Source organism: Schistocerca cancellata, chromosome 1, assembly GCF_023864275.1.
Source record: "Schistocerca cancellata isolate TAMUIC-IGC-003103 chromosome 1, iqSchCanc2.1, whole genome shotgun sequence".
NCBI lineage: Eukaryota > Metazoa > Arthropoda > Insecta > Orthoptera > Acrididae > Schistocerca > Schistocerca cancellata.
The window spans coordinates 801,890,623-802,178,980 of NC_064626.1; the positions used below are offsets into that span (position 1 = coordinate 801,890,623).

The window sequence follows — 288,358 nt, forward strand, 5'->3', positions numbered from 1 at the left end:
TTGATCTGGTGTCAAGAGTTGTGGCACACATCTTGCAGATAATTGTTTTATCTCTAATTCTTCAAACAAAATAATATATTTTGTTGGTGCCAAAACTGAATAATGTAGGTTACTGATTACCATGCCTTAAATCAGAAGATTTGTTAAAATCTGTTCTGTTTCCTGACCTATACAATTGCTTCATGTGGCTTGAAGGGGTGCACGTTTTTACAGTGCTGGGTCTGAACCAAGTTTATTACCAGATTCCCCTCACTGAGGATTCCAAACCTTTAACAGCGTTTTGCACTGACTGCAACACTTTTTTGTTTATTTTAACATAGCTCCTTTTTGCTTTTCCACAGGTGCAGGAGTTTTGTCTCACCTTTTAGATTCCGTGTTGGGGCACCAAAAGTTTAAGCATGGTGTCAGTAGCACTAAATTATTTGGGGAGGAGGGGGGGACTCAATAGAAAGGGTATAGATAACCATGACGTCTAAACAGGAAATCCCCTTTAAAAAAAGTTGAAAGAATTAGAGCATATAATCAGTTTTCAGGGGTTTCTGGATGCCGCAGACAAGTTTTTCAACAGCACTTAAATTATCAAAAGCACACCAATCTAAGTCTGGATTAAAACAATTTTTGCAATTACCAAATATAAAAAAGTTATATAATATTACCACTTAAATTTGTCAACTGTGTGTATAATAATAATGTATTGGGTGGGATACCAAGCTTTGCTAAGGGAGTTGATAAGAGACAGTGTCGTACTTATTTATTTTTATTTACATGTCAAGTTCCGTAGGACCAAATTGAGGAGCAAATCGCGAAGGTCATGGAATGTATCAGTACATGAAATTACACCATAAAAGTAATAACAGATAAAAATAAATGGTCATCGACCCAAAAAAGTCAGTCCATAAGTTTAAATAAATGCAGTCAATAATACAATAAGAATCAGCTTAATTTTTCAGGGAACTCCTCAACAGAATAGAAGGAGTGTCCCATGAGGAAACTCTTCAGTATTGATATGAAAGCATGTAGATTACTGCTAAGATTTTTGAATTCGAGTGGTAGCTTATTGAAAATGGATGCAGCAGTATACTGCACACCTTTTTGCACAAGAGTTAAGGAAGTACAATCCAAATGCAGGTTTGATTTCTACCAAATATTAACCAGGTGAAAGCTGCTTATTCTTGGGAATAAGCTGATATTGTTAACAAGAAATGACAGTAAGGAATATATATATTGAGAGGCCAATGTCAAAATACTCAGACTCATGAACAGGGGTGACAAGAGGTTTGTGAACTCACACCACTTTTGGCCCGAACTGCCCATTCCTGAGCCAAAAATATCCTCTTAGAATGGGAAGAGTTACCCCAAAATATAATACCATATGACATAAGCAAATGAAAATAAGCAAAGTAGACTAATTTTTGTGTCGAACAATCAATCACTTCTGATACCGTTCGAATCATAAAAATGGCAGTATTAAGTCTTTGAACAGGATCCTGAAACTGGGCTTTCCAGAACAACTTACCATCTATCTGAACAGCTAGAAAAATAAACTGTTCAGTTTCACTAATGAAATGCCCATTCTGTGAAATTAAATCGCCAGGTTTTGTTGAATTGTGTGTTAGAAACTGTAAAAACTGAGTCTTACTGTGATTTAGCGTTAGTTCATTTTCTACAAGCCATGAACTTAGGTCATGTACTGTACTATTTCAGACCGAGCCAATGTTGCATGCAACATCCTTTACTGCCAAGCTAGTGTCAAGAGCAAACAGAAATATTTTAGTGTTACCCGTAATACGAGAAGGCATATCATTTAAATAAATAAGGAACAGCAGTGGCCCAACACTGATCCCTGGGACACCCCCCATTTGCCAGTACCCGGCTCAGACCCAACATCACAGTCATTATCAACATTGTGAAAAATGACCTTTTGCTGTCTGTTGCTAGAGTAAGGGGTGAACCAATTGTGAGCTGCAACTTCCTGGCAGATTAAAACTGTATGCTGGACTGAGACTCGAACTTGGGACCATTGATGTTTGCGGGCAAGTGCTCCACCAATATCCTTTCTTTCAGGAGTGCTAGTCCTGCAAGGTTTGCAGGAGAGCTTCTGTACAGTTTCGAAGGTAGGAGATGAGGTACTGGCAGAAGTAAAGCTATGAGGACGGTGCATGTGTCGTGCTTGGGTAGCCCAATTGGTAGAGCACTTGCCCGTGAGAAGCAAAGGTCCCGAGTGTGAGTCTCGGTCTGGCACAAAGTTTTAATCTGCCAGGAAGTTTCATATCAGCACACACTCCGCCGCATTGTGAAAATCTCATTCTGGAAACATCCCTCAGGCTGTGGCCCAGCCATGTCTCCGCAATATACTTTTTTTTTTTTCAGGAGTGCAAGTTCTGCACGGTTTGCAGGAGAGCTTCCGTAAATTTTGGAAAGTAGGATATGAGGTACAGGCAGAAGTAAAGCTGTGAGGTTGGTGTGTGAGCCGTGTTTGGATAGCTCATTTGGTAGAGCAGCTGCCCGAGAGAGGCAAAGGTCTCGAGTTTGAGTCTCGGTCCAACACACAGTTTTAATCTGTCACGAAGTTATATATCAGTGCACACTCTGCTGCAGAGTGCAAATCTCATTCTGGAAACATCCCCCAGACTCTGGCTAAGCCATGTCTCCGCAATATCGTTTCTTTCAGGAGTGCTCGTTCTGCAAATTTTGCAGAGATGCTTCTGTAAAGTTTGGAAGGTAGGATACGAGGTACTGGCAGAAGTAGAGCTGTGAGGACAATGGATGAGTAATGCTTGGGTATCTCAGTTGGTAGAGCACTTGAATGCCAAAGGCAAAGGCCCCGAGTTCGAGTCTCAGGCTGGCAAGAATTTTAATCTGTCAGGAATTTTCATATCAGCGCACTCTCTGCTGCAGAGTGAAAATCTCATTTTGGAAACATCCCCCAGGCTGTGGCAAAGATATGTCTCCGCAATATCATTTCTTTCAAAAGTGCTAGTTCCACAAGGCTCACAGGTGAGCTTCTGTAAAGTTTGGAAGGTAGGAGACAAGGTACTCGCAGAAGTAAAGCTGTGAGGATGGTGCGTGACTCGTGCTTGGGTAGCTCAATTGGTAGAAGACTTGCCCGCGAAAGGCAAAGGTCCCAAGTTCGAGTTTTGGTCCAACACACAGTTTTAATCTGTCAGGAAGTTTCATATCAGCACACACTCTGCTGCAGAGTGAAAATCTCTTTCTGGAATTGTGAGCTACTCCCCGAATTCCGTAATGGAGTAACTTCTGGACCATTATTTTGTGATGAACACAATCAAATGCCTTAGTTAAATCAAAAAATATGCCAAATGTCTGAAAGCTTTTTTTTGAAATGTACATTTGACAGCAAATTGTGTGATATAAAATGATCAATTTTCCTTACATAAACAGCCTTTTCAATAACTTTTGGAAACTCTGATGGCATAGAAGTAGGTCTAAAATTGTCTACATTATCCCTTTTTCCCTTTTTATAAAGCATTTTACTACTGAGTACTTTAATCCCTCAGGAAAGTGATCATTCCTAAAGAAAAATTATAAATATGGTTAAAACAAGGCTAACATGTGCAGCACAGTACTTTAATATTCTGCTACACACTCCATCAAAACCACGACAGTCCTTAGTCTTCAGTGATTTAATTATTGACTTAATCTCCCTCTTGTCTATGTCACAGTGGAGTATTTCAGGCATAAATCTCAGAAAGGCATTTACCAACAAAGTTATATGATTTCCCTTAGAAACTAATTTTTTTAAATTCTCCAGCAATGCTCAGAAAATGATTGTTAAATACTGTACATATACCTGATTTATCAGTAACAGAAATATTTTACTGCAATAGACACTTCCTTCACAACTGACCATATGGTTTTAATTTTATCCTGTGAATTAGCTACTCTATTTGCATACCACATACTCTTTGCCTAACTAATAACATTTTTAAGCACCTTACAATACAGTTTGTAATGGGCTACTGTAGCTTGATTGTGACTACTTCTAACATTTTGATATAATTCCCGCTTTGTTCTACATGAAGTCCTTATCCCACTAGTCAGCCACCTGGGCTGCCTATTACTGCTAGTACCCTGTTTAAAATGTTGTAATGGAAAGCAACTCTCAAAGAGCATGAGAAATCTATCATCCATGTTATCGGCACTATAAACATCCTGACACTCTTGTTCCTTGGCAAGGTTTAAAAAACTCTCTATCACTTTTGGATTAACTTTCCTACATGGTTTGTAATTAAATATGACATTGGTTTGAGTAAAAAAGCCTTTTAGTGTTAAAATTTGCAGCCAATGACGTCATTATGTGTTCATATTAACTTATAAAAATTATAGGAAGCGAAAAACTCGCCCGCTATTAACATAACATATATTTTTCTCCACAGCCGCACGTTGCAGAAAGTATGTAGCTTTAAGATTCTTATTTTCAGTACAACAGCCAAGAGCCAGAGCCAGGACTCCAACTACAATGCAATGGTTAATGGAGATAAGAAAAAATATTCTTGCGCGTGTGTGGGCCGCAATTGTAATTAATAACTAAAGATTTTTTGCTTTAAAGTGAACTGACTAGCCGAGGAAATTAATATGAAAAGTTTATTCCATTGTTCAACTCATATGCTTATGTTTTAAGATGCAGTGAGTCTTACGTCATTAACATAACAAATAATTTCCACTGAAGATTAATATTGTAAAAAAGAAAAGAACTGCACAAAAGCATTTAATTGCAAATCAAAATTGAATGAAATATCATTTTGATTAAGGCCCACCGAGTAAGTCGGCAACAATCACCATTACCAATCAATTTCTGTAGTAAATATTAAATTAAATTACAATGGCCGACGGACACGAGACCGTCTAGTAATTAAGAATGAATAAAAATATTGTCTATGCTGTGCTATTGTTCTCCTGCACCCTAGTTGGAAAAAACACAATCTGCATCATATCATATGAATTTAGGAGATCTACCAACATCCTTTTTCTTGCACCATCATACACAAAATTTATATTGAAATAACCACATATAACTAGTTTCTGGTACTTCCTACAAAGTGAATAAAGAACCCTCTCCAGCTTGCGCAGAAATGCTCTGAAGTCAGAGTTAGGGGACCTATAAATAACAACAATTAGAAGTTTAGTTTTGCTAAATTCAACTGCCCCTGCACAACATTCAAATATCTGTTCAGTACAGTGTCATGATATGCCTATGGACTCAAATGGAATACTGTTTTTTATGTACATAGCCACTCCCCCACCCTGCAAGGAACTCCTTGAGATACAGCCAGCTAATCTGTATCCTGGTAAAGGAAGCCTCTGAATTGTCAAGTTATTTAAGTGGTGCTCTGATATACCAATAATTTCAGAGTAAACATCTACAAGCAGTTCACTAACTTTATCTCTAATACCTCTTATGTTTTGATGAAATATGCTAACACCTTCCCTACTTGGAAACATCACATCCTCGGAAGGTGAGCCCTAAGTTAGAGGGACTTCCTTTAAGCAGGTATACCTATCAGCCGACTTCAATCTAAAAAAGGTGCAGCTCTAACACCAACTACTTCAGGAATTTTTCCATGAGTGACCCCATGAGTGGAATAAAGGGATAAACTTTTAAAGTATAAGAAATAAAAAAAAAAATTATCGAAAAAATGTTAGAACAAATGGTGAGTGTTGAGAATGTGATTGTATGTTTCATTGTCTCTGATCATTAAACGGTAAGCATAGTACTCTTTGGAAGTGACTTTTTTGTTTATTTCTCTGTATCATATGAATGGTGTGTCTCTGCAATGCAGGGTAGCCCTTCTCTTCTTCATTCTACCATTATGTCACGACTTGTGTTTTCATTATCCATAATTACGATGGCAACTTTGTCTATCTGAGGTGCATTAAATCAATGTTCGTGTTCTCCAGGTAGTCTTTTGTTGGCTCAAATTATAACTTTATAGTCAGAAATCATTCAGTCTAGTGCTGTTTTGAATATGCAGATTAGTTGATTGTATTTGTGTAAGATCCTCTGTAGATATTGGACTACTTCTCATCTGATATTTGAGCATTTTTAATCAATTTCTGTATCTTCACTTCTGATGAAATATACTTGCAGAAAATTATGGTCTTCATTGGGTAATGGTAGTAATGACCCCACGTTGTGATAGATTTGTTGTTGATGGAAAAAAAAATCAATTTCACCTCTGTTACTGTTGATCAAAGTGACACCACAAGAAGTCATTTGGAAGCAGACATTGTACACTTTTATATTTTGAAGAAATTGTTTTGTTTCTGGAATTTCGTCAGTCATGTAATGTAAAAATTTCTGTTGAGATGCTTCAAGTGATGGTAACTGAATTTTTCCATTCATTCAACAGAATCCTGGTGTTTCTCTATTGAATTTTTTTACGTTGCAATGTTATACATTTTTCTGATTATGACTTGTTTGTATTTGTTAATTCTTTTGTCAGGTCATAGGGGAATGCTTCATTTGTTAGGCTGTGCAGTTTACTTGTCCTTGTCTGCTCTTCTCATAGGGTGATAGTTTCGTGGTTGGCTTGACTTCACCGTCGTTTATTATAAGACTGTGTTGCAATTTTTGATTCTTTAATCAATTCATTTTATTGTTCTTTGGTTTCTCTGCTTCTTGTGGTGCTCATTGCCATTTGTTGGGAACTTAAACGAGCTTCTGTTTCATTTTTTTGCTATTGCTTTTGTTCTCACCATTTTGCTTCAGAACTGGCAAGATCTCCTCCTCTTTACATTTGGGCATTGTCTAAAATATAAATCAAATGAACTTTTTACTAACAAATACACTAAGTACATTTCACAAACTTTATTTTTGATTTATGTTCAGTCATTGAGTCACTTTGGCTACTCACACTTCATTGGCTTTTCTTTCCAATCTCTGCACTACTTTTTTAGTTCCTCCCTTCGTCACTGATCGTCATCTGACATTCGAACCCATGACAGGACGTGTTTTATATACCCTGACCAATGGGTAGCCCCATCAGTGGCAAATTTCAGAGCAGACCAAGAAGGCTTTGAATGGTCCACAATGTTCCAGAAGATTCCACAACATTCATGGGTGTTCTGAAATGGTCCACAATGATCTGGGATGTTCCTGAACATTCTGGAATCTTCTGACATTCCAGAACATCCTGGATCATTGTGGAACATTCTGGAGTGCTCTCAGATATTCTGGAATGTTCTTGAATGCTCCCAAATGATCTGGAATGTTCTAGAAGGTGTAACTTCCCAACCATTATATCTTCAAAAGCATGTCCTTCAGGTAAAAACAGGAACCTTCTTCATGCATGAGGGATAGGGTGCTACCACACCATATAACTCCCTTGATTGTCTCAGGACTCATTTCTGAGTTTTAGTGGCACACCCATTGCACACTTACTTTTATAATATACCTATTGATTATGTCTTAAATGAAATGGTAGTAGTCATGAGATCTTTCCATATATTATAACAGCAGGGTTCCAAGCAACATTTTCACTCCCTTGATTGAGTGAAACAGTAACAGACAAGACCTTTACATTTTTAAATACTGTATCAGTTTGATTATTAAAACCAGTTTAAGAAAGTGAAAATAATCTGCCAGTAAAAACAATGTATTTTGAAGTTTAAAATATAGACATATGATTCTAAAATATGGAGAACCCTGTAAACCTATTACTTTACAAGAATACCCTCCAAAATTCACAATGTGAATTTTTGTTTCATATAGTAACATGAGTGAAGGAAAGAATCAAGAAAAAATAGTATGTATAGAACATAACAGACTATGTGCTAATTTAGATCAGTTTAAAAAACAGTTGATAAATTCCTATAAACTAGAAGTTTTACTACATCATAGGAATAAAACTGAATAAATTGTAATACATTTTATAAAAAATATTTATGAGGGCTGTTCAAAAAGTAAGGGACTTTTCAAACTGCATGGGCAACGTACATTCAATTATTGATCTTGTTTTTGTTATGATGGTACACATGTCCTTGACATATGTTCACAGTTTCAAGTGTACAGCATACTTTGTTTGATTTTGACAGGAAGAAGGGTTAGACGTGTTTTAGTGTGCTTGGCGAGTTTCGATTATTATAAAAATGGAGCAAAGGATTTGCATCAAATGTTGTGTGAAAAATGGAATCAAGTGCTCTAAACCAACACTTGAAATGTTGAAAATGGCATACAGTGAGTCTGCTCTAAGTAAAAAAAAATGTTTATAAGTGGTACAAGCTCTTCCAATACCGATAAAAGCATGCCAAGTTTGATCAAATGTCAAAGTTTTACTCATTGTTTATCTCAATTACTGTACCATAGTGCATCATGAATTTTTCCCTCAAGGTCAAATGGTCAGTAAAGAGTATTACCTTGATGTTATGTGCCATGTGCGAGAAGCAATATGCAAAAAAAAATCCAGAATTGTGGAAAAACAATTCTTGGCTTTTGCATCATGACAATACACCTGTTCATTCATCATTGCCTGTGAGAGATCTTTTGGCAAAAACCAACATGACAATCATGCCTCAGCCACCATATTCACTGGATTTGGCCCATGTGATTTCTTCCTGTTCCCAAAACTGAAGAAACTTATTAAAGGATGAAGATTTTCAACAACTGAGGAAATAATAACTGCATCGCTGGAAGTACTCAAGGCTGTACCAAAAAATGCTTATGATATATGCTTCAAGGATTGGAAGATGTGCTATATCTGAGGGGGATTACTTTGAAGGGGACAGCATGAATATTTATGAATAAATAAATATTTTTCATAAAAATATAGTCATCTTACTTTTTGATCACACCTCGCACTTTCCATCATTCTTTCACCTTTCAAAAAAAAGACAATATTGATGAATTGCCTTGAACACTGTTCATAGCAGTTCCTCTTGACGCCTGGACTGACTGTAACTTTATTGCTATAATGACACTAGTAGTCTGCCCCCTGGCTATCCCTCCTATAAACTTACAGCAAAACCAAGCAAATTCTTGCTTATCTACCCACGCCTTCCTCACTAATAGTTGTACCAACACAATTAATTACAACTTGGAACATTCATCCTTTTAGTGAATAATACACTCCTGGAAATGGAAAAAAGAACACATTGACACCGGTGTGTCAGACCCACCATACTTGCTCCGGACACTGCGAGAGGGCTGTACAAGCAATGATCACACGCACGGCACAGCGGACACACCAGGAACCGCGGTGTTGGCCGTCGAATGGCGCTAGCTGCGCAGCATTTGTGCACCGCCGCCGTCAGTGTCAGCCAGTTTGCCGTGGCATACGGAGCTCCATCGCAGTCTTTAACACTGGTAGCATGTCGCGACAGCGTGGACGTGAACAGTATGTGCAGTTGACGGACTTTGAGCGAGGGCGTATAGTGGGCATGCGAGAGACCGGGTGGACGTATCGCCGAATTGCTCAACACGTGGGGCGTGAGGTCTCCACAGTACATCGATGTTGTCGCCAGTGGTCGGCGGAAGGTGCACGTGCCCGTCGACCTGGGACCGGACCGCAGCGACGCACGGATGCACGCCAAGACCGTAGGATCCTACGAAGTGCCGTAGGGGACCGCACCGCCACTTCCCAGCAAATTAGGGACACTGTTGCTCCTGGGGTACCGGCGAGGACCATTCGCAACCGTCTCCATGAAGCTGGGCTACGGTCCCGCACACCGTTAGGCTGTCTTCCGCTCACGCCCCAACATCGTGCAGCCCGCCTCCAGTGGTGTCGCGACAGGCGTGAATGGAGGGACGAATGGAGACGTGTCGTCTTCAGCGATGAGAGTCGCTTCTGCCTTGGCACCAATGATGGTCGTATGCGTGTTTGGCGCCGTGCAGGTGAGTGCCACAATCAGGACTGCATACGACCGAGGCACACAGGGCCAACACCCGGCATCATGGTGTGGGGAGCGATCTCCTACACTGGCCGTACACCACTGGTGATCGTCGAGGGGACACTGAATAGTGCACGGTACATCCAAACTGTCATCGAACCCATCGTTCTACCATTCCTAGACCGGCAAGGGAACTTGCTGTTCCAACAGGACAATGCACGTCCGCATGTATCCCGTGCCACCCAACGTGCTCTAGAAGGTGTAAGTCAACTACCCTGGCCAGCAAGATCTCCGGATCTGTCCCCCATTGAGTATGTTTGGGACTGGATGAAGCGTCGTCTCACGCGGTCTGCACATCCAGCACGAACGCTGGTCCAACTGAGGCGCCAGGTGGAAATGGCATGGCAAGCCGTTCCACAGGACTACATCCAGCATCTCTACGATCGTCTCCATGGGAGAATAGCAGCCTGCATTGCTGCGAAAGGTGGATATACACTGTACTAGTGCCGACATTGTGCATGCTCTTTTGCCTGTGTCTATGTGCCTGTGGTTCTGTCAGTGTGATCATGTGATGTATCTGACCCCAGGAATGTGTCAATAAAGTTTCCCCTTCCTGGGACAATGAATTCACGGTGTTCTTATTTCAATTTCCAGGAGTGTATAAGTGGGTTTGATTTCCTGACACTTTAGTAAATACTGCAAATCATTAATTCTTACCAAACAAGAGCTTTTGGTATTTGTAAACCGTAATATATTCATTCAACAGTGTCATTTGCTGTCGACTAAGACTCAAAAAATTGATACTGCTTTTAAAAAAAATATTCAGGGTCACCTTCCCCCCTCCCCACCTTGGCAGTTACTTCCGTGAGTTGAAGTATGTCTGTAATTACTTAGATGATGTGGTCATTTATAAGGCAATGTTTGCTGATCGTATAGAGCAACTTAGGTAAGTGTTGGGACATCTGAGAGAGCGGTCTTGACTGTTAATCCGTCTAAATTGAATTTGGCCTGTAATGAAATCTTGTTTTGGGGCATATTGTATCAGCCCAGCAGATTAGTATAGATTAGGCACATACACAAGGTATTTACAAGTCCACATTGCCCAGAGACAAGAAGGGTTTTACCTGATTCATCGGCAGGGTGAATTATTTTCGAAAATGTATCCCCAATGTCACACAACTTGCAGCCCAATTAATCAGCTGTGTCAGTAAAGTGAGAAATTCCAATGGAGAGATTCTTGACAGGTAGCCTTTGATCCCTGAAAACATGCACCATACAATCCTCCAGTAATGGATATTACAGATTTCAATTTGATGTTTGCTGTGCAGACAATTCTGACGTAGCTACCATTTTATTGCAAGAACATGATGGAGAGAAGAGACCTTTGGTTTATGCTTCAAGAGCCTTCCCAGCTGCTGAAATAAATTATTCTGGTTACAAGCTGGAAGATTTGGTTATCCTCTTTGTGTCATAAAATTTTATCTGGAGCATAATAAATTCAGACTAGAAACTGATAATCAGGCACTTAGTTCGGTTCTAGCTAGGCCCCATAATTCTGGAAGAATTTTACAATGGGCAGTCCAAATATTAGTCTTCCAGTTTAAAGTAGTAAATCTTTCTTAAATCTTTTTGTTCAGTTGGTAGTCAATGCAGAAATTCTATGTGCCCACCTTCTTCTTCACAAGTACCACTGGAGAGGAACAAGGACTCTCTGGAGCTTCAATGATGTCATCGTGCAGCATTTTCTCCAGTTCATTCTGGATTATGTCATTGAGTAGGCAACACTCTATATGAGCCCTGGCTAATTGCTGGATGATACCAAAATGGATACGATGTTCCGTCATGGGCTGATTTGTCTGTCTTTTCTCTGCTCCAGATTTGAAAGCATCAAAAAATTGATTCAGGATGACTGTTAATCACTGACATTATTCCCTTATTTAGATCAGATCCTATTGATAGTTCAATACAAGCTTCCTCCCCTCCATTGTCTTAATTGAGGGGGGGGGAGGTGGGGCGGGGGGAAGAGGACTGATATGTTCATACTTATATTTTGGTAAGCTAGCAGCGGTGCCTCGAGTTCGGGAGTCTGGAGCTTCCTTGGCACATGATGAGACAATGCCAAGTTCCACATACAGCGATGTTAAGATGATGCATAAGTGTGGACCAGAAATGAGGGGCTTGAGCAGTCTGCTGGCAGTGGCAAGCACTTCAAGTTTCCCCAGGACAGTGACGAGTGCCAACTTGTAAATGCAGGGGGTTTTTCTGTTTGGAGGTGGCAATGTGATGGGGAGTCACATATAAAGTTGGCTGTCTCTTTGTGGCATTTTCACTGCTGGCTTGCAGCATTTCCATGCAGTGAATTCAGGTTTTATTTATGCCATGGAGGTACTTCACTGAGGTGTGCCTGCTGTGAGACCATTGTGGCAGTCATTATTATCATCCAACAGAATTTCATGGTGGGCTGCCATATGCTATACTGCATCTTAACAGGGCTTACCTGTGTCAAAAGTGAGTGAACATACTACTTGTGTGAGCCAGTCTTGATAGTACTTGTAGGAGCTTAGCTGCCCTACTGTTTATGTTTCTGTTCCTATATTGGTTGTTGAGAAATTAGGTACCAACCACCATGCTACAAGGTGTCAAAACTGTGTGTTCCTTTTATTTAAAATTTCAAATGGAGTGCTGGCAGTAACTTGTGATATAAACTTATCTTTGAATATTGTCCTTACATGGTGGAATCTTGCCCTAAACTGCCTTTGCATTGAGCCACCTGAGATGACATTCAGTTTCAATGAGTACAACTCAGCCAACGGGGCTGCATAGTTGACTGAGTACTGGAACATAGATTTGGGAAATTAATTTATGCTATCAAATTGTGTGAAAGTTGCAAAACTGGCACTCCCATTTAATATACGGTAATTGTTTTAAGATGTTATTGTATGTGTGGTAATATGGTAGTGCTTTTTGCTTTAGAGCTCTAAAACCTAATTGTATAAGTGTCCTGTTTAAATCTAGTGGTACAGCTTGTTGGGACCTACGCCACACATCAATACATTCATATCAGCTTCTTTACAAAGTTTTTCAGAGTTAGGCCTTCATATTCTTCGTGCGTTAATGGCCTTCTGTAAATTGTGATTTGTATTGTAAGTCTTAGTACTCGAATTATATCACTTATGAGTTTAAATCCAGGGAATGCTTTACTATGTGATTTGATTCGCCCATTAGCTCCCTTAAAGTATTTTGTTGTGAATTCATTGGCACTTTTAAATATTTTTTTGATGTTATCTTATTGGCAACATTAAAGTGCATTGATGTCCGATTTACTTTTTAGCACTTTCAGACAATTTAATAATTACCTTACAACCACTTAACTTGGTAATTAAATGTGCTCAGGCTACTCACATATGCCTTATTCAAGCTGTATGTGTGAAATAAATTTGTGAAATTTTTCTGCTGAGTGTGAGCCGAGTCATTTACCACTACCACGTCCTCACATCCTTACCATTTCAGGATCATCATGGGCATACTTCAGGACTGCTGGCCACAGATGAGTTGCGATGGCATACAAACATATCCACCTCATTGGATCGTAGTTCCTCCTATAGAATGTTCCATTTATTAATTTGAATCTCCTTTTATTTGAGTCCTCATTTTTCAATGCTTCTGAGGTTTTCAGCAGTGCTGGATCTTCCCTCGGTTCAGCACCAATGTCATTTAATGCAGCTATGACTGACATTTCATCCATACTGCTGTGTTGTGCCACATGATTCCTTGAAAGCCGTCACCATCCTTGTGCTTTAGTCTATTTCTGTATATCATTGTGACAAACCCCTGAAGCCTCAGAGCTCACCCTACCAGTTGACTGACAGATCAATAAGGTTTGTCAGCCAGCATAAACAATGGTGATATGTCACAATGGTGAATGGTTTGCCAAATAGATATAATAGCCAAAACAACTGCAACACACTGTTTCTCAGTTGTAAAGTTGTAGTTCTGTAATTCAGAACCCTACTCAGGATGGAAATATTTTGTATCTAATGCAGCAAATACACCTCACCTTTCTAAAGATGTCCACATTGACATTGGTATTAGTGACCGTGACGCAATTGTGGCAACAATTACTTATAAAGTACAAAGAACAACTAAAACACCAAGAAACACAGTATATGTTCAGTAAACTAGATAAAAGCTCAGTAGTGTCATGTCTAAACAAGGAACCTAAAACTTTCAGCACAGGGCAGGAGCATGTAGAGGAACTATGGCTCAAGTTTAAAAGAATAGTTGACCAAGCACTAGATCGATATGTACCCAGTAGAACAGTTCATAATGGGAGGAATCCTCCATGATATACACTCACTGTAAAGAAACTTCTAAAGTAATGGATGCAAAACAAAGTATACGACTATAGACAAAGAACTGCTGACTGAAATGTGTTCGGCTGTCAGGAGAGTATCACATGAAGTCTTCACTGACTACCATAGCTTAATACCAAATGATCTTTCACAAAACCCAAAGCAATTCTGGTCTTACATAAAGGCTGTCAGTGGCATCAAAGTTAGGGTCCAGTCCCTAGTGAATAAGACAGAATATGAAATTGAGGGTAGAAAGCAAAAGTTGAAATGCTTAACTCTGTTTTCAGATGTTTCTTTAAAGGAAGAATCCAGCAGAATTGCCCCAGTTTAATTCTTGTACGTACCACTGAAATGATGAGTGAAATAAGTATTAGTGTCAGGGGTGTTGAGAAATAGCTGAAATTGTTAAAATTGAACAGATCTCCAGGACCCAATGGCGTCCCTATCAGATTCTATATGGAATTTTCTGCTGAGTTATCTTCTCTTCTAACTATAATCTGTTGCAGACCTCTGAACAAAAAACCTCTTAGTAGTTGGAACAAAGCACAGGTCATGTCTATAAGAAGTGATGCGCAAAACTACTGTCTATTATCCTTGACAATGATTTTTTTATAGAAGCTTATAACATATTCTGACATCAGATCTACATCTACATTTATACTCTGGAAGCCATCCAACAGTGTGTGGCAGAGGGCACTTTACATGCCACTGTCATTACCTCCCTTTTCTGTTCCAGTCGCGTATGGTTCGCAGGAAGAACGACTACCGGAAAGCCTCCGTGGAAGCTCGAATCTCTCTAATTTTACATTCATGATCTCTTCAGGAGGTATAAGTAGGCAGAAGCAATATATTCAACACATCATCCAGAATTGCACCCTCTCGAAACCTGGACAGCAAGCTACACGGCGATGCAGAGCGTGTCTTGCAGAGTCTGCCACTTGGGTTTGCTAAACATCTTCATAACGCCATCACGCTTACCAAATAACCCTGTGATCAAACACTCCGCTCTTCTTTGGATCTTCTCTATCTCCTCTGTTAACCCGATCTGGTACGGATCCCACATTGATGAGCAATACTCAAGTATAGGTCGAACGAGTGTTTTGTAAGCCACCTCCTTTGTTGATGGACTACATTTTCTAAGGACTCTTCCAATGAATCTCAACCTGACACCCGCCTTACCAACAAGTAATTTTATATGATCATTCCCTTCAAATTGTTCCGTATGCGTACTCCCAGATATTTTACAGAATGTTAAGGGTCAGTTGCCACTCCCTGTACCAAGTGCCTATCCGCTGCAGATCTTCCTGCATTTTGCTGCAATTTTCTAATGTTGCAACTTCTCTGTATACTACAGCATTATCCGTGAAAAGCTACATGGAAATTCTGACACTATCTACTAGGTCATTTATATATATTGTGAAAAGCAATGGTCCCATAACACTCCCCTGTGGCATGCCAGAGGTTACTTCAACGTCTGTAGACGTCTCTCCATTGAGAACAACATGCTGTGTTCTGTTTGATAAAAACTCTACAATCCAGCCACACAGCTGGTCTGATATTCCGTAGGCTCTTACTTTTTTTATCAGGCGACAGTGCAGAACTGTATCGAACGCCTTCCAGAAGTCAAGGAAAATGGCATCTACCTGGGAGCCTGTATCTAATATTTTCTGGGTCTCATGAACAAATAAAGCGAGTTGGGTCTCACACGATCGATGTCAGAGACATAGGCTTACAGTTTTGCGCATCTGCTCGACGACCCTTCTTGAAAACTGAAAGTACCTGTGCTCTTTTCCAATCATTTGGAACCTTCTGTTCCTCTAGAGACTTGTGGTACACAGCTGTTAGAAGGGGGGCAAGTTCTTTCACGTACTCTGTGTAGAATCGAATTGGTATCCCGTCACGTCCAGTGGACTTTCCTCTGTTGAGTGATTTCAGTTGCTTTTCCATTCCTTGGACTCTTATTTTGATGTCAGCCATTTTTTCATTCATGCGAGGATTTAGAGAAGGAACTGCAGTGCAGTCTTCCTCTGTGAAACAGCTTAGGAAAAAGGTGTGTAGTATTTCAGCTTGACATGTGTCATCCACTGTTTCAATGCCGTTATCATCCCAGAGTGTCTGGATATGCTGTTTCGACCCACTTACTGATTTAACATAAGACCAGAACTTCCTAGGATTTTCTGTCAAGTCGGTACATAGAATTTTACTTTTGAATTAACTGAACACTTCACGCATAGCCCTCCTTACGCTAACTAGCCCTCCTTACGCTAAATTTGACATAATTTAGCTTCTGATTGTCTGAGAGGTTTTGGCTGCATTTAAATTTGCAGTGAAGCTTTCTTTGCTTTCGCAGTAGTTTCCTAACTTTGCTCTTGAACCACGGTGAGTTTTTCCCATCCCTCGCAGTTTTACTTGCCACGTACCTGTCTAAAACGCTTTTTACGATTGCTTGAGAACATGAATGAGGTATCTCAAAGAGTGTGATTCTTCTATGCCAACCAGCATGGATTGTAAAAACATCGATTATGTGAAACTCAACTCACATTTTTCTCACAAGACATACTGAAAGCTTTGGATCAAGGAAGTCTGGTAGATGAAATATTACTCGATTTCCAAAAAGCATTTGACTCGCAATTATGCTTATTGTCAAAAGCACGGTCATATGGCTTATCAAATGAAATTTGTGGCTGAATTCAGGACGTAAATGTTGGATGGAGAGTCATTGTCAGAGGAGTAATATTCGGTGTGACCCAGTGAAGTGTGTTCAGGGTGTATACGTGGACAAGAAAAAAAAATTCCAGGATTTCCCAGTTGAAAACATACTTTTTCCCTGTTAACTGACAGTGTATTTTCTCTCCGAACAGTATAACTTATAAGTCCTTTGAATGATTATGGTTTTATACACAGGAGTAGAATGTCCCGGCGCTTTCGAAAACTAAACACCGGGGAAAAAAACGTGTTTTGGAAACAGCAACATGTACGCTACACCGCATGTTACTTTCCGAAGCATTGAAATCGAGACTGTGATGCGCTTTTGTAAGCCAGTCATAGCTCATGTCACGTGATCTCGTCAGCCGATGACAGTGGGTATCCAGAGCTTAGGACACGTGATGTAGACAGCCAATACCAACATCACTGTTAAGTAGCGCGAACGCACAAACAGAAAAAGTTGATCGTTTAAATTAATATACATAGTGTTGCTACACAAAACGCAAAGCTTTCACATATAATATCGGTCTGTAAGATTAATACGCTGCAAGAGAAGCTAAGATTTCACATACAATGTTGGTCTTTTATGCGCTTGTTACAATTTAAGATATATCACACTAATGTGCCCGTAAAATTTTTAATAGCGACATAAATGTGTGATCTTCTGGGTTCGAAATTCATCTAAATGGCTAGTCATTAAAGACTTGATTTTTAAGTGAGAGTCAAACGCTCTGTGATTTAAGAAATTCGTCGTACATTATCGCACATAGCTCCGTTGTAACTGCCAGAATGGTACTTTGATGGTAACCCTTTTCAAACCACCATTCGGAATATTTTCCTGTGACCTGTTAGTAATAGGTTCGTTTCTGCAGTTGCCAGAGAGCGCCAGATGAAAGGCATCACTAAGCTTGCGCAGCTACGATGTCGTAGGGAGCCCGTATGTTCATACGTGTAAACATTAAAAGATTGTACATTATGTCATAAAAGAAACAAGACATCAGATGATACTCCAAGAGCATCGGAATTTTGTGACTCATATTAAAATGTGCAAATTTAAAGCGCACATTTGTATGTCCATATTCCCAGTTAAGTAGGCCACGACCAGATATTAAGCTTTTCAATGTGGTTTTCGGGGTGTAAATTTTCTTGGAGTACCAGTACTGTGTTATCTCATGCTTGGTTCTTTATTATGGCATAATGCCATACGTTCTAGAAGTTGAAAACGTGCAATTGAAATGCAGTGAACAGTGTGCGGAGTTAAACACTTCGTTTCAAATATATTGTTGCCTCAGCGGAAAAGATTAATAAAAGAAAATTTATTTAGCAAACCGACAAAAATAACTTCATTGTGCTGCAAGGCAATTAATGCTTGACTGTCAGAAAGGTGGAACTCAGAAATCTGTTTTGTTTTCATTTGGGATGAGAGCAGTAAACGAAGAGGAAACAGCAAAATTACTAAATGTAAACACGGGTCGCGTGGAGACTACCCACTTCCCCACTGTAACTCAGACTGCTCTGCCCATCAGCCCCGTATCTACGATATTTCTGAACCGGTCCAATACCCTGCCACTCCCTCGAGCATTTGAGATAGGACGTCAAAAATTTAAAAAATGGAATTTTCAAAAATATGTCATTTTGTAGAGCACATCTTTCTGAAGAGTCTGATGCATAAAACATGTGTGTTCGAGGAAATGTAAGACACACTATTTGGTCGTAAGTGTGCCAAAGTGCAGTGCCTCGCCTCCTCACACAGCACTCTTCTATCGCGCGTCACTGTACTTCGCTCTGTGGAATTGAAACGTGTATATTTTGTAATGGATGCCATCAAACCATATTCGGGACAGTGGAAATTAAAATGCCCTGTGGTGCCTCTCCTGCTTACAATTGGCCGTTTTGACATCCTGTCCCTCCTTTTTTTTTTTTTTCTTTTTTTTAAAAACAACTCTTCAGAAAATTTGCACTCTTTATTCCATATCAGCTAACAACTTGCTGTTTTGTGTGACATAAAATTAAATATAGGATACATAAACCCAGTAAAGAGAAGAGACAAGCAAGACAATACACACTTCTTCAATCCTTAGCTCCTAGAATTCTTTTCTCTCTAATCTTGCTACAACTTTACTTGGCGTGCTTTCCTTTCTGTGAAAGAATCTATTACCTCATTACGTCTATTTTGTCACTGTTTGCTAGATAAGACAAAATAGGCCTTTCTAATACTGCAACAATTGGAATACACACCAAATAAACGAGACTGTTTTGCACAAATGGTCTTTTTTGTAACGACAATATAATTTACAATGTGTTGTTGTGGTCTTCAGTCCTGAGACTGGTTTGATGCAGCTCTCCATGCTACTCTATCCTGTGCAAGCTTCTTCATCTCCCAGTATCTACTGCAACCTACATCCTTCTGAATCTGCTTAGTGTATTCACCTCTTGGTCTCCCTCTACGATTTTTACCCTCCACACTGCCCTCCAATGCTACATTTGTGATCCCTTGATGCCTCAAAACATGTCCTACCAACCGATCCCTTCTTCTAGTTAAGTTGTGCCACAAACTTCTCTTCTCCCCAATCCTATTCAATACCTCCTCATTAGTTACGTGATCTACCCACCTTATCTTCAGCATTCTTCTGTAGCACCACATTTCGAAAGCTTCTATTCTCTTCTTGTCCAAACTAGTTATCGTCCATGTTTCACTTCCATACATGGCTACACTCCATACAAATACTTTCAGAAACGACTTCCTGACACTTAAATCTATACTCGATGTTAACAAATTCCTCTTCTTGAGAAACGCTTTCCTTGCCATTGCCAGTCTACATTTTATATCCTCTCTACTTCGACCATCATCGGTTATTTTACTCCCTAAATAGCAAAACTCCTTTACTACTTTAAGTGTCTCATTTCCTAATCTAATTCCCTCAGCATCACCCGACTTAATTTGACTACATTCCATTATCCTCGTTTTGCTTTTGTTGACGTTCATCTTATATCCTCCTTTCAAGACACTGTCCATTCCGTTAAACTGCTCTTCCAAGTCCTTTGCTGTCTCTGACAGAATTACAATGTCATCGGCGAACCTCAAAGTTTTTACTTCTTCTCCATGAATTTTAATACCTACTCCGAATTTTTCTTTTGTTTCCTTTACTGCTTGCTCAATATACAGATTGAATAACATCGGGGAGAGGCTACAACCCTGTCTTACTCCTTTCCCAACCACTGCTTCCCTTTCATGCCCCTCGACTCTTATAACTGCCATCTGGTTTCTGTACAAACTGTAAATAGCCTTTCGCTCCCTGTAGTTTACCCCTGCCACCTTCAGAATTTGAAAGAGAGTATTCCAGTTAACTAAGTCTACAAATGCTAGAAACGTAGGTTTGCCTTTTCTTAATCTTTCTTCTAAGATAAGTCGTAAGGTCAGTATTGCCTCACGTGTTCCAACATTTCTACGGAATCCAAACTGATCTTCCCCGACGTCGGCTTCTACCAGTTTTTCCATTCGTCTGTAAAGAATTCGCGTTAGTATTTTGCAGCTGTGACTTATTAAACAGTACGGTAATTTTCACATCTGTCAACACCTGCTTTCTTTGGGATTGGAATTATTATATTCTTCTTGAAGTCTGAGGGTATTTCGCCTGTCTCATACATCGTGCTCATCAGATGGTAGAGTTTTGTCATGACTGGCTCTCCCGAGGCCATCAGTAGTTCAAATGGAATGTTGTCTACTCCCGGGGCCTTGTTTCGACTCAGGTCTTTCAGTGCTCTGTCAAACTCTTCACGCAGTATCTTATCTCCCATTTCGTCTTCATCTACATCCTCTTCCATTTCCATAATATTGTCCTCAAGTACATCGCCCTTGTATAAACCCTCTATATACTCCTTCCACCTTTCTGCCTTCCCTTCTTTGCTTAGAACTGGGTTGCCATCTGAGCTCTTGATATTCATACAAGTGGTTCTCTTCTCTCCAAAGGTCTCTTTAATTTTCCTGTAGGCAGTATCTATCTTACCCCTAGTGAGACAAGCCTCTACATCCTTACATTTGTCCTCTAGCCATCCCTGCTTAGCCATTTTGCACTTCCTGTCGATATCATTTTTGAGACGTTTGTATTTCTTTTTGCCTGCTTCATTTACTGCATTTTTATATTTTCTCCTTTCATCAATTAATTCAATATTTCTTCTGTTACCCAAGGATTTCTATTAGCCCTTGTCTTTTTACCTACTTGATCCTCTGCTGCCTTCACTACTTCATCCCTCAGAGCTACCCATTCTTCTTCTACTGTATTTCTTTCCCCCATTCCTGTCAATTGTACCCTTATGCTCTCCCTGAAACTCTCTACAACCTCTGGTTCTTTCAGTTTATCCAGGTCCCATCTCCTTAAATTCCCACCTTTTTGCAGTTTCTTCAGTTTCAATCTGCAGTTCATAACCAATAGATTGTGGTCAGAATCCACATCTGCCCCAGGAAATGTCTTACAATTTAAAACCTGGTTCCTAAATCTCTGTCTTACCATTATATAATCTATCTGATACCTTTTAGTATCTCCAGGATTCTTCCAGGTATACAACCTTCTTTTATGATTCTTGAACCAAGTGTTGGCTATGATTAAGTTATGCTCTGTGCAAAATTCTACAAGGCGGCTTCCTCTTTCATTCCTTCCTTCCAATCCATATTCACCTACTATGTTTCCTTCTCTCCCTTTTCCTACTGACGAATTCCAGTCACCCATGACTATCAAATTTTCGTCTCCCTTCACTACCTGAATAATTTCTTTTATCTCGTCATACATTTCATCTATTTCTTCATCATCTGCAGAGGTAGTTGGCATATAAACTTGTACTACTGTAGTAGGCATGGGCTTTGAGTCTATCTTGGCCACAATAATGCGTTCACTATGCTGTTTGTAGTAGCTAACCCGCACTCCTATTTTTTTATTCATTATTAAACCTACTCCTGCATTACCCCTATTTGATTTTGTATTTATAAACCTGTAATCACCTGACCAAAAGTCTTGTTCCTCCTGCCACCGAACTTCACTAATTCCCACTATATCTAACTTTAACCTATCCATTTCCCTTTTTAAATTTTCTAACCTACCTGCCCGTTTAAGGGATCTGACATTCCACGCTCCGATCCGTAGAACGCCAGTTTTCTTTCTCCTGATAACGACGTCCTCCTGAGTAGTCCCCGCCCGGAGATCAGAATGTACAAATATCAAATGCACCAGTTACTCAAGTATGAGATTGAAAAGTAGTAGTACGAAATTTGTATACAAACTTGGAATCGTCATATTGTTCCATAATTTGTGTGATGTCCCCGTTTCGTCTCCTTCCTCGTTCTAACAGTCTTGGTATCTCTAATTATGTAACTATTCATGCCAATGGCAAAGCTTACTCACAGGTTAACTCCACTAACTCTGCCAGGATCACCGATTTAGTTATCCCGCGATTATTCTCCGGTTAGGCGTTGCTACACGTTCATACAACGCGTTTTCCATGCTTCTTCCAGAATAGAATTTAAAGCGGCTGCTAGCCGGGGACTGTACAACTGGCCCTTACTAGTATAGCAATCTGGCCAAAAATTTTGTAAAAATTTCATTTTCTTGATTACACCGAGAAGGTGTAAGGTGTTCTTACCTGTTATTCCTTAATTTCCACTCTTGTAGTCGGAATCTATGGATTTAGCTAGTAATTATAACAACGCTCATCATTCGCAAACCCAATCAACCACACAATCAGACAGCGGTTGGTATGCATCCGTTTAGCCTTACTCCGCTAACCTCGTATAGCCCCTTTTGTCTGTAGGAAAGTTTGTTTTACATGCGACGAGGATTCCCCTGACAGACACATCATGTACACTATGCGCGCATTCACAAATCAACTTACGATTCATTCAGAAATCAACTTAGAATGTGGTCAAAAATGTTCAAAAACCGACAGGGGTGCGTTTCAAAGTCATATGAATAATCGATAGACTAATGTGCGCTGGATGCTAGTCGCTTTGTGAAACAAGGTTTTTTCCCTCAAGAGTATGAATTTGCCCCCCACCCCCCCTCCTAGATCTGGGCCTGCTGCGCATGCAAAAATCTGGCAGCTTGGGCGCTCCAGTAAAATTTTTCCCGGTAGCATTCAGCTGCTTGCTGCGACTGCTTACACAGCCAATAGCCCCATTTCTGTAGCCAGAAACAGGAGAAGGTACTACTCAACTGCGCATGCGCATGATCCCGCTCGCACCTGCTAAAACGAATCTAATGTAAACGATTATGACGTCACGCTCTTCGGAGGCAATTTGTTGTTACGGAACATTGCATAGTCTTCCTAAAGCCTTTGACACATTTTGCTGTTGGCAGATGCTTGTATGTGAACTGTGTACTGTTGCTGTATATGGCGCATCTCCTTTGCAATTTAAGTTTTATTTTCGTTTTTTCTCTCGTTCATGTTTTATTGCTGTAGCATTATTCTGCAGTAGCGGGATACGGTAATATCCTTTGTTAGAGTATCGCTTCTTACCAGTCAAAATTACAGAAATTTAAGTGAAAACAAAAACAATGAAAAATTCCCAGGTTTTGCCTGGTTTTCTCCCGGATGAAAAAATTCCTGGGTTTTTCCCGGATCTCCCGGTTGTCCCGGGTCGTATACACTCTGGTGTTGGGACCTCTGCTGTTCATGTTGTATATTAATGAATTTCTGGACAATATTAATAGTAACTCCAGAGTGTTTGCAGATGGTGTAGTACTGTCAGAAAGAAGCTGTGCATATGTTCAGTCCGATCTTAATAAGATTTCAAAGTGGTGCAAAGATTGGCAACTTTAAATATTCCGAAATGTACAACTGTGCACTTCACAAAATGAAATGTCTATAATATCAGTGAGTCAGTTTGGAATCAGCCAACTCATACAAATAACTGGTGTAACACCTTATAAGGACATGGAATGATCATATAGTCTCAGTCTTGGGTAAAGCATGTGGTAGTGTTCAGTTTATTGGTAGAATACCGAGAAGTGCAATCAGTTTACAAAGGAGATTGGTTACAAATAACTCTGTTTAGTTTCTTTAAATGACCTACACATATAAATAAATCTTCAAGTGATCCCCTTGCAGCAAAGATTTCATATTTCATATTTCATCATTGTCTGGGTAAGCTAAAAGAAAATTGAAGGTTAAACTATCAATTATTTTATGTACGTCATTTGTTTTTTCACTGGTCTCAGTGTCTGTTGGTCTTTCGAGCTGATGTGATAAAGACGTATATGATTGTCCTCTCCCAGTATTGTTTTAATAAAAAGTTATAATATGCGGAAGTCACAATTTTTCATTCTCCTACCAAGCTAAGTCGTAATATCCACCTCCTAATACAATGAGGACTTGCATTTTTAAATGGGCCTTTCAGAGAAGAAGACAAAATGAAGAGAGAATAGCTGCTGCAGCCAAGCTGACATTGTTTGATATCATAGGGGAGACAAGGTAAATATTAAGCCATACAACAAAACTCAAAGGAATTAACACTGAATAAATGTCCCAGAACTGCCACAATGTTCTTAACATGCACACATCCTTACCTGCACTTACTTCTGGGCATATAGTTTCTGGTGTGACTTAAGCTCTGAACAATTCACATATTCTCTCTCCCCAACCCTATAACTTGTATGACCCATTCTAGATTTTTGCTCAAGTGTGTGGGACCCATACCCCTAGGACTAACAGGGGGTATTGAATGTATACAGAGGAGGACAGCACAAATTGTCACAAGTTGTTTTGACCCATGGGAGAGTGTCACAGAGATGTTGAAGAAACTGAACTGGCATACTTTTGAAGATAGATGTAAACCATCCCAAGAAAGTCTACTAACAAAGTTTCAAGAACCAGCTTTAGTGATGACTTTAGTAATATACTGCAATACCCTATGTATCACTCAGATAGGAATGGTGAGGACATGATTAGAATTATTACAGCATGTACAGAAGCATTCAAACAATCACTCTTCCTGTTCTCCATATGTGAATGAGCAGAAAGACTCTCTAATAAGTGGTACAATGGGACGTACTCTCTGCCATTCACTTCATGTTGGTTTGCAGAGTGCAGGTGTAGATGTAGATTTGGAGAGTACTATGAAAGCATAAGCTATCACCTTTTCATCATATTCCTGAATTTATTCTAGAACTGCCCCTAGCCCTAAACCTCAAATGTCAGTGTGGAGTTTGTCTTGGCATTCTCATTGTACAGTCCTGGAACTGAAGAAGATGCTACCACCTCCTTAAGGGTGAGGAAGGATCTTTCTTGTGTCATGGTCCAGGAAAATTTGGTGTCTTCCTGCAGTAGTTCTTATGAGAGATGTGCCATGGTACAGAAGTACCCAGGTTCTCCACCAAACAATGTCACACCGAAGCCACAATCAAGTTCAAATCCGAAGGCAGCACCACCAATCAAGTTCAATACTTAGAATTGAGAGCATGTTTAATACTGAAACCGACTTACAGCCAGAACTTACTTCCTGGACAGAGAGTGCAGCTGTTTATACAATCTCCAAACATTCCAGGGAACTGAATATTCCACATTATACAAACATTACAAATACTGGATATTTCAAGAACCTTTCAGAAATGATGTATACTTAATAACAAACAACAACTGTTGTTTGTGTTTGAACTGGTGACTCACAGCACACCAGACAGCAACAACCCATCTCTGTGGTAGAGGTCACTAATGAGTGATTGTGCAGTGGGGCTCAATCAGGGGGTCAGCTGGTTCAAATACTGGTGGCGGAAAAAATATTCGCTGCCAGAATTTGGCTGGCAAGGGGAGAGGAGGTGGTGATGTAAGGTTCCTGATCATCAGACTGCATCAACATTCTGGTTTAAATACTAAAACTCTCTACAGTGTCTCATGAAGTGAGGCCATGTGACAATTTGTCTGTTGGATGGGGACATTAAGCTAGGTGGGCCCCTTGGTACTATTTACGAGGAGTAGGCTATGTGCCAGCACCGGGTTTCATCCTCTATTTTCTTCTCTCATCATTGTTGTCATTTTACTACACTACACTACACACTACATAAATTCTTACATGTAGTATTACAAATAGTGTGTAATGGAGCATGTTGTAAATAATCAATAAACCAGACAGCAACAGTACCCACTAAATTACACTGCGCGTGAGAGTTTCATGATAGTATTACAGGAGAAAATTCGCCTATTTGTATAAACACTTATTTCATAAATGCAACAGCTTAAGCTTGAAATTCAAAAATCAAGAAAAATCTGTATGTTCAAAACTGCTTAAAGCATAAGGATAAATTCAACAAATTAACATTGTAGCTGCCCCCTTATTTATTAAAAAAGTTTCTAGGTTACTGGACAAACAGGGTTGACAATTATACCCAGATTTGTAGGTGGTTATTGAATTAGACCATGTGCCATAAACAACTTACACATTGCTTCCTAAGATTATATGGATCTGTACTTAATGATTTTCTTGAAATAATAATAGTTCTCTATGGAAACAAAGTTTATTAACTCTCAATACAGGTAAATGTTCCTTAAGCAGTCTCATGTGCAATTTCACAACTTTCCCCCCATCATTCCACGATGTAAACGTTAACATGAAAATTACTTCCTGGGAGATTAACTGACTGACTGATTCATTATACACAATTTTCCCAGATCTGATAATATCAATGGTCATTTCATTAATGTTGAAACACCCATGTGGCATTAATGATGGAAACACATGTAGTATCCAACATTTCACTTCTGTAGATAACTTCCAATTCCTTGCAAATAATTTGAAGAAGCTTCTTCCACATTTATATAATTGCTTCCTCCACTCACTGAACTACTAAAATCTTAATCACATGGAATTTTCTTCACATTAGCATAAGCTGCCTGACATTGGGACCACAACCCATCCGTCATCACTGGCCGCTCATCCCAGACTGCTTTGGTTCTCACACATCTGCTAACTGTGCCTGATCAAAAAGTGGGACTTTGTATTTAATAAAGGCATTAACAATGGTACTCTTACAACATGAAGTGTTAATAGTGATAAAAAGCTTGAAATTACAGTGTTGGCAGGAGTAGATAACATGCCACTACCTGTTATAATCAAGACTGCTCTGCAAATCACTAGGTCCTTGACATACATAGCCAACTTATCAAATAGTGAAGAAGAGTTTCTCACAAGGTTGAAAGTCTCAAAAGTTAAACCATTATTTAAAAATAATGACAAGTACAAGGTAGAAAATTATTGACCACATCATTCTTTCTTCTCCAAAATATTGGAAAAATCGATGAAGCACTTAATCAACAAATATCTCGGTAATCTCAAGTTAGTATACCACAAGCAACATGTATTTCAGGCATGTAAAAACACAGAACACTGAAGCAATAATTAGAAATATAGAACAAACCAACAGCATAGTAGGTGTTAATTAAGGTCTCTCCAAAGCATTTTATACTATTAATTATGGCATTGTTATAGAAAAATTGGAGCACTTAGTAGTCAAGGTACAGGCAAAATATGGTTTGAACCACACCTATGAAAATGAAAACAGATTGTAGGACTGATGTCAGCTTACTTAATCGCAAAATCAAAACTGTATCAGATGCAAAAGAAGTGGGTGTAGTACTTATTACAAATCAGTATTCTAGGTTACATACTATTTATTTACATAAATGACATGCATACCTTAGATAGTGCAGCCAAATGTCATACTATTCACAGATGATACTAGTGTAATATGAGTGGCAATGCAATTGCTGCTTACAACTGCTCATCAAGTCCTCAGGTATGTCCACTTTTGGTTCAGGCACACGTACTGACATTAAATTTAAATAAAACAAATTACATGCCATATCAGAAAATAAGTCAAAATGTCAGTATACATTTGGTGTTGGGTGACAAAGCCACAGACAAAGTAACATTTGCAAAACTTCCGGGATTCACATAGATGAAAACTTAAATTTAAATGACCGTGCAGTAAAACTTCTACACCGTGTTTTTACTCGATAAGTGACTATGTGGGCCAGTAACATTTCTTCCGATATATTTATATTAAGCCAAAACTGAAAAAAACTATCTGTTCCCTCTCAATAGTTTCATCATGTTTATGTATCTAATGGGCAGCTGATGTCCTATGTAAAACTTTTACTGAATCACTATTGTGTATAAATGGATTTGCTGGCTGGAGGGAGTGAGGGAGGGGGGGGGGGGGGAGGGGTGGAAAGAGACGAAAGTCTGATGCAGAGCAGACTATGGATTTTAATGATCATTCCGTGCAGATGCTCTCTTTGTCCAACCTCTTGTGGGAATCAGAGTGAGGCGGCAAGCAATAAGGGTAATGAATGGTCGGAGGACACTACATATATACTGTGCGACAAGTTGGGAATTTGGGTTGGTTGGGAAATGTGCTCAGATAGCTGAGGTGGTTAAGGCAACCACTCATGTAAAGCTGTCAAGCACAAATTTTCGCTTGTCACCATTGAATTTATTTTGATGCTCAGTTGCGGCTAATGTCAGAGTTTAAATTTCATCAGACTATGAATTCATAAAAACAGAAGCATTATGTATATAAATATTTATTGCTATGCATGGACCACTTTAGGTTATCTTGATGTTTTCTTTTATGTACATATTTTTATGTTCCATTTTACTTGTAATAATTTCAAATAAAATCTGTATACACCATTGGACAATATCTATACAATATTTGTCTTCAAATGGATAATGAAATAAAAAAAAGGCTTAAGCTGTTTGCTATGAATCTCTTGTAGGCCTGTTCAGCTGTCACCTAATCTGTGTCTGCTGAGGTTGAGCTGTGTTGTTTCATCAGAAAATATTAGTTTTTGAACTGGTCTTTAAAATCATTGGAAGATCATTTATGAAGATTAAGAAGAAGAGTACTGACCTTTGTAACATGCCACATTATAATCTCTCATTCTGAAGTTAGGTTCATGCCTGCGATGCAGTCTGTTAATGAGATCCTCTGCTTTCTGTTATGAAAGTAAGGCTCCACCCATGCAAGAAATATGTCTTAACACTTTAGTTTGCAAGTAGTATTTTGTATTCCACACAATTAAAGCATTTGGAAATGACACAGAATATACTATATGGTACTTTTTCTTGTTTAGCTGTGCTAGCACTTCATTTGAGAAATCTTATATCACTTTCTCTGTGAAGAACCCTTTATGAAAGCCAGGCTGGGAGGCAGTACAAAATTCAGCTCAGTTAAATGTGTCAGTAGATGACTTTCTCAAAAAGATTTGAAAGGATTGAAAGAGATGCTGGTAACTAATTACAGGTGGCATACTTATCTCCAGTTTTATGGATTGATGTTACTACAGTATATTTAAGTTTCACTAATATGAGTGCAAAAACCCTAACCTTACATCCTTGAAGCACAATGTCTCATGGACCATTTGAAGCTCTCCATACAATTCTTCTTGTAGGCTATACTGTTGTCTTTGATGAATGTTTCTGCATGAGGAAAACTAATGCCAGCCTGCTAAAAGCACTGCCCCAAGGGGTGCAGAGTACCCCAAGTACCTGTCAACTTGCTCGTATTTGGGTACAGCTAGTATAGTCTGCCCATCACATTTTAATACTGCACAGTGTTTATGCATTGTTCTGTCATGTACATAAGCCATTTACCAACCCTGCCTGTGGGCACTCAGCTGAGATAGACAGTTACATGGGCTATGGCCTGGATGCCTGTGCATGGGTGGTTTGCTCACTCCAGCTCTCAGATGTCCAGAAGACTGTGCACGAGCACTCGAGCTGGAACAGCCTGATTTATGTAAAATACATGACAAATTGGTGGGAAGTAGCACAGTATGTTAATGTTTAGTATTTCACGTGCTTCAGCTTCAGTGAAAGTGGCTTCCACATAGTTGCTTTAGAAACTCTCCAAAATCCAGCATTATATTCATTGATTGCTTGTAAAGCAGTTTTATTGGTTCCTCCTTCTTGAAAAGCATCCTATGTTTGCTATGAATACCTTTCATTTACTTTGTTTCAAGGGTTCAACTGTTTTGAACTCTGCTTTTTCCATCCTTTCCACAGCAAATTTCTAGTTAGCTACTATCCATTGCGAGAGTTTTGGGACAAATTTCTCACTAACAACATTTAGTTTCTCAGTAACATTAGAATATTCATCACGCTCATTAAAAGAAATCTCCCTAGGTGATCTTCACACCAGGTTGTAATGCCTACAGGAACATCAATAAAGAAGAAATTATTTCTTGGCAGTCCCAGTAAAGGTCATTCTCATTTTTTTAATTTTTCTTATCTGATCCAGTTTGTTTACGACTATCCTGACAAGATTTTAAACTTCTGAGGCTACATCAGAAGCCATATTTATCACTTCTAAATCACTACAAATTGTGGTAAAAAATGCAGTTGCCTACATTGGCATCCAAGAAATACAACTGAAATGAGACCTATTACTTATTTCTGTCAATACATCTCAGCACCGGCTGGACTCTCATCTTACCGTCACTAGTCTTGGAGGGGACGGGGGGAGGGGGGGGGGGGGGGCGGAAGGAAAGTGGGGGACACTCACAAACATTCCAGCGTTTTGATCAACTCTGTGCACTCAGAAACCATACTTACCTCTAATGGCTTCTGGGCACCTTAAAGAATCCACAGCTGACAAATAGCATTGTGCAGGAATTGATAAGCTAAACCTACAACTGGTAAAAATGCTCATACCTGTACTGTAGCTGCCAGTTGGAGTAGGAAAACATAGAGCCTTTGAAATAGAATGATATCTTGCGTATTTTGCTCCTCTCGTGAGGTACAAACATGTATCATCAACATCAAGGAAAGGAAAATTCTGAGCAGTTGAGACATTTTGAGGAGTGGCTTTTGTTATCCTGTAATTGTGGACTCTGCTGAATCTCACAAGTCTTGGTGAAAATTAGGAGCTAACCACTTTTTGTATCTGCACGGCACTGCTTTTGCGCACAAACGAAGGGTAATTGTTTCCAAAAAATCAGATGGATTTGCTGTACTTGGTCTGTCAAGCTCAAAGTACTGCCTTATACCTTTGATATTTGGACTGAACTGTATTTCTTAATAACTATGTGATTGGTATATTATTGAATTGTGTGGTACGAGCCTGCTGCCAGCCAATTGCAGATCTTATTCAATTATCACATGCTCACTATTTTGTAAGTAAATGCAAGCCCTTGAGTAGGACAGGCTGTACAAGGCACAAATTTCTATGTTGACGGATGTGTGTGGTCTGTTGTCTCTCTAAAACATTTTTATGTAAATAAGGTGAAAGCTACATGAATTTCTAAAGGTGGTTTTCATGAAAATGATTTCCAGTCCATATATATATTTTCTTTTTCCTTTGTTAATTTTCATCAGTTTCCTAACTGGTTTGATGCAGTCCACCATACCTACTACTTCTCTTATGCTAACCTTCTCTATGTAGTCTTTATCAAGCAGTTTTAAATAAATAATTCAGTTCAAAAATTAATTATTTCACACCTAACAGTCTTACATCACAGTTTAATAATAAACTGGCTGTTTTCTTTTCATTGGTCATAACACAATGTGTCAAAATTAAGTAATCTATCACGCCAAAAGAAGGGGACATTCCACCAATATGTGGGATACCATCAGTCTGGCTCCACAACTACATTGTGGGGGTGGGTCATTACATAGGAGGAATCAATGGGCGATCCTGGTATGTCCAATGCGTAGATGGCATAAAATGGTGGACTCCTTCCAACAGGAGCAGAAGTAAGGGCACCAAACTGCTGTAGACTCCTAGATTGTACAGAGGTTATTACTGTGAGGAGTAGCACTCCAGATGTCATTCCATTTTTGGGCAAAGAGAGATTTGATGTAGAGCTGCATATCCACAGCAGGAATCATGATAGGAAATGGGCAGTATGTATCTGATTCTCTAGCCAAACAGGCAGCCAGTTCATTCCCTTGGATGCCAACATGACTTGGGACCCAGAGAAAAACAACGGAACAGGCAACACGGCCAAGGGCAGAGAGAAGGTCATGGATAGCAGAGACCAAAGGGTAATGAAAGTAGCATCGGTTGATAGGCTGCAGGCTGCTCATCGAGTCTGTACAAAGTAAAAAACTGTGGAGGGAGGCCTGAGAAACAAAAAGGAGGCTCTGTGAATGGCTAGAAGCTCCGCTGTGAACACACTATATGATACCAGCAATAAATACTGTACGAAGCCAGTAGGAAACGTAAAAGCGTATCCTGTCTTATCGATTGTCTTAGAACCATCAGTGTAAAAGATGGTGGCACCTTGGAACTCTGCATGGATGCCACATACAAGACACAGGAAAACCATAAGAATGACAGAGATCGTAGGTCCCTGGAATATATCGGTCCTAACCCATGGTCTAGGCACCATCAATTCCAGCTGTGGGCGGGTATCAGGAGGAAGAGATCCCTCATTGGCAAAGAGCACAGGGTACATGGGATGGTCAGGGAATTGGCAAATGGTGATTGCATTAGAAACCAGGAGTTGGCTCCGTAGTATGTGTGAAGGGGAATCCCTGCTTCTGTGGGGAGACTATAAACAGGACTAGTGCAAAAGGCACCAATAGCCAGACGCACCCCACGATGGTGAACAGGGTCAAGCAGTTTCAAAGTGGAAGGAGCTGCTGAGCCATACCCTGACTACCACAATCTAGTATGGACAAGACCATAGCATGGTAAAGATGGAGAAGAGTGGAATGGTCTGTACCCCAAGATGTATGGGCCAGGAAGCGGAGAGCATTAAGCTTCTGCATACATGTAGTCTTTAGGTGGCAAAACTGGGGGCAGCCATGTTAGTGTTATCAAAAATAAGGCCCAAGAAACAGGACTGTGCCACAACGTCAAGAAGCTGTTTGCCTAAATACAGTTCTGGATCGTGGTGTACTATGGATAGATGACAAAAATGCATAACCCGCATTTTGGAGGGACAAAACGAAGCCATGGCAGGTGGCCCAAGCAGAGGCCTGTCAGATGGTACCTTGGAGCGGGTGCTTAGCAAATGCTACCGAGTGGGAGCTGCACCAGATGCAAAAATCGATGTACAACGCCAGGGTAACCAGAGGCTCAACAGAGGTCACAAGCCCATTGATGGCAATGAGGAAGAGTGTGACACTTAGCACAGAACCCTGTGGGATACTTCTCCTGAATCTGACAGATGCTGAGTGGAGTGCCAACTCAAACCCAGAAGAACTGGTGAGATAAAAAGATGGGAAAAAATCGGAAAGGGGACCACGGAAGCCCCAGTCACGGAGGATAAGTAAAATATGATGGCGCCAAGCCATGTCGTATGCCTTATGTGGGTCAAAGAAGACAGCAACAAGGTGACAGGGGTGAGTAAAACCTGTCGGATGGCTGATTCCAATCGAAGTAGATGGTCAGTTAGAGATCGTCCTGCCTGGAAGTCACACTGATACAGCGACGAAACGCCCCGAGATTCGAGTGCCCAACATAATCTGAAGCTGACCATCCTTTCAAGCAGTTTACATTTCTAGAATGAGATTTTCACTCTACAGCGGAGTGTGCGCTGATATGAAACTTTCTGGCAGATTAAAACTGTGGGCCGGACCGGAAGGTAGGAGACGAGGTACTGGTGGAATTAAAGCTGTGAGGACAGGGCGTGAGTCATGCTTGGGTAGCTCAGTCGGTAGAGCACTTGCCCGCGAAAGGCAAAGGTCCCGAGTTCGAGTCTCGGTCCGGCCCACAGTTTTAATCTGCCAGAAAGTTTCAGTTTACATTTGTCGGGCTAATTGGGCGGTAGCTGTCTAGAGATATTGGGTTCTTCCTGGGCTTAAGGATGCAGATAACTATACTGTCTCACCATTGCAATGAAAAAACATACACATATTATAATAATTTATCATTTTAACATATCCTTTTGCTTTTTTCACATATACTTAACAAAACTCTGATTTTCTTGCCACAGATCAAGGAAGTTAAATAACACAGAATACACACTTCATAACTGCAGATACACAGTTACGAAATATAAACCTACTTCTAATCGATATAAGTGTTACTAGTGGAGATGCTGTCGCAGATGGGTACATCAAAAAGAGTCTCACAATTACAGCTTTCGGCCGTTAAGGCCTCCACCGACAATAAAAACACACACACACACACACACACACACACACACACACACACACACACACACACACACACACACACACACACACGTGTGCGCGCGACTGCAGTCACAAGCAACTCAAACCGTCCTTACATTTTGAAGTAAAATGTTGAAGAACTTTTTGAGATTTGTGCTAACAACATTTCCCCTTCATACGAGGGTAAGTCAATTGTTATCTGCAAAGAAGTTATAAAACTTTATTGTAATCAAATAGGAAACTTACAAGAACATCATTTTTTGACATACGTCTCCTTGCATTTCAGTGCACTTGGTCCATCATAGTACAAGCATCCTGATGCCCTCATAAAAGAAGGTTCTTGGTTGAGCTACAAGCCAGGATTGCACTGCTTCTTTCACTGCTTCATCCGAGGCAAATTGACGGCTCCTTAATGCCTGTTTGAGTGGACCAAACAAGCGATAGTCAGAAGAGGCAAGATCGGGACAATATGGAGGACGATCCAGTACTTCAAATTTGAGTTTCTGGAGCGTTTCAGCTGTGTGGGTTGCAGTATGCAGACGGGCATTGTTGTGCAACAACACAACACCTTTTCACAGCAATCCTGGGTGTTTGCTTCGGATTTTGCATTTCAATGCACTTGGTCCATCACTGTACAAGCTTCCTGATGCCCTCATAAAAGAAGGTTCTTGGTTGAGCTACAAGCCAGGAATGCACTGCTTCATCCGAGGCAAATCGATGGCTCCTTAATGCCTGTTTGAGTGGACCAAACAAGTGATAGTCAGAAGAGGCATATCGGGACTATATGGAGGCCGATACAGTATTTCAAATTTGAGTTTCTGGAGCGTTTCAGCTGTGTGGGTTGCAGTATGCAGACGGGCATTGTTGTGCAACAACACAACACCTTTTCACAGCAATCCTGGGCATTTGCTTCGAATTGCAGGCTTTAGCCCGGCAGTAAGCATCTCACTGTAACATACACTGTTTATTGTGTGCCCCTTTCCCCATAATGTTCAAGTACTGGACCTTGTGCGTCCCAAAAATCTGTAAGCATCAGCTTTCCTGCAGACGGTTGGGTCTTTAACTTTTTCTTGCACGGCAAAATTGGATGTTTCCATTCCATACTCTGCCGTTTACTCTCCGGCTCATAATGACGGATCCAGTAGTGATCCTATCTAAGAAGTTGTCCCCTTCATTACCATAGCGATCCAAATGTTTTTGCAGATGTCCAAGCACATTTGTTCATGCAACTGTGCGAGTTATTTTGGGACCCATCTTGCACAAACTTTATGAAACCCAAGTCTGTTGTGGATGATTTCGTAGGGAGAACCATGACTAATTTGCAGATGTGCCACTTTGTCAATAGTTAATCATCTGTCCAAGAGAATCATTTCAAGTGAATGCTCAATGGTTTCTTCATTTGTGGCAGTAAATGGTTGTCCGGCTCCTTCATCATGTGTAACACTTGTGTGACCATTTCGGAATTTTTCAATCCATTTGTAGACACTCCGTTATGGCAAAAACACTGTTTCCGTACTGTACCGAAAGTCTTCGATGAATTTCGTCCCCTAATACGTCTTCCAACCACTAAAAATGGATCAGTAAACATTGCTCTTGTCTGGTGCAAATAGACAGCGGAGCAGCGATACCGAAACTAATCTAATACCTTGAAAACTGCGAAGATATAACAACAAATAAACAAAGCATGCGTCATCAACGTAAAATGACAGTACTATCAAAATAAACAAAAATATAACTAAACTGCAGATAATAATAGACTTACCCTCACATATTAAATATGTATTTACATATTAGACTACATATATTTAAAAAAATATGCAGCCAATGCCTGTCATAACGTTTATTAGAGCATCAAGTAAAAATCTGAAATAAATTGCTGACAAACGTTTAGAGATTTCTGTGAACATTTCTCCTTCATTCATATTAGATGTATATTTATTTACCACATATATTTAAAAAACATGTTGCCTAGGGCCACCTGCAACTTTATACGAGTATCATGTAAAAACAGAAACTTTATTGCCCAAGAACTTAGAAATATGTAACATATGTCCATGCAAAAGTGTATAAAAGTATCATGTATAATTTTGAACTAAATTGGTTAAGAACTTTTCGACATATTTTCTAACAACATTTTCTCCTTAAGTATTATATATACAGGGTGAAGCAAAAGTCGCGCACTTTGGCTTCGCAGCGCGACTCCTCACATGCCAGCAATAAAAAAACAGCAAGTACATCCGGCAGAAAAAGGACATTAAAGATTGGCAATCTGGCAACACTGTAATCACATGTATGGTAAGTACCTCGGTCAGCACATATTAGTCGTGCCGTACAGTTGGTGCAGTGGATAGTTTTAGGTTAGTGTTCAGGAGGTCGATGGTTCGATCCGGGGTTGAGGCACATGTTTTTTATTTGGTAAATGTAGCCCAGGAGGTGCAGCATCTGACATCTTAATAGTCAACAGAGATTGCAGCAGCCCTCTAGAAAACATTTGTATTTACATACTACAATCGTAGAAATGGAAGATTGGTTAGCTTTCAAAGAAGCTTTTTCCACATCATGGGCATGAATTTATTGACACCACTTCATCTACTAGGTGTGAAACCTGTTTTCTTTGTACCCTCCTCCAATGGTCCCACAAATTAGTACCAACTGTTATTGTTGTCTCATTCGAGTCCATTACATTTTGTTAGGGCCGTACGTTACCAGTAGGACTAGCAACATGCTTTGCAAATAATGTCCAAACTTAGGTTACTATTTGTGTGTGTTATCACCATGGTCGCACTAATTATGCCTTTCAACACTAAGTCTGGTAACCGCATGCTGTTTAGCATGTATCTCAATGCATTACTACTACTACTACTACTACTACTACTACTACTACTACTACTACCATTATTCTATCGATGGGACTGTGGAAACATGATGTCTAATAGCGAACATTTCACAATTAGCAGTGTCGGGACAAATCATGAAGAACAATATCTGTCAGAGGGGTAATGCGTGTTAGGTGTAACAGTGCACAGGACTGACGGCGTGTTTATACTGTATGCGCTGTCCACCAGACAGGGACTAGTTGCGAGTGGAGTAACGCGCCCGTGACAGGCTCCAATGTACATGCGTACACATATCGAATTTTCTCATTGTAAACATTTAAACCAGTGTGGCAGACGTATGGCATGCACAAACGATGAATTTGTGGATATGCTTCTAGTTCTTGTTGCATTTGAAAACTGGGTTGGTGTTGCTGTTCATGAATATGCTGTTAGATATCCTTGGTGACGCCCTTCAGGTAAAAATGTGTTTCCTCATCTGGACCTGCACCTTCAGGAGTCAGGTTATCTCCTTCCACCATCGCGTGACAGAGGTCATCCACGGACTCGCCATACTCCAGCTACTGAGGAAGCTATTTTGGAGGTCATACACCAAGAACCTCAGTGAAGTACGCGTAGCTTACCAAGGCAGCTGCGTGTCTTGCAACAAACAGTCGATAACGTGCTGCACGAGCGTGGGCTACACTTCTATCATCATGCTTTCATGCAACACCTGCATCATACAGATTGCCATTGGTGGATGCAATTCTGTGAATGGTTCCAACAACAACAGGAAGCCTATGATGACTTCGTGAACACTGTAATATGGCCGGATGAAGCAGCATTCACTTGTAAGGGTGTCTTCAATATGCAAAATGCCCACCATTGGTGTGAGGATAACCTGCACGTCACCTGCAATCGTGGATATCAAGTTCGCTCTGGTATCAATGTTTGGGCCGGAATATTGGGTGACAGATGTTTGGGCCCTAGAGGTTGCCTGCATGAAGGTATCATGCATTCCTCTCAAACTATATGCCTGATGTGCTGTAAGATGTTCTATTACATGTTCGGCAGAGGATATGGTTCCAACATGATGGTGCACCTCCACACTCTGGAATTAATGTGCGACAATATTTGGAGAGAACATTTCAAGGGAAACGGCTCAGACGTGGAGGTCCAGTTGTATGACCACATGTTTACCTGACCTAGATCCCCTGGATATCCACCTGTGGGGACACCTGAAGAAGCAAGTGTACTTTAGTCCGCTGATGAATGTGCAAGAAGTGGTGGTGCGTGTTATGCTGCTTTTGTTACTGTGGACACAGCTTTGCTGCGAAGGGTCCAGAGCTGTATGATCCAGCAGGTTGCGCAATGTTTGGATCTGCAGGGAGGGCACTTTGAGCATCTGTTGTTCTGAGGACAACAGAATATGTTGTGAAGGTCATGTGGTCATTAATATGGACATTATTATTGTCACTGTTTGCTAATGTGCAACATCTGAGCGCTCATATTAAATGTATATAAATGAAAAGTAGATGTTGTGTTATTGCATTGTGCTCTCAGCTTTAGTATTTCGAAATTGATATTGTTTTTGTAGTTATTCTGTCCTATGACAGGTCATTTGTTTCAATTGTCTATTTCTTATTTGTCTAACCATGTATTTGTTATGTTCAGTGTTACAAAATGTTGTAAATCTAGGATACATGTGACCTCTAAGAAATGGTGCATATTACAGTATAAAATGTCAGAATAAAATTAGAAATTAAAAAAAAAAAAAAATGCGCCCCAACCCAGGAACGAACCCTTGACCTCCTACATGCTAACCAAAAACTGTATCCACTGCACCAACTGTACAGCACAACTAATATGTGCTGACAGAGGTACTTACCATACATGTGGTTAAAGTGGGTTACAGTGTTGCCAGATTGCCACTCTTTAATGTCCTTTTTCTACCGGATGTACTTGCCAGACAAAATTCTGTGACAGACATTTTTTTATCGCTGACATGTGAGGAGTAGCGCTGCGAAGCCCAAATGCATGAATTTCGCTTCATCCTGTATATTTATACACCTTATATACCAAAAAATATCTAGCCAATGTGTCGGAATGTTTACTAGAGCACTGTAAAAAATTTGAAGTAAATACTCCACGTAGGTTTCAAGATTTTTGGTAACAATGTTAATTAATGACTTGTCTTTGTGCAGTAAGCGCGCGCGCGTGCACGTGTGTGTGTGTGTGTGTGTGTGTGTGTGTGTGTGTGTGTGTGTTTAATATTTATTAGAGCACCCTGTAAAAATTTGTAGTAAATCGATCAAGATAGGGAATTTTGATAACTTTAACAATGAGTTGTCTTTATATAGAATAAAATACAGTATTTATTTAAAAAAATATTTATCAGACTATCATGTCAACATTTACTAGAGAACCTTCTAAAAATTTCAAGCAAATCGGTCACAGACTTTTAGAGATTTTTGTTAACAATGTTATAAGTATGACTTGTCTTCATACAAAAGTGTGTGTGTGTGTGTGTGTGTGTGTGTGTGTGTGTGTGTGTGTGTGTGTGTGTGTGTGTGAGTGAGTGAGTGAGTGAGTGAAGCCAATGTCTATCCTAATGTTTATTAACCTATCGTGTAAAAATCTGAAGTAAATCCGTCAAGAACTTTCCAAAATTTTTGCTTAAAACTTTTTCCTTTTTATATATATAAATTGAGATGACAACAGTCATGGGATAACTCCTAATATTGTGTTAGACCACCTTTTGTCCGGCATAGAGCAGCAACTCGACATAGCATAGACTCAACAAGTCGTTGGAAGTCCCCTGCAGAAATATTGAGCTATGCTGCCTGTATAGCCATCCATAATTGCAAAAGTGTTGTTCCTCCAAATGTTTGTAATTAGTACACAATTACTGATTTTATCCTATAACAAAAGATACTAACTAGTCATAATGGAAATAAATTAGAAAATCAATTACATACATAAAACTAAGCACGAAAATAGATCTGGTGTTATATTCTTTAAAACTGAGGGCCAACCTTTCTCTCTTATGGAAATGCAGATTATACTCACGTATGTTAATGGTAATTAGTTAAAAGAGAACAAATTTAAGGAGGCAGATGGCAAAACAAGAGGAGAAGTAAAAATACCCCAGTTTGCTTTGTCACAGGCTACGTGGAGTCTGCACCACACTCAAACCCTACCAACAGCCTTACTAACTGAAATCAGGATTCATCTGACCAGGCCATGGTTTTCCAATTCTCTAGGGTCCAACTGATATGATCACGAGCCCGAGAGGTGCTGCAAGTGATGTCATGCTGTTAGCAAAGGCACTCACCTAGGTCACCTGTTGCTATAGCCCACTAACATCAGATTTCACCACACTGTCTTGATGGATACATTCGTTACATGTCCCACACTGCTTTCTGCAGTTATTTCATGCAGTGTTGCTTGTCTGTTAGGACACACCTCTACGCAAATGTCACTGCTCTCAGTCATTAAGTGAATACCTTTGGCCACTGCGTCTTCCATGGAGAAAGGTAATGCCTGAAATTTGGTTTTCTCGCCACATTCTTTACATTTTGGATCTCGGAGTATCGAATTCCCTACTGATTTTCATAATGGAATGTCCTATGTATCTAACACCAACTATCCGACTACCATTTCGCATTCAGAGTTTGTTAATTCCTGTTGTGCGGTCATAATCACATTGGACACCTTTTGACAGAAGCTACTACTTAAGAAAAAAGTTGCTGCTTCCCCAGTTATAGTAAGTTACTCCTGTTTATCAGAAGTAATTGCAAGAAATATCAGTCATTTGTGCCATTACCTTCATTGACTTTATGTCTTTTTTGGTGTCTTCTCTCAGTTACAGTGTATACCAACAAATTAACATGAGCGGAAATTCACATTGAAGAAATTCTTGATTTCATTACCATAACAAAAGAACAATTGTCAGTGAATAATTCTCAAGCATACATGAAACTAACATACTAGATTACAAAAATTACTGCAAAAAAATAGCAATTAATTGCAAAACTTGCTCTTTGATAATTTTACTTGCCTAGATGTTCTTTTTATCGTGTAGTCACAGCTACATACACTTAACAATCATATCCCATTTAAGCTAAACTTTTTAATAATTTTTAGAGACTATATATTTCTTACAGCAGTTTCACACTTTATTACACAAATATGATACAAATATCAGTTGATCAAACAACCATCACAGTTATATTTATTACAACAAATGTGCTAAATGTTTAATTACAAACATTTAAATTACACATCTGAAACATAAATAAGTCACCTGACTTAGTTTTCTCCTAATAAGGAAACACAGAGATGCACAGAACGCCCAACACACATGTAAATATTATAGACACAACATATCAAGTTTCCTCAAGAACAGCCATGTCATCAAAGAGACTGTCATATTCAGCGACAATTTGAATATCATCATCACTATCCACTTTTTGATCATTTTGTTTTTCTTGTTCTTCTTCTTTAATGTCTGGGAGTATCATCTGAGACCTCACCAGGACACAATTAAGTTTCATTTTTTGGTACCCCTGCAATGAAAGTAATGTAAGTATTATGCCAGATTCATTTAAAATACTAAACATGTCTCATCATATGTTTCATTCACTGCAACTGTACTTCAATCACATGAAGAATCTTACGGTTTAATGGTTAATTTACTGTCCATATAAAAGGGAGCTAGAATGGAAAAAATTTTTTTTTCACATTTTTGGATTTTTACCTCATTATAAAATTTGCAATTTGTCTGCTTGTGTCTTGTACGTGTGGATGGATATGTGTGTGTGTGCGAGTGTATACCTGTCCTTTTTTCCCCCTAAGGTAAGTCTTTCCGCTCCCGGGATTGGAATGACTCCTTACCCTCTCCCTTAAAACCCATATCCTTTTGTCTTTCCTTCTCCTTCCCTCTTTCCTGATGAGGCAACCGTTGGTTGCGAAAGCTAGATTTTGTGTGTATGTTTGTGTGTCTATCGACCTGCCAGCGCTTTTGTTTGGTAAGTCTCATCATCTTTCTTTTTAAATATATTTTTCCCACGTGGAATGTTTCCCTCTGGATACTTCCCACTAACACCAACCTGTCTGAACTCCGGAGATGGGAACTTGCCCTTCAGCATATCCTCTCTTCTCGCTATCCGCCAGGCCTCAGTCTCCGCTAATTTCTAATTTCAATCTGCCGCCGCTCATACCTCACCTGTCTTTCAACATCATCTTTGCCTCTGTACTTCCGTCCCGACTGACATCTCTGCCCAAACTCTTTGCCTTTACAAATGTCTGCTTGTGTCTGTGTATATGCGGATGGATATGTGTGTGTGTGCGAGTGTATACCTGTCCTTTTTTCCCCCTAAGGTAAGTCTTTCCGCTCCCGGGATTGGAATGACTCCTTACCCTCTCCCTTAAAACCCATATCCTTTTGTCTTTCCTTCTCCTTCCCTCTTTCCTGACGAGGCAACCGTTGGTTGCGAAAGCTAGATTTTTGTGTGTATGTTTGTGTTTGTTTGTGTGTCTATCGACCTGCCAGCGCTTTTGTTTGGTAAGTCTCATCATCTTTCTTTTTAAATATATTTTTCCCACGTGGAATGTTTCCCTCTCTCTCTCTCTCTATATATATATATATATATATATATATATATATATATATATTTAAAAAGAAAGATGATGAGACTTACCAAACAAAAGCGCTGGCAGGTCGATAGACACACAAACAAACACAAACATACACACAAAATCTAGCTTTCGCAACCAACGGTTGCCTCGTCAGGAAAGAGGGAAGGAGAAGGAAAGACAAAAGGATATGGGTTTTAAGGGAGAGGGTAAGGAGTCATTCCAATCCCGGGAGTGGAAAGACTTACCTTACGGGGAAAAAGGACAGGTATACACTCGCACACACACACATATCCATCCATACATACAAGACACAGGCAGACATTTGTAAAGGCAAATATATATATATATATATATATATATATATATATATATATATATATATAAACTCACATGGGAAGTAGTCTTTTTTTTTTTTTTAATATAATCTACACCATCTGAAAATAGTAAATTTTTACGCACATTGCTTCAAGATCAAATAAAATTGATAATTTTCTATATAGAAGGCTGTGGACTACTGTGTTATAAAGGTTAAATACTGTGTTTGTATTGGTAGCACTGTCAAAAACAGTATCATATCATTTCGTAGTATAAACATGCATTGTATGTCAAAGTGCTAATGTTTTGCCAAGGAAAAGTGACAAAAAGATTGGTAAATCTCTCAAAAAGTAAAGTATGATGCCAATACGAAGTGTTTTTAAGAAACATGGGTTTCATGGTAATAGATTTTCGAATAAACGGAAACACTGTGTTCAACATGTGGCATGTGAAGTTACAGGCAATGAAATACAGGTAAACTTGTCAGTATCTAGAGAAACATCCATTAGTGCTTCAAAGATTAAAATAAAACATTCTGATACACAGTTTTCTCAAAATGAAAGTGATGTAAATGTTAGGTTAGGTTACGTTCTGATAGATTTACACATCCTAACAAGAGTGTTACACAGATGTGTGTGTTGTATCAAATGGACTAGCCAGGAAACTTATCATTAATTGTGCCAGTTGTAAATATACTTATTCATTTTGGAATTCTGTTAAGTGTAAAGATAATTATTCTGAAGCAAATGTTAGGTGGTTTTATGGATTGAGAGCTATCGGTAAAGGACACACTGCAGCAGAAACAATGTTTGCTGTGATGAATATGCCACGCCCACCTTGCAGGATTTATTGGAGGTGCTGTGGAATCTGTTGCGTGTGAGTCAATGAAGGGTGCTGCAAACCAAGCTGTTGAAATAAATAATGATGTGACTGACATACCAGTAGCTTTTGATGGCAATGGCAGAAGTGCAGCTACAGTTCTAAGAATTCTGTTGCTACGGTGACCAGTGTGGATACTGGCAAGGTAATAGATTTCCAGATTTTAACCAAACATTGCTATAATTGTAAATCAGGGAATGAAGAAGGGCATATCTGTGACCGAAATTATGAAGGAACAAGTGGTGGTATGGAGGCCTCTGCAGCTACTGAAATTTTTAGTTGATCTGTGAAGGAAGGGGGAGTGTGTTACACTAAGTTCTTACATGATGGAGACTCAAAAGCATATAACAGTGTAGTAGTTGCTCAGCCTTATTGTGAGAAGATTATCACAAAATTGGAATGTGTTGGTCATGTCCAGAACAAGATGGGCACCAGGTTGAGGAAGTTGAAACAAAGTTTGAGAGACAAGAAACTTTCTGATGGTAAACCCATAAGAGGCAGGCTGACAGACAAAATGATTGATGAACTACAGCAGTATTATGGGATGGCCATTAGAAATAATACTGAAGATTTGTTGAAAATAAAGCAGGCAGTATGGGCTACCTTCTTCCACACACTGTCACCTGATGAAAAACCAGTAACCACCCTTGCCCTCGAGGACCTGATTAATGGTGCAATTACCGCAATAACAAGCACTCAAACAGTTCATACAGCCATAAACATTCCATCCCAGCAGCAGTCATGGATATCATAAAACCTATTTACAGAGACCTGACCAATCCTGAATTAATGAAGAAGTGTCTGCATGGTCAGACTCAAAATCCCAATGAGTTGTTCAATAATCTTATATAGTCTTCCTTATCCAAAATTTTTGTTGTTGGAATGAAGACACTAAAGTGGAGGGTCAGTGATGCTGTTATTGCTTTTAATGACGGCAACACTGGTAGGGTGAAAGTGCTACAGCATATGGGAATTAATCCTGGAGCAAACTGCATCAGAGAACTTGAACGAATGGACAAAGTTCGCATTGATAAAGCAGACAATGCAGCACAGTTGGCCACTAAGGAGTCCAGAAAGAAGAAAAGAATAAAAAACTTGGAAAAAGATCAAGAGGATGACATAGAATATGGTGCAGGGTGCTTCTGAGTGACTAAAAATAAAAAATTAAGCATATACTGAGTTACAGTCTTTTGAAACTTTAGAAGTCATTCCTGAAAATTTACATTTTCTGTTGCATTTTTCCCTAACTCTCAGAAACCACTTTGAGTAAAGTATTCAAATTTTCTGGGAGTAATAACATACATATCCTGAGTCTACTGAACTAAAAGAAGAACATAATGTTACGTATAATTAAAATTATTTAGGATAACGTACTGTAATACTGTGCCCTGCCTGTGACGTAATAACATACTGTTTTCCTTTCCTACTGAAATATCAAGAGTTAAAGATGTAATTTAACTACTGAGTCAATGAACTGCGCTGCAAGTCAGCGAATATGTACGCCTAGGATAATGAGAGTGGCATAGCATTACCATTTGTATTTTGTTCTATATAAGTATGTGTGCTTGTCTTTTCTTTCTCTTCTTTAGTCGTGCACCTTTCCGACAGCATCTTACTCTATCAGACTCTTATTTTATTCAAATGAATTGAAATTGTATTCCTGTTAGGAATTTGTTTAATTGTGCCATTATTACCGCCAATTGCGATTACTGATATGACTTTACTATGAATACTTTTTTCTTTCGCTACAGAGTCAGGCTAAGATTATTGTTATTTCAACGTATTTGGCCGGAGTACGACAAAAATTCTTTGTTATGTTCAAAACTGTGAGATGTCAGATGTCAGTATAAAAAACTTCTTTTATTAAATAATAATTATTTAATTTGGCATTTCTGCTTTCATTTCATAGTAACGATCATCAATCCACAATTTATAAATGTTACAGATTTTGCTTTACTACATTTTTTATTACGTTGCCAACACAATACCCATGAAATTAAATTAAACTATTCTAAATTTTCTCGCGCGGTGAGAAGACAGTTAGTAATTTCCCTGAAATTATAGAAACCCAAATTAAACGTTTTTCAGTATGCCACGAGTCTACCGACCTTCACTTCAGACAATAAAAAAGGTAAAAAAGAGTAGAATTAACTATGGAGTGAAGTGATTTTTTTATGTAGTTCTAATATCATGTGCATTTTCTGCCAAAAAAATAATTTTCATTATGGAGACTAAGAAACTGGCGTGTGTGTGCGTGTGAAATATTTAGGTTCATTTTACTTTTCATTTTGTAGATTTCCTTTTAATTAATTATTTATTTAATTATTATCAATTGTTATTATTATAGAACAAAACAAATAACACAATTTTAAATGTGTAATTAAAAGATTGTATTTCCAAAATCAGAGGCTGAAATGCAATTATTGTGGTTGGGTAGACTCAGAACATCTAGATTAATGTCCTGTAAAAGTTTCATGTCAATGGCTACAGTGGTTCCTGAAATACAGGGAAGCCAAGTCACTAAATTTAACACTGTTGGGATAGGTCGTTCCAACTCTCCTTAATAATTTATTTTTGAAAAGAGGGGCACATGGGCATGGTCAGATAAACGTAATTGTTCTAATATTTGTTTTCTGCTGTTGAGAAAGAGCTCCTGATTTCAAACACTAGACTGACACAGAGTATTCAAGATATTTCATACTCATTTACAAATTCTTGTATACAATCACAGGCAACATAATTTCATGATAGCAATAATTACAAAGACTTGAATTTTCCACTTAATTTATAGTTACAAAGTTATACTACACAATCAGTTATCAAGTATGCTATAATAATCTATAATTAGAGCTTGAGGCCAATTGGCATCACAGTGGGGAAGTGGGGCCTTGGGCACGGGACATGGGGATCCAAGTAATCCAAGCATTCTATGGTCTAATGTTAAATTCACAAAAATTATTACCTGAAAAGAAAGTATATATACCTGAAAACACAGTATAGAATTTCTTTTTCATGAAACCTGATCAGAGGTGGTGAACATGGCCCAAAAAAATCCTCAAATCACAAAAAATAGTTTTTCTTAAATAAGTGAAAACTATGACTTTGAGTGAAAAAAATGTTAAACAAGAAAGTTATAGGCTTTAAAAAAATCTATCGATTGCTTTTTTGTAACTAACAGTTGCTTTCTTGTGTTTCAATATACATAAAAAGAAGTTAAAAATCTGGCTCACTATAACTTGTTAATATCCATGTTCTCATACTCCCTATTTGCTGTTAAGTAGCACGCGCGTGAGTCAGTGAGTGAGAGAGAGAGATGCATGTGCTCCTGATGATTGGCTAGATCTGCTCAGGGGATGGCCATACAATAACAGTTTCGGCTTATTTTCTTTGCAAAGAGTTGTGCTTTATCAATTGCAATTATTAAAAAATAACTTTGAAAACCTTGCACATTTGTTGGGAATGTTATTATTAACTATACAAAATAACTTAAAAAAAAAGAAATTGCTAACAACTAGATATAAAAAAAGTCTAGTGAATGGCATTAACATTTTACAGCAATGCCCTTGATGGAGGTTAATGTTGAATACCTACATTTTCAAGAAAAAATACTAGGATATGTTTCACTGATTTTTAGCATTAATTGAGTAATAAAGTGAAGCATGTAAGTGTGGAATGTGTCAGCTGCAGCAGGCAGTGGTGTGGGGGCAACTAGCACATGCTTACTTAATCTTTCATATTTTGGCTTCTGGACAATTTAGAAAAATCCTTTAGTACTTACTCTTTGGTAGCTTGAACAAGATAAACATGAATGTTACAGAAGCAAAATAGCCCAAGAAATATTTAATTTTTATTTAATTTACATTTTGTCTATTTTTATCACCATTTTAACAATTTTGTATCTATATTTTTCATGTAATAAATTAAATGTTTTGCTTAATTATTGATTCTTATGATATACTTGTTGCTGGTTTCTTTAGCACTTACTTCATTACTTCAGTATTTAATTACTTTTAGTAAAAAAATTAAATAAATGCAACATATCAGGATTAGTTTAAAATATTTTATTTATTTACACATATATTGCTTGTTACGTCTCCATATTGCTTGGACTAAAGTTTCTGAGGGGCCAATTAGAGGCCTCTCAGTTTCATCTCATGAGCAGGTTTCAGGCACTGCCTGTGTTTGATAAAGATCACAAGCCTAATGCAATTTCTTACCCTATTTCAGTGGAAGCCTCTCAGCCTACATGATCTAGGTAGTCCCAGAAGGTGAGATTAGGGAGTTCTAACATTAGGTGCTTAATAGGGCCTCTTAGGGATAGGCTGTCAAGGAGGAAAACATCCAGAGTGCACTCTGAGTGCATACAGGGAGGAGACATCCCAGATGTAGAATAGGTGCTTCTGGATGCCTTGAAGCACACAGACTGCAGCCAGCTGCAGGTGGTGGCTCTACATCTACATGATTACTCCACAATTCACACTTAAGTGCCTGGCAGAGGGTTCATCGAACCATTTTCATACTACTTCTCTACCATTCCACTCCTGAATGGCGTGTGGGGAAAAAGGAACCCCTAAATCTTTCCGTTCGAGCTCTGATTTCTCTTATTTTATTATGATGATCATTTCTTCCTAGATAGATGGGTGTCAACAAAATATTTACGCATTCGGATGAGAAAGTTGGTGATTGAAATTTCGTAAATAGATCTCACCACAAAGAAAACCACCTTTGTTTCAGTGACTGCTACCCCAACTCGCATATCGTATCAGTGACACTCTATCACGCCTATTGCGCGATAACACGAAACGAGCTGCCCTTCTCTGCACTTTCTTGATGTCCTCTGTCAATCCTACCAGGTAAGGATCCCATACCGCACAGCAATATTCCAGCAGAGGATGGACAAGTGTAATGTAGGCTGTCTCTTTAGTGGGTCTGTCGCATCTTCTAAGTGTTCTGCCAACAAAGCGCAGTCTTTGTTTCGCCTTTCCCACAATATCATCTATGTAGCCTTTCCAATTTAAGTTGCTTGTAATTGTAATTCCTAGGTATTTAGTCAAATTGACAGACCTTAGATTTGTGCGATTTTTTGTATACCCAATATTCATCAGATTTCTTTTAGTACCCATGTGGATGACCTCGCACTTTTCTTTGTTCAGTGCTAATTGCCACTTTTCGCACCATACAGAAATTCTCTCTAGATCATTTTGTATTGTCGGTACCAATGATATGTGTTGGTTCTGAATGGAAGTGATTCTCCCTGGTTTTAGGCTGCTATTTGAAGGGTATAGAAGGCCAGTCTTGTTGGCGAGATGAAGGCAGAGCTCAACATCTGTAGTATTGTCGAAAGGATTAACTGCAGACCTTTGGTACTGAGCTGAGTGGAGGGTCTAAATGAGAGGCTCAAATGGTGCTGTGCTGCAATTGTGTGGGCTGCAGATTCCTCGACTTGCGCCATACAGTGGTGGGTTTTCTGATTCCACTTAATACATCAGGGATCCACTAAACACATGGAGTGCCTACACGGGTAGCAGAGGCTATGTGGAAGGGACTGGGTGGCTTTCTTTTTAGGTCAGAGGGTCTTGGAAAACTATAGGAAGGGTGTTAGTCTAAAAGTATGAAGGGCAAACACATGGAGAGGGTAGACCTAACAACAACTGGTATTGCAGTTTAAACTGTCACAGCAGTGTTGGGAAATAACACAGCTCCAAGCACTGGAGCTCAGATCATTATAGGTACCGAAAGCTGGCCAAAATGTTAACATAGGGTCTAAGGTGTTAAAAAAGGACAGAATAAATACATACAGTTGATAATGGAGTGTTTATTGCTGTCACAAGTATTTTACCTTCTAGTGATTTTGAAGTAGACAATTCTGTGAGTCAGTATGGGTTCTGACAACCAGAATAACTGAGTATTAGTGACCAAAAGATAGTTGTACTGGGAGGGGCAAATGAAAGTGGCCCAGATGAGTGGATACCACTTTGGCAGCATTAATGGAGGAGGAAAAGACCTACAGTTACTTCCAACAGGATGGAGCAACTGCCCAAACAGCCAGCCAAACCTGGAAACACATTTACACAATCTTCTCAGTTGTTAACTGAGGTCAGTCTGGTCACAGTCCTAGCTGGTCACCCAGGTCACCTGATCTGTCAGCATCCAATTACTTTGTGGGGGAGCCTTCAAGTGTAAGATGTGTTGCAACAATCCTTGTAGCCTCCAAGAACTGCCACAGAACTTTTTGGATGAAATTGCAGCAATTCCAGCAACTTTGATTTGCTTTCAATAACTTGCTGATCAGGACCCAAAAGGGCTAACAGATGAATGGTGGTCAATTTCAACATATACTACAGTCAGGTTAGTACTGTATTTCCTTCCTTCTGCTGTGCTTCTTTGTACCCTGGAACTCTGTTCTCCAGACCACTTTTATTTGCCCTAACCTATAGCATGACTGAACAATGTATCACCCAAATCCACCAAAAATAAATGCATAATATATAAAAAAAATAAATAAATAAAAATAAAAATAAAAATTCGCTTAAGAGATAACTTCCATTCCTTCCAATCTGACAATGTAAGCATACTTCTACATCTTCACAGATATTCCACAAGCCATCATATGGTACATGGTGGAGGGTACCCTGTTCCATACTAGTTACTTCCTTTCCTGTTCCACTCACAAATAGAGTGAGGCAAAAATGACAGTCTATATGCCTCTGTCTAAGCCCTAATTTCTCATATCTTATCTTTGTGGTCCTTATGAGCATGTATGTTGGGGGCAGTAGAATTGTGTGGCAGTCAGCTCCAAATGCTGGTTCTCAATATTTTCTCAATGGTGTTTCTCGAAAAGAGCTTCACCTTCCCACCAGGGATTCCCATTTGACTTCACAAAGCATCTCCATAACACTTACGTGCTGTTTTAGCCTACCAGTAACAAATTTAGCAGCCTGCCTCTGAATGGCGATTGAGAGATATATACCAAATAAATTAATAAGAGATGGCACTGATCCCGCATGATACATAATGCACCACAGCATTATGTTTACTACCTGAGCCCCCATATCATTCTGTTACTCGCTCCTGTGAACGGGAACGCGTTACGCAGATTTTGGTGTCACTTGCGTCCCTCTAGAAAAGTTTTTACTGAGTTTAACGAAGGCGGTGTTGGCCTGATATATTTGACGATGCCCTTTGGCTACACTGACTAAAGGATCCTTTTAAGAAATACCAAATGAAGATAACCTGAACATGCCTAAATAAGGCGAAACGTGTATTCAATGATGCCCTTTGGCTACACTGACTAAAGGGTCCTTCTAAGAAATACCAAATAAAGATGTATTTGTTCTCTGTTTTCTATGTAGATAACCTGAAGATGCCTAAATTAGGCAAAACGCAGAGTTGAAAAATAAATAACTACAATTGCATACAAGACTGTTTGTAACCCGTACTAAATTACTAGCATTCTGCAGTTGAAGTATCATCCAGATTCAATGACTTTTTTTTTATTTCTATCAGAAGGAACAAAGTAAACAATGGTTGCAGTTTTTTAATTCAGTGTTGGGGCTTCAGAGCTGGCGAATTAAGTCTTGAAATAAGTGAATTTTATGTCTAAATAGTTACACTTTTTTGTTTTCAAATAGAGATACTACAATTTTTACTTGCAATGGCAGCGGATTTGGGACAAAAACAAACTACTATTTTGCTTAAAATGAAGATTGAGATACTAAACAAACATGATACAAAATAAAAGTTAAACACAGAAATTTGTAAATATTTAGGCACTGCTAATTGTACACTGTTGATAATGTTTAAACACAGGGAAAAAATTGTAGCAACATTTGAGTGAACCCTATATTTGAGCCAGAGAGAAAATGAATGAGAATGAGAGAGATCAATGCAAAGACTGCTTTGCTCATTTGATTCAAATAAGCTACCTCTCAGAATGTCCCCTTTATGTTGGAAGGAACTAATGAACTTTAACACGAATGTGTAATGAATTTTCTGAAAATACAGACGAGCTGCAGCACTTCATGAAAAGAAATGACAGAGTTAAAAACAATTTATTGACTCTGGCTATGAGTTATGTACATTCTACATTGCTTTCAATATTTGAACAATACAGCGAGAAATATGTCTTCAACTCTGATCAGCCTGGCGTACTTTACCAAGGTGTATCCAGCAAGACTATAATTTGAGGAACAATCTTTCCCAGGGAAAAAACACCAAGGAAATAATTACAGTATCGGTACAATTAAGTTTGCAAACATAATGTTAAAAAAATGTAAGAACAATACAAGCTGAATATATGGTAGACAAAAAACAGTGGATGGTAGCAGCTATGATCACTGATTGATTAAAAATCACAATCCTCTCCAATACTTTGTGCAAAATCTGTCTTAAGTGAAAGTGAATGAAAATAAATGTACAATACAATGTTTATACAATAACTTGTAGTAATGGATTTCATCAGTTCTTAAAAATCACAGATGTGTAACAGCAAATAAAAGCTCATAAAAAAAATTGAAATTGGTATCTGGGTACAAGGTAATTGAGCTATTTTCCAACACGCTATGATCATAAGTTGTTTGTTCAAAACATGCGTTTTTGAGATATGATTCTTTGTGCTCACCCAGAAAAAAGCAAAAATTGAAGAATGTGTTGAGTTAAACCAAAAACATCACAGCAGCTATGTGGTTAAACCATAAGCATACATGTGCTCTGCTTAATGATAAATTTTTCCGCAATTGACATTACAAGCTTATTACAAGTTGGTTCGGTGAATTTCCGTACACAGTGTAAAACGTAAATTTTAAAGAAAACTCAGGTGCTACAGTTTTGCTTCATGCCCTCTATCAATGCTGCGCAGTGTGTGTGGTCCAAAGTATATATGTGCTTAGTGTATGTAGTTGTTGCAACTGTATCGTGTCAGATTTGAACACGGAAATCTCTCAAATGTGCTGTCGCAAAACTCTTGTTCTATTTCCATGTGACATCTCTGACATAGTACATCATCTGCACAAACAGTATATTTTCAGCACTTCACAAAATGCTTTCACCTCTACCTGCACTCTGGTTGTTGAAGGGTCACTCCCCTCTCCACACATCCAGTAGGTGAACTCATTTTAGTGTGTTAGTGTGGTGTGATGGCTGCACTGGCTATTGGGTGACTTAACAAGTCGCCAGCCAATAAGAGTTCACTAGCCAGAAATGGGCAATGTTTCCTTGAATATGACGAGCACATTCTTTGAGACTCAGTGTTCAAACTTAAAAGGTTGTTGATTGACAATGGTGCAGAATACAGAACATTGGAAATATGTGCAAGAAGATGAGACTGAGTTATACATGCACAAGGAAACATAGTGGCTGGTCCCCTTCATCACATATTGGCTCGGTCTGGAACACTTGGCGTTGACTGTCTTGTTTTTCCATTACTGCTCCAACCTAGTGTTGTTGTATCATAATTGCGCAATGAAGCTAAATATGCAAGTTGTGTTGGTAACACTGATCGTGGATTACGCCAGCATTTCCTCTCTCACGTCTCCCCTCTCCACAACGGCATAAAATACCCCCTTAACTCTGCTGTCATCCGTGTTGCAATCCATTTGTCTTTTGTGCCACTTATAACTCATTCAATCACATTAAATGTCAGTAGGACAGAAACGGTATGAAGTCAAGCAAGATGCCGAGTAAGAACTTAGTATTGAGGTAAATCTTACTAGGAAGAATCAGGGAATTTTTAGCATTATCTTTATGTGTTTTTCACAGAGGCTGATAATTTATGGTGTAGAGCTGCAGAAAATGAAAAATCGGAGAACATAAAATTGAAGTTGCACTGCAAAACAGTTGTCTTGTTCATATGCAAATCATATGAACAAGACAACTGTTTTACAACCATGAGTCAAGGCAGTAAATAAAATCTGAAATTGCAAGACTGAAAGCAATTACTCCAAAATTATTTACTCAAATTTAAAGAAAAAGAATATTTCACCAGCAGTTTATTAGATGCACTGCATATGTGACAGGCTGCCTGGAATGCGGTGATACCAAAGCAGATTGACACTGGCTTTCATTATGGGGGTTCAAAGTATCAGATTCACTGGCATCTCGATGATCAGCAGACACTGACACTGAGCTGACTTTTATTGAAATGTCTGGGAAAGTTTTTATATCATTAAACCCTCCTACAGCCTCACAAGATGAATTTTTTGCAGTCCATAATGACGTGTGCACAGTGCTAATTATGACTGATGGAGACTTTTGGAGTCCATACAGAGGTCAAAACCTAAAAAGCACATTGAAGTTTGTGTCCACACTACATCAAAATTATGAAACCTAATTAAAAGTACATGCAGATATTTAGATGTGCGTTTGAATGGGGAAATGAATATACAACAATTTGTTGTAAAGTTTAATGCAGAAAAAAGCTCAGCAAAGATCCGCCCCCCCCCCCCCCCCCCAAAAAAAAAAAAAACAACTGTATATGAGCTTTTAGTGTATTGTAAGTCACTACAATAGTAAATTTTAGCAAGAACTCAAATTGTTGTAATGCATTAAAATTTGATGAAACAAAAATTCAATATTTCTTTTTTCGTGCATCATTTAACATGAAAAAATATTTAGGTCTCTTCTGTTTCGTGTTTAATATTTATCGCTAAAGCATAAAATACTGACAAACTGCTTGTTGCCTATACTTGTGGGTACAGGTGTCCGCCAAAAGTGACAAAAATAAAATAGAAATCTAGAAAAACGAAAAGGGTATTACAAATGAGAGTATTACAGTTCACAAAATTAATGGAAAACGCTAAAAGGCAGATCATGATTTATTTTCCTGTACTTTTATTTCATTTCGACTGATGTTATGATTTTTCTCACTAATGACTACTTTTCTTCCTTGCACCAATTCCTTCAAGTAATTATCATCTCAAGTTAAATCAGCTATTAAGGGACACGAGAGAGGCAGAAATAAATGATGATAACTGATATTTTGATGAAAACAGACATACAATCTTATATTTAATTTTAATAAGGTCGTCATTTTTCAGACCTCAAATAGTAGACAGGAGTACACAACTTTATTTTCCTGGTCACTTCAGATTGATGATGTACATAGTAAGAGCTACCAACAGAACACAGCTGGCAACTCTCATTCCAGTAAGCAGTGAAGTCAGTGGACGAAGTCAATTGTTAACCTGCTTTGCGGCTGCAAATATGACAATTCATGTTCAATGGTATTCCAAGATATTTTACAGTAGGGAATTATTGTTGACATGCTAACTGCAGACGTCAGAATGCAAAATGAAATGTAAACCCAAGCAATTTGTAAATGTGTTTGATTGTAAGATTCTAGGTATAGCATAGTCATAGAGTACATTAGTTTCATAACTATGGTACGGAAATTAGTGACATCTTCCTCATGATACTTCCCATACTTCCTGAAGTGGTATTCCGGCACCCACACAACGTAAACAATATCCTGGTCCATCCCTATATAATTCCCAATCCTGACCCCTTGGCAAAGCAGTCATATCCCTGTGGAAAACCTGGCTGCAAGACCTACATGATTAACCCACTCAGCATGTCTTACACTAGTCCTGTCACAGGCTTATTCTATTCCATCAGTGGGAGGGCCGTGTGAAAACAGCCATGTCATACATCAGCTCTACTGCAATTTCTGTACAAAATTTAATATGACAACCAACCAGATGTCCATCAAAATGAAAGGCACAGAGTTGACTAGCCAGTGATAGAACTTGCTGCTGCGCATAGCATGCTCAAGTTCAATGGCTGCTGCGCAAACTGTACCATCCAGATCATTCCCCACAAAACCAGATTTTCTGAATTATGCAGATGAGAGTTATCCTTGGAATACATCCTTCATTCCCTTAATCTTCCTGGCCTCAATCTCCACTAACCCACTGCACTCTCAAAATTCACTCCTACACATCAATGCCATCATGCACTGCACAAACTTTGTTGTTGTTGTTTTGAAAGACCTTTGATGTGCAGCAACATCTACGCTGCATATGTTCGTATTACGAAGGTATAAATTCGGATTCCACCAAACACCGCATGTTACTTTCTGAAGCATTGAAATAAAGATTGCGATGTGCTTTTGTAAGCCATTCATAGCTCCTGTCACATGATCTCACCAGCTGATGACAGCACACGACACGTGATGTAGTCCGCCAACAGCAACATCACTCTTAAGTAGTGCGAACACACAAATAAGAAAAGTTAATGGTTTAAATTAATATACATAGCGTTCACATATAATATTGGTCTCTAAGATTAATAAGCTGCAAGAGAAGCTAAGCTTGCTCATATAATGTTGATCTTCTTTGCACGTGTTACACTTTAAGACACATCACACAAATGTGCCAGTAAAATTTTTTAATAATGACCTAAATGTCTAATCTTCTGGGCTCGAAATTCTTCTAAACGGTCCTTCTCAAAGAGTTTATTTTTAAATGAGAGTCAAATGCTTTGTGGCTTAAGAAATTCATCGTACATTCTCGCACACAGTTCATCTTGAGTAAAACGAAATTTGCTTTGAATGCAATGCTTTTCAAATCCCCATTCGCAATATTTTCCCGCAACCTGTTAGAAATAGGTTCATTTCAGCAACTGAAAGAGAGCGCCAGGAAAAAGGCATCAGTGCGCTTGTGCAGCTACGATCACGCAGGAAGCCCTTATGTTCATATGTGTAAAAAACTAGAAGATCTTATATTATGTCATAAAAGAAACAAGACATCAGAAGATGTCTTCAAGAGTATCGGAATTTCGTGCACCACACTAAAATGCATAATTCGGCTTAAAGTGCACATTCGTATGTAAATTTTCTTGGAGCACCAGTACTGTATTGCCTCATGTTCGGTTCTTTATTATGGCATAATGCCATAAGAGTACTTGAAATGCAGCGAACAGTTGAAACTATGCATAGTGTGAAATTAAACACTTCATTTCAGATAAATTGACTGCCTCAGTGGAAAAGATTAATAAAAGCCATATCTCTTTAGCGAACCTTCAAAAATAACTTCATTGGTCTGCAAGGTAATTAATGCTTGACTGTCAGAAAGGTGGAAATAAAACATGAAACTAGTAACATATTTTAGCCTTCCGTAATTATTCGAACATATTTTCATGCATTTGATAGCTCCTGGTCACAAAAATCAGTTTTGTTCTCATTTAAAGTGAGAGCAATAAATGAAGAGGAAACAATAAAATCACTGACGTCACATCGAGACGACACACCTCCCCACCACAACTCAGACTGCTCTATGCATCAGGCCCAGATTAACTGTATTTCCGAACCAGGGCAATATTAGATAGTGGTGCCCAGCCACACTTCTGTAACCAGAAGCGGGAGAAGGTACTACTCATACGCGACTCAACTACGCATGCGCAAGAGCCCACCCACAACTGCTCAAAGAAATCTAATTTAAACGGTTGTCACGTCACACTCATCGGAGGCAATTTGTTGTTACGAAGCATTGCATAGTCTTCATAAAGCCTTGGACATACTTTGCTATTGGCAGACGCTCACATGAGCACTGTGTTTTGTTGTTGTGTGTGGCGCTTTTCCTTCGCAACTTAAGTTTTATTTTCATTTTTGCTCTCTTGTTCGTGTTTTGTTGCTGCAGTATTATTCTGCAGTAGCGGGATACAGTACTATCCTTTGTTAGAGTATTGGTTCTTACCAGTCAAAATCAGAAAAACTTAACTGAAAACTAAAACAATAAGAAATTCCTCTAAACAATTCCCGGGTTTTTCCTGGTTTTCTCCCAGATGAAAAAATTCCCGGATTTTTCCCGGATCTCCCGGTTGTCCTGGGTCGTATACACCCTGACAGAGCATAATTTAATCATCACTAACATTTGGTTTAAGAACAGTAAAAGAATGTTGTAGATATATAACAGAGATGGGGAGCTGGAAGGTTTCAGACTGATTATATAATGGTAACGCTAAGACTTTGAAACTACATTTCAAACTGTAAGACATTTCCAGGCATAGATGTGGGTTCTGACCATAATTTATTGCTTATGAAATGCAAACTAATACCAAAGAAATGGCAAAAAGGTAGAAAATTAAGGAGATGGGACCAAGATAAATGGAAAGACCAGATACTGTTGACAGTTTCAAAATGAGCTATAGGCAACAATTGACTCATGCAGGGGAAAGGAACACAACACAGGAAGAGTTGGGTAACCCTGAGAGATGAAACAGTGAAGGCAAAAAGATAAGGCTTTCTAGAAATTCTTGGATAACACAGGAGATACTAAATTAAATGCAGTTAAAGAAGCAGGCAAAAGGAAATAGATGTCTAAAAATGAGGCTGAAAAAAATCGTAAAATGGCTAAGCAGCAACAGCTAGAGGCCAAATGCAAGCCTGCAGAAGCTTGCATAACTACAAGAAAGATAGTCGCTGCTTGTAGCAAAATTAAAGAGTCCTTTGGAGAAAAGAGAAGTGATGCATGAATATCAAGATCTCAGACAGCAAGCCATTACTAACAATGTAGGAAAGATGGAATGATTATATATAAGGGCTTTGTAAGCGGAACCTCTTACAGAAAGAGAAGAGGCAGGAGATATGATACTATGAGAAGTATTTTGACAGAGCACTGAAAGAGAGGTTAAAATAAGGTCCCAGGAGTAAGTGACATTTTCTCAGAATTATTGAGAGCATTTAGAGAGCCAGACATGACAAAATTATTCCACCTGTTGCACAAATATATGAGATGGGTGAAATACTGCCAGATTTAAGGAAGAATATAATAATTTCAGTTCCAAAGAAGGATACAATGGCAGCTATGAATACTACAGAAGCATCAGTTTAATAAGTCATCGTTGCAAAATATTGACACAACTGTTTACAGAAGAATGGAAAAACTAGTAGAAGCTGAGCTCAGGGAAGATCAGTGTGGGTTCCAAAGAAATGTAAGAGCACGAGGCAATACTGACCCGATGACTTACCTTAGAAGATCGGTTAAAGAAAGGTGCAGCAAATGTTCACAGTATTTGTAGCTGTTGACAATGTTGACTGGACAACACTCTTTGAAATCCTGTAGGTTGCAGGGATAAAATAGATAAAATACAGGGATTAAAATGTTATTTACAGCTCGCACAGAAATCAGACTGCAATTATGAGTAGAGGGGTATGAAAGGGAGGCAATGGCTGAGAACAGAGTGAGAAAGGTTTGTAACCTATTGATTACGTTATTCAGTATGTCGATTAAGCATGATGTGAAGGAAACCACGGAGAACATTGGAAAAGCAAATGAAGATCAAGGGGAAGAAATAAAAGCTTTAAGTGCATTTCCAGCAGTGTGTTACCATAAAGGACCAGCAACTGAATTTATTTATTACCGATTCCATTTTCTGTCACAGTTGTGTATAAACTTTAATGGTGACATTTTCATACCATTACCTTCATCAAAAAGTACAATATTAATAAAAAATAAAATACAGTATGTTAATATTATGAGAAGCATAGAGTACTAAACTCCTTATACAGGAGAAATTGAGTCACAGACAGCCACAACAAAATGACTGCTATACATTTGAGCTCGCAATCAAAAAGCCTCCTTCTAAAGTAGAAAACACACACACACACACACATTCAGACAAACAAAACTCCCAAACACGTGACCACTCTCTCTGGTTGCTGCCACCAGACTGTGCACAACAACTGCGGCTGATGGGAAAAACAATCTTGGATGGTGGGTGTAAGGAGTAGGCTGAAGAGGGGAGGGAGGGGAGGGGATGGGGAGGGCGAGGGCGAGCAGGGTAGGGGTGGGGGAGGTGTAGGGCCATTTGTGGGAGTGTGTAGAGATATGATGAAGACAAGGTAGTTCTGCTAGGTGCAGCTGGGTGGTTTGAGAGGGGGGAGAAGGGGTAGGTAAAGGGCAGAAGTAGAGGAGGGGAAAGAAACTAGTATGTGTGGTGCTGGAGTGGGAGCACGGCAGGGGATAGGTGGGTGAAGGACAGGGACTAGCAAAGGCTGAGGCCATTCACCGCCAGGGTTTCGACTATCTCTCATCATTCCAACCCTGCTCCCAAACTCTTGCCTCCTGGCTCATATCCCGCAATCTCTAGATGCAAGACCTGTCCCATACATCCTCCCACCACCATCTACTCGAGTCTGTTCACAGGCATCAACACCCCATCAAAGGCAGAGCTACCTGGGAAAGCAGTCGTGACCTACAAACTAAGTTGCAACCATTGTGCTGCTTTCTATGTGGGCATGACAAACAAGAAGTTGCTGTCCACACAAACGGACATCAACAAATAATGGCCAAGCGACAGCTGGTTCAGCAAGCTGCTGAACATGCTACCCAACACAGCATGCTTCACAACCTGCGTCATCTGGATCCTTTCCACCAACAGCAGCTTTTCTTAACTGCACAGGTGGGAACTCTCCATGCAATATATCCTAAATTCCCACGTTCCCTAAAACCCGTCTCAGATGGAGCAAGGTTCACCGCAAGTTGGCGAGATGGCGTGCATGCCAGCCGGCTTGCAGGGAAGGAGCCGGCTATCTTCAATGCCGAAGCTCTCCCACGGTGTAAGATCGGCAGCATGTTGTATCGAACGAAGATGGCTGCTTCAGGTGCAGATGTTCAGAGCAAACTGACGTTATTAGCTGTTTCGGTGCTAAACGATGCAGAAATGCGTGGTACTGAGAGAAGAAGAAAGAATGGATGAAAAACTGGATTAAGAGCAGAAACGCTGGAAAAAGTGTGCTCTCCATGCTTCATAAAGAGTTGAGGTTAGTTCGCATAACACCTACTTTTGTTTAAAAAGTATCACCATTTCATTATTGTTTGACTTTATAAATATACCAGTAATGACTGTTATATACAACTTTATTTTATAGGATAGAAGATCGTACATACTTTGCAGATTTTTTACGAGTGAATGTATTGGTATTTGAAGAACTGCTTTTCGATGATTATACTTTGGCGTACTCCACTTTAAATTGAGTACGTAAAGTGTGCATTTTGCTATAACACTCCTTGCTCGTCGTATATGGTCGAACAAGACACACGGCACTTGCAACTCTTTCGAGTGCTTCTGCACGCAAGTGTTTATTATAATAGTTTGCGTTTTTCACGACGTACAGACACTGTTCTTCCCTATAAGTACATATCAATGCTTCAATCGCTTCCTTGGACCACTGTGGTGCCATTATTTATATATTATAAGAACTTCCTACTGCACCTCACAACACCAGAAAAGCGACTGTCAACAAAGACTTCCCGCCCAAGCTTTCTGCGTCTGATGTAACAAACGAAACATCTCATGATTGGCCAACGCAGGTAGCACGTGGGGAACCTTACAAGAAAAATAGCACCGGACCTATCCTGGAAATCTTACAAGGTTCCCAGCAAGGTAGCCCGCTAGCCGACGACGGAGCCCGCAAGGAAACTTACAGCGAATCTTGCTCCGTGTGAGATGGGCTTAAGCCGTCCCCCTTCCCGATCTTAACCTTTGCTGGTCCCTGTCGTCCATCCACTTATCCTCTCCTCTGATCCCACGCCAGCACTACACAGCATTTTATTGCACCAAAGCAGTCTTTTTTCCTCCTTTGAATCCCCCCCCCCCCCTCCCCCCGCCCTCAAGCCTCCTGACTGCGCCTAACGGCCCTCTGCTGCCCCCAACATGTCCCTGCAGGCTCCCACAAGCAACACTACTTCTTCCCTCATCCCTACCCTGCTGTCCCTCCCCCTACCCACTCCCACCACCCACATATTGCTTTCCCCATCAGGCACAGTTGCTGTATGCTATCGGCCTCTGCAGTGATGATGCGTGTGCAAGTTGTGCTTGTGCATGTTTTATACTTTAGAAGAAGGCCTTTTGGCCACGAATTCATGTGTATAGCAACCTTTTGTTGTAGCTGTCTGCGACTCAATGTCTCCTCTATATGGAGAGCAGTGGTATATCCTTTTCATAATATTGTTGTTATTCCATCCTGGACTTTCCATTGTTTGAAATACAGTATGTTAAAATACATAAATAGTTTCCAAGGACTCCGTATCCACAGATCACAATAGCATATACATCGGTTATGACACACCTGTGTCTCCAAAATTTGACTGTAATGTAATTTCAGGGAAGCATGTAAAAGATTTGTTCTCACACCAGGTCAACATAACAAATGTAATTAGGAGAATGTGGTTGGTGCCCTCAGTTTTCTATTTACATTCCCAAATAAACTTTACATTTTTTTTACAAGTTTTCCTCTAAAGCTATTCCAGTTTTCATCAAATGTGATTGTGACATTACATATTTGGTTAAAAATTAAAAATATATGTCTAATGTTTCATGGTAATACAATGAAACTATTTTCTATAATCATAGACATACTGGTACTGATGAATGACGACAGTACACATGAACACACTACTTAACTGAGGGTGCTTGTCAAGGTCCCCCAACCACATTTTTTATGTTTTTATGGTATATCAACAAGTCTTTAGAATGTTCGACTGGAATTATGTTACAGTCAAATATCAGATAGGTAGTTATGTCATAACTGATGTACTGCACTATTGTGATCTGTGCATACAGAATGTTTGAAAACTATTTACATCAGAGCTGGGCCATGAGCTGCCAGTGAGGCTACTCGAGGGCAGTGTGGGCATTAATTTCACTGTTGAAAAATCACTTTCACACAAATATGTGGTCCTGAACAAACTGATGACTCGAGCAGGTATTCAAAACCATTGCAGAAACTGTTCTGCTGGGAAGTTCTTGTAAAACATTTCAATATTTCATGCAGTGCGAAACCTCTCCATGACTACAATACTATAATGAAAGTCAATGAGCTTCAACTAAGTTTCAGGAGGTGCACTTTGAATGTCCACTGCAAAAGGAGTTGCTACGACAGCAAAATCAAATTCAACTTGATTTAAACTACTAAATGTACTATCAAAGTTTTGTAACAAAGCCTGTAACACTGTAACAAATTCATCAACACGTCCACTCAGTGTCTCCTTTTCAAGATTTATTTCATTTATAAATTGTGCAACATTAGAAAAGTGCACAAATGACCTTTCTGAAAGTTGCTTTATCCACAGTAGCAATTTTCTTTTAAAACTCTAACCTGATGCCACAAACATCGGTAATTAGTTTATTAACTACCCTGCAAAGTCGTAATTAAGGCATTCAGGAACTTTGTAAGGTCATTTATAAATGCAAGATCTAATACACACTAGGAAAATTGCTCCAGTTTAATCCTCGTACCACTGGAAAAAAAATTGAATGAAATAAGTATTAGTGTTAGTGGTGTTGAGAAACAACTGAAATCGTTGAAACTGAACAAAGCTCCAGGCCCTGATGGAATCCCTGTCAGATACTATACTGAATTTGCGGCTGAGTTGCCCCTTTTCTCACTATAATCTATAGTAGATTCCTTGAACAAAAAACCTTGTCCAGTTCTTGGAAAAAGGCACAGGTCACACCCGTCTACAAGAAGGACAGTAGAAGTGATTCACAAACCAACCATCCAATATCGTTGTCACTGAATCTTAGAACATATTCTGAGCTCAAACAGAATTAGGTATCTTGAACAGAATGACATCATCAATGCCACCCAGCATGATTTTCAGAAACATAAATCGTTTGAAACCCAACTCACACTTTTCTCACATGACACACTGGAAGCTTTGGATCAAGGGCAACCAAGTAGATGCAGTGTTTCTTGATTTCCAAAAAGCATTTGACTCGGTACCGCACTTATGTTTATTGTCAAAAGTATGGCAATATGGGGTATCAATTGAAATTTGTGACTGGATTGAGGACTTTTTGGTAGGGAGGACACAGCATGTTATCTTCAGGTGTGCCCAAGGGATGGGCATTGGTACCTTTGCTGTTTATGTTGTATATTAATGACCTGGCAGACAATATTAATAGTAAAACGAGGCTTTTTACAGATGACAGTTACCTGCAATGAAGTACTATCTGAGAGAAGCTGCATAAATATTCAGTCAAATCTTGATAAGATTTCAACATGGTGCACAGATTGGCGACTTGCTCTAAATGTTCAGAAATGTAAAACTGTGCACTTCAGAAAACGAAAAAATGTAGTAACCTATGTCTATGATGTCAATAAGTCACCAACGAAATTGGCCAATTCGTACAAATACCTGGCTGTAATGCTTTGTAGGGATATGAAATGGAATTATCACATACATTCAGTCGTGGGTAAAGCAGGTGGTAGACTTCGGTTTATTGGTAGAAAACTCGGAGCTGCAATCAGTCTACTAAAGAGATTGCTTACAAATAACTCATAAGACCAGTTCTGGAATATTGCTGAGGTGTGTGTGACCTGTACCAGATTGGACTAACAGGGGATATTGAACGTTGTTATGGATCTGGGAGATGTGTTATTTTCTACCGGATTTGTCGATACCAAATTGTAAATGTTTTCTTATATTTTTGTCAGAATTTTTTTATTGTAATTTGCCTTATTATATGTTAATTTACTTATATTTTTGAGAGTGAAAGCATATTGACTACTTTTAGTAAATGTGACGAAGAATCAAAGAGACTGATTACAAGTGGAAGCTTGTGTGTTGTGTAAAATGACTTTGTCGCTGGAGTCGTCTTTGAGTGTACTCAGTCGGCAGTTAACTCTTGGTGTGTGTTGACGGTAGAACAATGTGCAGGCCGCCGTCATAAATAATTTTGAATTATGTTACTATTTTTTTTTATATAAACTTTAAGAGGAAACTACATTCGAAGAAATGGTATTTGAAGCACCAAAAATGAGGCAAACGCATTGAACCAGGTCATTTCTGCAGCCGACAAAGATGCATTGTGGAATCATACTTCCACTAGACAACTGAAGCCAAGACCAATATCGCCTTGTAAACATCTAACGGAAAAGGTACTGTCACGAAATATGACAAATTTAAGTAAATAAAAATAGTGAGCATATTTCAACTGGTGTCTCAGCTGGGATATCATATTTCAACTGGGGACTGTAGCCAGGATATTGTGCCCACGTGATCTTTGACAGTGCTACGAGGAAGAAAATTTTTGTGTGTTAATACCAGTTTTTCAGAATGTGTGTTACAGTATTTGTGTTCATCGGGAAGTAAAAGTTTTGGAGAAGAAATGTTTCGGCAAAAAATATAATTTTTGACAGAAGAAAATACTTCAAGAATTTTGGTCAACAATCACATGTATGGAAAATGTGGATTTGCAACAGTAGAAGAGTGTTCCAGATAAGTCACGAAACCCTCGTATTTTGTTAAAACAATCTTTTTATCTTGTTTTGTATTGTTGTGTATAATTTTTTTTTCTTCACAATGACATGAGATTTTCGAGAGTATTCTGCCTAAAGTAGAAAGTAGTAATTTAATAGACTTCGAAAATCAGAACAGGTCAAATGAAACAGAAAGAACCGATCAATTTGATTTAAAAAGTTTTCTTGTAAATTTCCGAAAGAAATTAAACAATCAGTTGACGACAATAAGGATTACTGGGATGAAAAAATTGATAACATTTTGTTGCAAGTCCAAGCAGTCAATACCCAAGTGGGTGATCTTTCGAACAGAGTTGGCAGTGTTGAGGAAAAAATTGAATCTGTGGAAGCAAAAGTAAATGAAATTGATGCTAAACTGAGCGATGAAATTAATATTGCAAAAAATGAGTTACTGGTGGATAGGGAAAGAAATTTAATTGATTTTAATGAGATAAAAGGGGAAATTAAAAATTTGGATGAGAACACAAAAGTTTTAGTAAAAAATGTACAACAAGAAACTGACAATCGTTTGGTTACTCTAGAAAAAGAGTGCAATGATTTAGAAAACAAAAAATCTGTCAAAGAACTTAGCGAAAAAATTGAAAGTTTTGACAATGAATTTCAAAGCAAAAATCACAATGTCAACACATGCAATCTTGTATCTAATATTCCAGTGAAGCACTTTTCGGTAGATGGACCCTTACATCCCGTTGATTTTATACAGTATTGTAAGGATTGTTTTTTACCTCACTCACCAGATGATATGAAAATTAAATTTGTGAAAAAATTCTTGGAAGGGGAATTCTTTGACTTGGGCAAACCAGATTGTAACTTTGGGGATGACCTTTTCAGAATTTGAATCAAAATTTCTGGAAAATTTTTGGGATGATCTTAAACAAACTAGAATCAAAAGTGAATTTTTGAATGGGAGAAACTATAGAGAATCAGATGGGAGCATGAAACAATTTTGCAAAAGTGAACTTCAAAAACTTATTTATTTAACAAAACCTTTGGATGACTTGATCAAAATTGATACCTTAAAGAGAAGATTGCCATCAGCAATGCAGTTGAGTTTAGTTCATTGTCCTGATAGTAATGTAGAGCAGTTTCTCAATTATATTGAAAAGTTGGATAGGGTAACAACAAGAACACACAGTGGGCTTACTCAGAAAGGTAATGGTCAAAATTGGGGAAATGACAACTTTCAAAAAAGGGAACAAAACAATTATCATGGCGTCAGTCAAAATTCAGGGGGATATAACAATTTTCAAAAGAAGGACCATAATTTTCATCCAAAACAAGAACATGATTTTCGCGGAAATAATCAACAAAATAGAGAACATTTTAGGGATCAAAATCACAGAAATTTTGATAGAGATCAGTGCAATAGAAACTACCAACAATCAGGTAATGTTTGGCATAGGAATGGGAACAGAAATGTTAATCAGAGACATTGGCAGAACCACAATCAGCAGTTCAAGCAGGAACCAATTGTAATTCAGGAAATAAAAAACGAGTAGACACCCCCTTGAAGGTCCGCAAGGTTGAGGCAGAAGGTGAGCATGATGAAAGGACCAATGGATGTGACTATCATAAACCCAAACATGACAGTTCCAAACCTAAGCTATCACATGAGGTTATCAGTTGTTACTTATTGAAAAAAATTCAAGAGGAAAATAATGATGATATTGATAAAGATAAAATTTTCAGTACACAAGAACATACAGTAGATAAAAGTAATTGTGATTCATTTAATTTAACAGAGTTTTACACTTGGGCAGAAAAGAACAACACTTTGTCAGATGATGTAATTTGTAGTAGTTCAGAGACGTGTGTGAATGAAAGAGAGAATGCATGCTGTGAGAATGAAAATATTGGTGAATGGGATCTGGTAACTTTAGAAAGGGAAAATAATATTTAGGGGATAATTTGAATGTGCATGACCTGAATATGTATAATGATAATGATGTTGATGATAAAGTTGATTATGATAGTAATGGTATTGATGATGATGTTGAGAAAAGGTGTTTCATTAGTTTAAATAGGGAGTTGGGTAAACACATGGTTGAAAATGGATTAAATAGTGAGAATATTATAGAAATTCCCAGGGATGTTACCAGGATGAATAAGGCTCACAAGCTGGGTGTATGTTGTAACGGAACATATTAAAGGCTTTACTTTACCGAAGTATGCGATACCCTCCAAATTCAACCAGTTTAACGAGTATTTATGATTATAGAAAAGTTATTGTGTATGTTAACAATGATTGCATAACATGTCTCCATAAACAGTCAACCCATTAAATTATACTGAATAACTGACCCACACAAAAGTTTATATCACTTGATCACTGATACAGCAAATGTCATCATGTAAAAACACTAAGTTCATCTTAAATAATTAATATGAAGTACGAAAAATTGTGGCCAACTTTGGTATTTTAGATCTCCTTAAATAAAAATCACCCAGTGAAACCTATTTGTTCACTAGGAGCGGTTTCACTCAGTATTCACGAAATCAATCCTATTTTAGACGAAAACCTATGTAATTCTTAATAATTCATGTTATTTATTTATTTATGCAAATTAGAGAAATCAGTTGACAAACTTCTAAAAAACGGCCTTTTTGTAACAAAGAATTATTCTGTCAAGTCAACAAATCTGTCTGTCATTTTAATAACATGTTAAATTATGTCACTCGATGCAAATTAATAACTTTTCTGCACAAATTATGATAACAGATGTACATGTGACTTATAAACTATATCTCTTTTTAGTAGTTCTTTGACAATGTTATAAATACAAGCAGCAAGAAGGGTCGAGAAGCAGTCGGAATGTCACTTTGGTAAAGTGTTTTTGTGTGTTATTGTTTGAGGTGGATAAACAATGCAAAGAACATGTAAAGGAAGTACTACTTTGTGTTGTGTCATGGTCTTTGGTGGACAGTGGAATTAAGATGGCCACCAGAGTAATAAATATTTGAAGTTTACATATTTGTTGGTTTCGCTCGTTCTTTATCGTCAAAAGCACATAAAAAACACGGGACCTCATGGTTTTAACCCTAGACAACCAGATTTAGAGCCAGCATCAGCATCGAGACACAGCAGCGATCCAGCAAGTAGCAGCGATTACCACAAGTGCTAACAAGCTCCGTAAATGGGAGTGAAATAGTGCAATTATAGCTATTAGCAATATCTACGACTAGGCGACCATTACAATGTGAAAGTGTGAATTTTGATGTTGTTGGTAAAGAATCTGACTACACAAATAATGATGACACATGTATAACTTCTAGCCTAAGTGAAACTTTTACAGATACTAATGACACACACACATTTCTTATGAATCTATGGCTGAACAGTGAAACTATTTCTTTTGACAAGAACTTTAGAAAGATGCTTATTAATGTATGTGAAACTGTATGTCCTGAGTGGTGGAAAAAGATGAGATATTTTATTTTTGAAAAGCTGAAGGATCAGTACTTCAATAGTATACAATGTGATTTGGATGAAAATTCTTGGCTATTTGAGGTAATAGAGAGTACTAATGACAATTTTGTATCTTGTGCAAATTTTATAACTGTGACAAATAATACATGTAATGATATACCATATGATTCTGATAAGTATAGATTTGGGGAAATTGAAAGTGATTTATTACATGAGGATACAGGTTCTGCGAAAAGTGATCAACTTTGCAGTCCTTATATAAAAGTTCAAATTGGGTCATGGATTGGTAAATGTTTAATTGATACAGGAAGTGAGATCTCGGGAATATCTGAAAGGTTAAGCAAGAAATTGAAAGTGGGGAAAGATTTTGTTGAAATGCCAGTTGTTGGGGTAAAGATAAAAGGTGCTACTGGGAAGAGCAGTAAATTGGTAAAAAGCCAGGCTTTAGTGACATTTTTAATTGAAGGCAAGTTGTTCACACATGGATGTTTTGTAATTCAGGAATTTAATGAGGATTTTCTTTTGGGTATGAATTGGATAGTAAAAGTAAATACAGCATTTGATTGGGTTGGAAGAAAACTTTTTATAGAAAATAGTGAAAGGGAATACATTCAGACAAATTTTGTGAACACAGTTGGTGATCAGAGTAACGGAAATTTTGACAGTATCAATTTACTAAAAGAAAATAGATTGGAGAATATTGAAAGTCATAGATTTCATACTGATGAAGTTGAATTTGGGAATTTAGTAAATTTGAAAATTTCAGAAACAAAAAATTTATCTGGGGAGCAAAAACAACAGTTAGAAAATCTGCTGTGGGAATACAGTGATGTTTTCAGTGACATACCTGGTAGGGTAAAGGGTTATCAGTGTGAGCTTCAGGTAAAACCTCATGAACCATTTTTCATAAAACCACACAGTACTGCAATATCAAAAAGACCTGCTGTTGAGAAAGAGCTGAAAAAGATGGAAGGATGTAATATAATAGAAAGGAGTATCAGTGCACATAATAATCCTCTAGTAGTAGTTTCGAAAAAAGATGGTGGAGTAAGATTGATTTTGGACTCTAGACACTTAAACAAAATGTTTGGATCTAACTTCGGGTTTTCATCAGGTACCACTTTCGGTTAATTCTAGGAAATATACTGCTTTCTTGTACAATGGTAAGAGTTACCAATATTGTGTTGTGCCATTTGGGTTAAATTCTTCTGTTTCCGAATTTATAAGAGCTTTGGATCATGTACTGGGGCAAGAACTTGCTCTAAACTGATAATTTATGTAGATGACATTTTGGTTACAGGGCAAAATTGGGAGGAACATTTTTCGATTTTGAAGTCAGTTTGTGAAAAACTTAGAAAAGGGGGGATGACATTGAAATTAGAGAAATGTAAATTTGCAGTTTCTGAATTAAAATTTTTGGGTCATGTTGTCACAGACAAGGGAATTTTGGCAGATCCAGAAAAAATTAAAGCAATTTCAGAAATTCCTATTCCTAAGACTAAAAAACAATTAAAGTCGTTCTTTGGGTTATGCAGTTATTACCGAAAACATATAAGTGATCAGAGTATGAATGCACCATATTTAAGTCAGTTACTTAAGAAAAACACTGTTTGAGTTTGGGATAAAAGTTGTCAGGAAGAGTTTGATAAAATTAAGCAACAGTTGAGGAAGCAACACTTATTACACAGACCTGATTTTAATTTACCATTTTGTTTGAACACTGATAGCAGTAATTATGGGCTTCGAGCAGAGTTATTTCAAGAACGAGTAGAGAATGGAGTTAAGATTCATTGTACCATAGCATTTGCAAGCAGAATGTTGCTCAAGCATGAGAAAAATTATACAGTCACAGAGAAGGAACTTTTGGCAATTCATTGGGCTTTTACAAAATTTAGAATTTACCTTATTAGACATAAAACCATAGTATTTTCGGATCACAAAGCTTTGAGTTACTTACAAGAGTGCAAATTATACCACAGAAGATTGACCAGATGGACAATATTTCTACAACAGTTTGATTTTGAAATCAAACACATAAAAGGTTCTGAGAATGTAGTAGCTGATTCACTTTCAAGGTTACCAAGGGGGAGAAAAGGAGATTTTTGAACAAGAGGAGGAAAAGCAATTTAAAATTAGATACTTGAAAGGGGTGGAAAATGAGAAAACAATTAGAGCTATGTGTAACAAAATTAGAAAAAATCAAAATTTGGGTCAGAGTTGGAAATTAATCAAAGAATGTTTAGGCAAGAAGGGGTATGAGAAACTTGATAAATTTTACAAATTACATAAGGGGATTTTATTTCGGAGAACAGATGTAGATTCTGATAATTGGAAACTGTGTTGACCAGAGGCAGATGCTGATAAGCTGATCATTTACATACATGAAAGTTTTGGTCATTGTGGGATACAGAAGTGTATTCAAAAGATACAAGAAAATGTTTATTTTTCCAATATTGGAAAGAAGGTAAGAAAAGAATTGGCAACCTGTGACAAATGTCAGAGAGTTAAAGTGAGCAATCAAAGATGTGGTGGAGAGATGCAAAACATTATTCTGGAAAAACCTTTAGATCTTATCGCAGTGGACTTATAAGGAATGTTACCAAAGAGTAAAGGTAGTCACTGTTAAATATTTGTTATGGTAGATGTATTTTCAAAATTAATTAAACTATATCCAGTGAATCAAGAATCATAAAGAAGGTTGTATACCTGGAAGAATCCTGGAGATACTAAAAGGTATCAGATAGATTATATAATGGTAAGACAGAGATTTAGGAACCAGGTTATAAATTGTAAGATATTTCCAGGGGCAGATGTGGATTCTGACCACAATCTATTGGTTATGAACTGCAGATTGAAACTGAAGAAACTGCAAAAAGGTGGGAATTTAAGGAGATGGGACCTGGATATACTGAAAGAACCAGAGGTTGTAGAGAGTTTCAGGGAGAGCATAAGGGAACAATTGACAGAAATGGGGGAAAGAAATACAGTAGAAGAAGAATGGGTAGCTCTGAGGGATGAAGTAGTGAAGGCAGCAGAAGGTCAAGTAGGTAAAAAGACGAGGGCTAGTAGAAATCCTTGGGTAACAGAAGAAATATTGAATTTAATTGATGAAAGGAGAAAATATAAAAATGCAGTAAATGAAGCAGGCAAAAAGGAATACAAACGTCTCAAAAATGAGATCGACAGGAAGTGCAAAATGGCTAAGCAGGGATGGCTAGAGGACAAATGTAACGATGTAGAGGCTTGTCTCACTAGGGGTAAGATAGATACTGCCTACAGGAAAATTAAAGAGACCTTTGGAGAGAAGAGAACCACTTGTATGAACATCAAGAGCTCAGATGGCAACCCAGTTCTAAGCAAAGAAGGGAAGGCAGAAAGGTGGAAGGAGTATATAGAGGGTTTATACAAGGGCGATGTACTTGAGGACAGTATTATGGAAATGGAAGAGGATGTAGATGAAGATGAAATGGGAGATAAGATACTGCGTGAAGAGTTTGACAGAGCACTGAAAGACCTGAGTCGAAACAAGGCCCCGGGAGTAGACAACATTCCATTAGAACTACTGATGGCCTTGGGAGAGCCAGTCATGACAAAACTCTACCATCTGGCGAGGAAGATGTATGAGACAGGTGAAATACCCACAGACTTCAAGAAGAATATAATAATTCCAATTCCAAAGAAAGCAGGTGTTGACAGATGTGAAAATTACCGGACTATCAGTTTAATAAGTCACAGCTGCAAAATACTAACGCGAATTCTTTACAGACGAATGGAAAAACTGGTAGAAGCGGACCTCGGGGAAGATCAGTTTGGATTCCGTAGAAATATTGGAACACGTGAGGCAATACTAACCTTAAGACTTATCTTAGAAGAAAGATTAAGAAAAGGTAAACCTACGTTTCTAGCATTTGTAGACTTAGAGAAAGCTTTTGACAACGTTAACTGGAATACTCTCTTTCAAATTCTGAAGGTGGCAGGGGTAAAATGCAGGGAGCGAAAGGCTATTTACAATTTGTACAGAAACCAGATGGCAGTTATAAGAGTCGAGGGGCATGAAAGGGAAGCAGTGGTTGGGAAAGGAGTGAGACAGGGTTGTAGCCTCTCCCCGATGTTATTCAATCTGTATATTGAGCAAGCAGTAAAGGAAACAAAAGAAAAATTCGGAGTAGGTATTAAAATTCATGGAGAAGAAGTAAAAACTTTGAGGTTCGCCGATGACATTGTAATTCTGTCAGAGACAGCAAAGGACCTGGAAGAGCAGTTGAACGGAATGGACAGTGTCTTGAAAGGAAGATATAAGATGAACATCAACAAAAGCAAAACGAGGATAATGGAATGTAGTCGAATTAAGTCAGGTGATGCTGAGGGGATTAGATTAGGAAATGAGACACTTAAAGTAGTAAAGGAGTTTTGCTATTTAGGGAGTAAAATAACTGATGATGGTTGAAGTAGAGAGGATATAAAATGTAGACTGGCCATGGCAAGGAAAGCGTTTCTGAAGAAGAGAAATTTGTTAACATCGAGTATAGATTTAAGTGTCAGGAAGTCGTTTCTGAAAGTATTTGTATGGAGTGTAGCCATGTATGGAAGTGAAACATGGACGATAACCAGTTTGGACAAGAAGAGAATAGAAGCTTTTGAAATGTGGTGCTACAGAAGAATGCTGAAGATAAGGTGGGTAGATCACGTAACTAATGAGGAGGTACTGAATAGGATTGGGGAGAAGAGAAGTTTGTGGCACAACTTGACTAGAAGAAGGGATCGGTTGGTAGGACATGTTTTGAGGAATCAAGGGATCACAAATTTAGCATTGGAGGGCAGCGTGGAGGGTAAAAATCGTAGAGGGAGACCAAGAGATGAATACACTAAGCAGATTCAGAAGGATGTAGGTTGCGGTAGGTACTGGGAGATGAAGAGGCTTGCACAGGATAGAGTAGCATGGAGAGCTGCATCAAACCAGTCTCAGGACTGAAGACCACAACAACAACAACATATCCAGTGAAAAAAGCTACTAGCCATGAAATTATAATAAAAATTGAAAGAGATAAATTTTCTCAGCATGTTATGGTCTTAGGTGGAGATTTCAATTTACCAGATATAGACTGGGACACTCAGATGTTTAGGACGGGTGGTAGGGACAGAGCATCGAGTGACATTATACTGAGTGCACTATCCGAAAATTACCTCGAGCAATTAAACAGAGAACCGACTCGTCGAGATAACATCTTGGACCTACTGATAACAAACAGACCCGAACTTTTCGACTCTGTAAGTGCAGAACAGGGAATCAGTGATCATAAGGCCGTTGCAGCATCCCTGAATATGGAAGTTAATAGGAATATAAAAAAAGGGAGGAAGGTTTATCTGTTTAGCAAGAGTAATAGAAGGCAGATTTCAGACTACCTAACAGATCAAAACGAAAATTTCTGTTCCGACACTGACAATGTTGAGTGTTTATGGAAAAAGTTCAAGGCAATTGTAAAATGGGTTTTAGACAGGTACGTGCCGAGTAAAACTGTGAGGGATGGGAAAAACCCACCGTGGTACAACAACAAAGTTAGGAAACTACTGCGAAAGCAAAGAGAGCTTCACTCCAAGTTTAAACGCAGCCAAAACCTCTCAGACAAACAGAAGCTAAACGATGTCAAAGTTAGCGTAAGGAGGGCTATGCGTGAAGCGTTCAGTGAATTCGAAAGTAAAATACTAGGTACCGACTTGACAGAAAATCCTAGGAAGTTCTGGTCTTACGTTAAATCAGTAAGTGGCTCGAAACATCATGTCCAGACACTCCGGGATGATGATGGCATTGAAACAGAGGATGACAAGCGTAAAGCTGAAATACTAAACACCTTTTTCCAAAGCTGTTTCACAGAGGAAGACCGCACTGCAGTTCCTTCTCTAAATCCTCGCACAAACGAAAAAATGGCTGACATCGAAATAAGTGTCCATGGAATAGAAAAGCAACTGGAATCACTCAACAGAGGAAAGTCCACTGGACCTGACGGGATACCAATTCGATTCTACACAGAGTACGCGAAAGAACTTGCCCCCCTTCTAACAGCCGTGTACCGCAAGTCTCTAGAGGAACAGAAGGTTCCAAATGATTGGAAAAGAGCACAGGTAGTCCCAGTCTTCAAGAAGGGTCGTCGAGCAGATGCGCAAAACTATAGACCTATATCTCTGACGTCGATCTGTTGTAGAATTTTAGAACATGTGTTTTGCTCGAGTATCATGTCGTTTTTGGAAACTCAGAATCTACTATGTAGGAATCAACATGGATTCCGGAAACAGCGATCGTGTGAGACCCAACTCGCTTTATTTGTTCATGAGACCCAGAAAATATTAGATACAGGCTCCCAGGTAGATGCTATTTTTCTTGACTTCCGGAAGGCGTTCGATACAGTTCCGCACTGTCGCCTGATAAACAAAGTAAGAGCCTACGGAATATCAGACCACCTGTGTGGCTGGATTGAAGAGTTTTTAGCAAACAGAACACAGCATGTTGTTATCAACGGAGAGACGTCTACAGACATTAAAGTAACCTCTGGCGTGCCACAGGGGAGTGTTATGGGACCATTGCTTTTCACAATATATATAAATGACCTAGTAGATAGTGTCGGAAGTTCCATGCGGATTTTCGCGGATGATGCTGTAATATACAGAGAAGTTGCAGCATTAGAAAATTGTAGCGAAATGCAGGAAGATCTGCAGCGGATAGGCACTTGGTGCAGGGAGTGGCAACTGACCCTTAACATAGACAAATGTAATGTATTGCGAATACATAGAAAGAAGGATCCTTTATTGTATGATTATATGATAGCGGAACAAACACTGGTAGCAGTTACTTCTGCAAAATATCTGGGAGTATGCGTGCGGAACGATTTGAAGTGGAATGATCATATAAAATTAATTGCTGGTAAGGCGGGTACCTGGTTGAGATTCATTGGGAGAGTCCTTAGAAAATGTAGTCCATCAACAAAGGAGGTGGCTTACAAAACACTCGTTCGACCTATACTTGAGTATTGCTCATCAGTGTGGGATCCGTACCAGATCGGGTTGACGGAGGAGATAGAGAAGATCCAAAGGAGAGCGGCGCGTTTCGTCACAGGGTTATTTGGTAACCGTGATAGCGTTACGGAGATGTTTAACAAACTCAAGTGGCAGACTCTGCAAGAGAGGCGCTCTGCATCGCGGTGTAGCTTGCTCGCCAGGTTTCGAGAGGGTGCGTTTCTGGATGAGGTATCGAATATATTGCTTCCCCCTACTTATACCTCCCAAGGAGATCACGAATGTAAAATTAGAGAGATTAGAGCGCGCACAGAGGCTTTCAGACAGTCGTTCTTCCCGCGAACCATACGCGACTGGAACAGGAAAGGGAGATAATGACAGTGGCACGTAAAGTGCCCTCCGCCACACACCGTTGGGTGGCTTGCGGAGTATAAATGTAGATGTAGATGTAGATGTAGATTATTTCGCACAGGTGGGTAAACCAGAAGCTATATTATCAGATAATGGTTCACAGTTCACCTCTAAAATTTGGAAAAAGTTTATTGAAAGATCAAATTGAAGCATATACTTATATCTGTTTATTCTCCGTCCACCAATCCTGCAGAAAGATATATGAGGGAAATTGGGAGACTTTGTAGAACCTATTGTAGCCATAAACATCCAACCTGATTTGAGCACATTCGAAATTTTGAAGATATTATGAATAGCCTACAACATAGTTCCACAGGATTTTCACAGTATGAGATTATGTTTAATATTAGACCTCCAAATCTTATATCACAACTTATTGAATTTCCTAAATGCGCACCTTTAACTATGCAAGAGAGAGAAGATATTGTCAGGGAAACAATGAGGAAAAAAGGGGAAAAGAGGAATAAAAGAAATAACAATAGGGTAAAATTAACCACTTTCAAAATTGGGGATCTTGTTCTGGTCAAATCTCATGAAAAATCAAAAATGTTAACTTCAGAAATTAAAAAATTCTTTGATATCTATATTGGGCCTTTTGAAGTCATAGAAAATCCACACCCTAATGCTTATCGTTTGGTATATCCTAAGTCAAAGAAATTATTTGGTCTCAGGAATGTTGTCTCTTTGAAACTATATAAACAGAAATCATAATTTCAAAATTTAAATAACCTATTATCATCTAAAACAAAAGTCCTCCACTGGAATATGCTTGTTAGAACAAAACTACCGTACAACCAAGTATGTATATTTGCATGTATAAATTAATAATTTGAAGTCACATGTTAATTGAAACTGATGAAAAAACACTGTTGTAACAAAAAATGAGAGAAAGATTTATTTTTAATTTTTTACAAAAAAAAGTCTCCCTAGTGAGCATTTTTGAATTTTTCTAATTTTTGGAAGCTAAGTCTTCCCTGTGGGTGAAGGCATGCATGTGAGGACATGCATGCAAAGGTATAAGTTTCAAAACCAATTTTAGATAAAGCCTCATGATACATGAGCAATTTATTGTTGTTTATACTGATGTTGTGGGGAGCGAAAGTACTCTTCACAAGAATGTGACTTGTAGTAATATTGTAGTAGAGAGGCAAGTGTACATAAATAATTGCAAAAAATTTAGATAATACTGATGTATCTTTAGCTGTACTAAAAGAAGAAGAAGAAGAAAAAAACAAAAAACCAAGAGTAAAAAAAATAAAAAAAATTTAAAAAGAAAATCATAAGCAAAAAAATATACAAAACAAAAAAACATGAGTAAAAAAAATTTAAAAAAAAATCATAAGCAAAAAATATACAAAAGAAAAAAACATGAGTAAAAAAATAAAATTAAAAAAAATCAGAAGTAACAAATATATAGGAAAAAAAACACTACACTATATATGTCCAGTATCATTTTTACTGTACAATATGTAAGCATAATGAAATTAACATTAATATAAAAAAAAATTTTAAATCTTATTCTAGGAAATGAGTTTTACTTTTCTATTATTTTCAATCTGTATGCTGTATGTTATAATATTTCTCATGTATGTTTTATACCGTGTATATTTGTCATGTTAAATAATTTCTTTACTTGAATTTTTTGTGTATGAGATTCATGGGGAAGTATCATTGCAACAACAGCCAATAACAAGTCCACAGATTCAAAGAGTCCAAATTTGGATGAGGTTATCAGACTGCATCATTAATGTACTAATTGTGTAATACAGATCCATTACTGAGTGTGGTCAGGATTTTGTTGTATATGTTCATAACAACAAAAGCCCTGGGGAGCAGTTGTAATGGATCTGGGAGATGTGTTATTTTCTACCGGATTTGTCGATACCAAATTGTAAATGTTTTCTTATATTTTTGTCAGAATTTTTTTATTGTAATTTGCCTTATTATATGTTAATTTACTTATATTTTTGAGAGTGAAAGCATATTGATTACTATTAGTAAATGTGACGAAGAATATCAAAGAGACTGATTACAAGTGGAAGCTTGTGTGTTGCGTAAAATGTCTTTGACGCTGGAGTCGTCTTTGACTGTACTCAGTCGGCAGTTAACTCTTGGTGTGTGTTGACGGTGGAACAATGTGCAGGTCGCCGTCATAAATAATTTTGAATTATGTTACTATTTTTTTTATATAAAATTTAAGAAGAAACTACATTCGAAGAAATGGTATTTGAAGCACCAAAAATGAGGCAAACGCATTGAACCAGGTCATTTCTGCAGCCGACAAAGATGCATTGTGGAATCATACTTCCACTAGACAACTGAAGCCAAGACTAATATCGCCTTGTAAACATCTAACGGAAAAGGTACTGTCACGAAATATGCGAAATTTAAGTAAATAAAAATAGTGAGCATATTTCAACTGGTGTCTCAGCCGGGAGATCATATTTCAACGTGTACAGAGAAGAGCAGCACGAATGGTCACAGGTTTATTTAATCCATGGGAGAGTGTCACAGAGATACTGAAGGAACTGAAATGGCAGGCTCTTGAAGACAGACATAAACTATCCCCAGAAAGTCTATTAGCAAACTTTCACGAATCGGGTTTAAATGATTACTCTTGGGATATACTACAACCCCAACCCCCCCCCCCCCCCCCCCTCCCCATGTATTGCTCACACAGGGATCGTGAGGATAAGATCAGAATAATTACTGCACACCCAGAGGCTTCCCACACTCCAAACATGAATGGAACAGGAAGAAACCCTAATAACTGGTACGTTGGGACATACCCTCTGCCATGCACCTCATGGTGGTTTGCAGAGTATAGATGTGGGAGTCCCAAACTCTTTCACTGGCATTCCTTTCATGTCTAGGAATGATGGTATCTCTTAATGCAAGTTGAAATACCTTCTATGATGACACCTCAACACAACCAGTGTACTTCACAAAAACATGCTACATTGTCATAATCACACCCCAGATCTGCCAGGAAGGATTTAAACTGCCAATGTCCCAAATCATGTGATCTCAGGTTGTTATCTGTTTTCACATTATCATCCACAATGCCACTTATTTTGCCACATTTTGCCAGCACATTAACACAATGTGGGACATAGTGTATCGCTGATATTTCCTGCTGGATGCCAGTTTCTTTTATCTTACTTGTTATCAAAGCAGCAATACCCGACTTTTGACCAATAGTTGCTGGAACTCCATCTCTTGCAGCCAGCGAAAGTTTTTCCCGGAAAGTTCATATTTGTCAATGATGTTTCATAAGCAAGAAAATAAGTTGTTGATTGTAGCTGTATCATGCATTGGCAAGAAGTTCCTTCATCAACTTGAATTCTGCGTCAACACCTCTCACAAACACAGCAAGCTGAGCAACATCTGGTACATACATGCATTCAACCAAAGCCATAGACATAAAAAAAATCCATATCTTTCATCTTATCTTTCAGTTGCATTTTCAACTTGTTTGCCCTTTCTTTGATGCAACTGCGAACTGCCCTCTGTAAAAGAGGGACCGTTTTGAAAACTGCATGAGACCCTAGACAGAAGATTGTTGTGGCAGCAACAAAATACTATTTAACAAATTCCCCAGGGCTGAAAGGATGCACCGATTTGGGTATTTTAAGAGCTATGTGATAGCTCACTCACACTGCACCATCACTGTGGCTGACACATTTCTCTTCCAGTACATAGAATAGAGGGCAAAGCCACATAATGCTTTATAAATAATAGTAACATTTTTAAGATATCACATAAATCTATATGAATTTTCTTTCTTCTTTCTCTTCTGTTTTAGCTCAAGAAGTCTAGTCTTCCTTTCTTCACTAACCAAAGTGATCACAAATTTCTCACAAAGTAGTTGACAATATTACTTCACACTGTGCTTCCTTCATGCCGATAAAACAGCATTACAAAACAAACACTGTGGCCCAGTTTGTGTTTTAATAAAAAGTAATCTTTTCCCCACTGTGCGCTGAAGTGTAGGGATTTAACCGACTTCTGTTTTCACGATCTTAATTCCTCCTCAGCTATTTTCCCTCACACTAACTTTGTCCTACAACAAATGCCTAAGATACTTCGATACTGAAAACACTAATGACACAAAGTAAACAGGTCCGTCTTGTGTGTGTGTCAATAACGAATAAGCAACGTTAGCAGAGAGGTGGAGAGGCAACTGCTGGCTGACAGTGCCTGTGGGCACTCATTGATGTCCACGCCCAAATTATCGCATCTGTCCACCCCTGATTTATGTAGTTTAACTTACTGTACTTTTAATTTTTACTAGCTCCCCCCCCCCCCCCCCCCCAGCTTTTCATCCATGTATGTGTTTGACACATGTATTGGACACACCTCTTCCCTCTACTTGTATCCATCTGTTTCTCCCCCTCTGTCCACCTCACCCTGCCACCTTTATCTGTCTATGTCTATCCCATAGTCCCCACTCTCCCCTTTGGCCATTTCCTACACTCCCCTCTCTCTGACCATATCTTCTCACCCTCCTCCTGACCATGACTTCCTCCCCCTCTCTTTCCATTTCTGCTTCCTCCTCTCTCTTTTCCACCTGCCCAGAATTCCTCCACACCTACCACCTGCTCATGCATCTCTCCTCCCTCCCCTCTCTCTGTCCACTTCCTCCTCCTGTTCGCTCTGTCCATTCCCTCCTCTATCCATCTCAACTTGTCTGCAGCCATGCTCATTGACACATGTAGCTCTTGCAATGCAATTCAATAAAACAGGTTCATACTACTCCCACAACATGCCTGTCATGCAGAGGAGGCTACACATCAGTGGCTTGAAAATCATTTATGTGTCCCTCACGTACAGACCTCCACGTAAAGCTCATCGATAAAGCAGGTCGATGCTACTCCGAAACAACACATCTATCATGTAGGGCAGCCTACATGTTAGGATCCAGAAAACCGTTGCTTGTCACTGACATGTAGGCTGTCTGGCAGAGCAGGTTGATTTGGGAGGCCGATACTGCTCCCACACAAATACCTTTGCAGGGCAGCCTGCACTCCTCGGGCTGGAAAACCATGCTTTTGCCTCTATCTCTGCTCCTATTAGACCTAGTCTGTTATAAATACCACAGGACTGACTGATACTTTTCAGGTCTGCTACACACACACACACACACACACACACACACACACACAGACAGATATTTCAGATTAATATTGCAGGTCTTGATGTGGTCAATGGCTTGAAAATGAACACAATTATTTGAAACCAGGCATCATTAAAGATTATATGCAACTATGACAGAAAACTAAATAAATATATAAACTTTAAGGTTTGTTGATGACTCTGTAATTCTGTCATAGACAGAAAAGGATTTGGAAGAGCAATGAACGGAATAGATAGTGTCTTGAAAAGACAACAACAAAAATAAATAAGAGTAATGGAATGTAATTAAATTAAATCAGTCACTGCAGTGGGAATTGGATTAGGAGATGAAACGTGAAAAGTAGCAGATGACCTTTTTTATTTGGGCAGCAGTACAACATGATGGCCAAAGTAGGAAAGATATAAAATGCAGACTGGCAATAGCAAGAAAAGCATTTCTGGAAAAGAGGATTTGCTAACATCTAACATAAATTCAAGTGTTACAAAGTATTTTTGAAGGTATTTGTCTGGAGTGTAGGCTTGTACGGGAATAAAACATGGACAGTGTGCAATTCAGCTAAGAAGGGAATAGAAGCTTCTGAAATGTGGTGTTATATGGAAGAAAGAGTGAGTGTGTGTGGGTGTGTGAGTAGGCACAAACTTTTAGAGGGAGACCAAGGCTTGAATACAGAACGTAAGTTCAAATGGATGTAAGTTGTGGTGGCTATTCAGAGATGAAGAGGCACAGGATAGATTAACATGGAAAGCTATGTCAAACCAGTCTGCAGAAAGGCCGCAACAACAACAACAACAACAACAACAAAAACAACAGGAGAGGTAACTGTGTACAATAAAATCTATTTGAAAATAAAATTTCCAGTTTATTATACTGTAATAACAATTTCAAAATCATGCCTTTAGTCATTTCTTGCAATGACATTGCATTCAAACAATTGCAACCAAACATAGTTTGAGTTTCTATGTTGCACAACAAGGAAAGCTGTTATTAATCAATGATCAGTTATCATTCATATGAAAGCAATGTATAAATCTCATGGTATCTGCTGCTTGTCAGGTGCAGCCCTCAGTGCCATAAATTCTGGTTTCTGTACAAATTGTAAATAGCCTTTCGCTCCATGTATTTTACCCCTGCCACCTTCAGAATTTGAAAGAGCGTATTCCAGTCAACATTGTCAAAAGCTTTATCCAAGTCTACAAATGCTAGAAACATAGGTTTGCCTTTGCTTAATCTAGCTTCTACGATAAGTCATAGGGTCAGTATTGCCTCACGTGTTCCAACATTTCTACGGAATCCAAACTGATCTTCCCCGAGGTCGACTTCTACTAGTTTTTCCATTCATCTGTAAAGAATTCACGTTAGTATTTTGCAGCCGCGACTTATTAAACTGATAGTTCGGTAATTTTCACATTTAACAACACCTGCTTTCTTTGGGATTGGAATTATTATATTCTTCTTGAAGTCTGAGGGTATTTCGCCTGTTTTATACATCTTGCTCACCAGATGGTAGAGTTTCGTAAGGTCTGGCTCTCCCAAGGCTGTCAGTAGTTCTAATGGAATGTTGTCTACTCCGGGGGCCTAGTTTCGACTCAGGTCTTTCAGTGCTCTGTCAAACTCTTCATGCAGTATTATATCTCCCATTTCATCTTCATCTACATCCTCTTCCATTTCCATAATATTGTCCTCAAATACATCGCCCTTGTATAGACCCCCTATATACTCCTTCCACCTTCCTGCTTTCCCTTCTTTGCATAGAACTGGGTTTCCATCTGAGCTTTTGATATTCATAAGTGGTTCTCTTTTCTCCAAAGTTCTCTTTCATTTTCCTGTAGGCTGTATCTATCCTACCCCTTGTGAGATAAGCCTCTACATCCTTACATTTGTCCTCTAGCCATGCCTGCTTATCCATTTTGCACTTCCTGTCGATCTCATTTTTGAGACGTTTGTATTCCTTTTTGCCTGCTTCATTTACTGCATTTGTTATATTTTCTCCTTTCATCAATTAAATTCAGTATTTCTTCCATCACCCAAGGATTCCTACTAGCCCTCGTCTTTTTACCTACTTGATCCTCTGCTGCCTTCACTACTCCATCCCTCAGAGCTACCCATTCTTCTTCTACTGTATTTCTTCCCCCATTCCTCTGAATTGCTCCCTTATGCTCTCCCTGAAACTCTGTACAACCTCTGGTTCTTTCAGTTTGTCCATATCCCATCTCCTTAAATTCCCACCTTTTTGCAGTTTCTTCAGTTTTAATCTACAAGTCATAACCAATAGATTGTGGTCAGAATCCACATCTGCCCCTGGAAATGTCTTACAATTTAAAACCTGGTTCCTAAATCTCTGTCTTACCATTATATAATCTATCTGAAACCTGTCAGTATCTCCAGGCTTCTACCATGTATACAACCTTCTTTCATGATTCTTGAACCAAGTGTTAGCTATGATTAAGTAGTGCTCTGTGCAAATTTCTACCAGGCGGCTTCCTCTTTAATTTCTTACCCCAATCCATATTCACCTACTACGTTTCCTTCTCTCCCTTTTCCTACTGCTGAATTCCAGTCACCCATGACTATTAAATTTTCGTCTCCCTTCACAATCTGAATAATTTCTTTTATTTCACCATGCATTTCTTCAATTTCTTCATCATCTGCAGAGCTAGTTGGCATGTAAACTTGTACTACTGTAGTAGGTGTGGGCTTCGTATCTATCTTGGCCACAATAATGCGTTCACTATGCTGTTTGTAGTAGCTTGCCTGCATTCCTATTTTCCTATTCATTATTAAACCTACTCCTGCATTACCCCTATTTGATTTTGTGTTTATAACCCTGTAGTCACCTGACCAGAAGTCTTGTTCCTCCTTCCACCGAACTTCAGTAATTCCCGCTATATCTAACTTTAATCTATCCATTTCCCTTTTTAAATTTTCTAACCTACCTGCCCGATTAAGGGATCTGACATTCCACGCTCCGATCCGTAGAACGCCAGTTTTGTTTCTCCTGATAACGACATCCTCTTGAGTAGTCCGCGCCCGGAGATCCAAATGGGAGACTATTTTACCTCCAGAATATTTTACCCAAGAGGAGACCATCATAATTTAACCATACAGTAAAGCTGCATGCCCTTGGGAAAAATTACGGCCGTAGTTTCCCCTTGCTTTCAGCCGTTCGCAGTACCAGCACAGCAAGGCCGTTCTGGTTAGTGTTACAAGGCCAGATCAGTCAATCATTCAGACTGTTGCCCTTGCAACTACTGAAAAGGCTGCTGCCCCTCTTCAGGAACCACACGTTTGTCTGGCTAAAGCTATAAAGATTAGAGCTACATAGAGGTCATTAGAGATGAAGCACAAGCTAAGATACTTATCCATCTGTGTATCATGAAGAACTCAAACTTGAGTGACTACTGTTCATTTACTGGAGGTACTGAAAACCTTATCACTGACAAAGACAAGTGTGTTTCACAGAACAATGATATTTAGTGTGAATACACTTAAAAAATTAACAGAGTGAAGTGCTACATGTAAAATACAGGCGTTCACTATTTACAATGGATTATACATGTGCACTGATAAAACATCACAGGATGATAGGAAAAGGGTTGCTTGCAGAGTACTCAAGAAATGGTCACACTGTTCATTTGAGCAGATTTCACAAGTTTCGGGCAGTTTTTCTATAGTAGAATGCAACAAAAGTTGTATAAACATTCATGGCTAATCAAAATGAACTGCCATGACAAGTTCTGTTATTCCTGTCTATACAAAGGGTGATATCAAAACAAATGTTAAACTAAATGCCATTCTTGATATTTGCAATATGCATGAAACAGATGTGGTAAACTCCTTGGAGGATTACAAATAATGAAAGGAGTAAAAGTAACAACTCACCACATAGCTGAGGCATTGATTAATCAGTGGGCACATACATAAGATGGAAGAGATTGCTAACCCTCTGGACCAGTCTTTTTCAGAGCTAACAGAATACACAAACACACATGTGCAACTGCACAGCTACAGTGTATCAGCAGTCAACTGGAATGAGTGTGGGAAGGTCTCAACTGAAAGATTAGCAACACTTTCAGTCTTGTTTACATTCGTACTGATCACTCAACACTTTAATTATATGGTGAATTGTTACCTTCACTCCTTCCATTATTTTTATGTAAAACAGAGGTTGACAGGAGTTTTCAGAAGACCTAAAATTAGTCATTCAAGAGCAAACTGATGAAGTGGTAGAAAGTCCTTTCCTCCCAAGTGCTCCTTATGACTGCAGCAAATGCTTTTGCTTTGTTTTGAACTGTGAGACTGGGAATCTTAAACAAAAGGAACTATTGACATTTTTCCAAATTTTGTTCCACACTGGGGAAGGAATTTCTCAAAAAGGCAAAAAGACAAATTCAAGAATGTGCTTCTAATGTAACTAACGGCACTGGACTCCCAAAAAACACATTCAAGTAAAATTTGTGATTCTTGAGCTTCTACTGGATTAGATGACATAAGTCATGAGTGTATCTAGGGGTCCAACAGACATTAAGGTCCAGCCGTAAACCCATGAGTTAATTTATAACGTTTGTTTGCAAAAGAGGAGAGAATCTTGCAGGAATGCAGGTAGGCATAAACAAAGTTGTTGTTGCCCCGACTATATACCTCTCTGTTTCAAACTGTTGTAAAACAAAGCCAAGTATTTGTAAAAGTACTCAATAACTTCAAACACATTTCTTACCTTGTGCTTTATTTCTGCATTATTTTTAAAACTGTGATTAACCAGAGTCTTGAAATAAAAGGTATAAAATAAGCCTTCAAGCTTGCTTTTTTGCTGTAACTATTGATTTGCAAGACATATCACTTGCAAACTTTCCAGTAACATTTAAAACTAATTATCAAAGGCTGCTTTCTAGACATGCAAATATCTAGGTGACTGGGATTCCCACAAGGTACAAACTGGTGGAAACAAATTATTGCCACTAATTCTTCAAGAAACTTGAAGGACTACAATTGTTGTTCAGCGCTCTGTATAATATTAGAATTTTCTGTCACAGATTTGTTTTACTGACAATATCACTTTGTTAAAACATAAAACCGGAAAGGAAGGAATCATAACACTAAAATGAATGGTAACATCTGGAGATAAATACCTGATAAAGAGGTTTAGCTTCGTCCAGGTGATGTATACGCAAGTATCTGTCTAAACTCACACTGACTACATATGGTTCAGTAGCACTGCAAGCAATGGATCGTATGCCCCCAACTGGCCCTTTATAAGACTTTGCAATATGACTTTTGCCACGGAAGTCAATCAGTTTCATCTGTCCCCTCCCGCTGCCAACAACCACACACCTGTAAGACATTTAAAAGCTCAGATATTGACAAAACTGTCTTTGTAAAACTAATGAATGAAGAAATATTAATAACAATTCAGATGTTAATAAAATAGTTGACATGAATTACTAAGGCATCTCAATGAATATATGAAGTTTTAATCACATTATTAATACAGACATAATCACTTGCTAAATAATATGTTACTGGCATGTCTCTACCTAAAGAGATAATTCTTTCCATCTTAAGGATATAGTGCAGAGTCTAAGAACTGGAACCTTGAACTACAAACAACAACTAGTAAGTACAGACTTCGTGTCCCCTTGTCCTCGCAATAGGAGGGTCCCTCGCATAACAGGGTCTGAGTAACCTACCCCTCCATTCTAATCATCCCCAAATTCTTCCTATTTTCTCTCTGAGGAGGATTAGTTTTTCACATTTCAATGTGCTGTTTATTGGCAGTACTTAAATTTCGCCTCTTGAAGGGAAGTATTGGCCAGCCATTCTGTCTCCATGTAATTTTACAAATATATATATGTTCCTCATTAACAAGAAGGAAACTCATTACAGACAATTATAGTAATTGTTGATTAGCTTGCACATGAACTTATTTCTATTGATTAACCACAAAATGCTTTTTCTACTACACATTTCAAACTTGTTCTTTTATGTTTTAGGACATTTTCAGTCATTTCACATTAAAATTTCCAACTGCCTCACCCTATACCTTCCACCCCCTCCCCCTTCCGCCTGACATTATAAACTCAGTAACAATGAAATGACAAGAGAGTAGAAGTTGTTGTTGTCATCTTCAGTACAGTGACTAGTTTGATGCAGTTTGTAATAGATCTTTTAAGGGAAAAGAAAAATTCTATATGGAATAAATACATCTAGTAGCAGCAAATAATTAATTTATAATGTCTCAGATAATTTTATTTCTAAAACAAAGGACAAAAACTTACAATTCTTCTTCTTCTCTGTCCAGTAGAATTTGGAGAGGAACCTCCTAGCATAATCTACCAGATGCTGTACAATTACTTAGCTGATAAAGTAAGTCATCAAAAATATTGGTGTTTGTTTAAAATGACAATATAACAAACCTAATTGCTTGTATCATAAACAATTTGTATTTGAGTAGTAATATTTTGCAGCAATCAGCGTGAAGATAACTGATGAACCATAATGGCCATTAACTATCATTTTATTAGTAGTCTTGCATCATAATACACTATATGCTCGAAACTATCCGGACACCCCTAAAAACATATGTTTTGCATATTAGGTGCATTTTACTACCACCTACTGTCAGGTACTCCATATCAGCGACCTCATTAGTCATTAGACATCTTGAGACAGCAGAATGGGACACTCTACAGAACTCACGGACTTCGAATGTGTCACGTGATTGGGTGTAACCCTGAGTCATACATCTGTATGCGAGATTTCCACACTCCTAAACATCCTTAAGTTCACTGTTTCTGATGTGATAGTGAAATGGAAACACAAAGGGACATGTACAGCACAGAAGCGTACAGGCCGACCTCGTCTGTTGACTGACAGAGACTGCTGACAGTTGAAGAGGGTCGTAATGTGAAATAGGCAGACATCTATCCAGACCATGACACAGGAATTCCAAACTGCATCAGGATCCACTGCAAGTACTATGAAAGTTAGGCGGGAGGTGAGAAAACTTAGATTTCATGGTTCAGCGGCTGCTCATAACCCACATATCACGCCGGTAAATGCCAAATGACACCTCGCTTGGTATAAGGAGCGTAAACATTTGACGGTTGAACAGTGGAAAAGCATTGTGTGGAGTGATGAATCACGGTACACAATGTGGCGATCCAATGGCAGTGTGTGGCAAATGCCCAGTGAATGTCATCTGCCAGTGTGTGCAGTGCCAACAGTAAAACTCGGAAGCGGTGGTTTATGGTGTGGTCGTATTTTTCATGGAGGGTGGCTTGCACCCCTTGTTGTTTTGCACGGCACTATCACAGCACAGGCCTACATTGATATTTTAAGCACCTTCTTGCTTCCCACCATTGAAAAGCAATTCGTGGATGGCGACTGCATCTTTCAACGTGATCAAGCATCTGTTCATAATATATGGCCTGTGGCAGAGTGGTTACATGACAATAACATCCCTGTAATTGACTGGCCTGCACAGAGTCCTGACCTGAATCCTTTAGAACACCTTTGGAATGAATTGGAATGCCAACTTCGTGCCAGGTCTCACCGATTGACATCGATACTTCTCCTCAGTGCACCACTCCATGAAGAATGGACTGTCAATCCCCAAGAAACCTTCCAGTAGCTGACTGAACATATGCCTGCGAGAGTGGAAGTTGTCATCAAGGCTAAGGTGGGCCAACACCATATTGAATTCCAGCATTACCCATGGAGGGTGCCATGAACTTGTAAGTCATTTTCAGCCAGGTGTCCGTATACTTTTGATCATATAGTGTACGTCCTTTCAGACCAGCAACTTGTATCTTTTAAATATCAAAAGCTGATGTTCCCTTGTCCGGCGACCATAGAAATTCTATTTGAGACATGTCATTTTATGAATAAGCCAACATTTAAGCTCTCCATGCTAGTCTATCCTGGACAAGTCTCTTCACGTCTGCATAACTATGGCAACCTACATCTGCTTGAACTTGTTCACTGTAGTCACGCCTTGGTCTCCTCCTACAATTTTTACCACTCACTCTTTCACAACCATTATCAAATTAACCATCCCACGATGCCTCAGGATGAGCCCTATCAACTGATTGTGCATTGTACTCAAGTTCAACACTGCTTTTACTTTTCTATTATTAGATTCAGTGCCTATTCACCAATTATTTGATCTCCCAATTTAATATTGAGCATTCTTCTACAGCAAAAGTTCCTCTTTTCTTCTTGTCTGTAGTGTTTATGCTCCAAGTTTCACTTTCTAACACTTAAGATTTACGTTAGATACTAATAAATTTCTATTTTTCAGAAAAGCTTTCCTTGTTACTGCAAACCTGATTTTACATCCTCTTTATTTCTACCATCATTAATAATTTTACTCCCCTAACAGCAAAAGTCCTCTACTTCTTTAATGTCTCATTTCCTAATCTAATCCCTTCATCATCATCTGATTTAATTAAAATACATTCCATTATTATTGTTTTGTTATTTTTTTAAATCTTCATCTTGCAGCCTCTTTTCAAGACACTATTCACTCTGCTGAAGTGATTTTGCAAGTCATTTGCTGTCCCTGGCAGAATTACAATATCATCAGCAAAACTTTAATATTTTTCTCTATTCTCCCTAAACTATAATCTTTCCAGATTTCTCCTCGGTTTCTTTAGTCGCTTCTGAATGTACAGACTGAATAACATGGGGGATAAGCACCATACCTCCCTCACTCCCTTCTCGACCACTGCCTCCCTTTCATGTTCTTCAACCCTTATAGTTGCAGCCTGGTTTCTGTGCAATCTCTATCACTGCCTCCAGATAGCCATAATGTAGGTACAACCACATCAAAGGTGTTACTGTGTAGAGGTGAGACAAAGATGTGGATCCTGAAGAGGGGCAGCAACCTTGTCTGTATGACTGACTGACCTGGCCTTGTAACATTACCCAACATGTCCATCTTAGATTGGCACTGCGAATGGCTGAAAGCCAGGGGAAACTACAGCTGTCATATTTCCCAAGGATATGCGGCTCTACTGTATGGCTTAATGATGATGGCATCCTCAATGGTAAAATATTCCAGAGATATAATAGTAAACTTGGATAGCTGAGTGGGGACTACTCAAGAGGATGTTGACACTAGGAGAAATAAAACTGGTATTCTATGGGTCAGAATGTGGAATGTTAGCTCGATTAATTGGACACGTACATTAAAGAACTTAAAATGAAAATGGATAATTTGAGGTTAGATATAGCAGGAGTTAATAAAGTGGAGTGGCAGGAAGAACAGGATTTCTTATCAGGTCAGTGTAATCATGTCAGTCTGGTCCCTTCTCTCTATTCCCTGGGTTAGTTGCACCTACAATACGGCCGTATCACTGCCCCATTGCAACAAGGTGCATGGTTCATAAGCAAACAGTGCAACGTAGAAGTAGTAAAAGAAAATAAATGAAACAGCATGCAATGAAAGAGTATATGGTATCGTGAAACCATAACGATACAGAATATCGTAATGTTTGGTATCTACACTGAAGAGCCAAAGAAACTTGCACACCTGCCTAATATTGTGTAAGGCCCTTGCGAGCACACAATGTGGCATGAACTCAACTAATGTCTGAAGTAGTGCTGGAGGGAACTGATACCACAAATCCTGCAGGGCTGCCCATAAATCCATAAGAGTATAGGAGGGGGGGGGGGGGGGGGGGAATCTCTTCTGAACAGTATGTTGCAAGGCATCCCAGATATGCTCAATAATGTTCCCGTCTGGGGAGTTTGGTGGCCAGCGGAAGGGTTTAAATTCAGAAGAGTGTTCCTGGAGCCACTCTGTAGCAATTCTGGATGTGAGAGGAGTCACATTGTCCTGTTGGAATTGCCCAAGTCCGTCCAAATGCACAGTGGACATTAATGGATGCAGGTGACCAGACAGGATGTTTACATACGTATCACCTGTCAGAGTCAAATCTAGACGTATCAGGGGTCCCATATCACTCCAGCTGCACATGCACCACACCATTACAGAGTCTCAACCAGCTTGAACCGTTCCCTGATGACATGCAGGGTCCATGGATTCATGAGGTTGTCTCCATACCCGTACACGTACACGTACATCCGCTTGATACAATTTAAAATGAGACTCATCCAGCCAGGCAATATGTTTATAGTTATTGACAGTCCAACGTTGGTGTTTACAGGTCAGGTGAAGCATAAAGCTATGAGTCGTGCTGTCGTCAAGGGTACAAGAGTGGGCCTTCGGCTCCAAAAGCCCATATTGATGATATTACGTAGAACGGTTCGCACGCTGACACTTGTTGGTGGCCCAGCATTGAAATCTGCAGAAATTTGTCAGTCAGAGTTGGTCCTGTTCTTGCAGGATCTTTTTCTGGCTGCAGAAATGTCGGAGAGCTGATGTTTTACCGGTTTCCTGATATTCATGGTACACTCCTTCATCACTACCTCAAAGATGCTGTGTCCCACTGCTCATATTCCAGCTATAACTCCACGTTCAAACTCACTTAAATCTTGATAACCTGCCATTGCAGGAACAGTAACGGATCTAACAGCTGCACCAGACAGTTGTTGTCTTATATAGGCATTGCCAATCGCAGCACCATATTCTGCCTGTTTACATATCTCTATATTTGATTACGCATGCCCATACCAGTTTCTTTGGCACTCCAGTGTATACCTTGACAAGAAACATGGAAATTGTGGGATTGTATACTGGTGCCATACAATATACCTTCTTTCACTTTTTATGTTTGTGAAATGGCATTTTATTATTTGTGTTCTGTGACATGAATCTCATGCAGAAGATTTTGAATACACCAAAAAAATCTATAAATGTTACATTACTAGAGCAGTTCTATAACCAGGACTGATGCAAGCTGTACAACAATACCAATGTTTAAATTGTATGTGGACTCATTAACATGAATTATGTTGCATCCTGATGGGTGGGTCCTACAGAGATATTATTTCATTGCCTGAAAGCATACGGTGTTCCACAGTGTACAAATGTGGATGAAGATTATGTAAAACAGAGTGTAAATTGATTGTTTAACATCAATGTGCTATGTCACACAAATGAGATATGGATCAAATGACTGTAGTATCTAAAATCTAAGAAAAATTCAGGTATATAAGAAGTTACTGGCACGTTAAATAAAATGCTCAGACGGAGAATTACCACAACCAATAAAGTATTGCAGGGAAAATATGAGGTCTGTTTAAAACATTCCAGAATATTCGTAAATTCACGCCAATGGTGTGTTGGAGCAAAATGCGGTTGATACCTCTGCACGTGCTTGTGTTTAATGTATAACTGTCAGAAGTCTCATTGTTGTATGTCTGTTAGGTATTGTTCAGTGCTGCATTGAGTAGAACATTGTGTCACATAGTTTGCGAACATCGAGTTTCAGAGTTAGAGAAGCAATGTGTCTGCCCTAAATTTAGTGTAAAACTCAAGAAAACCTTTACAGAAACACATCAAATGATGTAGGAAGCTTATGATGATGAGTGCTTAAGCCTACTCGGTTTCACGAATGGTTCACATGGTTTAAAACGGCTGGATGGAATTTAAAGATGACATTCGTTCAGAAGGCCCTTAGACATCTACCAATTACACTCGTGTCAGGAATGTCAACAAAATTTCCATGCCAATCAAAGACTGACTGTCCAAGAGATTGCAGAAGAATGTAACATTTCAATTGGATCACGTCATGAAACTTAACACAGCTTCTTGGAACACATCGTGTTGCTGCCAAGTTCACTCAACAGCTCATGAGTCAAGAAAAGAAAGACCTCTGCCTCAGAATCTGTGACAAGCTTTTGGATCGTGCAAATGAGAGTGAGATGTTCCTTAAGAGAATCATAACTGGTGATGAGACGTGGGTCTACACTTATGATGTTGAAACCAAAGTTCACTCTTCACATCGGGTTAGGAAAGGTTGTCCAAGGCCAAAAAAAGCACATCAGGTGAGGTCAAATGCCGAAGCCATCCTGATGGTTTTCTTTGATTTTGAAGGATAAGTTCATCATTGATGCCATAGGGACAAACTGTTAATCTGTGGTACTATCAGGACACATTGTTATGTCTATGAGAAGGAAACAGCCTGAAATATGGCGAGTCAGTTCATGGTTCTTGCATCGCGATAATACACCTGCACATTCATCCTTGTTGGTGTGTGAATACTGCACAAGACACAAAATCATTGTGCTGCCTCATCCTCTTTACTCTCCAGACCTGGCCCCTGCAGACCATTTTTTATTTCCAGAGTTGAAAACCATGTTGAAAGGATGAAGATTTGCAACAACAGATGAGATACAAGAAAATTTGTAAATAGTACTTTGCACGATCCAGCAAGAGGTGTACGAAGACTGCTTCCAAAAGTGGAAACGATGTTGGGAGCAGTGTATCAATTTTGACAGAGTATTTCAAAGGAGATATGTACAATAATTAAAAGGTAAGTGTAGAACAATTTTGTGGACAAAGTTTCAGAATTTTCTGAACAGACCTCGTACATACAATGCCATCTACTCTTACCTAGAGTATGCTCTTCCAGCTGTAGGAGCATAAGCTTATCAACATTAGACATGTATTCTTTGCTGAGATCCCAACAGTTGAATTATGAACTCAAAAGTGACAACACAACTGGTTCATTTACTACCATGTGATGGTCAGACTAAAGACAACGCATGTAATTCAGAAACAAAAGAGGTACTGGTCAGCAGCTATGCACTAAACAAAGTGTTGAGCACTTTAATTTGCAGCAACTGAACTGCTGTACATGAATAAAAAGGGGGTGGGACTAAGTAAGATAGATGGAGGATGGGAGGAAGCGGCTGAGAGGGAAGCAGGGATGGGGGCTGGAAAAAGAGAGGAAAACAGTATGGGGAGAAAGACAGAAAGAAATAAAGTAACAATGAAAAATACAGTTTCTACTGATGCTGTGTCCTAATTAGTGTCCGTATGTATGTTTTCATATAAAAAACTAAGTCTCAAAGCTAAGGTATCACACATCTTCTCATAATAGTGCTTTTCCACCACTGGACACCTATTCCATATGGCTGTCTTCATTCATAATATACTTCGTATACAATTTTGAATTTACTGTTATTTAAGTATCATGCCTCCTATCATTAAACTTAAAACACAATCACTGCAACAATAAGTAATGCTCTGTATATATTATTTAACTAGCTGGGGTACCCGGCTTCACTCGGGGAGTTGATATGAAATTGTGTGGTAATTGGAATAACGGGATAAACTTTTATGTATGTACAAAGTTTTCGAATTTCCTACTCGAGAACATGCTACGTTAGTTGACCGTGAGAGAAGTGAGAGATTATCCTTGTTCCATTACACAGTTTTGATGAGTTGATATTTCTGAGCAGTTTTATTGGAGGTTCAGTTCTAAGTCAAAGGCAGTATAATGGCATTCCTGGTACTTGCAAAGAGTTTAGAAATTCTGTAGGGAAGTTCACACTTCCTTCAACGTTTACCATCATGTCAATCAATCTGCATGTTCTCTCTTCACCGGGAATTTTCTTTTGAACATTGAAGTTGATATCATCAACAATATTATTTTTAGTTTCCAAAATTGCCCTTTCAAATAGTCAGTCCAAATTGGCATAGTTGTGAACAATGTTTGGATAAACTTGGTCAATGAGTTTGTTTTCAGGAGTGGCTATGTAGCAGAAATCACTGTTGAGTTTAATCAGGCCGGCCATCTGGTCAGTAGGATATGTGCCTTTATCTATTTGTAAAATTTGTTGAGCAAAATGTGCAGTTGTTTCGTCTGTTAATAGTTCAGCTCTCATATTTTTCGTTAGTTGCAGTACTTGTACGTGTGGCCAGAGACGTGATTTTTTTTTTTTTTTTTTTTTTTTTTTTTTTTTTCTTAAAGCATGAATTGATCTCGTCTGCTGGTGTTGATTTGGTGATAAGTGGAAATGTTTGTCGAAAATCTCCTGAGAGTATGAGTACAGCTCCTCCCATAACTTCAGAATTTCCTCACAAGTCTTATAAAAATCTGTCCATGACTTCGACAGATTTTTTATGTGCCACTGTGCACTTGTCCCAGGAGATAATTTTAGCTTGCTATAAAAGTTCACCCAATCCAGATGCTCTTGAGATTTTACATACTGGGAATTGTTCTTCAGCTATATTCCATGGCAGTTGCAGGGTGGAATGGATGATGCCAGTGCAACTGAGATATGCTGTTTACCGTGTATTTCCATCAGCAATAGATTTAAGATTTGTTAAAAAAATTTTCCCAGTGCCGCTTGGTGCAACCAAGGAAATAATCCCGTCAGTGTTGTTGTTGATTCAGTCCATGATAATGTTGCAAATTTCATTTTTATTGTCACTGAGGAGTGGTTTGTTGTGAGCAATGTACTGAAGTAGTTCATTGATGTTGTAGCTTTTTTCTTTTGTAATTTTGAAGTGTAGCACACTTATCGCACCTTTTTGTGGTGCTTGCATCCCAAAAGTTGTACTACGTTCTGGTTGCTTAGTTATAAAACATTTATCTTCTAGGCAAATGAGTGTTTCATTGAAGATGCCGCCACTGAGTTCGATGGCCAGTTCAGCATGAGCTTGTTGGATTTGGTACAGTATGGCATCATCATATTCTCTTTGAAGGAGTCCCACAGATGTTTTGGATTTGATGGGATACATGTAGTTCGAATTATGGTGAATAAGTCTTTCATTTGTTCTGCTGAGGCTATGAGTGAGGCTTCCTGTAATGTTAATACCCAGAGGTGGTTGTTTTCCGGTAGTCCTAAGTGTTGGCATGCTTCTCTGTATATCTGGCATAGGTAACCATCAACAGTCTTGAGATCTGTGAAACTTGTTGGTTCCTGTATTTCATGTGGCAATGTCTGGAGGTAGAAAATTTTGCGTTGTTCAGATGTACAGTGTATACTTGGCTTACGTGGGCTGGCTATCAATATTACTGGATGATCTTCTACTGAAATTCCTTGTTTTTGTTGTTGAAAGATTCTTCTTGTTGTGTTCCATGTATGATAGTAGGGATGTTGACATTACTATAATGTTTTCACGAATGGGTCCATTTGGCACATTGGTAAAAAGCTTTTAATGTTGTGTTTTGGGGTTGTTCAATTGTAATTTTTCTGGCAATGTCTTTTATGAAGTAAATTCTGTGTCCATTGTCCAAAGGTACAGCTCGATGTTGCACAGCTGGTTCACATTCATATATGAGAAAACCAAAAATCGCCCAAGCTGCTTCGCTACTGGTGATGTATCTTCCTATTTCGTACAAGAGGATCTGATCATTTCTGTTTTGTTGTTCACTGTCTTTGGCTATTTGAAACACTGCTATGTCACTGCCTTTGTTCATATACAGAAATATTTGATGGATTTCACTGAACTGCAGAGTCTATCTTTATCTGTGTTTGGAATGTTTTGGAAAGTACTGTGTTATATGGTACTACCCAACAATAGCTATTTCCAGTTCATCACTGCCTTGTATTCATATTTTTGCTGTGAAGCCACTGTTTTCAGGTAATTATCTTCTGTATTTGGCATAGCCATTAACTCCGATTTTTGTCTCATCCAGGAGTGGTGTGGCATATTTTTTTGTACATTCGACATCACTCATACATTGTGAGACGGGGTTTTACTGGCCTGCATGGTCCATGAATCATGTGATTTACTACTATGTCATATAGTCCTGGATCTTCTCGTGAATTGGGAAATTCAGCTTGGATTATTTTATAGATATCTGTGGGATGAATTCTGTGATGCAGCCATACGAGATGAGTGAGCCAGTCCTCGTTTGTGCCATTTGATTGTTTACATCCAGCATCTAACAGCTCCAAAGCTGTAGTATTTCATGGTGACATCAATAAATCTTACTTGTTTTTGTAGGAAAACTTGGAATATTATGCCGTGTCAAAGCATAGGGGCTTGTCTGTATCTTACATGTACTTTGATTTCTGCCCACGAAGAAGTCATGTCGTCCATATTTTCTTATGTATGTCATGGCATATTGAATGTATTTGTGCATGTCTTGGACTTCCTATGTATGATGAGAGTAAGATTACCATTGTTCCAATGTCGTCAATGTTTCCGTCACTTATGATTGCACCTCAAAGGTAGATGTATTCTTCCATGTGTAGTTTCTTGTGATCCAGTCTTGTCTAAAGTATCCATTCAACTTCTATTTTTGCATACATATCTTCCAGGAATTATTGGAATAAATGGCAAGTGTTGAGAATGTGATTGTATGTTTCATTGCCTCTGATCATTAAGCAGTAAGCATAGAACTCCTTGGAAGTGACATTTTTGTTTGTTTCTACACCTGTTACAGGTTGGATTTATTTCACATTACAATGTCATCCATCCTCTCCGTGCAGAAATACTAATGGATATTGGAGGGCACCATACAAACCGCATGTCTCTGCAATGCGTTGTAGTCCTCCTCTTCTTCACTGTACAATTATGTCATGGCTTGTGTTTTCATTGTCCACAATTATGGTGGTCACTTCATCTATCTGAGGAGCATTAAATCAATGTTCATGTTCTCCGAGTGGTCTTTTGTTGGCTCAACTTATAACTTTATAGTCATCAGAAATCATTCGGGCTAGTGCTGTTTTGAAAATGTGAATCAGTTTATTGTATCTGTGTAAGATCCTCTGTAGATCTCGGTTTACTACTCTTATTAGTCCACTCATATTTGTGCATCGTTGATCAACTGCTGTTTCTTCATTTCTGATTAAATATGCTTGCAGAAATTTATGGTCTTCGTTGGATAGGATAGTGGTAGTAATGATATCATGTTGTGATAGATTTGTCCTTGGACGGAAAAAAAAAAAAATCATACTTATTAATGTTGATCGAAGTGACACCAAAAGAAGTCATTTGGAAGCAGATGTTGTAAGCTTTTATATTCTGAAGCTAGTGTTTTGATTCTGCAGTTTCCCTGGTCATGTAATGTAAAACTTCCTGTGAAGGTGCTTCTAGTGGTGGTAATCGAATTTTTCCTTTCATGCAACAGAGTCCTTGTGTTTATCTACTGATTTTTTTTCGCATTGCAAAACTGGCAGATGTCATCCGTTTTTCCGATTACGATGTGTTTGTGTTTGTTACATTCTTTTGTTGGGCTGTAGTGGAATGCTTCATTTGTTAAGTTGTACTGTTTGCTTGTCCTCGTCTCTTGTAGGGTGATATTTTCATGACTGGCTTGAGTTCGCTATTGTTTACTGTAAGATTGTGTCACAATTCTTGGTTTTTCAAACCATTCATTTTGTCTTCCTTTAGTTTCTCTGCTTCTCATGGTGGTCATTGTCACTTGTTGGGAATGTAAATGAGCATCCGTTTCATTTTTTTGCTAAATGTGCTTCACACTCTTCATCTGTCTCATTTTTCTCTGTTCTTTTAGTTACTGCCATTTTGCTTCAGAACTAGCAAGATCTCCTCCTTTTTTACATTTGTGTATTGTCTAAAATATAAATCAAATCAACTTTTTATTAACAAGTACACTAAGTACACTTTATACATTTTTCACACTTTATTTTCGATTTATATTCAGTCACTGTGCCACTTTGACTACTCACACTTCGTTTTTGTTTTTATTCACTCACTGCACTACTTTTTTGGTTCCTTCCTTCATCATTGATAAGAAACTGATGTTGAACCCATGATGGGTCTTGCTCTATATACCACTAACAATGGGTGGTAGCACCACCAGCGGCGAATTCCAGAACATACCAAAACGGCTTTGAATGGTCCACACTGTTTCACACCATTCCAAAACATTTGAAAGTGTTCTGGAATGTTCCACAATGATCTGGGATGTTCTCAAACATTCTGGAATCTTCCCGAATGTTCCAGAGTATTCCTAAACATTCCAGATCATTTTGGAACATTCTGGAATATTGTGGAATGCTGTCGAATGATCTAGAAATTTCTACAGGGTGAAACTTCCCAGCCCTTATATCTTCAAAAGCAAGACCTTCAGATAAGAATGGAAATCTTCTTCATGGATGGAGGATAGAGGGCTACCACACTGTATAACTCCCCTGATCGTACCAGGACTAGTTTCTGAGTTTTCGCAGCACACAAACCGTACACTTATTTTTATAATATATATTGAGTACTGATTAGTATTGCTGACTTTAGGGAAATCATGGTTGAAATTAGGACTTATGACATCACTCATTTCATTAACTGTTTTGATTTTTTTTGTTCTTAGCAGATGTTCTATTCCAATGCGATGTAGAGTTAAAAATGATAAAGACACCAACTAACAGTAACCTAAAGATTTCTATGTAGTAAAGTGACATATATTTAGTTGTTATTCTTCCTACCTGTCCTTCATGGTAGATGACATGCATGTAAGGCTGCACATTTCTCTCCCAATAGAGGACTTAGAGGGAAGACTTCCCAGTGGAATATCAACACTGAGTACTGGTCGTTTTGCTGGCCCTTTTGTGTCATAAAGACGTACCTGCAAATCATTCATAGTAATAGTGAATTTGATGAAGTGCAACACAAACAGAATTGCAGTTTTTAAAGAAGTATAACAAGAGCTTAATTGTTTACCTGTCCATATTTTGTACAAACAGCCACACTGCGGTCACCATCTGGTAGAAAAACAAGATCAGATGGCCAAATTGGAACTTGCAGCTCAAGCTCATTCTTTCTTACCTAAAAAGCAATAAGTATATTACACTGTAATTGTTAGGATTGCAAAAGGTGAATCTACTAAGAACAGACAGACCAAAGATAGTGTAGTGAGTTACAGTCTGCTATCCTCTTGAGTAAATGTATGTCACATCACATATAGTAAATAATTGAGGAGTAAAGGTAACAACTCACCAAACTGTAAAAGTGTTGCGTCACGTGCAAGGGTGACTACTCCCATCCCTCTCCCCTCAAATGCTCAACCACACAGTGGAGACTGAGACCAGGAAGATTACGGGAATGAAGGATTTGTTGTACGGATAGATCCCAGCTAAGTAGTTCACAAAAGTTAGTGCTGAGGGGAAGTAGATAGATAACACAGGTTTTGAAGCAGCCATTGAAATCAAGATGTTGTGCTCAAGGGCATGTTGTCTGCTCTTGGCCACAGTTTGGCATTGGCCATTTATTTGAGTGGATAGTTGGTTGGTGGCCATGCCCACAAAAATGCTATCCAGAAGTTGCAGCAGGGCTGACACATGTCATGGCCTCTTTAACAGTTGGCCTTGCTTCTGACATGACAGGATAAGCCTGTGATGGGTTGGAGTAGGATGTGCTGGGTGAGGGAACCAGGCAGGTCATGCAGCTTGGTCTCGACACTGATATGAACCATGTGGCATGGGATTGACATAGGATGGACCAGAATATTGTGTAGGTTGAATGAGCATCAGATTATCATTTTAGGAGGGGCAGAGAGGTTTGTGCATATGAGTCCTTAATTTCTGGGCATGATGATAGATAGTCGAAGTGTTGGCAAAGGATATGGTTCAGTCGCTCTAATCTGGGATGAGTTTGAGTGATGTGAGAGGTGCTCCCCTTCTCTCCTGTTCACTTACCTTTAATCCTAAATTATTTACATTCTGCCAAAACTTTCCATAACCTATATTACAATGATAGACTGAGTATTAAATGGTAAGACTGACAAGGTCCTAAGTGTCCGCCCCGATAGCTGAGTGGTCAGCGTGACAGATTGCCGTCCTAAGGGCCCGGGTTCGATTCGCGGATGGGTAGGAGATTTTCTATGCTCAGGGACTGGGTGTTGTGTTGTCTTCATCATCATTTCATCACCATCCAGCGCACAGGTCACCCAATGTGGCGTTGAATGTAATAAGATCTGCACAAAGGCGGCCAATGACGCCAAATGCTCATTTCCATTTTCCAAGGTCCTAAGTTCTTTAAGTAAAAAGACCAATGCAGAAGTCAACATACAACAGAGTCTGCAAAAGTAAGAAAGAAAAAAAATGCCCACAGTGGCAACAATGTAGACCTGGAGCAAATGAAGTTTTCAGAAAAAATGCCTCATTAAACAAGAACCATGAAGAGTCTGTATTACACACTCAGTATATTACCAAACAGTGAGAAAGTTGTACCTTGTACTAATTAATGACGTCACTGGAAACATTGCATCAAATGGTGTTCAAAAAGGAAATACCACTTTTGATGGATAACAATGGTAACTGCAGGCAAAAATTTGTGTCATTAAAATCATAATGAATAATTAATTTGGTAATGGAGGGAAGTGTGTGGGCTAAAAATTGCAGAGAGAGTCCAAGGTTTGACTATAGTAAAGAGGTTCAAATTCAAGTCAGCTGCAGTAGTTATGCAGAGATGAAGAGACTTACGCAAGACAGACTAGCATGGAGAGTTGCATGAAGCCAGTTTCAGAATAAGGACCACAACAATAACAATAATATTACTTTCAGAAGATTTGAGAGAGGAAACATGAGAGGAAGATTTACGATTTCACACCTGCTTAAACACAACTGTCAAAAGTCAGCAAAATAAAACAGAGATTCACACACTGATGTCTTCTTTATGTACATCAGTGATGAAAAAATAGTTATATTACTGGATGACCTGAAATCATTGCTTAAATTCATACAAAAGATGAAACATTTACTTTTTCATATTGTCCACTAAGAAAATATTGTACAGATTAAATAAAAATGCAGCAACTAATTAGTAGGAAACATTATGGGTTTTACAGAAAAATTTTATGGGAGAGATGAGCGTCAGAGGTTACCAAATCAGATGAATAAGGTTGATCTTCCAACACTGTGTTCAAAAGACCTCACTTTTACTATGGGCAGATCCATTATTCTGAGAAGTGAACTTTTTTTTGTGGAAACTTCCTGTTTGGGACATTATTCACTGTGGATTGTCTTGAAGAGAAGTACAGTCACATTACATTTTGTGAATGAAGGACCAAACTCCTTATAAACCTTTAGTAACTTCTCTTAAACTTTCCAATACAGAGAATCTGATGACAGCATGGTATTTCAGTCTATCAATATGAACAAAACTCACACAACATGACTACCTTAATAAGCAGTATAAACAAATATACTCTACAGAATGTGGTGACACTTGACTTGCGTGATTGCATAACACATAGCAACATTAAAAAAAAATTATTGGATATCAAAGTCATCTCTAGTCCATGCTGAGAATATTTCCCTTTGTCCTTATTATCAATTATGTTATAACAAACATAAGCTCAACAGCAACAGCTGATTGTCTCTCTCTCTCTCTCTCTCTCTCTCTCTCTCTCTCTCTCTCTCTTTTCTGTCTATAGGGATGTCAAATGTGATCATTATTCATCACGCTTTATTAACTGAGAGATTCTTAGAAATGTTGTTGTTGTTATTGTTGTTGTTGTTGTTGTTGTCTTCAGTCCTGAGACTGGTTTGATGCAGCTCTCCCTGCTTCGCTAACCTGTGCAAGCTTCTTCATCTCCCAGTACCTACTGCAACCTACATCCTTCTGAATCTGTTTAGTGTATTCATCTCTTGGTCTCCCTCTACGATTTTTACCCTCCACACTGCCCTCCAATACTAAATTGGTGATCCCTTGACACCTCAGAATATGTCCTACCAAGCGATTCCTTCTTCTAGTCAAGTTGTGCCACAAATTTCTCTTCTCCCCAATTCTATTCAACACCTCCTCATTAGTTATGTGATCTACCCATCTAATCTTCAGCATTCTTCTGTAGCACCACATTTCGAAAGCTTCTATTCTCTTCTTGTCTAAACTATTTATCATCCGCATTTCACTTCCATACATGGCTACATTCCATACAAATACTTTCAGAAACGACTTCCTGACACTTAAATCTATACTAGTGGTTAACAAATTTCTCTTCTTCAGAAACACGTTCCTTGCCATTGCCAGTCTACATTTTATATCCTCTCTTCTTCGACCATCATCAGTTATTTTGCTCCACAAATAGCAGAACTCATTTACTACTTTAAGGGTCTCATTTCCTAATCTAATTCCCTCACCATCACCCAATTTAATTCGACTACATTCCACTATCCTCATTTTGCTTTTGTTGATGTTCATCTTATATCTACATCTACATCATTACTCCGCAATTCAAATTTAAGTGCTTGGCAGAGGGTTCATTGAACCACAATCATACTATCTCCCTACCATTCCACTCCCGAAAAGCGCGGGAAAAATGAACACCTCTCGCCGTGACAAAAAAGTCTTTGCTTTAATGACTTCCATCCCAACTCGTGTATCATATCTGTCACACTCTTTCCCCTATTACGTGATAATACAAAACGAGCTGCCCTTTTTTGCACCCTTTCGATGTCCTCCGTCAATCTCACCTGGTAAGGATCCCACACCGCGCAGCAATATTCTAACAGAGGACGAACGAGTGTAGTGTAAGCTGTCTCTTTAGTGGACTTGTCGCATCTTCTAATTGTCCTGCCAATGAAACGCAACCTTTGGCTCGCCTTCCCCACAATATTATCTATGTGGTCTTTCCAACTGAAGTTGTTTGTAATTTTTACACCCAGGTACTTAGTTGAATTGACAGCCTTGAGAATTGTACTATTTATCGAGTAATCGAATTCCAATGGATTTCTTTTGGAACTCATGTGGATCACCTCACATTTTTCGTTATTTAGCGTCAACTGCCACCTGCCACACCATATAGCAATCTTTTCTAAATCGCTTTGCAACTGATACTGGTCTTCGGATGACCTTACTAGATGGTAAATTTCAGCATCATCTGCGAACAACCTAAGAGAACTGCTCAGATTGTCACCCAGGTCACTTAAATAGATCAGGAACAGCAGAGGTCCCAGGATGCTTCCCTGGGGAACACCTGATATCACTTCAGTTTTACTCGATGATTTGCCGTCTATTACTACGAACTGCGACCTTCCTGACAGGAAATCACGAATCCAGTCGCACAACTGAGACGATACCCCATAGGCCCACAGCTTGATTAGAAGTCGCTTGTGAGGAACAGTGTCAAAAGCTTTCTGGAAATCTAGAAATACGGCATCAACTTGAGATCCCCTGTCAATAGCGGCCATTACTTCGTGCGAATAAAGAGCTAGCTGCGTTGCACAAGAACAATGTTTTCTGAAACCATGCTGATTACGTATCAATAGATCGCTCCCTTTGAGGAGATTCATAATGTTTGAATACAGTATATGCTCCAAAACCCTACTGCAAACCGACATCAATGATATAGGTCTGTAGTTCGATGGATTACTCCTACTACCCTTCTCAAACACTGGTGCGACCTGCACTATTTTCCAATCTGTAGGTACAGATCTATCGGTGAGCGATTGGTTGTATATGATTGCTAAGTAGGGAGCTATTGTATCAGCGTAATCTGAAAGAAACCTAATCGGTATACAATCTGGACCTGAAGACTTGCCCGTATCAAGCGATTTGAGTTACTTCGCAACCCTTACGGTATCTACTTCTAAGAAACTCATGCTAGCAGCTGTTCGTGTTTCAAGTTCTGAAATATTCCATTCATCTTCCCTGGTGAAGGAATTTTGAAAAACTGCGTTCAGTAACTCCGGTTTAGCGGCACAGTTGTCGGTAACAGTACCATCGGCACTGCGCAGCGAAGGTATTGACTGCGTCTTGCCGCTTGGGTACTTTACATATGACCAGAATTTCTTCGGATTTTCTACTAAATTTCAAGACAATGTTTCATTGTGGAATCTATTAAAGGCATCTCGCATTGAAGTCCGTGCCAAATTTCGCGCATCGGTAAATTTTAGCCAATCTTTGGGATTTCACGTTCTTCTGAACTTCGCATGCTTTTTCCGTTGCCTCTGTAACAGCGTTCGGATCTGTTTTGTGTACCACGGGGGATCAGTTCCATCTCTTACCAATTTATGAGGTATGAATCTCTCAATTGCTGTTGCTACTATATCTTTGAATTTAAGCCACATCTCGTCTACATTTGCATAGTCAGTTCGGAAGGAATGGAGATAGTCTCTTAGGAAGGCTTCTAGTGACACTTTATCCGCTTTTTTAAATAAAATTATTTTGCGTTTGTTTCTGGTGGATTTGGAAGAAACGGTATTGAGCCTAGCTACAACGACCTTGTGATCACTAGTCCCTGTATCAGTCATGATGCTCTCTATTAGCTCTGGATTGTTTGTGGCTAAGAGGTCAAGTGTGTTTTCGCAACCATTTACAATTTGCATGGGTTCGTGGACTAACTGCTCGAAATGATTTTCGGAGAAAGCATTTAGGACAATCTCGGAAGATGTTTTCTGCCTACCACCGGTTTTGAACAAGTATTTTTGCCAACATATCGAGGGAAGGTTGAAGTCCCCACCAACTATAACCGTATGAGTGGGGTATTTATTTGTTACGAGACTCAAATTTCCTCTGAACTGTTCAGCAACTATATCATCGGAGTCTGGGGGTCGGTAGAAGGAGCCAATTATTAACTTAGTTTGGCTGTTAAGTATAACCTCCACCCATACCAATTCGCATGGAATATCTACTTCGACTTCACTACAAGATAAACCACTACTGACAGACACAAGCAACCCACCACCAATTCTGCCTAATCTATCTTTCCTGAACACCGTGTGAGACTTCGGAAAAATTTCTGCAGAACTTATTTCAGGCTTTAGCCAGCTTTCTGTATCTATAACGATTTCAGCTTCTGTGCTTTCTATTAGCGCTTGAAGCTCAGAGACTTTCCCAGCACAACTACAACAATTTACAACTACAATTCTGACTGTTTCTTGATCCAAGCACGTCCTGTATTTGCCATGCACCCTTTGAGATTGCAGCCCACCCCTTACTTTCCTGAGGTCTTCTAACGTAAAAAACCGCCCAGTCCACGCCACACAGCCTCCGCTACCCGTGTAGCCGCCAGCTGAGTGTAGTGAACTCCTGACCTATTCAGCGGAACCCGAAACACCACCACCCTATGGCGCAAGTCAAGGAATCTGCAGCCAACACGGTCGCAAAACCGTCTGAGCCTCGGATTCAGACCCTCCACCTGGCTCTGCACCAAACGTCTGCAGTCAGTTCTGTCAACGATGCTGCAGATGGTGAGTTCTGCCTTCATCTCGTTAAGCAAGACCGGCAGCCTTCACCAAATCAGATAGCCGCTGGAATCCAGAGACAATTTCCTTAGATCCAAAGTGACACACGACATTAATACCGACATGCGCCACCACCTGCAGCTGGCTGCACCCTGTGCTCTTCATGGCATGTGGAAGGACCCTTTCCACATCAGGAATGACTCCACCCGGAATGCACACGGAGTGCACACTGGATTTCTTCCCCTCCTTAGCCGCCATATCCCTAAGGGGCCCCATTACATGCCTAACACTGGAGCTCCCAACTACCAATAAGCCCACCCTCTGCGATTGCCCGGACCTTGAAGGCTGAGAATCATCCTCTGAAACAGGGCAGGCAGCTGCATTTGGCCCAGCCAGAGACAGTACCTGAAACCTGTTTGTCAGACGCACCGGGGAGGCTTTCTAATCAGCCTCCGGGGACGTCTTTCGCTGCCTGCCACACCTTGGAATGACCTCCCAATCAACCACAGGCGAGGGCTCAGCCCCGCTGCGGGCAGCAACTGGGGCAACCACAGCGGCAGACCGATCTGGGGACAGACGGGACGAGGTTGACATCCCCGTGATACCCAAGTCTGGCTCCCCACAGTGGTGCCCATTGGCAACAGCCTCAAGCTGTGGGACCGAAGTCAGTGCCACCTGCAGCTGTGGATGCCAACTCAGCCCTCATCCGAACACAGCAATCACAGTCGCTGTCCATTCTAATCAATGTTGAACAACAGTTACTGAAACACGAGTCCGTGCCTAGATAACGCAAGGGAAACACACAAAGAATGTATGAACTAACCTGTACAAATGCCTAACGACTGCACTACTGCCTGAATTTACGATTACTGTAACTCGAAATTACACTTCCTATACGAAACTCACATGCAATTTAAGTAAGAATCTACGAAGTAAACACGGAAAAGACGCTATATATGTATCTTTCTGCGCTTTCTTAGAAATACAAGCATTTTTTATTGCAGATTAAATCTTTATGAAGAGTTAATTCAATGTAAAACTTTGCAAACTTTTCAATGTTGCTGTTTTCTCCAAATGTGTTCTACATAATCTAAGGTCCTGAGTACTGAAATACTGAATTCTTGAATTGTCTCATTCTCTCTTTTCTGCTGCCATATTTAAATAATAATAATAATAATAATAATAATAATAATAATAATATCAGCAGAGACCATGTGCACCACTGCAGATTTTTGAAGGTATACAGCTCTATAGATAGACCATCACTTATCCAGGAACTAGAAGAGAGGGGACTTGATTAGAAAATAGAGAACATTATCAGGCAGACACTAACAAATGCCACATCCAAAATTTAATTTACATTAGAGTTATCAGAGTCCTTCAAGGTTAGGACTAGAGTGAGACAGGGTGATGGTATTTAACCATTACTTGTTCAATATATTATTACATAAAGCTGTCAGGGAATGGGAAAAAGAACTGAAGATACAGGGAAATTACAAATCAGTCAGGCTAGGAAGGAAAACAAAGGACCTAGATGTTGGCTGTCTGAGACTGGCTGATGATCTAGTAATACTCACAGATAACAGAGAAACTAGAATAAAACAAATCTAGGTCCTGCAAGAGACACAAGCAACCCACCACCAATTCTGTCTGTCAGCAGTACTAGCTTGCATCTTAGCTTGCATCGACTCGAAACAGCTATGTACATGCTAAGGTTATGTAATAACATGTGCATTTAGAAGCATATTGAGGCTCATGACTCAGTTCATATGCACTGATTGTTGCCTACCGTCTTCCCATCTACAGCCTAATCCAGTTTTCACCTTTCTTTTCCACACAGTCCTTCACTCCTTCCAGCTGTCTGTCTCTTGGTATTCCTCTTGATATTTTCCCTTTCCTTTTCATCTCTCTTATCTTTCTGGGTATCCTCTCCTGCTCCATTCACTTAACATCTCCAAACTAAAAAGATCATGACAAAATGTTGAGAGACCAGGAGAGTTCACAAATGATGCAGGCAAATGGGATAGATAAAGAAGCGCACTAATAGAGAAATCAAACGATGACTAGAGCATTGTAGAAGAATGGCAATATTTACAATAAATCATGCTTAGAATGTAATGTAAAAGTGAGGCATTACAACACTTCATCAAGCCATTAACCTTACAGCATCAGAAATGCTGGTCATGGATTGGAAATATGCATTACAAAAATCAAGAAACTCGAAATGAGAATCAGTCAAAATACTACAGCCCAATAAGAGAGAACAAGGGTACAGACTGCAGAGAAGACAGGAGACCGAGCAGATATCTAATATACTATGTAACGTGAAGAAACATCAATTGAAATTTTACGGGCATATCCAAAGAATGCCAGACACCCAACAAACTAAACAGATCTTGGAGTACACAAAAAGCATTAAGAACATAAAGTGGAACACCGAAGTCAAAAAAGTCTTGGTATAACACACTCAGAAATATGGAAGACAGACAAAGATTCAACCAGAAACTTCTCAAGTGGAAACTAAGCCAAAAGAGCAAGAGATTCAAGACAGGAAAAACTTGATTGGAAGAAAGGAAGAAAATGCACAGTGCAAAGATGAAAGAAGAATGGTGCCTAAGAAAAACTCACATGAAGTAGATGCTTCATGCTGTCGTCTAGTGGCCCTGTAGGTGTGACTTTGCTGCACCTTAGTAAGTAGAAGGCTTTTGTATCTTCCTTCACAAATCGTGTAGTACCACTGACAGACGCTTACAAAAGTAAAGTGTCTGTCAGCAGTACTAGCTTGCATCTTAGCTTGCATCGACTCGAAACAGCTATGTACATGCTAAGGTTATGTAATAACATGTGCATTTAGAAGCATATTGAGGCTCATGACTCAGTTCATATGCACTGATTGATAGTTATACTGTAGCTGAAATTTGGATCTGCAATTAAGTACAGACTGAATTGTGACTGACTGCTGAGTTCCTTCCTGTTTGAATTACATCACATTCGCTGTGCACAATGGTTACAATGGAATCCAATCTGATGACTCTAAAACAGTTTACTTGGGAAATCAAAATGTTGTGGCATTAATGACATCTTATCAGACATTTATTCAGTCTTGTCTTCATACCAGAAACCAGATATCATAACATCATTAGCATTTAGCCACTAGCAATACCAAGCAAGCATTGCAACAACACTTTTTAAAAAGCAGATAGATAATTCAGAACTTTGCGCAAGCATAAACGAATTCTTTATGTAAGAATTGAACCACTATAAAATTATTTTGTTAATGCCAGCAGAGAGCTTCACAAAACTACATAAAATATTCATCATCATCTTACATAGTTTCCAGCCGCTGGCTGGATCTGCTTGAAACCTAAGCCTTTCTGTTGCCTACCGTCTTCCCATCTACAGCCTAATCCAGTTTTCACCTTTCTTTTCCACACAGTCCTTCACTCCTTCCAGCTGTCTGTCTCTTGGTATTCCTCTTGATATTTTCCCTTTCCTTTTCATCTCTCTTATCTTTCTGGGTATCCTCTTCTGCTCCATTCACTTAACATCTCCAGGTCATCAAAGATTTTATTTATTTATTTATTGTTCCGTGGGACCAAATTAAGGAGAAGCCTCCATGGTCATGGAACGAGTCAATACATGAAATTATAACACGACATTAGAAACAGATAAAATGAAATATAATTTTGAGTTCTTGTGGTAGCTTATTGAAAATGGATGCAGCAGAATACTGCACTCCTTTCTGCACAAGAGTCAAGGAAGTGCATTCCACATGCAGATTGGATTTCTGCCTAGTATTAACTGAGTGAAAGCTGCTAACTCTTGGGAATATGCTAATATTGCTAACAACAAATGACATTAAAGAAAATATATACTGTAAGGGCAATCTCAGAATTCCCAGACTATTGAATAGTGGTCAACAAGAGGTTCTTGAACTTACACCACATATAGCTCGAACAGCCCGTTTTTGAGCCAAAAATACCCTTTTTGAATCAGAAGAATTACCCCAAAAAATAATACTATATGACATAAGCGTATGAAAATATGCGAAGTAGACTACTTTTCGTGTTGAAGTGTCACTTATTTCAGATACTGTTCTAATGGTAAATAAAGCAGCATTTAGTTTATGAACAAGATCCTGGACATGGGCTTTCCACAACAGCTTACTATCTATCCGAACGCCTAGGAACTTGAACTGTTCCGTCTCGCTCATAATATGCCCATTCTATCTGATCGAAATATCGGTTCTTGTTGAATTGTGAGTTAGAAACTGTAAAAACTGAGTCTTACTGTGATTTAGCATCAAATAATTTTCCAGAAGCCACGAACTTATTTCATGAACTACATTATTTGATACTGTTTCAATATTATGCACAAGATCCTTCACTATCAAGCTGGTGTCATCAGCAAACAGAAATATTTTTGAATCACCTGTAATACTAGAAGGAATATCATTTATATAAATAAGAAACAGCAGTGGCCCCAGCACCGACCCTTGGGGAACGCCCCACTTAACAGTGCCCCATTGGGACTGAACACCACTACCACTCTCAATATTGCAGAGAATTACCTTCAGCCTTCTGTTCTTAAAGTAAGAGGCGAAACAATTGTAAGCTAATCCCCTTACTCCGTAATGGTCCAACTTCTGCAGTAATATTTTGTGGTCAACAGAGTCACAAGCCTTCGTTAAATCAAAGAAAACACCTAGCGTTCGCAACCTTTTATTTAATCTGTCCAAAACCTCACAGAGAAAAGAGAATATAGTATTTTCAGTTGTTAAACCATTTCTAAAACCAAACTGAACATTTGACAGCAAATTATGTGAATTTAAATGCTCCAGTAACCTTGTATATACAACATTCTCGATAACTTTAGCAAACACCGATGGCATAGAAATAGGTCTAAAATTGTCAACATTATCAGTGTCTCCCTTTTTATAAAGTGGCTTCACTACCGAGTACTTTAATCGGTCAGGAAACCGACCACTCCTAAAGGAAAAGTTACAGATATGGCTAAGTACTGGGCTAACATACATAGAGCAATACTTCAGTATTCTGCTAGATACCCCGTCAAATCCATGAGAGTTCTTGGTCTTTAGTGTTTTAATTATTAACTCAATCTCCCTCTTGTCAGTATCGTGGAGGAGCATTTCAGGTAACAGTCTCTGAACACTTTTTTCTAAGAGCGCTATATGATTCCCTGTTGGGACTAGGTTTCTATTTAGTTCACCTGCCATATTCAGAAAGTGATTATTAAATACTGCACATATATGTGACTTATCAGTAACACGGACATTTCCACTACGCACTGATTCTATATCCTCGACCTGTCTCTGCAGACCAGCCACTTCCTTTACGACTGGCCATATGGTTTTAATTTTATCCTGAGACTTAGCTATTCTATCTGCATACCACATACTTTTTGCCTTCCTAATAACATTTTTAAGCACCTTGCAATACTGTTTGTAATGGGCTGCTGCATTTAGATTTTGACTGTTTCTAACGTTTTGATATAATTGCCACTTTGTTCTACAAGATATTCTTATCCCTCTAGTCAGCCACCCAGGCTGCCTGTTTGTGCTAGTACCCTGTTTTGAACATTCTAACGGAGAGCAACTTTCAAAGAGCATGAGAAAAGTCTTGAGAAAAGCATTATATTTATCGTCTACTGTATCGGCGCTATAAACATCTTGCCACTCTTGTTTCTTGATGAGGTTTACAAAGGTCTCTACAGCAACTGGATCAGCTTTCCTAAACAGCTGATGACTATATTTAACACGTGATGCAGCACAAAAATCTTTTAGAGTTAAAATTTGTGTATCATGATCTGAAAGGCCATTCACCTTTTTGCTAACAGAATGCCCTTCTAGTAATGAGGAATGAACAAAAATGTTGTCTATGGTTGTTCTACTGTTCCCTTGCACTCTCGAAAGAATACGGTTTGCATAAGATTATATGAATTAAGGAGGTCTACCAGCATCCTCTTCCTTGCACAATCACTTATACAATTAATATTGAAGTCACCACATATAACTAACTTTTTGTATTTCCTATAAAGTGAACCAAGAACCTCCTCTAGCTTTAGCAAAAATGTTGTGAAATCGGCGTCTGGGGATCTATAAATAACAACGGTTAGAAGTTTAGCTCCGTTAAATTTAACCACACCTGCACAACATTCAAACACCTTTTCAGTGTAGTACTTTGAAACATCAATTGACTCAAATGGGATGCCGTTTTTCACATACATGGCTGCTCCCCCACACAGCAAAGAGCTCCTCGAAAAGCTGCCAGCCAACCTGTATCCTGGTAAAGGAAGCCTCAATCCCCTCCTATGATGGTTCCTTATTTACTAATTCCTTGATACTCTCATTCATTAACATATCCCTCTTTGTCTTTCCAATACTAGTTCTCAAGAATTTCAGGTCTCTGATGCACACATCAGGACTGGAAAATAGTATGTCTGACATATAACCCTTTTGCTGTTTTGAGGCTCATCCTTGATCCACATATACTCCTATAAAATGCCTATGCTTGTCCGCAATGCTCATTTATTTCTCTGTCATTTCTTCCATTTTTCTAAACTAAGCTTGCCATGTACTTGAAACTCTCCACTTTTCTCAGTTGTTCTCCACCAATTGTTATTCCAGTTGTGACTCTCCTTCTTCCTAGTTCTAATTATCATTTCACATTTATTTATGATAAATTTCATCTCATATCCTTCTACTATTTATTGCCATATGTACAACTGCTCCTATATTTCCTCCTTGTTTCCCCAGATCATCAACTCATCTGCAAACACCACCACTTTCATGTTCCCTTCACCTATTACTTGCACCACTTTGGTTATTATCTCATACATCACCACAATGACGAGCAATAGTGAAAGTGCACATTCCTGCCTAAAGTAATTCTTCTGTTCCACCCAATCTGATCTCTCTGGGAGCTAAATGGTAAGGTTGCCAGTGCCTCCCACTTTCAAACAGTTACACTACCATCATAAATTTCTTGTATCCTTCATATAGTCTAATATAACGGCATAAATAAAAAATCTACTAGCCAAGCAGCAGCAAGAGGAAAAAAATGGAAATACACAGGCTTCAGAGCCAGTGGCTCCTTTTTCTGGCAGAATGATTGAAGGCAAAGGAAGAGGGATGAAGGAAAAGGATTGGTGAGGTTTATGAAATGAGGAGAGTTACAGAAAAGTTGCCCAAAACCCCAGGTTAGGGGAGACTTAACATTTGGGATAAGAATGAAAGACTCCATATAATCTGCTTTTCTACTCCTCCGTTCTCCAGGGACTTCCAGACCTTGTTTCTACATAAACTACCATAACCTTTTCCACTGTCCAGGAAGGCCATCAGTAGACCTTTTTATATTCATATTGGTGTTCTGGTAGCTGCCTTACAGCAAAAATAAAAACTATTGTGAACATCCCTGTTCTGAACCCATGTTGTTGTTCTGCCATTCTTCCTATATTTTTGCCCGATTCCACGTTTCCAAAATTTTCTAAAATATCTTTGCACAATGGTTCATCAATGTGATTCCCCTACAGTTATTGCACTCTTTTCTATTACCTTTCTTGAAGATCAGGATAATTATTCCCCTTCTTCCACTTTTTTGGGATCCTATTTTCTTCCCAATCAATTTTCATCACACAATAGAGCCTCTCCTGCTGTTATCATCTCCACACTCAGCTCATCAAAATCTGGTACCTTCCCTCCTTTCATCTCCCTTATTTCATCTTCCACTTCTCTTCTTGTCACATCCTTTTCTAATAGCAGTTCCTCTCCCTTCCTCCTCAACCCAGTCTCCTTTCATGTTCGAGAGTCCTTCAAGAATACTCCCTCCTCATCTTCAGTTCCTTCTCATTTTCTACCTCTTTGTCACCTTCACTCACCATTCAAACATTGTCCGTTGTATCATTCTGTCTCTTATTTTTAACCATCCCATACAGGACCTTCCTTGAACATTCACTGTCTTCCTCCGCCATTCTAGTCCATTTTCCCACAATAGTCTTCTCTCCACTGCTCTTTCTTTCTTGTCTGGTATTCTTCTATTGTCTTTACTGCCCTACTCTGGAACCATACTCTAGAGGCTCTATTCTTCTACTGTACTATACCTTCATTTCTTCACTCCAGCTTGGTGTTTCCTTCCATTTCTTTTTGTTGCTTGTCCTCTCTCCAACTACTTCTGCCACATTTATTAATGTTCTCTTGAATCTACCCCATTCCACTTTCATGGTTTTTTGTTCATCAATTGGGATTTACTCTATTACACTTCCTTCATCTTTTAGCTTCCGTACACTTATATGGCTATGCTGGTTTTCTACTCCTTTCTTATCCTTAGCCCCTTTCAGGTTAATCAAATCAAAAACTGATTTCATTAGTGTTGAATCCATAGTTTTCAGGATTGTGGGACTCATTGGTTACACTCCTGATGACATAACCCCTAGATGTGGAGGCGGCAGTAAGAAGGGGTGATGTGTAAAGCAAAACTCTGGAAGATTTAGAACAATTTCTACAAAACATGGTGCACCCATGACTTCCTGTTTGCTTTAAATTAGATTGGTATAATTAAGTAACTGAGCAATCTCTGTAATTAGCCAGTATATAAATACGAGGATTGGAACTTTAATAGTGGCAACTATTTATTTACAGCTTGTAGAAAATAGATGTGTGTTTCAGAGTTTTACTGACCTTCAAAGTAGTCACCAGCACTGTGTATAACTCATTGCCAGCGATGTGGAAGTCGTAGGATACTCTTAGCAGTGCCAGTTGTGTTCAGTTCAAGCGGCACGGTCTATTGCCCGACGAATTTGTAGCAGTACTGAATTGAATGCCATGAAGTGTTTCCTTCAGTTTAGAAACCGAATTGAACTCACGAGGTCTTAAGTCAGGGGAGTGCAGTAGGTGATGTAGCACTTAGCAGCCCCATCAGTCAAACAAATCAGTAACAGCTTGCATCCATACACTGTCCCGTAAAATTATGTTCAGATCCTGCAGAAAGTGTGACCACTTCTTTCTCTATGCTGTTCATTTTTGGAACACAACCTACGACAAGCTTAGAGACAGAAGTGATGACACTTTCTGCAGGACCTGACCATCATTTTGTAGGACAATGCTCAAGAAGCATGTACAGTGCAAGCTGTTACTGATTTGTTTGACTGATGGGGCTGCTAAGTGCTATACCACCTACTGCACTGCCCTGACTTAAGCCCTCATGAGTTCAACTCGATTTCTAAACTGAAGGAAACACTTCATGGCATTCGCTTCAGAACTGCTACAAATTTGTCGGGCAACAGACTGTGGCACTCGAACTGTGACCACAACTGGCACTGCTAAGAGTATCCTACAACTTCCGCATTGCTGGCAATGGGTTATACAAAATGCTGGTGACAACTTTGAAGGTCAGTAAAACTTTGAAACACGTATCTATTTTGTACGAGCTGTAAATAAGTAGTTGCCACTATTAAAATTACAACCCTTGTAATTGCAGAAGGTGAAAAGTTAGATCCAATGTCTGAAAACACTGAACTATGAGCCCTCCCTACAATTAGCAGTTTCACACTAGCTGGATAACAAGTAATTTTCATGTCTAGGAAATATCTTGCAAAGAGTAATGATTGCTCCCACATCTATCTGTAGGCTTCATTTACTCTTGGAAGCTAGCTTCACACAACATGACTGCAAAGATTCTATTTACCCACTGCCTGCCAACAGCAGAATATCATTTGTGAGATGTCCGAGGATAGTATACAAATCACCTTTGTTTTCTTGATGATAACACTTTAATATACAGTATTTTCCATGGGTTATCTCACTCTTCTGCAAATATATTTTTGCCCATTATTTGTTTCAAAATAGTTTATTGCTCAAAATACTTAAGGATATGCCTGAAAGGACAATAGCAAAATATGGAACTAAAACAGATGCTGTGTGGGAACAAAGTTTTAGGTTCCTATCCTTTAGCAGCCAAGGAAAAATTTTGGAATGTAATAGAAAGGAATATTAGGGTCTAATGTACCATCGACAAGGAGGCCATTAGCAACAGAGCACAATGTTGGATTAGGGAAGGGCATGGAAGGATATCGTATCCTGACCAACATTACAATGAATTTTGGGCACAAGCTAAAAGTGCAGTCAGTTCTCTATGTGTATTGCTATAGCTCTAACTGGTTCTTACCGAGTGTTACTTAAACTCTGTGTTCAAGTTGTTAATGCTTCCCTGGAATAAATCTATGTTCAGTCTACTGGCCATGTTGTACTTATACCAAATTACAACATGATTAGCGACAAGTGTGGTCCTGTTCTCCATGCGAATTTCTACTCTGGTTGGTACTCCTTTTATTCTCACACTGGCTGGTGGCGTTACAAAGGGCATTTTACTTCAACTTGTCAAAAAGCAAGAATCATTTGAGACAGTGTAGCACTATCAATCACAGGCACTGTAAAATCAAACTATTGCCAAGAATGTATCAATTTCTATGTCAATTCGCCCTTTTAAGGATCATCTATCTTCTGTAACGTTTGAACAAATATGCGAACTTCTTACAAAATGCTGCTGTAAGCACACCCATGTTATTGCATCCTGGGTTGAGTTTTACCACTGTAGGAACCAATCATATCAATTCTATCGAGCATGGGTGGCTGAACTCCACGGCTTACATCGCCGTCTTCATATTACGTCCGATGTGCATAAAGAACCATATAGTGTGAAAACCCATCCCTTCCCAAGTTTTAGCTATTGCACAGTCATTTGAGATGTCACAAACTGTGGGCAACCAAACTGAGTCATGGTGTGAGGTACCAGCAATCCAACCCTCTCCTCCACACCACACTTCATATAGTTCGCAGGGGCAAAATATGGTTGCAGTGGCCCGCACAGGATCACAGCGTCAAGGCGGCTGGCCTCACTCCCAGCAACAGCTGCACTGACAAAGTAAACAGCAACATACACATTGCACACTCCTTTCCTCCCATTACTGTTTCATTAAGCATGCACACCCAGACTCTCCAAAACACTGCGCTACATGTCACAATCGAAACAAAAAAGATCACATTGCTTCTGTTTGTAATGCAAAAATTCAGCACACCAATCCTGATGCAGATATGGACTAAACATTGTATCAGCTATTTCTGCCACACCAAACAAGCTTTTCATTGATGTTATGGTTTTTCATTAAGTTCTGCATATGCAAGTGGGTACAAGAGCTGCGGTAAGGTTGTCACAAACTTATATGGACTTGGGCTCCCCTTCACTTCTCCCTGTGTTACAAAAGTTAGTAAACAGCAATTAACAGAGTATTCCTATTCTCTGTATGCCTGCTTAGCTGAGTGGTAATATGCTTGCTTCCCATGCAGCGGGCCTGGGTTCGATTCCCAGCCGGGTTGAAGATTTTCTCCGCCCTTGGACTGGGTGTTGTGTTGTCCTTATCATCATCATCTCATCCTGATCAACGCACAAGTCGCCCAATGTGGTGTCACATGCAATAAGACTTGTAACACGGCACCCGAACTTCCCCGGATGGGGCCTCCTGGCTAACAATGCCATACGATCATTCATTCATTCATTCATTCATTCATTCATATTCTCTGCCAATTCTCTGCTCCACTGACATACAAGTCAGTAGTCCAGTCACTTACATTTCTTCTTGTAGATAACACACATACGGAGAATCTTTTTGGATTAGATCCTTTTAAATGTTTTGGTTTTACCATTCCAGATGATGTGAATTTAGTGTCTGAACAAGTGCCATATACACAGTTAGATGCATTATGGTGTGAATTTTTCCTCTTCGTTCCCTACTGGATTGGGGTGTCCCAACACTTTTCAAGTGCACATTACCATGAAATCTTCAGCTCAGTGTCACTTTTTCCGGGACTGTCTGGTTCCAATCGTACTCAGGGAACAAGTCGAAGATGAATCATATTGCCTCACAGAATCCGGCACTGTTCAGCCTATTGCATCATGTGGATGGTCTACCCTCTTAGTTATAATAAAAAAACTGTCTCATGGGTTAAACCTCTGCAGTGATTTAAAAATTTCTGTGAATGCACCATCTATAATGGATGCATACCTGATACGGCTCCCAGACAACCTCTTTGCAAAATCAGGTAGTCAATATTTTTCAAAAATTGACTTGTCGGATGCCTATTACAACTCCCTTTAGATACAGAGTCACAACATACCATATTTACTCGAATCTAAGCCGCACTTTTTTTCCGGTTTTTGTAATCCAAAAAACCGCCTGCGGCTTAGAATCGAGTGCAAAGTAAGTGGAAGTTCTGAAAAATTTTGGTAGGTGCCGCCACACCTAACTTCTGCGGTCGAATATACACTCCTGGAAATTGAAATAAGAACACCGTGAATTCATTGTCCCAGGAAGGGGAAACTTTATTGACACATTCCTGGGGTCAGATACATCACATGATCACACTGACAGAACCACAGGCACATAGACACAGGCAACAGAGCATGCACAATGTCGGCACTAGTACAGTGTATATCCACCTTTCGCAGCAATGCAGGCTGCTATTCTCCCATGGAGACGATCATAGAGATGCTGGATGTAGTCCTGTGGAACGGCTTGCCATGCCATTTCCACCTGGCGCCTCAGTTGGACCAGTGTTCGTGCTGGACGTGCAGACCGCGTGAGACGACGCTTCATCCAGTCCCAAACATGCTCAATGGGGGACAGATCCGGAGATCTTGCTGGCCAGGGTAGTTGACTTACACCTTCTAGAGCACGTTGGGAGGCACGGGATACATGCGGACGTGCATTGTCCTGTTGGAACAGCAAGTTCCCTTGCCGGTCTAGGAATGGTAGAACGATGGGTTCGATGACGGTTTGGATGTACCGTGCACTATTCAGTGTCCCCTCGACGATCACCAGTGGTGTACGGCCAGTGTAGGAGATTGCTCCCCACACCATGATGCCGGGTGTTGGCCCTGTGTGCCTCGGTCGTATGCAGTCCTGATTGTGGCGCTCACCTGCACGGCGCCAAACATGCATACGACCATCATTGGCACCAAGGCAGAAGCGACTCTCATCGCTGAAGACGACATGTCTCCATTCGTCCCTCCATTCACGCCTGTCGCGACACCACTGGAGGCGGGCTGCACGATGTTGAGGCGTGAGCGGAAGACGGCCTAACGGTGTGCGGGACCGTAGCCCAGCTTCATGGAGACGGTTGCGAATGGTCCTCGCCGATACCCCAGGAGCAACAGTGTCCGTAATTTGCTGGGAAGTGGCGGTGCGGTCCCCTACGGCACTGCGTAGGATCCTACGGTCTTGGCGTGCATCTGTGCGTCGCTGCGGTCCGGTCCCAGGTCGACGGGCACGTGCACCTTCCGCCGACCACTGGCGACAACATCGATGTACTGTGGAGACCTCACGCCCCACGTGTTGAGCAATTCGGCGGTACGTTCACCCGGCCTCCCACATGCCCACTATACGCCCTCGCTCAAAGTCCGTCAACTGCACATACGGTTCACGTCCACGCTGTCGCGGCATGCTGCCAGTGTTAAAGACTGCGATGGAGCTCCGTATGCCACGGCAAACTGGCTGACACTGACGGCGGCGGTGCACAAATGCTGCGCAGCTAGCGCCATTCGACGGCCAACACCGCGGTTCCTGGTGTGTCCGCTGTGCCGTGCGTGTGATCATTGCTTGTACAGCCCTCTCGCAGTGTCTGGAGCAAGTATGGTGGGTCTGACACACCGATGTCAATGTGTTCTTTTTTCCATTTCCAGGAGTGTATGTAGCGCTACACAGGCATGCTTTGCAGGCACAAAGATAAATACTGACGCCAAAACCTCTGCGTCAATAAAAAAAAATTTAAAAAAAGGTGGAAGACGAGCTTTTTTCTCCACCCCGAGTTTCGACCACTCATTTTCATACATTATCCAACGAAGTAAATACAAATTCCGTATTGTTCATCTTCGAATGTAGCAGCATTTCAAATTTTCAATGTACTATGAAAATCCGACTGGCGAGATTGTTCGGGATCTTTGTCAATATGACCAACTCTACGTTCTGAATTTTTCCCTACCTGTGAGAATAGATGGTTGTGTTGTGACTCGCCGATTATTCAAAGTGCCGCCGCGCAATTACGCACGTCCTCTACATGCGGCGCTGTCTGCCAGCCATGCAGCAGCTGCGCCACCTAAGCGGCCAGCCGAGCAGCGGCCGCTAGACTGAGACTCAGTGTTTAATCGAATGCCGACTTGTACACAGGTCCACTTACTCAGTGACTTATATGTGTTGTTGTGTTGTCCGAAATATATGTGTTAAATTTGAAGATTTAACAATTGGCGACGAGGTAGTGGATTTTTCCTTTTCACCGTTGACTCAATAGGGTTCCATGGCTACTGTCGAGCAGCTCTTGCAAAACCTCATTGAACAGCAAACGCTTCTAACAGCGGCGTCAAATGCGGGGAGCGTTTCTCGTCGTTGGCTGTACCTCCTTTTCCACCTTACGACGAGACGGCGGAAGACTGGTCTGATTATGAAAAACGTCTTCGACAGCACTTCTTGGCATTTCATGTCACGGACGAACAACCATGTAAGTCTCTGTTCCTTTCCTGGATTTCACCTCAAATGTATCGGTTGTTGTCGCAATTGGCTCCTTTGAAGGATCCTGCGTCTTTGTCCTTTGCTGAAATGTGCTCCCTTCTGTCTGTCTATTTTCAAAAGCAAACGCATGTGGTAGCCTTTCGTGTTGCCTTTTATCGTTGTCAAAAACAACCAAATCAGTCCTATTGCACTTGGGCTGCTGAACTTCACGGCCTCAGTCGAAAGTGTCAATTTGTTACTGATGTTCACAAAGAATCCTATGCCGATTCCATGGTACGGGATGCTATTATCCGGTCGACGCCCGACAAAGAAGTTCGGCAACGTGCCCTTCAGTTGGCGAATCCGACTCTAGATGAAGTTCTCTCCATTGCGCAGTCTTTTGAAATTTCTCGCGCCACTGGGGCGCAAATAGAAGCGTGGGGTGACGTCGGGGAAATACAACCTCTGTGCGCTGTTGACGACGCGTGTGGCGTGTCCCCGCCGGCCGTCGTGGCCGCAGTACGCTCCCACGCGCAGCCTCGGCCTAGCCGTAAACAACCCACTAAGAAACTGCAGCAAAATCCCCGGCAACTTCCTTCATGTCCGCGGTGTTTTACAAAACATTCACGCGAGGATTGTCCCCAACGTTGGGCTGTGTGTCACAATTGCAAAAAGAAAGGTCACGTGTCTTCCGTTTGTAAATCCGACCGCATACACGATGTTCATGAACATGACGCTGATTCTGTGTTGTCTGTCAATTGCACTTCTTCCCTTTCAGGGAAGTTATTCCTCACTGTCCAAATCCTTGGTCGAGATGTTCGCATGCAAGTGGATACCGGTTCTGCTGCCACTATAATTAATTCTCAGACGTATCTTCAGCTGGTTTCTCCACTGCTGTCCCCTGTCACTCGGCAATTACGGACGTACAATAAACAGAAGATTTCTCTCTTGGGTCAGTTTAATGCTGAGGTATCTTACAAATCCGTCATTTGCACTGTTCCCATATTTGTGGTCGACCAGAGCAATGCAGAAAATCTCTTTGGTTTCGATGCCTTTCGCGTTTTTGGGTTCTCCATAGATGACTCTGTCAATATTGTCTCTGACGCTATTCCTTATGCTCAACTGGATTCCTTGTCGACGACATTTTCGTCCCTTTTTTCTCCTGGGTTAGGCCGTGCAAATGATTTTGAAGCTCATATCACGCTCAAACCTACTGCTCAGCCTAAGTTTTTTCGGGCTCGGCCCATTCCTGTGGCCCTTCGTGATCGGGTAAAACAGGAGTTGGATCGTCTCACTGCTTCAGGGGTCTTGCTTCCTGTCACTTCCAGTGAGTGGTCCTCTCCTGTCATTGTAGTTGCTAAGCCCAATGGTGATATTCGTCTCTGTGGCGATTTCAAAGCCACTGTAAATGCTCAATGCCTCATCGACACTTACCTTATGCCCCGCCTGAAGAACTGTTCACTAAACTCGCTGGAGGACAGTATTTTTCTAAAATTGACCTGTCGGAAGCTTATCATCAACATCCTCTCAACGCTGCTTCCCGGCAGTTTCTGATCCTTAACACGCCTTTCGGCCTCTATCAATACCAACGCTTGCCATTCGGGGTTGCTAGCGCCCCTGCTCTTTTTCAGCGATTCTTGGAACAATTATTGCTCCCTGTCCCGGGGTGTATCAATTACACGGACGACATAGTTGTCACTGGCTCCACCACTGAAGAACATCTTCAAAATCTCTGCACACTTTTTCATGTCTTACAGACTGCCGGTCTTAAGTGTAATCTTCAGAAATCACAATTTTTTCAGGCATCTATCACGTACTTGGGGTTTCACCTCTCTCGGGATGGTATTCGTCCGCTTCAACACACTGTTGCTGCGATCGATGCCCTTCCTCGCCCTACATCTGTTAAGGAACTGCAGGCCTTCTTGGGGAAAATAGCATACTATCACAAGTTTTTACCGTCTGCGGCGTCGGTGGCTCAGCCGTTGCATCGCCTGTTGCATAAAAACGTGCCTTTTCATTGGTCTGCGTCATGTGACGCGGCTTTCCGGAAATTAAAGACTATGCTAAAACAGGCCCCGTACCTGGCTACTTATCGACCTGGCCAACATCTTGTTCTTGCCACAGACGCCTCTCAATATGGGGTCGGTGCAGTCCTTGCGCACCATTTTTCTGACAGTTCGGAACAACCCATCGCTTATGCCTCCAAAACGCTCACGAATGCCCAACAAAAGTATTCTCAAATTGAGAAAGAAGCTTTGGCCATCATTTATGCTCTTCATAAGTTTGGTGTTTTTCTCTATTGCTCAAAATTTCATCTTGTTACAGATCACAAACCACTTGTTTCCTTGTTTCATCCATCAACGTCACTTCCCGACAAGGCTGCACACCGCCTCCAGCGTTGGGCTCTTTACTTGTCCCGTTTCAATTATGAGATTCATTTCCGGCCAACGGCTCAACATGCGAATGCTGATGCTTTGTCTCGCCTTCCCATGGGTCCTGATCAGGCATTCGATAGGGACGAACTTTTGTGTTTCAACCTGGATGTTGCCGAGCAGCGGGTTGTGGACGGGTTCCCCATCACTGGGGACAGGCTGGCGGCTGCTACGGGTTCTGACCCTACCCACTCCAGGGTTTTACGCTGTATTCAGAAGGGTTGGCCAGATCGCCCGTCCGCTAAGACTTCTGATCCGTTGCGGAACTACTACACCTTGCGCTACCGCCTCACGGATCGGGATGGTGTTATCCTCCTCTCCACTGACAATGCTTCGCCGCGTGTTGTGGTACCTGCATCTTTGCGTACTTCAGTCTTGCGCCTCCTTCACCAGGGGCACTGAGGTGTCTCTCGCACAAAATCTCTGGCGCGCCGTCATGTGTGCTGGCCTGGCATCGACTCTGAAATCACACACATGGTCGCTGCCTGCAGCCCTTGTGCGTCACAGGCCGCTGCCCCGAAGTCATCTTTGTCACCGTGGCCTTCGCCTGAGAAGCCCTGGGAGCGCATTCATGCTGACTTTGCGGGACCCTTTTTAGGTAGTTATTGGCTCCTCGTAATTGATGCCTACTCTAACTTTCCTTTCATTGTCCGTTGCAAGTCACCTACCACCGCGGCAACCACCAGTGCTCTCGCCCGCATTGTTCCTTTGGAAGGACTCCCCTCTATTCTTGTAACTGATAATGGTCCGCAATTTGCCTCTTCCGACTTTGCGGATTTTTGTGCTCGCCACGGCGTTACGCATGTCACGGCCCCGCCGTTCCATCCACAATCCAACGGTGAGGCTGAACGACTGGTCCGCACATTTAAGGCTCAGATGCGAAAACTTCTGGCTTCTTCTGCTGCTGATGATGCGCTTCTCCAGTTCCTGGCGTCTTACCGTTTCACCCCCATGGGCGATCACAGCCCAGCTGAGCTCTTACATGGCCGACAGACCCGCAGGCTACTTCATCTTCTGCGGCCTCACACCTCACGGCCGCGGGTGCCTTCACTTGGCCGGTTCACCGCCGACGACCTCATCTCGGTACGGGGATATGGCAGGCGGCCAAAATGGAGCCCGGGCCACATCTTACGACACCGTGGCAGATGCCTGTATGAAATACAGATGGACACGGGTGTTGCAGTGCGTCATTCGGACCAGCTTCGGCCTCGGGTGCCAGCAACGCCTGTTCCGAATGCCGCCACACCACCTTTGGCTCTACCTGATACTCGGGATCTTGGCATCTCTCAATACTCACAACGCAGCCCTCTCACCGTCATCGCGATGCCAGCACCAGAACGGACGCCACCAGGAGACGTGCCCATGCAGGAACCGGAGGACCATCCTCTGTCAGAGTACATCTACTCGCCTCCTCCTCCAACGGACGCCGACACATCGCCCATGTCTCCTGTCATATCAACTGGACTTGCCGCAACGGGCGGATTGGTGCATGGGGCCCCAGCAGATTCGGTCCCTACGTCTCCTGTCATCTCCACCCGTTATCATCGGGGACACTTCCGTCCGTACGGGAAGCCTCCTCCTCGAGACTTTACGGCGAGTCAAACAACGCCTATGGACGTTAGCCATCTCCAGGACACCTCCATCAAGACCAGTGCAACAATTTCAACGGGGGGAAATGTGTTGTGACTCGCCGATTATTCAAAGTACCGCCACGCAATTACACACGTCCTCTACGTGCGGCGCTGTCTGCCAGCCATGCAGCAGCTGCGCCACCTAAGCGGCCAGCCGAGCAGCGGCCGCTAGACTGAGACTCAGTGTTTAATCGAATGCCGACTTGTACACAGGTCCACTTACTCAGTGACTTATATGTGTTGTTGTGTTGTCCGAAATATATGTGTTAAATTTGAAGATTTAACAGGTTGCTAATAGGAACTTTTATGAATTGTGAATCACACACATTATTATCTTCACCATAAGAATAATACGAATATAAACATTTTGCCATGAATTCTTTCGTGTTTGCTGCTATCTCATTTAAATCCTGTCTGCCTAATAAACTACGAAACTAGAGTGAGACAACAGCAAACGCGGAAGAATATACATTATCATGTCATGTTTGTATTCGTATTATTCTTATGCCTAATAGTGATACAGTCAGAATTGAAGCACGGCAATTGACTAGATTTTAAATCTAAGATGACTAATTTCTGTGCAGAATATAATGTACTAAAGAGGCGTCTGCAAAGATTTTCAAAGGGAGAAAAATTTTCGTTAAACTCTCGTTCAGAACATCGATCATACGCAGCCTATTATTTGGTTCTTGTTAATCATTATCAAAGAAAGCAGTAGTGTAAGTAACAACAAATAGCAGTCTCTTGCCATTTTTTAATAAAAAGCGGCGGTAGCGCGCACAAAAGCAAGCCATGCCGCGAGCGGCGACAGGCCGTAAACACTCATTATCAGAATGTGACATACAATGCATGACACAGTGCAGTAATGCATTTTCAGCTTTCAAGCACGTGAAAAAGTAAAGGTACCCGAACAAATACGGACGGAGCGCCTGACGCATAGCAATGGCTACCTGGTAAAGCTTAACTGCTAAGCTTACGACTCGAACCAAACTACTGTAGCTGTATCGTCATTTATTCGACCTAAAATGTCTCTCATATTACAATAAACCAACTTCGTTTCGATTTGGAGGTGTGGCCTAAAACTTTTCCCTACGCTTGAATTTCGAGTCTCAACCTTCAGGTGCGGCTTAGGTTTGGGAAAATTTTTTTCCTTGATTTCGAGTCTCATTTTTCAGGTGCGGCTTAGATTCGAGTGCGGCTTGGATTCGAGTAAATACGGTATGTTAGTTGTCAGTAGTACTTTTGGACTGTACCAATACCTGTGGTTGCCTTTTGGAGTCACCAGGACTCCCGCTATTTTTCAGTGTTTTTGGAACAACTTACAGCGTCTGTGCCAGGTTGTGCAAACTATTTAGATAACTTTGTATTTTCCAGCACCTTCACTGTGGAACATTTACAAAATATCTGTGCTCTTTTTTCTATCCTCCAAGTGGTTGGGTTGAAGTGTAATTTAGAAAAATGTCAATTTTTTCAAGCTTCTATTGCTTATCTTGTGTTTGAAGTTTCTCACAACACTTTCAAACCCCTGCATCAGGATGTTTCTGCTACTGTGTCACTTCCATGCCCTATGCCAGTCAATACTTCAGGTATTGCTCAGCAAAGCTGCCTACTAGCAGTGACAAATGCTTAGCCGTAACATGCGTTGCTGCACAAAGGGACTCAGTTTCGGTGGTTGCCGGCTTGTGAAACTGTATTTTCCACCCTTTTCCAACCATGGGATCTTGCCATTGGTGGGGAGGCTTGTGTGCCTCAGCGATACAGATAGCTGTACCATAGGTGCAACCACAATGGAGGGGTATCTGTTGAGATGCCAGACAAACGTGTGGTTCCTAAAGAGGGGCAGCAACATTTTCAGTAGTTGCAGGGGGCAACAGTCTGGATGGTTGACTGATTTGGTCTTGTAACATCAACCAAAACGGCCTTGCTGTGCTGGTACTGGGAATGGCTGAAAGCAGTGGGAAACTACGACCATAATTTTTCCCAAGGACATGCAGCTCTACTGTATGGTCAAATGATGATGGTATACTCCTTGGTGAAATATTCTGGTGGTAAAATAGTCCTCCATTCGGATCTCCAGACAGGGAATATTCAGGAGGACATCATTATCATGAGAAACAAAACTGGTGTTCTAAGGACTGGAGCATGGAATGTTAGATCCCTTAATTGCACAGGGAGGTTAGAAAATTTTAAAAAAGGAAAATGGATCAGTTAAAGCTAGATACGGTAGGAATTTGTGAAGCTCGGTGGCAGAAGGAACACGACTTCTGGTCAGGTGAATATAGAGCTATAAACACAAAATCAAAAAAAGGTAATGCAGGAGTAGGTTCAATAATGAATAAAAAATAGGAATGCAGATAAACTAAGATGAACAGCATAGTGAACACATTATTGTAGCCAAGATAGATATGACACCCGACACAATAGCAAAAGTTTATATGCCAACTAGCTCCACAGATGAGGAGGAGACTGAGGAAATGTATCATGATAACAGAAATTATTCAGATAATTAAATCAGATGGAAATTTAACAGTCATGGAGGCTGGAATTTGACAGTAGGAAAAGGTAGAGAAGGAAAAGTAGTAGATGAATATGGACTGGGGGAAAGGAATGAAAGAAGAAGCTGCCTGGCAGAATTTTGCACAGAACATAATTTAATCATAACTAACACTTGGTTTAAGAATCATGAAAGAAGGTTGTATACATGGAAGAGAGCTGGAAACACCATAAGGTTTCAGACTGATAGTATAATGGTTAGACAGAGATTTTGGAATCAGGTTTTAAATTGTAAGACATATCTAGGGGCAAATGTGGACTCTGACCACAATTTATTGGTTATGAACTGCAGATTAAAACTGAAGAAACTGCAAAGGGGTGGGAATTTAAGGAGATGGGATCTGGATAAACTGAAAGAACCAGAGGTTGTAGAGAGTTTCAAAGGGAGCTTTAGAGAATGATTAACAAGAACAGGGGAAAGGAATACAGCAGAAGAAGAACAGGTAGCTTTGAAAGATGAAATACTGAAGGCAGCAGGGGATCAAGTAGGCAAAAAGGCGAGGGCTAGTAGAAATCCTTGGGTAACACACGAGGTACTGAATTTAATCAATGAAAGGAGAAAATATAAAAAATGCAATAAATGAAGCAGGTGTAAGGAAATACAAACATCTAAAAAATGAGACCAACAGAAAGTGCAAAATGGCTAAGCAGAAATGGCTAGAGGACAAATGTAAGGATGTAAAAGCATACATCACTAGGGGGTAAGAAATATGCTGCCCTCAGGAAAATTAAAAATTTCTTTGGAGAAAAGAGAACTGTCTGTGTGAATATCAAGAGCTCAGATGGAAAACCAGTCCTAAACAAACAAGGGAAAGCAAAAAGGTGTAAGGAGTGTATAGATGGTCTATACACGAGAGATGCACTTGAGGCCAATATTATGGAAATCAAAGAGGATGTAGATGAAGATGAGAAGAGAATATGATACAGAGTGAAGAATTTGACAAAGCACTGAAAGATGTAAGTCGAAACAAGGCCCCAGGAGTAGACAACATTACATTAGAACTACTGATAGCCTTGGGAGAGCCAGCCATGACAAAACTCTTCCATCTGGTGAGCAAGACGTATGAGACGTGCAAAATACCCTTAGACTACAAGGAGGATATAAGAATTCCAATCCCAAAGAAAGCATGTGGTGACTGATGTGAAAAATGACTAAACTATCAGTTTAATGAGTCAAGGTTGCAAAATACTAACATGTACATGTATCATTTACAGAAGAATGGAAAAACTGGTAGAAGCTGATCTTGGGAAAGATCAGTTTGGATTAAGGAGAAATGTACGAACACGCAACGCAATACTGACCCTACGCATTCTCATAGATGATAGCTTCAAGAAGGCAAATCTATGTTTATAGCATTTGTGGACTTAAGAGAAAGCTTTTGACAATGTTGACTGGAATACTCTCTTTCAAATTCCAAAGGTGACAGGGATAAAACACTGGGACCAAAAGGCTATTTACAATTTGCACAGAAATCAGAGGGCAATTATAAGAGTTGGGGGGCACGAAAGGAAAACAGTGGTTGAGAAGGGAGTGAGACAGGGTTGTAGTCTGTCCCCGATGTTATTCAATCTTTCAATCTGTATACTGCGCAAGCAGTAAAGGAAACAAAAGAAAAATTTGGAGTAGGAATTAAGGTCCAGGGAGAAGAAATAAAAACTATGAGTTTTGCTGATGACACTGCAATTTTGGTTGAGACAACAAAGGACTTGGAAGAGCAGTTGAACAGAATGGACAGTATCTTGAAAGGAGGATACAAGATGAACATCAACAAAAGCAAAACAAGGGTATTGGAATGTAGTCAAATTAAATCAGGTGATTCTGAGGGAATTAGATTAGGAAATGAGACACTTAAAGTAGTAAATGATATTTTGCTATTTGGGAAGCAAAATAACTGATGATGGTTGAAGTAGGAAGGATATAAAATGCAGACTGGCAATGGCAAGAAAAGCATTTCTGAAGAAGAGAAATTTGCTAACATCGAGTACAGATTTATACATCAGAAAGTCCTTTCTGAAAGTATTTGTATTGAGTGTAGCCATGTATGGAAGTGAAACATGGACCACATACAGTTTAGATGAGAAGAGAAGAGAAGCTTTTGAAATGTGGTGCTACAGAAGAATGCTGAAGATTAGATGGGTAGATCATGTCACTAATGAGGAGGTACTGAACAGAATTGGGGAGAAGAGAAATTTGTGGCACAACCTGACTAAAAGAAGGGATTGGTTGGTAGGACACATTCTGTGGCATCAAGGGATCACCAATTTAGTACTGAAGGGAAGTGCAGGGGGTAAAAATTGTATGGGAACGCCAAGAGATGAATACAATAAGCAGATTCAGAAGGATGCAGGTTGCAGTAGTTACTTGGAGATGAAGTGGCTTGCACAAGATACAGTAGTAGGGAGAGCTGCATCAAATCAGTCTTTGGACTGAAGACCACCGCCGCTGCCACCGCAACAACAACAACAACAACAGCAAGACCACATTGCAGTCTGTGCCCTGCTTAGTGATGTACAAACCAGGCCTCCACCTGCTCCTTACGACTGACACCTCACAGTATGGGTTGGGGACAGTACTGGCTCATAGATATCCCAATAGCTCTGGGCAGCCTATTGCTTATGCCTCAAAAATGCCGACTCCTGATCAAACTAGATGCTGTCACATAGAAAAGAAAGCTTTGGCCATTGTATATCCTGCGAAAAAATTCCATGTTTTTCTCTTTGGTACCAAACTTCACCTGGTCACTGATTACAAACCACTGGTTTCATTATTCAGTCCTTCTACATCGTTACCAGATAAAGCGGCACATCGCATTCAACACTGGGCTCTTTTCCTTTCAAGTAACAACTACAAAATTCATTTTCGCCCTATGAAATGCCAATGCTTTGCCCCACCTGCTGGCTGGTCCAGATCTAGAATTTGATCCAGAGGAATTGCTTTGTTTCCACACTGATGTCACCACACAGCAGATGGTTGATGGTTTTCCTGTAACTAGCACATGGATTGCAAAGGCTGTAGCCTTGGAACCCATTTTGTGGAAGGTCATAACATCTGTACACCATTGTTGGCCAGATTCATCACCTTATCATGCCTCCGACCCCCTCCATAATTATCACATCTTTTGACATTGATTCCCTGTTGTGGATAGTGTTCTGCTTTTAGACACAGATCACATGGCTCCTCAGGTAGTGATCCCCTCAGTGCTTCATTCAGAGGTTCTCCATTTATTACATGCAGAGCATTTGGGTTTATCACAAACAAAAGATTTGGCTCATCAAAAAGTGTTTTAGCCCGGCTTGGATGGTGATATTAACTGTTTGGTTGCCTCCAGTCCACAGTGTGTGATGCACCAAGCACGTCCTCAGACATCGTAGTCTCCTTGGGTGATGCCGTTGCATGCATGGGACCATTTACATGTGGATTTCACTGGCCCCTTTCTCAGCACTTGTTTGTTGTTGGTTGTTTACACATATTCTCATTTTCGGTGTGTCATTCATTGTGTTTCCACATCCAAAACTGCCGTCATCACAACCTTGCCCAAAATTTTTTCGCTCAAAAGACTGCCCACAATGTTAACGTCCGATAATGGTCCACAATTTTTATTGCAAGAGTTTGTGGCATTTTGCTATTCCCGTGGTATCTATTATACCCTTGCATCATTCCATCCACAATCTAATGGTGAGGCACAATGCCTAATGCAAACATTGAAAACTTAGATAAAAAAGTATGTTGCCAACTCTTCATCTGATGTTGCCTTAGATTGGTTTCTCTTCTTATACCGTTTCACCAATTCACCGAGAAGAGCCCAGTGGAGCTACTCCATGGGCACCAGCTGATGACAATGCCACATCTTCTGTATCATCCACCTGGACATCAACATGTGCAGCTGCCATGCCTCTTCTGGCCAGGTGTGGTTGTCTGGGTATGTGATTTCAGATATCACCCTAAGTGGATTCCAGTTGTTACCGCCCGATGCCACAGGCGGCGTCTCTGTGACATCCGCAGAGAAGACGGCTTTTGCTCGAGGCACCATGATCAGCTTCATCTTTGAATTGATGGCAGGGCACCTCCTGACATCACACCATCACCTCCGAATCCATTCCATTGGGTGTCACGTCACCTGCTGCTGCCAGCTCTCCACTGCTGCGTGGGCAAGGGCATCCATCCTCGGTGGCTGAACCAGCAGTTTCTCTATTGCTTCCAACAGCATTGTCACGGATTCTGTCACCTGTTGCTGAGCAACCACTGATAGAAATATCATCAGCATTGTGAGCACCATCACCAGGACCAATGCCTGAGGTCGACATGGAAACAGCCCACGTGTCGCCATATGGTTTGACACGGGAGTGTCGGCGCAGAATGTTTCCACGTCCGAAGCACTTCAGACAGTACACTCCCACTGCAGCAGGTCACCTTATCCAGAGCTCAGTGAACGATGAGGGCAGTATGGATGTCTCAAGAATCTGTTATCTCCCTAAGAGTAGAGGAATGCAGTGATGAGTGCACATACTTTCAAAAGGCCATGCATGCGGCAGTGCTATGTCATCCGCAGAAGCTGCCTCAGACAGAGTGTGTGTGTGTGTGTGTGTGTGTGTGTGTGTGTGTGTGTGTGTGTGTGTGTGTGCGACCACTATTAGAGCCTGCCAAGGGCCACAGTCTATTTAATTCTACCTGAGCTATGCTTGACTCAGTTCTCTGAGTGTATTGCTACATATCTTTGTGTACATAATTGGTTCCTGCTGAATGTTACTTAAATATTGTGTTCAAATTGTTAACACTTCTGTGGAATAAAGTTGTGTTCAGTCTACTGGCTGTGTTGTACTTATACCTAATTACAACAAAAAAGAAACCTGATGAAACTGGGCTGATCAGTCTGGGGTCAGGAAACAGTGAATCGTTATGTTTGAACATAAAATAGAAACTGCAAGAAATGGACATGGGAAGACAGCATGACAGATAAACAAAGTCAGATGAGTAAGCTGAAAAGAGAAAACCTGAGAACTAGCAAGAGCAGAGCATTATGACAAGATGATAGTGAAGTGAACACACCACTGAGTCCCGTGTTGGTGTGCAGTGGAATTTATAGATCGGTTACGAGATCTAATTGGTCAGTATAATGGTGTGTGGCTGTGTGGCAGATGACAATAGCAATGACAGTCTACTGCTCTGCCTAGCAGCCTAGGTCGAGTTCTAAGTTCTGTGGCAGGTTTTGAAAGTTGCTGGGCTGGATACCATAAGCTGGCTGTGACCTTTCAAAAGAACCATCCTGGCATCTCTATTACACAATGGAGGAAAATCAAGAGAAACTTAAACCATGTGGCCGAATGGGGATTTGAACCACCATCTTCAAAATATGAGTCCTGTGTTCTAACACAGCACTGTGATGCAGAAGTTTAAACACTACCCTTCCCATGTGGTGGGCAGCGAGCATGAGGTAGTCGGGCAGCCAGGAGCTGCGCCTGACACACATCAGCAGCAGCTTCGCTGACACCAACATGACAGTAATGCCCACTGATGCTAATGTGTGCTGTCTCCTGAGTCAGCAGTTGCTGACCTTGGAACACGGTGCACAGAATAAATGAACTAATGCCTTTATTGCCTCTATGATATTTCTTCAGACATTCACCTGGCTCCAAGTATCTTCTACCCTGCTAATCAACTCACATCATCCCAACATGTAATGGGGCGAATAATCGCACCTGCTATCCCGGCCCCTGAGAGAAACATAATTTTCGAATTTTGGTTACGTTATTTCCCTAAGGTATACAAACATTTTTAAGTGAGTGCATTTGTGTATACCTGGGCACACAAAAATGTTAGCTTCAGTACTGTACATACCTTTGACTATTTCAGAAACTTGACCTACATCGGGTGAAATGCATGTAGAGAAAGTAGTTCTTAATTCCTCATTTGTTTGTAGGCTGCATTTACTGAATTAGTATTTTGTATGGTATATTTTAAATATGGTATTTTGCTTTGTTTCTTGAGTATGAACAGTAATCTCTCCAAAGATTTTGGGAACAATTTATCAGTTCAACTATCCTCCAGTTCCAGAAGAATGTTTTGCTTTTCTACTTTTTACCCCAAAAAATTACATTTTCTGCTGAGGGGAGATGAAGGATATGATTATTGTTGTTGTTTTTGTTGTCGTTGTTGTTGTGGTGGTGGTGGTGGTGGTGGTGGTGGTGGTGGTGATATGATGGTGCGGTCACACAACAGCAAGATCTTTAGTGCTCATACAAAAATGTAGTGCCGATAAAATAGAATTCACAGAATCAAAAAAACCTCAACTACAATTGAAAGTATAGTTTTCAATGCGATAGGGTCCGCAGCTGTGATTAATTTTTTGAATGATTTCTTGAAGCCTTCAGATGCCATTTCCTTTATTTCCTGTATGATTTTCAAGTATTTTATGGATGAATTTTTGGTACTAGATTACGTCATATACATCACTGCTCCTATGACATCATGTTATGCTCATAAATTAGTTCGAGGTGTTTGCTTGAAACTGGCCTAAGGCCGAAATTGTACAATCGTACAGGAAATAAAGAAAATAGCAGCTGAAGGCTTCAAGAAATCATTCAAGAAACAATTGAAAGTAATAAAAAGTCAGCAAAACATCTGTATACACACTGGTACATGTGCAACAACACACACATGCACAGAGGGAGAGAGCGTAAGAGAGAGAGAGAGAGAGAGGGAGAGAGAGAGATGAAAATTATGTAGTGTGTCAGGTCTAAATATTAGACTAAAGGAAAAAAGTGCTGGAAAGAATTAAAAGAGTATGGCTGGCTGATCAATGACATAAAAAGGATAAGCTACGCACTCTGCAACACACTAAAATCTCCAGCCCAAAACTTTAGGCTGGTATCCAGACACTTCACAAACTTTAAAATCATTGCCACACTTGTCTCAGATGCAAACAATGCTTCGCTTGGTGTAAAGAGAGTAAACACTGGACGGTTCAACAGTAGAAAAACGTTATAGAGCAATGAATCACAGTATACAATGTGGCGATCTGATGGCAGGGTTTGGGTATGACAAATGCCCGGTGAACATCATCTGCCAGTGTGTGTAGTGCCAACAGTAAAATTCCGAGGTGGTGGTGTTATGGTATGGTCGTGTTTTTCATGGAGGGGGCTTGCACCCCTTGTTGTTTTGCATGGCACTATCACAGTACAGGCCTACATTGATGTTTTAAGCACCTTCTTACTTCCCACTGTTGAAGAGCAATTCGGGGATGGTGATTGCATCTTTCAACATGATTGAGCACCTGTTCATAATGCATGGCCTGTGGCAGAGTGGTTACATGACAATAACATCCCAGTAATGGACTGGCCTGCACAGAGTCCTGACCTGAATCCTATAGAACACCTTTGGGATGTTTTGGAATGCCAACTTCGTGCCAGGCCTCACCTACCGACATTGATACTGCTCCTCAGTGCAGCACTCCATGAAGAATGGGCTGCCATTCCCCAAGAAACCTTCCAGCACCTGATTGAATGTATGCCTGCAAGAGTGGAAGCTGTCATCAAGGCTATGCATGGGCCAGCACCATATTGAATTCCAGCATTACCGATGGACGGTGCCACAAATTTGTAAGTCTTTTTCAGCCAGGGGTCCGGATACTTTTGATCACATAATGTATGTGCCTTGGTACCCAGCAGAATGACACCTGCTTTTCCGCCACTGTAGGATGTAGAGTTGATCATGGATCTACTGAACCATTTTGTCTGCTGGTTACATGGGCTGCAATGATAATACAGCACTAAGAAAACTGGAGCCGATGAGAAACTGTTTGCCCCATCTGCTCCATTGCCTTCAGGGCCATTCTGAGCTCTGCGGAAAAGACAGTATAGTTATGGAAAAGCACATCCTGAAGATGCAGTCAGGGAATACTACTGAACAACCAAGGGAGTCCACTTGTTTGAGACATCAGGGTACACGGTTTTAAAACGACGACACCTATGTAAAAGTTAAAAAACATTTGGAGTGCAATCTTCCCTATAATTTGTCAAGTCTAAAATAATTCTGAGCCTCTGGAGGAGCCAATGGAGATCTGCTCCAACCATGGTGTAAAACCAGACACACCCATCTCTAACAGACAATCCTCCACAAAATTCCTACAGGGCCCCATTGCTTGGTGTAGAGTACGAAAGAGCCTTTCCACTGGTGTCCGTGCAACAGTGTGGTATGCAGCTGTGTATAGTGTGTATAGTCTTTTATAGGCCTGTCACAAAATGAGGAGTCATCGTATGATATGAGGCAGCCACCCACTTTTCTCAGCACAAAGGGTCAGTGTACGGCTGATTCTAAAGGCCCCAGTGGCCAGTTGAATTCTTAGATGTAAGATATGAAGCTCAATTTCCTTAATCATAGCACAGAAAAGCATATTCATTCATATCAACAATGTAGGAAGTAATTTGAAGTTCAACAATGCAAGAGTATACAGGAGGCAGCTAGCGCTGCACGTCAACTTCACTTCTGTTAGAGTTCACTTGAGCAAACTTTGGCAACTGTTATCTTGGTATGACATTATAATCACTCTCTGCAGTGTGCTCCTAGTAAATACTTGTAGTAAAATTGCTTTCTCGTAAGCAGCTGCTTAGTGGCATATGATATACAAATAGTGATGAAAAAGTATTAATAAGAAATCTTAGCTGATCACTGTGTTTTTGTTAATTAACTGATAGCTCCTCAAAATTAAAGTGACAGATACTAAAAATCATCTTGCTGTGGCACTGTCTGAAAGTGGTCTACATATTGGGAACAAGAAGGGGATGTTACAATGTCCATACTATTGGTGGGTATGTAAATGATTTGTTTTAATTCTCTGTGACATGCAGAACAGCCACCAGAATGCATTAGTTTTGTTACTGTTGTTACCAGGTGTGATACAGTGTTCAAGTGTGGTGCCATCCGAAGTGTGAGGTCCTACAGTAAAGTTGATACCTCACTATGGAACCACAAGCTAAACACATTTATTGCCAGAATTTAATTAGTCAGATCAGTATACTAAAATTTAAAGGTAAATGCCAAGTGTTATTAGACTATCATGCAGTGCAAGAACTAAACTGTTATCATTGTGTTCTGTTTTTGTTTTAAATGTATACCATTACTCACATGTACATGGATTTCTTCTGATGTTAAGAATTCTGTAATAAAGTGTTTTACTGAAACTGATCTAACATTCATTACATTATGTTGTAGCATCCACTCAACCTCCTCTAGAAGTAAAAAATTAAAACTGTCACCAAGACTTACTACAGCACATAAAAATAAGGCTGTGAATAGCATTATAAATTGAGTGATCACTGTGAACGACACAGAGATGTCACGTATTTGTGGGAGACAGCACTATCAGCATCCGATAAAGAGTATGAAAGGGGCCTCACTGTAACTCTTCTTTTGGCTGGCTAGTCGAATTTTGCAATATCAGATTTGTGGGGTGTTTGGATATGACAGTGGCCTGATGTTGGATTGCATAGGAGAGTGATGGCAAGTACATTTGTCACGTTTCCGGTCAACTACATCTGAACCACCACAAGGGAGAATTGCCATACTGTGCACCAATCACAAGTAAGCCCTTCAGAACTATGCCTGCCATCCAAGAGCAAGTAATGGGCTTTCTGCAGCATTCTGTGTCATCCAGTGCCAACAGAGACTAGCAGAAGGCAGATTACAGAATTTCCATCCCACGCACAGCCTGCCATTAACGGAACACGTACAGCTTTGTTTGGAGTGGTGTTCTGGTCACAAAGGATGGACTGCTAATAAATAGCATCACACTGTGTTCAGCAATGAACTGCAGTTCTGCGCTACACTGGATGACCATTTTTGGTGAGTACGGCTGCGAACTGGGGAGAGGTCCCATCCTTCCGATGTTACTCTTGGTATCACAATGTGAAGAGCCATTGGGTATGACTTCAAGTTATGGCTGGTAGTGAAAGAGGGCACTCTGATAACACAACAGTATGTCACAGACATCTTGCATCCTAACGTATTACATCCCATCCAATGATATTGTAGTGTTATTTTTAAACAAGACAATGATAGAATGTGTGAGATCAGTTCAGATGTCAACTCCAGCCCAGTGCCGGTATCCATGATATGAATGAACAGTTACAACAACCAGCAGTGGACCAGCTAGCTTTAGGAGAGGATACCAGGCTTTATGACACCCTTCCAAATCAAATAGTGTCACAAGCCCTTTCATTGTGTGAAGTTTCATTTTATATCCTCCTCTCCTCCTGTCTGCTTCAGGTTTTTGTCAGGTAGTGTAATTTAACTGTCCCTAACAGCAAAGTCAACCTATTATTTTATTTTAATTTTTTCTATCGTTTAAATTTTGTTACGTTAACAAAATGCATTAGTCTGGATTTTAGTGCACTCAAGTTAGTCACACCTTTTGTTCTTGTTCAGTTTCTTTAAATTAGAGGCATAATAATTTTCAATACTTACATTTTTCGATATGAAAGTATACTGCTTTGTATTTAAATCAAGCAGTTTCAAATCTGCATGATTTTTGCTGCCAAATGCCACTATATTTTTATTTACTTTACTGTGTTTCATTTTCTGAATTGGGCGTCCAGAATTAAACACATCACCTTCTTTTTCCTTAAATCTCCATACTCTTATATGTCCTGATTCAACAGCAGTTAAGAGACATCTGAAAGAAATAAAGCATTGACATCTAAACAATTAAAACTTCCCATTAATGGATTCTTTCATTACAGGTTGATAGGATAATTTTATTTTTATGAATAAAAAACACAACTGGGTATGCCTTACAAAATTAATTTTTGTAATTAACCCATTTTCAGCTTACTAGGCCAGACAACTTATTTCATTACAGAGACTAGGATGTTTGTATTGTTTACAAGTATAGTAAATATGTACATACCTATCATATTTGCTTAGACCACAAATCTGACCTTCCCCATATTCAACATTAACAGAACTTGTGAAAGCCTTGTAATCAGTGTCGTATGTCTTTACAGTCTTGTTCTTCAGCCCTATTAGAATGTCCACTTCATCGTCATCACCCCAGCTCAAATGTGTGATTCCATTATCTTTTTGCAGAGACCCAACTTTCTGCAAGTTTTTTGCAAACACTTTCCATTCACTTTCATCTCCATGGAACTGCAGTCCTAAAAAAATGACAGTGATGGGCAAAAGCATAAATAAACCACTCCTGAAGAAATATTATATTATTATGACACTCCTGAGGGAACATTACACTGAAGTGTAAGCCTGATTGTGCAGGCAAGGTTTTCGGCCATAAAAAGGGGGGGGGGGGGGCAAAAAAAACCACAGACAGAGAGAGAGAGAGAGAGAGAGAGAGAGGTTTGAGAGGGTAAGAGGGAAAGATTGTACTGAAGTTAGATGGAAACTAGCGAGTACATCTGATTTTAAAGTGTGCCTAAACTCCACCCACCATTAATATGCAGGTGAGTTATTACATGTCCTCATTTTTTACATTGTTTACACTTGGGGCTTCCACTATTATTACACTACTGGCCATTAAAATTGCTACACCAAGAAGAAATGCAGATGACAAACGGGTATTCATTGGACAAATATATTATACTAGAACTGACATGTGATTACATTTTCACGCAATTTGGGTGCATAGGTTCTGAGAAATCAGTACCCAGAACAACCACCTCTGGCCGTAATAACAGCCTTGATATGCCTGGACATTGAGTCAAACAGAGCTTGGATGGCGTGTACAGGTACAGCTGCCCATGCAGCTTCAACACAATACCACAGCTCACCAAGAATAGTGACTGGAATATTGTGACGAGCCAGTTGCTCGACCACCATTGACCAGACATTTTCAATTGGTGAGAGATCTGGAGAATGTGCTGGCCAGGCAGAAGTCGAACATTTTCTGTATCCAGAAAGGCCCATACAGGACCTGCAACATTCGGTCGTGTATTATCCTACTGAAATGTAGGGTTTCGCAGGGATCGAATGAAGGGTAGAGCCACGGGTCATAACACATCTGAAATGTAACCTCCACTGTTCCAAGTGCCGTCAATGCGAACAAGAGGTGGCCGAGACGTGTAACCAATGGCACCACATACCATCATGCCGGGTGACACGCCAGTATGGTGATGACAAATACATGCTTCCAATGTGCGTTCACTGCAATGTCGCCAAACACAGATGCGACCATCATGATGCTGTAAACAGAACCTGGATTCATCTGAAAAAATGACGTTTTGCCATTCATGCACCCAGGTTCGTCGTTGAGTACACCATCGCAGGCGCTCCTGTCTGTGATGCATCGTCAAAGGTAACCGCAGCCATGGTCTCTGAGCCGATAGTCCACACTGCTGCAAACGTCGTCGAATTGTTCGTGCAGATGGTTGTTGCCTTGCAAAAGTCCCCATCTGTTGACTCAGGTATTGAGATGTGGCTGCACGATCCATTACAGCCATATGGATAAGATGCCTGTTATCTCGACTGCTAGTGATACGAGGCCGTTGGGATCCAGCACGGTGTTCCGTATTACCCTCCTGAACCCACCGATTCCATATTCTGCTAACAGTCATTGGATCTCGACCAACGCGAGCAGCAATGTCACTATACGATAAACCACAATTGCGATAGGCTACAATCCGACCTTTATCAAAGTTGGAAACATGATGGTATGCATTTCTCCTCTTTACACAAGGCATCACAACGCTTCACCAGGCAACACCGGTCAACTGCTATTTGTGTATGAGAAATCGGTTGGAAACTTTCCTCATGTCAGCAGGTTGTAGGTGTCGCCACCAGCGCCAACCTTGTGTGAATGCTCTGAAAAGCTAATCATTTGCATATCAGAGCATCTTCTTCCTGTCAGTTAAATTTCGTGTCTGTAGCACGTCATCTTCATGGTGTAACAATTTTAATGGCCAGTAGTGTATTATTATTATTATTATTATTATTATTATTATTATTATTAAGTACAATATAAATGTAATACATACAGCTATTATTACATACAACTGATGACACAACTGAATATATTCGTCGTATCTGCAGCCAAACTGTCTCATATTTTTTAACACTACAGTTGGTGTATGAATGCCAGAGCAGACAGCAGCTCTTAATATCACTTGAGTTTGTTGGATATGAAACACACTGACTTGTGATTATTCATTTTTCTGTAAGGACAGACAAACATAAAAGTTTCATTTCCTGCAATGGATACCTAAAATCATGCTCTATTTGCAAATGCAATGAACATCTATAAAACAATTTCAACAGTATGAGGTGTCCACAACTGTCACAAAATGAACAAAGATAACAATATGACTAATACAGGGCTATTACAAATGATTGAAGCGATTTCATAAATTCACTGTAGCTCCATTCATTGACATATGGTCACGACACACTACAGATATGTAGAAAAACTCATAAAGTTTTGTTCGGCTGAAGCCGCACTTCAGGTTTCTGCTGCCAGAGCGCAGTGAGACAAAATGGCGACAGGAGCCGAGAAAGCATATGTCGTGCTTGAAATGCACTTACATCAGTCAGTCATAACAGTGCAACGACACTTCAGGACGAAGTTCAACAAAGATCCAACAACTGCTAACTCCATTCGGCAAAGTTATGCGAAGTTTAAAGCTTCTGGATGCCTCTGTAAGGGGAAATCAACGGGTCGGCCTGCAGTGAGTGAAGAAACGATTGAACGCGTGAGGGCAAGTTTCACGCATAGTGATGTGAAAGATTCAGTGTTTAAACCTCCTCTACCAAGAAACGTGCCAGAACTGCGAGCTCGCATCAACAGTGCTTTCGACCTCATTGATGGGGACATGCTGCGCCGAGTGTGGGAGGAACTTGATTATCGGCTTGATGTCTGCCGAATCACTAAAGGGGCACATATCGAACATTTGTGAATGCCTAAAAAAACTTTTTGAGTTTTTGTATGTGTGTGCAAAGCATTGTGAAAATATCTCAAATAATAAAGTTATTGTAGAGCTGTGAAACCGCTTCAATCATTTGTAATAACCCTGTATTAAGTGTCAGTCTTACAAGACTTGAGTCTGGATTTGTGGCCACCACAAACTTGATCGCACCATACATGAAGATTCCACTGGAGTAAGAATCTGGAAATCAAGTATTACATGGCCAAGCCTCGATGAGCCCAGAATGTGTGGAAAGAGACAAGCAAGTCACCCATGAACATACCAAAACAGTTCAAGATGCTTATCATATTCTGCAGAGAAAACATAATACCAGTAGCTCAGCAATAACAGCCCGAGAAGTGAAAATTCTAGGTATGTGAAGTAGAACAAATAAAGCAGTAGCATGCAAGATGACAAATCTGAATCAGAAGAGTGCTCATTCTCATATGCTACAGGCCTAATTACCATACCAACAGACACAAATTGTCACAGATGAACCATCCTGACTCACTACAGCGCTTTATCTGAAAACTACCTTGAGCAGTTAAACAGAGAACCGACTCGTGGCGATAACATATTAGGTGACAAACAGACCTGAACTATTTGAAACAGTTAATGCAGAACAGGGAATCAGCGATCATAAAGCAGTTATTGCATCAATGATTTCAGCCGTAAATAGAAATATTAAAAAAGGTAGGAAGATTTTTCTGTTTAGCAAAAGTGACAAAAGGCAGATTACAGAGTACCTGATGGCTCAACACAAAAGTTTTGTCTAGAGTACAGATAGTGTTGAGGATCAGTGGACAAAGTTCAAAACCATCGTACAATATGCGTTAGATGAGTATGTGCCAAGCAAGATCGTAAGAGATGGAAAAGAGCCACCGTGATACAACAACCGAGTTAGGGAACTGCTGCGGAAGCAAAGGGAAATTCACAGCAAACATAAACATAGCCAAAGCCTTGCAGACAAACAAAAATTACGCGAAGCGAAATGTAGTGTGAAGAGGGCTATGCGAGAGGCGTTCCATGAATTCGAAAGTAAAGTTCTATGTACTAACTTGGCAGAAAATCCTAAGAAATTTTGGTCTTATGTCAAAGCGGTAGGTGGCTCAAAACAAAATGTCCAGACACTCTGTGACCAAAATGGTACTGAAACAGAGGATGACAGACTAAAGGCCGAAATACTAAATGTCTTTTTCCAAAGCAGTTTCACAGAGGAAGGCTGCACTGTCGTTCCTTCTCTAGATTGTCGCACAGATGACAAAATGGTAGATATTGAAATAGACGACGGAGGGATAGAGAAACAATTAAAATCGCTCAAAAGAGGCAAGGCCGCTGGACCTGATGGGATACCAGATCGATTTTACACAGAGTACATGAAGGAACTTGCTCCCCTTCTTGCAGCGGTGTACCGTAGGTCTCTAGAAGAGCATAGCGTTCCAAAGGATTGGAAAAGGGCACAGGTATCCCCGTTTTCAAGAAGGCACGTCGAAGAGATGTGCAGAACTATAGATCTATATCTCTAACGTCGATCAGTTGTAGAATTTTGGAACACGTATTATGTTCGAGTATAATGACTTTTCTGGAGACTAGAAATCTACTCTGTAGGAATCAGCATGGGTTTCGAAAACGACAGTCGTGTGAAACCCAGCTCGCACTATTTGTCCACGAGACTCAGAGAGCCATAGACACAGGTTCACAGGTAGATGCCGTGTCTCTTGACTTCCGCAAGGCGTTCGATACAGTTCCCCACAGTCGTTTAATGAACAAAGTAAGAGCATATGGACTATCAGACAAATTGTGTGATTGGATTGAAGAGTTTCTAGATAACAGAACGCAGCATGTCATTCTCAATGGAGAGAAGTCTTCCAAAGTAAGAGTGATTTCAGGTATGCCGCAGGGGAGTGTCATAGGACCGTTGCTATTCACAATATACATAAATGACCTTGTGGATGACATCGGAAGTTCACTGAGGCTTTTTGCAGATGATGCTGTGGTGTATCGAGAGGTTGTAACAATGGAAAATTGTACTAAAATGCAGGAGGATCTGCAGCGAATTGACGCATGGTGCAGGGAATGGCATTTGAATCTCAATGTAGACAAGTGTAATGTGCTGCGAATACATAGAAAGATAGTTCCCTTATCATTTAACTACAAAATAGCAGGTCAGCAACTGGAAGCAGTTAATTCCATAAATTATCTGGGAGTACGCATTAGGAGTGATTTAAAATGGAATGATCATATAAAGTTGATCGTCGGTGAAGCAGATGCCAGACTGAGATTCACTGGAAGAATCCTAAGGAAATGCAATTCGAAAACAAAGGAAGTAGGTTACAGTACGCTTGTTCGTCCACTACTTGAATACTGCTCAACAGTGTGGGATCTGTACCACATAGGATTGATAGAACAGATAGAGAAGATCCAACGGAGAGCAGCGCGCTTCGTTACAGGATTATTTAAGAATCGCGAAAGCGTTACGGAGATGATAGATAAACTCCAGTGGAAGACTCTGCAGGAGAGACGCTCAGTAGCTCGGTACGGGCTTTTGTTAAAGTTTCGGGAACATACCTTCACCGAAGAGTCAAGCAGTATATTGCTCCCTCCTATGTATATCTCGCGAAGAGACCATGAGGATAAAATCAGAGAGATTGGAGCCCACACAGAGGCATACCAACAATCCTTCTTTCCACGAACAATACGAGACTGGAATAGAAGGGAGAACCGATAGAGGTACTCAGGGTACCCTCTGCCACACACCGTCGGGTGGCTTGCGCAGTATGGATGTAGATGTAGAAAGGATGATAAATATGGTGTTGTCCCAGACTATTTACTACTGCATATCTTGGACTTCCTGCAGGGATCATTGAGGGTCACACAAATCAAGAGCCTTGTTGCCTGCACGTGTACTGGCCCAGTCTCTCACCGCATGTAAAAAAAGAACAGACTCACACATGCTGCTCATATGCTAAAAATTTCTCAACACTTTTCTTTATGTTCACCCCACGGCTCACATTCCCTGAGCCATGGGATCATGTCACCATTAATTTTGTGAGAGCACTCCTCAAGTCCATGTATCTGAGTGCAGTTGAATCAGTTAGATTTTTCAAACATGGTGAGTGGGCAGTCACACAGGTCACTACCATTACCAGATAGTCCACCATCTTTGCAAATGAAGGATTAGAACAGATATTAAATTCAGACAATGGACCTCAATTCTCATACACAAATATTTAACCAGCTTTGCCAACAGACTAGAATAATTCACTTAACATTATCACCTCTTCATACTCAAAACAATGGAGATAACAAGAACCTCTTAAGCGCTTTGGTTGGTTGGTGGATTTGGGGGGAAGGGACCAGTGAGGGCATCAGTCCCATCGTATTAGGGAAGGACAGGGAAGGAATTCGGACATGCCCTTTCAAAGGAACCATCCCGGCATTTGCCTGCAGAAATTTAGGGAAATCACTGAAAATCTAAATCAGGATAGTCAAATGCATGTTTGAACCATCATCCTTCTGAATGCATTAACCACTGTGCCATCTTGCTCGGTAAAGTACTTTCCAAACCCAATGATTACTATAATGCCCACATCCACATTCGTTAATGCAGCACAAACATTATTTTTAAACTCCTACAAGAGCATACTGAGAAATGACAGAAGTCTGTTGGAGATCCTATATGCCTGGGAATCATGTACTTTGCTGTCTGCACCTGCAAAGAAGCAGTGTCCCAACAGTTACTGCCAGGTACAGTTAATTGAGTCAGCACTTTCTTAAGGTGCCTGAGATGGACAGCAGCCATGCTGTGGCATGAAGTGGTGGCCTTTGTGAAATTGGTGGCCTGGGGCACTCGCAGTTGTGAAATTATGTTTTCATAGAGACTACTAATGGCATTTGTTTTGACTGACAAATCTCAACCACTACAGTAATTGGCCACATCGCAAATTATGGTAAGAGATATTGTGGAGACATTACATCTTCAATCTCATTGAAGCACAGAGCTCCAACTAAATGCAGAACTCCTCCCCTTTGAGTTTTATTTATCATTGATATGTCTAGCTAAGTGGACCAAGTAGTTAGAGTAAAAAACAGGGCATGTGCAGATCAAGGAACTTTTCTTTCAATGTATGCACATTATGCATGTTGGCAAAGAGTCAAATTCACACAGATAAGGGAAGGATTGTTTTATGTGGTCATTGAAACATGGGAAAACAAGCAGTTTGGTTTTAGTATCAATACTTTAAAGTTTGCAGTTTGGTTCCAAGTTTGTTGCTTTCTTCCATTCCTTAGAATACATACAGCAGCCCAAAGCTTTATAAGGATATCCTGGTGAGTAAATTAATTGTATGACCAATCTGTTTATATTTTTCATTATCATTCCATCACTTAGCATCCACCTATTTTATTTTTCCACCATTTGCTTCTGTTTTTTCCTTCGTTTATTTCTGATTTTCACTGGTATATGGTAATATTTCATTTTTTATTTTATCTGCTATCTCCAGGCTGTTGTTGGCCAACAACTCATTATATAGCTGTAATCTTTAATGTTACAATCAATAACCCTTGGATCCTTCTATTCTCCTTATTTTTATCCTGATTTTGTATCTTGAGTGTCTTTTCTTCCTTCCACAGTTATACATACTTGTAGTATTTCCACAGTCTGGTATACCTCTTATGGCATACTGTCAATAAATCATTTGTTCACGTCACCTGAACATTCAGTACTTGGTGTTGGTTTTGATCCTTAACGTAATAATGATGTGGCATGTAACATCTTATATGATGTGGCAGATTCAAAATGCAACATGTAACAAGACGGCATTTTGAAGCAAATGTGTTTCTTGTGGTGGAACTCTCTACTGTTGAATTTCAATGTGAGGAAAGTGGTTGTGTTACTTGTAAAAGTTTATTTTATGAAAAGGAAAGTTGCTACTCACCATGTAGCAGAGATGCTGAGTTGCAGATAGGCAATTGTTGTGCCTACCTGCAACTCAGCATCTCCGCTATATGGTGAGTAGCAACTTTCCTTTTCAGAATGTTGTTACATTCCATCCTAGATTTTTCCATTGTTTGATTTAAAAGTTCACTTTGTGGGGTATGACGCCTTGCATGAGACTTTAAAACATAGACATCATATGTGGAGCCAGGCGATGGTCAATACGCCACGTATGATCAGTTTTCTGTGAAATTAAAGTGTTTTGGCAGACTAAATTGCAAAAAAGCAATGGAAGTGATGAAGATTTCTTCGTCACAGATATGGTGACATGAGGACAACATGTAGAGGCACATACAAGGTGATTCATGAAGATACGCAAATATTTTAATATGTTTTTCTAAAAGTAAAACCAAAGAAAAAATTCATACAAACATAGGTCTGCAAATGTTTAGTTACGGAGTTACAGCTAATCAAATATTTTGCCTGAAATTTAACAACTTCGCTAATATGAAGCCATCGCAAAACTGCGGTCTGGTGAATCTAATAAAACATGTCCCAGATGTGTATCTGCAGTAATTTTCAAGAACATCCATAGAAACAAAGACGTAATTTAGTAAAATTTTTAATTTATTAACTACTTGGCCCAATTTGTTTTTTTAAATTCCAGACAATTGTACAAAGTTTCCAACATGTATACACATACAGCTACGACAATAGAATATTACAAGGAAACTCCGGACTGCCGTGGAATCAGTAGGAAGGAACAGTATTTACCCACGGCTGAACCAGCTCATCACTGTTCAGCCAGCTGGGCCGTAAGTGACGCAAAGTCTGCCTCTGTCAGTGCCATCGCTGTAACTCAATCAAATTAGGGTTGCAAACCATTAACCGCCACCTGTCTGCCAAGCCTGGGTGGCCAACATTCCACCACCCACCTGCTCCTGCTCTCCCCTGCTCCTGCTCTCCAGTTAAAATTTTTTCAAATGTGTGTAAAATCTTATGGGACTTAACTCCTAAGGTCATCAGTCCCCTGCTCTCCAGTTGCGAGTCCGCATATCAACCTTGGCCAACACCATCGCCATCCCCCTCGGACATTGTGGCCTGCTTTAAAGACAGATGATGATGCTGCTGGCTGGCTTTGCTCTGCACTGCAGCCACATGAAGACTCCTGCGGTATCTGCGTCACTGTCACTGAGACAGCACACCAGGCTGATACTCCACTTGGTAAGTAGCTCACCTCTCTGTGCCACTGGTCTTACTACTCCTGCCGCTCAGCACGGAATATTACACGAAGATGGAAATGCGCTTGAGTGACTGTACAAGCCAGACTGAATCATTAAAGATTTGTTCATGTTCATGGACGACTCAAGTTGAATGATTGAATAAAAGACTGTATATGTCCACCAGTGGGCTGTCTGCCACTTTCCTCAAACATCTCCCATGTCTCTGAAACCATCTATCGCCACAGGAAGACTGACAAGTAAGAACTGCTCATGTTAACTTCAGTTTACTTGCAGCTATCCCTGCCCTGCTACATTTTGTTGTCCAATATGGACAATTCTGTATTCTAGCATCTATATTTGATGTCAAAACTGAGATGGTTTGGAGTCTGATGAACCAACAACAAACAAGAAAATATGCAGCATACTGATGGCAGAAGACTACAAGTAGTGATTCAACAGGGACAGCAAGATATGTAAGCAGCAACACGAACCTTTTTACTTTCCCTCATGGGGTTCCCTACGTTCTCTGGTTTGACATTTCCTTACCTTTTGTTTGACACTTCTTTACCTTTTTATGTGATTTCAGGGCTAGATAAGGCTTTGGAGTTCAGTACGGAACTGAGGGTCGAATCGTTAAATCCAGTTACATGCACCCAGTGCAGTTTACCTGAACACTCTGCCCAATGCATATTCCATAGTATGTTGGGTTTGCTATAAAATATGGCACTACACCAACCAGTGAAGACAGTGTGCCTGGATCAGGCATGGAAAACCTTGGGTACCCATAAACTTCGGTAATTTCATATGGATAAGCGAGAGGAGGCGTAAGGATTTTTGCTGTAAATAAGGAATTGTATAAAGTAGAGGTTTTAGGATGAGAAAGGACAATAAGAGTAACATGTATATCAGCAATTAGAGATAGGCATAACATAGGATTTAAGATCATGGCTAAGGTAGGAATGTCAGAAAATGTAACCTGAAGAGTGTGACACCCAGAACAAATAGTTAACAGGTACTTCCGAGGTTGTTAAGATAGGTCTAAGCCGTGGTAAAATGTCAATTAGTTAGAACTGGAACAAAGAGTCACAATGGTATTGTTAGATTAGGTTTTATTGTCTTCACATCATGCATCACAATGGTATTGTTGGATTAGGTTTTATTGTCTTCACATCATGCGGTATTGTTTGAAAACAGCCAAAGTACTAAGGTATCACATGGATGCTAGATGCATCATAAGCTGTAATGCTGTGTCTATGGCTCTCTGAGTCTTGTGGACGAATAGCACAAGCTGGGTTTTCCGGGCACAAAAACGTGCAGTAAGAGTTATATGTAGTGTGAACTCGAGAACATCCTGCAGAAGCCTGTCTAGGGAACTAGGGATACTAACTACTGCTTCCCAATATATTTATTCCTTAATGAAATTTGTCATTAAAAATATATCACTTTTTCAAACCAACAGCTCAATTCATGGAATCAATACTAGAAATAAGAATAATCTTCACAAGGATTTAAAGTCACTTGGTCTCGTACAAAAAGGTGTGCATTATTCAGGAACACAAATTTTCAATAACTTGCCAGCAGCCATAAAAAGCTTAACAACCAACGAAATTCAGTTTAAGAGAAGCCTAAAGGATTTATTGGTGGCCAACTCCTTCTACTCCATTGATGAATTTCTTAGTAAAACCAAGTGATTTGTATATAAGTACAACATAACTTCTGCACAATTTCAGTGCAGTAATGTGTTCATTGAAAATTTGTGTGTGTGTGTGTGTGTGTGTGTGTGTGTAAGTATAATCTAACTTCTGCACCATTTCCGTGCAGTAATGTGTTCATTGTAAATAAGTATTACAGTAGTTGTATTACATGTTTATTACCTTATAAATAAATAAAAAACTTTTTTATTTCAAATTCAGTGCATTAGCATTTGTAAAATGACTCTTAGTGTTCATTAAAAAATGACGATCATTCCACATGGGACCTGTGGAATGGTACATTAGCTTATTTGTTTTAGTTGTAAATATTTGTCATGTAATGTTGTTTTTCTGACATGTTCCACATCCTGGAGGACCTCCTCACTACAGATCAATTGGAATGAAAGTAAATCTAATCTAATCTAATCTAAATAGTGTGGCAGACCACGTGGTCTATATAAATCAGTAATGGTAAAAAACGTTGTCAGTATGATGTTGTAACAGGTCATAGATTTAGACAATTACGCTAGAACGGAAGCATCCTTTTATTCAACACAAAAACATCATTAGATCATTGGATTTGTGGTTCCGAATTCACCATATGAGTCATTGAATTTAATTGGTAGTATTTCTCACTATTACACGTGTGTCCGTGTCGCATGAAATCGCTAGCAGGAGGGGGATACTTGATGGTTATTGGACGGGGGGGGGGGGGGGGGGGGAGGGGTCCACATACAGTTAATGAGGAGAGAATCTTCACTCAACTAATGTCATGAAAAATGAACCACATGGAACTGGAAAGGAAGTTAGTTATCACTATTTTATAAAACACATTTATCGGAAAAAACAATTTCTAAGCCGCAGTCACCGGCGTTTAGTAGCTGTTGAAAATGCCGCATGATTTTTAAGCAAAGGGTAGAATTACCTTTAAAAGTTCCTAAAAGACAACCGGCAAATATATTCGAATCTCGCTTGTAAGACATGGTGGACAACCTCTCCACTACATCTGTAACAATACACAGTTACACACGCACTGTAACACACTGTCAAACAATAAACACCCACTATAGCACGTGTTCACATCAAAATATTTACATTCTGCCTTCCAAGCAAGAGCAAAGATAACAAGAAGTTACCCTACTTGAACTAATTTCTGAGCGTAGATGTTGTGCAGAACAATAGTAATCGTCACAATATGCTGCATAGTTTGGCTAAAGGCGAGACATCTTTACATATATGGCCTGAAAACCGTCATTATGTTATTTTCATGGAAAAAATATTTAGTTTCTTCGTTACTTTTTCAAACTCAGGCATTAGATTTTATTTTCAACCAGCTCGTTCTCCGTGCCAGAGTTAACGGAACGGAAAGCATCGCCGTCAAAAAGAGGTACGTGCACACCAGACAGAACGTCAATACCTCATTTCTCTTAATTTAACCTAGCACCGAAAGGTAACGTTGTGGTTGTCATTAGATGGAATGACATGTCTATATTTGCATATACGTCAGGAGAGGTACTGTTGCTGCGTTCCTTTCCGGGTTATATTTCGGCTTTCTCGAAGGCATTAATAAATGTCTGTGTTGTCAAGGTATCGTCGTGACTCCGGCAGCCATACTAGAAGAAGAATTAAGTCAGAAGCTCTTTATATTTTGGAACCTTTTGCGTATCGCATCTTGATATCGTATTCCTGTAGGAAAGGCATCCAGTGCATCCACCTACTGTGTAGTAAACGTCTACCCATCAGAAAGGATCAAGCTTTATGATCTGTATAAATATGGATTTATGATCGCCATACTAGTGTTTGAAATCTTTGAATACTCCACACAATCGCCAATAGTTCTTTTTCGGTAGCTGTGTAATTTAGATCATGCTTCTTTAGGTTATGGCTAGCAAAAGCTATGGTACTGTTTTCTATATTACTCGGATCCCATTCTCCTTGGAAAACATCGGCAGCAATACCGTAATCAGATACATCTGTCGAAATTTTAAACGTTTCGCCCAAAACTGGATGATGTAACATGGGTGCCTCAACAAGCGCTCTTTTAACTTTTTCAAATGCATCATTTGCGCCTTGAGCCCAAGTCCATGGTACTCCCTTTTTTAATAAGCGTAAAATTCTCGGGCCATTTAACTCCTACCCTCGTATGTACCGTCGATAGTATCCGGCCATACCTATAAATCCTTTTAATTTTCTTCCATTTCTGGCGTGCAGACGTTCTTTGATAACTTTTATGCGTTCAGGGTCTGGTCTAATTCCCTCTACCCCTACAATATGTCCTAAGAACTTAGGTTATTGGCACACAGAAAACGATTTTGACAGCTTCACCATAATACCTTTCTCTTTAAATTTTTTCAGAGTTTTGCACAAAGTTAGACAATGTTCCTCCCAAGTAGCTGATATTATTAGGATATCGTCTACATATATTATCAAATCCTGTACACCTGATTAGTTGGGTGGTAACGTGCTCGCCTCCAATGCAAGCGGGCCCAGGTTGGATTACTGGCTGGGTTGGAGATTTTCTCCGCTCAGGGACTGGGTGTTGTGTTGTCCTCATCATCAGTTCATCCCCATCATTGGCGCGCAAGTCGCCCAATGTGGCGTCAAATGAAATAAGACTTGCACTTGGTGGCCGAACATCCCTGAACTGGGGCCTCCCGGCCACCTATGCTATACTATCATTTGATAATGCATTATCAAATCCTTCAATAAGTTTCTCCCTAGTGCTTCGTCTAACGCACATATAAATAAGGACACAGAGATATAAAGTCCAAATGGCAATACACTGAAATGATATGATTTTCCATCAAACAAAAAGGTTGCATAATTTTTTGATTCTGGGTGTAATTTTATCTGCCAATATCCCTTGGTCAAATCCATCATGCTAAAGAATCTTACCTTTCCAAATTTTGATAACAATTCGTCAATATTAATCGGCCAGTCCCTTTCCATCTCTATATCTATATGTCGATTCGATGTACGAGCGCCTAAGACTAATCGTACCCCACCTGTAGCTTTCTTCACCACTACCAAAGGATTATTCATTACACTGGAACTTCGTTCTATAATATTATTATCAATCATTTTGTTAATCTCATCCTGAACTGCTCCCTTCAAACTCACTGGTATTGGATACAATTTGCAAAAGAAAGCAGTGTCATCTTTGATTCTGAACTTACAAATATAGTCGCAGTATTGCCTGAACAATCGGAAAATACCACTTCATACTCCATTAAAATTTTATACAGATATCGTCTTTGTTGATCGGTTAAGAGTAGGGATTCATTAACTTTGTCTTGTATATCAGTTCGTTGGGTTCCTTGATCAACATTATCGATTTTTGGTGATAATTGTGCTGTAGCTGTTAATCACAGACACTGGCGCTCTGTTGTTTGTTCTTCAAAGTGACTAATTGTCACAAAAGGTGTCTAGCATCTACTGTCCCCTTTACCAAAACAAAGAAGATGTTCTTCAAAGTTTAAGATGACTCTAAATTCTAACAAACAATCTAAACGAAACAGTGTATTTCCATTAATATTCTCTACTATCAACAGCGTTTGACGAAATAACATATTTCCAATCTTGCAGTTCACCTGAGTTTCATATTTTACAAGTTTACTTTTTGTTCCCGTTATCCCAATTATGTATACTCCAGTCACTGGCAATAGAGGTGAGTGCTGTTTATTCTGTATCAAGTTAAAATATGCGTTTCATTTGAGTGATGCCTCACCTCCAGAATCTATAAATATGTTAAACTCGGAATTTTCCTCTGTCCCTGCTATTGTAGGTTATGGGTTATTAGTAGCTAAGCTTGGTTCTTCAAGCAACAACCATTCCTTTGTGGGTATTTTGTGCGTAATTACTGCTAATTACGGGTTGGTTACCATAATGAAGTACTACATTCCTATTTTGTGTGTTTTGGTTACTCGGTACAAATTCCTGAGAAGTTACTGGATCTAAATTTGAATGTGGATGCTTCTTTTGATAATTACCATTACAACTTTTCTTATTACACTGGAGTACTTCTGTTAAGTTTGCCTCATGCCTTTTAAAATTATTCCCGCTATTCTTTTTATAGTTCGAAATTTCACTCTGGTGTAAAATTTCGTTGAGGTCCTTATTTATTGCATCAAGTGCATCAGCATAAGACAATAACTCTTCTCCCATTTTCCAACCGCTACATAAGATGTCTTTTCTCACACAGATGGGCACTCATCTAATTAAAATATGTACCAAACCCTCTTGTTCCATTGGCTTATCTAAATATTTTGCTCGTGTTAAATGCCAATCGAAATATTTCCTCTAGTACCCCGATAGATCTGATATCAACTTTTCTTGAGCACTGGCAGACCAGTATTTCTCTTTAAATTTCCTTTGAAAGTCCTCCCAAGAGGAAAAATTCGCAATATTTACTGTACCCCATCCTGAGACTTCCCCTAGAAGGTACCCCACAGCAAATTCGATCTTCTTAGAATCTTCCCAATTTTTTGGTAATGCTTCGTTAAACCTTTTTAGGAAATGAGTCGGATGTACGTCTCCATCCAGCTTAAATTTAGGGAATTGTCTGAATAATCCTGAATTAGCTCCCCATTGTAAATCAGTCACAGCTTCACTAGTTAACATTAAGTGAAGATACCCTTTTTTCTACTTCATCTTGGATAAGCTTAATGTCTTTCCACAGGTCGACTATACCCTTCCTCGTACCATTAAGTTCAGAAGAAGGAATATGTGATACATTCCCAGATGTTATTCTCTCGGTAACTTTTCGATCTGCAAGTTCCCTAAATTGTTCCTCCAAACTAATTACATTTATAATATCAGAGTTAGCCATTTTCTCTTTGAAATTTCTTTCTACATCATCTACCTGTGTATTGACACCTCTAATTTGCGACTGAATGGCTGGCATTAAGTCATTATCCTTATCTACACTCTCTTGCAAAGCATAAAACCCATGCCTTACATTATTATACTTACTACTATACACTTTTTCAAAGGATCCTAACTTTTCAATAAGTTCCGATTCTACACTATTACATTTGTTCTCATTGTTAAGTTCTGACCTTTTTGACAAATCCTGAAAGGTATCATTCTGTTTCTGACCAAGATCAGTAAACATACGATTTATGAGTCGTCAAAGAGTTCGCCAACTCATTCTTTAGATCTACTTTTAAATTCTCTACTTTAGTACTTATAGCGTGAAACTCAGTCTTCAAAGCACCCATGCCTTCGCACTTCACTTTGAGAGTCGACCTTGGCACTTAACAAACCTAAATTTAGCGTTTCAATATTTAGAGTTTCCCTCTGAGCACTTAAATCTTCACTCTGGGTATTTAATTGAGAATTTACTAAGCCTAGTTCTTTACTTAGAGTTGCACTTTGAGCTTTGATTAAATTTACCAACTCAGCCCAGTCAGGCACTTCTTTGCTAATTTTCATGGCCATAGCTGGGTCTTCACTTTCCCCAACCTGTTGTATATTTTGCATAGCCTTGTATGCTTTAGCTCTTGTAAGCACTTAAAACTAACTTTAAATATGATAGCTACACAAACAAATTTCTTGTGCCACTTTGTACTAAAGTAATGACGTTTTGTTTCACGCTCAACCGGCGTAGAATTCTCGTTGCGTAGGTGAGTGGATGTCGAGGCAGATCAGCACTGGTGAACAACAGCTGGTGCCAGCGGCGTCAGATGTACGTTGGTTTCCGTGTCTGCATCCCTGCGACGTGTGTGAGAGCTGTATACTCCCCGTACTGGATCTTCTTGGTTGAAGCGTTCTATGCGTATTTCTTCTTAGACAAATACGTCGAAATCTTATTTGCTGTTTTATCGTTGTGAATTTTTCATATCTTCACTATTTTACATTCAAATTTTGCTCCATTAGATACTTGAACATATTCAATGTCCCTGAGTAAATCCCTTGTAGTACTATCTTTGGTTGCTATGGCAACACACAACAGCTTCTTTTCCCTGTTTGACCGAAAATTCCTGATTTTTCGGTCCTTTCACACAGGTCGCCCCGTTCTAACGTTTTGACGACTTAAAGTGTGAGTGTGGCTCATGGATATACTGATTTATTTCCGCAAACCACATTCCACTTCTTTACAAGATGATTTACTTCGGGTTTGCAGCCACTCTTCTTTACTGGGTAGCCGGTTGCTGGAAACTATCTTCACTTTTCCGTCGAATAACGCTAGGTACAGGAATTTTCAAGCCTCTTTCTACTAGTGAAATAAGTAGCCATACATACTTTACATTTCGTCAATCAACGATGTATTTGACTTTCAAGCACAATAAAAATTCTCATTTTCAACATAATATGTATCTTCAGCAAGTCTCTCGTACAGTCATATGTTAAAAATAAATTGATTTATATTTGAAAGAAAGTCTGCTTGGACAGCATCACTTTCAGGAAAGGAGACTGAAAAAACGTCTTGCATCTAACAAAGCTGAGTCAAGAATCTATATGAGTACTTTTTCAACTGTTCTTGTTTCACATAACAATAATCAGTGACACAATAAGCACAAAGCTGCGTATGGATTCCATGGTTCTTCCATACACACTCACTAACACGTCTACAGATTGCCCAACAGGTACATGTCGATGCTGTTCGACCACCACACCTACTTTCTTCCCGCGACTGATTTTAAACCTGCACACACAAACATGTGATGTGCAGTAGGTAGGATTTTACCATCCCATACTTGTATCTACAATATCGTGTGTTCGAGACGGTAGAAGGCTGAGTGGTTCTAGAATTTACTCAGAAATTCTCGAATCACTACAACTTCTTTGTCCAAATACTCACAGGCAGGGCAGGAGTAAATTATATATTGGTGTTGGTCGAGTGCTGGTCAAAGTAACTTAAGCCTTATCTGACTTAACAAGCAAATACCAATACAGTAATGCATATATATATATATATATATATATATATATATATATATATATGACCACCACACCTGTACATGTAGCATCTAGTATTTATGCAATAATGGTTGCATCAGTACGTTTACAAAATAGCCATGACCTTAGTTAATAAACTTAGCTACAAATTAACATCTCAAGGAAAAATTAGAAGATATATGATTAATATGTAGCACACGAAAAGCCAAGAATAAGAACGATTTTAGCTCTATTATCATATCATAGTAATAAAAGTGAAGGAAGTTATGGCACTATCATCTCGTTTACACAGGTCTCCCAAAACCGGATTTCGTAAATCGATTTCCCAATACCGCCTCTGGATGGTCATGTAAACACTTCAAAATCGATTCTGGAAATCCCCTTCTGGTTGCTGGTTGTCCAACTCCGCAATCGATTTTCTTCGCTCCCATGTAAACGCATCCACTTTTGACATGTGTTTGGACTGTCAGGTTTCGTCGTGTTTTGGCTAATATAGGTGGAATGGCTTTTTGTACAATGAAGGTTAAGTAGAAACATTATACTATATCTGTTTACATCTCGTCTAACTGATAATAAATAGCGATTATGCTGACTAAATCACAAACAGCTGTTTCCCAGGCGCCATATTTAACTGAGCTAGTAAATCCGCTTCAAACCGTAACATGTAAACACGACAGCGAGAAACGGTTTTCTACTTTTGGTTTTCGTCCTTCGGAATATATGTAACATGTAAACTTAGTGTAAGACACTTACAGAGAAATGCTTTAACTTTCAAGGTCTTTGTAAAAGCTACAAATATAGTAAGCTAAATATTCTGGAATTCAGAATAAGAAGTTATTGATTTTCTACATTTTTTAAACATAAAGAAAGAAGATAATATTAGTGGGGTTTCTATTTGAATTTATTTTTTAGGAGAGGTTAATCGTAGGTAGTGATATCACCTCTGTCGAGTATTGACCAATGAATAGACTGAATAACTCTGTAGGTAGTGGAGAGTGGGCGTGATAATCATGACGATAAATAATCACATGCACTCCCATCACTTATTATCAAAACTTTTATTCTCGCTGTGCACACACAATGTATGTAGTGTAGAGTGCGTACTACAGAGCACTGATCTGGCAAAGATACAATTGCTCTTGGACTTGTTGTGATAGGAGGATGCTAAGTTCACCCAACCGGCAACCTGGATATGATGTGACGTCATTATGACGTAATACGCTTTAGTCGATTAACACACCTATCGACTTTTACGAACGTTCGAGATTCTAAACTGTCGTCAGCTAGTGGTTTGTTTTGACACGTGCGATTCTAAAAACAGCTGTGTGGCAGCGTATATATATTTCGCCTAAATAAAAGATCTGGATATTAATAGAAATATTCCTGACCGTGGCCTTGAAAACACCACGGACAATACGTTTCGTAAAAAAGTGAAGTCTTCTTATGTCCCGACCAGATTAGATTGTGTGATTGTTGTATTGAATGCTTACGCCGAAAATAATATTCATTTATTATCAACATTTTAGTATGGTTTCATACAATTGGTCTGTCAGTACATATTAGATTGTAGCAGCATACTTTTGCTGACTCATCATCATCATCATCATTTAAGACTGATTATGCCTTTCAGCGTTCAGTTTGGAGCATAGCCCCCCTTATACAGTTCCTCCATGATCCCCTATTCAGTGCTAACATTGGTGCCTCTTCTGATGTTAAACCTATTACTTCAAAATCATTCTTAACCGAATCCAGGTACCTTCTCCTCGGTCTGCCCCGACTCCTCCTACCCTCTACTGCTGAATCCATGAGTCTCTTGGGTAACCTTGCTTCTCCCATGCGTGCAACATGACCCCACCATCTAAGCCTGTTCGCCCTGACTGCTACATCTATAGAGTTCATTCCCAGTTTTTCTTTGATTTCCTCATTGTGGACACCCTCCTGCCATTGTTCCCATCTACTAGTACCTGCAATCATCCTAGCTACTTTCATATCCGTAACCTCAACCTTGTTGATAAGGTAACCTGAATCCACCCAGCTTTCGCTCCCATACAACAAAGCTGGTCGAAAGATTGAACGGTGCACAGATAACTTAGTCTTGGTACTGACTTCCTTCTTGCAGAAGAGAGTAGATCGTAGCTGAGCGCTCACTGCATTAGCTTTGCTACACCTCGCTTCCAGTTCTTTCACTATGTTGCCATCCTGTGAGAATATGCATCCTAAGTACTTGAAACCTTCCACCTGTTCTAATTTGGCACTCAATCCGTTTATATTTCTTTCCCACTGACATTACTTTCGTTTTGGAGATGCTAATCTTCATACCATAGTCCTTACATTTCTGATCTAGCTCTGAAATATTACTTTGTAAACTTTCAACCGAATCTGCCATCACAACTAAGTCATCCGCATATGCAAGACTGCTTATTTTGTGTTCACATATCTTAATCTCACCCAGCCAGTCTATTGTTTTCAACATATGATCCATAAATAATATGAACAACAGTGGAGACAGGTTGCAGCCTTGTCTTACCCCTGAAACTACTCTGAACCATGAACTCAATTTACCGTCAACTCTAACTGCTGCCTGACTATCCATGTAAAGACCTTTAATTGCTTGCAAAAATTTGCCTCCTATTCCATAATCTTGTAGAACAGACAATAACTTCCTCCTAGGAACCCGGTCATATGCCTTTTCTAAATCTATAAAGCATAGATACAATTCCCTGTTCCACTCATAACACTTCTCCATTATTTGCCGTAAGCTAAAGATCTGGTCCTGACAACCTCTAAGAGGCCTAAACCCACACTGATTTTCATCCAATTGGTCCTCAACTAATACTCGCACTTTCCTTTCAACAATACCTGAGAAGATTTTACCCACAACGCTGATTAAAGAGATACCTCTATAGTTGTTACAATCTTTTCTGTTTCCATGTTTAAAGATTGGTGTGATTACTGCTTTTGTCCAGTCTGATGGAACCTGTCCAGACTCCCAGGCCATTTCAATTATCCTGTGTAGCCATTTAAGACCTGACAGTCCACTGTATTTGATGAGTTCCGACTTAATTTCATCCACCCCAGCCGCTTTATTGCACTGCAATCTATTGACCATTTTTTCCACTTCCTCAAATGTGATCCTATTTCCATCATCATTCCTATCCCATTCTACCTCGAAATCTGAAACATTTCTGATCGCATTTTCACCTACATTGAGCAACTCTTCAAAATATTCCGTCCATCTGCCCAAGGCATCCACAGGATTCACCAGCAGTTTTCCTGACCTGTCCAAAATACTTGTCATTTCCTTCTTACCTCCCTTTCGAAGACTGCTAATTACACTCCAGAATGGTTTTCCAGCAGCTTGACCCATAGTCTCCAACCTGTTTCCAAAGTCTTCCCACGATTTCTTCTTGGATGCTGCAATTATCTGTTTGGCTTTGTTTCTTTCTTCAACATAACTTTCTCTGTCTACCTGGGTTCTGGTATGTAGCCATTTTTGATATGCCTTCTTTTTCCTTTTACAGGCTGCCTTGACTGTATCATTCCACCAAGCTGTTTGCTTCATCCTACTTTTACACACTACTGTTCCAAGACATTCTTTAGCCACTTCTAGTACTGTGTCCCTGTACCTTGTCCATTCCTTTCCCAATGACTGTAATTGACTACATTCAACTAACTGGTACCTTTCTGAGATCGCTGTTATGTACTCGTGCCTGATTTCCTTATCCTGAAGTTTCCCAACTCTTATCCTCCTACATATGGACCTGACCTCCTGCACTTTCGGCCTCACAATCCCAATTTCACTGCAGATTAAATAATGATCAGTGTCATCAAAGAATCCCCTGAATACACGTGTGTCCCTCACAGCCTTCCTGAATTCCTGATCTGCTATTATATAGTCAATGACAGATCTGGTTCCCCTGCCTTCGCAAGTATACCGGTGAATGTTCTTATGTTTAAAAAAGGAGTTTGTGATTACTAAGCCCATACTGGCACAGAAATCCAAGAGTTGTTTCCCGTTCCTGTTGGCCTCCATATCCTCTCCAAATTTACCCATAACTTTTTCATACCCTTCTGTTCGATTTCCAATCCTGGCATTAAAGTCACCCATGAGCAGAACACTGTCCTTGTCCTTTACTCTAACAACTACATCACTGAGTGCCTCCTAAAAACTATCCATCTTGTCTTGATCTGTCCCTTCACAATGCGAATATACTGACACAATCCTAATTTTCTTGATAGACACTGTCAAATCTATCCACATCAGTCGTTCATTTACATACCTTATTGCAACTACGCTGGGTTCCATTTCTTTCCTGATGTAAAGCCCTACACCTCATTGTGCTATTCCTGCTTTGACGCCTGACAGGTAGACCTTGTATTCTCCCACTTCCTCTTCTTTCTCACCCCTTACCCGAATGTCACTAACAGCTAAAACGTCCAGCCCCATCTTACTTGCAGCCTCTGCCAGCTCTACCTTCTTCCCAGAGTAGCCCCCATTGATATTAATAGCTCCCCATCTCATTACCATTTGTTTGCCAAGTCGTATCCTAGGAGTCCCTGGTTTGTCAGTTAGAGGTGGGACTCCGTCACCTCCAAAGGTCCGAGGAATTTTTTTAAATACATTTCGGGAAACTTTCTCAAATTTTTGGGGTTTCGCTATATTAAAGGAAATACAACACAATAAATTAATATATTTTAGCTTATTTGTCTAAAACCGCCATTGTCCCATACTAGTAATCACAGTATCAGTATTGATACACTCACGCAATAATTTACTTTGAGCGGTACTTTGGCCAACAAGTAGTAAGTTGTTTTATTGTAACAGAGCTATGAAACTGTCCAATTGTCACGCCACTTACTCTCACACTCATTGTCAGAACAGTGTAGTAGTTGATGTTTTGTCAGACAAACTGCAATAGTTTTTTCTCATATTAGTGGTATTATTGCTGCAGTACTGTGAAACGCAATGCCGAAATGTGCCTGCAAGTTCAGTGACTGTTATTCCAAGGAATGGAATTTCATTAAGAAAGGTCGTTTTGATTAGGAAGCAGAGTGTTCCGTATGTAACCGTTTTATTAGTATAAGTCATGGTGGACGTTCCGACATAGTTGATCACATCAGGTCAAAGAAACATATTAACAGATACAGTGCACCGAGCTGCAATAAAACTCTACAAAATTATTTTGTGAAACATCAGTCAAGTGAAGATACGAAAGTTCGAACAGCCGAGCTTACATTAGCCTACCACATGGTAAAACATCACCAAACTTATAGATCTAGTGATTGCACTAATAAGCTTAATAGCATTATGTTTGATGATTCTTCCATTGCAAAAAAGTATAGTTCAGCAAGAACTAAAGTGTCAGCCTTAGTGAAAGGAGTTATTGCTCCCCAGAGCGTAAAGGAAAGCCTTGAATACATCAAGAAGTCTTCTTTCTATGGGATATCCACTGATGCCAGCAATCATAAGGCCACTAAAATATTTCCGCTTGTTCAGTTTTTCGATATTAATCAGGGAATTCAGACCAAACTTTTGAAGGTGAGTTCCTTACCTAATGAAACATCTGACGAAATTTTAAGATTTTGTATGAATACTATCGAAATGTTTGATCTTGAGAAAAATAAATGTGTGGCATTTTGGTGGTTTAAAAAGACAAGGCAAATGCAACATATTTACCAAATTAAAGGCAACATTGCACGAAAACATTGAAGGCATAGGGTGCCCTGCTCATGTTTTACACAATAGCGTGCAGACATCTGATGACAGTTTAAGCTGTGATGTTGAAACTATCGTCATGAAGGTATACTCACACTTGTACATATGTACTGTTAGAACAGAAAGGCTTAAGGAGTTATGTGATTATGTGGGATCTGAATATATGAATGATGTTTTGAAAAATACTCTGGAAACTGTTACTAAGAGGAGAGAACAGCAGTTCATTTCTTTTAATGTTAAATCTGTCCTTAAAAGACCAGAAGTATCAGAAGCAGCGGAAAGGAGTTTTAGAGAAGAAGTTAACAAGTTTTATGACACTTGTGTAGAATATCTCAGCAAGTGGAGCGCCTCATATTTACCCTCATCGTCGGTGTTTGATTGGATGTTAGTGAAGAGTGTGCCAAAATGGGAAAGTGTTGAAGAGACAGTTTCTTATTTGAAGAGTAAAGAGATTGAAATCGATGATTCCAATCTCTTTGATCAGTTCGGCATGCTGACAAATTTTGTTGAAGAAAGTCTTCACAAATGGAATGATGAAAAAAAAAAAAACACCATTGGAACGTCATGAGAAGTGGGTGACTTTTTTTAAAAGCTGTGACTGTCTTCAGCATTACTCTGAGTTGGTAATAATTGCAAGGTATTTGTTTGCAATCCCAGCCCATAATGCCAATGTGGAAAGAATATTTTCGTTCATGAATATCCAGTGCACTGGTGAAAGAAATAGGATGGAGGTGGACTCTCTTGAAGCAATCCTGTAGATCCTGTACAACTACAAAATGAACTGTGCCGAGTTTTATTACTGTGTCTCAAAGAACAAAGACATGATCAAGAAGGCTGGAGGCAGTGAAAAATACCCTTTTCTCCAAGGACAGTCAATTCCATCTACAAGTGCTCAGTAATATTAAAGCTCATGTTAATATTAATTGATTAAAAGTTGAATGGCTGTAAAATTTTGTAAAATCGTAATACATTTCTTTATTACTGTATACGTATATTGAATGTCATTAATTATACAGATAATCTGGATTATATCAATCTTTTGGATCCTCTTATTATTTATAATAATCAGGTTAACAAAATGTATCAACAAAACATTAATATTTAAAATTAAGAAACCTGGGTACATGTGGAATGAGGTGACCTTTGGCACCCGGGTGAATGTGTCCCGGTTTTCACCAAAAATCATTTGGTCACCCTAGTTTAGGCTGATTGTAAATTGGCTTGATGGGCCTGGAGCTGGAGCTGATGGAGGGTAAACACTGGGTATGTCCGCTAAAGTCCACGCCGGTATTAGGCAGTTCAGTGACACTGTTATCGTTTATCCAGCTTGCAAGATATCAGCAGTGTTTGGTCCTCGTTTCAACGCCTTGTACAGACAACTGTACATAGGGTGGTGGGCGGGTTTGACAGCATCAGTCCTGAACATGACATGCATACATGATTGGAGGTCTTTTGCACAAAGATGGTCGGTTTGGCGTGGTGGGATGGCAGTGGGGTGCGGATGTGGCAGATGTGGTCCCTGCCACATTTTAATAGGTCCATAAGGTTGGCATCCAAGTAGTTGGTGGTTTGTGATATGAACTCTGCTGGGAGAGTGATCAGTTCCCCATAGAGCACCTCTGCCAGCAAGGTGTCCAGATCTTCTTTGTAGGCAGCTCGTATGCCCAGCAGCACTCAGGAGAGGGCCTCCATCCACTCCTGGTTGTGGCATACGAATTCTGTCTTGAGGATGTGGAACCACCGTTCCACAAGTCCATTGGATTGAGGATGGTAGCTCTTGTGTGGAACCAGTGGCACCCACAGAGGCAGCAGAGCTCAGAGAACAGGGCTGAGTCGAACTGCCATCCCTGGTCAGTTGTTAGGGACTCTAGGCAACCAAAGCATGAAATCTATAGTGTGATGAAAGCACAGGTGACGATACTGGATGAGATATAAGTTAGAGGAGTGGCCTCCAACCATCGAGGTGTCCTGTCTATGGCTGACAAGATGTATCTGTTTGAATCTGGGAGTGGTCATGTTGGAAATGGCCCTTCAGTATGGGGAGTTTCCCAAAGGGCATGACGTCCTGTCTTGGCTCGTTGGCACTGGATGCAGGCTCTTGTCCATGCAGCACAGTCCCAATTAATGTTAGCCACACGAAAAGTTTTGTTGTGATTTTCAGTGTCGGGCATACTCTGGAGCGAGACAAGTTGTGGAAGAGGTCGAAAACTGTCTTCCTGAAGTTCTGTGGGATGACTGGTTGTTGCCTACCATGGGATCTGTCACACCAAACTAGTTTGGTTGTGCTGCAATGGTGCACTGCTTGAGCTGGAGGCCCATTGTGTGTCCAGATAGCAGGTGTTGAAGGTCAGTGTTAGTTGCTTGTGCTTCCACTAGTTGGTCAAAGTCAAGGAGTGCCAATGTCGTGGCGAGTCATGAGAGATAGTCAGCCAGCATGTTTTTTGCTCCCCATACACAACAGATGTCCGTCGTATATCGTGAAATCAAGTCCAGGTGGCGGAATCCTTGGGGGGAGTTATTGGCTGGTGGATTTTTAATAGCATCAGCCAGAGGGCAGTGGCCTGTGTAGTTAGTAGGGGGCTAGCCCTCAATGTCATCTCAGAAGTACAGAACTGCCTCGTAAATCACCAAGAGCTCACAGTCGAAGGTAGACCATACTTTCTTGGGGTCAGTAAATTCCTGTAAGAAAAACCATAGGGGTTGGGTTGCTCCGGGTATTTCCTATTGCAGCACCACCCCAATCGTCCAGTTGCCGGCGTCGGCCATTACAACCATATGGGCATCTGGCGATGGTGGTCTGAGCAAGCTCGGTTTTGATGTTCTCAAAAGCTGCTTGCATATTAGGAGTCCAAGTGAGCTTACATTTGCCTGACGTGTTATTGCCATGGAGTGACTCTGTAAGTGGCAGAAGTGTTCCTGCAGCGTGGGGGAGGTGTTGTCAGTAAAAATTAATTACCTCTAAAAAGCGGCGCATTTACTGATACTCCGTTGTGGGGTGGTAGGTTATGGATTTGGTCTACTTTTCTGGGGTGGGACAGATGCTCAAAGCGTCAACTAGGTGGCCTACAAACGTAACACATTTTTGCTGGACTTGGCATTTGTTCTCTTTGACAACACCACCATGCTGTGCTAGTTTGTTGAATGCCACTTGGAGGTGTTTCTCACGATCTTGACCAGTCTGTGAGAAGATAATTACAGCATCCAAGTAGCAATAGCAAAAGGGCATGGTAAAAAACAAGCCGTTAATGAACCATCACCAAGTCTGCACTCCATTCTTTAGTCCGAAGGACATAAAGAGGAATTCAAATAGTCCAAACAGTGTAATTATTGTCGTGTTTGGGATGTCCTCTGTGGCCATTGTGATCTGCAAATAAGCTCTTTTGCAGTTGACCACTCAAAAGCTGGTTACACTCGCCAGTTCCTGGTAGAAGTCCTGAATATTGGGCATGGGGTAGCTAACAATGGGGTACATGCATTCAAATGTCTATAGTCTCTACACAGGCGCCACGTTTTATCTTTTTTCATTCTCATAGTAATCAGTGAGGCCCACGCACTGTCTGATGACCTGATGGTGCCCTCGCATAATAGTTCCTCAATCGCAGCCATGGCCGCCTTTAGATCATGAGGGGCAAGATGGTGGGGCCAGAGTCTGACTGATGGACTAGGGTAGTATAAATTCTGTGTACAGTACTGTCATGTACGATGTTAATCTTTTTATGGGGCTGATGTGGAGTAGCAAATGAGGCACACAATCTGCTCGAGGAAGCAATAGCACTGTTTACACTCAACCCACTCGAAAGAGCAATATCACTGTTTCTGTGTGGCCCACTCGTGGGGGCATCATCACCAAAAGTAAGAGGCGCTGGACTGTCCTGTGGTTCTGGAGGCCTGGCAGCATCTCGAGCGAGCGGCTCTCCTTGTTGCTGGTGTGATGACAGCTGTTGCTGTATGGTGTGCAGTTTTGCTGTGAGCTCAGAGCAGCAGTTGCGTAGGTGTTCATTAGCTGCTCATGAACTTGCATTGGTGTGGCGGATGTTGGTGTATGCAGCAGTTGCGGTTTTAAGCTCCTCGAACAAGATTTTAATGACTCAAAAAAATCTGCACCCAACACAAGCTCTTCGGTGTCAGCCACGCAAAACGTTCATGGGTGAGGGGTGTGGTTGTCCAGTTCAACTGTGATAGAGGCCATGCCTATCATGAGAGTCACTGAATCGCTCATGACATGTAGTTGTACAGCGGATGGCATATGTTTTCCAGGTGCCAGCTAAGGTGGCAGCACGCTAACGTCGATGCCTGTGTTGACTAGGAAGTATGCTCTAAGATGGTTGTCACAGACAAAGAGCCATTAGAATGTAGATGCAGGATATGATGAATATTGTCATGCTTCATAGCAAGGCGGCTTGAAGCAGGGGAGTGACCTGATGTGCCTGGGTATGCTGCTGTACTACTTCGGGTAGCTGCAGGGTGGACGACAGTGGCATGTGTCAGCACAGAAGCATGCCTGGAACCAGCAGGGATGGTGCGGCCGTGTAGGTGCAGCGTCCTGGCTGGGTGAGTAGTTACGGTTAGGTGTGGGTCGATGGCTGGATGTGAATGCGGCAGATGGTTGGTTACATTCCACTACAAATGTGGCACCTGGATCCATCGTGGTATCTGATTGTTGATGCCTCACTGCAATGGAGTCTTGCAAGGCTGCTGCAGGCATGGCATGGAAGGGCTCTTGAGGTTGGGGCAGCCCGGCAACTGTCGGTTGGCCATCGCTGCACAGTGGACGCTCTGCAGTGGTCTCTGTGGGCACAGCTGGTGTGCAGGCTGGCTGTAGATGCAACCAATGTTGACATCGGTGCTGGGGCTGATGCGACTGTTTATCAAGACGTGATGTTGCGTGAGGGAAAGCATCTGGTCAGTAAGACATAACTGGGTTTACAGCAGTTTGTCCTCGTGCATTAGCATGGCTGTCTGTATGTTTTCAGGCAGCTTGAGAAGCCACAGTGACCAGACAGCATGATCTGGTAAGTCGTTTGTGTCGATTCGGAGGCGTAACCTGCGCCAGAGCGTTGACGGAGTTTCTTGGTCCAGCAACTTCTCAGGATGGGTAGGTGCAATTGTTGTTCAGGTGAACGTGACAGGTGCTGTAGTATGAGTCTTCAAATGGCTCTGAGCACTATGGGACTCAACATCTGAGGTCATCAGTCCCCTAGAACTTAGAACTACTTAAACCTAACTAACCTAATGACATCACACACATCCATCCATGCCCGGAGCAGGATTCGAACCTGCGACCGTAGCAGCGGACCGGACTGAAGCGCCTAGAACCGCTCGGCCACTCCGACCGGCCTATGAGTCTTTACTGTCTCATATTTTCCAGTGGTTGGTGCATGCAATAGGAAGTCGCTGATAAGATTGGTGTTGGTGTGGAGGTAGTTCAAAAGCACCAAAAACTTGTCGTCGTCATCTGTGGTCCCAGCCCATTGCTGTAGAAAAACAAAGTCTGGCACAGGACCATACTTGCAGAGAATCAACTTTTATTGGTAGCAGACGTAACTTGCTATATGGCCATTGGTAATCTGCATGGTGGCAAGGGGACAGAACCAGTATGAGCTTGCTGCAGTCGTGTGAAGTACGTGGTGCGGGTCTGTGAAAACCATCTGGTGGGGCTGATACAGGTGGCAGCTGTGGTGTGTCATTAATGAGTGTGCTGTGACCAATTATCACTGGACATGGCACGGGTGTCATGGCTGATGCATTGGTGCCGTGGAGGATGACGTAGTGGAGTACCGAGGAATTCAGCACAGTGGATGGATCCTGGTTGGTGGCAATCGTGGTGGATGACCTATCGGTGTAGCTCATCCAATGTGGCGACTATTGTAGGTACTCCTTGTGTTCCTACAGGGCGTGAGTCGTAGTTGCAGTCAGGCTCATGGTATTGGTATTTTGTGGTCGCAAAGTGTGAAAAAACTGCACAGTTGCAGGTAGACATGGTGTGCCTGCTTTTGAGTGACGTCACGTGGCAGGCGTGGCCAAGAGTGTGGTGCAGCTGTTGTCGGTGTGGCATTGTTGTAATCACGTGAGACAGGTCGCATCACGGGTGTAAGAAGTGTGTGTCACCTGGGTGATATACGGTATCATGCAGAATGTAAAGTTCAGGCATAGGACATGGAAAAACATGGTCTGGCACAGGAAGGTCACTTATAGGATGAATTTGTCTACAGTAACCCGTAAATGTCGGTTCTCTGCAGTGGAAGGCGGTCTTATATGGTGGCGATTGTTTGTCAGCAACTGTGGTACTCTGGAGGGTGCCCATAATTTGGTATGTTGCACACGGAATGTCAATACCTGCTGAGTGATTAGACTGAAGATGAATGTGGTGTAGTTCATTAACACTTTCACTTATCGATATATTAGTAGCACTGGTTAGGTGGGAGGTGGGAACGGCAGCAGGCAGCTATTGTTCACCATGTATGGTCACTTGTGACATAGAACAGTTAATTAAGGGAGTGGCAAGTTTCATCTCACCTCCTTCCTGATAACATCATACTTGATTTGCGATTTTGTGTGGTCGTCCATTTGGTGAGAGGTAATGATGCCCTGGTTTGGCGGTTGATGAAACGATGGAAACATGATCAACTGTTCGAAAACCACAGTTGCACTGGTTATATCGTCTGGGAATTGGCAGGGGCACCAAATAGATGCACAAATACATTGTCTGTAGTGATGCCAGGCGGTGAAGCACCATCGTGGGGTGTATTCTTCATGGCGTGAAGTTTGTATCATATGGTGATGAGTAGCATGCCGGAACGAGAATAACTCGGTATTTCGCAGCACGGTTAAAAAGAAAATAACGTGGTCACCATTGTAGGCAGTGAGGAGCAAGTATGGTAATCATGACGATAAATAATCACACTCACACCCGGCACTTACTATGAGAAATTTTATTCTCGCAGCATATACACAGTACATGTAGCATAGAGTGCATACTACAGAGAACTCATCTGGCAAAGATACAGTGGTTCTTGCTGCGGTAGGGCAGCAATGTTATTGGTGGAGAGGGGGGGGGGGGTGGAGGTAGGGCCATTGGCTCTACATCCCCACAAATTAAATGAAAATACTTTCATATTCTATTGCATTTTATAGTGACTGGCAGTCACGATGTAAAAGTTTTCTCCGAAATGGTTCTACAACTGAACAGACTTACCTGATAGCAGAGATGAAAATGGTGGAGCAGGAATATTCCACATTTGTTAACTAGAGCCTATACTGGGATTAGGCTCTAAGAGACTGAATAATAGGCATATACCCAACAAGCACTCCTCAGGGAATAATAAGATGAGGTAAGCTAACTATGTATGTATACAAGAAGTAAACAAGGAACTGTCGAGTATACTGGCTTGTTAAATAAATAAACCTGAAGCAAGTCGAAGAAGTTTATTCAAGTTGGATCATGATACAAATATACATTAAAGTAACATCTTGCTACATAGAAAGACTGGTCATTACAGGACAATTTCTTGCATCACACAGAATGTGAAGTAAATAAGGTGAAGATGTACGAAGTAGGCTAACACTGTTTAGCACAATTTACCTGAAATGAAACAATAAAACTAATAAGACTTGTTATTAAAAGTGAAGTTTTATTCCTTTTTAAATAAGGAAAATGTATCATGTGTTTTTATGTAATTAGGTTGTTTATAGTTGTATGTTAATGAGAAATCTTTTTTTCCTTTTTATTTGAGATTGTGAGAGGTCCTGACACCTTTGCTTTGAGTGGGGGAATATGAAGTGTCACATGCTGTTTAGGCAAACATTTCACTATTTTTGTGTAGTACAAGGAAAGATGGTCATGACAGAATAATATTAAGTAGGGAGTGAGTCACAGAACATGCACCATGCGTGGGTGTTTGTTTTCGCATGTGTAGACATTAAACAGAAAATGGCTAGGTGAAATGACAAGTAAAAGGCTTCACCTGATGTCGGCGAGACCTTTTACATTTTGGCGTCGCAGCTTGGCAGTGGCTTGACCATCTACGAGCTACCATACTCTCCAAGAATGGCAACAAAAAAATAAGATGCTTTTGTGATAAATAAAATGTATTGCAACCTTGAATGTCATGTTGAGCCTCCAAGGAATATGTCGTATGAAACGTTGTGCTCTACTCTAATTCACAAGTCACTCTAATAGTCTGTACACCCAACTGCATTTGGGGCTCACACAGGTATCAATGATCTGTGTTGCTTTGGATCAGAAGAGATTCTCTCTGGTTTCGAATGGCTGTCTGAGGTGGAAAAGGTTGCCCGTCATGCGCCTGAGATGAAAGCAGAGTTCGCCATTTGCAGCATAATTGACAGGACCAATTGTGGAACTCTGGTAAAGAGAATAGTGGACGGTCTGAATCAGATGCTCAGATTGTTCTGTAACTGTGTAGCCAGTAAATTCCTCAACTTGCGAAACAGGGTGTTGGGGTTTCAGGTACCGCTAAATAGATAAGAGATCCATTACATGCAGGAGATCGTTACACGGGTAGCAGAGGCTGTGTGGCGTGGAATGGGCGGTTTTTTAGGTTAGAGTGTCTTTGGAAACACAAAAAGGACTTCAGTCTTAAAGGGTGCAGACCGAACACAGGAAAAACATGGATCTAGAAACCATTGGTATAACAGTTTTAAACTGTCGTAGCTGTTTTGTGAAAGTACCAGAGATCCAAGCACTAATGGAAGGCACTGATGCTAAAAGTGTTATGCACACCGAAAGCTGGCTAAAGCTGGAGATAAGTTCAATTGAAATTTTTGCGAAGGACCTAAATGTGTTGAGCCTGTGAGTTTTTATGGGTAGAAGTCATTCTTGGTAACCAGAAAAAAGTAATAATTCGATCCTTTTACCAATCTGACAACTAAGATAATACAATTGCTGAAAGGTTCAAAGAAAACTTGAGTCTAATTTCAAATACATACCCAACTCATACATAACCGACTTGGTGATGATTTCAGTCTACCCTCAATATGTTGGTGAAAATACATGTTTAAATCCAGAAGCACACATAAAACATAACCTGAAATTATGCTAAATACCTTCAATTAATTCGAGAAATTAATTCATGAGCTCACTTGCATAGTAAAAGGTTGTGAAAATACACTTGAGCTCTTAGCAAGAAATAATCCTGAGCTAGTAACGAGCATCGAAACAGGTATGGGGATTAGTGAATACAGGGTTGTCATTGCGTGTCTGAATACTGTAACTTGCAAATCTGCCAAAAATAAACAAAAGGCATATATATTAAAAAAAAAAAGCAGATAAAATTACGGTTGACACCTTCCTGAGTCAATCTCCACTTCTTCCAAATCAACAATGTACATGTAGATCACAGGTGACTTGAACTCAACGTTGAGAGGTTTATACCAAATAAATTGAGAAAAGATGGAGCTGATCCACAATGGTACACAAAACAGGTCAGAACACTGTCGCAGAAACAACAAAAAAAACATGCTAAATTTAAACAAATGCAAAATCCGTACGATTGGCAATATTTCACAGAAGTTTTAAATTTAGCATGGACTTCAATGCAAGATGCTTGTAACAGATTCCACAAAGAAAATTTGTCTTGAAACATGGCACTATCAATTCCTTCTCTGCATGATGGCAATGGAAATATTATCGATGATAGTGCTGCTAAAGCAGAGGAACTAAAAACAGAATTTCGAAATTCCTTCACCAAAGAAGATGAAGTAAATATTCCAGAATTCTGCCAACCTGAGTAACTCAGAAGTATATATCCTTGGAGAAGTGAATCAACTTAATCACTTAATAAAAGCAAGTCTTCTGGTCTGTCTGTACATCAGTTAGGTTCCTTTCATTGGGTGATGAGTCGATTTATCCACACATAGCAATCATATACATCCACTCACTCGACAGAAGATTGTATACAAACACTGGAAAGTGGCACAAGTCACACCAATACTCAAGGCAGACACTAGGAGTAATCCACTAAGTTTACAGGCCCATGTCATTAATGTTGACATGTAACAGGGTTTTGGTACACTCATTGTGTCTGAACATTACGATTTACCTCGAAGAGAACAGTCTACTGATACATAGTCAATACGGATTTAGAAAATGGCGTTCTTGTGAAACACAACTAGCTCTTGTGTAGGCACCTGATGAAAGGCCGCCCAGGACGCCGTAAAATTAAAATTTATTAAAAAACAAAAAATGAAATACCGAGCGACCAGAGGGTTGGCAAATATGTTAATTATGAATGTGCGGTAAGGCGCAGACAAATGAAAGAAAAAACATTCAATTTTTGTACAGTTTTTCGTTTTTATTCTTACACTCCCTCTTATGTAGAAGGGCGATGAAGTTGTGCGGCTTTAGATATGAAGTATTGCGAGCTCTATGTATCATATGTGTGCTTGAATAATATTATATTGAACACCAGTATCAAGTATTTTTTTATTTATTGAAGTGAAGCGAAGAACATATAAGGAGGATTTTCTAGATTACGATACGCATCGGTGTTCCCGGTGTCCACCGCCTGCAGCTACAATTAAAATGTAAGCGAAGTCCGATGGCCAAAAGATGCAAATAAGCACAGAATATTTTAATTACGCAATCGTATTATATACTAAAAAAATGTGTCTTCATACTCATAGTCAATAATATTTAGTAATATTTAATAATTTATTTGTTTCTTTTTTTTTTTACAACAGTCGACCTGTGTGCCAGGACTTCAGGGGACCAGTTGTGAGAAGTGTTTGTTAACTATGGTTATAGTATGAAATTTCTATGACATTGTTATGAATCATAAAAACTAAGTAATTTCTTTTTGCATGAATCAAGACAGGGAGCAAGTAAAGCATTGAGGAGAAATTTTGGAAAGGAATAAGAATTGGATGCAGGTTATGTAAAAATTTTCAATAGTTAGCTGTATTATTCAGCGCAACGAAGGTAGGATGGCTACGCTAGTTGCTTGCATGGTTGCACTTGGCAGTGCTTCCTTTGATGTAGATAGAAACCTTTTCCTCATTATTCCCATCCTTGAATTTTATTTGCGAAAAATTTACGTGTGTTATATGTTGTCCGTAAAACATAAAAAATTGACACAATTGTTTGCACATCATAATAGCTGTAAAACAGGATTTGACATCATGTGAATTGCATTTGTCAAGTGTAGTGGTTAGCATATGAAATTTTTAACATTTTTCAAAGAGTTTTTTTTTTTTTTTTTTTTTTTTTTTCATATTCATACAACATGGCCGAAAAATATATGCCCATTGTTGATAACAACAGCAAAAACTCAATCAGCCAAGAGGGCGTAGAATTGCGAGAGTGAACAATTGAAGTTCCGTTGCCATACATGCCTCCTGCAGAAAGTTAAAGTAGATCAGAGATGTGTGTCGCAGGAGTGATAAATGATAGCGACGCTTCACAGCAGAACAACCTTGATGACACAATGTTTACAATTGATGAGATAATGTCACGCATCTCCCAGAGCGACATACCGCAAATGAATGAAACACTGGACAGCGATTACAATACTAATTTTAACAACATGTTACAAACACCACTTGGTCACAACACAAACATTAACTTGGAAAGTGCAGCTGACAGCAACCACAGTGGTACAACTGAAGCAGTACTATGGCAGTTATTACCTAAAATAAATGTGAAATTTGATTATATGAAACACAATATGAACACCAATTTCATTGATATGAAACAAGATATGAATACTAAAATTGATATTTTGACACACAATCTGAGCACAAGATCTAAATACAATTAAAGAAGAACAAAAACAAGCATTCAAGGATTTGCAAGACACCGTCTCACAAAAATTTGATGACTTAGCCAAAAATTTTCGCACTGCAATCGACAAAAAACTGAATGATATGAAAACACAGGTAAAGCATGAAGTGCTTTCTGAACAGTAACATTAGGAAGTTCAAACAGAAGGTAGATTCTTTTAACAACCATAATGATCTAATAGAACAACAGATAAAGAAAATCACAGGCACAAACACAAATATTGAAGCCACACAAAACTCGTTAGTTTTGGCAGTAAAAAAAGGTAACCACTGTCATTAACAAACTAAATAAAGACTATGAAGGCGGACCTCTAGCTGTAGAAGAGTTTACTTTAAGGGTAGCAACATTAGAAGTTAACTCAGCATGGGCTAAGATGGAGAGAGATAATATCAATGAAAATTTGAGATATATCATTAGTCAAGCTGAAGCAGGGTAATACCATTGCAGAGTAGTTAGTAACCAATTGTAAGTTATACACAGATGTAGTAGAAAAGGCTATTCAGAAAAAAGAAAATGAAATAGTGAACAAGGTAAACATTAATCTACAAGCCATGGAAAATAGGATCTGCAATCTTTTAGAAGAAAATATTACTGGGTCTCGAAATATGCTTGTAAATAATACACAGGCTACAGTGGACAAACCACAACCTGTTGGTATCCATTCACAAATTGTCACGAGTCCCACAGCGGATACCAATGACAGTTGTAGAGTGAAAAAGGTAACCATACCCACAACTCCAATACTTGAACAACTACCAGACAGAATGAGAAGTAACTACAATAACCATCTAAATATGACCGAAAATGGCATGTGTGTACCAACTATTTTTGCAGACGTAGGTCTGCAGAGACTTTGACAATTTCCTACATTCACTACCGAAGGTAAAAGAATGAATCCCATAGTATTTATCAGTGCTTTTCATCATGTATATCCACACAACTGGACGGAAGCATAGAAAATCAGATTTGTCATGGGATATACGCAAGGTGATGCCGAACATTGCAGCACTTATATCCAATTTGAATGAGCTTTCCTCAACAAATACTGGTATGAGGAAGTACAAGAAAGACTCAGACGCGAGGTTTCCAAACCTGAACCATTCAGTGGCAAATACGGTAGTCTACATGGATACCTTGACAAATACCTGAACAAGACACGCTACTGGATGAACTCAATATCACAGGTGGATGTGTTAAAAATTCTGAAACGTCGTTTACCATTGCACATCAGAGAAAAATTAGTCACAACAAAAGAGCACGACACTGAACTTTTTCTGTCAATGTTTGATTCTGTCGATGTAATCGATGGGGAAAGACCTGTACCCAATACAGCAACAGAAAATCAGGCACAACAACAACTTAATTATGTAAATCAGTCAGTATAACGGGATCTAAACACACAGCAAGGATGGTACATACACCAGCAAAATTGCATACCCAGAGGTAACGAGTTCGGTAACGGGAATGGAAAAAACAAACGATTTAAAAGAAATTTCCAAAAAACAGCAGTAATTTCAATGCATGAGCGAATTACTATTCACCATTACAAGGCCCTATGCTGAACATGAATAGAAACAGTCAGCCGCTGCAGTGGCCGACGCGCGGCAACAATGCCATGCCTTTATCTGTACCGCAGCCGACCTTTGGGCAGCAAAATAAATGCACAACAGCTAACGACACAAATTGGCGAAGTACCTACACAGTGCAACTAACTGAAATTTCTTCAGGTAAGGAATTAAGTCACACTAAGCCGACGGAAAATGCCAACCGTTCGTAGTTAAGATCCAGGCTATTGACCTCTCAGGGAGTGGGGGCAGGCAGAACTACAAATATGTTTTATGGCGTTTGACAACAAGGTGACATCAAGGATGATTTGTATCAGTTCGAGTTAGATATAGTAGATAAAGTCAAGGAAGAACAAATACAAGCAATCATTAAGGTAAAAATATTTAACATTGACACACAGTTAATTTTAGATACAGGTTCAATTAATAACATAATGTCAAATGCATTTTTGTGAATTGAAGAAGGGAAGCAATTTCCCAACATTTCCCACCCAAAACTGCAAGGTGCAGATTGCTAAAGGCAATAAGACTAAATTGGTTCAACATCAGGAACTTATTCCATTACAAATTGAACACTTTACAGAGAAGTGCAGCTTTCTTATAATAGACAAACTTACAGTTAATTGTCTCATTGGCATGGACACGTTTAGAACATACAAACACAGATTGATGTAGGTAATGATAAATGCCACTTTTTTTGTAAAGGATCAGATCTTTTTTATTGATTTAGTCAGAACACCTGATGAAAGTAACAAAAACAAATCAGAGTCAAATGTAGTGGTACAATATCCTTTCCAGCTGTATACGAGGGCTATTTAGAAAGTAGGGAACATTTTGGCATTAAAAACAAAACTATGTACAAGAAATACATTTTATTATATGCCGTCATTTGAGGTTACTTTGCTCCACTTTTTCAGATTTTTTAAGAAAATCGTTTAAAAACATGGGTTCGTTAATGTTTTTGTTTCTCAAAATGATTTGATTAGTTACAAAAGTCTTTTGCAAAGTAATGTGTATTTATACCTCTTAATATAACCTTTTATTTCTATTTTTTATTGTTTTTTAAAGAAGTGGTGCAAAGTTTCCTTGCCTTGGGGATACCTTGCACCGGATGCCTAAATTTCATTAAAAATGAGGATTACAGAGATCTGGAGTTATGTTTGACCATAGGAACGAAAGGGAATAAAGCAATTACTAAAGAAATGAGGACTACAGAGTACTGGAACAATGATTGACCACCAGAATTAAGAAAAAAATACAATCTCGTTAGCACAAACAAATTTTATTACCAAAATAGTGTAACAAATTAAAAATTTAACACAAAATGTAGCCTATATTGTGAGTTAATAGGTCCAATATCCTTCAAGCTGTGGTATGGAGAATAAGCCACGTTTGCTTATCTGTTTTGGAGGCTGAATGGTGCAAATTATTTCATCGAAGTCATACTTCATTTCATCTTTCGGCATTGGCCACTTCCATGATTTCTTAGACTTTTGCATTGAACTTATTGTAGCTCCATCATCGATTACATCAGTAATTAATCCAGGAAAATATTCCCCCTCATATTTGAAGATCACATACCAGCCCACAATGTGCACAACTTCACCAAATTCTGGACTTCTCTTCTTCGGCCTGGTTAGTAATTGGGTTTCATCCACTTCAAACTCTACGGGTGACGGTGACCTGACTTGAGATCTCAGATAATCCTCATCTTCAGAAGAATCTCTGAGAGAGATGGCATCAGAATCTTCTCCTGAACTACTATCTTGATTTTTGTGACTTCTTCTGTATTTCTTCAAAACCTTTTTCTGCATTACTGTCACACTTTTACCAAGTGTGACTGAAAGCTTCTTTCTTCCTCTGTTACTGGCAACACCAGTAGTCCATTCAGTTCTCTTATTCCCAAGGGCTTCAATGATAGAGTCTTGTACCACATCTTTGTCACAAGTTCATGACGGAAGGCGGCAAAGAATTCCATCAACATTGATCGGATAAATGCTGAACTTTTGGAAACCTGCCATTAGGTTCTTTGCTGAGTTCTCGCCAACTATATCCATTAATCTCTTTAACAGAAATGGCAAATGCTGTTTCTGCAAGACAGTGTCTTTGAAACCTTGCTTGCTACTTTTCCACTCTGTAAGGAGCTGTCTCCAGGCCACTTTCATGGGCCCAAAGAAAGAAGCGTCCAAAGGCTTTGTAATGTGAGTACTGTTTGCTTGTACACAGATGAACGAAATGATATTCTCACCACAGAGCTCTAGAACATAAGCTGTCAAATGTGAGGACAAATTGTCACAGATTACTACTTTCTTTCCTTCGAGCTTTTTCAGTCTTGGTAGCATCAACTTGGTGTACCACTCGTTAAATGTATTACTGTCAAACAATCCACTAGGACTATGTGAGTAAAGGCAGCCAATGGGTCCATTTTCTGTCCATGTAGGCCATAGGTGTGCTGATTTGTAAACAACAAATGGAGGCAAAACTCCTCCCTCAGCATTGCCAGCAAACATTATATATATGCTGCTTTTGGAGGAATTACAGATGGTTTTTTGAATATTTCAGTTCAACTTGCAAATGTTCAACATATTCTCTCACAACACGCTCATCAACTGCAGCTCTATTCCTTTTAATGTTGGTTGCAAAACGTACAGAAAGTTCAGGATGGCGTTTGGTGAATCCCAAGAGCCGTTCATAGCCTGGACAATTTTCTTTGAATCTAGGAACTTTACGTCCATGTTTGGCAATTTACGACTTCACAATCATTTGGAGTTCCATTGGAGTAACAGGGAACCCATGTTTACTCAACTGCAAAACACATTTTACAAACTCTGCTTCTTCTTCATTAGTAAAAATCTCTGGGAACCCTGGACATGAATTACTTACTTCCTTTGACTTCAGTTTATTAATTATGGTTCTTCTTGGGATATTAAAAAGTTTTTCAGCTTTCCTTTGTCATATCTCCTTCCTTCTAATGGCTTGTAGGCATTACTCCAGAATTTCTGGGCTGTAATCACAGTATCGCCTATTTCTGACCATTCTCTCATACTTTCGTGGCATTTGCACCAGTCTGAAAGAGATTACAAACATTGTTTGCTGCCAGCAGCACACTACGGAGGTACAATAAGTCAGAAATATTCGATGTGGAAGCATCCTGGGGATACTTGCACCACTTTTGTTGTGGTGCAATGTTTCCCCAAAGTAAGATTTTTTGTACCCTACAACAGTAAATTGACAATGACACAAACAATAGTCCATCAAATGAAAAACTACAATACTTTTCAGCAGCTAGACGTTCTGAGTAATTAAAATAATGGTGACTGGCCTTCACAGTGACCAGTTCACCCTGTGAAAAAACAGATTTTTCCAGCTTAATTTTAAACACACTGATGAACGTCTTTACTAAGATGCTTGTGAAAAATTCAAAATGGCCGACAAGTGAACATGCAAGCAAGGGTGCCAACCTGTAAGTGCTACCTTTCATAGAAAACATTGTTCACAGATATACAGCAAATAGTGTAGCATCTATGAACCAAAGAAACTTTTTTTCAAATGGAGAAAAGTTTGACCCTATGGAGAAAAGTAACCTCAAATGACGGTATATCTGAAATAGTGACTGACGTACTACTTTTCCACATAGCCACAAACACATTGAGGCACTTATCAAAATGGTGGACAAGCTTTGAAAGACGTTCGTCGTAAAATTGTGCCGCCTGAGACTTCAGCTAGGAGTCACGCATGCCTGGAGTTCTGCGTCGTCATCAAAGTGCTGCGTTGCAAGCCAGTTCTTCATCTTGGGAAACAAGTTGAAGTCACTTGGTGCCAGATTGGGGCTGTAGAACAGACGAGAGAAAATTTCCCATTTAAATGAATTAAGGAGTTCTTTAGTGCAGTTTGCCACGTGAGGCCAGGCATTGTCGTGCAACAACAAAATTTTGGACATCAGCTTTCTTCGTTGTTTGTTTTGAACTGCTCTTCTAAGGCTGTGCAAAGTTTGACAGTAACGGGCAGAATTTATGATTGCTCCACATTTGAGAAAATCAATAAGAAGCACACCTTGCCTAACCCAAAACACTGTCGCCATGAACTTCCTAGCTGACAAGGTTTGCAAACATTTTCTTGGTTTTTGGTGGGACCTTGTGTGCCCACTCCATGGACTGTAATTTTGTCTTGCAGTTGTGTTTTACCCAAGTCTTGTCACCAGTTACGATTCGATCCAGTAATGAATCACCATGTTTGTGGTAGGCCTCCAGAAATGTCAACGTTTCCCCCATTCATTGTTCTTCATGGTGCTCTGTAAGCATTTTGGGCACCCATTGTGCACAAAATTTATGGTAGCCTAGCATTTGAGTGACAATTTCACACAAAAATGGCTCTAAGCAATATGGGACTTAAAATCTGATGTCATCAGCACCTAGATGTACAACTACTTAAACCTAACCAACCTAAGGACATCACACACATACATGCCCGAGGCAGGATTCGAACCTGCAACCATAGCAGCAGCGCTGTTCCAGACTGGAGCGCCTAGAACCGCTCGGCCAAAGCGGCCGGCCAATTTTGCAGTTCACAATAAATTTCTATAGGTTTTAGGTTTTAGCCAACAAAAACCGTATCACAGACTGCTCCTCACAACTGGCGGGATTTTCGATTGCAGCACACATTTCAAATTCGATTATCGAAAAAAAAAAAAAAACAGACATGCAGAGACGTTCACGCCATCAGGGATGGATGCTGACTGAGCTGCCAAACATGCACATACCAAAACATACGCGATCGACACGAGCCTAGTGGCGTCAGACAGAAATGTTCCCTACTTTCTGAATAGCTCTCATATTTCACAAACAAATTTGATACTCAACAAGAAACAAACACTGAGGTTAGTTACAAAATGGTAGAGCAGAAACTACGTGAATCACAGGTACTAAATGAGACGCAACGACAAGAACTTTCTAACTTGTTATTTAAGTATGCCAATGTTTTCAGTACGGAGCCAGGAGTAATTAAAAGACTATGAATATAAAAAATGGCTCTGAGCACTATGGGACTTAACTTCTGAGGTCATCAGTCCCCTAGAACTAAGAACTACTTAAACCTAACTAGCCTAAGGACATCACACACATCCACGCCCGAGGCACGATTCGAACCTGCGACCCTAGCGGTCACTCGGTTCCAGACTGTAGCGCCTAGAACCGCTCGGCCACTCTGGCCGGCTCTATGAATATAAATTTGAAGTCTATTCACATGAAACATTTTGTGTAAAGTCATATCCTATTCAATGGGCAAAACGAGAGGCACTAAGGAAAGAATTCAATCGTATGATGAAACGGGGAATTATACAACCTTCATTTTCTATCTATTGTAGTCCAGTATGACCAGTAAGCAAACCAGATGGCTCTGTAAGTTTAGTTCACAATGCTAGAGGTATCAATAAGATTATAGTACCAGTATGCATAAGACCAGATAACTTGGATGAACAGCTTCTAAAGTTTTACAATACAAAATATTTCAGTATACTCGATCTCAAAATGTTCTACTGGCAAACAAAGCTCCATGAAGAAAATCGAAAATATGCAGCATTTGATTGTGGTGGCAGAAGTTACGAACCCCGTGTTTTACAGTTTGGACTGAACATTAGCACAGGAGTGTTTATATCTGCATTGGACAAGGTATTATACCAGAATTGTTTAGCAAAGTCACTGTTTATGTAGGCGACATGTCAATAGCGTCACCCACTTGCTTAGAACATCAGGCTCATTGAACAGGTGCTTCAACGCTTTGCAGATTACGGAGTAAAAGCCAATTTAAAAAAGTCTAGTTTTGGAAAGGAGGAGGTCAAATTTTTACGACATGTTATGTCAGAACAAGGTATATTACCTGATCTGAAAACACAATTGTCCAGCTCCAAGGAATAAAAAATTAACTGAAAGCTTTTTGTAGGACTAGCATCCTTTTTTCGTAAATTTGTACCACATCAACTGATGAACAGTGATGTATTGCTCAACTTGTTATGAAAAAATAGGCTTTGGTTATTGGATGATAAGTGTCAAGACGACTTTAATAACATTAAGCAGGCATTAGTCAATGCAAACATTCTTAGCCACTCTGGAATGTCCAAGGATTTTTGTCTATGCAAAGATGCCTCATCTCAAGGGTTGGGGGTTCAAAAGGCTCTGAGCACTATGGGACTTAACAGCTGAGGTCATCAGTCCCCTAAACTTAGAACTACTTAAACCTAACTATCCTAAGGACATCACACACACCCATGCCCGAGGCAGGATTCGAACTTGCGACCGTAGCAGCACCATGACTGGACTGGAGTGCCTAGAACCGCACAAAGGGTTGGGGGCATGCTTATTCAAGATGCGAGAGGAAGAAGGTAAGGAAGCACCCAAGGTCATCAGTTTTTCTAGTCGCACATTATCAGAAGCAGAAAGATCTTACTCTACGTCAGAATTAGAAAGTTTTGGTGTAATATGGGCATTTAAAAAGTTTGTATATTTTTTGTGGGGCAAGAATACCAAAGTTTATTGTGACCATCAGTCACTGTTATTTCTTTGAACATGTAAACTATTACACTGTCGATTAGCTAGGTGGTCTCTATATTTACAAGAATTCAGTTTTGAGATCATTTATATTAAAGAAAGTCAAAATGTTATTGTGGATGTCTTGTCCAGGTTACCACAAGGTTTAGAGGAATTTGGTGAATTAACACAGCAGGCTGCAGAAATCAGAACATTATTAATGCAAGATACAGCACAACAGACTGATTACCATAAGGTTTGTAAGCAAATGAAAATTATACAACAGCAAGATTGCACATGGAGTAAAGTCATGCAAAACCTTCAGCAAGATGAAGGTGGAAAAGCAAATAAATGGTGTCAGGAGTACAAGGGCGTTTTGTTTCATAGGAAACGGAAAATCTGATCAATGATGTGTGTGTGTGTGTGTGTGTGTGTGTGTGTGTGTGTGTGTGTGTGTGTGTGTGTGTGTGTGTTCATGAAGATTATATTGACGAATTTATGAGACACACATGAAGTATGGGAACATTATGGGGTAGGCAAATGTGCTGAAAAAATTGAAACACTTTGTTATTTTTCAAATTTGAGAAGGCGAGTCCTACAAGTATTAAGAAAGTGTGCAATATGTCCAAAATCAAAACAGTCCAATGTGTCAAAATATACTGAGCTACACCCAATACTAAAAACCCTATAGATGTAGTATCCCTGGACATAGCTGGTCCATATCCAAGAATTAAAGGAGGAGTAAGATACGTAGTCGCACTATGTGATATTTTCTCGAAACATATCAAAATGTATGCCATTAAAAATTCAACAGCCACAAATATCAGAAAAAGAGCCGAGGGAGACTATTTGAGAAGAGTAGGTAAACCAAAGATACAACTGGCAATGCTTCATATTTCGTTGGGCAAAAGTGGAAACAACTTATACCTCACAGGGCAAAAAGCACATATTAGTAAGCCTTTTTCCCCCAGAAGCAAGCCCAGTAGAACGAGTCTTTAAAGAATTTAACCATTTTATTAGGACATACACACCTCACAAACACACACGATGGGTGGGATACATAACTCCTTTCATGCAAGTGCTCAATAACCTTCCACATTCTTCAACAGGTTTCACACCTAATGAATTGATGTTCCGAACAAAACAAACGAATGAGTGGTAGTTGCCATACCAAAGGTACCCACTACAGAAATGACACTACAAGACGAAATCAAACAAGCCATAGTTACACTGGAAACAGGGCAGAGTATAGAAGGAAAATTTATGACAAAAAACTGAAACGTGTTACACAATTTTTTTTAAGGGCAACGAGTCCTCTTACGGGCACACCCTAAATCAACAAATTTGGCAAACTGAATAAGAAGTGGCAATTACTCTATTCAGGACCATACGTACTCCGTCTTCAGGCCACAAGTGGCCTACAGAGACCATCCAACCGCTGTGTCATCCTCAGTGGAGGATGCGGATAGGAGGGGCATGGGGTCAGCACACCACTCTCCCTGTTGTTATGATGGTATTCCTGACTGAAACCGCTACTATTCGGTCAAGTAGCTCCTCAATTGGCATCACGAGGCTGGGTGCACCCTGAAAAATGACAACAGCGCATGGCGGCCTGGATGGTCACCCATCCAAGTGCTGACCACGCCCGATCCAGACCATATGTAATTTCCAAAATATCATATCCTGGGATGTACAGGTTAGTTTATGAGAAAACAGGAAGAGACAAGTGTCTCCACCCTCACAAAGATATAAAATCCTTTATAGAATGACACAGCGTGATAACATTTTTTTAATTGTAAGATAATAGTACATAGTGTACATAATTCAAAGTGTAATTTTTCTTCATGGAGTGTATTTTAAGATAAAGTAATATGTATAGGCATAGGTAATTCCTTTGATTTCGTACACATAGGCATAAAAATTAATAGCAATGAGAAGTAACACACCGCTTCATGCGAAGTGAAAGTCTAAATGAAATTAGCTTATGGGTCAGCTGTCTGTCACGTGCTCAACAATATGCGCTGACGTCAGTAGCAGGAGAGGACACATTGACCTGTGTGCTTTCGCGACAGACTGGCAGAAGATGCTACCAAAATTGGAATGCAATATGTACCTAACCTAAATACAAAGTAAACAGAAATACTACTCAAATATATCTACTATCTAAAAACTAAGGAATCTATTGATATACGTACACAGAGATTTAATTAAATACTAAGCTATATACAACATATTTACAACCAAAAGGAAGCATTATGAAAACTATATGAGACATGTAGGCTAAGGACTAATGACAAAATACCATGAGAAATGTCAAATAATTTTCTTTGCAGAGTAAATGATCATAATGGGTAACAGAATAAACTAATCTCTATGAAGTTACATGAAGTATGGAAACATCTGCAGACGTATGCAATGACCAAATGTATCAGTGGCCACTGAGCTACGAAATGCAATTAGTTCTAAGTTTTTTTCTTTCAGCGAGCAGTGCATCGTCTTTGCGTAAAAGAAGAGAATTACGTCAAGAGTAGCAGGTACCAAATGAAAAAACGGGCCGCACCTCGAGTACACAATTTAGTTATAAGGATATTTTAAAAAGATCATAAGGCAAACGAAAAATTAAATATGCATCGTTGCAGTGTGTCTCTGTGACAATTATCAGTACCTATTTGTGAGGGGTACACAAACATTTAAGCATGGGATTTTACAAAAACCAGTTAATTTTTGCTGTGTCAGATGAAAGCTTGAATAATGACATTTCCAGGTATTTGAGAAGGCTAAGTCTGCAACGGTTAAAACGTCATGTTTCACACTGAAGTAAACAGCACTAGCATAAGAAGAAACAACATGATACTACATGGGTGATTAGTCGGTACACCTTATTTGAGTGAAACAAAAGTTCCTTGGCAACTAGTCCATCATTGTATGAGTAACATTTCCTCATAAATCCTTGAACCTTCTTCCTTCCCAAACAAAGGAGGGGGCGCCAAGAGTAGTTAGGCCAGCAATGCGCATTGTTTTAGTTCTATTTCCAATGTTTTTCTCCCTCGTCTATCTAAGAAAGAAATGAGCTCCCATAAGTGATGAAAGCCAATCTATAAAATGAAACATAAATGTATGTATAAATGTATGCTTGTACTGTGTCATGATAATGTGATATGTAATTAATTTGTACATGTGATGTGAACAAAGAGGAATTGAAACTAAAAAACTGTAGTAACAGAACCCAATTAATGAAAATTTTATGACTTTTAAAACTTAAGAAATTTATGTTCGTAATATGAATGATGGATGGAATGTCAGCCATAGGTACAAGCTATCATGTTATGTATATTGTTGTAATTCAATACTTGTATGAATTTTCATTGGAAACCAAACACTATATGAAGAAATGAGCTTTAAGGACAAACAATTTATACTATGTTTTGGACGGCTAAATGTGTCTTTCAACAAGTGGATAGTGAAGTTTGGTGCCAAGAACATGCGAGTGAAATGAAAAATGTCTGAGTATCGTGGCTCACAATCCTTCACACATTGACAAGTGAAATATAGTTGTTCAAGCCGGTACTTACCTCATCGACAGATGCTGTTGATCAGGGTTCTCTCCATTGAAAATGCGAGTACAATAGGTAATAATGATGCCCGGGCCATAAATATGGAGATCTTCTGCCACAGCGTTGGATTTTGAACAATAAGCACACACCCACTGCTCCCAGAATGAAGACAAACGCCACAGCAGTTCTTCGATATGTGACACTCAGGTGAAAGTGTGATACTCAATGTGAAATCAACACTAAGAAAGCAAGTGCACGCATGTGCAACGGTAGCTTTTAGCAAGTTGACCATTAGTGTCTAGCTCTTAGCCGCCAAATCGGCCAGTGCGCCAGCGCGAAACACAGCAGCGAGAATGAAGCAAACTGAACATTATTGTTAGCGTGCTAAATTCAAATATGTAATGGACTGTCATATTATGTATACAATCTTTTAATTTCTTGTAGAATTCTAACATAAATAGGATAAGCTGACATATCCATCCCATTAAACCCCTATCGGCGAATGTATAACACAATGTACATCTTCATACCATGGCAACATACAGTGTGTGGGCAATTATGTAGGTGCATGATGAAAGGCCACCAGGATGCAGTAAAATTAAAATTTATTAAAAAAATAATAACAAAAAAATAATTAAAAAAAAAGAAATTCCGAACAACTAGAAAGTTGGCGTAGACATTAATTATGAATGCACGGTAAGGGCAGACAAATGAAAGAAAAAACATTTTATTTTTGTACAGTTTTTCGTTTTTCTTCTTACACACTCTCACATGTAGAAGGGCGATGAAGATGTGTGATTTTAGATATGAAGCATTGCGAGGTCTACGTATCATATGTGTGTTTAGATAATATTATACTGAACAACAGTATCAAGTACTTTTTTTTTATTTATTGAAGTGAAGTGAAGAAGGATTTTCTTGAATATGACAAGCGCCAGGGTTCCCGGAGTCCGCCGCCTGCAGCTACAACTAAAATGTAAGCGAAGTCCGATGGCCAAAAGATACAAATAAGCACAAAATATTTTAATAACGCAATCGTATTATATCCTACACAAAGGTGTCTTCATATGCATAGTCAATAAAATTTAGTAATATTTATTCTTTTTTATTACACTCTTTGTTCACATGAAGTGCTATCGACAGTGGATTTCAAATTGTTTCCGTATTTCTGGATTTGCGAAAGACTTTTCACTCCATATTTTACAAGCAGATTGCAATCAAATTGCGTGCTTATGGGATATTGTCTCAGTTACATGACTGGATTCGTGATTTCCTGTCAGAGGGGCCACAGTTCATAGTAATCGACAGAAAGTAATGATTTCTGGTGTTCCCAAAGGTAGTGTTATAGGGCCTCTGCTGTTTCTTATCTATATCAACAATTTAGGAAACAATATGAGCAGATGATGCCATTGGATATTGGCTAGTCAAGTCATCAGGTCAAAACCAATTGCAAAATTATTTAGATAAGATATCTGTACAGTGCAAAAATTGGCAATTGACCCCAAATAATGAAAAATGTGAGGTCATCCACACGAACGCTAAAACGAATTCATTAAACTTCAGTTACACACTAAATCAATCAAATCTAAATGCTATAAATTCAACTAAATACCTAGGAATTACAATTACGAAAAACTTAAATTGGAAAGAAAAAACAGAAAAGGTTGTGGGGAAGGCAAACAAAAGACTGTGTTTTATTGGCAGAACATGTACAAGATATAACAGATCTACTAAAGAGACTGCCTACACTGTGCTTGTCCATCCTCTTTCGGAGTACTGGGATCGTTTCAGATAGGACTATTATTGAGAAATAGAGGAGAGTGTGTCACGGACATGATACAGGATTTCGAGTGAACATCATTACAACACAGGTATTTTTCGATGTGCAGGATCTTCTCACACAATCACCAACTTTCTCCCCCTGAGTGAGAAAATATTTTGTTGACGATGGTCTACATAGGGAGAAACAATCATCATAATAAAATAAGGGAAATTAGAACTTGAAAGGAAAGACAGAGGTGTTCCATTTTTTCCGCAGGCTGTTTGAGAATGGAATCAACAATTAGCGTGAAGGTGGTTTGATGAATCCCCTGCCAGGCACATAAGCATAGTTTGCAAAGCAGCAACATAATATACACTCCTGGAAATGGAAAAAAGAACACATTGACACCAGTGTGTCAGACCCACCATACTTGCTCCGGACACTGCGAGAGGGCTGTACAAGCAATGATCACACGCACGGCACAGCGGACACACCAGGAACCGCGGTGTTGGCCGTCGAATGGCGCTAACTGCGCAGCATTTGTGCACCGCCGCCGTCAGTGTCAGCCAGTTTGCCGTGGCATACGGAGCTCCATCGCAGTCTTTTACACTGGTAGCATGCCGCGACAGCGTAGACGTGAACCGTATGTGCAGTTGACGGACTTTGAGCGAGGGTGTATAGTGGGCATGCGGGAGGCCGGGTGGACGTACCGCCGAATTGCTCAACACGTGAGGTCTCCACAGTACATCGATGTTGTCGCCAGTGGTCGGCGGAAGGTGCACGTGCCCGTCGACCTGGGACCGGACCGCAGCGATGCACGGATGCACGCCAAGACCGTAGGATCCTACAAAGTGCCGTAGGGGACCGCACCGCCACTTCCCAGCAAATTACGGACACTGTTGCTCCTGGGGTATCGGCGAGGACCATTCGCAACCGTCTCCATGAAGCTGGGCTACGGTCCCGCACACCGTTAGGCCGTCTTCCGCTCACGCCCCAACATCGTGCAGCCCGCCTCCAGTGGTGTCGCGACAGGCGTGAATGGAGGGACGAATGGAGACGTGTCGTCTTCAGCGATGAGAGTCGCTTCTGCCTTGGTGCCAATGATGGTCGTATGCGTGTTTGGCGCCGTGCAGGTGAGCGCCACAATCAGGACTGCATACGACCGAGGCACACAGGGCCAACACCCGGCATCATGGTGTGGGGAGCGATCTCCTACACTGGCCGTACACCACTGGTGATCGTCGAGGGGACACTGAATAGTGCACGGTACATCCAAACCGTCATCGAACCCATCGTTCTACCATTCCTAGACCGGCAAGGGAACTTGCTGTTCCAACAGGACACTGCACGTCCGCATGTATCCCGTGCCACCCAACGTGCTCTAGAAGGTGTAAGTCAACTACCCTGGCCAGCAAGATCTCCGGATCTGTCCCCCATTGAGCATGTTTGGGACTGGATGAAGCGTCATCTCACGCGGTCTGCACGTCCAGCACGAACGCTGGTCCAGCTGAGGCACCAGGTGGAAATGGCATGGCAAGCCGTTCCACAGGACTACATCCAGCATCTCTATGATCGTCACCATGGGAGAATAGCAGCCTGCATTGCTGCGAAAGGTGGATATACACTGTACTAGTGCCGACATTGTGCATGCTCTGTTGCCTGTGTCTATGTGCCTGTGGTTCTGTCAGTGTGATCATGTGATGTATCTGACCCCAGGAATGTGTCAATAAAGTTTCCCCTTCCTGGGACAATGAATTCACGGTGTTCTTATTTCAATTTCCAGGAGTGTAGATGTAGATGCAGATAACTGCTCTCCTGAAAAATCTACAAAATGGACTTAACTCTTTCTTTTCCTGTAGTTTTTTTCATAATATGTCATTCTTCTACGCAATATGCACCACAGACTGATCAAGAAGAAACTTTTACTAAAAGACTGGCATCTCTCTGACAGCCAGACTTCATCATATCCACAATGACGATATTGGCCGAAATCTGCAAGGATAAAGAGGATGGGTAGAAAGGGGGAGGAGGAGGAGGAGGAGGAGGAGGAGGAGGAGGACGACGAGGACGAGGAAGAATTAGCAATGAGGAAAGAAAGCGAACAGAGTTATAAAGTCGAGAACTGGAACATAAAATTCATTGAAGAGAGAGCTCCCAAAAACATTGTCACCACCTCTTAATAGCTTGCTGGTCCACTTTTGGAACACAATTCAGCAGCACTTATGCACAACAAGGATTCGACAGTTCCTTAGTATGCTTCTAGAGGTATACGGCAGCAGATGTTGATGCACAGGTTGTACAATTTCTGTATATTATGAGCTGATGGTTTGTTGGAGTGGAGCTGGTGCCCAACAGCATCCAAGATGTTGAAACTACCTGGAAGATTAAAACTGTGTTCTGGACCGAGACTCGAACTTGGAAACTATCCCCTTCGCAGTCAAGTGCTCTACCATCTGAGCTACTCACCACCCTTTCTCATAACTTTAATTCCACCAGTACCTCGTCTTCTACCTCAAAAACTTCACAGAAGCCCTCCTGCAAACCTAGCATTCCTGGGTGAAAGGATATTGTGGAAACATGGCTTAGCCACAGTTTCCAGAACCAAATTTCCACTCTTCAGCGGAGTGTGTGCTGATATGAAACTTCTTGGCAGGTCATTCAGTAGAGCACTTGTCCACAAAAGGCAAAGGTCCAGAGTTCGAGTCTTGGTCTGGCACACAGTTTGAACTGCCTGGAAGTTTCCTGTCAATGGAAACTCCACTGCAGAGTAAAAATTCCATTCTGGATTCAAGACGTTTTGTGTCAGGTTCAAATCTCTCAAATTTAGTAGCCCCCACTGTAGCACAATTCTGGGCTTGTGACATGGACAATTATATTACTGGAAAATACCATCGCTTTTGGGAAAGACATTAGGCATGAAAGGACGTATGTGGTCTGCAATAATGTTCACATAGTCCACAACTGTTGTGGTGCCTTCAAATGCTATCACAGGTCCCATGCAACTCATGGTGAATGCCCCATATAGCATAATAGTTGTACTATATGCCCATGTCCAGGATGTGGTGCATATTTCAAGCAGCCATGTGCTTGGATGATAGCACATTCAGACACAAACATCAATCTAGTGTAATAAGAAATGTTATCAGGGTTGCCACAAGTTTCCCCAAGTGAAATTCCCCAATTTCCAGACAAATTTTAGGCTTTTTCTCTGACAAATTTTGAGATCTCATGGGTAAGTTACAACGTTAAGTTGAGAATCTGTCTTTGCAGCTACGGAACAAGAAACAGTAATGTAAACGAGGAAATATCTAAAGAAAAACTTGCAAGCAGATGGCATTTTCTGATGTGGGTAAAAATCATAAGTACTAACATCAACATCTTTTGTAATGAACTGTTTTTGGAAGGAAAAAGCAAGCCAAATGGTATGTGTGTTTCATTAAGACCAATGATGTTATTTTATTTCAATAAAACGGAAATAATTTGGTGATAAATATACAAATTTCCTTGGAGTCTCAAGACAGATTGAAAATATCTTCACTTATTTCACAAATAATCTCAGAAAAAAGTAGGCCCCTTAAAAGAAATGTGTAAGGCGGGTTCGACCTGTGTAAACCAATGCTGTAGGTGACTGTCGATAAAATGTTGGTTCTACTACTTCGTTATTGTCGGTTATTACCCACTATGTTATATCTACAATTTTACAAGTGGTTTGTGATTTTTCTTTTGAGAAATATATGAGTACATAGTGTACAACCCACCAGCGACTGACGCAGTTTTCTTATCCTTACCATCCATACTTTCTAACATATAAACTACTTTTGAATGCCAAAATGCACTAGAACAAAGAAAGTCTATAAAACACCACAGTGTACAACATACTTGAGGGGAGACAGTTGCAATTCCTGAAATCGATCCCCCATGGCCTCTAGCCTGCTGAGGAGCACCCCAGTCCTGGGTAAAGCATGAAAATCTGCTGTATTACGCCATACACAAACAGACCCGGCCTGTGGGCAGAACGATGGGACTAGATCCAACAGGCAGGGCCTGCACATTAGTGGGAACCGAATGGCTTCAGATGAGTAGGCCCAATCCATTGCACATATCTGCAGAAGCGACCTGCAATTTTGGCCCATCAAGGAAATCCACTTGTGTGGCCAGCTGTTCATGAGCCACAGGCAAAGTTTGGTGAAATGAGACCATGGTGGTCAGTCCATACAAAAGATATCTTGTTCAAATACTCGGAGAATCAATAACAATTAGCATAGGTAGCAACTCACCATAAAGATGATAGTTGAGCCACAGACAGGCACATAGAAAAGACAATTACCCTCGCACAATTAAATTTTCAGCCATAGCTTTTGTCAGAAAATGAGAGCACACACTTATTCACACAATCAATCACACACATCTCACGCACATGTGACTGCTGTCTCCAGCCGCTGTGTCTACAATATCTGAATATCAGATCCAAACACATCACTCCTCATGCCTCCCACCTCTCGTTGGCAGCTGCTAGGCTAGCGGCAAGAAGTGGTGGCACCACTGACTGCAAGCTGAGGGGAGTGGTAGGAAGGAGAGAAGCAGTAGTGATGAGGGAGTAGGGAAGCGGTGCACATATTCAGCTGCACCCAAACAGCAACAATGCATGACACCTCAGTAAACAAACCATTTCATCTACCGAGACAAAAATGAGATTTTTCCTGTGTTTTTCTCGAATTTTCCCGATTTCCCTGACATGTTTGAAATTCCCTGATTTCCAGAACCTGTGGCGACATTGGCTATTCATCTAACAAAGAAACATGTTTCAACTGATTCAAGGTCAATTTCATTATTTTGGAGCCGACATGCATGCTGAATAATAAGTTATCAATTTTTTTCTGTGTTACATTCTGTCACACAGACCGAGACGAGAAGTTAATGAATAGTTTATTCTTTCTAATACTAAGTGAATGTAACATTCTCTCTCTCTCTCAGGTTGTTACTGATTTTTAAAACCTATACACAGTGATCAGAAGCACTCAAACAATAATTCTTTCTGCACTCAATATGTGAATGGAATGGAAAAAACCCTAATAACTGGTACAATGAGATACATCTCTGCCACGCACTTCATGGTGGTTTGCTGAGTATTGATGTAAATGTAGGTGTAGATGACTAGTTCACCTGCTGAGTCACTGAACTAAAACTATTGAGCAGCTATTTATGTACATTACAAATGCAATATATACATCAAACTAAAACAGAAAAAAATCACCACTTGATTTGCCAAAGTCCTGGGGAGAAAAACGTAGGGAGGATAGGAGGAAATAAGCTTCCACTTCACAAGTGTACACATTCTGTACTGTAATATAAAACAAGACACTACCCCACAATGTACGTTTTAAGTATTCAAAATTTTAATACCGAAAGTCAATATAAACCATGCACTTTATTTAAACATTCAGCATAAAATATTTGTATTATTATACAATAAAAATGGAAATAATATTACATCAACTATTTACTGATCACAGATGTTGCACAGTGTCACTTACAAGGAAAATCCATGAAACAATTTAACTGTCTATTAATGACACGATAACTGCTACATCATTTTCATGTTCTTCTTCCTCTTCTTCGAATGCTTGCTTTTCTTCATCACCACTGTCAGTATTAGAACTGTCACTCAATGACTCCCGCCTCTGACGGTAAAGCATCTGTCCACTTATATTGGATAACTTGAGACCCATGTTACCACACTGTTCAGCTAAGCGCTCTTGTGCCTGCTTCACTTGTGCCTCCTGTAAGAAAAACAATGTTACAGTCTGAAACAGTATTTAAAAGTGCAAATATACAGTCTACACAGTCTTCACGCAGTAAAACTTCATCACAGGGCATGACATTTTAACTGATTACTTCTTTAGTACTTAATCTATTTACAACTAATTTTGCAGAAAGTAGCCACATATACCACTCAATGTACTGGGGGTCCATAATCAAAGTTGCAGTTTGAAAACACAGTAAAAAAAGAGAACCACTGCTCAGAATGACATCAAATTTAAACACTGCCTTATTGACACAGGATGAATATAAATGGGCTCAGCTACGAAAGACAGATGAATTGCAGTACAACATCTATGGTTTGAGAAGCGCATTAAACCATCCATACTATTCATTGTGCACGACTGCACACGTTCAGCAGTTGACAGTGGTGGCATCGTTAGTTAGGTAAACCCATCCACCACAGCACGGTTGTACTACATCTGACAGGAAAAATTATTTTTTGATTGTCCTGAGGCCAAAAACTGCATAAAAAGCAATATCGGTTTCTAATTATTGTCAGACTGGCAGAAGGTATGTTTCGATGTGACATCCACCATTTTCTGCCACAAGCTGAAATCGAAAAACAGAATGACTGGAGTGTCGCAGGGATCACATTCAGAACACATTGCACAATGTGTGCCTTCAGTTCAGCTATGTTCCTACTTGGAGCACTGAACACATCATTCTTTCAGATAACCCCAAAGCCGGAACTCACACGGACTAAGATCAGGGGATTTGGATGGTCATGCTGTAGAGAAATGATGGCTGATAATTCTACTATATCTGAAAGTCCTCTGCAGTCGATATTTCACTGGCAGTGCAATGAGCGGGGAACAACATCGCAATCTTGCACAAAAAAGATCCTATGTACACATCCATTCTGTTGAAGTGTTGGAATGACGTTGGCATGCAAAAGACTCATTGTGTTTACCAGTGATGATACAGGTAACAGGACCTGCAGGACTAATCTCCTTGAAAAAATATGACCCTACGATAAAAGATGCCATCAATCTGCAACACACAGTCATCTTTGCATAATGAGTGGTGGTGGTTGATGCGTGTGCGGATTTTCGTTTGCCCATATTCTACAATTCTGTATACTGAAATGTCTTTGGAGCTGGAAATCGGCTTTGTCTGTTGACAGAACATTTCATTGCCACTCATTGTCCATTCTGATGTTAGCAAGAAATTCCAGGGCGAACTTTTGTCAGCAGGAAGCAACTCCTGAACAAGGGTGATTTTGTATAGATAACAATGCAGAATGTTTCAAAGGATTTTATGCACTATGCTCATTGGCATGTCCAACATTCGGGCAATTCCCCATATACTGCATGTTTGCACACCACTGCTCGACTCCTCTTGCAATGCTGTGGATACATCTTTGACAGACATTGGATCAACTGCTTTTCTCCCTCCAGCACATTGCATTTTAAAAGAACATGCATTTCAAGTTTTGTAATCTTTTCTCCATACCCTCAGCAGACACTGGAACAACGCCTTTTTTTAAATCCTTGAGTGTCCGGAATGTCTGCAGTACTGCTGGTGAACAGTTGTTGTTGTTCTAAAAGAGCTTTACCAGCAGTGCATGATCCTTCATGGAGATAGTCATGTTGAGCATTCTGGGCACAAACTGAGTAACAGCCGTGTGTCGTGCATCTGTTGATATGCTTATTCTGATGCTTACAGCACCGTCTATTGGTAATACTTTTTTCGTTTTTTCCCCAAGATGTTTGCACCCACCACCAATAGCATGTTCTTGAAATTTAATATCATTCTGTGCAGTGATTCTCTCTCTAAAACATTTTGAAATTGGAACTTTAATTATGGACACCCTGTACAAGCAAAATTATATCACTGCATTACGCATAGTTCAGGAAATATGATGTCATAAACATTGAAATGTATGAAACACCAGCTTTTCTTAAAATGGAGCATGAATTACACAGAATATTCTCATCTAGTATTTGATAGTAAGAGCACTTAGTGACTTCCAACAAACTTTAAACGTAATTTCAAACCTTTCCTGAACTTTTTCTTATTTACAGCCCCACGTGCTTAACGAAATATTTAGCACATTAACTCATTTCTAAAATAATCAGACGTTTGATGCAGTTTCATACAAGTGAGTTCGATTCTTTAAAGACTCTGGTGTGAGGGAGTTATCTGTTCTTCCAGAACAAAACAAATTGAAAATTAATTTGTTAAGGACCAAACAGAACTAAAATTTTAACTAATAATAAAAAAAGATCCCAATATGTCTATAACAGTCGGTGTTTAATAGTAATAATCCATCGTGTTTTAATGTGGATTTTGATCAAAACCTGGGGATTGTCCAGCAAGTCATGGAGAGATTTTTGTTAGGAACTACCAGGAGAGTCATGAAAGCAAATGAATGGAACAAGGAATATACTGGAGTGGAAGAAATAATTATTAATGTATTAAAAATGAAGTTGAAGTGGGACAGGACATTTAGCCACACAAATGGATGTAGATCCAGACTACTGAGTTGCTAACAAGAACACCACACTGCAACTAGATTTTTGTAATTTTTTTATATTTATGGAACACCAAATTCAAAACTCAAATATCGATACCCAAAAGCAGTTCAATGCAACTCTCAAATGTTTATGAGAAAATCAACTTTGAAGTTTTCCAGGCATCTTTAATTCACTAACACTATGACGATTTTTCCGACAGGTCACATGTCTGTGTGGCAGAATGCTTGGGTGCCACTTGGGTGGCACAGCTTGACTTCTTGACCCGATGCTAATTTTTAAACAAAGATGCATTTTTACAAATATTTTCATGAAGTATAAACAAAAAAAAACGTCAAAATGATGTGTTAATTAGCATGCAAATGACGAATTTTATATTTGAATGACGTAGGTATTTGAACTGAACGGAACCAAACGAGAAAAAATAGTGACTGAATCAAAGCTTAAACCAGTGATTACGCCTTGAGTACTAAAACTGCCCCACCCCCTCCGGCCCAATTTTTGTGTACTTTATGCTTCATGGAAATGCTCATAAAGCAAAGTTGGTTTTCTTGAGAATTTTTGAGAGTCACATCAAAATGCTTTTTGTGACATATTCGAGTTTTGAACTTCAAATACCATAAGAATGAAAAAATTACAAAAACCTGATTGCCCTGTTGTCTCCTTGTAAGTGGAATAGGGGCTTATCCTAACTCTGCATATATATCCAGATTGTTGCAGCAGCAAAGGACAGTTTGTTTTGTTCTGGTAGTGGCTACAAAATGAATGATTTACCAAGTGTTCTCGGAAGTAAGGTTTAGATCCAACATAGTGAGATGATTCATTTTAAAAATTAATTATGAATTCTGAGAGAAAAAATAAATTTGAGATTACAGGATCTGTCAGACAAGTATTTCCAAAAAAAAGTTCAACTTAAGAAACTGACTTCAGATCTCGTGTATGAGAAGTTTCCATGTAAGAGGTATGAACATTATCTTGTAATATCAATGGGTAATCAGCATGAATACAATATACTAAACTGTCAGCATCTAATTCATTGTTAAGCTTCCACAAGATTCAAATGAGGATGCAAGTCAGTGGTTCTAATTGTACGTTTTCACACTGGTCCACATTTATAGCATTTGGTATTAGTGGATTAACTGTAGCCTTCAATTCTTCTTCACAAACTCACAAGCAACCTGTAACCTTTCAGCCTAACCTAGGAATCAAGCTACGTCACAACTAAGGTTTCGTATTCACATACATTGGTTATGCAGATTAATAATCAAATTATCATCTTGCAGTGCAAGCTACACTTCGTGTTACACTACAGATCAGTCTGATGCCACAACCTACATTCCAGAAAAAATATAGACACAAAAAAGTTTATATGTGTTTTGTTCTTTCTGTGTTTATGAATGTAAGACGTCACATGCCACAACAGAATTATTTCACAGGACGAAGCTGACATCCGGTATCAGTATGTTCAGTTGATCCAAATTAAGAGGCATGACAATGGTAGGTACACAACTCTGTTCTGTCCCAATTTTGAATAGATTAGCCACATAATTTCTACAATTTGTATTCTCTACAAACTGTTCTACCTCTATATAAAACTTTATTACAAGACATGACTTTTAATATTTAGTAAATAAGCAAGTCACACTGACCTTTAATCTCAATAACTGTTCTTTCTGAAGTGCAAGTGATTCCTCTAGGGTTAACACCTTAACATCATTATAAACTGAGGGTGGAGGTGTGGCTGCAGTGACTTCCCAATGGGGTCTAGTTTTTTGTATCTGGGGCTTCTCTTCCTTATCTGCAGATTTCTTTGACATGTTTGGTTTGAAACGTTCTTGTTTTTCTGTATCAGGCTTTTCCACCTTGTGTATGACACTTTTTACATAGGGTACTTCTCCAAACTCTCTTGCAACTTGGTTGGCTGTTAGATTTCTTTCTTGCTTTTCCTGGCTGGAAGATGTAATTGATTTATAAGGATCAAAAAGAAATCACATATCATAAGGATACTACAAAAACAAGAAGTTCAAGAAATGTCACTTTGAGAGTCAATCCAGAAACATCTCTCATATGTGAGAGAGCCAACTACTGTACAAACTTGGAAAACAATCTAGAGGTACACAGAAAAATTTGAACAAGATTCACAGAAATGTCAAAATTAAAATAAAAAGATATATACAACAAGGGAAAATCAAGGATGAAATAATGATAACATTATGTCTATCTGCAACTCAGTATCTCCACTATATGGTGAGTAGCAATCTATCCTTTTCATAATATTATATAAACATCCACTGAGAGCAATTCCACTGAGTATAACTCTTTTTCCCACCTGAAAAAATAGATATGAAGAGTACACTCACCAAACATTAAATCAACTGTGTGATTATCAACATTTAAATATATCAAGTTCCACAAAGAGGTAAGTTTTTGAAGCTTCTATTGAGGTTCATAATACTGGAAACTACTTTCTTTGGAATGCCTTACACTCTTTGCATCTCAAAGTGTTACAATTTAGTTACAGGGCTACAATGCCTGATTAAAAAATAAAGTGAAACGCCCAAAGGAGATGAAATGAAACTGCACACATTGACTGTGTCATAAAACCATTATATTCTCTCCTTATTAGGTAGCTTATTCCTTCATGTTTAATCTACAGCAGCTTTCAATACATTGCCCAGTTTTATTCTTTTATTTATCAGTTGTTTCATTGAAGAAATGACATATGAGTCACAAGCTTGGTATTTCATATTCATGTATGTGTACCGTTCCCTGTTATTCTTAAAACACATAAAAACTAAAGAATGACAAATAGTTTAACAAAGTTCTGGAGGCAAATTAAGGAAAAATGTGTTCAGTCTCAAATGACAACTTCATACAACATTCTACCAAAAAGTATAACAATTTCATTAAATTTTCTACCACAAACCTTGAAAGTGATTCTGTAAAGATGATACACATTTCAATCACAAAATTGTTAGTAAAACTCAAGTCATACCTTTGAAATTCAGAGTCTTCTGAAGATGAAATATTCTTCCTTCTTGTTTCATCTTGGCTTACTTTCTTTTGACCATTAACATTTAAACTGGGACTGCCTGACCATTCCACATCATCACTTCCAATTTTCATGTCAGCAAGAACACTGGTAACTTCTTCAACTTCATTCCTGTTTGCCTGCTCTTCTTTCAAAGCACTTAAAAATTTTTGTATTTTTTTGCCTTTATCGGGTAACTTGCTAAGGAAAGGCCTGAAACAAAGAAACCACAACATCACTGCTTGTGATATAATTTGAAATTTTACAGTTAAATGACTTAGCACAGCCATTCTCCTTTTTCAGTCTCCCACAACCCCATCCAATATTTTTTCCTGCACCATTGACCACATAGCCTTCCTCCTTTTTCACCTGGGTTTGTGTCTAGAGAAAGGAACATGTTCTTAACAAGAGTGAGTAAAGATGGTCACATAAAAATATCTTTTGGTCATATTAAAACTTCCAATTGTGCTTTCCTCTGTTTTATCCAATACAAAACTTCTGTAATGACCTGCCTCTGTATAATACAATTGTATGCTGTTCTGGATTTTTCACTCATTTCGGTAACAAGTGGATCAGTAAGTGCAACCCAATTCTCCATGTTATCACAATTCATTCAAGACCTTACAGTTCACATTCTATATGTTGGTGAACCTCAGGAAATCAAAACTGCATTTAAACAATGGAAAACCCACACTGGAATTTCAACAATTACGAAAAGGGTAGATCACTACTCTCCGCAAAGATGACACACTGATTTGCAAACTGGCATAACAAAAGGACTGATCCTCACTGAGCTTTTGGCCAAAGTCTTCTTCTGGAAAGAAAGGAAACCATGCACAAGCACCCCCCCCCCCCTACACACACACACACACACACACACACACACACACACACACACACACGCACACACACACGACCCCTATCTCCACTCTAGCCAGACTGGAACTGTTGTGCTGAACTAAAGCAGCAATCGGTAGTGGGGAAACGAAGGGGGAGGGGGGAGGGATAGCACAGTCTGGGTGGGGGGAAAGAAGAGAGTTGTTTCGAAGGGTGCGCACAAACTACAAGGGGGAATGGGGAGCAGAAAAGGAGAGGGGATAAGACTGGCATGTGAGATGGCAGAGAGGTAACACAATGCGGGTGAGAGAGCATGAACTGGAAGGAGGTTGTAGGAGAGAGGGGATGGTAACTGCTAGGTAGAGGGTGTGAGGACAATAGGTTATCGTAGGTAGAGGATGGGATAATTTCGGGAGCGGATAACTCCCATCTATGTGGTTCAGAAAAACTGGTGGTGGAGTGGAGAAGCTATTAAAATCGTGTATTATGTTTCACTGCATGTTGTGCCACAGGATGGTGCACTTGGCTCGCTCACAGTTTTGCGGTGGCCATTCATTCTTGTGGTTGATGGTCATACCAATACAAAAAGCTGTGCAATGATTGCAACAGAGCTCGTATATGACATGGATACTTTCACAGGTGGCCTGGGCTCTGATGGGGTAGGATAGGCCTGTGACAGGACTGGAATGGGAAGGGGATGAGTGAATTGGGTATGTCTTGCACCTGGGTCTTCCACAGTGATATGATCCCTGCAGCAAGAGCTGGGATTTGGAATGGCACGGGAATGGACTAATGTGTTGGGGAGGTTGGGTGGGTGGCAGAACACCATTTTAGGAGGGGTGGGAAGGATCTAGGGTAGAATGTCTCTTATTTCAGGTCACAATGACAGAAAATCAAACCCCAAGACAAAGGATGTGATTCAGTTGTTCCAGTCCAGGAAGGTATTGGGTGACATAAGGTGTATTTCTTTGTAGCTGTTCTTTCTTGGGTGGTGGGAGGATTGGGGGTGTGTGGAGATATGGCACAGGAAATCTGTTTGAGGACTAGGTCTGGGAGATAGTGCCTGTCTGCAAAGGGCTTTGTGAGACCTTCAAGTATACTGGGCAAGGGAGTTCTTGTCACTGCAGAAACACTGTCCCCAAGTGGCCAGGTTGTATGGGAGGAATTTTTTTTGGTGTGGAAGGGATGGCAGCAGTCAAAATGCAGGAGTGGTTGGTGCGTTTAATGTGGACTGAGGTACAGTTGGAGCCATCAGGGAGGAGGTGTTCAATGTCCAAGAAGGCGGCAAATCAGGTTGAAGAGCACCAGGTGACGTGGATGGGAGAGGAGGTATTACGGTAAATGAATGAGGATACAGTGTCTTGGCCCTGAATCCATAACACGAAGATATTGTCAATGGACCTGAACCAGACGAGGGATTTGGGGTTTTAGAAGGCCATCCTCTAGATGGCCCATAAATAGGTTGGCATACGAGTGTGGCATGTGAGTGCCCACGGCTGTGCTACAATTTTGTTTGTATATCTTCCCTTCAAAAGAGAACAGTTGTGTATTAGGATAAAGTTAGTACGGTGTATCAGGAACGCGGTAGCGGTCTGGAGTCTGAAGGACATTGGGACAGGCAATGTTCAATAGTGGCAAGGCAAGGGCACGAGGGAGTTGGTGTAGAGGGAAATGGTGTCACCAATGACTTGTAGTGGTCATGGTGATTGTGGTGGTGGTGGTAATGGTGTTTTTTTTTTTGGTGGTTTTAGGGCGCACAACTTCAATGGTCATTAGCGCCCTGACGACGTTAAGAATGCACCGCAAGGCACAAGTTTAAAACAACAACTAAAAGGGAAAACACGATAAAAGACAGACTGACAAGCATAGGATTAAAAAACAGCATCATCAAATGTCCTTAGTGAGGTTGTCATCCGCTAAAACGGCATCTAAAGTACATGGCAGGTTAAGATCGAGACGCAGTGCGTTAAAATCCGGACAGGACATTAAAATGTGGCGGACCGTCAGCAATTGCCCACATGGGCAGAACGGCGCCGGCGCAGCCGTCAGCAGATGGCGATGGCTGAACCGGCAGTGTCCAATTCTTAACCGGGCCAAAACTACCTCCTCCTGCCGAGAAGGGCGTGAGGAGGACGTCCAAGCCACGGGAAGAGGTTTCAAGGCCCGAAGCTTGTTGGCTGTAAGGGCAGCCCAATCGGCATGCCACAGCGATAAAATGCGCCGACAAATGACCCTGCTAAAATCTGACGAAGGGACACAACAAGAAGCTGTCCGAGGCTGGAGGACCGCAGCATTGGCCGCGGCATCTGCAGCTTCGTTCCCAGGGATACCGACATGGCCAGGAACCCACATAAAGCTAACCGGAGAACCGACGTCCACCAGCTGCCGAAGAGAGCGTTGGATCCGGTGCACGAAAGGGTGAACCGGATACGGATCACTGAGGCTCTGGATGGCGCTCAGGGAATCGGAGCAGATGACATAAGCAGAATGTCGGTGGCGGCAGATGTAAAGAACAGCCTGGTAGAGGGCAAAGAGCTCAGCTGTGAAGACCGAACAATGGCCATGGAGCCGGTATTTGAAACTTTGTGCCCCGACAATAAAAGAACACCCGACCCCATCATTGGTCTTAGAGCCATCTGTATAAATGAAAGTCATATTGATGAACTTTGAACGAAGTTCCACAAAACGGGAGTGGTAGACCGAACCGGGGGTAACCTCTTTTGGGAGCGAGCTGAGGTCAAGGTGAACGCGGACCTGAGCCTGGAGCCAAGGTGGTGTGTGGCTCTCGCCCACTCGAAAGGTTGCAGGGAGTGAAAAATTAAGGTGTTGAAGGAGGCGACGAAAGCGAACTCCAGGGGGTAGCAGGGCAGACATACAACCCATATTGACGGTCGAGAGAGTCGTCAAAAAAGGAACGATAAGACGGATGGTCGGGCATTGACAGTAGCCGACAGGCATACCGACAAAGCAGTATATCACGCCGGTAGGTGAGTGGCAATTCGCCAGCGTCAGCATGAAGACTCTCTACGGGACTAGTATAAAATGCTCCGATCGCAAGTCGTAAACCCCGATGTTGTATGGAGTTGAGGCGGCGTAAGATGGATGGCCGTGCAGAGGAGTATACGAAGCTCCCATAATCCAGCTTGGAGCGGACGATCGACCGATATAGACGAAGTAGGACAGTTCGATCCGCTCCCCACGACATACCACTGAGAACACGGAGGACATTTAAAGAACGGGTACAACGGGCGGCCAAATATGACACATGTGGAGACCAGCTAAGTTTCCTGTCAAATGTAAGGCCTAAAAATTTGGTTGTCTCCACGTTTGGGAGAGCAACGGGACCAAGTCGTAAGGACGGAGGGAGAAACTCTTTGTAGCGCCAGAAGTTAATACAGACCGTCTTCTCGGCAGAAAAACGGAAGCCACTGGCGACACTCCAGGAGTAAAGACGGTCAAGAGAACGCTGAAGACAGCGCTCCAGGACACGTGTACACTGCGCGCTGCAATAGATGGTAAAATCATCCACGAAAAGGGAGCCTGATACATCAGCTGGGAGGCAATCCATTATTGGATTGATTGCGATGGCGAAGAGAGCGACGCTCAAAACTGAGCCCTGTGGCACCCCATTCTCCTGGCGAAAGGTGTCTGACAGGACAGAACCCACACATACCCTGAACTGTCGATCCATTAAAAAGGAACGAATAAAAAGAGGGAGGCGACCGCGAAGGCCCCATGTATACATGGTGCGGAGAATGCCCGCCCTCCAACAGGTGTCGTAAGCCTTTTCCAAATCAAAGAACACAGCCGCGGTCGGGCGCTTCCGCAAGAAGTTATTCATAATGAAGGTCGACAAGGTAACCAGATGGTCAACAGCAGAGCGGCGCCTACAAAATCCACATTGTACATTGGTAAGTAGGCGTCGAGACTCGAGCAGCCAAACCAATCGAGAGTTAACCATTCGCTCCATCACTTTACAGACACAGCTGGTAAGCGAGATAGGTCGATAACTGGAAGGCAAGTGCTTGTCCTTCCCCGGCTTAGGAATCGGGACAACAATAGACTCGCGCCAGCATGCGGGAACAAGTCCCTCAATCCAGATGCGATTGTATGTACGAAGAAGAAAACCTTTACCCGCAGGAGAAAGGTTCTTCAGCAACTGAATATGAATAGAATCAGGCCCTGGAGCGGAGGACAGTGATCGGCCAAGTGCGTTTTCGAGTTCCCACATGGTGAATGGGGCATTATAACTTTCACGATTCGAGGAGCGGAAGTTAGGTGGCCTAGCCTCCTCTGTCTGTTTGCGGGGGAGGAAGGCAGGGTGGTAATGAGCGGAGCTCGAAACCTCTGCGAAAAAGCAGCCGAAGGCATTGGAGACATCCTCAGGGGCCACAAGGACGTCATTCGCGACCGTCAAGCCAGAAACTGGTGAGTGGACCTTAGTGCCAGATAGCCGGCGCAGGCTACCCCAGACAACAGAAGAAGGAGTAAAACTGTTGAAGGTGCTTGTGAAAGCAGCCCAGCTGGCTTTCTTGCTTTCTTTAATAATACGACGACACTGAGCACGTAATCGTTTATAATTGATACAATTCGCCACTGTACGGTGGCGTTTAAAGGTGCGTAAAGCACGTCGACGAGCACGTAAAGCGTCTCTACATGCTGCGGTCCACCAGGGGACCGGTACGTGACGTGGAGAAGAAGTAGGGTGAGGGATGGAATATTCAGCAGCAGCGAGAATGACTTCCGTGAGGTGTGCAACCTGACGATCGCAGCTTGTGAAGGTTTGATCCTGAAAGGTCGCCCTGGATGAGAAGAGCCCCCAGTCTGCCTTTGAGATGGTCCAACTAGAGGAGCACGGAGAGGGGGTATGCTGCAGGAGATGGATAACACACGGGAAGCGGTCGCTCGAATATGTATCAGAAAGGGCATACCACTCAAACCGGCGTGCAAGTTGGGGAGTACATATAGAGAGGTCTAAATGGGAATAGGTGTGAGATGTGTCCGAAAGAAAAGTAGGGGCGCCAGTATTGAGGCAGACAAGATTGAGCTGGTTGAAAAGTTCTGCTAACAGGGAGCCCCTCCGGCAGGATGCTAGAGAGCCCCAAAGGGGATGGTGGGCATTGAAGTCTCCAGTTAACAAAAATGGTGCAGGTAGCTGAGCAATAAGTTGCATCATGTCTGCCCTGGTAACGGCAGATGACGATGGAGTGTAAACGGTACAAATGGAAAATGTAAAAGTGGGGAGAGTAATGCGGATGGCAACTGCCTGCAGGCCGGTGTGCAACGTGATGGGATCGTAGTAAATATCATCCCGGACCAGCAACATAACCCCTCCATGAGCTGGGATACCTACCACAGGGGGTAGGTCAAAACGCACAGAGGTGTAGTGTGCCAAGGCAATTTGATCGCATGGGTGTAGCTTCGTTTCCTGGAGGGCTACGACGAGCGGACGGTGCAAGCGGAGCAGCAACTTCAAGTCCTCTCGGTTGGAGCGAATGCTGCGAATATTCCAGTGAATAAGTGCCATCGTAAGAAAAGGAAGATGAGAGAAGGGGTCACCTCGAAGGCCGCTGAGGGCCTGGCTTCGAGCGAGCACTGCCGCCGCTATCAGTAGGCGGACAGTCATCGTCCATTGGGTCTATAGGTTCATCGGCCATCTTGGGAGGATGGCCGGGAGGGGGAGCTTCCTCCGCCGGTGAACAGCCAGATGTTCGGCTACCAGCGGTGCGGCCAGGTGAAACGGATGACGGCCTGGGGCGGCAACCGCTGGGTGGCGCAGGAGAAGAAATGCGCCGTGGCGGAGAAGGAGAACTGTGCTTCCTATGAGCCTTCTTGGAAGGACGTTTGGTGGAAGTACCGGTCGAAGGCTGGGAGGTCGAGGTACGTAGGAAGTCTGCACGGGATGGTTCCTTCTTGAAGGCCCGTGCATCGGACTTCTGGGTCTTCGTCTTAGCAGAAGCTGATGAAAGGGCTGGTGTCTGTGGGGTGATGGGAGGAAGAGGAGACATCGACCGCGCGATCTTAGCACTGGCCGAACGGACGACCGTGGTGCTGAAGGTCAGATCGCATGTCTGGGTTGCCACCTCCCGGGTGGTCCGAGGAGAGGCGAGGACAGTACTATATTTCCCCGCTGGGAGCAGCGTGGGCTTCCTACTAGCCAATAGTTGCGAGCAGCCGAGGTGGACACTTTCTCTTTGACCCGAATTTCTTGGATACAGCGTTCTTCCTTATAGACAGGACAGTCGCAGGAGGATGCGGCATGGTCACCCTGACAGTTCACACAACGAGGAGACGGAGGTGGACAGTCACCCTCATGGGCATCCCTGCCACAAGTGACACATTTAGCCACATTGGAACAAGACTGTCGAGTGTGATTGAAACGCTGACACTGGTAGCAGCGCGTAGGTGTCGGGACATAGGAGCGAACAGAAATAACCTCGTAGCCCGCCTTGATGCGCGATGGCAGCTTAACACCATCGAAGGTCAAGAAAAGTGTCCGGGTCGGTACAAGGTCATTGTTGACCTTTTTCATGACCCTATGGACAGCCGTCACGCCCTGCTCAGCGAGGAAAGATTGAATCTCCTCGTCAGTCAATCCGTCGAGGGAGCTAGTATAGACTACACCACGAGACGAATTCAAAGTTCGGTGGGCCTCCACCCGGACAGGGAACGTGTACAGGAGTGTGCCCGAAGCAGTTTTTGTGCCTGAAAGGCGCTCTCAGTTTCTAGTAATAAGGTACCGTTACGCAACCTGGTACAAGATTCGACAGATCCGGCTATGGCATCTATGCCCTTCTGGATAACGAAAGGGTTGACAGAGGAAAAATCCTTTCTGTCCTCAGATCGAGAAACGACGAGGAACTGTGAGGCAGGCGGTAGTACTTTTGTCACTGGTGGCTGGTCACGTTTCCGTTTTTGGGCAGAAGTCGAAAGCGATGGAGTAGAATCCATTGCGGAGGAATCCCCCATGATTGCCAGCGTCTCCGATGGCGCGCTCCTTCCTTGTGGGGACCCTCTCAGAGGGCACTCCCGCCTTAGGTGAATGTTTACACCTCAGGTCACACCTCCCGAGAAACAGACGGAGGGACCAATCGGCATGGTCAGAAGGTATCAGCTCAGGCAATCACCCCTCCCCAGGCCTGGCCTTTACCAGGGGGTACGCGCGTGCCTTACATGTCTACCCAGGGCGGGGAATTACGCGTTACCCCGTCACCGGCTACGCGTGCGAAAGCGTGGGTCGGCCTTCAGGCACGCACAGGGAGGAAGGAAGAAGAGGAAAAAGAGGAGAAAGGAGAGAGAGAGAGGGAGAAAGAGGACAGACTGTCTCAAACGCCGATGCGGAGACCAGAGAAGGCAAGGAGAAGAAGGCAATGAGAAGGCAAGGAGAAGAAGGCAATGAGAAGGCAAGGAGAAGAAGGCAATGAGAAGGCAAGGAGAAGAAGTCAAGGGAAAGAGTAAGGAAGACAGTGAGGTGGAGAAGAACAAAGAAAGGAACCAACCAAAGGAAGGAAGAAACGAGAAGTGAAAAACCAAAAAGACCACAATTATAGGTCGTGGAACCGTCCGTCTCCGGATGCAGGCGCTAACTACCCCCGTGAGGGGGATGGACTCCTTTTAGTCGCCTCTTACGACAGGCAGGAATACCTCGGGCCTATTCTAATCCCCAGACCCACAGGGGGGAATGGTGGTGGTGGAAAGTCAGTGAAGGAAGAGGTTGATATCTCTGACATGAGAGAATGGTTCTGGAAATAGGTTGAAGGTGTTGGTCAATGAAGGCTGAGGGCACAATAACCAGCTACAATAGGGTATTCAGGATCATTGGGTTTGTGGATTTTGTTTTGAGGAGCATGTAGAAGGTGGGTGTGCAGGGTGTCATTGGGAAGAGGGAAGTGGATTCAGGGAAGAGGTTCTCAGAAGGGGCTATGGCTATGAGCATGGATTGGAGGTTGTGTTGGACTTCTGCGATGGCATCACTCTGACAGAGTTTATAGATGGAGTAGTCAGACAATTGGCAAAGACTTTCTGCCAGGTAGTCTTTGTGAGCCATAACAACAGAGGTGGAACCTTTCCCTGCAGGTATGATGATTAGGTGAGGATCTATTTTGAGACTGTATATGGCTGTCCTTTGTTGTGCTGAAAGGTTGGTGTTCTTAGGAAGGGACTTGGGCAAGGATGGGAGGCCAAGCTGGAGGTAAGGAAAACCTGAAAAATGGACGGGGTGGTTAGGTGGGAGGGAGAGGTTATCACAGTTGGATGCTGGTATCAACTGGGATAGGCAGGGTTCAGTGTTGGGATTAGGTTAACTTTGGTTGGAGGGATTGGTGGCAACGAAGTGTTTCTATTGCAAAGATCAGCAGTCGGAGAGTAGGCCTTTGACAAGTGCAACAGGGTTAAATCTGGGTGTAGGGCTGCAGATGATGCTTTTGAATAGGACTGAAACTTTTGTGCGGCTGAGGAGTTTGGTAGAAACATTACCAACAGTATTCTGGGATTGTTTTGGCTCTGGGTTTGGTGGAGTGTTGGAAGGGAGATTTGAGAGATGTGGAAAGTTGAAAAGGTCAGGTAGTCAGGGTCTGGGTGCTATGAGGGTTTCATGAGGGGGAACAATGTGTGTAGGATAGTGGTTGGATAGTGCTGCTCTAAGGTGGCAGAAGGCTATCAGCAGGTTTTATAGCTTATGGATATGGTATCTGGAATGCTCTTCCAGGTGCTGGAGAGCAAGGGATTCAATTACAGAGATATGATGTATATAGTAGAGAATGCACAGCAGCAATATCATGGGGGGACAGCACAGGTGGTTCTGGGATGCCAAAGTATGGGTGGGGGAGATAAGAGCACCATCTGGTGGAGCATGCAAAGACTAGAAGGCATCAGGACCAGGTTGTGCCCAGAGGCTACGGGGAGAGGGGAAAGGGGGAAAGACTGGTGGGTGTGTTGGCTGAGAACAAGCACAATAAGGGTGAGGGGGGTGTGAATTGGCATAAGGTTATAGGACAGACTGGGTGAAAACTGTTGTGTGGAGGGTGTGGGGACAAGGTTGAGGCTGGGATAATTTTGGGAGCAGAGAGTGTGTTGCAGGGATAACTCCCATGTGCACAATTCAGAAAAGCTGGTATTGGAGAGGTGGATCCAAGTGGCTCAGGCTGCGAAGCAATTATTAAAATCAAACACATTATGTTCAGATGCATGTAGTGCTACAGGATGATCCACTTCCCTCCTGGCTACAGTTTGGCTATGGCCATGGATATGTGTTTTTGCAGTATCAGGCTTATGAGGGACATGGGCTGGTAGAATCTGCAAAGGTGATTAGGCTGTTGGGGAGGGGGGCGGGAGATCCCATGGTTTAGGCAGCATTTAAGGAGTATGATATAGGACTGGGTTTTAGCCAGGGAAAGGGATACTTTTTTTGAAATGCAGCAGAAAGATCAAGCAAGAGTCCATTGTGGCAGGTATGGTGTTGGGAAACAGGAAAATGAAGGCATTAGGTGGCTATGAGGGGAGCTGCATAACAGAAAAGGATGTGCGAAAATACAGACGCACAAAAATACTCACAAATATGTAAAAATACGCAGGAACAAATACGTAAAAAATATACAAAAACTTGTGAAAAAGGGTGAGAATGGATGAGGTATGGAGACATTTGTGTGTTGGGCTCACGTAAGAGAGAGGGGTGATTGGTTAGGTTGAAATTCACAAGTTTGTGTGGCACAGGTAGGTAAGAAAAATAAGTGAAAATACGCAGATATGAGGGAAGAAATGGAACCAATAAAAATAATTTCATTATCATTGGGAAGAATTTGGGCCATGAGGAGAGGCACCAACAATCCGCACCACCATGTAGCCACGTGTTGTGCACAGGCAAGACTGATGTTACACTGTGGCTCTATGGTGGGCGAACTCAGGTTTATGACAAACCAAGATGAAAAATTTGCATAAACTGAGTTCAAATCAAGTTAAACCACGTTTGGACAAAAAGAAACTGATACAATATTCAGCTTCGTACTCTCTTTTGCATCTGCGCAGATTACGACTCAGTTCAGTAAACCAACCCGAGCTTCACAGTTCCCCAATCAGTGATTGCATACATAACAGTCACGAGCATGATGGAAACACCATAAGATGCATTTTTTGGTTTTTCCACTTAAGATTTTGAAGATAGACTTGTGAAAAACCTGAAACATGCAGTACAGATTTTGAACACAATTGGACAATCATAAGGTAGTTGAATGGCTGTTCATGATTATGACTGGATACCTCGCTACAGGTCGCCATATTGGATGTTTTGGTTTCAAACTTTGAAAACACACTTGTGAAACATCCCAAATTCGCAGTACAAATTTTGACAGCCACGATTCAATCGTAGGGTAGTCAAAAACCTGTTCAAAATAATGATTACATACCACACTACAGGTTGTAATTTTACGTCTACTGCTTGGAAAACAAGACTATTTTGCTGTATAGATTCTGACAGCTATCAGATGACTCTACGGTAGCCAAATTTTTGTTCACATGCATGACTACAGGATGCAATTTTGGGTCTTTTGGTTCTGAATTTTGCAAATACACTTGTGAACAACCATTGGGTGATCATAAGGCAGCACTGTCTGCCCAGTAACCATTGGGTGATCATAAGGCAGTGTTGTCTGCCCAGTAGATTTCCTGTACCATAACCCTTTACACACCCAATCCTCCCACCACCCCGAAGCAGCACAGCAGTTACAAAGCAGCACTCCCTTTGTCATTCAATACCATCATGGACAGGGCCAACTGAAACACATCCATCTTCAGGGCTTTCCATTATCCGCCATCATGGCCTGAAATGAGAGACGTCCTACCCAAGATCCGTCCCACTCCTCCTGAAGTGGTGTTCTGTCCCACTCCTCCTGAAGTGGTGTTCTGTCACCCACACCTCCACAACATCATAGTCCACCCTCATGTCATTCCCAATACCAGCCCCTTGCCACAGGGATTATAGCAGTTTGGAAGATACTGGTGCAAGATCTACCCAATCTCCCCATCCAGCACTTCCTATTCCAGTCTTGTCAAAGGTTTATTCTACCCAGTCAGAGGCCAAGCCACCTATGAAAGCAGGCACATCAGCTCTACTACAATCACTGCACAGCTTTTTATAATAGTATGACTACCAACCAGCTTTCCAGCAAGATGAATGGCCATAGCCAAACTGTAGCCAGGAGGAAAGTGGATCATCCTGTGGCACTACATGCATCTGAACATAATGTGTTTGATTTTAATAATTGCTTCGCAGCCTGAGCCACCTGGATCCACCCCTCCAATACCAGCTTTTCCGAATTGTGCACATTGGAGTTATCCCTGCAACACACTCACTGCAAAATTATCCCAGCCTCAACCTCGTCCCCACACCCTTCACACAACAGTTTCCACACAGTCTGTCCTATAACCTCCGGCTAATTCACACACACCCTCACCCTTATTGTGCTTGCTCTCTGCCAACACACTCACCAGTCTTTCCCCTCTCCCCATAGCCTCTGGGCGCAACCTGGTCCTGATGCCTTCTAGTCTTTGCATGCTCCACCAGACAGTGCTCTTCTCTATCTCACCCATACTATGGTATCCCTCCCACTTCCCTGTGCCACTCAAGAGTGTTGATTTTGTTCAACACAATGGTTGCAGTCTGGCTAGAGTGGCTGGAGACAGTGATCATTTGTGCATGAAATGTGCCTGCTTGTGTGGATGTGTTTTCCTTCTTTTTTTTTTTTCCAAAGGCGGCTTTGGCTGAAAACTTTGTGTGTAACAGTTTTTCAGTTATGCCTGTCTGCAGCTCAATTTGTTGTCTTTATAGTGAGTACCAATTGGTCCTTTTCATAACTGCTGATGTTCCACTGTTTGATTTTGCCTAGCTCCTTTTCTTCCATCGCACAACCCTGTGGTGTTTTCCTTTGTTACTATCTCTGAAACATTTCTCTACTCACTGTCCACTCTTTCTCTTCTTTCCAGTTTGTTTTTTCACCACCTCCCAAACTGCACTCACTCTGACATCCAAGCCACACTGTATCGACGACCTCATCTGTGCACAGCACACAGCTATGTGACTGCACAGATTGTTGGTGCATCTTCTCAGGCTCCAAATTCTCCCCACCACTAGTTAAATTATTTCTATTTGACCCATTTTCATTTGATATGAACTGATCTCCCATTAACCGCAGCTCCACATCAGCAGTCATCCTCTTTGTCAGAGCACAGTAAATCTTGAGAGAGTGGTTTTTTATATGATTATAAAGGTTTGTCTCAGAGTCCTGATTAGCAAGTAGGCTAATGTTCTATTCCCTGGAACACAAAATATTCCACTGTAATGCTGCACATTAAGTCACTGATGCCAGCTTGGAATTTACATTATTTGATGACTGGTGACATTGGCCAGATCTCAGCTCATAAGCCTCAGGTTTGTTATACCAGAATTTAACTTCAGCCAGTATGGCATAACCCCTTAAAGAGCTTTATTGACTTATCCCCTGCCTCCAAATAATCTTGGGGACATACACTATCTGCACAGTTCAGATGACTAAAGCTCCTGAAACATATTTAAATGTCAGCTTTCTTAATTACTACAGGAGCTCTCCTGTTACATGGTCATCTGCTAGTGCCTGTATTCAAAACTCTGTGCCTCATTGTAGTATGAGAAGAACTCATTTTTTCCATATACCATCCCTTAGTATCCTTAATTGTCTATATAAACATGGACGATGTGGCTGCTTTTGCTGATAATGTTATTAAGAACAAAGCATGAAGTTATTTAAAGTGGAGAACTGGTGAATATATAAAATTAAATATCAGGCAAAATTACACATTACTATACAAAGGAAAGTTGTCTCCACCAACAAAGCCCACCTCGACGCAATACCTGGTTAGTTGGTTACTTACATGTTCCATGGATTATTTTGCTTGATAGATCGTAATGATGAGGAACGAGTAATTTTACATTTACATCGTACATTAATTTTACATCTGGAACATTCTGAAATTTTCAAAGCATTTCTTTTTCTTTTTTACAAAAAAGAAAAGAAATATACAGAAGTGATTTCGTAATTCCTATTACTACCTTATACACGTTAAAGTAATAGAAATTCTTCAATGGCACAGCTGTTAAGGAGAAAACTTCTTCAGTTTGTTTTCAAATTTTACTTTGCCGTCCATGAGACATTTTATGTCACTGGGAAAATGATAAAAATTTTTTGTTGCAACATTGTGCACCCCTTTCCTGCTAACCTTAATATGAAATTAATGTGTGTCATTTTTCTTTCTGGTATTTTAATTATATACACCGTTGTTCCTGTTGAACTATAGTGGAATATTTGCAACAAACTTCACAAGGGAAAAACTGTACTATGAAGCAGTAGTCAGCATGCCCAACTTCTTAAACAGATGTCTACAAGATGATTGTAGGTGAGCATCACATATAAAGCAATGACAGTCTGGTTATGCATTGGCGAAGTCATCAAATGGGTCATGGCTAGCTATTTGAAAATGTAGCAACCAGATTGTGAGCTATTTGGGTGTATTTCTCAGCGCATTAGACAAAGTATCACACAGCAATAAAGCAGTCTAATGACAGCATGAGCCACAGGTATATTCCTTGAATGGTGTCACCATATGCTATATATTAGGTGGCACAGTTAAAAGTAGCCCGCCTCCCCTTTGAATGCAGATGCAATATTTCTACTTATGAAATAGAATAAACAGCTACAACAATGGACATATTTATGCAATAATCAATTGTTAGCATTCTTCTGTCAGCATGTCAGTTTATTTCATCAGTGAAATTAGATCTCTCTCTTTGCAGTCTGCAAAATGACTTCCTCAATAGAAGAAAGAACTGAAATTGTAGAAACTATGTGAAAACAGGTTCAATTAAGCAAACTCGCAAAATTTTTGGGGTCGAGTAGCTTTATAGAAGACTACCGGGAATGAGAGCAAACAGAATCTATATAAAAATTGGCACATCTATAGATTGTGCAAAAAGTAAACTGACAAAGAATCCCTTCAGTTCGCACAGCAGAAATTGTTGCAGACATCTCCCGAAGAATTATTTAGAGCCCATAGAAGTCTACACGTACACTGGCCCAAAAGGCACACGTAAGTAGGAGGAGATGCCAGCAGATACTGAAAAGTCTTACCTTGTAGCCATATCGTCTGATAGTTGTGCAGCAGTTACGGGAGGATGACTGTCAGAAACTGTAGTAGCCACCAGAAAGATCGCGGGAGGCGCACATTGGCACGGCGCGTCACGAACGGTAGTCGCCGCCAGTAGAGTCCCGTCCACCAGAGGGCACGCGAGAATTCGGACGCGACCTCTGCCGGCGTAACAACAAGAACAACAACAACAACTCCGGCAGGACAGGCCGTACGCAGTCAGTCAACATCGGGCATGCCTAGGACACAGTCCCGGTCTACGCTAAGTGAAGTGCGACGTAACGTGAACAGTGTTACTACACAATTGGCGACGAGTAGGGTCGTTCTTTCGCGTGTTGCGTCGTTGTTCCGGTTTCGCAGTTTCTCCACGGCATGGAGGATTTGGTGCGGGTTTTGGTTGCGCAGCAGACGGAGCTCATGGCCACCATGAAACAAGTGCTTCCGGCGTTGCTCTCCGCGCCGTCTGCTCCGGCGCAGTTCCCTCCTCCCTTTCCCCCGTATGACGAGACGGCAGAGGATTGGGACGCATATGAACATCGCCTTCGGCAGCATTTCCAGGCGTTTCATGTTGCCGATGCGGAGGTATGTCGTGCTCTCTTCTTGTCTTGGATATCTCCCTCGCTGTATCAAGTTTTGCGGCAGCTAGCGCCGTTGCAGGAACCCTCGTCCTTGTCGTTTGACGCATTGTGTTCATTGCTGTCTTCATATTGTCGCCGCCGCACGCATGTTGTGGCGGCTAGGGTCGAGTTCTATCAATGCAAGAAACAGCCCCATCAGTCTTACCGGGCGTGGGCCGCAACCCTGCACGGTCTTAGTCGCAAGTGTCATTTTGTCACGGAGCAGTCGCGGGAGTCGTATGCCCATGTTATGGTACGCGACGTCATTGTTCGTTCGGCCCCTGATAGGGAGGTCCGGCAACGGGCCCTGCAGTTAGAAGACCCTTCCCTCGAAGAAGTCCTGTCCATTGCTCAATCGTATGAAGTCTCTCACGCAGCAGGTCAACAGCTGGAAGCGTGGTGCGACGTCGCGGAGGTTCAGGGCGGCGCGGCCGCGTCCACTGTGTCCGGGGTGGACGACATGCGAGCGGTACAATCCGGCCGTTACGGCCGCTCCCGCGCGGCGCGTAAACAGAATTCCGGCCGCCGGTCCCTGTTGCCGTCCTGTGCGTCGTGCTATGTACATCACGATCGGTCAAAGTGCCCCCAGCGTTGGGCCGTTTGTCGCAAATGTCATAAAAACGGTCACATTGCTAAAGTTTGCCGCTCAGCCTCAAAGGAATCGAAGGAAGCAAGTACAGAGGACATGGACGTTGACATTCAGGAAGTTTCGTCGGGCCAGGCTCCCGACGCATCGGCACGCAAACTCTTTATCGAGGTGTCAGTTCGGTCGCGCCGGTTACAACTGCAAGTAGATACGGGCGCGGCAGTTTCGTTGTTGAATGCACAAACGTATTCCGACCTTGGATCGCCCCCGTTGGCGCCAGTTTACCGGCGTCTCCGCGGTTATGGTAAACAGTTCATTCCCCTACTGGGTCAATTCACTACCGACGTGACTTACAAATCAGTCACTCGGCCTATTACTTTTATTGTTGTCAGTGATGCGAGCTCCGCTAACCTTTTTGGCCTGGATGCCTTTCAAGCTTTCGGTTTTTCTATCGCTGACACCATACAGTTGGTCTCCGAAGACGTTCCCTATCACTCATTAGAATCTTTGATCTCAGACTTTCCAGACATTTTTGAGGAGGGCCTGGGGCGTGTTTCAGATTTTGAAGCTCACTTAACGTTGAAGGCGTCGGCTCGCCCGCGTTTTCTACGCGCGAGGCAGATCCCCTTGGCTCTCCACCCTCAGGTAAAGGAAGAGCTAGACCGGCTGACAGCCCTAGGGGTCGTTCTTCCCATTTCTTCCAGTGAGTGGGCTTCGCCCCTCGTTATTGTCAAGAAGCCCTCTGGAAGATTACGTCTTTGTGGCGATTTTAAGGCCACCATTAATTCCCAATTGGTGGTGGACACCTATCCTTTGCCTCGTGCTGATGAATTGTTCTCCGCCGTGGCGGGAGGCCACTATTTTTCGAAAATCGATCTGTCAGAGGCTTATCATCAGATACCACTTGATGAGGACTCCAAACGGCTGGCAGTCGTCAACACCCCGTTTGGCCTTTACCAATACCAGCGGTTGGCTTTTGGAATATCCAGTGCCCCGGCGATATTCTAGCGTTATCTTGAGCATGTCACGTCGACAATCCCTCATTGTATTAATTACCTGGATGACATAATTGTCACGGGCCGCAGCACGACGGACCACTTGCACAACCTTCGCACCCTCTTTCTCAAATTCAGGTCTGTGGGCTTGCGTTGCAACCTGCAGAAGTCAACCTTCTTCCAACCGTCCATTGAGTATGTGGGCTACACCATCTCTCGGCATGGCATCCAGCCACTGGGAAGTTTGGTCCAAGGTATCGTCAACCTTCCTCGGCCCACATCGCTGAAGGGGTTACAAGCTTTTTTAGGCAAGATAGCCTATTACCACCGGTTCATTCCCAGGGCTTCCACTATAGCCCACCCCCTGTACTGCCTTCTGCACAAGGGTGTTCCTTTTGATTGGTCGCCGGCATGCGAGCGAGCGTTCACCTCGTTGAAGGGCCTCCTCACGTCAGCCCCTTGTTTGGCTACTTTTGATCCCCATAAGCCGTTAGTCCTGGCTACGGATGCTTCACAGTATGGGGTGGGGGCAGTCCTGGCCCATCGCAACGCAGATGGTTCCGAGCAACCACTGGCGTTTGCGTCGAAAACGCTTAGTCCCGCGCAGGCCCATTACTCCCAGGTGGAAAAAGAGGCTTTGGCCATTGTCTACGCTGTTACCAAGTTTCACCCTTTCGTGTATGGCACGAAGTTTCAGTTAATCACTGACCATAAGCCGTTAATATCGTTATTTGGACCCGCCTCTCAGATTCCGGATAGGGCAGCCCACAGACTCCAGCGCTGGGCCTTGTTCCTCTCTAAGTACCATTATGACATTCGTTTTCGCCCTACAGGCCAGCATGCCAACGCTGACGCTCTTTCCCATCTTCCGGTGGGCCCGGACCCTACATTTGATCGAGAGGAAATTATGTGTTTTCATTTGGATGTGGCGTCCCGCCACGCGGTTGATGGCTTCCCGATCACTAGTTCTCGAGTCGCCAGGGAAACGGCGGCTGACCCGGTTCTCCGGCAAGTAGTTCGCCTCATTCAGCAGGGGTGGTCGTCCCGCCCTCCGGGCCGGGCCTCGGAACCTCTTCGTAATTATTTTCTTCTACGAGACCGTCTCTCGGTCTTGGAAGGAGTTCTCCTTCTGGCTACCGATGATACAGCTCCTCGCGTGGTTGTTCCTGCAAGTTTACGAAGGGAGGTCCTCAAGTTATTACATGCGGGGCACTGGGGTGTTTCCCGTACTAAAACCTTGGCTCGCAGACATGTGTACTGGCCCGGTATTGACAGAGAAATTGAGCACTTGGTGGCCGCCTGTTCCCAGTGTGTGAGCCAACAGGCATCTCCCAGGGCAGCGTTCTCTTCATGGCCGCCGGCAACCCAGGCATGGGAACGTGTTCACATCGATTTTGCGGGCCCGTTTCTCGATGGCTTTTGGCTCATTGTCATTGATGCTTATTCCCGATTCCCATATGTGGTTCGCTGCTCCTCAACCACTTCCGAAGTTGCAATCCAGGCACTAGCAAAAATCTTTTCTGTGGAAGGTCTGCCAATCACCCTGGTCTCGGACAATGGACCGCAGTTTCTTTCGCAGACCTTCCAGGATTTTTGTAGGCGCTTCGGTATTCGGCACGTTTGCTCTCCCCCCTTCCATCCACAATCGAATGGGGAAGCTGAGCGCATGGTGCGCACCTTTAAGACACAGATGAAAAAGTATGTGCACGAATTTCCTGCAGAGGAAGCATTGAAGTTTTTCTTGACGGCATACCGGACCGCACCAATGGGAGACCGCAGCCCCGCAGAGCTCCTCCATGGGCGTCAACCTAGGACTCTGCTGCACCTCCTCCAGCCTGGTCCTCGCCAGTCTTCACAAAACGGAGTACCTGGCTTTCCACTGGGTATGTCAGTCTGGGCCCGTGGGTTTGGTCGCAATCCACATTGGATACCGGCGGTGGTCCTGCACCGCCATGGCCGCCGGCTCTATACCTTGCAGGCGGGGGACCGGGTGGTACGTCGTCACCAAAATCAGCTCCGTCCACGTTCGGGCACCCACCCTCCGACCTCTCGGACACCGGCTTCCCCATTGCCGGCACCTGTATTGGTTTCACAAGGGACGTTACCTCCTCTCCCCGCTGTGACTCTGCCACACTGCGATGGTTCTCGGCCTTGGCAACCTCCAGTGGCTCCAGCACCGGCATCGCCATCATTCGAGATGCCCCAGCGAGAGCCGGCCCCCCTAGCCGGCCCGGTTTCGCAGGGGGCTAGTTCCCCTGTGGTCGTCCCTTCCCCTTCGTCCCCGCCACTAGGTCTTGCCCCTCCTGAGGTGGAACAGGATCCAGACTTCGACAGCTTGTCGCCTGTGCTGTCCCGGGCTCCGGTTGTGGGACGACGGGGGCCTCTTTGTGTGGGTCACTTCCAGCCGTATTCGAAGGTTCCAGCTCGAGGGTTGGCAGATCCCCTCGACTCCGGCCATCCAATGGATGTGGAGGTCATCGCTCCTGCCCGACGCTCCACCTTCCGACGCAGTGGATCACAGTGGCTTCACCCCCCGAAGGAGGAGGAGTGTAGTAGCCACCAGAAAGATCGCGGGAGGCGCACATTGGCACGGCGCGTCACGAACGGTAGTCGCCGCCAGTAGAGTCCCGTCCACCAGAGGGCACGCGAGAATTCGGACGCGACCTCTGCCGGCGTAACAACAAGAACAACAACAACAACTCCGGCAGGACAGGCCGTACGCAGTCAGTCAACATCGGGCATGCCTAGGACACAGTCCCGGTCTACGCTAAGTGAAGTGCGACGTAACGTGAACAGTGTTACTACAGAAACGTGTAGACTACTGCACGTGGTTTTCAAATAACATCAATGGTGGTTTGTTAGGCACTATCCATTTCATCATGAGTGATGAAGCACAGTTTCATCTATACGGTTATGTGAATTCACAGAACACGAAGTACTGGGCACTGGAGAACCCTAACACTGTGTATCAGCAATGACACCATGATGAAAAAAAAAAAAACAGCATTTGTTGTGGTGTAACAAGAACATACATAATTTGACTGATTTTTTTTTCACTAACATCAAGACAGATAAATTCATGGAAATTTTTGATACATTTTGCGCTCAACTCAATGAACGCAGGGTTGCCACAGTTTCCCCAAGTGAAATTACCTGATTTCCAGACAAGTTTTAGCATTTTTCCCTGACAAATTTTGAGATCTCAAGGATAAAATAACACATAAGTTGACGATCTGTCTTTGCAGCTATGATACAAAAAACAACAGTGCAAACAAGGAAATATATAAAAGAAACCAGCAAGGAGAAGGCGTTTCCTGATGTGAGCAAAATATTAAGTAATAACATACAATCTTTTGTAATGAACAGTTTTTAGAAGGAGAAAGCAAGCCAAATGGTATGTGTGTTTCATTAAGACCAATGATGTTTTCTTATTTCAATAAAATAGAACTAATTTGGTGACAAAAATACACATTTCCTTGGAGTCACAAGACAGATTTAAAATAACTTCACTGATTTCAGAAACAATCTCAGAAAAAAGTAGGCCTCTTGTGAGAAGTGTGTAAGGTGGGGAAGAATCGTGTAAACCACTGCTGTATGTGACCACCAGTAAAATGTTGGTTCTACTATGTTCATTATAGTCAGCTATTTCCCACTATATTATATCTATTATTTTACAGGTATTGTGCTACTTTTCTTTTAAGAAATATACGAGTACAGAGTGTACATACCGCCAGTGACTGACACAATTTTCTTCTTCTTATCATCCCTACTTTATATATTTAAACTACTTTTCAAGTGCCAAAATGTACTAGAACAAATAAAATTTTTATAAAACACTACACTGTACAATGTGCTTGTGGTGAGACAGTCACAATTCCTTAACTCCATCGCCCATGGTCTCTGGCCTGTTGAGGAGCACCACAGTCATGGGTCCATGAATAAAAAACCACGACAATCCGCTACATTACGCCACACACAGACAGACACAGCCTGAGAGCAGATCGGTGAGACTAGATCCGACAAGCAGGCCCTGCACATTAGTTGGAACTGAACGGCTTCAGATCAGTAGGCTCGATGCATTACAGACACGTGTAGAAATGGCCTTCGGTTTTTGGCGTGTCATGGAAATCCACCCAAGTGGCCAGCTATTCATGAACCACAGACAGCATGTTGATGAAACGAAATGACGGTGATCAATTCATGCAACAGTTAATTTGTTCAAATACTCTGAGAATCAATAATAATGAGGACAGGCAGCAACTTAACATAAAGACGATTGCCAAGCCACAGACAGGCGCATAGAAAGACTATCTCACTCACAACTAAATTTTCAGCCATAGCTCTTGTCAGAAAATGAGAGCACACACACACAATCACACAGACACAACTCATGCACACAACTGACTGCAAGCTGAGGGGAGTGGTAGGAAGGGGAGAAGCAGTAGGAATGAGAGTAGGGAAGCAGTGCATGAATTCAGCTGCACCCAGCCAACGATGATGCATGACATCTCAGTAAACAACCCATTTCATCTACTGAGACAAAAATGATATTTTTCCAGTTTTCTTTTTCTTTTCTCAATTTTCCCTGATGTGTTTGAAATTCCCTTATTTCCAGAACCTGTGGCAACCATGGAATATTAAAGACAATACTGATTCTTCAAGCAAGATGGGGCAAAATGTCATGCCTCTGAAATCTCCCTGGAACGAGTCCATGTCTTTACTGAGGGACTAACTGTCAGCTAGTATTTATGGTCACCACATTAGCCGGATCTAACACCACATGATTTTTTTCCTGTGAGAAAACTTAAAGAGAAAGGCCTATGACACCAATCCGAACACAATACAGGAACTGAAAGGCAAAATCAGCTGAACTTTATGCAGAGTGTATCTGAATATGCTAAGACGTGCACTAACGTTGCAGGCGGCCACTTTCGACATCCTCTATAAATGTACTTTTCACTGTAAATAAATAGTACGTCCATTTCAGCTTCTCATTTCTGTAAATTCACTGCAGTTCCTTCATACATACATGAGCTACCTTTATCTGTGCTACCCTGTAGATATCTGGGTTGTTTTTGTTTACTTGTTTTAGTCACAGATGTGTCAGTCCATCATTGTTTTCTTTATAATGTAATTCATTTCTTGTGTGTGTGTGTGTGTGGACACAATTAACAGTAGTGTATCCCTCGGTCCAGGTTAGGCTGGAATGTGATAACTTGGTTGTGACGTGACAATGAATATACCATAACAAAAAGCTACTGATGTTAAATAAAGTTAGTAGGGTCACATTTATCTGCAGTGTAGGCCTAGGTTAGGTTGGAAGATGACAGTCTGGTTGTTTGTTAGCGAAGTCAATGAATGCGTCATTCGACTGGAGACATGAAAATGTAGCATTTACTTTTGCTAAAATTCACTTCCAAATTATTTTTGTTTGTAAATGATTAGATGCACGAAATTAAAAGGTTGTTATACTATGTGCCTGCAGATGAAGCCTTTATGCTTTGAAATTTACTGTCAAGAAAAGTGGTGATTGATGAGATTTTTGAATGGAATGTTGACTTCTGCAAAAACTTCAACAATTTTCCAAAGTGGTCTATGCTTGTTTTCTTCTTCTGAAACTAATTAAATTTCAACAAATGTATGTTTCTGATGAGAAGCAGCAGCATTTTCCTACTGGTGAACAGAGCGCTTCTTCAATTTCAGGTGTTTGACATTATTTTTATTTTTTCAACCAATTCAATAACTACCATATCCAAAATGTACAGAATGTTTTGCGGCCATTCATAGCTGTGTGACCTATATTTGGCAGAGCTACAAATAGAATTGACCAAGTGCTTCGCACAGAAGACGACTTGATATTAGCACTATTGGCACTTTAGGGGGAAGACTTTCAGTGTGGCTGAAATACATTCATAAGTCTTCTTTTTCCTATCACTACATCAGCTTTTGAGATTTAGCTAGAACAAATGTACACACTGCTTTGTTTCAAGATGCTAAGTACCACAGCTGAGTCCTACATTGCATTATGTGGCGTGTATCTTATACACATTATGTGGAGTGTATTTTATACAGACCATTCAACTGCCTGTACTGGTGTCGCACCAGAACATAAAGTCTGCTGATATGTTGCTGGGTTTGTGCTCTTTTCGCGTTGCAAAAACATTACCTTTCCAAAACTGGGCTTCACCAGATGATGTACAATACCAGCAACCGAAAATTACTTACATGTTCTATAAGCAGAAAATAAAACTATTGCCAACCATTTCTGATAAAATATTTCATCTGGGTACGAATCATTTTGAAATAGCATTTATTTAACAATTTTGTGTTTTTGGAATTTCAGGCAGAATTTGCACCTGTATTTGCATTTATCACAAAAGCAAATATTTCAGGTCCCTAGTTGTCCCAGACTTTTTTTAAATATAGACTGCATGGTCCATAGTAACATTTCTGATAGAAAGCCTGTTTTTCACACTGTGATCTTAAATTTACAAGATTTTATTTTTCCAAATGTTTTTGTGTTATTAGTGACATCAACCACTTGTTGTTTCTCAAGGCTCATATCTCCACCATGTTAATGACACCATTGGTCTATCAGCACAATATCATGTTGTTAACTAATCACAAATATAGAAAATCAGTAAAAATAGGTAGCAGATTTAGTAAGTATAAGGGCAAACTGATATTAAAACTTGTCATAAAGCACTCGTGTTATCAGGCTGGAGTCTTAACCATTAAGTTCATGGCAAAACAAACATACTAAACATGTACTGCAAAGATATTCCAAAAATATTAATGACATATATGAAAATGCTCTGAGATAGTTTAATTCATAAGGAACAGGCACTTAATGAATACAAGGAATATAGAACCAGAGAGACAATCACTCTGAAAACTGGAAGAGGCTTTGTATCAACTGCAACAGAAAGTGAGGAAGAGCGACCTACTGTCATGTCAGCTGCTGTTGCTGATCAAGTACTGAGTGTAAAGTTGTGAATAGTACACGTAGCTGACCAAGCAGAACAGCTTGCACAATCCATATTACATTGGTAATCAATTTACACAAATTCTATCGTTATTAGAAAGTTGTTATTCTAACTAAAATTTTTACCTGCACCATAAAAAACAAACTATCGGAAATATTTGTTAGGCCTACCTTTATTGTGCCTTATTTGTTTTCACGTAAGAAATACTGTCTGTAATACAATAAAGCTGCATGCCACTAAAAATGGTTGTCAACAAGATCTGAGAGAGAAGTTGTTCAGGCATATTTTCTATATATTTTGGAATATGGGACAAACTGTTTCTGGTGACTTCTTAAAACGAAACATGTACAATATTATTTAGCTGCAGTCGTTGCGCGAACAACTCAGCATACCACTGCTGTACAACACTTCCATTGCATTAGCGAACCCATAACAACGGCCATATCGGCCGGCTTTTCGTCAGTCAACCTAATTAAATTGATGTGTATCACTGTTGACGTACAACTAACAATGCCGAAGAAAAAAAAAAAAAGTCACAGAACTGAGCAGTTCCGATTATAAACTTAAGGACAAAGAGTAAAGTGCGTGCAGCTGTCAGCTATCGTGAGTGAAGTGAACAAAACAAGACACACTGCCGACATTTGCACTGTTACGCACATATTTTCAGAGCAATACAAACACAAAGGTAAATGTGGTATGAAATCAAACAAAACGCATGACCTTCTAACCAGCCACAGGTCCTTCAAACGAACATACTTTGGACTTATATCTGAATAACTTGGGAAGGTTTATCGGTGGAATTCGGGTTCACCACGAATGCTATGGAGACTTGATAATCAAGAGAATTAAAAGAACTTTCTTTCTCTTGCCAACTACAAGTTGTGAATTCAGTGCCCCGCATTTCCATGCAAAAGTCTGATTGTTAGGATATAACATACCACTCAATACAAGTGTGATTTATTGCCTAGTTCTTGTCAATTAGTCAGAGGGGCTTATTTCCTGCTCACAGAGTGTATTGTCACATTTTGAACCAACATTCTGCGAATTATACGAATGATGAACGGCGAAATAAGATCTTACTTATTGGATACAAGTTTCTCCTGTCTGGCAATAAGGTCCAATAATTGCGAATATGGAATCGTCGACAAATCATCCAAATGTCCTTGTTTTTCTTTTCCAGATACAGGAGGCAATTTGCCAGGTATCCTCTTGATTATTCGATCATGGAACATGGCCCGAACATGCAACTCACAAGTCACAACGCAACACAGCAGTTTAACCCATTCTTCAAGAAAGTCAAAACAAATACTAGTTTACTTGACCGATATCGATAACACGGTTTTCGAGGACGCCAATTTCGAGATACCTACATCGTCCATAGAAGCAAGGACCATGATGATGGAGGTAGCCATAGATAGGACAAAGTGTCGTCTGCTTCACAACTGCTGTGCAGCGAGCTACGTTAATTTAAGTATTAACTGTATTTTTCTTACTTGTCACTTCTTCTTCCGGGTATTTTTGCTTTCAGGAAGCTTTAATTTTCGAGTACTCGCAATTGTGATCCATAGATTTCGTGTCTGTTTTGAATACAGTCTCTCTCAGAGAGAGTCTCTTTAGTCAGCTGTAGTGCCAGTAGTGCTAGTGTTGTTTTGAATACAGTCCAGAGACAAGTAGGGCATATTTTCATTGTTTTCAACAAGAAGTGTCTAGTAACCACAGTTTAGTCAGCTATCAGCCGCCTTTAGTGAATTAGCGGTCTAGCTAAAAGTTGATGAACCCTCTACAGTAAATTGATTTCTTAGGATGGATAGGATGTGTGATTGCTGTGTAAGGACGCAGGAGGAGCTGGCCACTGTCCGCGAACAGCTGAACGTGTTGATGGCCGCGGTCGGCCGTTTTCAGGCTGCTGCCTCGGAGTGTAGCAGCAGTGGGGAGACTGGTGCGTCGCGTGGTAACCCCAGGTGTTACATGCTTCGCCCACGGTCCGAGACATCTTCGCGAGTACCGGGCGCGGTTGGGCCACCTTCTCCCGAAGGGGAGTGGCGTGTTCATCGGCGTTCGGGGCGCACGAGGCGGAGGGTCAATGTAGTGCCGTGTGGCGTCGCCCGCTCAACCTGTAAGTGGACATGTGGCCCCTCCTTTAGCAAGGTCTGAGCAGACACACGGGGGGAGGGGTTTATTAGTGATTGGGAGCTCCAACGTTAGGCGGGTGACGGAGCCCCTTAGGGAGATAGCAGAAAGGTCGGGAAAGAATGCCAGTGTTCACTCTCTCTGCTTGCCGGGGAGTCTCATCCGAGATGTGGAGGAGGCCCTGCCGGCGGCGATAGAGAGCACTGGGTGCACCCGACTGCAAATTGTTGTTCATGTCTACATCTACATCCATACTCGGCAAGCCACCTGACGGTGTGTGGCGGAGGGTACCTTGAGTACCTCTATCGGTTCTCCCTTCTATTCCAGTCTCGTATTGTTCGTGGAAAGAAGGATTGTCGATATGCTTCTGTGTGGGATCTAATCTCTCTGATTTTATCCTCATGGTCTCTTCGCGAGATATATGTAGGAGGGAGCAATATACTGCTTGACTCTTCGGTGAAGGTGTGTTCTCGAAACTTTAACAAAATCCCGTACCGAGCTACTGAGTGTCTCTCCTGCAGAGTCTTCCACTGGAGTTTATCTATCATCTCCGTAACGCTTTCACAATTACTAAGTGATCCTGTAACGAAGTGCGCTGCTCTCCATTGGATCTTCTCTATCTCTTCTATCAACCCTATCTGGTACGGATCCCACACTGCTGAGTGGTATTCAAGCAGTGGGCAAACAAGCATACTGTAACCTACTTCCTTTGTTTTCAGATTGCATTTCCTTAGGATTCTTCCAATGAATCTCAGTCTGGCATCTGCTTTACCGACGATCAACTTTATATGATCATTCCATTTTAAAGCACTCCTAATGCGTACTCCCAGATGATTTGTGGAATTAACTGGTTCGGCACCAATGACTCCTGTCGTCTGGGTTCAGATGTCATCCTCAGTTCATACAGGCGGTTGGCGGAGTTGGTGAAGGCGGAAAGCCTCGCTCGCAGGGTGGAATCTGAGCTAACTGTTTGTAGAATCGTTCCCAGAACCGATCGCGATCCTCTTGTTTGGAGCCAAGTGGAAGGCTTAAACCAGAGTCTCAGTCGATTTTGTGGGGATCTCTGGTGCAAATGTCTCGACCTCTGCTATCGGGTGGAGAAATGTAGGGTCCCCCTGAATAGGTCAGGCGTGCACTATGCGCAGGAAGCGGCTACAAGGGTAGCGGAGTACGTGTGGAGTGCACATGTGGGTTTCTTAGGTTAGAGAATTCTCTCCATAGGCCTGACAAGACGCCTCCTGAGACGCGACAAGATAGTAGTAGGCAAAACGCAACAGAGAATAACAATGTTAATGTGGTAATAGTAAACTGCAGGAGTGTCTACAGAAAGGTCCCAGAGCTGCTGTCATTAATGGCTCTGAGCACTATGGGACTCAACTGCTGTGATCATAAGTCCCCTAGAACTTAGAACTACTTAAAACTAACTAACCTAAGGACAGCACACAACACCCAGCCATCACGAGGCAGAGAAAATCCCTGACCCCGCCGGGAATCGAACCCGGGAACCCGGGCGTGGGAAGCGAGAACGCTACCGCACGACCACGAGATGCGGGCACTGTCATTAATCAATGGTCACAATGCCCACATAGTACTAGGGACAGAAAGTTGGCTGAAACCAGATCTAAACAGTAATGAAATTCTAAACTCAGATTGGATTGTATACCGCAGAGACAGGCTGGACTGTGAAGGGGGAGGCATGTTTATAGCGATAAAAAGTGCAATATTATCGAAGGAAATTGATGGAGATCCGAAATGTGAAATAATTTGGGTGAAGGTCACGTTTAAAGCAGGCTCAAACATGGTAATTGGATGTCTCTATAGGACCCCTGGTTCAGCAGCTGTTGTGGCAGAGCACCTGAAGGAAAATTTGGAAAATATTTCGAGTAGATTTCCCGACCAAGTTATAGTTCTGGGTGGAGATTTTAATTTGCCGGATATTGACTGGGAGACTCAAATATTTATAACGGGTGGCAGGGACAAAGAATCCAGTGAAATCTTTTTAAGTGCATTATCTGAAAACTACCTTGAGCAGTTAAACAGAGAACCGACTCGTGGCGATAACATATTAGACCTTCTGGTGGCAAACAGACCCAAATTATTTGAAACAGTTAACGCAGAACAGGGAATCAGATATCATAAAGCGGTTACTGCATCGATGATTTCAGCTGTAAATAGAAATATTAAAAAAGGTAGGAAGATTTTTCTGTTTAGCAAAAGTGACAAAAAGCAGATTTCAGAGTACTTGTCTCAAGTACAGATAGTGTTGAGGATCAGTGGACAAAGTTCAAAACCATCGTACGAGGTGCATTCAAGTTCTAAGGCCTCCGATTTTTTCCTAATTAACTACTCACCCGAAATCGATGAAACTGGCCTTACTTCTCGACGTAATCGCCCTGCAGACGTACACATTTTTCACAACACTGATGCCATGATTCCATGGCAGCGGCGAAGGCTTCTTTAGAGGTCTGTTTTGATCACTGGAAAATCGCTGAGGCAATAGCAGCACGGCTGGTGAGAGTGTCTTTCATTGTTGGAAAAAGCCAAAAGTCACTAGGAGCCGGGTCAGGTGAGTAGGGATCATGAGGAATCACTTCAAAGTTGTTATCACGAAGAAACTGTTGCGTAACGTTAGCTCGATGTGCGGGTGCATTGTCTTGGTGAAACAGCACACGCGCAGCCCTTCCCGGACGTTTTTGTTGCAGTGCAGGAAGGAATTTGTTCTTCAAAACATTTTCGTAGGATGCACCTGCTACCGTAGTACCCTTTGGAACGCAATGGGTAAAGATTACGCCCTCGCTGTCCCAGAACATGGACACCATCATTTTTTCAGCACTGGCGGTTACCCGAAATTTTTTTGTTGGCGGTGAATCTGTGTGCTTCCATTGAGCTGACTGGCGCCTTTGTTTCTGGATTGAAAAATGGCATCCACGTCTCATCCACTGTCACAACCGACGAAAAGAAAGTCCCATTTATGCTGTCGTTGCACGTCAACATTGCTTGGCAACATGCCACACAGGCAGCCATGTGGTCGTCCGTCAGCATTCGTGGCACCCACCTGGATGACACTTTTGGCATTTTCAGGTCGTCATGCAGGATTGTGTGCACAGAACCCACAGAAATGCCAACTCTGGAGGTGATCTGTTCAACAGTCATTCGGCGATCCCCTAAAACAATTCTCTCCACTTTCTCGATCATGTCGTCAGACCGGCTTGTGCAAGCCCAAGGTTGTTTCCGTTTGTTGTCACTCAATGTTCTGCCTTCATTAAACTGTCGCACCCACAAATGCACTTTCGACACATCCATAACTCCATCACCACATGTCTCCTTCAACTGTCGGTGAATTTCAGTTGGTATCACACCACGCAAATTCAGAAAACCAATGATTACACGCTCTTCTAGTAAGGAAAACGTCGCCATTTTAAGTATTTAAAACAGTTCTCATTCTCGCTGCTGGCGGTAAAATTCCATCTCCCGTATGGTGGTGCCACCTCTGGGACGTATTGACAATGAACGCGGCCCATGTTTCTATCTCTTTACAGTCCGGAGAAAAAAAATCGGAGGCCTTAGAACTTGAATGCACCTCGTACAATATGCATTAGATGAGTATGTGTCAAGCAAGATCGTAACAGACGGAAAATAGCCCCTGTGGTACAACAACCGAGTTAGAAAACTGCTGCGGAAGCAAAGGGAACTTCATAGCAAACATAGCCAAAGCCTTACAGACAAACAAAAATTATGCGAAGCAAAATGTACTCTGAGGAGGGCTATGCAAGAGGCTTTCAATGAATTCGAAAGTAAAGTACTATGTACTGACTTGGCAGAAAATCCTAAGAAATTTTGGTCTTATGTCAAAGCGGTAGGTGGATCAAAACAAAATATCCAGACACTCTGTGACCAAAATGGTACTGAAACAGAGGATGACAGATTAAAGGCCGAAATACTAAATGTCTTTTTCCAAAGCTGTTTCACAGAGAAAGACTGCACTGTAGTTCCCTCTCTAGATTGTCACACAGATGACAAAATAGTAGATATCGAAATAGACGACAGAGGGATAAAGAAACAAAATCGCTCAAAAGAGGAAAGGCCGCTGGACCTGATGGGATACCAGTTCGATTTTACACAGAGTACGTGAAGGAACTTGCCCCCCCCCCCCCCCTTCTTGCAGCGGTGTACCGTAGGTCTCTAGAAGACCTTAGCATTCCAAAGGATTGGAAAAGTGCACAGGTCATCCTCGTTTGTAAGAAGGGACATCGAACAGATGTGCAGAACTATAGACCTATATCTCTAACGTCGATCAGTTTTAGAATTTTGGAACACGTATTATGTTCGAGTATAATGACTTTTCTGGAGACTAGAACTCTACTCTGTAGGAATCGGCATGGGTTTCAAAAAAGACGATCGTGTGAAACCCAGCTGGCGCTATTCGTCCATGAGACTCAGAGGGCCATACACACGGGTTCCCAGGTAGATGCTGTGTTTCTTGACTTCCGCATGGCATTCGATACAGTTCCCCACAGTCGTTTAATGAACAAAGTAAGAGCGTATGGACTATCAGACCAATTGTGTGATTGGATTGGAGAATACCTAGGTAACAGAACGCAGCATGTCATTCTCAATGGAGAGAAGTCTTCCAAAGTAAGAGTGATTTCAGGTGTGCCGCAGTGGAGTTTCGTAGGACCGTTGCTATTCACAATATACATAAATGACCTTGTGGATAACATCAGAAGTTCACTGAGGCTTTTTGCGGATGATGCTGTGGTATATCGAGAGTTTTTAACAATGGAAAATTGTACTGAAATGCAGGAGGATCTGCAACGAATTGACGCATGGTGCAGGGAATGGCAATTGAATCTCAATGTAGACAAGTGTGATGTGCTGCGTATACATAGAGAGAAAGATACTTTATCATTTAGCTACAATGTAGCAGGTCAGCAACTGGAAGCAGTTAATTCCATAAATTATCTGGGAGTACGCATTAGGAGTGATTTAAAATGAAATGATCGTATAAAGTTGATCGTTGGTAAAGCAGATGCCAGACTGAGATTCATTGGAAGAATCGTAAGGAAATGCAATCCGAAAACAAAGGAAGTAGGTTACAGTACAATTGTTCGCCCACTGCTTCAATATTGCTCAGCAGTGTGGGATCTGTACCAGATAGGGTTGATAGAAGAGATATAGAAGACCCAATGGAGAGCAGCGCACTTCGTTACAGGATCATTTAGTAATTGCGAAAGTGTTACGGAGATGATAGATAAACTCCAGTGGAAGACTTTGCAGGAGAGACGCTCAGTAGCTCGGTACGGGCTTTTGTTAAAGTTTCGAGAACATATCTTCACCGAGGAGTCAAGCAGTATATTGCTCCCTCCTACGTATATCTCGCGAAGAGACCATGAGGATAAAATCAGAGAGATTAGAGCCCACATAAAGGCAAACCGACAATCTTTCTTTCCACGAACAATACGAGACTGGAATGGAAGGGAGAACCGATAGAGGTACTCAAAGTACCCTCCGCCACACACTGTCAGGTGGCTTGCGGAGTATGGATGTAGATGTAGATTAGGTAAAGCCGTGCACAACCAATCTCATGAATTTGAATCCAAGCAAGTTAGTTTATATTACTTCATTGCTTGAAACAAGCGCAACAGTTATCTGTACGTAACGATTTCTGAGGAACGTTAATAATCCTTAAAAGACGGTAACCCAGAGGAGTTTGTAGAGCATTTTCAAATTTTCAGGATTTCTTTTTTTTTTAAAATGTGTACCTACTAAACGTTTTATTTACAAATGCGATAAGCATTTATACACATTCATCTAACTTTTAGTAATATTTTGTTGATGTTTTCGCAATTTCAATAATGTAAGATCCTGTTTTAGATATTCAAAACACTCTTTACGTGTTTGGTTAAAATTCACCATAATTTGGACCTCTGCCTCGATCAGTTCTGTACTACACTTGTTTTTTATCTCATTCTATTTGTTATTGATTAATAAGAACAACTTTTCCACAAAGCATTAGATCCTGGTGTACTGAACAAGAATTCCATTATCTTATAAAGATTTGGAACTTCATGTTCTGGTTCAGCGGAAAAGAAACGTAATTACTTCGAAACGTCACTATCACCCATGTTCACACTTTCAAGTAAGTTAGCCTTGAATTCAGAGAATTATTCATACAAGCTATCGATATAAACGTAATCTCTCAGGTTCAGAATTTCCATTGTAGTTTCAGAGTCTATATATTCATTATCATTTTCCAAGGAAAACCAAGCTCATCATGCATATTGATTATTGGCGGTAATGTATGTTTCTTCCACATACTGAAGTAAATACAGTAAAAGCCCTTGAAATCTGCTGAAACAATTTTTTTGTAAGTAAGAAGATAAGACATCCAATAGTTGTTTTGCCTTTCAGCCATAAATAGCATCCTTTTCTCTCTGTTTAAGCTTATCAGTTAGATTATGTATTTGGTTTATTGTTTCAAAGACAATTAGATCTTAACCTTCTAATGTTGTGTTAGAGTAGTTGTATCCAAAAGATTTTCAACATTGCTCGCAAAATGGAGGTGTATTTCTGGCATGATGTCATGCTCAGGGTTTTTCTTCAGAAAAACTGACCCCAAAAATTTTGGAAATTGCTTTTGATGGTATGACAGTTCTAAAGAATCCTGTTTACAGCTATAGTCAAAGAAAGCCATATTGTGAGTACATGTCTAAGTATCTCTGTCCATTTCAGTTCCACGAACTGGTAAAAAGATTTCAATTTTTAAAACTATGTTTTCCACATCGATATCTAATTTAGTAGTCGCTTTCATAATTGCATTGGTGAGTATATGATCAGTGCAATTCGCCGCTGTATGAAGAAACTTTATTTACACTCAACTTGTGGATATCTAAAATTCGCAGTAGCAAATCAGTCACTCCTGAAAAGGTTTCATCAGCATTTTGAATGAAACTCAAAAATTTGTTTTGCACTCCTTTGGATCAAAATAGCGAATGCAAATAGCAAACGTCTTTCTGTTGCCCTTCTGTGATGCGTCTATTGCCAATGAAAAATAAAATTCGAGGTCTTTATGAGCCTCTTAAACTGTCTAAGAAGTCATTCACACTTTTGGGAGCCAGAACATTCTTCACCAACATTTTCACTTTTGTTCATCGATAAGAAATCTTTGAAGCCATTGCAGAACCGTCGAAAATATGCTGCGTTTCTACACTAAGACCGATTCACTTGACGCGATGTTTTGATGTTCCATTGTATACTTTTTACTTACGGAATAATTCTGCAGTTTCCTTGATTCAACTCTACATTTCTATTTTGATGCATGTCCCTTACGTGCTTCGAGTTGGCGCAAGTGGGTTTACCTGCCGTGAGGAATGCTAAAATCCTTTCTGCATAAAACATAAAATGCCCAATATTCGTTCGGTTCCGATTTAACCCAAGAAAACATATTTTCCAAAATCTTTAGATACACTTCAGTGTGTTTAGATTTCAATTTTTTCTCTTGGGGCGTCTTGTGCGAATTTTCAATTCCGTGTTCACCCATTCTAAAACTAATTAAAACCGCCATTTTACTACACTAGTACAGATACTGACCAGCCAAAACATTATGACCATTGCCCACCGAGGCGCTGGACGCCTGGTGGCGTTGCAGGCACATGACGTGGTATCAAAAATGTGTAAGTGGAGCAGACATGGACGGTGGATCACCATAGCGAAGATGTGTGCTACAAAGGGGAAATTCATTGAGATAAGCGATTTTGACAAAGGGCAGATTACTATTATGCAGATCCTGTGAACGAGTATTAGGAAAACAGCGAAGATGGTCGAATGCTCATATGCTACTGTGGTGTGCATCTTCAGGAAGCGGTAGGAGGACAGTGAAACTACGATTAGGCGCTAAATGGTTGGACATCCATGATTCTTCACAGAACGTGGGGTTCAGTGGCTTGTCTGCTTTGTAACGTGGGATAGATGGTGATCTGTGGCATCTCTGCCGAAAGAGCACAATGCTGGTGCATGCACAAGTGTTTTGGAGCACACCATTCATCGTACATTGTTGACCACCCCTATGTCTTCAAATGTTAACCCAACGACATCATCAATTATGATTGCAATGGGCGTGGGACCATCGGGATTCGACCGTCGATCAATCGAAACGTGTTGGCTCTTCGGGTGAATCACAATTTTGCTGCAGTAGGTCGATGGTCGTCTCCACAAACGCCATAATCCAGGTGAACGGTGGCTCGAAACGTGCACTGCGCCATGGATACAGGCTGGTGGAGGCGTATTATGCTGTGGGAGACATTCCCCTCCACTCGCACGGGACCTGTGATAGTAGCCGAAGACACGCTGACAGCTGTGAACCACCCACATCCCTCCATGCCTGATGTCTTCCCCAACAGCGGTGCCATCTTTTAGTAGTATAATTATCAGTGTCACGGAGCCAGAGCCATACTACAATGGGTTGATGGGCATTATAGTGAACTCACATTGATGTCTCGGGCACAAAATTCGTCTGATGTAAATTCTATGGAACCCAGCTGGGTCTCTATCGGGCGCCATCATTGCTACGCAAATCAGCGGCTCGTTTTCTGCGTGAATTGCGTGTAGAAATTTAATGCCACATTCCGCCACAAACCTACAGACAACCAGCGATGTATTGCGTTCCAAAGATGGACAAACAAGTTATTAAGCAGGTGGTCATAATGATTTGGCTTTTCAGTGTAAACTGCCTTGTTTAATACTGTTAGTGAAAATACGAAAATGTGTATTTACCAGATGGTCTCGCAAGAAAATCAGTGAATCGGAAATACGTCTCGCTGGGTCTACACGTGAACAGAAACTGGTAATACAGACAATAAAGCTATATAAATCTAAATAGGCTACGCAGCAATGATTTGTGGTTGCTGGAGTCTGTGTGCGTAGCCCTGCCCATGACATGGAGGGGATAGTGATTATTGCTGCGAGGCGATGAGAATGAGAAGGAGTTTCTCTCTCTCTCTCTCTCTCGTGCACTGCTCCCAACTTGTACCCCACACGACTGATCACCTTCTGCGGTAGAAATGACATGCAGACGTAACAATGTTTTCCGAAAATGTGTTATAGGAACAGTTGTATTCATATGTGTTACTTACATGCAGTAAGGATTACGATTAAATAAAACCTTCCACCACTACAGATGTCAACAATTGGAAACAATACATTGTAGTCACAAAGCCTACCAAATTGCAGCGATATATCTAAAGCAGAATAAGGACAAAACGCCTGCTCTAAGGGCACAGACTGTTGTCTGACATTAGCTAATGCTCATTTATTCTCAAGAAGTGACTGATTGTGTTACCAACTAATATTTGTAACCACCAAGAACATTTGTTATACATATTTGTAAGAAAACAACCACATTATAGTTCCCCACAGCTTACCGTTCATCTGAAATTCAAGAAAGTACTTGCATGAACACGATTATGTGAAAAGGATTATTAGGGACTCTGGGGAAAGAAAAAAAAGGGAGTACTAAAATTAGATGAAAAAACGGATCAGTCCTGAAAAACCAGTGCCCGGCAACCCCTTGGTGATCAGTGAATCGTCTGCTACATTTTATACATGCAATATAAACTGAAACTGCAATATAAACTGAAACTCTGTTCTGCCTCTAAACTACAAACCAAAGAGCATATATATCTATGGAGAGAGCATAGTCTACGGCGCATGTTCGCAGCATCAAACTGGACTCTAGTGCGTTTAAAATACGTTGCGACTTTTGACAGACCGTACGGAGCGAGTGGAGGGAAGCGTAGCTGTCAGCGTGTGCTGGGCGCGTTAGCCGGTGACGGCAGTATAATACCAGTCCTATTCGGCGTGGAACCTGGCAGGGTATCTTAACTGCGTGAACGGCAAGCCAGCCCATCTGCGATCTTTCTGAGACGATTTTAAAGAAACTAATCTGTAATAAACTCTCATTCTCGCACATTTTATGGTTTAATTCGTCAGCTTCGTTATGAACCGCCTATCATTCCGTTATTGGTCATTGTCATTGCAATGTTTCGATAATAAGTAAACTAATGCAAGAAATTCTTAGTTTGCAGTGAAAAACAGGGGCGCTATGAATTTGTGTTTGGTGCGTGTTAGGTTAGATGTTGCTGTGGAGTAAATGTAGGTAATACACTGATTTATTCTTTAACTTGCAAGGATACAGCTGTTTGTTTCCAATCTCGAGAAAATGGAATGTATGTAAAGCGCTCGTGCTTCAGTGAAAAAGCTACAATGAAGTATTAATAAATTCTTCGTATCTTGCAAATGTTTTGAGATATCGAAACAAGATTTTGGCAAACGCAAAGACGAGAGTGTTTTGCCTTCCATATCTACTGCAATATTCAAGAGACTGCAGATTTTTTCAGCCGAATAATGTAATTATTGAGGGCCATCGATAGCTGGTGAAACGAGAACAGCTGTGGGATTTGTAACAATAAAGTGATGAACTTACATGTTTATTTTTATACTGAGAATGAGTTGTTTCGTAAACTATTTACCTAACTTGCACTCGGTTATTAGTTTAATAACACACTATTTCACGATTCTGTCGCAGTTGCAACTGCATTTCGAAGTTAATGAGATGAATATATCTAAAATCTGCTGTGTTCTGATAAAATAAGCAGATTTTAACATAACAAGAGAATTACGTAATTCTCAGAACTCGTCACAGTCCTTCATAAATGCCTCCTCAACTACCTTCCTGGTATGGCTGACAACTCAAGACCTGTCCTGTCGAGTAACATTTCCAGTGGATTCTTTTATTAGCATTTCAACCTCAGTGAACCTCAGAATATGGAATCGGTGGGGTCAGGAGGGTAATACGGAACGCCGTGCTGGATCCCAACGGCCTCGTATCACTAGCAGCCTGTTTGTTGCCACATTACTTTTCACCTAGGCTCATATACTCTCAGTCGGATTTAAATGAGCATGATACGGAGGAAACCTGATTAAACTATGCCCTTTACCGTTAGCCAGTTCGTCGACCTGGTAGCGTGGAGTTTCGGCTTGTACAACACGTATAGGTTTCATTAACTTCGCCTTATACACACTAGGTTAAACTTTATCTCTTGGAACATTTCTTTGAACCCAGAGCAAAATATCAGTTTTCCTCCACTGCAGTATTGGAGCTTTATGCATCACAACAGAGTGGTTTGGCATTTTGTGCATTACTGTTGTCGAATTCCGAGGAATGTTTCGCAGTAGAGCGTTATATTCTCAGCCTGTGAACGTGTTCTTCAACAGCGCTTTTATTGCAAATCTCTTATTCAAAATGTGCTGCACTGTTGTTATTAATGCACCGCCAACACAGAACACTTGTTTACAATATCTGATGGCTACAGAACATTTAAACGCGAGAAAATACGACTTTAGAACGAGAACGCATCTAATGTGTGTCACCACGCGGTACTACACTACTAGCCATTAAAATTGCTACACCACGAAGATGTTGTGCTACAGACGCGAAATTTAACCGACAGGAAGAAGATGCTGTGATATGCAAATGATTAGCTTTTCAGAGCTACAACCTACAACCTGCTGACGTGAGGAAAGTTTCCAACCGATTTCTCATACACAAACAGCAGGTCACCGGCGTTGCCTGGTGAAACGTTGTTGTGATGCCTCGAGTCAGGAGGAGAAATGCGTACCATCACGTTTCCGACTTTCATAAAGGTCGGATTGTAGCCTATCGCGATTGCGGTTTATCGTATCGCGACATCGCTGCTCGCGTTGGGCAAGATCCAATGACTGTTAGCAGAATATGGAATCGGTGGGGTCAGGAGGGTAATACGGAACGCCGTGCTGGATCCCAACGGCCTCGTATCACTAGCAGTCGAGATGACAGGCATCTTATCTGCATGGCTGTAACGGATCGTGCAGCCACGTCTCGATCCCTGAGTCAACAGATAGGGACGTTTGCAAGACAACAACCATCTGAACGAACAGTTCGACGACGTTTGCGGCAGCATGGACTGTCAGCTCAGAGATCATGGCTGCGGTTACCCTTGACGCTGCATCACAGACAGGAGCGCCTGCGATGGTGTACTCAACGACGAACCTGGGTGCACGAATGGCAAAACGTCATTTTTTCGGATGAATCCAAGTTCTGTTTACAGCATCATCATTATCATGATAGTCGCATCCGTGTTTGGCGACATCGCGGTGAACGCATATAGGAAGCGTGTATTCGTCATCGCCATACTGGTGTATCACCAGGCGTGATGGTAAGGGGTGCCATTGGTTACACGTCTCGGTCACCTCTTGTTCGCATTGACGGCACTTTGAACAGTGGACGTTACATTTCAGATGTGTTATGACCCATGGATCTACCCTTCATTCGATCTCTGCGAAACCCTACATTTCAGCAGGATAATGCACGAACGCATGTTGCAGGTCCTGTACGGGCCTTTCTGGATACAGAAAATGTTCGACTGCTGCCCTGGCCAGCACATTGTCCAGATCTCTCTCCAATTGAAAACGTCTGGTCAATGGTGGCCGAGCAACTGGCTCGTCACAATACTCCAGTCACTACTCTTGATGAGCTGTGGTATCGTGTTGAAGCTGCATGGGTAGCTGTACCTGTACACGCCATCCAAGCACTGTTTGACTCAATGCCCAGGCGTATCAAGGCCGCTATTACAGCCAGAGGTGGTTGTTCTGGGTACTGATTTCTCAGGGTCAATGCGCCCAAATTGCGTGAAAATGTAGTCACATGTCATTTCTAGTATAATATATTTGTCCAATGAATATCCGTTTATCATCTGCATTTCTTCTTGGTGTAGCAATTTTAATGGCCAGTAGTGTGTTTACTCATGGTATGGCAACAGGACCGCTTTACCAGCCGAACCGCTGGCGATGTGGTAGGGAAAGCCAGCTCGCCATTGGTGTTACCTGGGCAACGGCATCTCGTCCCTTTCCAGTCAGCCAAACGTCAAAAGTCACAACTAATTTTAAACGCTCTATAGTTTAAAAATTGTGGTAATAGCGAAACTTAAATGCTGCACATATTCACCTTCTGCAAGTTTGATTTTTAGTAACAACTATGGTGCAGTGTTGTCTTTACTACAGATGTAAAGAGAAGTATGTGAAAGGAGGACGAGTTACTTTTCATACGTATGTGCAACAAATGTATAACCGTAAACGTCATATTGATACGATGCGCTTTATACAGAGTGAACATAATAAAACTGACCAACTACAGGGTCGGATTCCTACCTAGAAGTGGAGGAAAAAAGATCCTATGAAAAAGTGTCTGGAAATGAACGATATGCATGCAACGACAATAAATCGTCCTGGAACACAGTATGGATCTGCATCGCATCCACACGACAGATGTTCAAACTGGTCTCCATGGGGTGCAGTGCATGTGTTCATGTGTCGCATCATGGAGTGCTGTACTCTTTCGCACGTTCCAGTCTCTCTCCAAATAGTGTCACAGATGTTGTGAACATCTTGTTAAAGTGTCTCCACGTCAGGAACAAGTTCAGTATACACAACGCTTCACTGACACTCCCAGAGGTGAAAATCCAGAGGGTTTAAGTCCAGCGATTTAACAGGCCAAACTGCAACCTATCCAAACTCCAGGGAAGGTGTTGTTGAGGTGTTGGCGAACTGTAATACGGAAGTGGGGTGGTGTTTCCTTATGCAGAGACCACATAACCTGTCGTCCTGACATAGGCAAATTCTAAAGCAGCTGAAGCAGAGTATTCTGCAGGAAATCCAGGTACATTCCTCCACGGAGGCATGGAATAGTAACTGGTCTTAGTATGTGGTCACCAAGAATCCCTACTTGCACATTAATGCGGAACTGCTGCTGATGAGATGCCTCAACCATTCCCCAAGGATTATATGTAGCCCAGAGATGACGATTTTGCAGATAGAACTCCCGCAATTGTGATGGTCTGGTGCAAAAACGATCGACAAAATCCTTCCCATAGAAGGAAATCTGCCGCTGATAATTCTTGAACTTTGTACGGATGATAAGGATAGCAGCAGTTGTCATGCAGGATACACATAATCGTACTTTGGCTTACACCATGTTCGCAGGCCACTTGCCTGAGATTGTACTAGGGTTCGTCTCAATATCCTGTGGAACCCGGTCTTCCTAATCTGGTGTACGCACAGTCAACCGCCTCACTGCACGCACATTCATTTGTCTAAAAGGACCCATAATCACACAAAAACTCCCAAAACGGCTTGAAATGTTGTGTGGTGTGATCGTTGTCTGTGAGGGTACTTGGTTTGATATAGCTGTGATGCCTCTTGACCGTTTCCATCTGCTTGGCTGTATACGAACAACATTTCGTCTTGTTCCCGACATGAACACTGGACCATTATGTTGCTTACAGTACGCTGTAACAATCACACAGCTTGCAAAACACAAGGGACACATGGCACATGGTCAGTGTCATCTACAGTGGCAACGATGCATTTCCAGACGCACATTCATAGGATCTTTTCTCCTCCATTTATAGTCAAGAATCCATCCGTGTAGTTTGGCGGTTTTATTAGTGATTGTCGGAACCTGTTTGAATTACCGCGGTCGACGATTTAACATGTGCGTGTGCTTGCAGGCTGAATAAGGGAAGTAGGCTTGACTCAGCTAGATGTAACAATTTATTAACGAAGCCCTGCGGACGGAACAGACAATAACACAGTGCAATCGAAAACTCGTGCGAAGGCTTGAGAAAAGTTTAGTAAGGCAAATTAATCCGTATCTAACACTTGAATTCACGCTTTACGGCAAGGAATAGGACGTGGAACAGAAATCAACAATCAAAGAATAAATCACATAACAAATGTTGCTTGTGTATAGCGTCTATGGCGTCCAGCCGAAAAGTTTTGCGGCACTGTGCTTGCAAACACACGCGCATGTCACGGCGCTGGACGATGAGTGTTCACCCTGTATACTGAAAAATATCGAGAGACAGCGTTATAAAGTCTTATAGATGTAATTTTTGCGACTTTATTGCCACATGTTTATGAGACAAGTGCTTGATAAATCTGCAAGTGTGTTTGAGTAAAACTGTCAGTCAGTGTATACATACTGGTGCTATGTTCATATGCAGACAAAATTTATACATGACAGTCTGATTAATTTCCCTCACTTTATGTGGGTTCTCAAGCTCTTGTGAGTATCTAAGTACTCCTGCATGAGACAGCTTCACATACAGTGTCGTTGAAACTGTAATTAATTAGAGTGGACCCGACAATATGAATCAGTACAGTATCAAACTTAAAAAAATTGTTGGATGTCACTTCTTTTATTACTCCAAAATTCGAGCAATGATCTTGTATTTTTTTGTGTGTAGTGTATGGGTTTACTTTTATAATGAGATGGCGAAAAATGGTGTAGATATTTTACTTGTTTATAAAAAGGGAAAAGGGGAAATAAAGAAAACTGAAGATAGTAATAGACAAGCAAGTGGTGCACATTGGTTTCCGTATTTACTGTGACAACTTCATACTACCAAACGCGGTTTCTAGTGACACTTTTCCGCCGTCAACAGTCGCATTATAACGTGATTAACTCAACGGGGATCCGAAAATATGAGTAAGTACAATAGAAAATGGAAAAAATAATATTACTGGCTGTCATCCTTATTCCATAACCGAAAAAACGGAAATAAAGTCGAATCTGATCTATGATACTGCTGCGAAAAAGCACAATACCATTGCTCTTCACGTCTTTCATGGTATCAAACTGTTAACATGTCTGTAAAACACGTATACAAAGTTTGGCACATCTGAAGGTGATCTACCTATAGCAACAAAGTAATAACACTCAAAATACGCTAAGCGCTATTCAGGCTAGAATGCGCCATCCCAAAAGTATGTAATTTGGGCTGCAGCAGATGTTGCAGGCAGAATTCTCGTTCTGTGCATCCGAATGCTCACTCCATGACGTTTATGCTCTGTGCTCTACAGACGACCGAGCGGAGACACCTCTGTTGAAGTCAGGATAGCTGTTGGGAACCTGTGAAGCGTCAACGACGCCAGCAAAACGTTATTAGAGTTCCTTTATTTATTCACAATGTTTACAAGTCGTCGTTCTTCTGTAGCAGTCTTGGCTGTTATTAATTCAGTTGTGTGCTGGATTCTAACTGACTGACACCCATTGAGTCAGCTCAGTACTTGCGCCGCCAGGAGGTGATATTAGCGACACTGGTGGTGCAGCGACATCCAGAGAGTGGGGTGGCGGCTGCCCAGAATGAAGTGCTTCTTGCACCAGTTGTGGAGTGTACTCGGACCCATCCCACTCTGAATTCTACGATTTCTCTTGATCACCCATCCACGATGTACCTGGTGTCAGTTGTCATGTGGTCAGTCTGTCTCCTCCCCTGTCCTGGCAGGTTTGAGCATCCACAGGCGCCTTAACGTTTAGTAGGAAAATGGACACAAGAGGCCTTGTTGCTGGCTTCCATGTTCTCGTCTGGTATTAGCAGCACTCTGTGATGTGGTGTTTTCGGAAAACATTTAATTTCTCCATCATTAGGTGGTAGGTGGCGAGCAGTATGAAGTTCATCCAGTGAAAGCAATCACTTTGAGTATATGTTCAGCTAGTCTAAAAACTGCTGGAGCATCTAGGACATAGGTTCACTACAGTGTCGTCATCAATGAATCGAGTGCTATTAATGTGAATACCATAGATCCCAATGACCAATACATGACAGAAGTTGGAGAGCTGAAGTATTTAAAGAGAGTTAGCATGAGGCTGTGATGCAAAGCTTGGTTTTTAATGATCGCGTGTGTCCTGTTGTTTCTGCTACACCCACATAACAAGCTGTTAACTGCTGCATCAGTCCCTCACTGTGTGCTGTTATGAAATAGATACAGTTTCTTGCAACATGCCTCATGAACTAACGAATTGCTTGGCTCCCTTCCTTTAGTTTTATGTCCTATTTTCTGCTGAATGCTTATCCCTTACTCAGCAGACAGTGTCGTCGACCTGACCCACTTGCGACACAATGGCCTGCTTCCTGCTTCTGCCTCTGTCTCTAACATGACTCGAATCTGTCTGCAACAATGTGAGTGAATTTTAATTTAATTTTTTCTGATTTCTACCCCTTACTGTTCTGTGCCAGAAACCTACAAAAAAGTTTCTTGCAGTCTTACTGTAACACATTAGTAGTAGGGTAAAGGGGGCATCAAGCCACCTTGCATTGTTGCCAAATTTATTCAAGATGGAGGAATCAAGATGGCGGCTATAGATGTGGCAACGTTGCACTGACGTCATGGCGGTAAGTTCATATTTTGCCAGGAAAATACGTCATTTGGGCTACCTTCACTAACCTAACTCCACTCCTCCTCTTTCCTCCTCCTCGCCTCCCCCTCTCCTCCCCTCCCCCATCTGGAAATTGACATGAAAAGGACTCAATCTGTGCTGGGCCACTGGATATGATGGACAGGATTCTTTATTTTGAATGCAATGTGACATATTGTTTATTTAAACAATTTGAGTTGTTGTAGACAGCAGCTTCATCCAGTGTGTTCACCTTCAGATCTGGAGTCCAACTGGCCTAGTTCACAACACCACCACCAGAAGAAACTGTTGGCTCTGCCCTCCCCTTCCCCTCCCATGATGTAATTCAACCTAGCGGTCCAGGGAAAAATTGATGGGAAATTCGTTCAGTCTGTGCTGAGCTTCCCAAGAGGATGGACGAAATTGTGTACTGTGTACTGTGTGTTCAATGGATGAGATATCTGTGCTCCAGAAGGAGAAGTTAAATGGGTATATTAGATGTAATCATGCAGCTGAGGACTGTGTCAATAGCCACCTGCACAATGCATGGAAAGCAATGATATTTGGTGAATTATGAAGAAGACGAGTCCGCTTCATGAAATAATGAACATTCAGAAGGATGGGGCTAAGTTACACTTCGCAACTCATGCTGATAAATGTGTGTGCTGTAACTGTAGATCATTCTATAAAAGTCCATTCAGTCTTCTGAAGCACAAGAGGCTAGACATTCACTCAATAAAGTGCACACATTCTCTGCCCCTGAGTCTCCGCATCTGCTGGAAGGGCCACATTCTGGGCTCAAAGTGGCGCAGGGCGGGAATGTGCTAAGTAATTCCTGTCACGCTGTCAATACCCGAAGCCTTCCTCCTTCTCATCCCAGGCACATAGTACCCTTTCTCGTTGAACACGAACTGCTTCAGGGGTTATTACATCTAGTGTTTAAGCAATGTCTGTAATTTTGTCACCTACATAATTTGATGATGTCACAGGAACTAAGGCTGCCCCTGTCAGAGGTTTGAGTCCTCCCTCAGGCATGGGTGTGTGTGTTGGCTTTAGAGTAATTTAGTTTAAGTTAGTTTATGTAGTGTGTAAGCTTGGGGACCGATGACCTCAGCAGTTTGGTCCCATAGGACTTACCACAAATTTCCATTTTACAGGAACTAAATGTACCACTGCGTAAAGAGAGAGAGAGAGAGAGAGAGAGATAGCTTTGCAGATGACACAAGGATATTTAGACAATTTGCAATGTAATTACACATTTTACTCCGAGGAATACAACCGCCACTCTTGATCATATATTTTAAACAGATCGCAGCACACATGTGAAATATCCCTGAGACACTTTGCGACCTTTTGTGGAAAATACCACATCCTTTCCTTGTCTTTGAGCACAATGTGCTTCAGGAGTTATTAAATCCAATTGAATATGTGTCTAAATGCAATTCCAAAAATATCGCTGCACTTCAGTTTGCTTCAATTTTGCGTTGTATACCGCCATACTGGAACACAGATTCTAAAGAGATCACGTCGCAATTGTGAAACGTCACAGTCTTCATCTCTGAGACATTTCACACATTTTTGTGAGAAATAGATCCTGAAACCGATATTGGCTGCAATATCCGATTTTACACGTGAAAACGACGATATTTGGAACTCAAAATAAATATCTCTGTAACTGTACACAGAACACTCACCCCTTTTCGAGTTTTAGCTGCTTGTTTGAAGACACTACCAGAGCCGGAAAAATCTTCTGAGTCCTGCACCCACTGTGGTCTTCATAACTTTTCTGAAACGCTGAGTGGGCTTAGTTTATATTTTCTGCTGGAGTCAGGGATGTTATTTTCCCCACTTCTCGAAGCACACTGGTGTCTAAACACACATGGGAAAATGAAAACAACTACATATTTAAAAGTTCATGAGATATTTCGAATATCACAACAGATCGTGAAAAAAAGACAAACAGAATTCGCAGCACTGTCTCACGGACGAGAAAAATGGCTGGAATTTTCGGTGAATTTTCGATGTCCTACAACTGGTGGTCTGTAGATATTCAAAAGCCACAATGGCGAGTGGGGAGAAAGCATCCCCACCTGTCCAAACCAGAGGAGGATGGTCTGTTTGGACTTGTCTCTGAACACTCGAACAAAGAAGACATCACATGATTCTCAAACGTCACAGAACTTTCCATTAATACCTTGCTCCTGTCTTGTTCTAACCAGTCTGTAGAGGCTCCTATGCCCTGCCAAAGGATGTCTTATGAATCTCTGATATCATGGAAGTTCCTGTGAATGGAGCCTTCTGATTGGTTCTCACTGAATTTATCCGACACTCTACCGCTGCCAGTGTGGGAGCGCTGTCCACCACTTTCTGTGGATGGATAAATTACGACACTCTCAGCAGCAAAACTATTTTGTGTAGATCAAAAAACATACAGCAGTCATAGTGTAGTGTCAGTTTTGCCCTACAAAAGTGATCTACTGATCATGAAATACTGAATCTACCGCGAAAGACACTTCCTCATTACACTGCTATGCTACTGCCAAGGAAAGCTTTCATTTTTCGGTGTGAAACTGATTTACAACAGGCCTATATCACCACAAACCATTGTACCACCATACCATATCGATATAGTAAACAGAATTCATATGCTACACCATTCAAAACGATCACTTCTGCAACCTGCATGTAGCTATTGACCACTAGACACTCGTACATATACCGCGAAGACAGACAGATCCTAAAAAACATAAGGACCTGCACCATGAATAGTCCCAGCAATAGATATTTCCCACGAGGTCGGTCGGCCATCTACATTCGTCAGCTGTCACTAGTCAACTGCCCTCCACACGTGCTGGCACAATGCGAGACCAGACCGCCCTCCACAGGCCACGGCCACTCTCCGAACTACTTTATAAATGCTGGGCGGGTTCCCCCAGCACAAATGCGTTACTGCTTCTGGCCCCGACCTGCTTGTTTGCTGCCGTGCTTTCTACAGGCATCACCAGACTCCGGGATTACAAGAACATATAAATTTTCACATGGATTGCCAGAATTCATATCATTCACGTGATAGTTCTCGGTATCAAGGACATAGCAGTAGGCTACCGATCGCTTGCACAGTGTAATTCTGAAGATAAAGGGTGCAAATTGTATCTCTAGAAACTCGAGACTAGCGAGGTGCAACGAGATGAAACATGTTGTAAACCACTGAGTAACAAGAAACTTATCTCGTCTGCAAAGATCTTTATGCGGCAACTCAAAAATAGAGGAAACTGGTAGTTCCTATCGTTGTTATTTTTATGAATACCGATGCCAATGACATAACATATACCAAATCATCCTTAGACTTTACAAAGTTAATTAAAGTGTTTTTCATGTCTAGAGAATTAGAAAACGTCTATTCCACCATATAGATACACACAACCAACACACATCACAACCGGTGTTCTCGCAACCAAATAAAGATGGGATCTGCATAGAATGGCAGTACAAGCAGTAAACCAATAAATTTACATGGGAGGGAATAATTGTCTAGTGCAAACACTCGCCCATATTGAATATTGTAATATGAAAAAGGAGATTTTTTTAATAAATTGTAATTGAATGTGGTTGCGTTGTTAAAATGTTCTGTGCTTATTGGTATTCTTTTGGGCATCGGACTTCCTTACATTTTTGTTGAAGCTGCAGGCGGCGCTGCAGTCATGGGCTGTGTGGCTAGTACCGGCCCTCGGGCATGGGTGTGTGTGTTTGTCCTTAGGATAATTTAGGGTAAGTAGTGTGTAAGCTTAGGGACTGATGATCTTAGCAGTTAAGTCTCATGAGATATCACACACACAATTTTTTTTTTTTTCAGGCGGCGGAAGACGCCAGGGACACCAGCGCTTGTCGTATTCACGAAAATCCTCTTCCTGTAATTTTCCTCTCACTTACATCAATAAATAAAAAATGCTTGATACGGTTCTTTAAAATTATATTATTCACTCACACATATAATACACCGAGATCGCAATACTTCATCTCTAAAATCGCGCATCCTCATCTCCTTCTACATACGAGAGAGTTAGTTTGTGTCTGTCTACAACAAAAAACTGTACGACAAATTGAATGAGAAAATGTTTTCGTTTGTTCGAGCCTTACTGCGTGTTCATAATTAACGTCTTTGCCAACCCTCTGGTTACTCAGTGTTTCAATTTTTTTAATATATAAATCTTAATTTTACTGCATCATGGGGGCCTTTCATCATGTACTTATACAATTGCCCGCGCACAGTATGTTGACATCTTATGGAGACGTACAGTGTTTTTTTTTTCTTACATTTGCCGATTGGGGCCGACGCCCTTTATTGGCGGCTTCTTTTTTATTCAATTGAATAGTTATGTCAGCTTATCCTACGTATGTTAAAGTTCTACAAGAAATTAAATACACTCCTGGAAATGGAAAAAAGAACACATTGACACCGGTGTGTCAGACCCACCATACTTGCTCCGGACACTGCGAAAGGGCTGTACAAGCAATGATCACACGCACGGCACAGCGGACACACCAGGAACCGCGGTGTTGGCCGTCGAATGGCGCTAGCTGCGCAGCATTTGTGCACCGCCGCCGTCAGTGTCAGCCAGTTTGCCGTGGCATACGGAGCTCCATTGCAGTCTTTAACACTGGTAGCATGCCGCGACAGCGTGGACGTGAACCGTATGTGCAGTTGACGGACTTTGAGCGAGGGCGTATAGTGGGCATGCGGGAGGCCGGGTGGACGTACCGCCGAATTGCTCAACACGTGGGGCGTGAGGTCTCCACAGTACATCGATGTTGTCGCCAGTGGTCGGCGGAAGGTGCACGTGCCCGTCGAACTGGGACCGGACCGCAGCGACGCACGGATGCACGCCAAGACCGTAGGATCCTACGCTGTGCCGTAGGGGACCGCACCGCCACTTCCCAGCAAATTAGGGACACTGTTGCTCCTGGGGTATCGGCGAGGACCATTCGCAACCGTCTCCATGAAGCTGGGCTACGGTCCCGCACACCGTTAGGCCGTCTTCCGCTCACGCCCCAACATCGTGCAGCCCGCCTCCAGTGGTGTCGCGACAGGCGTGAATGGAGGGACGAATGGAGACGTGTCGTCTTCAGCGATGAGAGTCGCTTCTGCCTTGGTGCCAATGATGGTCGTATGCGTGTTTGGCGCTGTGCAGGTGAGCGCCACAATCAGGACTGCATACGACCGAGGCACACAGGGCCAACATCCGGCATCATGGTGTGGGGAGCGATCTCCTACACTGGCCGTACACCACTGGTGATCGTCGAGGGGACACTGAATAGTGCACGGTACATCCAAACCGTCATCGAACCCATCGTTCTACCATTCCTAGACCGGCAAGGGAACTTGCTGTTCCAACAGGACAATGCACGTCCGCATGTATCCCGTGCCACCCAACGTGCTCTAGAAGGTGTAAGTCAACTACCCTGGCCAGCAAGATCTCCGGATCTGTCCCCCATTGAGCATGTTTGGGACTGGATGAAGCGTCATCTCACGCGGTCTGCACGTCCAGCACGAACGCTGGTCCAGCTGAGGCGCCAGGTGGAAATGGCATGGCAAGCCGTTCCACAGGACTACATCCAGCATCTCTACGATCGTCTCCATGGGAGAATAGCAGCCTGCATTGCTGCGAAAGGTGGATATACACTGTACTAGTGCCGACATTGTGCATGCTCTGTTGCCTGTGTCTATGTGCCTGTGGTTCTGTCAGTGTGATCGTGTGATGTATCTGACCCCAGGAATGAGTCAATAAAGTTTCCCCTTCCTGGGACAATGAATTCACGGTGTTCTTATTTCAATTTCCAGGAGTGTATGATATACGTAATATGAGAGTCCATTACATATTTAAATTTAGCGCGGTAACAATAACGTCCAGTTTGCTTCATTTGCGCTGGCGCACTGGCTGATTTGGCGACAATAACTAGTTGCCAACGGTCAACATGCTATATGGTACCGTTGCACATGCGTACACTCGTTTTCTTGGTGTAGATGTCACATTGAGTGTCACACTTTCACCTGAGTGCCACGTATCGAAGAGCTGCTGTGTCGTTTGTCTTCATTCTGGGTGCAGTGAGTGTGTGCTTATTGTTCAAAATCCGACGCTGTGGCAGAAGATCTCCGTTTTTACGGCCCGAGTGTCATTACTACCCGTCGTACTCACATTTTCAGCGGAGATAACCCTGACCAACAGCATCAAAAAATGGCTCTGAGCACTATGGGACTTAACATCTATGGTCATCAGTCCCCTAGAACTTAGAACTACTTAAACCTAACTAACCTAAGGACAGCACACAACACCCAGCCATCACGAGGCAGAGAAAATCCCTGACCCTGCCGGGAATCGAACCCGGGAACTCGGGGGTGGGAAGCGAGAACGCTACTGCACGACCACGAGATGCGGGCCAACAGCATCTGTCGATGAGGTAAGTACCTGCTCGAACAACTATATTTCACTTGTCCATGTTCAAGCGTTGTGAGCCACGAAATTCATAAGTAATTTTGTTGGACACGCATGTTCATGTCACCACACTTGACCACGTACTTGTTGAAAGACACATATAGCCGTTCAAAATATTGTATAAATTGTTTGTCTTTGAAGTTCATTTCTTCATATAGAGTTTGGTTTCCAATGAAAATTCATACTAGTATTGAGTTACAACAATATACTTAACATGATAGCTTAGACCTATGGCTGACAATCCATCCATTGGCTATGTTACAAACATAAATTTCTTAAATTTTAACCCATAATAAATATTGTTATCAACTGGGTTCTGTTACTACAGTTTGTTTGTTAGTTTCAACTAATCTTTGTTCACATTACATATAGCAATTAATTACATATCACATTTTTATGACATAATACAAGCATATGATAAATTTTTGCTGTATTTTATAGATAGGCTTTTATCACTTATTGGATCTCATTTCTTTTTTAGGTAGAGGAGGGAGAAAAACATTGGAAATAGGACTAAAACATCGCGCATTGCTGGCCTAACTACGATTGGCGCCGCCTCCTTTGGTGGGAAGGAAAGAAAGGAAATACTCATTTACTAGTTCAAGGATTTATGAAGAAATGTTACTCATACAATCATGGACTAGTTGCCAAGAACTTTTGCGTCATTGAAATACTGTGTACCGACTAAACATTGACGAATTGTCAGGTTGTTTCTTCATGTACTAGTGTTGTTTACTTCAATTCATGGCTAGCTTAGTGTGAAATCTGATGTTTTAACCATCGTATACTTATCTTTCTCAAATAGCTGGAAATGTCATTATTCAAACTTTCATGTGGGACAATAAGAAATTAATTGGTTTTTGTAGTATCTCATGCTTAAATGTTTATGTGTACTCTTCAGTGAATAGAAACTGATAATTGTCACAGAGACACACTGCGACGGTACATACTTCATTTTTCATTTGCTTTATGATCATTGTATAAATATCCTTATAACTGTTTACTCAAGGCGTGGTCCATTTCTTCATTTGGTACCTGTTACTCTTGACGTATTTCTCTTCTTCTGCGCCAAGACGATGAACTGATCGCTGAAAGAAAAAAAAACTTAAAACTAATTGCATTTCGTTAGCTGCTCTGCAGTTAATTTGCTGCCCAAAGGTCGGCTGTGCTAGAGCGTAAGGCATGGAATTGTTACTGCGCGTCGGCCATTGCAGCGGCTGATTGTTTCTATTTATTTTCAGCATAAGGCCTTCTGATGGTGAATTGTAGTTAGCTCGTGCGTTGAAATTACCCCTATTGTTCTGGAAATTTCTTTTAAATCGTTTGTTTTTTCCGTTCCCGTTACTGTACTCATTACCTCTGGGTATGTAATTTTTCTGATGTGTGTACCAACCTTGCTGTGTTTGAATCACGTTTTACTGATTGATTTACATAATAATGTTGTTGTTGTGCCTGATTTTCTGTTGCTGTATTGGGTACAGCTCTTTCCTCATACATTAAGTCGATAGAATCAAACACTGACCGAAAATTTCAGTGTCGTGTTCAGACATTGTGACTAATTTTTCTCTAATGTGCAATAGTAAACAACTTTTCAAAATTTTTAACACTTGTATCTGTGACATTAGATTTGTCCAGTAGCGTGTCTTGTTCAGATATTTTTCAAAGTATCCATGTAGACTACCGTATTTGCCATTGAATGTTGCAAGGTTGAAAATCTCGCGTTTGAGTCTTTCTTGTACTTCCTCATACCAGTATTTGTCGAGGAAAGCTCGTTCACATTGGGTATAAGTGCTGCAACGATCGGCCACTTCAGTTGCCCATAAGAGCACATCGCCTTGCGTATATCCCACGACAAATCTGATTTTCTGTGCTTCCGTCCAGGTGCATGGAAATACATGACGAAAAGCACTAATAAATACTACAGGTTTCATTCTTTTACATTTGGTAGTGAATGTAGAAAATTATCGATGTCTCAGCAAACCTTCATCTGTAAAAATAGTTGATAGACTCGTGGCAGTTTCGATCGCATTTATGTTGTTATTGTAGTTACCTGTATTTCCGGCTGGTAATTGTTCAGGTATTGGAGTTTTGGGTATGTTTACATTTTGCAATCTACAACTGTCACTGGTACCTGCTGTGGGACTCGTGACAATTTGTGATTAAATACCAACAGGTTATGGTTTGTTCGCTGTAGGATGTGTATTATTTACATGGATATTTCGAGATCCAGTAGTATTTTCTTATAAAAGATTGCGGATCCTATTTTCAGCAGCTTGTAGGTTAATGTTTACTTTGTTCACAATTTCATTTTCTTTTTTCTGAATGGCCTTTTCTACTAAATCTGTGTATAGCTTACAATCGGTTACTAATGTCTCTGCAATGGAGTTACCCTTATCAGCGTACCTGCTGCAGCTTGTCTAACGATATCACTCAGATTTTAATTGGTCTTCTCTTTCTCCTTCTTAGCACATGCTGAGTCAACTTCTAATGTTGCTACCCTTAATGCAAGCTCTTCTACAGCTAGATGGACATCTTTATAGTCTTTATTTAGTTTGTTAACGACAGCGGTTACCTTATGTACTGTTCAAACCAACTAGTTTTGTGTGGCTTCAATATTTGTGTTTGTGTCTGTAATTTTCTTTATCTATCGTTCTACTAGATTAAAATAAAACCTTCTGTTTTACCTCCGTAACATTGCTGTTAACTTCAGAAAGCACTTCATGCTTTTCCTGTGTTTTCATATCATTCAATCTTTCGTCGATTTCAGTGCGAAAAGTTTTGGCTAAGTCATCGAATTTCTGTGAGACTGTCTTGCAAATCCTTGAATAGTTGTTTTCGTTCTTGCTTCATCATATTTAGTTCTCGTGTAACAGTGTTTTGTGCTGTTTTACCCTGTTCATATCTTGTGTAACAGTGTTTTGCTGTTGTTTTACCATGTTCATATCTTGTGTCAAATTACTGGAATTGGTGTTTATATTGTGTTTCATAACATCAAATTTCGCTTTGATGTTAGATAGTAGCTGCCATAGCAGTGCTCCACTCGTACTGCTGTAGTTGCTGTCTGCTGAACTTCCCAAGTTAATGTTTGTGTTGTGGCCAAGTGGTGTTTGTAAAGTACTGCCAAGATTCATATTTAGATCGCTGTCCAACGTTTCATTCATGGGTGGTATGTCGCTCTGGGAGATGTGTGACATTGTCTCACCAGTTGTAAACATTGTGTCGTCAAGGTTATTCTGTTGTGGAGTGTCGCTATCATTTGTCATTTCTGCGACACTCATCTCTGAACTATTTAAACCTTCGGCAGTAGGCATGCATGGCGCCTGAACTTCAATTGTTCGATCTCACAATTCTGCGCCATCTTGGATGATTGCGTTTTCGCTATCGCTATCAACAATGGGCATAAATTTTTCGGCCGTTATATGAATTTGCAAAAAATGGAAATTTCACAAAAATGTTGAAAATTTCATACACTAATTATTACACTTGATAAATGTAAATTACGTAATGTCAAAGCCTGTTTCACGTTTATTATGATGCTCAAACTATTGTGTCACAAATCTTTATGTTTTACTGAAAATGTGTATCACACTGAAAACTTTCTGCACTTGTAGCAACACTTGAACTTCCATAATAATGTCGGTCACATGTACAGCTACCCACAGCACAACATAACAGCAGTGTGTCCCGCGGTCGACTCTGCAGTAGAGTTGTGGCGATTCGTGAATGAGTCGTTCATTTGAACGACTCTAAATAAAGAATCGTAAGAATCGAATCGTGATACGGACGAATCGTCGTTCAAAAGAATCGTAAGAACGATTGCGTGTTTCCGAGTCGTGACGATTCCAAGTTCCAACGATTCATCGATTCTTAGTACGCTATGCTTCGAAGGCAACTTCCGAATCATGCCGAGTCGTGCCGAATGATTTCGACCGCCAGATGGCAGTCAAATGGAGGATGCGTGTGAACAAAGGAAGCAATTTTGCACCACATTTTGCACAAATCGACTCCTCTTTCCTGGCATACTGAAATAAAACAATAGATGCATTCACATCAAACGTGACCTTACATCAATTAAGGCATTACACGTATAAATCGAGAATCACACTTGTAATGTTATATGCATGTTTACTCATAAATAAACTATTTCTGCCATATCTTATCATGACACAGATCGATTCTAACCCCATTGAAAATTTCAGACATGTCCTGCCATCTGTGAGTGAGATGTAGAACTTTTTGCATTCCGTAATAATCGTGCCATCGCAGACTAGAATGAATCGTGAAAGAATCGTGAACGAATCGTTGGAATCGATTCGCAATGTGAGATTGAATCGTAGGAATCGAATCGGGAAAAAGAATCGTTTTGCCCAACTCTACTCTGCAGAACGCGGCCGCTCGCAAAGATACTCCGCAACCAAGCCAGCGATATGACAACATGCTTACAAACTTACAAAGTGTTCTACACAGGTGTCAGGTAGAGTAAGTGATCTTCCCCTCATTCCCAATTTTGCAAAACATACCCATCTTCCCAGAGGAATGAGCTAATGGCCTGAAAGCCAGAAATAGTTTTTTGTTTAAGCACTGTTTTTCTATCGTACTTGATACAAAACATTTCGTAATTTTACAAAGAGTACTGTTAGCCTTACATATAACAGTAAGATTAAAGTTCTGTTTAGCATGAGCCTTAGTGTTAACCAGCATATGCATCCTTGAGTCGAAACATTACGCTTAATTATAATCAATTATAGAAGGAGGGGCTAATAAAATAATTTTTTACTTTGTATTCTTTTATGTCTTACGATTTTCAGATTTCTGCCTGATGTCTAGCAGTAAGCTGTTAAAGACTTTTGTATCAGAATGTAAAATTCCATTCTGAATCGTAGGCAGGGATGTATAGTCTACAAGGACATTTTTTTTGCTTCCAGTATTTTGCAAGTTCATGTCACTGAACATAGTATAACTACCCCTGTTATTAACAACAGATAGTATTAGGGAATAAATATACTGACAGTGTAAGACTCCCAAGGACCATGAAGATATTTTTGTAAGACGCTGAGCTATCGGTTTTACACAATAATTTTACCCACATGGCTAAAAAGTTCTCTTAACTCGCCACGTCAAATCTGTATAAAATCCAAGCTTTTGATAACAGTCTCCATCACCATCAGCAGAGACTAAGTCTGCCTGTCATAAAATTGGTGATGCTCCCGCTTTTATGTCAAGTGGACGGCACCTGACTTGTTAAATTACATCATGATGACATCATGGAGATGGCATATGCTAAGGTGACAGTCTCTGCATTCATAGGCTATATTTGTGTTGCTGTCCAGCATGACTTGCAGCACCAGCATTCACATTGGATAATGAATATCATACAGAATAGATATCCAGATATGTGAGTGGTTCAAAGACTTCTTAAGTAATAGAACCCAGCACATTATCAACGATGGAGAGTATTCGTCAGGGACAGGGGTATTATCAGAAGTGCCTCAGGGAAGTGTGATAGGACGCTATTATTCTCTGTATATGTAAATGATCTGGCGGACAGGGTGAGCAGCAATCTGCAGCTTTTTGTTGACGATGGTGTGGTGTATGGGAAGGTATCTTCATTGAATAACCTTAGGAGAATACAAGATGACTTGAAAAAGTTTCACATTGGTGTGTTGAATGGCGGCTAGCTCTAATATAGAAAAATGTATGCAATGCAGATGAGTGGGAAAAACAGTTGCGTAATGTCTGAAATACAGCATTACAGTTGTTTAAATATCTTGGCGTAATGTAGCAAAGCGCTTTGAAATGAAACAGGCATGTAAGGTATTAATGGTCGACTTTGGTTTATTGGTAGAGTTTTGGGAAAGTGTAGTTCATCTGTAAAGGACTCTGCGAATAGGGCACTAATGCAAAACATACTTGAGTACTCCTAAAGTGTTTGGGATCCCTACCAGGATTAAAGGAAAATGTCAAAAGAATTCAGAGGTGGGCTGCTAGATACTGGTAGTTTCAAACAACATGCAAGTATTATAGAGATGCTTTGGGCAGTCAAATGAGAATCCCTGGAGGGAAAGCGATGATCTTTTCGAGTACACTATTGAGAAAATTTAGAGAACCGGCGTTAGATGACTGCCGAACGATTTTACTGTCGTTGATCTACATTTCACGTAAGGACCACAAAGATCAGATGAGAGAAAGAAATTTGTGGTAAGGACTATGGGACCAAACTGCTGAGGTAATTGGTCCCTAGACTTATGCCCTACTTAATCTAACTTAACAGTTGCATACCAATGAAGGGGGGGGGGGGGGGGGGTCAGTAACTGACCCCAACGAAGTTCTTAGGCTAAAACTCCTGCCGTGTTCAGTAGTTTATTTAATAAACATATGACATTCATCGTTATTATAATTGCTACAATCGACAATAAGAACACCTTTTGGTTTACACTCATTGTTGAGTTATAGCAATTGTTATAACTGAAGGTGTAGCAGGGCAACAATCACCACTCGCAGTCAATAAGTAAACAGTGTGGTGAGTGGAAGGTAATATCTTTGTGGCATTTGGCAGAATGTACAAGAAGGTGAAATTGACAGATGACGAAATTAGAAATTTGCTTCAGAGCTCAGACAATGAATTTAGTGGTGAACTATCCGAAAGCTCGAGCCATGAAACTGAAGATGTAGTCATGGAAATTCCAGATCAAGTAGTTTCTGATAGCAGCGAGTTGGATGAAAGTGAACAGGGTAAGTATTGATTTTTATTACTTTTTGCAGATATTTTGGAGTATATTAGGATGTGTGTCTCAGTAGAGTGCTTAGTTTGCTAATGTTCGGTTCTGTTTTCACATTTTTATAGAAATTCAACCAACAAGAAGACGATCCAGGCCGAAAGCACAAATTGAACAACTTGCAAAAGACATGGTGGCCTCCTCAAGTATGATATGGAAGAGAAGCCCTTACGTAAATCAAAGGAGGAGGTCTGTTGCTAACGTAATGAGAACCTCGAAAGGAACTAAGCCAGGGCTAAAACCTGATACATCAGGTAAAGCTTTTCTCATGTACTTCGATGATAACATTCTGGATAACATTTTGATGTGTACCAATCAAAAGCTTGGAAATCTTAGGGAATCATCTGAAGATATTTTCACAAAAAATTCGAAAGCATTTGAAAGGGAAAAAATTGTGTCAGCAATTGGAATTCTATTCAATTGTGGAGTCCATAGACAGAACAAGGACAGTTTACATGATATATTTAGTAAAGTAAACTTTCCAATGTACCAGGCTTCATTTTCGGAGCATAGATTGAGGCTCTTACTGAAGTGCTTGCGTTTTGATGATGCTCTAACTCAAGCAGCTAGAAAACAGATCGACAAATTTGCTCCTATCAGGGATATAAGGAACATGATAGTTTGTAAATTTCCTGAGTTTTATAATCCTAGTGAGTCAGTCACAGTGAATGAAGAACTTGTGACCTTCCATGGACGATGCCCATTCGGGCTATATATTCCAACAAAACCAGGAAAATATGGAATAGAGGTGAACCTGTTATGTGATTCAGATACGAAATACTGCTTCGCTGCGGATCTCTACGCTGGAAAGAACCATAACAGTGGCCCAGAAATAGTTAGAAGATTGATTGAAATGTCTAACTTGAAACAATCTGGAAGAAATGTTACCATGGATATAAAGTTCACTACCGTTCCACTCGCATCTGATCTTTTGAAGGAGAAAATAACTAAAGTTGGTAGTATTCGAAGTGACAAACGCGATGTTCCTACAGAACTCCGTCCTGTCTCTCTAAAAAAAATTCTATGCCAGGAACAATCTGATTTGCCTTTAGTGATGATGCCACTTTAGTCAGTTACGTGCCTAAGAAAGGAAAGGTTGTTACAGTATTGTCAACCCAACATCATGATATGAATGTGACAGAAGAGAAGCCAGACATCATCCTATTCTACAACTGTACAAAGTCAGGAGTGGATACATTCGATAAGTGTGTAAGAACGTACAGCTGCCGTCAAGCAATGCGTCAATGTCCAATGGCAGTGTTTTTCAACTTGATTGGCATTGCAGCATACCATTCATATGTTGTATTTCAAGATACACAGAAGGAATGGACAAAGAATTACCTGACAGAGAGTTCTGGAAGAAAGAAGTACCTGAAAGATCTTGCTAGTGAACTTTGTGACCTCAACATGAAAAGACGCGCTCAAAATGCTATAGGCCTACACTCAAAATAGACTACAGCGTTATCAACTTTTGGGTATGAGTGTAATCAAAATCAAGGTGCTGTGAGCAGAGGAAACAACGTTACGGAGCCGCGACAGAAAGTAACACATGCAGCTGTGCATAATCTGTCAAAGAAAGGACGCTGTTACTTATGCGCCAGAAGCAAAGACCATAAGTACATGAAGGCACCATAAGTACATGAAGGCTTGCACTTCTTGCAGGAGGTATATGTGCCCTGCACACACCAAGAAAGAAGAAGTAGTTCGTATTGTAAAGTGTTCTGAATGTGAATCTGAGTAATCCTTGTACTTGTGAAATTAATACAAATAAATGTAAAAAAAACTTTATTTTTTACTAAAAACGTCCCAGAAACCCTTTCCCAGTAATAATAATCAACATTTTAATCTGCCAAGATTATGGAAATACATAAGTAATATGATTTATCCTAGATAGAGAATGTGTAATGGTTGTGCGGTCAGTTGCTGACCCCTCCCATTGGCGTTGGCCAGTGCAACATACAGCATTGGTATGCAACTGTTAAACTAACTTACGCTAAGGACAACACAGACGCCCATGCCCGAGAGAGGACTCGAACCTCCTACGGGGGAAGTCATGCGAACCTTGTCAAGATGCCTCAGACTGCACAGCTACCCCACGCGGATAGATGAGGGAAATTAGGGCTCATACAGAGGTATGTAGGCAGTCATTTTTCCCTCTCTCTATTTGTGAGTGGAACAGGAAAGGAAATGAATGAAATCTTCTCTGTTTTCAAGCCATGTCAACTTGAAAACTCCAAGGAAAGAAAATGACCAGTAGTGGTACAAGATACCCTCTGGCACACACTATATCGTGGCTTGCAGAGTATGCACGTAGATGTAAAACTATGTAAAGTTTTCCTCAGCAATTTTTGTTTCTCGAGTGTATGTTTCCATGCATTGCTTTGGTTATGCTATACTACCTAATTTGAACTTGTTTTAAAATATTATGTTTTATATTCATATATATTAACTTATGTGAGACATTTGATCTTTTCTTGTATCTACCTAAGACTAAAAACAATGGCAAATAAATAAATTAAGTGTGATACCAGTGTCTCTTGAAGTTGCAATGATACAATCTAATTTCTACTGCTTCCCTAATCACAGACACCCAGCAGTTGGAATAGTGGCCCTGAATCCTCGTATGTACAAACAGTCTTGTGTTTATTCATTTGACTGTTCTTGGAAAATGCTGTTTTTAGTGTTTCTGTACTTAAAGTGGCAACGTTCAACACATCAATTGGCAACAGTCTGTGTAGTGTGTCCTTCATAACAGATGCCATCATTACAAGGAACATTATAAATCCCGGTAGTCTGAGGCAGAGAGTATTTTTGACAGATCGCGTTTCTTTAGTTTTCCTGGTTGGCCAGAAGACCAGTCTGATTCCGCAGCCAGATTAGACTCTACTTATTTTACTCGTTGTTGCACCACAGAATGTGAAGCGTTCTATGTGTTGGACCACATGGCTCAGTTGAATGGTACCATGACTTGGTTTCCTTGACAGATTTGACCTAATTACACAGGCAGAATATGCATTGGGGTGGCGGTGCAGGTGGGTTACATTCTGCATGAGTAATGGAAAGGTGAGCAAGGGAAGAACTAAGCTAAATAGGAAATAATGGGGTGAGGGCTTGGGGTGATTATAACACAACATTAAGATCAGACTGTGGACCTAATGCGTAACTGCAGTTTTTATAGCACTGTACTATAAGAATTAATAGCAACCCCACTTTCATACGGTAATTTGTTAGATAGCCAATACCTATGTTACATAATATCTCTATGAATGCAAACATTATAAACAATCATAAGCTTGGATGAATACACAAACACACACACAATTTCAGTAATACTCCACGAAGATAGAAAACAAGTCTTTAATTATACAAAACAGTACACAAATCCAGACAAGGTGAGAAGTAAGAAAGGCTTCACCTGACTGCAAAATCATAGGCCACACTAATTTCACAAAGACCGTATCACTGTACCCAGCACCTAATGGCTGTCAGTACCAGTCATTATAAGATAACATCTACAATTACAAATTAATGTTGGCATTCACAGTCACCAGTAGCCGGAACAGTAAAATGGTGTCTGTCTGGCCTGTGGTTCCACAATCAAACAGAGGCACCATTCCCTTCTACCCTTGTCTCATATGCCTCCCTATCCCAACTCCCCCCCCCCCCCCCCCCTTCCTCCCATAGCTTTAGTTTATTTTCTGTTTACATCTTCCTTTCATCATGCATGTTCACTTTCCATTTAATAATGCACAGTCAACTCCACCTTTTTTTTCTTGCTCCCCTCCCCTCACTTGTGCATCCCACAAGTAATCATTGTAAAAATAAACCAGGGTCAGTGATTTGTGTTTAACTGACAGAATAGATGATTTCTTATTAGATATGAAAAACAGTACTGTCATTTTAATGTTATTCGTGGTGTATTCAAGTGCATGTCATTTTCTTATATTTAATGTTGAAGTGCATGATCTCTTCTAAGGCCTGGTGGACACTATTGCTGCTCTTCATTGCATTTTTGGTGTTTTTAAATTTTAAGATATTTTATTGTAATGTGGCTTTGTTAGTGCAGCGGCATTGTAAGTGAATCAAGATATATTTGCCGAGACCCCCAATGGTCCTCCACAATCCTCCTAACCATTCCGGTGCATATTCATAGATGCTTCTTCCTATCCCGACTTACTCATCAATTGTAAATAATATTATGTGGAAAACATATGCATATACAGTTGCGATAACTTAATAACATGTTTATGCGCTATGAAGAAATTTCACTGTCGCCTTATTATGTGATTTTGCAACACCTGATAGACCTACAGAAGGTTTCCCTTCCATAATTTAAGTTTGCCTAAGCTAGAGATTGCTGGCTGTCATTTATATAAGCTAAGATTATTTTGGACACCTCCAACTGTGTCTCTCTTGTCCTCCTTCCCTTCCCTTCCCTTCCCTTCCCTTCCCTTCCCTTCCCTTCCCTTCCCTTCCCTTCCCATTGTCCCTTTCTCATACCACATGTATTGATGATGAACTTTTGTTTGAATCTGATCTTTTGCATCTTTATGATTCTTAGTTTTCATAAAGGAAAAAATCCTTTACAATGGTTAACAGTTTTTTATGGTTTTATAGTTGACTTTGTTAACAACTGTCCATCAAAATTTGACACAAGCTAAGATTGTTATACTTTGTTGAAATTAAGAAAACATAACACAATTAAGGTAACTTTTTGGAGAGAAATGTAAAATCAGATACCCTTTGTTCGAATATGCCCATTGTTTTCTACGATAGATGTTGCCTCACATGAGCCAGAGTTATACGCATCATAGAAACACGGAAAACAATAATTTTCATGGTGTTGAACACACTTTACAAATGCTGCATTTTTACAGTTTTCATCTTAATACTGCAATCTGAATCCAATAGAATTGGTCCGGAGGCACGTTAATGAGATTGTCGCAAGAAATAACAAGACATTTTAGCTTGCCAAATGTACTGAAACTAATCCACGAAGCTTTGTGACACGTCACTGCCGATCGATGGCGAAATGCAGAACAGCATGTCATAAAAGAGGAGGAAATGTGAGTCTTCTGGAGATTGCCTCGTTATCGACGCAGCAGCATTGAAATGTATTCCTCGGATTCCGATATGGAAAGAGTTCAGAGATTACCAGATGACTGACTGTAATACCTTCAGTGGCTTCTATATTTAACTACATGGTTAAATCCCAGTAGTGCGCTTTTACGCCACACATAGTCCATACAGAAAAATTGCCCTTGTTAACGTCGGGAATTTTCATCATTCTTGCTTTTAACTACAATACTATCTTACTTAAAATCAAGAGCATGTTGTTTTTTCCGACCGTCCACCTAAGAAGTTTTCATGTTTTTCAGCAAGTTACCATAAAAAGTGCCATTGTGGAACCAATTTCCTAGGCCCTCGATTGCATGCACATGCACATGGAGAGGAATATATTAATTGAAAGGACTTTCTCAGTATAAATATGCTGGCCACATGCGATTGCAGTGAAATGTTCACTACTGTTGATGCTTCATGGCCTACATGATGTTAGGATATGGAGAAACTCTGATGTGTACCAGAATATTACGAGAGACCAAGTGCAAAGCTTTAATTTTAGGAGAGGAAGGCTATGGCATTCCACCATGGTTAATGACACTGTTTCAGAATCCCTGAACGTGATGAAAGGGCACACAACACACTTTATTCTAAGGAAACTAGGTAATAATCGTATACTGCTCTGGACATGTGAAAAGGCATTTCCCAGTTCTGCAAAACAAAATAAGACTTGCCCAGACAAAAACACCCAGTTTCATAACATCCTGTTTTGTTTTATGTAGCATAGCAAAAGAAATAGGGAGTAAGGATTTGTGGTACCTAGTGATGATGACAATAATCTTCCAATCTGAAAGAAGAGGAAGCAGCAAATATGTGCACATGGTACAAACAGAACACTGGAAGCTGTTAATGTAATTCGTCAACTGTAGTGTGTCTGAGCTTGTTCCCAACATTGTATAAATGTAATCTAAAAACAGTGCTCTGTTGTCACAAAAGAAAATGCAGTTTAGTGGTTTTCTTCCTCTTCTCTCATCAATTTCAAGAGCATGGTGAAAGCACTTGCCAGATACTATGGTAAACAAATGGACAAATCATTTATCCAGTAACATTCCTAACTCGAACATGTTACAGTTTGTGTTTGTTATGAAATTGCTTGTGGCTCAAAGCAAGTACAGTTTACACACACACACACACACACCAGCCCAGCGCATGGCGCATGTTGGGAGAAGCAATCTGTGTGACGGGGGTAAGGAGGAGGAGGAGGCTGGGGTGGTAAAGAGGAGGGATAGCAGGGTAGAGGTGGGGAATGGTAAAGTGCTGCTAGTGGGAACACACATGACAAGGTGCGGAGAGGTTAAATGAAAGGGCATTGGAGAGGTCAAGAGGGGCAGGGAGTGGAAAAGGAGAAAAGTAAAAAGACTGTGGGTGCACTAGTGGAATAGAAAGCTGTATAGTGTTGGAGTGAGAACAGGTAAGGGGATAGCTGAGAGAAGGACAGTGACTAATGAAGGTTGGGACCAGGAGGATTACAGGAATGTAAGACATATTGCAGTGACAGTTCTCATCTGCAGACTTCAGAAAAGCCGGTGTTGGTATGTGCTCAGATGGCGCAGGCTGAGAAGTGGTCAGAGAGAGAGAGAGAGAGAGAGAGAGAGAGAGAGAGAGAGAGAGAGAGAGAGAGAGAGAGTGCGTTTAATTCACAAGATGGCCTTTTGGCCAAAAACTTACTTGTTTAGTAGTCTTTCTGTTGTGCCTGTCTGCGACTCAACATCCCCACTATGTGGTGAGTAGCAATCTATCCTTTTAATAATATTATCATTATTCCATCATGGATTTTTCACTGTTTAGTAATACTAGTTTGTGTCACAACTTTGTTTCTTGAAGTGAGTATATACAGCAAGCCGGTTTATGCAGAAATGTGGTAGGAGATTTGTCAAATTTAATGCATGGTACACTGTGCTAGTTTTACAGAAAAGTGGTCTAATACCAGATAAACTTTACCAAAAATTGTTTAATTTTCACTGAATAAAACAAATATTTTGCAAATTCACAATTTCAAAGCGTTGTGCACATAATAATAAAGAGAGAAGGGGATTTACCAGGAATTTGTGGATCGTAGTGTTGTAGTCTTCCCCATCTACAAACTTAAAAAGCATTTGCTCTCATTTTTTTTAGCATGATCTTAATGTTTGTCTTACTTACATCAGTCTTAGACTTCAAGAACAATTTCATGTTGTGTAGTTTTTTCATTATCTGCCTATCCAAAATTTCTTTCTCAAAACTAGCCCTGAAACAATCTTGAATGTCTTATGTGGCAACTCCTTTCTTACCACCAGAGTTGCTGATTTAATGTCCTTTATTCTTCACTGTAGTAAACATTAAGTTCATGCATTACAATTAGTCTTGGTACCAATAAATTAATTGAAACATAATACAAGTAAGATACATATAAAAAGTCCTACAGTGTTCACAATTAAATACAAGATATCAAATAAAAACTAATAACAATACTTGTAATTAATGGTCATTGAGGCTATAGGGACATTTTACTACAAACCAGTTCTCAAGCTTGGTTTTAAATTTTAGAACTTAAAGGTGTTTCAGGCATCTTGGTCATTTATTATAAAAGATTGTTCCTTTCACATATGGGCTGTCAACAGTATGGATAAAACTGCTTCTTATTCTAAAGCAATCATTCTTACGTCTAGTGTTTTATTCATGTACGTAATTACTAACAAGAATGCATTTTTGTTTCTTTTCACCAGCATAAAGATTTGATAAACAAAGAGTGCATATAATGTGAGCAATTTATGGTCAATAAATTTCCATAATTTCTTCTTCAATGTACAAGTTGAACAGTAGGGGTGAAAGACTGTCTCTATCTTACAGCCTTTTTAATCTGAGCACTTCGTTCTTGATTGTCCACTCTTATTATTCCCCCTTGACTCTTATACATATTGCATATTACCTTTCTCTGATTATAGCTTATCCCCATTCTTTGCAGAATTTTGAACATCTTGCACCATTTTACATTATCAAAAGATTTTTCTAGATTGACAAATCCTATGAACGTTTCTTGATTTTTCCTAATCTTGCTTCCATTATTAACCGCAATGCCAGAATCACCTCTCTGATGCCTTTACCATTTTCTGAGCAAAACTGATCATCATCTAGCACATCCTCAATTTTCTTTTCTGTTCCTCTGTGTATTATTCTTGTCAGCAACTTGGATGCATTAGCTGTTAAGCTGATTGTGTGTGATGATTCTCTCAGTCTTTGGAATTATGTGGATGATATTTTTCTGAAAGTCAGGTGGTATGTCGCTAGACTCATACACTCTACACATCAATGTGAATAGTTGTTTTGTTGCCACTTACTCCATGTTGAAATTCTGATGGAATGTTATCTGACCCTTCTGCCTTATTTGATCTTAAGTCCTTGAAAGCTCTTTTAAATTCTGATTCTAATACTGGATCCCCTGTCTCTTCTAAATTGACTCCCATTTCTTCTTCTACTACATCAGACAAATCTTCCCCCTCATAGAGGCTTTCAATGTATTCTACTCACCTATCCGCTCACTCCTCTGCATTTAGCAGTGGAATTCCTGTTGCACTCTTAATGTTACGATCCTAACTTTTAATGTCACGGAAGGTTGTTTTGACTTTCCTATATGCTGAGTCTGTCCTTCCGGCAATTATTTCTTTTTTGATTTCTTCACATTTTTCATGCAGCCATTTCAACTTAACTTTCCTGCACTTCCTATTTATTTCATTCCTCAGCAACTTGCATTTCTGTATTCCTGAGTTTCCCGGAGCATTTTTGTACTTCCACCTTTCATCGATCAACTGAAGTATTTCTTCTGTTACCTAAGGTTTCTTCACAGCTACCTTCTTTGTACCTATATTTTTCTTTCGAACTTTTGTGATAGCCCTTTTTAGAGTTGTCCATTCCCCTTCAGCTGTACAGCCTACTGAGCTATTCCTTATTGCTGTTATCTATAGCCTTACGAACTTCAAGCATATCTCATCATTCCTTAGTACTTCCATATCCCACTTCTTTGTGTATTGATTCTTCCTGACTAATACCTTATACTTCAGCCTACTCTTCATCACTACTAGATTGCGAACCGAGTCTATATCTGCTCCGGGGTACACCTTACAATCCAGTATCTGATTTCAGAATCTCTATCTGACCATTATGTAATCTAACTGAAATCTTCCCATATAACCCAGCCTTTTCCAAGTATTCTTGAACAGAGTGCTCGCTGTTACTAGCAGAAATTTGTTACAGAACTCAATTAGTCTTTCTCCTCTCTTATTCCTTGTCCCAGGCCCATATTCTCCTGTACCCTTTTCTTCTGCTCCTTCCCCTAAAACTGCATTCCAGTCCCCCATGACTATTAAATTTTCATCTCCCTTTAAGTATTGTGTTACCCTACCAATATTCTCGTACACTTTCTCTATCTCTTCATCTTCAGCTTGTGGCATTGGCTTGTGTACCTGAATTATCATTGTCAGTGTTGGTTTGCTGTCAATTTTAATAAGAACAACCCTATCACTGAACTGTTCACAGTAACACACTCTCTGCCATGCCTTCCTGATGATAACTCCAGAATATACCATCCTTAAAGTATGTGTGTCCAAATAATCGGAAAGCCTTCTTAACAGATAGACACTGCTCAACATCCTCGAGCACACACGATCCATATGCTTGTTCCAAGTAAAATTTGTATCAAAAAACACTCCTAAAAGCTTACAAAAGTTCTTGCTATCAAAACTTATGCTATTATTTACAATTGATAAGGAAGGAACATAATTTCTCATGCCAAAGTTAACGTTTGCCTGTGTGTACTTTAAAATCTATTTCAGTGGAGGAATCGCGAAATTGGTTGAATTGGTGAGGGCAGACTTTAATTCTCAGTAGTTACCTGCCCAGTACAGTCCAGATGTGTTGTCAGCATACATACTGGTGGATATATTACCAAGTGAATGGAAGTAGTTAATGTATTAAACATACAGATAAGGACCAAGGTGGGAGCCTTGGGAAACTCCTGAACCAAGAATGCAGTTAGCGTATCATACACCCCTCATCATCTTACTATCACTAAAGTGAATTTCAGTGCACTGAGTTCTGTTTTTGAGGAAAGGAATGGATATGTCTTAACATCCACCCAGGGATATCGCAACCAATTAATTTATGTAAAATAATTTTATGGTTGACATGGTCAAAGGCAGACAATAGGCCAAGGCACAAACTCAGTACCTTGCAACTGGAGTCAAGTCTGTCAAGTGCTACATGCACAAGTTACATGGCAGAAGATATTGTGCTCCAACACACACACAAGCTGTGTTGGAAATCAGCTGGGAGTCCTCTTGAGCCATAGTGATCATCTAATTTAAGAACTAAAAATTTTTCAATTAATTTACAGATGTAAGCGATATCTGCCTATAGTTTTCAACAATGGTTCCGGGTTCCTTTTTATAAATAGGTCTCACTAGAGTAAACTTAAGTAGGTCTAGGAAAACGCCACTTGCACAGACCAACTGCGTAAGGTGAGTCAAATCAGGAGCCAACGCAAGTTCACATTTTTCCATGAGATTTGGAGAAAAATTGCCCCAGTTTGATGAGGATTTATTCTTAAAAGTTTCAGTAACTTCAATAACATTTTCAGCAGTGAATTAATACCAAGTGGCATCCCCATGTCAATTGTACTAAGGTCTAGGTCGTCATTTATAGTAGGTCTGTGCACAGTGGGGCCACTTTTCGCAAATCAACAAAGAAATCATTAAATTTATCACTAATAATATTGGAGTCATCAATGACATTTATAGTTAAAGAAACATTTCCCTTAGGCCTATTTAAACTATTGTAGCCTCTAATGCTTTTTACAAGCACCTGGAGAGTGTATAAGCTGTGCAGGTCCCATGTTATGCAATAGCAGGATAATCTTTTACGATATTCACGGAGGCTAATTCTAAATCTTCCAGTTCTCACATAAATAATGCAATAAACACTTTTTGGTTGAGAAACTACTAGATAGGGGAGCTAGCGAGAAAGCATTCCCTGGTCAGAGAATATACTTCGTAGTAAATAGTCTTCATGAGTTTGCCGCTGGACCACGTTGTGCAAATTCCACAATATTTCCTCAGAGCAACTGTCCAACATCTTCAGGTGGTTCAACCTTGCTGGAGGCTAGGTACGACTGATGGTATCTGCATGTCGACGCTCCATTTCTAGAACATGCACGCGAAGAATGAGCAGGCATGGAAATCATGCTTGCACAATGATTTGCAGATAGATGGTGCCATATTCAAACTCCCTCTACTGAAAATCTTAGAGCAGCTCTCCTGTGCATGGGGCTGTATGCTGCATTTGCCAACTGTACGGCCAGACGTTACTCACCAACTTCCGTACTAGACCAATGTTATGACGGACCTGTTATCGAAGAATCTTGATTTTCGTATCGTGATTTAGTAGCAGTCAATGCAGTGTCCCAGGCTGTGCTCAGTTGAAATTCCACAGCCTTGTTGATGAGATTATCAGCTGTACGGACATGTATTGCTTCCTTAATGAGCAATCCCAGAAAGATGATGCCAAGGATAAAACTTCTGTCTTTTCATAAATCATACGATGTCCTGTATTGAGACAGTGTTCCACAATTGCCGACTTTTCCAACTGACGAAGGTGTGCATGATGCTGATGTTCATTGCAGCGTTCTTGTACTGTGGGGCATATCTGGGCTATATACGCTGCTCCACATTGACAAGGAATCTTGTACACAACACATTTCCTCAGGCCAAGGTCATGCTTAACTGAACCCAACAGGTTTCTCAGTTTTGCAGATGGTTAGAAAACACAATTCCATATCTTCCGAGGACTTGTCCGATTCTTCATGAGTAGTCGCTGTCACAAAGGTCATTGTGTACTGACAAATGAAGTGAAGCTTCAAGGTTAGGTGAAGAGATCATTTAATTGACAGTGGAAAGGTGCCATGGTCGGTAGAAGAACCATGATTTAGGAGGCACAGACCAGGGAGATGGTGGGAGAGGAGGATAGTGGGAGATCTAGATTGGGAAAGGTTGAAGCAGGGAGTGCAATGGTCATGACATTAGCATAATTGGTCTGTGAGAAGCTGGTCGATTAGAAGGCCCCTACCACATAAAGTGGTACTCGTCCATGTGGGGGTGGTGTGAGGCGAAGTCCTCAAGTAGGAGGAGGGGGGAAGTTGTTGGATTAATGTGGTCAATTCATCATAAGTCAGTAGCCTGCCTGGAGCTAGGTAAACACTGTAAATGGTAATCACTGAGGTCATTTGCACCACCATTTCCTCCAAAGAGGTATGAAGGGAAATGTGTTCACCAATTACATCTGTACAAACTACAGTACAGAGCCCACCAGATGCCTTCTTGGGATCAGCACAGTTCTGACAGAACACACAATAACTATGGGGAGTTGGAGAATTGTCGCATTTCTTGGAGAGCAGTGCAAGCAGCAGAAGAGGAGGAAATAGGTTGGTGGTGTTCTGGCAGATGACAGCAGTACCCATTACAATTCCACTGACTGATCACTTGACTGGTGGCCAGGTTAGGTGTTAAGAGGACAGGTCATACCACAGGATCATTGCCTGTGAGCAGTGAGAACGGAATCACATCAGTTTAGAATTCGACTGCATGGAGGATCTGGCACCTCTGGGGGTACTGAACGAGCCTTATTCTTCTTTTCCTTCACAACTTTTGGTGGGAAAGGTTCATTAAAGGGACTAACCACAACCACAGATGGAAAGTGGACAGCCCTAGGATCCACAGGCCATGGCTCCTTCAGCCACTGTTTGATATCAGGCATGTGGTCAGGGGGTTGCCGAGGAGAGGGATCCCAAGAGGGAGACCTGTCATGGATAGACACTGAAGAAGGAGAATGTGTCTTCAGCCGGGTGTGGTAAGTGGCTCCCAGACCAGGTACTAGGTTTACCTGGGAGAGGAGGATGGTGGGAGATCTAGATTGGGAAAGGTTGAAGCGGGGAGTGCAATGGCCATGATATTAGCATAACTGATTGTCATTTTCACAAGATGTAGGCATTCACATTTCTCCCATTCCTCAGTACACAACAGATGGTCAGTAAAGCTTTATTCCTTTATTTTATGTTCTTTCTTGAAAACTGGGCAAACTGGTGAACATAGAGGGTGATGTCCCATACAGCTGACACACAAAGAACTATCTTCGTGGAGTGATCGTCCACAGTTGCCACATTCTGAGTTTGCTGAGCATCTTGGTCACATAATGCAGTGGGATACACGGTTTTACATCACACCTGTATACCATGACCTTAACTTTCACTGGAAGGACATTTCCTTCACAAGCTAAGATACAGGCACTTTTATCCATACAATAATCCTTGGACCACTTTTGTACACATCTGATAAAATGTACATCTCGCTGCTGGAAATTAGCCCAGAGTTCCTCATCTGTTTGGGACATAAAATCTCTGTGGAAGATGATTTCTTGGACCATGTTCAAAGCTGTGAGTGGGACAATGGTCATAATTATGTCATCTAAATGACATGCCTGAAGAACTGTAGATTTGGCAGCAGAGGAAGTTTTAATTTGTAGCAAACCATTTTGTATTTTCCCCAGAGACTCAACATCTGCAAATCTGTCTTCAAATGTTTTCAACAAAAGATAATGGTTTTGTTGCAGTAAAAGTACCCCCATCAGTCCGAGTACAGACCAAGTACTGGATAAAGTGTTTAGTCCCAGAGTTTCGGCTTGTCCCTCTTCCCATGGTGTAGCCTTATCTCTCTACATCTTCCCATTTGAAGACACTACTGGGGTCTTGCGTTCAAGTTAATTCGCTTCATGTGTGAATCTTCGGTTGTGGTATCACTAATTCCAAATGGGACTCTCCTCACAGGCACCACCCAGCCACAGCAACCGGACAGTAAACCACTGCCCAGAGTCTCTCTGCCCCAGCCATGATGGGCACATATTTGTTGGCTTGCATGGGGAGTTTCCAGCTTAGGCATCAACAGTGTGATCCCTGTGTGGTCAGGGGGGTAGCACTGCGAAGGTTCCTGATGACCCCCACCACGATGACCCCCATCACAACAGAATGGAGGATGTCAAATTAACGCCTTTCAACCATCAATTTTCAACTTTATTTTACTGGGCTCCAGTTTCAGTGTTTTACTACACCATCTTCAGGACCCTGACTGACGTGTAGGAATAATCTACCTTGCTTGTGATCAAAACAGCAAAACTGGTGTTAGTAGATATTTGTTGCAGTGACCACTTCAACCACCACCTGGTCAGCAGGTGACAGATGGAGTGGTTACGGCAACAAGTATCTACTAATACCAGTATTGCTGCCCCGTTTTGATCACAAGAGAGATAGATTATTCCTACTGTTTGCTTGACTACTAATGTTCTGTAATTACAGTTTGCAAAACCTTTTACTGAATGATTGGGTATTACCTGAAATCACAATTACCCTGGCCTGTTCTATAAAAGACATTTATAAAAAGTACTGTATAACATGGCAAATTGTATTTGATATTCAGCATCAAGATATAATCAGTTACTACCATCAACTCAAAAGCATACTTTTATCTTTCAGCATTATCTAAACCACATGATATTGTACAGATTTGTCTGTCACAACAACATAACTGTGTACAGTAAAGTTTTGTTGGAGAAGGTTTTGTCAGGGTCAATGCACTTCCAGTATTTAACAATATCTTGCACAAAGCTAAATGTGATGTGGCTGCTGCTTGGTTTTCTGTGCAGAAAATCTTCAGTTTAAGCAGTAATCTGGATGTTAGGTAAAAAGTTTTCACTGAATATATGTGTCTAGTTGCACAATGATACATTATTTTCTAGTTTTATATTAGAAAGAGTTCTTATTGGTGTATCCAAAATGTGTCTTACTTCATTTCAATTGTACAGAGTGGGATACACAAATTAATCTTATCACTTGTAGGGTGTAGCCTACACTAATTTCAGAGTTGTGTAATATTTGTCGCTTTGCTCCTTAGATGCAAAAAAAAAATTAGCGATACTAATGAGGACACAGTCCCTCAATGCGACTTTAATTCAGATAGCATAATGTTCTCCAGCATGTAGTATCCAAGCTGTCCTATACAGTTCTGCATACATTTCTCATTCCTTTATATGCCACACAGTGAGCAAATGGGTGCCTCTGCAAAATAACTATTTCTCCAAATTTATACTCAAACTTGTGGAATATTTTTCAGTCAAGATACTATTTTATTTCTTTCTGCTTGTGTGATATGCTTCTGGTCATTAAAATTGAAGACCAGAAAGGATAGTGAATAATGAAATTTTACTTACTGTGCATACGTAGTTTAGTAGACTGAACTCATGATTATACCGTACATCAAGGATGGGCAATAATTTTGGTCCAGGAGCCATTTTGTGTAAGCAGAGGTTAGTGGAGAGCCGTATTTTTTAAAAATGATTGCATGCATTAGTTAAATTTGCATTTCAGGAAAGTCATAAATTGTTACATAAAATTCTGGCCATTTTGGTGGGCCACACAAAAATCATTAGCAGCCACTTGTTGTCCGCTGGCTGCTGTTTGCCCACACCTGCCACGATTGATTTGGCCGCATGGGAAATTTAGTAAACACAATGGCCACCTCCACGAACAACAACAACTACTGTTGCCCAACTGGGCACTACATCAATCCTCAGCAATAAAATGGCTCCTATTTACAATGGAGCATTAATGGGTTCATGGGTTTTAGTGCGGGGAAGATCATTGTTCTTGTTTCTACAAGAGATGTATTTTAAAGCTTCTGACACCCCTGTGCTATGGGGATGTACTCCAGAAAAAAAAAGATGACCTCGGTGGGGGGTGGGGGAGCTAAAGATGGAGAGGCTATCTTTTTAGATGATGAATGCCACTCTTTTACTCTCCCCTTGCCACCAACATATAAGGAGTTGCTGTCACTGTATATGTGCAACAGAAAGTCACTGAATGATCTCTCACCCTGTCCCCTCATCAGTTGATCAGAAGGCTTTCACCAACCACATCACCCAACTCCACCAGCAATTCTTCCTATCTGAGGATTTTAACGCACACAGAGTGCTATGAGACATTGCTGCCACCAGCCTCCGTGCTAACTCTTTTAAGAACCTGTTGTTGACACAACTGCCCATCTGAACACGGGATGGAGAACACATTTGAGTAGTGCTCCAGGGTCTTCTCTGCCTTCATCTCTCCAGTCCTAGCACACACTGCACACTGAGATATGCTCAACAACTTACATTCCAGTACCCACTTCCTGATCTGGATTCATCTGAGACACATGGCAGTGCCTGGAAGTATACTGCTACAAGTGCTCAGTAAGACAAACTGAACTCTGTACAGCCAATCTGTTGTTTTTGAGTGCTGTAACAATGTCCAGGATTGCATGCAATATGTCACAACGCCAATCCACTACACTGCCGAAACACAATTTTAACAGCCCTTAGGTTAAATTCGAAGACACCCTGTTCCCTCATGGAGTGATAAGTGCCACTCCACTATTGCAGACAGGAGAGTGGCTCTACAATGCTTCCTGTATTGTCTATCCGTCTTTCAGGTAGTGAGTACCAAAGGCCACCAATTACAAGTGAGGGTCAACAGTTTCTGAACATTACTGTTCCAGCAACAGTACAATTGTATGGGCAACCATTAGTTGTATTTTTAGTAGATGTTGGAGGAGTTGCATCACTGGTTTAATGAGAAACAGGGGAACTTTCTGCAGTGTCAAGAATAAGACCAATGTCTGTTTCTACAGAAGACTAACCTGAAGCACTTTCTGTGAAGCATTTGCCACCCATTTCTGTTTCTGATTCAGATGAAGTAAAATCAAAATAACTGGATGATGCACAACTTGAAGACTGTGGCTGAGGTTTTGAAGACTCGACTAATGTTTCACCACCTGGCTGCTGTACAGAATATGAAGCTTCACTGATCATGAGTTGAGTCTACTAAACTGTGTACGCATTATTCACTATCCTTTCTGGTCTTCAATTTTAATGACCAGTAGCATATCGCACAAGCAGAAAGAAATGAAATATTATCTTCACTGAAAAATATTCCACAAGTTTGAGTATAAATTTGTAGAAATAGTTATTTTGCAAAGGCACCCAGTCACTCACTGTGTGGCATATAAAGGAATGATAAATGTATACGGAACTGTATAGGACAGCTTGGATACTACACGCTGGAGAATATTATGCTATCTGAATTCAAGTCTAGACAATGGTAGAAGATTTCACCAGAGTAACAGCCGTAATAGTTATGTCTAGCTTTCCAGTGCCACAGAATTGTCACTGAGATGGGTGGTTGCAGCTTCAGTTTCAACGACGACGAAGCTTCTAACCGCCCATTCCCCATGTATGTGCTGGATATGCCATTGTCTGTAGCTAATTACACATCACCTGGTCATGACAGGATTTATCATTGCATGTTACAGCACCTCACACGTAACAGCAAAGAAATCCTCTTTGCCCTTTTTAATGTGATGTGACTGTATTTACAATTTTCTAACTGACAGAGAGAAGCCATTTTAATCTTCCTCATGAACCCTGGTGAGAATAATACATGCTCAAGTAACTATCCTAGTCCCCTCTTCACTGGATGCATGCGAAAGACTTTGGAGCAGGTGGTCAACCACCGTCTGGGCTGGATTTTACAAACCAGACAACTCTATTCTATGAGGTTTTGGGATTGCTACTGGATCATGTTGAATTCTTGCCACAATATTTCAGCTGGAACTGTGCAGCCATCTTCAGGTGAGTGTCAACCACTGGAGACTACTAGTTCACTGTGTTGGCTTTATAGCAAAAATTGGCGTTTTATTGGCCCTCACAGGAGCATCCTCTAACAAAATCTGCTCCCCCTGCAAATACTGTTCCACCTGTGGCATACAGGTGTGCGCGTAAAGATAAAACTACATGTCCACCCTCTGTTGGAATGCGCACTCATATTGCTAAAAACATGTCAGATGTTGCCAGACGTTTCATTATGAATAAAATGTTTTCTCTCAGAAGAAATTAAAGAGATCACCAGGTCTGAACCCTCATCCAGTTGAAAGCTGGCATTACGATTTAGAAGATCTTGTGCTAGACGTATTTCCACAGATTTTTTAATTACTGAATCCCAAAAGGATCTTGCCGGGGCCAAGATTTTTGTGGCAGAATAATCCATAGTGTGTCCTGTGATATTACAATGCCCAGCTATGGCTGACTTACCAGGCTGTGAAAGGCAAGTGTGGTGCTCATGTTCAATGCGCCTTTTGTGTACTGTGCACATCGTCTGACCTATGTACGCTTTGCCACACTGGCCAGGAATTTTGTAAATCCCAGCCTTCTGCAGACCCAGATCATCCTTTACCTATACGAGTTTTTGTCTATTTGTTTTGAACAAAACAGTATCTCTTAAACTACTATTTTAACTGTAAACATATTTGCAACTGCTGCTGACAGTATTACATCTACAGTAAAGTAACCAGTTCAGTGCTCCCTATTCATGGGCTATTTCTCTATTTTTAGTTCATCTTCCAGCACTGCAGGTAGCATTTTGAAGCAACAGCTGACAATTCAGAGATAAGATGAAATTGCTCTTAGATTTTTGACTAAGAAGTCTGAAAGTGTTCTTTTCAACCATTCACACACTGTTTTTAATTCACTCTAACTGAGAACAAAGGGTGCCGTTTTAAAGGATTGCTGAGGTTTCTGGGTCTCACTTTTGACAGAAAACTTATACGACTGTCATACCTGAAAGCAAAGCGTCTCTGAGTACTTAATACTTTAAAACGGGTAAGCTACAGGAATTAGGGATCAGATAGATCTTGTCTGCTACAGTTTTATCAAACCTTTCTATGATGGAGGTGCTCTATATGGACCAGCCAGAGAATCCTATTTAAAAATATTGAATACCCTCCAACATGAGGGAAATTAGGCTGGCCACCACGGCACTGAGGGCCAGCCCCAATCCCGGCATCCATGTCAAGGCCAGTGAGCTGCCACTTCTTATCAGCCAGCCATTTCTCACAGTGCAACAGGTGCACAAAATGTATCCTTTCTTCTCTTACCTACATTCAATTCCATTGCTCCACACACCTTTCAAAGTCCCTCTTAAAATGGGTGTGGCGAATATTGATGTTATACACCAAGGTTGGGGTAAAAGCTTTTTCAGTTTCTAAAAGTAGCAGAATTAATTTATAACTGCGAACATCTGAAAAATAATGCACTTAAAATGTCATATATATATATATATATATATATATATATATATATATATATATATATATATATATATATATATATATATATATGGTTATAATAGAAGGAAACATTCCACGAAGGAAAAATATATCTAAAAACAAAGATGATGTGACTTACCAAATGAAAGTGCTGGCAGGTCGACAGACACACAAACGAACACAAACATACACACAAAATTCAAGCTTTCGCAACAAACTGTTGCCTCATCAGGAAAGAGGGAAGGAGAGGGAAAGACGAAAGGATGTGGGTTTTAAGGGAGAGGGTAAGGAGTCATTCCAGTCCCAGGAGCGGAAAGACTTACCTTAGGGGGAAAAAAGGACGGGTACACACTCGCGCACACACACACATATCCATCCACACATATACAGACACAAGCAGACATATATATATATATACCTAAAAACAAAGATGATGTGACTTACCAAATGAAAGTGCTGGCAGGTCGACAGACACACAAACGAACACAAACATACACACAAAATTCAAGCTTTCGCAACAAACTGTTGCCTCATCAGGAAAGAGGGAAGGAGAGGGAAAGACGAAAGGATGTGGGTTTTAAGGGAGAGGGTAAGGAGTCATTCCAGTCCCGGGAGCGGAAAGACTTACCTTAGGGGGAAAAAAGGACGGGTATACACTCGCGCACACACACACATCTCCATCCACACATATACAGACACAAGCAGACATATGTAAAGGCCAAAACAAATGTCTGCTTGTGTCTGTGTATATGCGGATGGATATGTGTGTGTGTGCGCGCGCGAGTGTATACCTGTCCTTTTTTCCCCCTAAGGTAAGTGCCACAATTTTACTGAAATATATACAGATGTCATAAAAGAAGGAATATCCTAGGCTGCCCAGTAGTTTTCCCTGACTGACTTTAGGTATCAACTCTCCCATCAGTTTAAAGTTTTTAGTGCTGAACTGTATGGGGATCTTTAAAGTGCTTGAGCAGATGAGTTGCTACCTAAATAAAAAGTTTCTCCTCTGCTTTGGTTCCCTTAATGCCCATTTGTTTCTCAGGCTCACACATTCTCTCAGCTTTTTCCAACTCTAGTAAATGAGATGGCTGAGAGATCTTAATAAATTGAGTGCTGGGCTCTAAGCCTTGTTTCAATTGAAACCTCCATTCCAATTAATTAGGTTTCCTGAGAACTTTGTTTCGGTACACTCATTAATGTTTACCCTAAACTTATCTTTTGCATCATAATACAGGTTTCTTCACATTTTATTTCATGATTATAGTTAAGGCAGAGCTCAGTGACAATTGATTTATTTGGTTGTTTTAGTTTGGTGTGTCACTGATTTTCCTAACAACTCTCCTCTTACTCTCTTCACATCAGCTTTCAGAGACCTAAATAGTCTCTATCATTACAAAGTAGACATTCTATCTTTGTTGAGAGGAGAGAAATACACTGGATTCCATGCTTACATATGAGTCTACCTATCTATCCAGAGACTGGGTCTATATAAGGCAGCTAAGTAATTCTTGGCCTCTCCTTTTCTGTCTCAACCTTTTCCTCAGGAGCTATTGATTTTGATTGCAATGCCTATCAATTTGTCAATCTGAGTACACATTCCTTTGGAACCCACTCATAGTTGTCGTCTTGACAGTGACTGAGCTGTAGGAGTCAAAGTCTTTAGCACTGAATGTCATTGTGGTAGATGAGGGCGCCTCAACAAGTAAAGACAGTGCTCAGCATGTGTTTAGGTTCTAGATACTCTATGAACCAGAGATCACACATAACAACATAGCTCGCAGCACCTGAAGAAGACAACTAGATCTATTAGTCAACAACTCAGCTGCAAACCTGAAAGCACGCTATTAATCAATCATGTCAACAAAATCTGAGAGATCAAGGGTCTCTTAGCTGTTAATTTTAATATATTTCCTGATGGTGGCTTGTAAAATTCCAGTGCTATTAGGTTTCCTGATCTTAAGACAGATAACTACTCACTAACAACTAAATGGTGGGAGCACTTGGGTTCGCCCAGAAGATCAGAAAAAAGCTTTTGTTTGGCTCCTAGCTGCAGAACACAGCTACTAAACATGAGTGAAATTCAAAAGCTTGTGTAAAGTTCTGTTCTTTAAAGTGTTCTCATGTGCTACCCACTACGCATCTAGCTACAGATAGCGGCTTGCCCTCTGTATCTGTTTATATCAGAGTAAATACTATCAGTAGGATTAGTCTACTGATGTTAATAAATGATAATACACATAAAAATCAAACAATGGAAAATCCAGGATGGAATGAAACAATACGAGAGAAGGAAAGTTGCTACTCGCCACGAGTCGCGATAGGCACAATAAGAAGATTCGCACACTCATAGCTTTCGGCCATTAAGCCTTTGTCAGCAGTACACACACACACACACACACACGCACGCACGCACGCACGCACACACACACACACACGTCTGCAGTCTACCGTGTAGTTTCAACTCTCTGAGACTGCAATTGTGTGTGTGTGTGTGTGTGTGTGTGTGTGTGTGTGTGTGTGTGTGTGTGTGTGTGTGTGTGTGTGTGTGTGTACTGCTGACAAAGACTTAATGGCCAAAAGCTATGAGTGTATGAATCTTCTTATTGCGCCTATCGCGACTCAGTATCTCCGCTATATGGTGAGTAGCAACTTTCCTTCTCTCGTAATGATAATACAGAAATGTACGTAAGATTAAAAATCACTATACATGAACACCTTACTCAGGAGAAAAGCTGCTACTATGAGAAAAGTTTTTATTTTTCAGTTGGTAATGTTTACCTACACCTCAGACTTTAGTTATGTACATACACAATACTGAAGGAAATCAGTAATGTATATCACACTGTAAGAATGGAAGACTTGGTACTTGGTTAGTTACATATTCTAAGGATCATTCTACACCATAGATTGTAGTGATGTGGAATGAGTCATTTTACTTACACTGAAAATTAATTTGTACAAATGATTACATTTTGAAAATTTCTAAGTTTATATATATATTTACAAAATATATTACAAAAAGATAAGTTAGCAATTTCTACCCACCACCTTTTACACATTACAGTAATAAAAATTCTTCTATGTAATAGAAGCAATTGTCAAAGAGAAACTTTCTCAACTTGTTTTCAGATTTTATTTCCTGTATCTAAATTTGTATTTCCTGTACTTATTGTTCCTCGATATACTAACAGTTACCTGCACTATCAAAAATCAAGATCTACTGATAAAATATTGTGCATAAAATGTAAACAACAATTCCATTATTTGAGTTTCTCCTCTTCCAAGTCTGGTTTATTCTTGTTGAGAAATCTTCATTTAGCACCTAATTATCAGAAACCAATGCAAAATTACAGGGAAATAAAAGGGAGGGTGATCTGCTTATGGTACAATGATTATTAGGTCACTGTATGTACATTATCTTGTTGACCATTGCCACAAACCAGTTTCACAGTTCATACCCAACTAATGTGCAAGGATAACATTAAAGGCAACTTCCCTGACCAAATGTTTTCTTTCAAGTAGATGATAAACCTAAATGACATGACAAAACATGGCATAAATCATAATGAAAGAGTTAAAACCATTTGGGTTTATTAACAACATTTTGGAATGTATACAATATCAGACAGCATAACTGAATGACTAACTATTACAATTACACAAATCTTTCCTTTAACTTCAGAGTTATAGCTTAGTATATATTTTATTAATGTTTCTCAAAAATGTTCAGACGACCCTTGCTGAGAATATTGGTGACTGTTTGATTAAAGCATCAAGTTTAGTTTTAAATAATTCACTTTTGATTGGTTTCTTTAGATCACAAACAGGGTTCTTTACAACATACTCAACATACACTTGACTATATATCTGCTGGAGCAACTCCCGAACATTCTGTGCAGCAACATCGGTGTTCAGAACAAACTTTAGGCCAGATGGAGTTTCAAAATAATGCAATGCATATTTACTGGTTTTGTAATACAGAAAACCTTCCTTAACATCAAAGGGAGATATTTTGCTGACAAATGATTTAAGTGAGAACAACAGTCCATAGGTGAGCTTTGCTTCCTGGAGACAAAAGAAAAAAAGATTCATATATTTTCAGGCACTAAACTTGCTATGAAATATGGTTTTACATCATTTCTACTTACACTACTCAATCTTTTAGTTTGGTTTATGTTGGCTGTCAATGTAGAGTGGAAATTTTTTAAAAAATCATGTTTCATCAGCATTACAAGTTACATTTCTAAGATAATTTATATAATGGTAGTAAGAGCTCTTAGGAATACAACAATAAATACACTACTGGCCATTAAATTGCTACACCATGAAGATGACGTGCCACAGACTCGAAATTTAACCGACAGGAAGAAGATGCTGTGATACGCAAATGATTAGCTTCTCGAGGGCATTCACACAAGGTTGGCACCGGTGGCGACACCTACAACATGCTGACATGAGGAAAGTTTCCAACCGATTTCTCATACACAAACAGCAGTTGACTGGCGTTGCCTGGTGAAACGTTGTTGTGATGCCTCGTGTAAGGAGGAGAAATGCGTACCATCACATTTCTGACTTTGATAGTAGCCTATCGTGATTGCAATTTATCGTATAGCGACATTGCTGCTTGCGTTGATCAAGATCCAATGACTGTTAGCAGAATATGGAATCGGTGGGGTCAGGAGGGTAATACGGAACGTTGTGCTGGATCCCAATGGCCTCCTATCACTAGCAGTTGAGATGACAGGCATCTTATCCGCATGGCTGTAACGGATCGTGCAGCCGTGTCTCGATCCCTGAGTCAACAGATGGGGACGTTTGCAAGAGTGTCAACAGATGGGGACATTTGCAAGACAACAACCATCTGCACGAACAGTTTGATGATGTTTGCAGCAGCATGGACTATCAGCTCGGAGATCATGGCTGCGGTTACCCTTGACACTGCATCACAGACAGCAGTGTCTGCGATGGTGTACTCAACCTGGGTGCACGAATGGCAAAACATCATTTTTTCGGATGACTCCAGGTTCTGTTTACAGCATCATGATGGTTGCATCCGTGTTTGGCGACATCGCGGTGAATGCACATTGGAAGCATGTATTCATCATTGCCATACTGGCGTATCACCCGGCGTGATGGTACGGGGTGCCATTGGTTACATGTCTCGGTCACCTCTTGTTCTCATTGACGGCACTTTGAACAGTGGACGTTACATTTCAGATGTGTTACAACCCGTGGCTCTAAACTTCATTCAATCCCTGCGAAACCATACATTTCAGCAGGATAATGCACGACTGCATGTTGCAGGTCCTGTACGGGCCTTTCTGGATACAGAAAATGTTCGATTGCTGCCCTGGCCAGCACATTCTCCAGATCTCTCACCAATTGAAAACGTCTGGCCAATGGTGGCCGAGCAACTGGCTCATCACAATATGCCAATCACTACTTTTGATGAACTGTGGTATCATGTTGAGGCTGCATGGGCAGCTGTACCTACACACAGCATCCAAGCTGTGTTTGACTCAATGCCCAGGCGTATCAAGGCTGTTATTACGGCCAGAGGTGGTTGTTCTGGGTACTGATTTCTCAGGATCTATGCACCCACATTGCGTGAAAATGAAATCACATGTCAGTTCTAGTATAATATATTTGTCCAATGAATACCCGTTTATCATCTGCATTTCTTCTTGGTGTAGCAATTTTAATGGCCAGTAGTGTAGCAATGGACAGCCCCACACCTGCTGTTGCTGGATATGAAATGTGTGTGTGTGTGTGAGAGAGAGAGAGAGAGAGACTAGTTTCCAGAACTTTATCAGGGAGGAAAGAGGGATTTGTTGGTAAGGAGTAAAGAGGAGAAATGGGCCACTCAGATTCTAAGTACAGGGTGACCCCATAACATTTGAGTCAACTGAATATTCTGTTTGACAAAATGTGATATTTGCCATGCAACACAGAGAGATAATAATAGAAACACATAAAAATGTAAATCACTGCATCTGTTACAATAAATACACAATTTTTAAGTACAAAGCTGACAGAAGTCTTTTTGAAATACCCCTGAGTATTTTTATCTTAGCAAAATTCTAGCTACTTTTAAAACAGCTACTAGGCAGAAACATAATTACTATGACACACTGGGCAGACTGCTTTCCTCAGCATGCTTACTTTTGAAAACTCCAGTATCCCCTATAGACACGTACCCGTACTGGCACTGAGGCAATGGACACCCACCAAGGCACTAGCAAGGAAATAGAAATATCAGCAAGCAGATAGGCAAGAAGAAAAAGAAGAAGGAGGGGGAGGAGGGGTGGCAATGTGCACTCTGCACTGAAATGCACAGCTTGGATATTTTCTTTCTTATTCTGAATCAACTAGCTCATTTATTATTTACATGTGCTGATACAATGCAGAAAACTAAATTTGAATTTGCTGAAGGGTATCTGGAATTGTTTAAATAATTCAGCTTCCAGTATGTATTTGCTATATTGTGTGCTGGTCACTGAAAAAGACTGGAACACATTAAGTCTCTCCCAAGGTGGCCTGTTATATTCCTTCATGAAAATTCACAGTCTTGCATTATGTACAGTGAATCTATCTGCTTCAAATGCCCTGGATCAACACATAGGACAGATAGATAGGCTGTCCCCATTTTCATTCCATCAGGACATATTACAGCAATATTAGTTTTCAAAATACAATATACACACAAAAAACATGTAGATATGAAAAACATTTTGTTGGTTATCATGTCCAAAATCACTAGTTACTTGAGAATCCAGTGTGACAGTTTACTATATTTATGATTTCATTGTCTGCCTGACTTGGCTCCACAAGACTTATCTTCTCCAAAGTAAGTCTGCCATGTTTAATGAAATCACAATCACAGATAGGATAAGATAGTTATTAAAGGCATGCAACTGGCCTACAAAAAGAGCCAAAATTACAAAGTTTGTTGCAGTATAAGGTAGAAGTTGGTGTGTCAGCCTCAGCTGTTTGTAGGGAAGGACAGACAGTAGGTTAAATTTAAGGACCCATTGATAGTGACATAATTACAAAAATACATTAGCTTAGTTTAAGAACAATATAGGATGGAATTGACCATGGTCTTTTGGGTGAACTATACTGGCATTCACCTCATCTGGTATGGGAAAACTACAAGAAATCTAACTCAAAATAGCTATGTGGCAGTTTGAAAATTACTCCAGTGTTTTATCTCTGCAATATTTCACTCGACCTAGTTTACCAATAGCTCAAAACACACCAGAAGCCAAATGTATCCCTTTGTGATGCATTTAATATAATGCATTCAACAGAAGTCAAATCAAGATAAAGTGATTACCTCACATCTAACAAACATAATAAATCACCTCTCTGAAATTAATAGTGTAAAGAACTTCATACTGCAAGATGCTTTACATGGGAGGAAAATCAACAAATATGGACAAATCTTGAAAACATAAAAACTTAACTTGTCTACCAAAGAATGCTTACTAGTAATGTGAGGAAGAATGAAGCCATGATCTCAAACAATGAGTGTCATTAGGTCAAGTGAATTTTCCGAAGCGACAGTGTCAATGAAGGTGAGACTTGTAAACAAAATGGACTGCCTGAAATACTGTAGGAGGCTGGCAATAAAATCAGACAACTGGACATTCATGTGGATGCCTATAACAATTTGTAACTGACGTCGTGGATGTTTCAGCACTGTAAATACAGGTCATAAATATTCAGGCGTGTAACTACCAAAATTTTGTCCTACGAGACTACTGAACGGTATGCGTGACGAGATATTCCAGATAATTCTTACAGATTATTTAACAAAAAAAAAAAAAAAAGAGTTCTATAGTGCAGAGGAGTTTATGTGTAGCCAATGAAGAATGTTTTTCCCACCTATGGATACATACTGTTAACACGTGAATATGTTTATGCACCATACGATTATGCATCTAACATTACTTTCATATTTTCCAATTTGATGTTTTGTATTTTAATATCTAGGCAAAATATATTACGCCATTAGATTAAGTTGACGTATCCTATATTATACGTACACGCTCCCTACATAATGTAATCAAGGAGGAAATAAAATTCACTGTTTGACACATCCTTGATGTGATTAAAAGGGCGAAAAATAAATTTGATAGTCTCAAAGGACACGAAGTTTATATGAATGTAGAGAACTAATAACCAATACGACGCTGAAGTTTATGACAGGGAACAAAAGCATTTTATAGTACACAGCAGTTTATGTGTAGACAAAGAGGAATCTTTTTTTTCTCTCGAGGAAAATACTAATCGCCGCGGATGCAAATTTCCTCACCTCTTCCCGAGTTATTCCTGATTGTTTCAAACGATTCCATTCGGCATAATAAAGAAGTGTTCCATGTCTGTCAAATATGTATATATTATGAATCGTCATTTCCAGCTTTTACAAAGGCGTTTCAGAATCTCATTACAAAACTATACAGACGAAATCATGTTTATTAACAACCAGAGATAGTATTGTGTACACAGGCAGCGCGTTGTACACCTCTGGCAGTGAGCTCAAAACTAAACTGTAGAGGCTACTAAAAGGCGTCTTTGCCTAGAAAGTAGAAAACTGTGAAGTTCTTTGGTGGAGTCGCTATATTGTAAGAATTTGTAACGGACCAGTAGTACTTCTTGATCTTCTGCTTGTGAGTTTAAGTTTTTTTAACAAACGTGGGCAGAGTTGTGTTGCATACTGTTCTAAAAAAGGAAAAATGTTTTTAATGTTCAATGTAGTATACCTTGTATTTTCATGAAGTATGTTTTGTGTATATAGGATCTCCTCGAAGTTCGTTTTTTAGTAAAGTGCCAAATCTGTATCCTAAAGAAATATACCGTTTTAAATGAAAATGTTTTGTTCAGACTTAATAATTTACAACAGGTTATGGGCCCCGGTTACGTGTGTAGGCGACTAGCCTACAACAAATAATTGCATAGCCGTCCGGTATAATGAGTTAACGGAGTACAATTTATTCGTGAAAAACTCACACTGAGAAGAAAACTAAAAACAACAGAGAAGTAACAAAAACTAGGAGATTCTATAGTCTTACGGCAAAGATAAAAAACAACACATGACTAAAAAAAACTCTCGCGCACTTTTGATCTCACTTTGCACTAGACATGAAAAATATCACTGCCACACAGCCCCCCCCTTAAAGTGCGGAGCCCCAGGGATATCTTGATACTTGAATTTTATTTGACGTCCAGCTCTGGTGTGCGTCGGATGTCTCGGGGGCGGTGACGTTGTTGTTTGTGGTGGTGATTCACCTGTCTCAGACGATGTACTGAGCGGTGTTTGGGTATGCTCTGCGTCCATCAGGTGTTGATGCACAGGCGTGGTGTCAGAGGTCGGAGAGGGTAAAACCCATGCTGGTTTGACACGTTCAATCGATACCTTTGTCGGAACACCATTGTACATTATGTCCACGGTATGCTTATTTCTACTCAGCACCTGAAATGGGCCCGTATATGGTGGTTGTAAAGGCGATTTGACTGAGTCTGTTCGCAACATTACGTGAGAGCAATTGTACAAGTCTTTGTGTACAAACACGTTACGGTTACCATGGCGAGAAGGTGGCGGGCAACGTATATTTGTGCAGTGACGTTTTAGCTGCTGCACCCAGTGTGTGAGGCCCTCTGATCCAGGTAGTAAGGTTGGTACTAATCACTGCCACACGTGAAACTGAATAAAATACATTTTTGTTTTCAAGTTTGATTCAATTCAGTGTGTGCTGGTAGAAGCTATCTGTTGTTGAATCGAGCTGTACGGTAAGTATATTGCTACAAACGGAGACTATAAAGTAATTATCGATAAACTCGAAGGGCCTCAAGATTGGGCAAAATGGAAATGGCATATCTCTATGGTACTCCGTTGATATGCTGCCTCGGGAACCAACAAGTGAACAGAAGGCAGCGTACGCAGAATGGCAAAAGAATGACGCGAAAGCGGCAAGTTTGATAGCAAGTGCGCTAAGCAAACTAGTAGCTGAACTTGTATTGACGTGCAGAAACGCTAAAGAAATATGGGACAAACTACATGCGAGATTTGAACGTAGTAGCACGCAACGCTTGAACATTTTAATTGAAACATTCTTCCGTGTCAAACGTGACGAAGCAGAAAATATTAGCTCACATGTTGCTAAGCTACAAAAGTTATTTGTAGATTTAAATAATGAATTAACGAAACATAAAGGGAATACATTGAAAGAATATTAAATGGTCAAATTTTATCTACGCTGGGAAGGGAATCTGATAATTTTAAAGATCTCTGGGACACAATACCGGCTGAAAACCAGAATCTGAACTTACTTATTGAAAAACATTGTGCTATTGAACTGCGTGAACAAAGTACAACAGATGTAACTGCATTGGTTGCGAATAACTCACGAAAAAAGAAGATGTCAAAAGAGCGACCAAAACAAAAGTTTCCGTGTAACAAATGTAAACAACTAGGACACTGGGCAACAGAGTGTCCACAGAACCCTTGTGACTGCAATAACGAGCGGCAAGGAGATGAGGTAAGTGAAAACGCTGTGTTTACTTCGTGTGCCATGGGTGCGTCTACTGTAAACTATATTGAAGTAAATTATTGGAATTTGCACAGCTGAATAAGTATTAAGGAAAAAAAAGGACTTTTACTAATAACTATATTTACACATTCAAGAACAAAAAAAATTTACAGCGAACACAGCAGAATAATTAGCGCACACAAAGAGTGTTAGACAATGCCAAAGAGGTCTATTTTACACAGTGCACTTTGCGCCGTCACACACGAAATATATTGTTCACACAATTCCAACACCCCTCCTTGAACTTATATTTTGTGTGTTGCTTCCACAAGATAAACCGAATAGTCCCACAATCTTCTCAAACTTCTCCCTTTCCAATGGTTTGGTCAGAAGGTCAGCTAACATGTCTTCTGTGCGCAGATAGTCCATGGCAATGTCCTGTCGCTCTATGTGGTCCCAAATGAAATGGTGCTGTATATCAATATGCTTTGTCCTAGCGCTAGTAACATCATTTTAGCTAGGTTTATGGCTCCCTTATTGTCACAGAAGATGGTGGTAGGTTCCTCAATTAAATTGGGTTCTATTTCACTTATTAATGTTCGTAGCCATAATGCTTCCTGTGTGGTGTAAGATAGTGCCATATACTCGGCCTCTACGGTGCTCAATGCAACAGTTTTTTGCTTTTGACAGGACCATGATGTGAGGCCCCCATTAATTTAAAACAGCAGCCAGTGGTGGAGTATCTGTCTCCCAATTCACTCACCCAGTCCGCATCGCTATATCCTCTAGTTTTGCGTTACCATCTCTATGGTATTTTAACTCATAGTTTGAGGTTCCTCTTAGGTATCGGAATATCCTCTTTACAGCTTTCCAGTGCTTTTCCTTTGGGTCTCTGCAATATCTGCTCATTGCATTGGTGGCAAAAGCAATGTCGGGTCGTGACGTTTGAGACAAATATAACAGACTCCCTACTGCTTCCAAATAAGGAACATACTTGTCACATTCCACATCAGTCTCATTTACACTTAACTTCACTACTACTTCCATTGGAGTACTTATGGGTTTGCAATCACTCATGCCAAATTTCTTTAATATTTTTTCCATGTATGATGATTGACTTATGCTCAATTCTTGTTTTTCTTCATCGTTAGTAATCTGCATACCTAAATAACATTTGACTTCTCCCAAATCATGCACCTTAAACTTGGTTTGCAGCTGTTCCTTGAAAATTCTCATTTGGCCTTCACTTTCAGTCAGGATAAAGAAATCGTCCATCCATATCGCCATTATTATTATTTCTTCTTTTCTCTCTTTATAGTAAATGCTGGGATCTGCCTTGGATTGCTTCATATTCATATTTATTAGAGTTTCATGTAGACATCGATTCCAGCAACGTCCACTTTGTTTAAGTCCATAAATACTTTTTCTCAAACGCCAAATCTTTTTATTTTCTGATCTGGTTTTTATGGCTTCCCTTGGTGGAATGACATATATCTCCTCCTCCAATTTCCCATTTAAATATGCCGTTTTAACATCCATATGATGAATTATTAAATTTCGTTTTACTGCCAAGGCTAAAAAATATCTCAATGATGCATACTTGACTACAGGTGAAAAAGTTTCTTCGTAATCTACCCCTTGTTTTTGTGAATATCCTTTTACCACAAGTCTTGCTTTGTATTTTGGTGATGAGCTTTCATGGTTCTTCAAATTGAATACCCATCTTGCCTGCAGTGGTTTCTTATCTCCTGGCATATCTACCCATTCAAAGGTTTCGTTCTGATATAAAGATTCTAATTCTCTCTTCATCGCTTCTTTCCATTCTTGAAAGTTTGGGCCACTCATTGCTTCTTCTGCTGTTCTTGGCTCATCATTAAAAGACTTTGCTGTATACATCTCAAAATCCGGATATCCCTTCGATTTTGGTACACGAGAAGAACGCCTTACATTGTTTTCTTCATTTTTTCATCCTCTAACTCATTGTCATTATAAATTGTATCCATTTGTCCTTGGCTGTCGTCTTCCTCTTCTTCACTTTCTATTTCCTCACACAAGGTTTCACCTTCTGAACTAGGTGCAGTTGACTTAGTGGTTTTGCTCTCTTTTGAGTCCTTTCTATTTTCAAAGAATATTACATCTTTTTAGTCAATGGATCCATTAATCGGTAGCCCTTTGAATTTTCACAATGGGCTACAAAAATATACTTTTTAGCTTTTGGATCCCATTTTCCTCTTAGCTGTTTTGGAATATGTGCCATTGCATCACACCCAAAAACCCTTATATTGCTTAGATCATGTTTCTTTCCTATCCATATCTCATAAGGGGTTCTATTCTTTAATGCTTTTGTAGGTGATCTGTTGTTCAAATATAAAGCTGTTGACACTGCCTCTGCCCAAAAATCTTTGGATAATTCAGCGTCAGTCACTATGCTCCTTGCTTTCTCAACAATGGTCCTATTAGCCCTCTCAGCAACCCCATTTTGAGATGGGCTGTACCTTATGGTAGTTTGATGCCTGATTCCCTTTTCTGCCAGAAGTTTCTTCAATTTCTGGTTAATATATTCTCTCCCGTTATCAGACCTGATGATCTTGATCTTCTTTCCCGTCCACCTTTCAACCATATTGCAATATTCCTCAAAGATATCTCTCACTTGGTCTTTAGAACTAAGAAAATAAACATGACTATATCGTGAGTAATCATCAATAAACGTAAGAAAATAATTACTCCCACCTATGGATTCACACTCCATCGGGCCACATACATCTGTGTGGATTAACTGTAAGACTTCTGTGGATTTACTCTTACTAGTCTTGAAGGGTAACCTTGCTTGTTTTCCCTTTATACCTGTCTCACAAGGATCCTTGGACACACTAAAATTTTGTATTCCCTTTACCATATCCTTTATTATAGACATACTCTTTCTATTTAGATGTCCAAGCCTCTGGTGCCATAAAAAACCTTCTGCTGAATATACTGAATCACTAACATTTTTATGTTTACTGTCAATGGTATCCAACATAAAATACCCCTCTCGTTACTTGCTGTAGCTGTAACTTCACCACTTTCACTGATTACTCTTGCACTCTGCTCGTCAAAAGTGACTGTATTTCCTTTCTTGACAATTTCCCCTACAGACAGCAGGTTAGTTGCCACATTTTTCACATAATGAACATTGTGTGCTGTAACCATATCTGATTCACCATTTACACTTACATGTAGATCTAGTTTCCCAGCCAGGTGACACTGGAGCTTGTTGCCATCAACAGTAGATATCCCTATATGAGTCTTATCTTTGATGTCATAAAGAAGTGATTTATCTTTAACAATATGCACAGATGCACCTGAGTCTAAAATCCATTCCATATCACGATTACTCATCCCACCAAAATAATAGAAACATAAGAGTGCCTTACCTTTGTTATTGGTCCTTCTCTCTGGGCTATCAGTAATATACCTCTTTTGCAGAGTGTCTGATCTTGGGCTTGCTTTTTCTTTGCACTGAGACGCAATATGTCCCATCTTCTGACATTTATAGTGCCTCACCGATTTCTTCTTTTTGTTTTTTGAGTAGAGAGCAGACGCACCTTCCTTCTGCAATGTACAAAAGCTTGGAGCACTGTTTACGTCCTGCAGGATTTTCACCTTAACACTGTCGCCTGTGATTGGT

At 40.7% G+C, this 288,358-nt stretch overlaps 4 protein-coding genes across 4 annotated transcripts; 1 reads left to right on the forward strand and 3 right to left on the reverse strand.

The window, feature by feature from the left end:
- Positions 1-40,941: 40,941 nt before the first annotated feature.
- LOC126187907 (WD repeat-containing protein 74) lies at positions 40,942-149,944 on the reverse strand. The gene is made up of 7 exons (XM_049929265.1): positions 149,755-149,944; positions 137,979-138,225; positions 137,537-137,744; positions 99,445-99,549; positions 99,210-99,349; positions 86,030-86,231; positions 40,942-41,395 (listed from the first exon to the last, which is right to left on the reverse strand). Exons 1-7 carry the CDS (start codon positions 149,810-149,812, stop codon positions 41,216-41,218), a joined length of 1,140 nt encoding a protein of 379 aa, XP_049785222.1. The 5' UTR covers positions 149,813-149,944; the 3' UTR covers positions 40,942-41,215.
- Positions 149,945-192,018: 42,074 nt separating this feature from the next.
- On the reverse strand, positions 192,019-223,537 carry LOC126187916 (DNA-directed RNA polymerase II subunit GRINL1A). Its single transcript, XM_049929277.1, has 4 exons — positions 223,243-223,537; positions 197,937-198,185; positions 196,591-196,891; positions 192,019-192,424 (listed from the first exon to the last, which is right to left on the reverse strand). The coding sequence occupies exons 1-4, from the start codon at positions 223,392-223,394 to the stop codon at positions 192,200-192,202; spliced, it is 927 nt and encodes a 308-aa protein (XP_049785234.1). The 5' UTR covers positions 223,395-223,537; the 3' UTR covers positions 192,019-192,199.
- A 29,036-nt stretch (positions 223,538-252,573) lies between these two features.
- On the forward strand, positions 252,574-257,311 carry LOC126162332 (piggyBac transposable element-derived protein 4-like). The gene is made up of 2 exons (XM_049918769.1): positions 252,574-254,784; positions 254,897-257,311. The coding sequence occupies exons 1-2, from the start codon at positions 254,610-254,612 to the stop codon at positions 255,895-255,897; spliced, it is 1,176 nt and encodes a 391-aa protein (XP_049774726.1). The 5' UTR covers positions 252,574-254,609; the 3' UTR covers positions 255,898-257,311.
- Positions 257,312-277,733: 20,422 nt separating this feature from the next.
- Positions 277,734-282,694, reverse strand: LOC126162340 (trafficking protein particle complex subunit 1). Its single transcript, XM_049918782.1, has 2 exons — positions 282,477-282,694; positions 277,734-278,224 (listed from the first exon to the last, which is right to left on the reverse strand). The coding sequence occupies exons 1-2, from the start codon at positions 282,573-282,575 to the stop codon at positions 277,886-277,888; spliced, it is 438 nt and encodes a 145-aa protein (XP_049774739.1). The 5' UTR covers positions 282,576-282,694; the 3' UTR covers positions 277,734-277,885.
- Positions 282,695-288,358: the final 5,664 nt, after the last annotated feature.

Coding starts and splice junctions, on each gene's coding strand:
- LOC126187907 (XM_049929265.1), bottom strand. CDS start 149,812: ATGTCTTACAAGCGAGATTCGAATATATTTGCCGGTTGTCTTTTAGGA. Junction 99,550..137,536: donor ATACTTTCATATCGAAAAAT/GTAAGTATTGAA, acceptor ATTGCTTTTTAG/GTAAGAAAGAATGAGCTTGA. Junction 86,232..99,209: donor TCATCTACCATGAAGGACAG/GTAGGAAGAATA, acceptor AATGTCTTACAG/GTGTGTGGTTGTTGGCAGCG.
- LOC126187916 (XM_049929277.1), bottom strand. CDS start 223,394: ATGTTCCATGATCGAATAATCAAGAGGATACCTGGCAAATTGCCTCCT. Junction 198,186..223,242: donor GAGAAACTTGTATCCAATAA/GTAAGATCTTAT, acceptor TCTTTGTTTCAG/GCCTTTCCTTAGCAAGTTAC. Junction 192,425..196,590: donor AACAGTTATTGAGATTAAAG/GTCAGTGTGACT, acceptor TTTTTCTTACAG/GAGGCACAAGTGAAGCAGGC.
- LOC126162340 (XM_049918782.1), bottom strand. CDS start 282,575: ATGACGATTCATAATATATACATATTTGACAGACATGGAACACTTCTT. Junction 278,225..282,476: donor CAGGAATAACTCGGGAAGAG/GTGAGGAAATTT, acceptor TTTTGTCTCCAG/GAAGCAAAGCTCACCTATGG.
- LOC126162332 (XM_049918769.1), top strand. CDS start 254,610: ATGTACAAGAAGGTGAAATTGACAGATGACGAAATTAGAAATTTGCTT. Junction 254,785..254,896: donor GTTGGATGAAAGTGAACAGG/GTAAGTATTGAT, acceptor ACATTTTTATAG/AAATTCAACCAACAAGAAGA.